The sequence below is a fragment of the Mercenaria mercenaria genome, chromosome 1, assembly GCF_021730395.1.
Source record: "Mercenaria mercenaria strain notata chromosome 1, MADL_Memer_1, whole genome shotgun sequence".
Lineage (NCBI taxonomy): Eukaryota > Metazoa > Mollusca > Bivalvia > Venerida > Veneridae > Mercenaria > Mercenaria mercenaria.
Window position 1 is genome coordinate 59685741 of NC_069361.1, and position 246760 is coordinate 59932500.

The 246760-nt window shown below is 35.5% G+C and overlaps 2 protein-coding genes and 2 long non-coding RNA genes across 6 annotated transcripts; 2 read left to right on the plus strand and 2 right to left on the minus strand.

Moving 5' to 3' along the window:
* Positions 1-36260: 36260 nt before the first annotated feature.
* Positions 36261-232266, minus strand: LOC123536334 (leucine-rich repeat-containing protein 74B-like). Of its 3 annotated transcripts, XM_045319445.2 has the most exons (11): positions 232039-232266; positions 175062-175297; positions 145210-145391; positions 141855-141962; positions 141597-141690; positions 136103-136152; positions 134075-134156; positions 133525-133610; positions 110258-110452; positions 40720-40815; positions 36261-40445 (listed from the first exon to the last, which is right to left on the minus strand). In XM_045319445.2, exons 1-11 carry the CDS (start codon positions 232074-232076, stop codon positions 40284-40286), a joined length of 1329 nt encoding a protein of 442 aa, XP_045175380.1. In that variant the 5' UTR covers positions 232077-232266; the 3' UTR covers positions 36261-40283. The 3 variants fall into 3 exon arrangements, with proteins under 3 accessions (XP_045175380.1, XP_045175389.1, XP_053404961.1); XM_045319454.2 differs by lacking the exons at positions 175062-175297; positions 232039-232266 and adding an exon at positions 166883-167313; XM_053548986.1 differs by lacking the exons at positions 175062-175297; positions 232039-232266 and adding an exon at positions 164634-165702.
* LOC123536354 (uncharacterized) lies at positions 122523-123521 on the minus strand. The gene is made up of 3 exons (XM_045319478.2): positions 123462-123521; positions 122898-123246; positions 122523-122760 (listed from the first exon to the last, which is right to left on the minus strand). Exons 1-3 carry the CDS (start codon positions 123497-123499, stop codon positions 122563-122565), a joined length of 585 nt encoding a protein of 194 aa, XP_045175413.2. The 5' UTR covers positions 123500-123521; the 3' UTR covers positions 122523-122562.
* On the plus strand, positions 170772-172933 carry LOC123536375 (uncharacterized). Its single transcript, XR_006683311.2, has 3 exons — positions 170772-171811; positions 172117-172175; positions 172471-172933. It is a non-coding gene; the product is annotated as an uncharacterized LOC123536375 (long non-coding RNA).
* Positions 232267-236543: 4277 nt separating the features above from the next.
* On the plus strand, positions 236544-237727 carry LOC128555235 (uncharacterized). The gene is made up of 2 exons (XR_008369904.1): positions 236544-237039; positions 237432-237727. It is a non-coding gene; the product is annotated as an uncharacterized LOC128555235 (long non-coding RNA).
* The last annotated feature ends 9033 nt before the right edge of the window (positions 237728-246760 follow it).

A 246760-nucleotide genomic window follows, 5' to 3' on the forward strand; every position in this document is an offset into this window, starting at 1 on the left:
AAAACTATTGACGATAGGAGTAACAAGTCAACAAAAGTCTGGCTCTGGAAAGGAATGTTATTTTATTTGCATTGACGGCGAATAGTGAAACTTTTGAGTAGGGAAGTAGAATGGGTATATTTATTTCAATAAAAGATACAAAATGAATTCCACTGATGTACAAATCAGGGGGAAAATAACAGACAAGCAATAGTATGCTTATTTCGTGAGGAAATCAAAGGACTGAAAGTACTGGAGGATCGATTGTCTCTGAACAACACAGATTGTACCCATACATGTGTAAATATCAGGACAACTGTTACACTAGATTAAAGTTATAAACTGGAGACATAAATGCACACAAAGTTTGATTTTAACCAAATGTGTGAACCTTACTTTTGATATAGGAACGCATGTGCTTACCTTATACATTCAGTTATTATGTTTCAACTGTCCTATGAAGTATCAAGCAGTATCTTGAATGGTAATCGAGAGATTTTAACAAAACTGAACGGAAAAAAGTTTGCATAACTATTAACGTCATATAAAAGTGATGGATTTTGCTTTATGGTGAAAATTGATTGATTTGGATTTAACATCGTACTAACAGCTAAGATCATAAGGCAACTTCCAGCTTTCATGGAGGAGAAAGACCCCAGGTGCCACTAATAGATAAAAAATATTCCACACCATCACAATCAAAGATTTTAAACCGATCACGATTCCTTTTATTATTTTCTGAATCTGATTCAACTATTTGCCTGACTTTCTCGAACGTTTTTTTTTCTTCAGTTCAATGAATCTTATCGATGTTTCCATCAAAATCGCTTCAAATAATACTTACAACTCATTGTAGCTGTAATCTTCAAATAACGCCTTAAAAATCAGAACAGTGGACAAGATAAAGGCAGACACAGAAAAAACGATAAACTGAAAATGTTACACACCATCACAATCAGACAAAAATTCGGTTTCCGTTATTTTTTCTCTGAATCTGATTACCCTGGCTTTCTCGAACGGGGTTTTTTTTTCAGTCCAATAAAATCTTAATAATGTTTCCATCAAAATCGCTACAAAAATACTTACAACTTCTTCTAGGCTAGCTGCAATCTTCAAAATAACCTATTCCAACTGTTTATTATAAGTATAATAGTTACTATTTTTATGCTTTATGATTTTTTTAGCTGTCTTATGTTTAAACCTTGTTATATATGCTAGTATATATGATATTATCAAAATATGCCTTACAATTTTTACAGCAGCTATTTAATAGATTACATTACTTTTTAGCTCGACTATTCGAATAATAGGGGAGCTATCCTACTCGCCCCGGCGTCGGCGTGAGCGTGAGCGTTATCGTCACACAAATGTTAAAGTTTGCGTACCACCCAAAATATTTTCAAAGTCCATTGAGATAATGCTTTCAGTCTGTAAAAAGGAGGAGGCAACTCTATCAAGCATTTTGACTGAATTATGCCCCCTTTTCGACTTAGAATAAATGTTAAAGTTTGCGTACCACCCAAACTATTTTCAAAGTCCATTGAGATATTGCTTTCATATTTTGCATACTTGTTAACCATCATGACCCCAGTCTGTAAAAAGAAGGAGGCAACTCTATCAAGCATTTTGACTGAATTACGGCCCCTTTTCGACTTAGAATAAGCTTATTGTAATGTTAAAGTTTTACTCATAGCTTATATTATACTACCAAACACTGGGAATAGTCGAGCGCGCTGTCCACTGACAGCTCTTGTTAAATTAACCGATTGCTTTTAATTTTGTGGTGATATGGTGGATGACAGATGCGGGTGTGGTACTATGTATTACCCTTTCAGGCCCTTTTTTCCCGCATTCTGCACATTTCTTTTGGTGGTTTGGGGCACAAGCACTTTTACTCAGGGGACTAGGTTTTGTCATACACTTGTCACAATACCCGACTGTCAACAACTAATATTTTTACTTGTTTTACTCCTATGTATCATTTTGTATGTTTATTCCCTTCTTATTTGTTAAGCGGGAGAGTAACAATGTCAGTAATATATATCTACTGTAACAGGGTTACTTCCCTTACCTTACCTGGCGCATTAATATGTTACTGCAGTCAGAAAAAAAAACAATAGAAATGTGTGTCATACTGATTGAAAAATACGTTAAAATTTTGTATTTTTTGACGATCGACAGCTGAAAATACCGTCGTGCCTAAGTAATTATATTTGATGGTTGACTAAGTAATGGCATGGAACTACTTGTTTGTATAAACGACACTACTTTTGTTCGGTCCGCCGTAAGGAATTTCTACATTGGATAGACAATCGATCCAAAACGTTTGAAATTGCCAATATTTTTCTCACAGTTTTGTTCGTGAAAAGCACGAAAAATACCATAAAATCTAAGGAAATTTCATACGGGTAAATTTGATTTCATAACTGAACTGTAAAATTGGCACAAACATATTTAAAATCACTGGTGGCACTTTTGTCAAACTGTCATACTATTAAGTATAAGTAGACAGAATTAGATTCATTAATTAAAAGATTCCTTTATGGAAAACCTTGCAGTTTACAGCTATCTGACAATAGAAAGTTCATATTAGAATCGAAATAATTTATTGCAAAACGTCGCTTTAACAATATTTATACACTCGGGCGGTTATACGTCGTTCGAAATAATTCACTCGGGCTGCGCCCATGTGAACTGCGCCCTCGTGAAATTATAACGCCCGGCGTATAATCGCCCATCGTGTATAAATAGTGTTAAAGCACCGTTTTGCTATAAATTATTTATTAGATAATACAGAAATAATGAATAAATTGCTGCAGAAACGCTTCAAAACATTGTTGCCTTAAAATGACGTTACGTGTCAGTTACCGCGCAAAATTAATAGCTTTTATTTTGAAAGTACGTAATTCGGTAAATTTTCTTTATTTGAACTACTTTTAAACAGCCATTATTTATGAGTCTTTCGCTCTGAATAATGATCAATATTTTGCTTCTTTTATATAGTTATATTGAAATGTTATGCGGAATGTAAGAAAATGGATGATGGTAACTGATGTTATTGGGAATACAGTTGGATGAAAGGTTACTTATTACGGTTATTTCAAATAAAATCGGGCAATTTGATTTGTAATACCTATTTTTCGGTTTCCGTTGATAATTTGTTACTTATATACTAAAACTAAGGTCTAAAATTTTTCAGATTTCAGTAGAAAATTGTGGTTTCTTGAATTAAATTGATGTTACAATGGAAACGAAGCCCGTGACCCCTATATCTAAATGTAAAATTCAAAAGCGTTGACACTGGTCTATTTAAGGAATACACCTTCAGCTTTTTATTTACATATCAACAATATCCATGAGACTAATAGTAGCATACAGAACGATTTTTCTATAAAATGTCAGACGAGGGTACTGCTGTAAGTATTTTAAGCTGTGAAATCTGTTTAAATAAATGCAAGTAACACGAAAATATTACTTACGTTAGAAATAAGATGTTTTAAAGCTACATTAATAAGAAATATATTTTTATTTAATATTTTTTATAAGAAATTACGATAAAAAGCAATATATAAGCTATTTTAAACATCTCTGTCGCCATGGTTACTTTAAACTTTAAGAAAAATAGGGTACCATGTAAAGTACTTGGTATTTTGCTAATAATATTACCCAAATATTCCATGTTGGTCATTAAATTTAATGTTAATATAAGAAATGAAATAAAATATATATATTGTGTTAAAAACAACTAACAACTGAATTAAAATATATGAATTATGTTTTAAAAAATAAATATACAAGTCCATTGCGCACTTTACCTTCATTACGCACCATTGAGGCGTGATTTAATCAGTTTGCATAGGTGTGATAATACTGATAATCCAATTATACACCTTAATCAGTCGGCAGCTTATTTTAGACAGGACAATAAAGGGTTATTAAAATTCGTTATGATCATAATCATGATGTAGCTATTATTTCATTTCAATAGCATTTACCGAGAGTAAAAACAGTTTTCAAACGATATCTGGGATTATCTTTATATAGTCTGCCTATATATCCAAAAAAGAGGCCTAGAAATTGGCTATGATGGCATTTTTTGTTAATGCCCGACAGCCATGTTCATTGTTAACTTTATAAAAATTGGAAACTTTTCAGGGGGGCTGTCGCCTTCTAAGGGTCATAGTAAGGTCACAGCACAAGGTCAAAGGTCAGTAAGTGCATTTTTGTTATAAACTTCGGATATCTGCAATTTGTGCTACATTCTAGTACAAACTTGTAATTTTTCGGTGATAATTATGAATTTCAGAAGTAAAATAAATTACTTCGAATAGATTTATTGCATTTAAGACTGGCTAAATTCAAAACGACTAAAAGTATTTCTATAGAATGAGCTTAAATTGTCGTACGCTCGAATATCTTGTTCATTTATGAAAGTTATTTTTCTCATGCTTCTAAAATTTCCGTTTTCTGGCTAACAGGTTCCATAATGCCTAGTTGGTTACTTGTATGGTTGTCTGTATGAACAGTACAGGTAGAAAAAGTCTATGGCGCGTACAGTCACACCTGTGCTAAAGACCACCTCAGAATAGAAACCACCTGGCTCTAAACACTACTGGTTTTGTTTCCTATTTTAACATTTACAATATGTTTTACCTGTGAACAAAGACCACCTGTCAATTAAGACCACTTTTTGTTTCTCCCAAGGGTGATCTTTATAGACAGGTTTGACTGTATTTTATAAAGACTAGCAAAGTCAAAGCTCTGTGTAAGGTCTATATAATGTATACGTCACGTTAGCTTGTACTACTGATATCTCGAACACATGTTGCTTGTCCTATCAAACTCTAGCGAAAATAGTTTGGCTGTACTAACTGATGACAGATCTAAAGATTCCTTCGGCGGCATAGAACTCCAGAACGCAAAATTAGCAAACTCGGTTTGATTAAGTCTGTTTGTGAGACAAAATAAAATGGAAACTTTTTCTCAAGCATTATCTAAAACTGTCCATTCTGTCAATCAAAACTCTATTCCATTGGTTTACGCATGATGATCAGCATGAAAAATGGTACTTTTCATATTTTTGAATCAGCTAAAAAGTTATTCCTTGCACACTGACATTAGGCTTTTATAAGAACTTGTAACCGCTCTTCAAGTGTTTCAATATCTACAGTATTGTAAATATTTGATTATGTTGGTTCTTTAGATGTCATAACTTCAAAAAGGCTTGATAATTCTCAGTGAATGCGATAGTATATTGAATGTTATTAGTATATATGAATATAGGGGCAAAGCATGTTTGTTTTCCTGTTACAACACCTTAAGATTTCCGAGTGATTGGTTGGTGATAGAACCGTGTGGAGAAACTTACCAATGTATCAAGAAGGAATCTAACTGTTGTTATAAAATAAGCAATTGTGAGCTAAGGCTATTGTAGCCTTAAACGTGTAAAATATATTGTCAATTAAATTCAGTGCGGAATGTTGGAATGAATTTCCCTTATATAGAAATAACTTCTTACCCTTGTAAAAAAATGAATAGCTCCATAACACTTCACAGGCTATTGACGGGTTAGCCTGACATAATGTATCAATCGGCATTATTTGTTTATTACAAATCCATCATTTTGAATTTCAAATCTCTTCTTCATGCTCTTCTCATCCTGCAGGAAGTTATTTTTACGCATTTTATATCTCATGGTAACTATCGAACCACAATATTTCATCATTTTGATTAGTTGAACCATCATAATTATGTCAGTAATCATGAAAATATCGGAAGGCATAACTTCAATGTATCACTGTTTTCACAATGTTGTCAAGGACATCCTGTCGGAAACCATATGTCAGATCTGTAAATTGTTACGATCTGATTCGTTTTTCAACTTTGATATAAATAGGTGAGAGTGTAGAAGCAAAGCCAAAGATAAAAAAGATCGAAACAGAAATAGCGTGGTGAATTTTTAGATTAAAATGACGCAAATATCGCATTAAGAGCTTCGGTGATAGAAAATCTAGTTCTTGAAATGTGCTACTTAATTGGAAATACCTAAATTATGATGATAAAAGCCATTCAGGCAAATTTTGATAGTAAAGAAAAACTATATTACAGCGAATCATGGGAATAGTGTATAGATTAACTAGTTGAAATCATACAGATCTCTTCTGATTAGTTTATTACCGTACATGTATTGTGTAAACCTATGCTCTGACCAATATGTCAGTTATTCTTCTAAAATGTCCTATTTAACCATCGTCACGTGGACAAATTAGCATAAATATATATCAAATAATGAATCATCACCAGATCTGAAATCATTTCTTTTGGGGCTGGAGAAGTATTATAAATGTAACGGCGGTCAATTAACTTATTATTATTAATTAATCAGTGTTTCTGGAGTCTCTACAAGTAGTAGCCTTTTCCCTGCAAGTAACTGCCGACATCTCCAAATGATTCAGAAAGTGGAGGACGAACTCACTCATGACAATGTCTATTATCAAATTGTCATGGAGAACATTCACCTCTCCCAGGGATCGAACTCATGGCCCCTCGATCACTAGATATGTGCTCTACTGATTGAGCTAAAATACTATTTACGTGAGAAGTTTATGCATTTATATGTAATTCATTTTCCGCTTAGTCTTCTTCTGCAAAACCTATCATATTTTCTCTTTCGCATACATTTCTCAAAAATTGTACAATATGTAAATATTCTTTTTATAGTCAGTTCTAAGCTTAAATTCAAGTTTTATTGCTGCCTGAAATGCAAGAAATGCATTTGCAGTGTCATTTTGTAATCATTTATTCAACAATTTTTCTAACTGCACACCTGACTTTTGTTTTTATCTCTGCCAAATTTTGACAGATTTGAATGAAAATTAGACACACTGTTTAATGACAAATACAATTAAATAAACATAACAACGATATCAATTGTTCGTACATTCGTTGTACCATGACAGTTTAAATAAGGTACCCCACCCCTCGTCCCCCTACAAAAAATGTCACTGAATGAATGCAACTTGGTGCTGGTCTGTATACGGCATTACTGTCATCTGCGGGATTAAACAATTGTCATTAATTTGGTGTCATTAATATGACGTCACAAACCTGATAAAAATTAATATGTACAAACAGAACATATTAACAGATGTTCCGTTACAACTAAACAGAGTTGAACATTCAGAATATAACAATTTTAATATCATTGAATTAATAGGGTCAAAGTGTACTACTGTGAGCTGGAATTTACTAATGTGACTTTTAATTTAAGGGTTACCTTATTGTTACCCTTACAGTTAAATGAATTTACATCAGGCTATGGTGGTTTTTATGTTATATTATAATAGAATAATCATTTAACATTGTGTAAAACTTTCATTCAAATCTGTCAAATTTGTCGATAAAGGGAAAAACAGGTGTGGAGTCAGAAAAGTTATTCAAGTTTCAAGTTTCAAGTTTATTGGCATAATCAGCAAACAATTTGCCTTTGGCCATTTACAAACAAAAAACATACTATGGCAAAGACACATATACATACACAAATCATAATGGATACTTAATACATGGCTGTATACACATTATTACAATATACATTTAAGAAACAGCTAAGTTTTTCAGGGCATTTTTTCTTATTAACATGCAGTCTTTAATATATTTAGATATTTTTATCTGCAAACCTTTACTTTTTGTAGACATAAGCGAGTTAAATTTCTGTATACAAGGCCAAGATATGCTTCTAAAGTATTTTCTACGAACTGTTCTGAATTTGTCACAACATAACATAAAATGATATTCCGATTCAACTGCCTTTTGATTGCACAATAAACATAGTCTATTTTCTCTTACTGTACCATTATATCTGCCACTTTCTATACAAAGGTTATGAGATGACAATCTTAATCTAGAGAAATATTTTCTCAAGTCATCATTTGTAATATTACAGAGATAATCTTCAAAAACAAAATCATTTTTATATTTACAATAGTAGTTTAGTTTTGGCATATTGTGTATATTGTTAATATACGCACCATTTTGCTACCGTTAATAACTTAGCAGTCATTTTTAAAAGTTCAGTTTTGACCTTGACATGTCTGTGTCCTTGAATTTACATTGAAATAACCCTTTGATACAACATTTTCAAAAACATTTCACAAGTTCATCCACATATAAAGATTAGCAAACATATCAAGTAAAACATACTTTGCCGTCATATTTCCCCAGATATATATTATTCTAGATCTATATAATATTATACATATATAAGATACATATTTTATATAATATTATCATCAGTTTTATTTACAAAGTAGTAAAGGGAATTGAGACACAGTATTTAAACCAATTTAGATGGTATATGAAAACAAAACGGGTGCACAGCGGCATAATTTATTTGTAAATGCACTTATTTGACCTTTGATCCCATTGTACTGTAATGAGGAACCCTAGAAGGCGACAGCCCCTTTTAAATTTCATGTTCGATTCTAAGGAACACTTTAATAATAATATCCGAGCATTAACAAAAATGCCATCAGAAGTCACATTTTCCCAATATATTGGCAAACTAATAAATAATTACCCAATTATTGCTCGTGCACTATATCTCCATTGCGCACCACTGACTTAACACAAATATCTGCTGTTTGTGTGCCATTTGCATTTCTTAGCATTTTAACAACATTTCCATTAACTTTAGCTGACAAGTTTACCCAACACTCGTTTCTAAAAAATAAATATTAAAGGTGGTCAATCATATTTAAACAACATTTTATGACATTTTTTACTTTTTGTATATTATGGTACAGATTTATTTAAAGGACAGAAGACCCATTACATAGAGATAGATTCCTATTGGAAATGTATATTTTATTAATTTTTATAAAATTTTGTAATTACTCCCCTTTAATATGAACGTATTTAAAAAACTGGATATTTCTTCTTATTTCGATACAATTTCTAGTTTTACATTTGCATTTGATAGACATATTAAGTATTTAACAATCCTAACCAAAAGGCAAACTTTAAAGCTGCGTGTATGTTCTGAATTCATTTATTTCCAATCTATTTTGGTTGCGCAACCCAAGATAGACAAAGGGAGATAATAATATTTTTTCAAACTTGCGTTTCTAATGAATAACAACTAAATACATAATTATTAATGCAAATATTTTTCAAATATATTACAATATGTCTAATATTTATACCTTTCCTTAGGCAAAGTATGTTTATCAAATTTATACTTATGATAAATTAACTCCAACTTGGTAGGGCAACCAGGATAGGAAAATGAAATTTTAAAAATACCTCCAGTGAAAATCTAACTTGTATTAAGCGTTAAGAGAACATAAATGGGTGTAAATGATCAGACATTAAAGTTTCAAACAAATCCGTTACATGGCCAAAATCTGATTATCCACCTTTAAGTCCATTCCGCACTTTGCCTTTATTACGCACCATTGAGGCGTGACTTAATCAGTTTGCATAGGTGTGATAATGCTGATAATCTAATTATACACCTTAATCAGTCGGCAGCTTATTTTAGATAAGGCAATAAAAGGGTTATCAAAATTCGTTATAATCATAATTATGATGTAACTATCATTTTATTGCAGTAACATTTACCGAGAATAAATAATGTCAAACGATTTTAAACAATAGCTGGGGTTATCTTTCTATATATTTATCCAATTATCGTTCCTAAAATATTGAGTCAATTGTGCACTTTATCTCCATTGCGCGCCATTGACTTAGCACAAATATCTGCTGTTTGTGTGCCATTTTCATTCCTTAGCATTTTAACATTATTTCCATTAATTTTAGCTGACAAGTTTACCCAATAATGTAGAGACTTACCCTAAGCCTTTTTTACACAAGGGAAACAATCCGTTTATATAGTGAAATTGTTGAGTGAACGCCGTTTCTCAATCCTAATCCTGTCCATGTTATATCAGTGCAAAGGAAAAGTAACCTATCTATGATAAATGCCGTGTCTGTTTACACAGTTACGCATCTAACATTCTTCGATTTTCTCATATTTCTAGACATTTTTACCATACTTTGACGCATATGTATGGGTAGTTGAGATTGTTCTCTTTCCAGCAGTAGCCTTTTCAACATATTTCACCTTGTGAAATTCTGTGGGTTTTGACTTTTTAAAAAAATTTGTCTGTTTGTTGACAAATTTCACCACCAAAAAATGTCCTACTTTCCCCAGGGCAATCAATTATTTGATCTTTACATAGTTTTGTATTCAGGTTGCTAATCCATGTGGCAAGTATGCATGCTTTTTTCATGATTAGAGGTAAAAAGTGCATAGTTTGCATGAGGTTCCAGGTCAATAGTCACCTAAGCCTATCATAAAGTCTTTGCGGAGTTGTCTCCATTTTTTCCAAATATTTCATCCAGGATATTTTTTTCAGCTCAAATAAATCTTTTTCAGGAAATGATATTTTAATAATTTTTACAGTCCTTGTATTTTGATGCAGTTAACTACACATATATTTAATATAGATAGCTCATACTTGAAGTTTGTATTTTCAGTTACCATGCCTAAATAATGGTTTCTAAAAAAATAAATAATATGTCAGACAGACAGACAGACAGACATTCTTTATTTTCCATATCAGGTTATACACATGGCATTACAATTACATGGTATAACAACATGATCAAAATAAAAGTACAAGAATACATCATATAAATGGTGGGCTAAAACATAAATATGGTGATACGAATCAATAATAATGTTCAAAAAAGTACCAGTAAATTCACTGTAAGGTTTCACTTTAAGATTTACGATCTACGGGGGAAACAGAGCTGAACAACAACATAATAATAATAATAATAAAGGAGTAGCTTTCAATTTTCTAGATGTATGCTAAAGTAATCGTGGGAATTAGTTCAACCTTCTGCAGGTAAAAAGCGTGAATTTAGCAGGTATTTACAATCGTTGTAAAATTGACCTATATATTCATTCATTGAAAAACAAGGCACGCATAGTGCGGGGAATATCGAACTTACAAACATGTGACAATAATATTGTTGATTTGGGTCATTCGAAATGGATTTATCTATTATAAGTACCGCACAGTATTATGGCGTTTTTATTTTTAGCAACAGGTAAATAAACAATCAGTACTTAGCACTCTATTTCAAAATAAAAGATATAAGAATGAATTCAAAAGTTGGCTTGATGGCGCAGTAGGTTGATTGGATAGACATATTATCATTTTGTAGTGATAGTTTTGATGTTTCGAACCTTGCATCCTTCCATTTTTTTTTTTCATTTTACATTTTAATTTACATTCTTTGTGTAAGTTTGTTTTCCTCTGGTTTCGAATTCATTAACAAAAGCTTCAAGTGTTAAATCATATAAAAGATGAAGCGTATTTAAACATAATTACGTGTTAACCGTGACGTATATATATATAAGTAAGTGAATAAGTTACTACTAGATTAACCAACTCGTGTTGTTTTCGTTGAATCGCATTAAAAGATAACAGAAATTAAATACGATTAAAAACAAAATACGGGTCGGTCTGGGAACCGAACTCCCGACGAAAAAGTATAACACGAGCACCGTTACCGCTCGGCCAACCAAGACTTACTGTTTGCATCGTAAACGTAGTGTACTGACTTAAATTTAAGCTATCGTTTTGTTTGTTTACATTTCAAAGCGCCTTATTACTGTGCGATACCTATAGTTAGTAAGTATTAGTATTTTGTTAACGTTTTAATAGTTTACAAACTTATTTTGTAAATTTCAGTATATATGCAACAAATCGTTGCAGGTGTTTTAAAGTTTGAATATCGTCAGTGTTTAATATTTGCTTAAATGATAATATATTTGGATGTCTAACAATATTCCTTAAATCTTTTGCAACATAAAAGGACATGGAACTCATCTCCAAAGTCTGACGGACAGTACGTACACTTCCTATTTCCATATTCTTTATAACTATTTTTCCATCGTCCAGTTTCTACTGGAAGTTTGTGATTTGCTGTTCTGAATTTCAATAGTTTGAGACTTTCGTGCAGAGGTAAAATTTTTAAGTATTTATCAAAGTTTATGTTATCTTTATATAGTTTATACATTTTTCCTTTTGACGATTTTTCTAAATCGGCGGACCATTTTTGGAAGAATTGATTAATTAGTTTCCTTTATTAACTTACTGCTGTTCCTAAAATTCAAATTTCTCCAGTATTGTTCAAGATATCATGAATGTTTTTTATTTAATGTTTTTCGGTGGTTTATCGAAATATAACGGTGAATTATATCCTGATAAACTCACTGGTCACTCAGTGAAAATTATCAAATCTGATACCCGGATTAACGTCAAAAAGTTTACCGAGCGTACTGAAAGCCGGAAACAATATGACGATGACGTCGTTAAAATGACGTCATCTTTGCGATGCTTCCTGATAAAATTTCCCGCAAATTTCGACATTTTATTGAAATAAACACAACAAAAGTAGAGTTTTAGACATAAAATAAACAGAAAAATTGTTGGTATCAATGTAATATCACGGTAATTTCACTCGTGAACACCAAAAGTTGTTATTTTCACTCGTGGCTGCGCCACTCGTGAAAATATCACTTTTGGTGCCCACTCGGTGAAATTATAAAGTGATATTTCACCGAAACCAACAATTATCCTCTATTTAACCATCGAAAATTTCTGAAATCGTTAGAAAATAACATTGCTTCGTAACATAGATAGGACAGTTTCGTGTTTTTAGAGAGAATCAATCTATCCCAAAATGCGATTATTCGTGATTTAACTGTTATTTCGATGGGATATATTCCTAACTCTGCATATAACATATACATGGGTGTACTATTTCGGGTTCTTGTTCTTTTACAAGTTATTATGTACTCGCTCAAGGGCGTTAAGGTTTTCGTAACCAAATATTTCGCATCCGTATTTAAGTATTGGTAGTATGGTGTTATCGAAAAGTTTTAGTTGGAAATCTATCGGGATATCTAGGTTATTAATTCTCATCATCAGTAACCTTTGTTAGCTTGATTGACAATATGTTGTCTAGCAAATGAAAAACGTCCATTACTTGAAAAGTACAGCCCTAAGTATTGGTATCTTTTCGCTATTTCTAACTTATTATTTCCAAGATAAAAATTAAACTTGTTGTATTTTCTTGCTCCAAATACCATTACTTTTGTTTTTTCTGTATTTACGTTGAGTTTCCATGTTTCACAATATTCGTAAAAACATTTAGACATTTCTGTAGAGAGTGTTCGTTATCTGCTATTAAAACGGTATCATCGGCGTACAGTAGAACTAGAATTTTGAATAAGGCATTTACTTCGTCTGATCTTATATGGACTTCTACGCCATTGTTGTCTCTGTTTGACAGGAAAAGTTCAAGGTCATTTAGATATAAACTAAAAAGCAAGGGCGATAAATGGTCCCTCTGACGCACCCCACGCTCGCTTTTGAAGAAGGCTGATTGTTCGTTGTTTACAGCTACACATGATTTAATATGGTTATACATATTGTATATGATTCTAAAAAATTTACCGTTAATTTCATTTTCTAAAAGTTTTTTCCATAAACCTGTACGCCAGAGGGAGTAATGCCTGCGAAAAATCTACATATGTAATAAAAAGCTTATGTTTTCTATTTTTCATTAGTTCCATTAAATAATATAGGGAAAGCATATGGTCTGTAGTCGAATACTCTGCCCTAAATCCCGCCTGATTTTCATTTAATATTTCCTTTTCGTTAATATATTTTGTAAGTCTATTAAGTACTGCACTAAATACCTTTCCAAGACAACTCAAAATAGTGATAGGAAGGTAATTAGCAGGGTCGTTATGACTACCCTTATTTTTATAAATAGGCCTTATTATTCCTTCAAGCCACAGTATAGAGCCCGTATCCATAATTTTATTAAAGTAGGCCACATAAACTGGTAACATAATTTCACAGGTTGTTTTAATGTACTCGTTTAGAATTAGATCTGTCGAGGGGGTTTTCCCATTGTTTGTGTTCGAAATAGCTTTCTTAATTTCTTCAGCGCTTATTTTTGAGTTAAGTGTACTATCATCATCATTTATTAAATAAAGGGGTTCATCTGAGTAACTGTTTTGTCGATCTGAGTTTACATTTTTAAAGAAATCGAACAAGTCATTCGTCGCCGGGTATCTATTTTTCGATCAGGGTTTAAATTTATTCAATATTTTCCAGTAATCTTTTGGTCTTTTTAAATGCATATTTCTTAATCTATTTTCATTTTTATGTTTTTGGAGATCGATGTATTTTCTCATAGTTGATTTATATGATTTACTAACTGCGTTAAGCCTAATTCTATTTATCTCTGATTTTATATCGTTTTCTTGCCTGGTGGTACTTAACTCGTGCATTTTTACATACTGGGCCGAACCATGGCCTTTGTTTATTGAATTTACTACTAGTGTCTGTATCTTTTGTTTGGTTATTTAGAGTTGTATTAGCATTAAATGTATTAACGGCAGACTCATGAAATAGTTTAGATATTTTTTCGGCAACAGAGTCTAAAATGTTAGGTGCAGTTTCATCTATATCGTGTTCAAGCACTTCCAAAATTTCTTTTTTCTTATCGTCCCATTTAACCTGTTTTTCTTTTTTATAGGAAATGTCACTATGTTTGTAAGTTTCTTTTTCAAAATTTCCTACAGTTAGGCTTGCTGAAAGAAGGGAGTGACCGTCGGAAAATAAATGGTCAAGCTCCATTATTTCAAAATGATTATAATATGAGTAGTATAACAATTGTTTGTTTTGGCGTTTTTTGACCCCATTTAACCTTTTGACCACTTCTAAAAAGAACAAAGTCAAGCAATTAAAAACCAAAAAATAAACAAGTTTTCATAGTACTATATGAAAACCTATAGTAAAATATGATTAAACACTTCCACCAAATATTTATCAAAATCCTACCACGAAAACAGGGTCAGTTTAACCTCACTTAACCTCTTGTTACTTTTTTGTAAGTGCACAAAGTTTAAAACCCGGAAGAAAAATTTACATGTCCTTATTAGTTAAAATAATTTATAATAGTTTGTTCATTTTGTTTTACATTATTAACTTTTAGTATTTTATACAGTAATTATACAACGGTACTTTGTCTTGTAACATTTTAATGAAAAATAAACAATAATATCCACAGAGTGTACTTGTTTTGTCTTGATATTGAATATTGTTGTATTTTACATTTGGTATATACTTAATTACCTCCTTAGGCGGAGGAAGCCCAAATGGATCAAAGTACAAAGTATTAAAGTAACAAACCCAATGTGTTCCAGGTCCAACAGAGTCGTCTAAATTTATAATTCCACATTCATTATTCAACTTTGATTTTGGTAAATTATTTCTACTAAATACATCCCTAAAGTTTATTATACCGAGTTGTTTTACCCATTGTTCAATTTCAAAGTTAGAAATAGGTTTGTTTATAAATTTTATTTTTTTTTTTACTATAGGAATTCGTCTGTAAGGTCTTTTCTGAGAATCAATCTGTATACCCTGACCATGTCCTTTTCCACTCAACAAAGATGTAATCAAAGGTATTCCTAGACTAGCAGCCAGCATACCCAAAAAGCCGCCATTTTGTCTCTGTTTTTGTGTTAATTTAATCACTCCAGACCCTACTAGTTGCTTTCTTTGATTAGGTGTAAGATATGGTGATATCATTTTTCACTTATCATTAGCTACCGAAATCATACCATTCCCAAGTAACTTACTAACACCGTTACTGGCTAACCCAGAGAGGGCCCCGATGCCTAGAGGGGCTAATATTTTTGGAGCTATTTTTGCTGCCATTGGAAGAATTGTTTTTCCTAACAAACCAGCCAAAGCTCCTAAAAATCCACCATTTTGACCTTGACTGGACATTTGTTTTTTTGAAATTGTAATTTCTAATCCATTCTTATTTCTAATAGACTTTTCATTTTGATTAATTTGTGTTTTTGTTAAAAGTAAAGGAAAGTTTCCACGTAATTGTTCATGTTTTAATCTAAAAGTATGTGGAATTTTATTATTATAAGCTTGTGCTAAATTTTTCTTTTGTCCATTTGTTAGGTTAACTTTATATTCAATATAATTTGATACCATTATATATAATTTATATTTAATTTATTTTTAAACAATAACAAGTTCATTTCCAATAGTATTTATTTCAACTGTTCCCTCACATAATACAATTGCGTAAATACGATATCTTGCAGCGGGAAGTGTATTTAAACGAAAGTGTAATGTAATATGCTTAGGATCTTCTGTTATTACTTCCTTTTTATATTCCAAGTTAAAATGAACAAATCCAAACAAACTTTGAAAATTAAATCTATTTAAGAGACTTCCAGTAGTTTTGTTATTTTGTTTATAATAATAATTAATTACATCATCATATATTCTTGATATACTTGTGTATTCTATTTCTGGATAAAAAACACCATTACCAACTTCAAGACGACAGGAGCTTAAAGTGCAATTATCATTTGCTGCATTAACCCTGAATGTATCTAATAAATGTGGGTTATGTTCTTGCGAATTACTTTTATCAGGTCGTTGTAAATAAACAAATACATGTTGTGGTTTTGTTACACCAGCCGTTAATCTAAAAGTTGTATTAATCTGTTGTGAATCAGTTGATTGCGTCATCATTTCCCGAAGGTATGACAATCTTGCTTTTGTAAATCTTTCAGCAATTAGATTAAGTCCAAATTCATTGAAAATTAAAAGTGGAACCCATATAATTAATTTTGTTACAATTACTCTGCCAGCATCAGCAGCATTAGCTCTAAAAAATAATTCATCATCATCTGTCAGCTGCAATGTTATTTGAATTTGACTTGGAGGTAAAATATTAGTTTCTAAACCCTGAAAAAATGATCCTTTTCTAAAAGCAAAAACCTTTATTATCATCAGTAGCAGTAGTATCTAAATAAATAAATTAATTTAAATTTGTTCCAGTTGATTCTGCATAATCATTAGATAGTTCAACTAAATTTTTTACATTTATTACTTTGTATAAATTATAACAATCATAAACAATTTTTCCATTTTGTTTAACCACTAACTGATCAATTAATGAAGCTGCATTATTAATTAAAGCAATTTGATCTCCACCAGCATAATTATTACCATTAGCAAGCTTATTTACTTTAAAACGTACTTCAAAATAACCATTAAACCAATCAAAATATGAGCTTCTATCATTAATTGTAAAGTGATATCCGTTTTTTTGTTGCTTATCATTATTTCCCAAGACAGATATTAAGGCTGTATCTAATTGAATAGGAGTTAGTTCGTATCTTTCACAATATTGTTTTGTTCTAAACATGTATATATTATATTATAAATTAATCTGTTAATACGTTTACGCTGAGCAGAAGTCCCAGATCCTGACAATAATCTATTTAACCTTATATTAATATCCTCCTCTTTATCATTATTATTTTTTTCTGTTATTCTTTTCTTGTAATTCCTTAGCAATTAAATTACCAACTGCCGGAGCAGGTTTCTTTTTAAATTTTTCAACAATTTTATTAGTAGCTAAATTTCCAACTTCTGTTCCAACCTTTTTTGTTCCAGTTTCAAGTGCTGCTTTTCCTGCTGTTTCCAAAGCTTTTTTTCCAGCTGTGCTAATTGAAGATGCAACTCCACTTGAAAGCAATTTCGTTAAAGCGTCAAAGATACCTGTGCCGTGTATAATTTCTTCTCCTGTGTGAGCATCAACATAAATAAATATTCCTTTATTTTTGTCATAAACTTTTTTGTACATTATATAAAACTAAAATTTATAATTTCATATTTCTTTTAAAATTAATGTAAAACTTGTTTCAACCCCATTAAAATTAATTATTCTACCAAATATATCTGTAATATATATTCTTATTGAATTTATAATATTTTTATTAATTTCAGAATATCCGACTCTGTTTGGTTCTTTTGTAAAAGGATAAGCTCTTGTTAAATCTGCAGTATTTATTATCTAGCATAGATAATATCACTGAAATTACCATCAACAAGTGAATTATCAATAAGATCACAATGAATATAAATTGTATCCACAGAGTTAGTTATATCTGGTGTTGTAGTTCCCCATTCAGTATTTCTCAATTTTTTTTCTCTCAAATCCATGCAATGTATGAAAATTTGATATTTCCAAATCCAACATAAAATTATCTTGAATTGAAATCAAAACCTTAAAACTACTTAAATCAAATTCCAAACTTATTGGAGCAATGTCTGATTTATCAAATTCATAATCACCATTACTTATTAATGTTTCTCTGATATAATTATTAATATCTGTGTAACTGTAAGAACCATTTGTAAATATAATATCTTTCCATTCTTTACCATTATTATAACGAATTCTTTTATTATCATATTCATCACTAATATTATGCCAAGAGTAAGTCATAGTGTTAATACTATCCAAACCAACAACATAAGTTTTATTTTTATCTAAAATTAAAGAACGACTAAATCTGATTGTAAAATCACTCGGAGTATTTTTGTTATCATCTTTAACTGTTTCAGAACTTAATACTATTTTTTGTTTCATTTATATATTCAAGAAAAATATTTTTTATATAACATTTCATGTTGTTCTGGTAAGAGTGAATTCATTTTTAATAATTGGTCTACTACCCTAATACCTTCATTTTTTAGTATTTCATTATTATTTCCAGCATCAATCGAACCACAAATTAACTCCAAGTCATTAATCAATTCTTCTGGATTACATGGACAAACGTTATAACCCTGTCCTCTAATTACTTTTTAAATTTCATAGATCTTTTATTGATGGGTAATCCTGATTTTTCTGTTAATTCTTTAAATATTTTTCTTGAATGAATTGAATGTTTTTTTATTATTGTTATATCTTTTATTAATTAGATCAATCAAGTCATTATCTACTTTAGTGTTAATTACTTCTTTTCCAATTATTCTATCCTTAGCAATTAATTTGGTGAAACTTTATATGGGTTATAATATTCTATTCCTTTTCCCATATATTTTCCAGATTTTAGAATATTTCTAATAGTTTCTCTATATTTTCTTAAATTATCCGACTTAGCTATAATTGCTTTCTTTTGCTTTAGATCAAGATCTGTGGGATTTTTCATTCTGGTTATTGCACCAGATTCATTACCCAATTTTTTTATTTCATCCGATGCATGTTCTATGATACCCTCTACTTCTTCCCTAGTCATTCTTTCATCAGGATTTTTAGATTTGCTATGAAAATATTCAAACACTTCTTGCAGTGTATTATATTTTTCTTTATCTAAAAGTTTTAAGTCAATGCCTTTATTAAAATTAACTGTAAATTCTTTTGGTCTTGCTCTCAATTCTTCAATATATTCTTCAATTTCATCATCATAATAGTTTAATGGATCTAATAAATCTGTTATAGATTCTTTAGATAAGAATTTAACAGATCCGTCTTCCATTTCATCCATTAGAGTATAGTTTTTTTTAATTCATCAATTCCTTCTTTTGATAATTTTATAAGATCTTCTTTTGTTATTTCAATCTCTGACGGTAACGTTTCTGCAGTTATTCCCATCTTTTTTCTTCCGTAATCTTCTAATTTCTGAAATTCATCTTGAGGAACCCGTCCAACAGGTTCATCTCCCCAATCTATTGATGTATAGGAAGTTGGTTTTAAAGCTTGTTCTTTTCTTATTTTATTTTCATAATCTGCCAATATTTTTTCAAGATCTTTAACACGTTCAGAGGAGTCCGGTAATGGCGGTTCTTGGAATAGCTGTGGTAAACCTTGATATGTTTGTATGTCTTTCATTTCATGACCTAGTAACGCTAATTGTTGTTTTATTCCAGGTAATGTTTTTAACTGACTTGATAATTTTTCTTTTTGACTTTCTATTCCTTCAGTAATTGGTTTATAAATTTCAGTGTACATATCCCGATTTGTAGCTTTTTAAATTTTTTCTTTCATTATTTCTTCTCTAAGAGCTCTCATCTTTTGCCCGACTAAGATTTTTCTTTTTCTCATTTCATTAAGTTTTGATTGCATTTATATAATAATATAAGATAATGTAAAATAATGTAAGATAATGTAAAATAATGTAAAATAATGTATTATTATATATAAATGGAAATTCCAAATTATGATACAAAAAGCGATAAATCCAGTAACTTTAAACAACATTATCCCTTTATGCCAGATTCATGTGTTAGAATGTTAATATGTGGATCTTTTGGATCTGGAAAAACAAATACATTAATGTATATACTTCAAAAACCTCTCATATTATGATAAATTATACTTATATGCTAAAAACCTAGAACGATCTTAATATCAAGATTTAATTAACCACTTAAGTCAAATTGCAAAAAACATTAAAGTAGATCCAAATGAAATACTTGAATGTTCTAATAATGAAATAATTGATGTTAATGATCTTGAATCAGAAAAACAAAAAGTAGTAATATTTGATGATTTTGTATGTGAAGATAAAAAGGTTCAAAATGAAATAACAAAATACTTTATTCAAGGACGTCATAAAAACTGTTGTGTTATTTATTTAAGTCAGTCTTACTATAAAACACCAAAAGATATCCGAATTAACTGTTCACATTATATTTTATTTGAAAGTCCAGGTAAACGAGAAAATGATATGATTTGTAATGAACAAAATATTAACCCTAAATCTTTTGCTAATGCAACAAATCAAAAATATGATTTCTTATATATTGACAAACCAAGGAAGTTTTTAAGAAAAAACTTTACTGGTAATATATAATAATTATATAATGGGAGTTTTTAATAATATAGAACAAATAAGTTAACCTGACAGTATAAGTAAAGTTAAATTTGATATTGATTTTAGTGATTATGCTACTAAAAAACAATACAAAAAGCTTAAAAAGGACATGGAATCATATCTTCACAGAAATAAGGAACTTGATAACACAATGAACAGAGCATTAGATATGGGAGGTAATGAAATAATCAACCTGGGAGATCCAGATAAACCCAACGATGCAGTTTCAAGACGATTTGAGTTTAAAAAAGTTCAAAATGTAATAGATGACTATAATCTTGAAGATATTAAAAGTATAAAACAGACACTAGAAAGAGAAGTAAAGAATATTGAAGAATTAACGAAAGATTTTAAAAAGAATTCATTATTAATAGTTGAATTACAAGATAAAATTGAAAAAGAAATGAAAGCTATGGTTGATTCTATTAAAGAACTTGAAGAGAAATCTGATTTGACAGATGACAACATAAAAGAAGTATTTCGAGTCAATTTAAACATTTTATTCACTCAAATTCAAAAGTTAAAAGATAGTATGATTAAACATGAAGAACTAAAAGACAAGATTATTGAAGCAGAGAAAAAGTTACAAAATATGTATCAGTTAGAAATCAGAACAGAAATAAATAAACTAAATACTGAAACTGAAAATAAGCATAAAGATTTATTAGAATTAATTTCAAATAAACTTGCAGAATATAAATCTGAACTGGAAAAGGCAGCTTCACAAAGATGTGATGACCATGACACAGCATTAGATAACCTTAAAAAAGAGCTTAATTCTAAAATAGAAGACTTTAAGAAACAAGTTCGAATTTGGATTAGTACTGTTGACAACCGTCATAATTTAAAGTATGCAGACTTAAGTAATATTACAAAAAAATTACAAGAAGATACGACGCAGCTTAATGCTAAAGTTGAAGAACATAAAAATGATCTGGACTTTGTAGTTGAAAAATCAACAAGGAGAATCAATTACTACTTATACTGAAGCAATTAACACAATTAATGATCAACTAAAAAATTTAAAGAAACAACTTCGAACCTTCATTAGTACTGTTGACACACGTCACAATTTAAAGTACGCGGAATTAAGTACACTTACAAAAAGATATTAATGAATTTAATGCTAAAGTTGAAGAACATAAAAATGATCTAGACTCTGTAGTTGAAATATCAGCTAAACAAGGAGAATCAATCACTGCTAATACCCAAGTTATTACTGCTAATACTAAAGCAATTACCACTAATGTCGGAGAAATTACCACTAATGCTGAAGAAATTTCTACTAATGCTGAAGAAATTACAAAAGTAAAACATTTTTTCTTAAAACAAGAAACACAATTAGCTAGAACAAAGAATACAGTTGATAATTCGTCTGCTTCTGAAGTTGCTACAACAAAACGAGTTGATGATTTAGCTGAAGTAATTCTTAAACTTAAAAAGAAAGACAAAAAAATAAAAGAAGAATTGGAAAAAGAAATAGAAAAAGTAAAACGTGAAGTGTTTCTTTTTGAATATAACAGTTTTTATGAAACAGATCCAAGGTTTAAATACGGTTTTTATGAATACGTAAAAATGAAAAAGCATTTTGACCGTCGGGGTGCCTGGATATATTCAACATATGAAAATATGACCGGTTTGAACTATTTAAATGCATTTGAATTAGGAACTGGAATTATCGTAGATTATAAAGATTTTATAAACACAAACCAAGAATATAAACTAGTTGTACCAGATGTACTTTTTAAAGGTGTGTTTGTGGTCGAAAAAACCGAAATTTATATAATAGATATTAAGATTTTATTAGCGGGGGCCGGGTTTAAAGCGGAACCGAATAAAAACCATAAAAGTCCAATATCACATTTTATATTTAGGTGGTGGAATGATAATGCTGATCCATTTCTTAGTATATTTATCGATAATGTAAATATAGTAGCCGAGGACTTTGACATTGGATCGGACAAAACAATATCTATGTATAAGAAAAAAATTAAAGTTTATCTAAAACAAGGGACAATGTTTGACATTCATCCTTATGACAGTTCATCATCTACAGAAATAATTTTTACGCTTTTGACGGATAGTTACATCAGATTCTACATATCGGATGAATATGTATCTTATGATGATGACAGACTTTTGAGTTAATCTTTAGTTTTTATTAAAGTTAAAACTTTAGTTTTTATTTAACTGGAATAATTAATATAATGGGAATATTCAATAATATAAATGAAAAAGTAAATAAAATAGAAAGACAAATAGAAAAACAATTAATAAGAAAACCTCCATTGTTCTTAACATGTTATACCGAAGATACCGATAGTGGATTATTTCAATGGAAAACTGTAAATGCTAGTCCTGGTTTAGTTCAAAATGGTAATAATATAACAATTAATCAAAACTGCATTTTAATTATTCTTGTTGATGCAATTAGATTAGATAAAGGAGAAGCTAAATTACAACTAAAAAATAAAGAAAATGTAATTCTTCAAAGTTACAATGTAAAAAGTAAAAGAAAAAATGAATCTATTTCTATTAATTATGCTAATGAATTTAAAATAAATGATGTTATTTATATTAATTCTTTAAACGTTAAAAATATTCAGTTAACAATTTATGGTTCTATTATTTAAGTTTTAATTTAAATTTTAATTTAAGTTTTAATTAATTTAAGAATTAGCTAATGTATCAATACTGTTGCAGAATTCAAAGGAAGTTTTCAAGAAATAGGGTATTTTTAAGCTGGTATATACTGGGCTATCATTTTTAATGAGTTATATACAAATTATAAATAGCCATTGTCTCTGGGTTGAAATTAACTGACTCAGCTTGTTGTTATTGTTTTGTACACTAAAAATAGACAGCCAAATATGGAAAGGTCGCGCAGGAAGGGTCGCGCAGGGTTATGTCGCGCAGGTCATTTGAGGTCTTTGTTCTATTTATATTTCCAGCATCCAGCATTGCTTGGTCTGCAAAAACTAGGACAAGCTATCAGATTTCATGAATGAAATGCCATAGTAATCAGTTGTAAGATTGTTTACAAATATCCTCAGGTTACTTGGTTCAGTTTTTGGTCTATGTTTGGCCCTCTACATCCAGAGTAGAATGTTCAAGTGTCAGAAAGCTATTTCTTTTACCCCTTTATTATTTTATATAGTCTGCATATCATTTATGTATTCTATGTTAGGTTTATATTGAAGTATATAGCAAATATACCTACTAGTCTATTATATTTAGTGTAATGCACTTATTAGTATAAAACCATATACTTTAGTTGTTTTTCTAGTCAATATGCAATAGAATATGCTTACTCAGTCTTTTAAGTGCAATTTAGACACTGTCTGCACAACTGGGTTGCGCACACTAGGTTCTTGCGCAAATATGTTTAGAATGAATGTTGCGCAGAGGTTGGGTAGCTTTAGCTGCGCAGAGGTCGCGCAAGAGTTACTGTTGTAAATGTTGGGCAGAGCAGTGGTCGTGCCGCGCAAGGGTTGCGTAGTGCAAAGGTTGCGCAGCGCAACTATTTTGCACACCACCCTATCACATTTTTGCACACTACCCTAATGCGCAAGAGTAGGGTATAAAAGCTTAGAATGTTTTATTTTAGGGGAGGGGAAAATGAGTGAGTTAGTTAAGAAGGGAATTGAAGGACAATAATAATGCCAGATTTATAGAAAAGATGTTCTGATTGAATGATATTGAGAAGTTTTAAATATGATTTTGTATAACTAAAAATGCTGTGCTGCAAAATAAATAACTGCTTTTGTTACTATACTCTGTGTTTTAGTTTTGTTTGACCAACATAGGAAAATTCACGTTATATGAGAGAAATAACGTAACAATACCATTATCAAGAACATATCTTTTATCATCATAATATGATAAAGATGTTTTATTTATAACATAGCTGGAAAGATTATGCTTATCAGAACGAATAACTTTAAAGGTGTGATTACTTCGGGTTGAATTAAACAAAGTATCTTTGTAATTTTTATGAACTATTGTTTTCTTAACAAGTTTTTTAATTCCTTTACATTTTTTAACATTAACTTCATTTTCTAATAAATATGAATACATTTTACTACGTAATCCAACAAATTCAACAATGGGAATGCCGGCAGCTTCATCTTTAGATTTTCCAATTACTTTTTTATTATTGTCGAAATAAAATTTTGAGTTGTTATCGTAATCACTATTATCAAATAAATCTTTGTCCTTATAAAAATCCTCATATGCATCTTTGGTTTTAATTTCATAACATAATGAATCAGTGTCAGTGAATAGTAATTTACAATTACCCTCGTACTTTTCCTTGATGTAATTATAATGAAAATCATACATTAAATATTTTGATAAATCTAGAATGCACATTCCAACATAATAAGGTCTGTTTAATAACAAGCTTTCTTTTATTCTATGAATACCAAACAAATTCTTGTTAAACATCGTTGAACTAACAAATGAAGGTTTGGCTATATATTTTAATAAAAGGTTTTCATCATGAGTTAATTTAATATTAACTCTCTTGCGTAAATTCTCCATCGTCTTACCGAATACAGAGTTGTTCATCAACTTAAAAAAGTCCTTTTCAAATGAATTTTTTGCTTTAGATCTTTTTTGAGTATTAAAATCAATATACTTTTTTAACCAAGGACTTTCGTCAAAAGTTAATATTCTATGTATTTTTGTTACTTTTAACCCTAATTGTGTATATAGTTCAAGATTTTTAAAATGAACAACATAATTTTGTTTTTTCATTAAAGTTGGAACTAATTTTTTTACATTAGATCTACTTTTTCCTATTTCAAATTCTGTTTTAATATTTTTACTATAATTGGAAAGCCATGGATCTGGTATTTTAATTTTTTCAGGAGCTTAAGGATAATCATTACGTATAGTATGTAATTCTTTTGGATATTCAAGATCACATTCAATTATAAAGTTAGTTTTACCTTTTGCAATTAATTTCTTGAATTGTTTTTCGGATATAAATTTAAAGTTTCCAGAGGGCAAAGGTTGACACATGGCCCAACCGTAAAGGTTATTGGCGTCGAGGTACATAATGTATTTGCTGTCAAGTTTAGGATTATAATCTTTCATATATTTATTGTTTGCTTTACTGTATCTGTTTGAAATATAACTTATTCCTCCTCTCAGTCCCTTTTCAATAAAAAGATACATATCAATATCAGTTATCTAACTTAATTCCAGTCATTTTTAACTTTTAACATCCCAAGCTAAACCAGGACTACTAAAATAATGACAAGGATCTAATCTGTAGTACTCTAAACATAATTTTCTAAAATTTTCGAATACATCAGCTAAAAGTAATACATCAGTTTTTAAATATAGATCATGATATTCTCCCATTGTTTTAATTTTAAATTTATTCCAAACATTTTTAGCATGTTCATATTCGTTGTCAGATATGTGTGTTTCATTTAAAATTGAATAAAACTCATTTTTAGGAGGTGATTTTGTTTCTTTGAATTTTTTAAATGAATCCATGTAATCATATGGATAAACACCTTTTGTTTTTAATAAATTAATGTTTTCACAATTAAATTCTTGAGATAAATATTTAAATTCTGGAATATTTTTTACTAAGTTATCCAATGATTGAGACATAAATTGGAATGAATCAATAAAAATTAAATCACTTATCATAAATGCCATATATCTTTCCATATTGTTAGGAATAACATTAATTTCTTTTTTGAATTTCCCTATTTGTTGCATAATAAAATGACCGTCATAACCTCTTAAATTATGAAAAATAACAGGAATTTTATGTGTTAGTCTAAAATTAATATTACATTCTGAGTGAGCACTTCCTCTGAATTTTCCTGTTATATGACAATGGTCTCGGACAGGATTTTCATTTTCCTTATATTCTTTTTCACAGATATGACAAAACTTTTGTTTTTTTAAATTCACTTTCATCTTTTTTAGACATTCTTAGTTCTTTGTTAAAGTGCTCTTTAAATATTTCTTTACAATATTCCTCTTCCTCAAGCATTTTTTCAATAAACTTATAAACTGCATTAGGACCTCTATAAATCTGGGTTGGTTTAGTATAACTGTTATCATAACAACAAACAACTTTACAGCCGTAACCACAATCTATATGATTTTGATATGGTTCAGTAAATGAAGATTCAGTTGATGGTAAAGCAGTTAAAACTTCTTTAGTTATTGATTCAAAATCAGCATAAATTACTAAAGGTACTGCTAAACCTTTATGATAATTTTTAAATTGTACTTTACTTCCCTCTTTTGGCATTTTTACACCTTGGGTACCATTAATAGCTAAACAATTTTCAACATGTTCATTTAATATTCTTTCTTGGGTAAAGTGTTGCAGGCAAAGATCTACAAAAATGTTTCTTGTTTGTATTTTTTGTTTTGTTATTCATTAATCTATTAAAGTCTTTTATCCAAACATAATGTTGGACTACAGTGGCTTTAGCCCTCTTACAGTCATCATCAGTTATTTTATCATTAGTAATTAGCAACATGTCACAATGTTCTTCGTATTGATATTTTGATATGTACAATGGATAAATTCCCGTAGGTTCTTCATAACCAAATATATTAAATGATATTTCATTTAAAACTTCTATTTTAGGTATTTGATTTAATGTAACGGGAAACTTTATTCCAGTATAATCAAGATCGTTTATATGTTTTTTATATTTTGAAATTTTTTGAGGATCTTTTTCAACAGGAAATTTATAAGCTAAATGACACCATCTAAAACATTCGTTATCATCATTCTTTATATTTATTAATCCTTTCATTGGATGTTGTAATGGTTTTGGTAATTCTAAATAACTTGAAGCAGCCAAAGGACTATACTTATATCTATTTATATAATGAGCATCAACTGACTCTATTCTCCAGCCACTTCCTTCAGAAATCCAATTACCAATTCTATTTATTATTTCATCAAAAGCTTGACGTAAAGTGTTTTTTATTTCGTTTGTGTTAATAATTTCTAAAGCCTTTGATCGAAAATAAGCTGATTTATATATTGTATCAGTTTTATCCATTTTTGCAAAAGTTATTTTTAAAACAACGTTTATTTTTATACCTTTTAAAATTTTAAGTTCAGATTTAAGTATTTCATAAGAGTTGTTTATAGTTAAATATAACTGATTCTTTGGATCTTGTCTATATGTAATTTTAATTTCAAATTTCTTATAATATTGTTTTGTAGATCTCTCAATTTCCATCTATATATTATATTTAGAAAAAAAATCACTAAGGAAAAAAGGATTAAAAAAATAATAAAATAAATAAAGTTTAAGAAGAAATAAAATATTTAAATTTATATCTTTTTCCATTAGTTTTTGATATTCCACTTTTAACTTGGTTTTTTCCTTTGCAGCACATTGTTATTAACCCTGAATTAATATTAAGGTCTTTGGATGCTGCATAAGTGCTTATATATATTTTTTTTTCATTAGTATCACAATCGGTTGCAATAACTTTTTTAGGATTGTTTCGAATATTATTTGGTCTGGGACAATCACATAATCTTTCGGCATTTTCTTCTTCAGTTAATAGACAACCACAGTCCCATTTAAATAAATTATTTTTTAAAAGATAAGGATCTATAATATTTTGTAATTTATCAATGACATGATTTTTATATTCATCGCTAACTATTTGATCAAGTTTTGATTTAATAACATTTCTTCTTTTAAGAACTTTTTTATATGAATTTGGGTCTGGATTCATTATTTCTCCTAAAGTGCTAGATAATTTTGGCATAATCATTCTATCTACCTTTCTATTAACCATCTATATATAATATACTTATAAAAAAAAATCTTTAAAAACGCACCTAAAGAAATCATATTGATTTGAGAAATTTGTTTATATTATCTATATCTTTTGAATAAGATTTTAAAGTCATTTTTTCTAAATTGTTATCAATTGTTAAAATTTTAATACCTTCTTGAGACATTCTGTTTAACCATTCTTCGTGTAATTTGTGTAGTTTTTCTAAATAATCTAAACCAACTTTGTTTTCTTCCGTTCTGTTTCTTTTTTGAAGTCTTTTAAAACATATTTCTGGGTCGGTTTTAACATAAACAAATCCATCAATTGGGTTTTTCCGTATGGTTTTATAATATGACCAGTTAAGAAAAGATTGTATACTGCCCACTCGGGGTCATTTATAACACCGTTGTCGTGATGTTGTTTTGTAAAAACGTTACTGTTAGTTAAATAACAACGTTCAAGGACAGAAACGCCATCAAACTGTTTAGCAGAAGATAACATTTTTATATAACTATTTGAAGTTGTTAGTTGAAAAGGAAATAAATATTTGGAAGGTTCTTGAGCAGCAAGTTCAAAAAGGTTATATGAATTATAACTTGGGTCCATAACATTTTGCCGTTCGTGAATTGGTTCTGGAATTATATTAAAAGTAGGATTATATTCTTTAATAATATCTAAAAACGTACTTTTTCCTGATGCAATATTACCTTCAACTGATATAATTTTTCTCATTTATATATAAAATACTTATAGAAAAAATCTTTAATAATCTTTAATAATCTTTAATACAACTCTTCTTCTTTTTTGCTTTTATATCCGTTAAGTTTAAATTCCTTCATATGCATTTCAAGAGGTGTTGAATAATTTTTTTCTTTCTGCATTTCTAATAGTATTGTAAAAATATCCTGAATAACTTTATTTGGATCTTCTTTATTTACTTTTCCAATCCGTGCTTTTGTTATTAGTTGTTTTATTTTGTGATGATGTGCTTTTAAAATAAATTTCTTGTCAAGTTTTAGTCTATTAGTAAATATGGTAATTACTGATGGAACAGCGCCAGCAACTGCTACAACTAGAAAATGCTTTTGTAAAAAAGCGCATGTCTCCCCCAATGCAAAGTCCTATAGGCAAGAAGTCAATAGAGGTCAGGAGCGAAAGTCAAAGAGACACTGATGGTTGGCTGCAATAGGGATTATCTACTTGGCATGTCCAGTCATCCCGCTAAATTTCAACACTCTTGGCCTAGTGGTTCTCAAGTCACCGTTCAGGCTCCTGTGACCTTGACCTTTGATCAAGTGACCTCAAAATAAAAAGGGGTCATCTACTCTGCATGTCCAATCATCCTATTAAGTTTCAACATTGTAGGTCAAGTGGTTCTCAAGTTATTTCCAAAAAATGATTTTACATGAACAGGCCACTGTGACCTTGACCTTTAATAGACTGACCCCAAAATCAATAGGGGTCATCTACTCTGCATGTTCAATCATCCTATGAAGTTTCAACATTCTGGGTCAAGTGGTTCTCAAGTTATTGATCGAACTGGTTATCAATGTTCAGGCCCCTGTGACCTTGACCTTTAACGGAGTGACCCCAAAAACAATAGGGGTCATTTACTCTGCATGAACAATCATCCTCTGAAGTTTCAACATTCTGGGTCGAGAGGTTTTCAAGTTATTGATTGGAAATGGTTTTCCATGTTCAGGCCCCTGTGGCCTTGACCTTTAACAGAGTGACCCTAAAATCGTTAGGGGTCATCTACTCTGCATGACCAATCATCCTATGAAGTTTCATCATTCTGGGTCAAGTGGTTCTCAAGTTACTGACCGGAAATGGTTTTCCATGTTCAGGCCCCTGTGACCTTGACCTTTCACAGAGTGACCCCAAAATCGTAAGGGGTCATCTACTCTGCATGACCAATCATCCTATTAAGTTTCAACAATCTGGGTCAAGTGGTTCTCAAGTTACTGACCGGAAATGGTTTTCAATGTTCAGGCCCCTGTGACCTTGACCTTTAATGGAGTGACCTCAAAATCGATAGGAGTCATCTACTTTGCATGTACAATCATCCTATCAAGTTTCAACATTCTGGGTCAAGTGGTTCTCTAGTTATTGATCGGAAATGGTTTTCCATGTTCAGGCCCCTGTGACCTTGACCTTTGATGGAGTGACTCCAAAATCAATAGGGGTCATCTACTTTTTATGACCAATCATCCTATGAAGTTTAAACATTCTGGGTCAAGTGGTTCTCTAGCTATTGATCAGAAATGGTTTTCAATGTTCAGGCCCCTGTGACCTTGACCTTTGACGGAGTGACCCCAAAATCAATAGCGGTCATCTACTCTTCATGACAAATCATCCTATGAAGTTTCAACATTCTGGGTCAAGTGGTTCTCTAGTTATTGATCGGAAATGGTTTTCAATGTTCAGGCCCCTGTGACCTTGACCTTTGACGGAGTGACCCCAAAATCAATAGCGGTCATCTACTCTTCATGACAAATCATCCTATGAAGTTTCAACATTCTGGGTCAAGTGGTTTTCTAGTTATTGATCGGAAATGGTATTCAATGTTCAGGCCCCTGTGACCTTGACCTTTGACGGAGTGACCCCAAAAACAATAGGGGTCGTCTACTCCAGCAGCCCTACAACCCTATGAAGTTTGAAGGTTCTAGGTCAAATGGTTCTCCAGTTATTGCTCGGAAATGAAGTGTGACGTACGGACGGACGGACAGGGCAAAAACAATATGTCTCCTGGGGGAGACATAAATATAGGAATAGCTGGAACAAGTGCTAATGCAGCTGAATAACCAAAGATACCTGCTGTAATATATAACCCAGTACTTACTCTCCCACAAGATTTATAACTTTTTCTGTAAGCAGCAGCTAGTTTAGTTAAGTGAATGATTAACTGATCTATTGTTTCTTTTCCATTATTAGAAATTAGATTTTTATAACTCATTTATATAATTAATATTATTATTATTTTAAATTATTAAATTTCTTCCAGTTCACTAAATGGTACCCAACTTTAAAATTTTTCATTGTAACCTTTCCATTTTACTAAAGCTTGTTTTTTCTTATAGTCTCGTCTGATAACTTTTTCTATTCTAAAAACCTCTTGTGTAGTAGGTAAAAGTTCTTGTTCATAAAATGAACCTTGAATGATTTCATCATTTAAATCTTTTATAGTGTATGTTCTGGGATTTGTATTATTAATTTTATAAATTATAAATATCTCCTCTGTCCAGTTTGGTGTATATCCTTTTTCAAAATGTCTTTTCAGTTTGCTTAAGCGAACACGATCACCAATTTCGGTTGGTGTCATTTTTAAACTAGAGTGTTTTGTTTGTTATATTATCAACCTTTTCAAGTAAATTATCTAAATAAGTATAAGCATTATTTGCTGTAAAATATTTCCACATTATTCTTTTTATACTTCTATTAAATCTTTCTATTACTACAGCCTTTCCTTCATTAAATGTATGATACATATTAATCTTATATTTATTTAAAAATGATTCAAACTTTTTATTATAAAATTCTTTTCCTTCATCCACCCATAAATTTACTGGTAATCGTCCTTCTAAAATTATTTTTTCAAATGCTTCTGTAACAGATTCTCCAGTTTTATTCTTTAATGGAATAACCCAAGCATATTTACTAAATATATCAATAACGGTTAACAAGTACTTTACTCCTTTATCATATTTTGAAAAAGCTTGCATGTCAACTAAATCAGCTGACCAAGTATCATCAATATCATGAACAATCACTCTTCGTTTCCTAAATTTTCTTTTAATTGGTTTGTGTAATTCTTCTGCTAATTCATCGCACCATGTGATTCCGGGGGTATACTCTACCCCCTTTTCCCGTTTTTTGACTTTTGTCCCAGCCCAAGTTTGTATTTCGTTTTAATTACAGGTTTCACAACTAAATGTTTTGCAATCTTTTCCCCAAATGTTTTTGATTTAGTTTTATTTAAGTCGGAAAGCATTTGCTTATCGCATTTGTTTTTATTTGTACTAGTATCATTATAGCAGAAGTCATGGATTTTGCATACTGCATCCAGTTCATTGACAGGGGGTCCATTATCTAGGGGGTTTCCCGGCCCACAATAGCGAAAACCCGGAAGTGTTATACCCTTTTTAGGCAATAAAGGTAACATTGCTTTGTGAATATCAATTGCACCTCCAGAACGTTTAACAAATTGTGTTTTTATATTACCACAGGATGCACATTGAGCTCTTAACATAAGTCTACCATTTTTTGTTGTAACATATTGGGGATTTATACTATCAGTAAATTTCCTTTCTTTTACACAATATATTTGTTTTTGATTCATTTATATTATATGTATTTAAAATTATTGAAAAAAACATTTTTACTAAAAAATGGGTTCTGGTAGGACTCGAACCTACGCCCTCCTAAAATTGTGATTAACACAGAATAATGATAATACTTAAATGCTCTAATACCTTAACGCGGTTATGTTGTATAACATTAAAGAACTATGTTCGTAAATGTTGTATAAACAACTGAAACCATTCGACGATGCATGGTTGAACAATATTCAAAAGCGAATGTTCAATCATGCATATGCCTATGGCATACTCAAACGGTTGAGTGATTTCGGTTGTTTGTTTGTTAAAAAAGTGCAAAAGCCGTGTTGTGTACATTTATTTTAACCCCGACGCCAGGTAGAATTTATTACGTGCACACCCGACGCCGGGGTGAACCGTTAGTCTTTCTTAAGAGACCTCATCTGTAGGCTCACCATACAGCTGGTTTTTCCTAAATCATCAAACCTGCCCGGTTTTGCAGCCAGAATCACCTTCAACCCCATTGTTCGTTGCCTCCCGAAACCTTCGAAACAAGAGACAAGAACGAAGTAAGGCAATTCAGTGCTCGACATTGACGGAAGAATTCTTTATGTGCACAACCAGTCAATGTCATAACAGGCTGTAACCGTTAACAGACAAGACGACCCAGTACACAAACCATACTGCAAGCTACCTTTAAACAGACAAGGAAACGTCAGATTAACTTCCGGAACTAAGCGTTACACAACTCGACTCAATGATATAAAAGTTGAAACCGGTTTTATATAGTGTATATTCTTTATTATAATAATGTTATGATTTTGAAATTATCATAATTTTATTTTTCATGTGTTATAATTTATTCAATTACTTTTGCTTTTAAATAATAACAACTCCTAAAGTAATTTTATTCTTCCAATATTAATTAAAATAATTTATATGAATTTCAGTTATCAAAGGGAGATATTATTTGTTTTTTAATTTCAATTATTAAAGGGAGATAGATTTGTAAATAACCTGGCCTTGTTATATTTGTTATATTTATCATTTGGTTTTCCCGGTCTGTGTTATTTTTAGTTTGAAATTTTCTTGTTTCATGGATAATTATTAATGTATTTATTGGTATTGTGTACATTTTGTGTCATTTCTAATGTCTTTAACAGTTGTTTTATCTATGTAAAAGGATTACAAAACAAGGAAGTAGAAGAGTGATTTAAACAGAAAATAAATGTCGTCTAAATTCAACCACACTATATTTTACTTCCTGTATGTTATATTAGGCCAAACCTATTCCACATTTTATCTCTCGGTGTACTCTGTTTTCGTGGCAGGATTTTGGTAAAAATTTGGCAGAAGTGTTTAATCATATTTTACTATAGGTTTTCATATAGTACTATGAAAACTTGTTTATTTTATTTTTTTTAGAAGTGGTCAAAATAACGCCAAAACAAACTTATACTACTAATATGGGAGAAGATCAACAGTTGCAATAATGTAATCAATTACAGATGTTTTTCGAAACGTTGTTTTCCCAATATATTTATCTCCGCCAACTCGGCCATTACATATAAAAATATTGTTATTTTTGCAGATATCAAGTAATTTATTACCAATTTTATTTCTTTTTTTTATCCATTGATTTTCTGTCTAAGGGGATATTCTGATCAATTAGTTTATGATGTGCATTAAATGAGTTCAAAAATTCATTGTCAAAATTGAAGTATTCTGTCAAAAATGGATCAAATTCTAAATAATCCTGAGCATCAGAAGTATGTGCATTCAAATCGCCACATTAAAGTACATGTTTATATTTACTACAAAAATAGGTAATCTCGTTCTCCAAACAAAGCGAATAAATCATCATTATAGTAAGGTGACTGCTCGGGCGGAACATATATTGATGCTAAAATTAGACCATCGTCTATTGATAGTATCGACTTATCTATTTTCAACCATAATACATATTCGCAGTCGTTATTTAACAGTTCAACATAGCGTTCGTATTGTTTGTTTACAAATACACCTATTCCGCCTGATTTGCGGATATGAGATTGCTCTCTTGGTTTCGAAAAAAACCCCAAATAATCGGATACACAAATAACATCTGTTATATCAAGTTTGGTTTCACTTACACTAAAAAAGTCAAATTTTTGCAGAAGATCTGTAAATTCTGGGTATAATAACCTTGATTCTAGTCCACAAACGTTAAGTGCTCCGAAATGAATGGTTCCTGTTCTCCTAGAATTGACATTTATCTGGGGATGTTTCCCCCTTCTGTCCTAAGTGTTTTCTCCGGGGTTTTCAGTCTCAAGTATTACACTTCTTGGGTTTTCTTTCCCACTGCTGTTTTTACTGATGTTTGAAGTATGTGTTGCGCCTGAAGCAGAGTCATCACTATCACTTGCAGCAACATTGTTCTCTGTTATTGTATCCGACTTATTATTTGGATTCGTGCGAATGGGTAAGTCGTCACGCGCATGAGCGGCTGATTCCAAGTCTATGTCGTACAAATTTACTTGGGATTCTTCTGATAATTGTGTGAGATCCATGAGTTCAGTCACGCTGGTGGAATTTACCTGATTGGACCAGTATTGTTTTTGCGTTTCAACATTGGCTTTAAGTGTTGAAGACACTTCGTTTTGTACGTTTAAATGTCTGCTTCCTCTAAGCACATCGTACCAATCGGGGAAGCGATCATATTTAACCACGCCTTTTACCCCAATTGCTGCCGGAAATTTGAATTGTACACTTCTAGGGTCATTCTTTGCCCTTTCTTCTTTAAATAACGGCCAGAGGTCTTTTCTGGCTTGGGCAATTTCTGGTGGATAGTCTCTGTTTATACTTATATTTGGTTTATGATTTTTGAGTTTTGGCGCTGATGATAATATATTGTCAATGTCATTTTGATCACTGAAACACGCTATTATTTGTCTTGGGATTTCTTTTCCCCGAAAGTATTTTCTCCTACCAACTCTGAAGGCTTGTTTTATTGAAATAAGTTCATTGTCAATATCAAGTTTCTCAACCAGTAATTTATACACCGTGCCAATACACTTTTCTCCCACCTGTTCATATACGCCGGCAAAAACTAGGTTATTAGAACGAGCACGGACTTCTTGCTCTATTGACTTGTACTCCAATAAGCGTAGCCTTCTTTCCGTTACGTCTAACCTAGCCATAGTCAATTGCGCACTTTACCACTTTACCATTGAGGCGTGATTTAATCAGTTGGCATAGGAGTGATAATCTGAAAATCCAATTAAATACCTTAATCAGTCGGTAGCTTATTTCAAATAGGACGATAAAAGTTCACCATATTTCTGACATAATTTATATGTTTTTTTTTGTTATTTCCGTTTAAGGGAAATTTGATACTGAACAGAACAGAACAGAACAGATATTTATTCAAGTCGTATGCATATACAGCATATTGACATTACTAATACAAAGTAAAAATTAAAGCATGCATAGTAATAACAACCTGGCTCAGTAACGCATACATGTCTCAATTAGTCAAATACAAAGTCATGTAATTATGCGAGAGTGTTTCTCATGCACGATTTAATAAATCCTGTCTTTTCTTGAAAGCTTTGGTTAGGTATAATGCCACTTTATGCAATAAACGTTTGTGATTTTAAAAGTTCCACATACTTAAACATATTTGGTCTCTGTCTATAATATCTTGGAATATATTCTGATCGTATTACTTTGAACGCATCGCACTCTAATGTAAAGTGAAACTCATCTTCCACTGTAAGCTTGTCACAAAGCTCACATTAGTCTATTTTGTCTTTCAGTGTTCCTGTGCCGACCGTATTCTATATCCAGACAGTGTGTCTAATTTTTGATAATATATGTCTATGTTTATAATTCTCAACTATTAACAAGTAAGGAGATAATTCAAAACAGTCTTTCAATTCTTTAAACAGTATTAAACTAGTACTTTCATCTACACCTAACTGCCATTCATTAATAAAATTATCCAGCAATCTTGCCTTGATACTAAACTGCCTTTATGACTTTCAGCATGTTGTAATAATAAGTTTCAAATGTATTTAATTCATGTGTTTGTATATATGTTTCTAACATAATTTATATCATTTTTTATAAATACGTTTAAACTGAACAGAAATATAAAATAATAAAATGTAAAAATATCGATGTTTGTGTTTCCTTTTTATCTATTATCATTTAATTGCCATTCCAATGACATTTCCTTTAAATAGATAAGTTTCCTAAAAAATGGTTCCATTGCGCACTTTACTTCCATTGCGCACCATTGCGCACTTTACCTCCATTGCGCACTTTAGGCGTACCGAGCATTTCCAGTCTATTTGCACACATCATACAAATATAAAACTTGTTCCTTACATCTAAAAATGTCATATTTTCTTTCATTTTTATCTATTTTTTTCCACAACTTCAAACAGTTGTTGTCTATTTTTCTCCGACTTGAATGACATCTACATACTTAGGGGTCGCGGCTCCATGTCACTGAAGTTGCTGTTTTAAAGGCCTAGATTTTGGCAGTGGGCCAAGGGATTTCTGTCTTCACCTGCACAGTTGGGGGCTAATGACCATCACAGTATGGCTCCAATAAACAAGGGTCATTGTTTATTGGAGAGTCAGTCTACCTTACAAGTGTATCAATTAGTGAGAAGTGGAAACAATGTAATTTATTTTAAATTAATGAATAATTGATAACTTTTAAAATTATACTTGTTTTTTTTTGGCATTTCTATATGAAGAAAAACATTTGATGATCAAACACAATAATAAAATAATCAGAAACTTATTTCCACAATAATGAAATAATGAGAAACTTGCATATGCAAGTTTTTATTTTTTCAAATTCTGTTTGGAGAATTGTGATATTTCAGAAAAAATGTGACTTTCACTCATCTAAAGCTTACAGAATACTGTAAATAACATTTGTCTAAAACTGAAAACAGAATGTGCATTTCAAAGTTACAAAGCAAAGCATGAAAAAGTCTCTTTTTGCAACGTACTGAAAATGAAAATTGAGTATAGATAGAACACAATAATTTTATATTTAAATAATGTTGATTACATGAATACAAGAAAATCAATTTCCAATTGGAAAAATATTGTTTGTCAGCATAAAGAACTCATGAAGTTTTCACTATACTTGTGTTTTATTATCATTATTATTTTCAATATTATTACTGTATATTTTATCATCCTGTATATAATAATAATAATAATAATAATAATAATAATAATTATGATTATTTATTATTATTATTATTATCTATTATAACATTAAAGTAATAGTTATTATATAATATCATTCCACATTCACTGAAGAAAAATTAATTTCTTTCAACTCCACTGCAGACATCTTCATGGTCTAGTTGGGGTCCCTGCTGTGCTAATTGCCCTCTAATCAGTTACTGTTACATAATCGCTGATAAGCAGCAGATAAGATGGGAGTTGTATATTGGATTTGGGGGGGGGGGGGGGGGGGGGGGCACTTATATAGTAGTGAATCTAGGCCTTTAAGTAATATACCGGAAATCATTACGTAACTATTATGCAAATGACATGATAAAACATAGGTCACCTAGGTAATCAAGACCCTAACTTAATTTCGAGGGTGTCCCCTAATTAGAGCGGATTATAAAGGTTTCTGAAGCATATAAGAAGGATGTGACATACTTTAATGCCTTCGGTCATCAATGCCATAAAAAGAACACACTCGGATTAATATATCACGTGGCGGAGCTGTTTTGTGAATCAAAAATAAACATTTCACGTGATATCTAGTATTTTAATATCTATAAGAATAGACTTAGGAACTTTAATGGCCATTTCCTTTTAAGACGATGAAAGTGTAGTTAAAATTCGTAAGATATGAATCAAATCAAGGACTATAACTACATACTGAAGGAAAATACCTAATATAAATCTCTATTTTTTTATCTCTTATGTTTACATGATGGATCATTTTTATATCGAAAATGTATCGTGCGCAGAAGCCATTACCCGTACATTAATAGAATAATTATGATAAACTTGAATTCCGCAAAGAATAGAACATCGTTTAACAACAGATAAAGAATGTAAGTGTAGAACACCCTTCCCCGCTACCCACCCCCTCACTATTAAATCTGACCGCTGCATTATTCACCATCCGAACCACTTTGATAATGTCAAATTAAAACTCTCAAATTCAAAGAATCAATGGAAATAAAAAATAACAATTTTAAGATGAATATATATATTTTTTTTTAAATACGGAATGAATTGATCCCCATTTGAGTATAATTGGATACAAAATCAAAGGCTGAATTTTGTTAATTGAACATTTTATTAACAACTTTGACTTTTAATTATATTACAGGTATCATGTAAGCTAATTGCGACATGTGGTAACTTCTGTGAGATCATGTTAGGAAATAAAACAAAAACTTTATTATTACTGTATTAATTCATGGAAAATATCTTCTTTTTTCATTTTTCTAAACCTAAATTTGTCGAGATCAAAACTGCTGAAAAATAGTTTATTAATCCAAAATCATCAATGATAATGCGCATTAGTTAAAGTATATCAGCTGTGGGTTTGCAAATATCTACATATATTTTCCGTTGTCTTGGGTGGATATTTACTCTAAAACAAACTCATTATTGATCGAATAGATTGAAATGCAATATAACTCTAACGTAATTTATATTATGCGGTCATGTCCTTTTTTTTGCCCTACGTAGAGTGCGCATGCGCGAAAATTGTCTCCCGTTGCTTAGGAAATAGCTCTATGTAAAAAGGTCTATTGTACTATGCGAAGATTTTTAGGGGACCTCTCATGCCAACAACCCCCACCCCCCCCCTCCCGCCCCCACAACTCAGATATTGTTGAAAATGAAAATGTCTGATACCGTTTGAAGTAGAATGGTTAAAGATAACATAAATTACAATTCTGAATGATTATTAGTTTACTTTTAGTCGTTGCGCACTTTATTTAGTATGCAACAGTAGTAATGTTTCCATAGACATTTTCTGCAAGCAACTGCCTTGACAAGACCGATATTATCGTTATTAAACTCTATTAACTGAGCTAACATTATAATCCCCTTAAAGTTTGCACAAATAGTCATTTTGAAGTAAATAAATAATCATTTACAGATACCGCTCAGCTAAAACATTTAATCAGAACCCCATATAGAATATGTAGCCGTTTTTATACCGATATATTCTGATTATTATGGTCGATTTACATTTTCTAGCTAAGATGTCTTAATTTTTATTTGTTACATATCTTATCAGAGAACACTTGTGATATTGGACCAAGCGTGTTGTATCTGTCACGAGGTCAGTATCTGTTCCACTTTGTTTGTGTAGTTGTCATTAGTTTGGTATATATTGTTATCAGCCCATGCTTCTTATTATGCTACGATTTGCTACTCCTACACTTCTTTTCCGGTTTGGCAACAGGCTTAAATGCTAGTGTGTCGGGAGATATGACGTATCCTCCGTGACGTAATTCAAATTCTTCAAGATGTCCTCGTATTTCTTCCGCTACATCATCTGTTTCATGTGTTACTTGAATACCCTGATGAGACGAGAATACAAGTAAACGTAATCAGAAGTTAAATACCATATGTTCAATATAATGCAAATTGATATAGACCTATTTGTACGAAATTATAATCTTATCTTAATACCATTATGCAAATATAAGGACCTTCTTTCAGTATTATCCTGATGCGAGACAATAATGCAAGGCATAGAACTGCTAGGCCGATTGATGCACGCATAAACATTAAAGACATAAAAATTTAATAATCAAAATAATATTCTGCTCGCAAATTGAAATAAAAACATACCTCCAAACAGAGCTGATGTACCTTAGATTCTTCGTTTTCGTTGATGGCATTTAAAAGTTCCACTGCTCCTTGCGTTGTAATGGGATTTTTACTGAGCTGGAAATTTATCATAAAAGTTGAATTAAGAACAAAGAAATCTCAGATTAACATTTCATGCAAACAGTTTAAACAATAACACTAAAAAGTGTTTTTACCCTCCACAAAAGATGTGGTTATTGGATATGTTTCGTTCGTCTTTCCGGCTGCCATGAAACATTTAAGACAAGACAATATCCTAGACTGCACCGAATATATTATTAATACGGACGAAGTAAATAGCACACTAACAGAAACCTTTCTTGAATATGTAAAATTATCTCCATTTATTATATACATTTATTTACATTTTGCATAGACACTGATTTTTTAGCCACCGAAAGGATATAAATGGAACTTGGGAACTTGAAAATATAGTACATGGTAAAAGAGGATGTCCAGCATGCAGAGCATCGAGCACCACAAAAATCAGCCAGAGTTACACATTGCAAAGTAGGTTAACCGCAAACTGTATTGGAAAGATATCGTAGATGGGCTGCTTTAAATATATATCAACAGTAAACAGGGAATGAAGTGTATGGGGGTGGAGGGGGATAAGGCTGTTAAGTATGGGGCGCCGTTTTACTATTTAATAGGCATTTTATGGGCGGCGGTAGCCGCCAAAATTAGTAAATATACAATCCATTCATAAAAAAGTCAGTCAGTGCAGTGCATTCCAACGCCGTCTAGTCTAAAATTCCATCCCGTCCAATATATTTGCATTCAACGCATTGTATTTTGAAACAATTTAATACAAAACTTCATTCCATCAATTTAAACATGGAACGATGCAATGATCCAAAAAAACATGATACCATGCAGCTCAATGTGAAGCCGTTTAACACAACATGAGTACGTGCAGTGTAAAATGAAATGATTTATTACAGCTTGACTAGAATTTTACCACAAGGTCGGTTTTAGGACAAATGTTAAGATATTCATATGTAAAACGGATCCAGAATCTATATTTATAACAAGGCAAACTTATGAACTGATAGTCTTATTAACCTTTTACAATGCACGTACTCGTGTGTCGTTAAACGGCTTCACATTTGGCTGCATGGCATCAAATTTTGATACGCCGCTCCAAATCACACAACACGGTTTCAGTATGCAGTAGACGGTGTCAAGCTTTAATGAATCGTTTCATTTTACACTGCACGAATTCATATTGCGTTAAACGTCTTCACACTGAACTGCATGGCATCAAATTTTTATACATCGCTCTTTATTACACAAAGCGGTTTCAATATGCATTAGACGGCGTCAAGTTGTAATAAATCATTTCATTTTACACTGCACGTATTCATGTTGTGTCAAACGGCTTCACATTGAGCTGCATGGTATCATGTTTTGTTGGATCATTTCATATTACGGTGCATCGCAACAAGTTTTTCAATGCATCGTTCCATGTTTAGATGGATGGAATGAAGTTTTGTATCAAATGGTTTCCAAATACAATGCGTTGAATGCAAATATATTGGACGGGATGGAATTTTAGACCAGACGGCGTTGAAATGCTATGCACTGACTGACTTGTTTATGAATGGATTGTATACAAAAATGTATTTACTAATTTTGGCAGTAACCGCCGCCCATAATTTTTTATATCAAAAATCATTTCGTGATATCAAAAATTCGATTTCTTGATATCAAGAACTCCTTTTCTTGATATCAGAAAATCATTTCTAGACATAAAAAAATCAGTCACATTTTTTGATATCAGAAAATCGATGACATCAAGAATTCCGTTTTTGAAATCAAGAAATCGATTTCTTGATATTAAAAATTCGATTTTCTGATATCAGGAATTCATTTTCTGATATCAAGAAATGCTGTCCATTTCTTTTTGATATCAAAAAATAGAACTTTTTATATCAGGAAATGAAATTTTTCTGTCTGTTCGTCCTTCCAGAAGTTGATCAAACTTAGTTGATGTCGCATACACAGATACTTGGGGTTCCATCAGTTTTTAATATGACATTTGCAATACATTGTAAGTACAGAATGGTTTAAATGTTGTCCTTTAACACAAAAGTAAATACACGTTTATTTCAAATCAGTAAAATTATTGTTAAACAATACGGAATTCGTATAGAATTAGTTAACCAGTGTTTTTTACCAATTTAACCTTTCACAAGCATCAACTTTCGACTCACAAATATTTGAATGGCACATTCAAATATAGTTTTGGCTGCCATAACGTAACTGGCGCTGTTTCGACCATTAATTATATCAGAGATCCAAAACAGTATATAAGCATCTCCGAAGCTGAGTTTAGTTAATTCAAATAATTAAACCATAAGTTAATTGTTTTTTAAGGTGTGCTTGCTTGATTGACTGTTAGCTAAGGTACGAAGTCTGAAATCACAAATATTGGCGAGTCCGAAAGGTCCATTACTGAATTCTCCCGCATTGAGTGTACGCACGCATTGAATGTACACTATTAAACCTATGTTAGACCTAACCCTAGTCAGAATATTGTACACTCAATACGTGCGTACATCCAATAGGGGCGATTTAATGCCGACGGAGTCGACTCGGAAGATGATTGTTTTTGAAGGGTTTGGTATCTTGTAGTGATTGGGGCTTTGGTGGTTCATTTTGACATTTATTTTATATATTACTCTGCCCTGCACTGACTGGTCTTGCAAGATTTTGAAAGCTATGCATATGGAATCATTTCAAAGGAAGAAAGTTTGGGTAGGATGATTCAAATGGATTTCTTATTTTGTTTTGACTAGCTGAGTATGAGATTATATCAACAAAAATTTACATATTTGTACAACATATGAATATATAGTACTACATCGCCATCTTACACATATATCGTACTCAACATATGTAGAGACAAGGTATAATAACAAAATATATTATGTGCCATTTATAGTGTTTCTAATTGCAAACGATTTAAATATGTATATACTTAAACGTTTAATTACATTTTCATTTTTACACTGAAACAATTGTTTCAATTTAAACATACTTGGTCTAATCCAAAAGTACCTGTTGATGTATTGTTTACGTAAATCGTAAAAGGATGAACATTCTAAAATGAAGTGAAACTCATCTTCAAGTTTATCACAAACTGTGCATTTTCTATCTGCTAATGGAATACTTCTTGGTCTATGCCACCTGCCAGACTCAATCTTAAGGTTGTGAGAGGAAACAACTAACCTGCTGAACGCTATCCTAAATTTCTGTACGTTTAAACATTTTAGAAAAAACTGAAAATCAAAATCAATAATCTCCCTGAAGAAATTTGCTCGAGTTGAATTTTCTAAACGATCGTGCCATAACTGAAGACTATTGTCATGGAGGCGTTGCTTGAAAATATGTAGGAAAACATCGAAATTACCAACTCCCTGTGCAAGCCATACATCATGGAATCCCATTGAAGACAGTAAGTCTCGGAGTAAAATAACCCAGGAAGTCTTATTTGGATGTATATCTGCATCAGCCATTAACATGTTATATACAATTTTATTATACTTATTATCACTGCTACATCTAAGTTTAAACCAATATCTAATAATTCTAATGTATCTATGATTTATAAGACTAAATCTTCCTAAGATACCATATACAAAGTCGTTCTGTGCTGTGCGCTTAACTTTTAAAACTCGTTTACAATACAAAGTATGTACTCGTTCTATGTTAACAGCATTATAAAATCCCCAAAATTCACAAGAGTAGTTAAGAATTGGTAAAACGAGTTTATCAAACAATTCTAGTCTGTGATTAACAGAAACATTTGAAAAATTCAGTAGGTATCTATTTAATTTGAAAATCGCCTTTTGTGCTTTAATAGCCAACGTAATTTGGGTTTCGCTAAATGATCCACCTTGAGTAAATACTATACCAAGATACAAGAAAGACTTAACTATTTCAATCTGTTCATTATCAAAAACAAAATTCAAGTTCCTCGGTAACATTCCCGATTTTCTGAAAACAATAACTTTAGTTTTCTTAAGATTGATTTTCAGTTTCCATCTGTAACAATATTCTTGAAGTAAATCTAATCCTTTTTGTAGTCCGTCTGCTGTTTCAGAGAAGATGACAATGTCGTCGGCATATAGCAAAAGAAATAATTTTGTCATATATGTATCTACACCCTCGAAATTGTTCAAAATGAGATATTCTTCAATATTATTCAAAAACATAGAAAAAAGAAAAGGCGACAAACATTCACCTTGACGTACACCAAGCATACATGTAAATTCATTACTAAGTTTATTATTATATTTCACACGAGATTTCAGACCAGTGTACATACTTTTGATAACAGTTAACATCTTACCTCGAACACCAATTTTAATCAGCTTATACCATAAATTATTTCTTTCTACATAATAAAATGCTTTACTAAAATCAATAAAACTACAGTACAGCTTCTTTCCATTGTTGATCATATGAGTTATAAGACCATGCAATACAAAAATATTATCTGTGGTACTCATGCCACTTCGAAAACCTGCTTGTGCTTCTATATATATATATTATAGTACTCTGCCCAATTTGTTAACCGATTATTTAAAATTCTAGTGAACAGTTTTCCTAAAACACTAAGTAATGTGATTCCTCTATAGTTATCAGGAACATTTACTGCACCTTTTTATGCAATGGAATGATATATCCTTCAGACCAAGATTCAGGGAAACATCCAGTGTTAAAAATCGTGTTAAACAATGTGTTAAGGTAAGGTAATAATCGAAAAGCACCATGCGTAAAAAAAAAATCATTTAATGAATTATCGGGGCCCGCACTCTTTCCAGTCTTTAGCTCCTTAATGGCAGCTGTGATTTCGACATTACTTAAAGGTACATCAAGCTGATTGAACATAACCTGAAATTCATTATTAAGAAAACGTTCATTAAAGTACAAAACGTCTTCATCAGGATTAAAAAAGTGATCGTCAGGATTATTTACAGCTTTGAAATATATTTCAAAATCAGACAATGGTATATTTGGATCTTTTACATGTGAGGCAGCTTTTAACAACTTCCAGTACAATTTGGCATTTGTTTGACGATAAGTTTCAAGCTTTCGTATATGTTCATCGTCGTATTTTCTTTTAGCAAATTTCAAAGCTGCTTTATAATCTGAGCGTGATTTAGAAAGCAAAACTCTGTTTTCGTCAGTTTTACAATTTCTATAGCGATTTAAAAACACATAAAATTCATTTCTTTTTACTTCACAATTATCATCAAACCATGCTTTATTGTTTTGTGTTGTAACATTATAAAAGTTTTTATTAATTTTTTTCTTGAACAATTTATCAGTTACACTATTCATAATACTTCCAAAATCGTTTAAACTTGATTCAATGTCAACACAATTTTCAGCTCGTCCAGTGTTCAAAATCAAATCGTTTAGCTTTTCAGTTACAACTGTATCATTTAAAGCATTAAAATAATCATCTTTTAGTACACTATTCCACATATATTTACTGTCTAGCATTAAATAATCACTATCAACAGAGCCATTTTCATGCTGACGAATAACAATGTTTTCATAAGCAAATTCAATAACACAGTGATCTGATAACGGATTGGGGTCATGGACTGTAAAGGATGTAATGGAAGGATACAATGATTCGGATACAATAATATAATCTACTAGACTACAGCCTCTGTGACCCACAAATGTATACTTTCCAATTCCGGCGTCATCACCTACACGGCCATTAAAGATACGAAGACCAGTCTGTTTGCAAAACTCAATAAATGCAGTCCCATTACTGTTCAAATGGCCTTTATCCTGAGAAAAAATCTTGGATAAAAACATCAGTTGTATAATCTTCTGGTAGAGAATGAAAAGGTTCATTTGTATCAAAAGATATATAGTCAAGATTATCGGATTATTCATTAACAAGCGTATTTCTGATATATATAATTATACCACCTGAATCGCGTTTGCAGTTCTTAGATTTGGTTCTATGCAATGCAAAGTATTCAAAATCGGCCACATTTAAATCTTGTAATTCGTTCGACCAAGTCTCGGTAAACATGACAATATCATTTACATCAAAAATGGACAAGATATCTAAACAGTTCAACTTCTTACAGTTCTTAGATACAAGACTTTGTACATTCAAGAGTGCAAATCGCAGGCGCACCTTCTCCTGTGACCGTTAACCAGTGTCATTTCGATTATCGGAGGTATCGTTTGTAGCGGTTGATTGTGCGTCAAAGTTAAACGGTATACTACTGCTTGCAGACTTCTGCGCATGGTTGCCTTGTCTAGACTGGGACCTGATGTTTCTACGCACCGGCGTAGACTGAGCACAACGGCGACCAGGACTTCGACGTGTAGGTGACCTAGTAACATGAGTTCCCGGTTCAGGTCTGGATGATTTCGGACCATTGGCTTTAGGCGGCGGTGTAATGTTCATAAACACTTGGGAACTGTATGATGTAGCGCTTGATTGTACAGGAGAAGCAGCAGCAAGCTTGTGGGTGTTTGTTTGGGACTGTACTGGAGATAAAGCCCTGTTGACACGTGACAAGTCTAAAGCAACGTCTTTTTGAATAGACTGGTACTGGATGACATCACGAGCTGCGCTAGCATGACCAGATGTAAGTTTGTCACTGACAAGAATTGTGGATGTATCGCTTTCATCGGTAGTAGGCGGTGAATTTCGTGAAGAGAGGCCAAACGTACGTGTAACTGGTGCCATAGGAAACGGAGGTTTGTCATCGTTTATGTCAAACTCAAAAGAGTTGGGATATCGACAAGTCTGCTTTGTGACAAAATACTGTTCCAGTCAGGAAACTCATCTTTTACTACCCTATTGCCACACATCAATTTGGCGGGGTACACAATACGAACAGATTTGTCAGTGTTAGCCTTTTTGGTGTCTTTATACAACGGCCATAGACACTTCCGTGCGTCAGAAATTTCTCTGGGGACGTCACGGTCGATAGAATATCCTGGGCATGATTTTAGTGTTTTAGCGCATGACAAAATATGTTCAACATCATTGAAGTTCAAGAAACAGGCTATGATAGGTCTATCCGATTTCTGGCCCAACTTGTACGCGCCGATCCTATGTGCACGATTTATAATAATCCCTTTAGTGTCACTTTGCAATGTGTTAGCCAAGAATTCAAAGACACGTGTTGCGCAGTTCTCGTAACGGTTTTCCCGAAGACCACGGAAGATCAAGTTGTTTCTTCGTCCACGTGCCTCTATATCAATCGATTTATATGATAATGTTTTCAGCAAGTTTGATTGTTAATTTGTTACACTACTGATATTGTTTATTTCGCCGCAAGCAAATTTCAGATATTCATGGGTTGAGGTGATAAGCTGTTGTGTACTTGCTTGTTCGACTTTTAAGTTCAAAATTCCATCAAATATCATAGACAGTTTATCTTCTGTATTAGCAATTTCAAACTCCGATGAAGGTTCTATACTTGAACTTGAAGATAGGTGCTTACGCTTCCCCCTAAAAACTAAATCACCAGTCTCATTATTCTCAGTCAGTTCAACTTGAGAAAATCTAGTAGCCATTGTACTACAATTACAGGCGTGTGAGCTGTTGTCGGCAATCAAGCGTGACGAAGATTTTTGGCAAGGGATGTATAGTGACTTTTCAAAAATCACCCCGCCCTATAATATTATCAACAAGATGTCCACAATGTAATCATTTCAAATTTCATACTAAAGAAAAAGCTAACCTATATGTTTGTAAAAGGTCATTTATTAAAGTCCAGCTAGAATATCCAGGCGAAAAGCACTTTAGATAATAAAAAAGTTTAAAAAACCTGTTACAATAAAAAACAACAACACTTTCACCGGATGTCACGTGACTATAAACAGTTCATTTTTTATCCAAAATTAAAGTCTCTTTTCAACCTATTTTAAAATTACATTTTGACAAATTTATGTCTAGACCATATAGATAAACGAAGAAACTGCAAGCAGAACATACACGATAGATCATTCATTTTGTTACCGTTGACATTACATTATGTATAGGGAGAGAGTTTCTGAAAAAGCTTATAGCTTGCAAGATTGTAACAATTAATTGTCACCAGGAAAGTTGTTCCAATAATAATGGTACAAATTATGCTGACTATACCAATAATGGTTTCCGCAGTCAATATAAACAGAATGACAACATCAAGGACATCATAGAGATCAATGTCAAGGTCAGCGTAACGGTCGTGGTCAAGGTCGTCGATTAGATTCAATGGAATATGGTTACAAAGGCGGACGACAATATGTTCACATCGGGTTTTGGAATGTGAATGGATTCAGTACAAACATTGACAGTGATCATTTTATTTTAAGACTAGAATGTAAAAGCTATATTTATTTTGATATTAAAGGCATAAGCGAAAAAACTTAACAGACCAAAATGTGAATAACTTACCATGATATTTATGGTTTGGGAATAATAGAAAACAAATACATGTTTATGCTAAATCAATTTCAGGGGGCACTGGTTTTCTAGTGAATGAATGCCTAATTAAATATGGCGGACAGTGTAGACGTATAAAAATTTGCTCCAGTGTTTTATCAAATTTTATAAAACTAACGGATCATAGGAATGGATTGTGGATATCCCTTACAGAAGAAAAAGGCCTGCTGCGTACTCTTGCTGTGTACATACAGCGTATATGATGCGTACATGATGTGTACTGAAATCAATAGTACGCAGGATATACACCGCACATACACCGATAGTACGTTTATAGTACACTTTTGACATGCAAATGAGCTCTGCCGCGTACTACTTGCTGCGTACATGCTGTGGACTACATAGTACACAGGATGTACGCTGGAGGAATTTAGTATGCGAGAAATAGTACGCAGCATGTACGCGGCACATACACTTTTCACATGCAAATGAGCCTGCGGTGTACTACCCCTGCGGGGTACATGCTGTGTACTTCTGCGGCGTACGTGCTGTGTACTCCTGCGGCGTACATGCTGTGTACTCCTGGCCCGAGTCCTGCGGCGTACATGCTGTGTACTCCTGCTGCATACATGCTGTGTACTCTTGTGGCGAAACTGCTGTGATAATGTAAATTCCTTACCCCACCAACTTTCGTATGCAAATGCTGATCATTTGGACAGAAAAAAACAGAAAAAAGATAAGTGACATGCATCAATAAGTATTTACCCTTACCAAAATAATGTAGATTGATGTTATCAAATAAATTAGTTTGCTTTTCTCCATCCACTTTTCAATGAAATAAATCAATTTTTGTAGCATGTAATTTGGTAAACATTTGAAGAAAATGGCGTAACTGCATCAAGGGGAAACAACTTTAATGCAACTAAATATAAGTGTTATGATTTATTATAGACGATGTGTGCGTAGTATGTATTTATTTTGATTAAAATCCATCTGAGAACAATCTAGGACTGGAATTATATAAGCATTTATACACTTTTACGTCCGTAAAAAGTAGCGCACCAAAAAATTTTGGATTGATTTTTTCCAATGGGGCGAGCGCAATTAGCCAAACACGTTCTGAAAATATACGAGCGGCAAATCCGATGAACAACTTTTTAATTTGGTGAGGCCTTAATGAGTTAACATAATGAGCATTAAAGCCTTTATAAAACATGATAGAATGGTGTTTTGCTTAAGAGTATTCAAATAACAGTGAGAGCTATTAATTCTTCTCATTTGGGCGCTGTTGAGGCATTATCTTGGTAATTATTTCATGTATTACAAAATGTAATGCAACGAAGTTCAAATAAGGCTTTTCAATTATCCAAGTTAGAAAGCTCCAGGATTAATTCAAAATGAAAAAGAATATATTTTTACACTGCATACAAGGTGCAGCTCAGAAATCACTAAGATGTAAGCTTCACAAATGAACATTGCAAATAGTTTGGCAAATTTTTATTGTTCAGAATACCGGTAATCTGAACTATTCTATGCTATTAAGATAAAAGTTACTCGGAAATCAAGTTCTTGCTTCCAAAAAAAAAAAAATGTACAAATCCTTCCTGCATGAAGTCCCTCCTGCGTATATGAAGTTTACTTCAGACTTTAACTTATAAAAAAAAAACTAAGTATAAATGCCAAAAGAAATTATACAAGTCTTTCCCGCGTATATGAAGTGTACTGCACAAATTTCAAAGTATCTGCGGTGTATATGCAGTGTACTATTTTCTTGTACAAGTCCCTCCTGCGTACATGCAGTGTACTCCTTAAATTTTCAGAGTCTGTGCTGCGTACTTGAAGTGTACTAGTGACCTCCTGCGTACATGCTGTGTACTCGTCGAAATAGTACGCGGCATGTACGCGACATGCGGTGTATGTAAAATGTACTCCTCTGGCGTACTACTGTGTTCGCGGCATATACACAGCAAAAACGCAGCATGTACGCCACAGAGGCTTGCTTCTGTAAGGGATATGTCCTGGACTATCTAAGCTTAGTATTAGGAATATTATTAGGATCTATCGATGTGAAAATGACTTTAAATCCAAGTTTTTCAGTACCTGTTTCAAACAGATTTGAAATTCTGAACGCGCGGGAAATGGAGGAACGGATGGATCAGATAGAAAATCGAACTATGTGTGCATCAAGAGAGGATTTTGTAACAGGGTCAGTGGATGAAAAAATAATTCATTTGTTCGATGAATTGAGGCTGGTAAGGCACGAGCAAGAGACAAGTCATAAAGGTATGCAAAATTTCCAAAATGCCTTGGGACATGTGAGCGAGAAAATAGACCATGTTGTTAATGTGACAAATAGTCAAACATCAATGATGCGTGCACTTGCATATAAATCAATCGATATAGAGGCAAGATCAAGAAGGAACAATTTAATATTTAGGGACTTTGCAGAAAACAAAAGTGAAGACTGTATGAGACTTACTGGAGAATTTCTGGAAAACAGACTAGATATTGATTACAGAGATATATACATGTCCCGCGCGCACAGACTAGGAGCACGCAAAATGGGCACCAACTCATACAAACGGCCAATTTTTGATTTCTTTTTGATATTTGTATCAGAATCATATAATGCAGCTTTCTACCGCAAATTTTTCTCGAAACTCAAGTTCACATTCTCATAATCAAAGAAATTATATATTTCCCATAGGCATCAATGTTAACTCCGATACCGATTATTTCCCCAAATAATGAAAAAAATTTGAAAAATCTCTCGGTGACAGTTTTTAATTTTGAAAATCTTTAAAGTTACCAAATTTCATTTAAATATTACCATCCAGTTACAAGATATGAAATATGGCTATTACACCGTGTTATCCTTAACTAGAAAATTAATTAAAAGTAAGAGTAAACGCAACTCCGGTGGAATTGTTATTTATTTAAGAAGTGAGCTGGTTTCGGAAGATACTTTATTTTTCACCAGTCAAGATGACATTATTTGGGTAAAAATTTCAGCAAATAAGCTTTGTCTTAATAAAGACATGTATATATGTTTATGCTACATTTTGCCGGATGATAGTAGTCGGCAAACTATGGTAGAAAACAATATTTTTGATAGACTCCGATTCCGTTATTCATGTAGAAAATAGTAGTAATAATAGTTGTTACTATGCATTATTTGGAGATTACAATTCAAGGACATCTTTGTTACCAGACTTTGTCTCAAATGATAATATGTCTCACACAGATATGTTTCCAGACGATTATGTTACTGATGTTGAAATGCCGAGGTGCTCTCAAGACCAAGGCCATGTAAATAATAACGGTATATTACTGTTTGATTTTTGTAACCAAACGGGTTTTCGAATCGTAAATGGTAGAAAGGGTAAAGATTCACAAATAGGAAATTATACTTTGTGAATAACCGTGGATGTAGTGTCATAGTTTATGTATTATGTAAACCAGAAATGTTTAAATACGTAGAAAATTTCGAGGTTGATGAACCGAACATTTTATCAGATCATTGCCTTATAAGTTGTACTTTTAGTTTTGACACTCTATGTAGTAAAGAGAATGAATGAATGAATGAGTTGGGTTTTACGGCGAATCGACACAAAAAGGTCATATATCGCCGAGAAAAAAGTTAAATGAATTAAGTTAATTGTAGAACATATATAAAACTATTAAAGTAAAAAGGTATATACATATATAGTGTAAAAAGACAGTTGCAAACATAAAAATGTAAAAATGTGAATAAAAATCAAATAAGGTTCAGATTTTATGATATATGCCTATTGTTTCAAAAATTGCAAAATTTTGTCGGCAAGAATTTGTTCAAACAACTCTTTTAACGATTCAACATTATAGTATGAATTGCGCTGTGGATCGAAGTCAACACAGTTGATTAAAATATGTTTAATAGAAAGTGGTGTTTGACAAGGTACACATTCAGGCTGATCTTCATTGTTCAGAAGATACGAATGAGTCAACCGAGTATGATCTATTCGACAACGAGAAAGAACAACTTCCTCCCTGCGAACAGATCTATTTCCTTTGTGCCATTCACCTAAAGTAGGTTTAATTTCACGAAGTTTATTGAACGAAGCATTGTTCCATGAAGACTGCCATTTAGTTAAAATGTATTTGTTGATATTTGACCTAAAATCAGTATACGGTAATTTCAAGTTAGATTGTTGTAATGAAAGTGATTTCTTTGCTGCAGTATCAGCATCATCATTTCCATAGATACCAACATGACTAGGAATCCAACAAAATATGATGGATTTTTTTAAAAGATAGTTCATGAAACCAGAGCAGAATATTTTGAATGAAAGGATTTTCCATATTTCGGTTGTGAATTGATTGTAATACTGAAAGTGAGTCGGAAAAGATAATAAACTTTTCTTCATCATATTCTGAAATAAAATTTAGGGCCAAATCAATAGCTTTTGCCTCGGCTGAAAAGATTGTAGCGTTATTTGGCAAACGTAATTTTGATTGATGTAGGTGGCTAACGGCGGCACATCCAACCTTTAACATCCGTGTAAATTGGAAAATGATCTTTGTATGTCGACTTGATCTCATTATATTTGGACTTGAATATTTCAGGATTTGTTTCAGACTTTTTCAAGGCAGTCTTCATATCAAAAAGAACTGTTGGAGAATTAAGAGTCCAGTCCATGGTGGTGTACAAGGAACTAAATTTTCTTTTATATCATTTCAAGATTAAGTTTGTATTTTGGAGGTATATATATTGAACAAAATGTAATTGGTCGATGTATTGTAACATGTAATGCAACTGACTGAATATTAGTATCCAAAACAATTTCTCTATGCGGACATGCATTACTTATTAAAATTGATGCTCCACCAGAAGCCCTTTCTGAATTTTTATTTATAAAGATATATACATTGAATAATTTTTAAAGGAAGTGTTGTCATTTTCTTTCAAAAAGGTTTCACTAAAACATAACAAAGAGGGATTATATTTTGACAGAAGAAGGATAACTTCGTTATAATTAGCTTTAAGACCACGACAGTTCCATTGGATTATCTTATTCGACATAAAAATATTTTATCTGGAAATATGGTGTTTATATTAATCCGTCTTCTCAGGAGAAGGGATCTTAGTAATCCTTTTCTCCGTCGAAGGTTTGGGAGGTATGTCTGGAGGTTTGGATGAGCGTGCATCCTCCTCCCCCTCCATGTCTACATCTATTGCTAGATGTTCAAACCGGTTGTAGCGGTTAATGGGATCATTAGACCCCATCCCCACTCCACCAGTATTCAGTTCAATTTTTTGTTTAGGTGTTTTATTCACCTTTGACGATGTTGAATTGTTTGATACATTGTTTATACGTTGTGGTTGTGGCTTGTAGTTGGGAATGTTTTGTATTGCGGCTGGAGTTTTTACTTGGAGAGGTTTCTGTACATTTGTTGGTTGTTTACTGGGTACCGAAGTTTGAGTTGGATTTTGTTGAACAGTCACTGAATCTGTTTGAGTAAAACCATCAATGCACTGTGTTGTTTTGCTAGAGACAGATTTAGTTATTGATGAATAAGTTTGTGCGAGTGTTAGAGATGTAAATTTGGCATTGGCAATTTATCTTGCTTCTGGAAATCTAATGCCTTGTGTGAATTTGACATGAAGAACCTCCTTTTCGATTTTCCATGTCTTGCAATCACGATACTTGGCTGAATTTGGCTCGCTGCAGTTCACACAACGCAATGGACGACTACAGGTGTCGTGGTCATGAGAATGTCCATCCTGGCCGCATTTTGGGCAAGTGAAATCGCCTTTGCAGTTTTTCTCATTGTGCCCGAACTTAAAGCAATAATAGCATTGGAGAGGATTAGGAATAAATGTTGTAACTTTTGTAATGAGATATCCAACTTTTACGACTGAAGGAAGAAACGGAGTGCCAAAGGTAAGAATAATAGTGTTTGTGTGAATTTCTTTTCCTAATCGCTTGACTTTTATACGTCTAGCAGCAGTGACATGCTGATCTGAAAGGCCTTGCACAATCTCCGTCTCCGAAACTCCAGCAAGGTCAGGACAACGAATGACCCCCCTTGAGGAGTTCAAAGTACGGTGTGCAATGCACTTACATGGCCGGTTGTAAAATGAAGTTAAGGAAAGTAAATTTCGAGTATGTGAGGCTTTCTTAACTTCAACAAGCAGATCACCTGTGCGCAGTTTCTTGACTGACTTCGGTACACCAGCAATACCTTCGATCGTTTTTTTCAATTATAAATGGAGAGGCTTGACATTTTGAAAGTCTCGTCTGTTGATTGGATTAAAAGAAATCGTGGAAACGCCATGTTGGATGTGTATGGTCGGTGAGGATTCTCACCTTTCGTGCCGTCAGAATCTGTTTCGGTATGCGGTCGTTTTTTATTTTGGTTTTCCATATTAAATGTTTAAAATTCGTCACTCGCAGCCCCCACCCGCCGCGGAGTCCAACAAGGGAGCATGAAAACAGAGCGGATATCCAGCTCATACATGTTAGGGATACTGTAGTGATATACTCGGCCAGGTATTTTGCAGTCTTTTTTATGTCTCCAGCTGTATTACAAAAAAATGCAATAAGGGGACTCCAGGGATTGCTACTTTATCCAACCAACTGACCCTAAGCCACCGCCTTCTAGGAAATAGAAATTGAAATACATATAACAATGAAGTGTTCAATAACTGTGTGAACGTACTATGAAGTTTGCTGAAAGCAGTAAAATATGACAATAGAAAGGAAGACATTAGGTTTTGTATAACGTAAATTTGCCAAAAAACCAAGAATATTGTGCAATATAAAGATGAAAACACATAAATGCAATTCTAAATGAAGAATAGAAGATGTAAGCGTAATTAAAGTGAGATTTCCTAGGGCTTGGCATGACTAGCCGATTGATCGTATCGGGCCAATACGACCGCCAAAACGTCTAGACCGAATAAGAGGCCAAAGAAGTGTATTGGCACCCACATCCCGAAAAGAGGATGCACGTATTTTGTTTGCACCATCTGTTTACATTGTCAAGATCAGCTTGAAGGTTTTGGCATAATTCAAGAACAGAGTATCCTGAGGCTGTTATTATAGTATCATCTGCAAACATATCTGTGGTAGAATTGTCTACATGAAATGGCAGGTCATTTATGTAAATGATGAACAGTAAAGGCCCTAAAACTGATCCCTGCGGTACCCCGGACAGAACCTCTTCAGGTTTTGAAAGGGTACCTGAAACACTGACAATATATGATATTGTGAATTTGACTTCTTGGTGAAGAACAGTGAATGAATAGTGTGATGTTATTTTTACTTAGTAAATATGCAGTTGTGACTGTTCTTATGTTTAATTAATGTTTTATAAATAAAGTTATAACTTTGATCAGCATTTTGTTCATTCTATACAAATTTTGATTGTATAGAAGAAAAGATTTTCCCTTCACAAATGTTCACACCTTATTAGGCCACCCTTAAAAATATGTTCGTTTGCCGCTTCCGACACAGTACTTCAAGGACTGGGTCGGTAGGTCGGTAATTTTATTTTTTTTTCAAAATAAGTGAAAGAATCGTCATTATCAGCCTGTTGCTGTTTAAACACTAGAAAATGCTTTTGTAAAAAAGCGCATGTCTCCCCCAATGCAAAGTCCTATAGGCAAGAAGTCAATAGGGGTCAGGAGTGAAAGTCAAAGAGACACTGATGGTTGGCTGCAATAGGGATCATCTACTTGGCATGTCCAGTCATCCCGCTTAATTTCAACACTCTTGGCCTAGTGGTTCTCAAGTCACTGTTCAGGCTCCTGTGACCTTGACCCTTGATCAAGTGACCTCAAAATAAATAGGGGTCATCTACTCTGCATGTCCAATCATCCTATTAAGTTTCAACATTGTAGGTAAAGTGGTTCTCAAGTTATTTCCAAAAAATGATTTTACATTAACAGGCCACTGTGACCTTGACCTTTAATAGACTGACCCCAAAATCAATAGGGGTCATCTACTCTGCATGACCAATCATCCTATGAAGTTTCATCATTCTGGGTCAAGTGGTTCTCAAGTTACTGACCGGAAATGGTTTTCAATGTTCAGGCCCCTGTGACCTTGACCTTTCAGAGTGACCCCAAAATCGTTAGGGGTCATCTACTCTGCATGACCAATCATCCTATTAAGTTTCAACATTCTGGGTCAAGTGGTTCTCAAGTTATTGACCGGAAATGGTTTTCAATGTTCAGGCCCCTGTGACCTTGACCTTTAATGGAGTGACCCTAAAATCGATAGGGGTCATCTACTTTGCATGTACAATCATCCTATGAAGTTTCAACATTCTGGGTCAAGTTGTTCTCTAGTTATTGATCGGAAATGGTTTTCCATGTTCAGGCCCCTGTGACCTTGACCTTTGATGGAGTGACCCCAAAATCAATAGGGGTCAATAACTCTTTATGAACAATCATCCTATGAAGTTTCAACATTCTGGGTCAAGTGGTTCTCTAGTAATTAATCGGAAATGGTTTTCAATGTTCAGGTCCCTGTGACCTTGACCTTTGACGGAGTGACCCCAAAATCAATAGCGGTCATCTGCTATTCATGACCAATCATCCTATGAAGTTTAAACATTCGGGGTCAAGTGGTTCTCTAGTTATTGATCGGAAATGGTTTTCAATGTTCAGGCCCCTGTGACCTTGACCTTTGACAGAGTGACCCCAAAATCAATAGGGGTCATCTACTCTTCATGACCATTCATCCTATGAAGTTTCAACATTCTGGGTTAAGTGGTTCTCTAGTTATTGATCGGAAATGGTTTTCAATGTTCAGGCGCCTGTGACCTTGACCTTTGACGGAGTGACCCCAAAAACAATAGGGGTCGTCTACTCCAGCAGCCCTACAACCCTATGTAGTTTGAAGGTTCTAGGTCAAATGGTTCTCCAGTTATTGCTCGGAAATGAAGTGTGACGTACGGACGGACGGACGGAAGGACGGACGGACGGACAGGGCAAAAACAATATGTCTCCTGGGGGAGACATAATTAAACATCCTTTCTTTTTGGATGCTGAACACATCAATGAAATATTAAGAACACGAATGAAAAATATATACAAAACCATTTCAGAAACGGCCGCTGGCCTACAGAAACGAAATAGATTCAAGCTCTGAAACATGTATTTTCATTTGGTTGTAGACCTAGAACATTTTGTTTACCATTCCATAAAAATTTGAACATGACTGCTGACACGAAAATATAACGCATTATTCTAAATTTTCTGTAAACACGCGGCCATCATGGAAGGCACGTGCAGTTTTCCCACCAAAATAATTGAAGAAACATCAGCTTCCCGTTTCATTTGGAAATCCATTATGGCGTATAAGATGGTCCGATATTTAATACAAACTTATAACGCAAATACTAAATTTTCTGTAAACTCGTTGACAATACCAAAGAAAATCATGGAAGGCACGTGCAAATTTCCCGCCAAAATAATTGAAGAAATGTCTGCTTCCCGTTCCATTTGGAAATCCATAAAATGGGCCGATATTTACGTGTTTTTATTAGTTAAGGTAACTTGACAGGGAAAACCAAGATGGCGTCACGAAATTAGGGTTGGTCACATTATTTACTCTTATAGACTATATGCTGCTACAGAGGTCTAAAGATGCATTTTAATCATTCAACACACAATTAAACACTTGTAAAAATGCATTTAATTTATAAAAATATAAAATCAAATGTTCTGAAACTCACCATGAAATCTAGTCAATTTTTGTGCGTATTTTGCGGAAAAGTTATGTATCCAAACTGAAAATAATTTATATCCTCATATGTTTAGATGTGTTCTTCAGGTGCTCCACCTATGAACAAAATAACTTATCCACTGAGTTTTATGCTGTTTGCTCTGGAATTTCATCAGTAAATTATAAATTTCTATATTTTACACCCGAAAATGTTGAAACCTGCTGGCAGTATGAGGGACGTTAAAAAAATTCAAAGTACATGTAAGTTTACTTTGTCCTTATTTCTGAGACTTTACATCCTCACATATTAAGAGTTTTGAGTGATGTGTTCATTTCTTAGTAATTCTACATTGTTTCCATTTAAATTTTATAAAACATTTACAATCTTTTCAATCTGTGTCCTAGTTCAAATGTGTTTGCTACTGTTTGAATAACCCTCAATGTCAAAACTTTACTGACTTGCATGGAAATCTCATGGAAAGCATGTATCTTAGGCCATACTAAATTAATATATGTTTAATGTAATTGATAAAGTACATATTCTTGATTTTCTGTTGCTTCCCAAAAATATAGAGACAGTTTAGATAAGGATTTCTTCATTTGAACATGAAGAGTCATAAAAAAATAATGTAATATACCCAAAATCAGCTATGTTTTGGTTTATTTTCCATTCATAGGACTGGGTGAGTTTTACAATAAACATATTTTTGAAATTGTATAGCCCCTTGTTACTGAATTTATTTGCAACAAAATATTGAAATTTATAATTTACTGATGAAATTCCAGAGCAAACAGCATAAAACTCAGAGGATAAATTCTTTTGTTCATAGGTGGAGCATCTGAAGGAAATATTCAAACATATGATGATATAAATTATTTTCAGTTTGGATACATAACTTTTCCGCAAAATGCGCACAAAAATTGACTACTTTTCATGGTGAGTTTCAAAACATTTGATTTTATAATTTTAAAAATTAAATGCATTTTTACAATTGTTTATGTGTGTGTTAAATGATTAAAATGCATCTTTAGACCTCTGTAGCAGCATATTGTCTATAGAGGTAAATAATGTGACCAACCCTAATTTCGTGACGCCATCTTGGTTGTTCATGTAAAGTTACCTTAAGACTGACTCTTTACAACTTGCACCCACGTTCAACCAAATATTCGGAAAGTCTACCTACAAAAATGTATACTTAGACGATATATATGGATCTAGCAATACGGTTTGGGAAAAATCCTGTTTAGTCAAGGGCATTTTTATTTTAAAACATAATGTATCATCGGCATGTCCCGACGCCAACAAGGCTTGTCATTTCTTTGAATACGATTTATCGAAAATTAGTCACGAGTTTTTAGAATAATAATCTCACGCAGTACATGTTTTAGTAAACATGTTTTCAAACACTTTTAAAAATGCTAAAATACGAAAATAACACACTGTGATCATATACTACATTTGTACTTAAAGAATAACAGTTAATAAGACAGATATGCTTCGGAAACGATAACAAGTATTTCGCAAGTCTCATCTTTTTTTTTTACAACATCGTAAAACAGCTGAATTTGTCAGAGGTGATTTGAAGTAAAAAAAAGTTGCAGGGCTACCTATCATTTTCTTTAATCTGACGACAAACTAACAGAAGAGTTCACCCTGCAATTCAATTTATGTTTTTTCAATGATCATGGAAATATATTGTTTTCTTTGTGTAAATATTCAAATAAAAAGGATGTTCGCGATCTTTAGAATCAGCATTGCACTGACTTATATCCTTATTGATCCTTGATTTTGGCAATCTAACCAAACAATTCGGCAGAAAAACAGACAAAACACGTGCGCAACAGCTTAAATACATGTTGGGCTAGCAATTTCATGCCATACCTTTGCAAAGAAAACGAGGGTAAAAACTGCAGTCAGTAAGTAAACTATTTAACAGAGGACTGTCAGGGATCATTATGATATGAGGTTTCCTAGCGACTTATATAGTTTTGGAATGGGCTAGTGCCCTCATAAATATATGAAAGAAATTCCTATGTCTATAGATGACGATGATATGTTACTGATACAAAGGCACTACGTCGCCACCGGATAATGAAATGGGTACATGTGATTTATAAACATGCGAATCACAAGGATTCTGTACAATTGTTTTACTACATTGTATTTGTATGGGCAAAGAAAAATTACACGCGTTTGAGGGAAAAGTAATCTCCATACAGAGAATTTGTTCTCAGTTCAAGCACGTTTTCGTTTCAGCTTCGTTTTCATTCTGGAACTCTCGTTAGCTGCAATGCATTCTATTTCTTTTCCCTGTTCACTTTTGGTGCGTATGCAAAACTGCCATTACAAGTATATAAATTATTGTCCGAAAATGTCTATATAAATTTGTCTACCAATGGCACGCTGGCGTAGTGGTAAGTTCTCCAGCTTTTACGCACGTCAGCATACGAAATGTTATAGTAACACAGAGGACTTCTTACAACAACGAGATGGATCTGCGCATGCGATATTAATTAATAAATTAAATGATTATCGTTATTTAATTCATTCACTGAAAATTAATTACGGAAACACACGGAATATTCATGAGTTCTAGGTCAGTGTATTAAAAGGCCACGTGCCAGTTGGATATATGGCGGGAAAATGGAAGAATTAATCGGTCTCCGCGGAATTTATCGACATCTACGCGTGTGCGAGATACAGTAAATAATCGGTGGCACGATTACATTACGTTGGGACATCTTGATTGACATCATTCTTTCGGCGATCAACGAAGCTCTCATTGCTACTTAAAGCATGATCCAGACTGCAAATTCAACGAGAAGATACATGACAAAAAGAATATTTAATGAACAGAAAAAAAATATGATTATGAAACACGATTACTTAGCAAGTGATTAAATGATGTATATATACATATGAACCGTTTATAGTCATACAACGTTTAGATTGCATTGAATAAGACTTGAAGAAAACATATCTAAGCATATTATAGAAAATGTTATTTACATTTGTACAAAAATATTATTATATATTGTATTGAAAATACATGAGAATACAAATGTACATATTTTGATGGAATCTCAATTATATGGATATCTCTCATTAATCAGTATGCTTAGCGAAACGAAAAGAAAGCATATTGCTGAGGAAAGCCATATAGCAAATGCATTGCGGATAATGTTCATTTTATGCAAGGTGAAATTAAATATTTATTTTGTAAATCTAAATATTTAAAATATTGCACATAAAATGTAATTGTCTCAAACTCATTTTAAAAGAAGAAATCCTTTTACTGTCTTGCATGTAAAACGATGGTAGACCAGCTAGCAATTCAAACAATTGTAAATCTGGACTTAAGTAACAAAAGACCTCAAATTCTTCTCCTAATATATCATGTAGCGAACACCACAGTTTATGACGTACAGCATCATTTTCATTACCAAACATCGCTATGTGAGTTGCGATTCAATCAGTTTCTATATTACACTTTTTACACACACATATAAACTGGTACGAGAAAATTCTGCTTATTATTGAAATGGCTGTTATACAGAAATTTACTTGATCCCTATATTGTTGACAGAATTTCCATACTGCACATGGTACAAATGTATTGTGGATTCTGTTCAGATTCCTTATGCTTTCAACACATATTTGTTTATTCTTGTATTCAAAATCAATATATTTATGTATGGAGGTTGTTATCATTAACTTCCACTGCTTTTTTTGTGGGGAAAGAAGCATCTTTTATATACGTGTTCAGCACATGGGTTAAATCATATTTTCCAAAAATCCTATATATATCCGGCATAAAGCCTAACACTTTATGGGGTTCGCCATGAAACTTAATAGTCTTTGAACAAAAATAATTTTAATGCTTTTTGAATTGTCAAGTGCACATAGCTGACCAAATATCTGTAATTTTCGCTTGTCGATGAAACACTCTATAGGATACATTACGAGTAAGCTCAACGCAACATCAGTTTTAGTATATTTTGGCATACGTTGGATGAACTTGACGCACTGGCGATGAGCCCTCTAGGGACTGAATGTGAGAATATGCCAAGCTATTCCAGAGTTCACTGTCGTACAGAGCTTTTGACAGAACAACAGTTTCATTCAAGTGTTTTGACGTTAAGGGATGTAAACCGTCACCATGAACACCACAATCAGCCAAGCTGAAAAAAGTTCTGTGCAATTTCGTACAGCTCTCATTCACTGCCTTATTCAAGTCCATATTATCTGTACATAACACTCCTAGATGTGAATACTCATGTGATATATCTATATTGTCTGGTCCAAGATGCCACGTAAGTTGAGTATTGTTGACATTGCTCAGATCACAATGCGGGTCATTATAAAAAATTCGATATTAAAACTATTCCTCGAATTTTCTTGCAATCTAATTATGTTGTTAACATGTTTCATTAGTATACAGTAATGTATCATCTTGCTTAGAATTTATGGATTGTTCTTTTTCCAAACCCCACGTACATTTTAATTTGTTTGTTAATGATTTAGCTGTGATGATTAGTGTGTATGATCGGGTTTAACTTCTTTTCAACAATTTTTCAGTCATATAAATGACGGTGTCTACTTGTTGCAGTGAGCACAATGCCCAACTGTATAGTGCTGTCTCATTGGAATATCACGCCATATACACGTGACATGATACACACAGGGCTGACCAGTCCTAGTACTATCCTCCTAATGCTGAGCGCCAAGCGAGGAAGCTACTAGTACCATTGTTTACGTCTTTGGTATGACGCGGCCAAGGATCGAACCCACGACTTCCCGCACTCGAAGCGGGCGCTCTATCACTAGGCTATCGAGGCTGTCTCTGTGATGATTAAGGCGGGTGATAAAAGGTACATGTATATCGAGGGGTAAGTGCCAGAATTGGTCCGAGAGCTCACGGACATTTATTGCAACAATTGAGGCCAAAAGAAGTTTATACATTTTTGGAAACAATATTTCATATCCTCCATGAAAACCCATTTCTTAAGTGTCAAAGCCGTGCCTATCTATATTTTGTTCACTTATATTTGTGATGGGGTGGTAAAACTCACTTGTTAAAATTTAGGGGGTAGAGTAAAGTTTACGTCTACCAGTTTGTTCAGTGTTTAATTACAGTAACTATCTTATTGTCAGTAAATGATTTTTTTGTATTAACTAATTATTATTCATTTTAAAGTATATATAACAGATGATATCATTCTTGAAATAATAATGAAAAATTAGTCAAGGTCAAATCTGACATTAAAGGTCAAAGGAGAGGGCCTTTAATCTGGCTGGAACATGTTGGGGAGTAAATGCAAAGATCCTCTGTAAGTCTACACAGGCAACTTACGGTCTATAGCATAGTACGCATCAGGCTCATGGGTAACTGCTTCCAAAGTCAGTAAAGATAAACTGGACAAGGTTAAATTTCAGGACTGAGGATAATCCCGGGGCAGTGAGACAACTTCAATAAAATAAATGGAACAGACAGCCAACCCTGGGCCATAAGAGACAGGACGAGAGTACAAAATTTTTGTGCGTGCAGAGAAGGCAAAGAGACTACCACTCCACTCACAACTCGAGAGCAGAACCAAGAGCAGACTGAAAAGACAGAGTCGTAACCATATCGTCAAAGAACTGAAAAAAAGGAAAGCAGCAGCACTGGACACAGAGGCAGAGCCGCTTGAGCCCAATGAACGGGTTCCCAGACAATGTGCTCCTAAGATCAAATTGAAGGTGCCAGGAGTAGAAGAAAAGGTAAAAGCAACATCAGGCTTACTAACAATCTCTTACGCTAGAAATGATCAATAACCGCTATCCAGCACACTCTTGGATCCAAGCATATACCGATTGATCAGTGGAAAGGGCAGTTCAGAAAGCTGGGAGTGGTGCCTTCATCAAATTTTCAGACCGCTCCTCCTTCATACTCTCTCATCCATTTCGATGGGTTCCTGCACATGTGGATATAGCTAGAAATGAAGCTGCGCATAAACTTGCAAAGACAGCAACCAGGCAAATACAGCCCCAACCTCCAACTTCATACAGAGAAACTCAGACTCTGTGGAAGAACAGCTTTCCGTCAGACTGGAAGAACATAAATGGAGGTAACCTGCCAAATCAGGACTGTCTACACAAGCTAAACAGCCAATTAACTGTCTTCCGTCTGCGCACTGAAGACTGTGGCCTGAGAAAACATATGAAGAAGCTGGGAGTTGCAGAGAAAGCTGAATGTCAGTGCGGATCAGAGGAAAAAACACCGTTTCACATTCTGCAGAGCTGTTCCTTTCTGGAAGAAGCACGACAGAAAGTTTGGCCAACAGATATCCCATTTGAGACCAAGCCGTGGAGAGATACCAGCGACCTGCAGAATACGGTGCAGTTCATTGCCGCATCCAATCATAAAATATAAAACGGCCATAAGAAGACGAAAGGCAGTAAGGAAGTAAGTAAGTAAAGGCTGACATTAAAATGAATTAACATCAAGTTATAACAAGATATGTTTGAATAAAGAAATAAAATAACAGTGCTATCTTTTGAATTTATTACCAAAAAATGAATTTTAAACTTTAACATCAGGACTGATCTAGACTTATGTCTTATGATATCTTCATTGTTGACATTGACCAATACATATATGAAACTTCAAGGAATAACCATAAGATATTAATAATGACAAAATACCTTTAAACAATGAAAAGCATTGCAAAAATGCTTTTTTTGCGATCTTTTACGCAAATTTCAACTTTTGCCTCAATATCAGACAAAAGTATTTTCAATTAACGAAATGACAAGATAATTTGTAACGAAGAAGAAATTAAAAATGCTGTATTTTGAATTTTTACATGAAAATGACCTTTGACCTTCAATCTCAGGTTTGACCTTGACATTTTTCATTATTATTTCAACAGTTATATTATCAGTTGTATATACTTTAAAATGAGTACTGATCAGTTTTACTAGTAGTAACAAAAATAACCTACACAATAAAGAAAAATCATTGTACAATCCTTGTTATTTTGCGAATTTTTACACAAATTTGAACTTTCTTTGACCTTTGATAATAGATTTGCCTTTAACTTAGAAGAATAAGACCTACATTGCTAACCTTGCTTGACATGTATATATTAAAGTAAATTGCTAACAGTGAATTTTAACAACAAACTATTTTTGATCAAAGTAATTAGTAAGTATGGTAAGTTGTGTGACTTTTTATGCAAAAGTGACCCCTGACCTCCAATACCAGGTTTGACCTTGACTTATTTTCTCTGACATATATACAGTAAAATGAACACAATCAGTTACTAAAATGAAAAACAAACACTTGTAAACAATAAAAATTATTACAAACAGGTGATATTATTGCAACATTTTACTCACTTTTTTGACCTTTGACCTTTGATACTATGGTTGACCTTAAATGTTTTGAAATTATATGTGCATACTAGACATCGCCTAACATTTATACATTAAAATGAACTGATATCGTTGACTAATATCGACAAAATATCATTAACAAGAAGAAAAGTTAAAGAGCCATTTTTTCATTCTTTTACATGAAAATGACCTTTGACCCTTCATATCACATTTTGAACTTGTCTGATTTCAGACGGAATCTTGTTTACTGACATTGTGGGGCATACAGACATTAAAACAAATTAACTTCAGTGACTAACAATCTGAATACATATTAAACAGATTAAAAAGTAAAGGTAATATTTTTCACATTTTTGCATGAAAATGAACTTTGACCTTCAATTATCAGGGTTGACTTTGACGTTTTGCAATAAGATTTACATTTCTGACTTTGGCTGGCATATACACATAACATAAGTAAAACTAAGTGACTTATGATAACAAACTAATTTGTAAGAATAAAAATAAATTTCAAATATGCCAATTTTTGTGATTTGTACATAAATTTGACCTTTGACCTTAAATATCAAGTTTGCCCTTCATTCCATTTTGATGAATTTCTTTTTGCTGACATTGGTTGACATATATACATTTACTGACAATCAAATAGCTACTGTAATTAAATAGTGAAAAAACTAGTAGACGTAAACTTTACCCTACCCCCTAAATTTTTACAAGTGAGTTTTACCTCCCCTATCACAAACATAAGTGAACAAAATATAGATAGGCACGACTTTGACACTTAACAAAAATGGGTTTTCATGGAGGATATGGAATATTGTTTCCAAATATGTATAAACTTCTTTTGGCCTCAATTGTTGCAATAAAAGTCCGTGAGCTCTCGGACCAAACCTGTTATGTACGTTTTTGAAATTTAACAGGAGAGCGTGTTTTCTCCCTTCCTTTTTAATAGTAGGGTTTTTGAGATATCAGAACTATAGTTTATTTACTTTATCATTATTCAACACATGATATACAGTGTATTTTGTATATACCTTTAGTAAATTAGGACAAATTCGAAAAAATTGTTTTGGCACAACTTAAAGTCCATTTTTTTTTGCAAAAATCTTACTTACTAAAACATTCATTTGAAAGATATCTGGTTTTGGCATATACAATTCCATTAAAACTTTCGAAACAATACTGAGCCAGAACATGCTATAAACTGATAGCTGGTGAAGATAATGCATGTCACAGTTTTTGTAAGTGTCGAAAACATTCTATAAAGCATTAGAATTTTCTGGCATATGCAAATGACATAAATGTAAGTTTTTTTGGCATACAAATATATTCTATAAAAATAGATTCTTATGGCGGGATGCATTCTTTGTATTAGCATAAGACTTTCCAAGTCAAAAAATGGCCTATATGTAAATGCCTCCATTTGGCTCTTGTCAAGCTGTCTTGTCATCATGTAATAAGAATCATCTATAACGTTTTAGTTAATGACTGTGATGTGTTTTATAATACATTAATGTAATGTTATGAAATATAAGCACTGGAATAATAGAGACATAAAGTTTGATACACATGTTAAGCATGTTTAGAATATTACTGTAATCTATGTAACTATCATGTTTGTCGCACACTGTCACATTGTCAGTCACATTTAAAATGTAGTGTAAATCTGAATCTCAGTTTTTAGTTACCATCGGAATCATAGCTTAAATCTTGAACAGCATCTGGTTCTAGTAAACAATCTCTGGTACTGATTTTGCTAGTAAAACCTTTTAATACCAATGGAATTCTTCAGGAATATACCACTCTTGCATAGTTGTAATAGACGTTTTTACAGCAGAAATGGATAGCTTTGAATGATACTTCATTTGTAGAGATACAACAGTATTTGCTTGTTGTCTTCTGGAGCCAAACATTTTCAGTTTTTAAAATTCATCATCAAAATCATATTTAAAATGACACACGCCAGGCTCCTTCATAGTATATCTAAACCACTTTATTTATTATCAGAGTACTTAATTGGTTCCTGTTTCTGATTTTTTCTGTATCTTCATAATGTGGTTGAAATCGATTTGAATGTCTACGAGGTCAGTGTACCTTATACCGTTTTTAGGCTGGTCATTTATTCGCCAGACTATTATAACCATAAATTGAGATTCCACAATGATGAACATGTGCTGAGACTGACAGCTGAAAATATCATTTCATGCGCTATTCAAATAGTTCGCCACGGTTTAACAGTTTTGCTATAGATCTAGAGTTGTATTAAGATTGTTAGACTTACCTGTTTCAATAAATCTGTTTGCTCAAACATGTTATAATAATGGGTTTTATGTTGCCCTTTGTGCATAATAAACCTGTTTATTTTTCATGGACCCCTGTTCCAGTAAGGAGGTAGCGACGAGAACAGATTTTAGTATTTAGTCGTGCGCTAGTTGTTTCCCTTTGTATTTCGAACGCTATTTGTAATGAAAAAAGCGTGAACTTCGTTTTTGGATTTGGCACGTTTGTATGGTCATTTCAATCCTCGTCAGCAATGGAACAACATAGACTTTCACTGAATTTATCTTGCATATAAGCAATGATTGCGTGGTATTCATTTAGTATATGTAGAAGTTGTTTACTACAAGATTTAGAGAACGCAAGTTAATTCCGTCGTGAGAAGTTATCCACAACCCCAAGGAATATGATTGGTAGGCCTATAAAGATCTTCAGAATATGGGTGTGGACCAAGCAGCTAGCGTGGCTTTTTGCAAACTCACACAAAGTGAGGCCCTGAAAGGGGTATGTAAAATGGCGACTGTATGAACGTTCACTGATGATAAATTCAAACACTTTGTCATTTACAAAATTTTCTCGGTATTATTTTATTGAAACTTTCCCCAGAAAGCGACAACAGTCATTCCTGATCAAGTAATGAAAAGTTACCAAATGTCAGGCTTCCATGTTTCGGCAGTGAGCATGCGCAAAAAACACCCTTTTCCCCAGTAATTTTGGATAAATATTTTTATACAAATAAATGTAAGTCATTTATTTATACAGAATATTAACCAATTTTGTTTTTGTTTACACCAGTTGGTTTGTTAAGTGGAAACTATTAGATGGTGTGTTCAATTTTAAAAATAACTGACTGCAATCGAATATTTCCAAGGTGGTCGACTTTATCATCTGTCTAGGTTTATCATCAGTACCAGTACATAAAAAGCCTGTAATTTTTCCTTTTCAATGATGTATATATTACCGAGATTTCTTGAGAAAAATTCAAACTATGGCAGTTAAAAAAATGCCAAGGTTTAACACGAGTGTACTACGATTGTAGGACATTTGCCCCCCAGGACATTTGCCCCCCAATGAAAAAATGTACTACAGGACATTTGCCCCCCAGTTGAAATGGCAGATAGGACATTTGCCCCCCACTTCTTATTTTTAGAATGGACATTTGCCCCCCAATATTTTTGTCCTATGTGCCAGTAGATATACTGTGTTTCATGTTGTTTTATTATCAAAATTACTCTAAAAGGCAATATTCAGTCAAAAAAAAAACTATTTTATTGATAAAAATATGATGAATATGTTAATTACATTCAGGTGTTAAGGTAAATAATAGCCTATTATTGAGTTATAAAAGTGCTCATAACAACGTTATAATATTTTAATTTGTGCAATGTTTTTAACATTCAAACTTGTTAATTTGGCAATTATCTACTAGAAAGATGTAAGAAACAAAGACATTGTTATCTACAATATGATAATTATCTTCTACCAAGTTCCTAAAAAATCACTAGGGGGCAAAAATATTGGGGGGCAAATGTCCGTTTCAGAAATAAGCACTGGGGGGCAAATGTCCTATCTACCATTTCAACTGGGGGGCAAATGTCCAGCAGTCCACTTTTTTATTGGGGGGCAAATGTCCTGGGGGGCAAATGTCCGGATCCCGTGTACTACATATTGGAAAATGGCCGATCACCGGTAACACATTACTACACGAAGCGTTTTTATTGGTCATGCCTCCGACCGCCATTACATGAAGACGATTGAAACGTTAGAGGTTTAAATTTTTTACTACAGAAATTCTTGATAAATATGTCAAGTTGTTATGTTTTTTATTTACCATTTATGATTTAAAACAACAGGTAAGCTGTTAGGGCTAAAAAAATCGTGACTACTGAAAAATCGTAATTTCCATCGACTACAGTTTCCACCACAGTTTTGATTGTTTCTGGTTGAGACCTCTAGGTAGACGACGTAAAATATCAAAATGTAAAATCGGTCTACCCGAGGTCTCATTATTTAGACTAGGTGAACCGGATGAGTCGTATTCTTTAATCAAGTTCATTAAATTCAATTCAGTGATAGAAAGAATCTAAGTAATATTGTAAGAATGATTGAAAATGCGATCATATTGTAGTCAACAGGTCAATGGTTAGCTCCAAGAGGGAACTGTAGGCCAAGTGCTAAAAAAAAAAAGAAAAAAAAATAGTAATGTCCTATTTGCGTCATATGTATTTGGGCAGAGATATGTACTATAAGTACCATTAGATTGGGCATGCACATAATGTCTGGTCTGCCAGGGCTGTTGAAAATGCTGCTTGCATGTTTAATTTGAACCACAAGTAATATTTTTATATCGTGAAAGCAAGTGTAAACATTCAAATATTTATTGATTATTTTCCATTGTTTAGCCCGTTTTATTTTATTTTATTTTTACAAGTACAAGCACCCGGCTAGTTCAGTTGATAAGAAAAAAAAATATGGGCAAATTATTAATGGGGCGCTGTGAGTTGTTTTTCGTTCTTCATAAGTTTTCACAGCGGCGCTGTGGGCTAAAGCATTGAGCTATTGTACACTTTATTGTACCTTTTGGTGTAATGACTGAAATGTCAGCATGAATGCTCGGTTGTATAATTTTTTTTCTGTATGTGCTATTAACTTAAAAAGAAAAAAAAAGAATTATATATACTGCTGCCCAGTACGACAGTATGTAATGATAAATATATAGGCTGATTATAAGCGTGTAAGCGTGCGTTAGCAGGGATATAAATAAGCGGGGCCCAGTAGCCCTTGGCCATATATTTTTGGCTGGGCCCCTAAATTGTAAAATGTTGTATAAAAAGCCCATACACCCAATGTTTAACATTTATTTTGGACAGTCTGGGCCCCTAGATAAATATAGCTAGTTTATATCCCTGGTTTGGCAGAAAACTTGCCTGCAGCCACGACTTCATAATCTGTGCAGCTATGTATATTCTGTTGTGGGGGCACAAGTACATGCTTTATATTGGTTTAAGGGGTAAAATAAATAAAAGTAAAACCCCTTAACTGTTAGAGGTATCCTTGACAGTAAAAAATGTCGGCTAGTTGTCGTCTCCGACGGCTTCCTTTGACAGGCCTGCACTTATATACTTTGGTCAGTTCAGCGCCTTTAAAACCTCATCATAAAAAAAAAAAAATGTTACATGTCTTCGTTTGGTGCATTTGCAACAATGTACGAGCGCTTAATATTTACACAACTAGGTTAAATATCGTTTTTGACTATTGTTTAATTTTATTTATGTACAGATGGCATTATTTTTTATAGGGGGGACAAATCTTTTAGAATATTTAAGTATCCAATTCTACGGGACAAAAAAAAAATGAATTTGACAGATGGGTTGTTTATAAGGATGTTGTTCGTTCATTAAAATATTTCTATGTTTTTCTAATATACTGCTAAACCTTAAACAAATTTCTACTTTGATATGATATAAGTAATGCTTGTTATTAACCTTGGGGCAATTATTATTTTACTAAGCAGTTTTATTTATTTATAATGTATATATATGTATATAAAATAATAATTTTAGTGGCCCTACAACACACATAAGTGCATTTCAGGTATGACATTAGGCAAGGTGATTAATAATAAAAGACAGAAAATAATGATTCAAATCGAATTGGTTCTTTGATAATGTTTATTGCTAACAGTTTTTCCCACTTTTGCAGCCGTCGCTGGGGATAATTGTTCTTTCGATTGATTCAAATTTTATCTTATTTATTTAATGTATTTTGTTTGTACCTTTGCAGTGTCGCTGGGGCAAATGAAATTAGGTTATTTTCAATATACATCTTTAGCTGTTTGTATAGTATGTGCATTTTAAACATTATCTCACCTTGCCAGTTGCCATGAGAAATCTTTAAATAAAGTCGCAGCCTTTTCCCACTAAACTGTGTTGTAGTTTTCATTTATACTGATAATTTAGTTGAAGTGGGTATGACAGACGTATATGGTCGGACGCTAACTCATCGGCCAACGAAATGATGATATTATCAGTCATTAATAAATTTATTCTTGTTTTCTTTTAAAATGGCAGATGATTTTGCGTCTTGCTAATGGCTGCTGTCATTCCCTGTTATATATGGTCCATTGATAAAATAATGTGATAACCATTGCGCAAAACGATCGCAGAGAATTCAGATTACCAAGTATTTTGTTAAAAGAAACCTTAAAGTATTGTGTAACAATTATAAAACACAAAATAAAACTGTCGATAACAATTTTTCTGGGGAGCCTCAAGTAAAAGGATTTAATCGGACAGAAATTAAGCTCCAACACAGAAAAAATATGGCATTGCTCTCTGCATTCAAAAAGAACCATAGGGCAGAAGTAAAACCTACCTACATTTCTTCCAAACTTTGTAAACTAAAGAATAAATGCAAAATCAAGAACTTTTACAAAATGTAACAAAGTATTTTCAAAGATGTCTAAACCTTCACCCTTCTGTATCAGAGGTTAAATTCATTTTAAACAGCAAGAAATGGCTAATCAAATGAAAAATTTTCGCTTTTGTACAACAAATCAATGATAATAAGTCTTGAAAAAAACAGTTTATCTTATTAGATAAAAGAAATATAATGAAAAACAAGTTTGGTCCTAGTGGGGCTTGAACCTACGCCCTCCTGAAAAATTAGTTAAAGTAGTCTTATGGTAGGAATTGAATACTCTTCAAAAAAGGAGGTACACTAGTATTACGGATCCGTCAATATTCCTAACCATCGGACTAGACCATAATCATTAACAGTCCGGTTTGTAGCGGGGTTCGAGCCCAAAATTTCCCTTATACCGACAAGAAAATCGCGAAAATTGCCCCATCTGATCAGTACTTCAGTGCTTTGATCTTGAAGATACATTAAAACTGTGACAGACATTAAAATGTTGTCATTTTATATCCCTAAATTCAAGTAATGGAGTTTTCTTCAGGCATCTATTTTTAGATTTCCTTTGATTATTTAGGTTTTTCTATGTTCTATTTTAGGCTATTTGCGACTCATGATAAAAGCCACACCACACGTACGTTTCTTCTATCTTACTGTGCTAAGTATATGTATATGTATTTATAGGAATTTATTCTTTTGTCATTAAATTCACCGTAATTTACTAGAACATTATTAAAAAATGTAGAGACTTACCCTAAGCCTTTTTACACAAGGGAAACAATCCGTTTATATAGTGAAATTGTTGAGTGAACACCGTTTCTTAATCCTAATCCTGTCCATGTTATATCAGTGCAAAGGAAAAGTAACCTATCTATGATAAATGCCGTGTATGATTACACAGTTATGCATCTAACAGTCTTGAAATTGATTTCTTCGATTTTCTCATATTTCTAGATATTTTTCCAATACTTTGACGCATATGTATGGGTAGTTGAGATTGTTCTCTTTCCAGCAGTAGCCTTTTCAACATATTTCACCTTGTGAAATTCTGTGGGTTTTGACTTTTTAAAAAAAAATTGTCTGTTTGTTGACAAATTTCACCACAAAAAAATGTCCTACTTTCCCCAGGGCAATTAATTATTTGATATTTACATAGTTTTGTATTCAGGTTGCTAATCCATGTGGCAAGTATGCATGCTTTTTTCATGATCAGAGGTAAAAAGTGCATAGTTTGCATGAGGTTCTAGGTCAATAGTCACCTAAGCCTATCAAAAAGTCTTTGCGGAGTTGTCTCCATTTTTTCCAAATATTTCATCCAGGATAATTTTTTTCAGCTTCAAATAACTCTTTTTCAGCTTCAAATAACTCTTTTTCAGGAAATGATATTTCAATAAGTTTTACAGTCCTTGTATTTTGATGCAGTTAACTACAAATATATTTAATATAGATAGCGCATACTTGAAGTTTGTATTTTCAGTTACAATGCCTAAAAAATGCAAGTCTTTTCAACCTGATTAATGTTCATACATGATGGGAGGGGGGAGGGGAATGATTTTCATATCGAAGTATAAATGTTGTTTGTTACCGTTATATTTTATCTGATATTATGTCCCTCAATGTTTATTATCGCTTCTTTATAAACATATATAAACGTTTATGGCACGCCAATTGTCCAATAATAATGTGATGTTCATGGTCGAAAAACTATGATTAACGATTGATAAACTAGGTTTTTCGAATACTAACCTATATTTTCGAGCGAAAACGTAAAATAACGGGCGTAAACCATAGTTTACGCACGTGAACCCAGGTTTACATTGATAAACTAGGTTTTTCGATTGAACTATGAATTTCCGTCGTTATTCTAAGTTCACGAGTGTGAACCTATATTTACGGGCGTAAACCAGGGTTCACGAGTGTAAACCTTAGCTTTAGAACGTGAACCTATGTTAACGACCGTGAACTAAGGTTTACGGCCGTGAACTTGAGTTTACGACCGTAAACATAGGTTCACGCTTGTAAACATAGGATAACGACCGAAAATCATAGTTTTGTTCGAGAAACCAAGTTTATCGAACGCAAACCTAGGTTCACGTTCGTAAACTATGGTTCACGCTCGTAAACCCAAGTTCACGGTCGTAAACATAGGTTCACGTCCGTAAACAATGGTTGTCGGCAATCCAATTATCCATTAATTACGTTCTTGGTCGAAAAACTAGGATTATCGAATATTAACATATATTTTCGAGCGAAAACATAGGATAACGGGCGTAAACCATATTTTATGCTCTTGAACCCATGTTTACGTTCAATAAATTAGGTTTCTCGATTGAACTTTAACTTGGGTTTACGAACGTGAACCTACGTTTACGAGCGAGAACTATGGTTTACGACGTTATCCTATGTTTTCGCTCGAAAGAATAGGTTAACATGCTTTTATGTTCGAAAAACCTAGTTTATCCATAGTTAATCCTTTTTTTTTTCGACCGTGAACCTGGGTTCATGTAATTACTGGACAATTGCCATACATGTCACGTCCATAAACTATGGTTCACGATCATAAACCTAGACTCACAGTCGTAAACGGGTTCACGTTCGTAAACCTAGGTTCACGCTCGTGAATATATGTTCACGGCCGTAAACCCATGTTCACGCCCGAAATTCATAGTTGATTTTTTAATCTTAATATATCGACCGTAAACCACGGTAAACTAGGTTTCTTGAATAAACCATGAATTTCGGTCGTTATCCTATGTTTACGGTCGTTATCCTATGTTTATGCTCGTGAACCCCGGTTCACGCTTGTAAACCACAGTTTACGAACGTGAACCTATATGTTTATGACCGTGAACTTGTGAACCTATGTTTACGAGCGTGAACTATGGTTTACGGCGTTATCCTATGTTTTCGCTCGAAAATATAGGTAAGTACACTGGGACCCCGTTATAACGCTGTCGTCGGGGTCCAAGGTTCGAGACCCGCGGATCTAGCGGGGTTAAATTTATAACGCGGGTGGATCCTATCAGCGGTATATGCAATACCCCACCCACCGGTAACGTATTTTAGACGCTGTTTTATGTTAATAAGAAATAAGAATCGTATAAACGGGACATTTATTTACCTTAAATGTTACTGAAAAATACATTAAAAGAATTATAACGCTGTGTCATCTTCTCATTTTGTCGTGATTATAAAAGAAAATTGGATTTGTGTATCCCGGAAGTAAACATATATAACGCTGTGTGAGGAGTGCGCGGTCGTGAGAATTACATATGCACTGCAATTGCACTGGGGGTTTATGTAACTAAAAGAGAAAAAACGCGGACAGTCTTAAAAAAAATAATTTTGAACAGATTTACCTGAAGGAAATCGATAAATAAGATAGAAATTTTTTAAATCAGCGTCGTTGATATACGATATTAACATTCTCAGTAAGGCTTTCAGTGCGTCGAATCTTCGTTATTTCCGATGAATTGAGTGTGATGATTACGAAAAACGGCTGCAGTTTATTACAAAATTCGATTTTTTATTCACTCAAGTGATCATGTCATTTGCTTAATTGGTGCAAACTTAAATGGTTTGATAGTTGACTGACCAATGTTACACGCTTGTTATGCAAACAATCTAATTTTGACACGGTACTGATTGCATAATTGTCACATGTCTACATGTATTGAAACTTAAACAAAGGCGATACGCAAACAAGTAAGCTAGCAGACGATTATTGATTTTTGTGACAGTTGTCATGGAAAGGTGTTAAAGTACAGGTACTTGTAGTTTTAATGCTGGTTATGAACAAATTAAGTAACATCCGCGGATTTTTTTAGCTCAGGTGAGTTTTTCTGATCGCTCGATGTCCGGCGTTCGTCGTCTGTCGTCTGTCAACATTTAGCTTGTGTATGTGATAGAGGCTGTATTTTTCAATTAATCTTCATGAATATTGGTCAGAATGATAACCTTGATGAAATCTAGGCCGAGTTCGAAAATGGGTCATCTCGGGTCAAAAACTAGGTCACTAGGTCAAATCAAAGAAAAACCTTGTGTATGCAATAGAGGCTGTATTTTTCAATCAATCTTCATGAATATTGGTCAGAATAATAACCTTGATGAAATCTAGGCCGAGTTCGAAAATGGGTCATCTCGGGTCAAAAAGTAGGTCACTAGGTCAAATCATAGAAAAACCTTGTGTATGCGATAGAGGCTGTATTTTTCAATTGATCTTCATGAATATTGGTCAGAATGATTGCCTTGATGAAAACAAGGCCGAGTTCGAAAATGGGTCATCTCGGGTCAAAAACTAGGTCACTAGGTCAAATCAAAGAAAAATCTTATGAATGTGATTGAGGCTGTATTTTTCAATTATTCTTCATGAATATTGGTCAGAATGATTACCTTGATGAAATCTAGGCCGAGTTCGAAAATGGGTCATCTCGGGTCAAAAACTAGGTCACTAGGTCAAATCAAAGAAAAACCTTGTGTATGCGATAGAGGCTGTATTTTTCAATTGATCTTCATGAATATTGGTCAGAATGATTGCCTTGATGAAATCTAGGCCGAGTTCGTAAATGGGTCATCTCGGGTCAAAAACTAGGTCACTAGGTCAAATCAAAGAAAAACCTTGTGTATGCGATAGAGGCTGTATTTTTCAATTGATCTTCATGAATTTTGGTCAGAATGATTACCCTGATGAAATCTAGGCCGAGTTCGAAAATGGGTCATCTCGGGTCAAAAACTAGGTCACTAGGTCAAATCAAAGAAAAACCTTGTGTATGCGATAGAGGCTGTATTTTTCAACTGATCTTCATGAAATTTAGCCAGAATGATTACCTTGATAAAATCTAGGCCGAGTTTGAAAATGTGTCATCTGGGGTCAAAAACTAGGTCACTAGGTCAAATCGAAGAAAAACATTGTGTATGCAATAGAGGATGTAGTTTTCAATTGATCTTCATGAAATTTAATCTGAGTGATTGCCTTGATGAAATCTAGGTCGAGTTTGAATATGGGTTATCTGAGGTCAAAAACTAGGTCACTAGGTCAAATTAAAGAAAAATCTTGTGTATGCGATAGAGACTGTTTTTTTCAATTGATTTTTATGAAATTTGGTCAGGATGATTGCCTTAATGAAATCTAGGTCGAATTTGAATATGGGTCATCTGAGTTCAAAAACTAGGTCACTTGGTCAAATCAAAGAAAAAACTTGTGTATGTGATAGAGGCTGTATTTTTCAATTGATCTTCATGTATTTGGTCAGAATGATTGCCTTGATAAAATCTAGGTCGAGTTTGAACATGGGTCATCTAGGGTCAAAAACTATGTCATATCTAAGAAAATGCTTGTTTTATCGCAAGAGACCAATTGTTTGGTCCAATCTTAATAAAAATTGGTCAGAATATTTGTTTCCATGAAATCACTAGGTCAAACATGTTTTACACTGTTATGGTGTGTTTCTTAGGTGAGCGACCTAGGGCCATCTTGGCCCTCTTGTTTTTTTTTATTTTTTTTATTTTTTTACCCTCTAAAATTTGGGCGCCAAGGCCATACAGCATTATACCAAGGACCGCGGTATATCGAGAAGCGTTATAACGGGTTTTGAGTGTATTCGAAAAACCTGGTTTTACATTAAAAAAAAGACTGGTTTATTGATCGTTAATCCTAGTTTTTTGTAATTATTGGACAATTGGCGTGCCATAATAAACGCTGACAAAATATGCAAAATCGTTACCAAAAGTTCAAGTGTAAAAGCCGATAGTTTATTCATAAACATTTAATTTGGCAACGTAGGGTATTTTTCACATTCTTTACTTCTTCTTCCTTTTTAGTTCCTCCGTTTCCTGTGATTGTCCTTTATAATACCTCAATTTTTTTCTAATGTTCCTAACCAGAAGAAAGTCTTGTATTGCTCTTGTTTGTACCCCTTAAAACTTACAAAATGTAAACAATTTCATTGTTCCTAGGATAGTCTCCTAAACACGGTATATTGATATGAGATTTTACTTATTTATGTGCAAGTCCATGCTATATTAAAGTCAATGAATCTACTTGGCTTTTTAGTGTTAAGTTTGAAACCATGGTGGAGGCCAATGATAAGGCTACAGACGTAGCATAATCTGGTTTAAATTAACCTGTGGTGTGTTTGGCACTGACATTTACAAGACGATGCCCGACTGTGTTCCTTTCATTGTTCATTTTGCCCTCGTTTGTCCATAATTTTTATTTCATTTATATTTTGAAGATATGTTAATGTATACAAATCAATACATACACTGTTACGTGGTTGTGGTTTGATTGGATTGCGTTCTCGGAAACTGACTTTTTTGTGAGATTTTAATCTTTACGGTTTCAGATTTCCAAGTGAGAATTATGTGCCGTTTGTCTCACTAATTATGTTATCACCAATGAATCAAACACAATGTATTTTTTCACCATCTATAGTCTGTAATATCTTTACACTACCTTCTCAAGTTAATCAAGAGGGTTCATCACAACAATACCCTATGCTCGCCTTAGTTTGATATGGAAACCCATAATATCTAAGATTTTGCAAACATCTTTCCCGCACAGTTTTCATCCAGTGTTTTGTGGTAGCCAGCCTTTCTGTACTTTCAATCTTACATCCCATATATCAAACAATTATGAATTTTTTTCTTTTCATTTATTTTCATCAGTGTTTCACAAAATATTTTTCATCTCTGTTTTATATTTGCAGCCATTATTTGATTTGGATTTCTTTGAATGTTGGACAGCGATCTGCACATTTTTGTGTATGATTGTATGCGTCTTGCAATATCTTTCTTGTTGTTGGTTGCATCAATCACATAGTGTGTAATAATCGCCTCTTGCTGATCATGCAGTCATACACAAGTCCGTGGAAACTGTCTATATTTCTGCATAGAATTACATTTTTGTCCATCTATTCAAATAACATATACACGTATAGTGTTTATACGCAGGTAAAGATTCAAATAAAACACAATATTAGTCACCCATATAGACAAGCCCTTACTGGAATTAACTATTTACACAATACTTCTTTCGTAAATAAATCTATTAGCAAACTTTTCATTATGGACTTTATTACATGGCTGGTTTGCCTGTTGCTTCTTGCTGGCGACGTTCATCCGAATCCTGGTCCATCTTCTACTCACTCTGTTAGCTAAACGTGCTCATCTACTTCTACCATATCACAGTCATTGTCAGATCTTATGTCAGGAACTGGTTGTCTCTCTGTGCTGCATTACAATGTACAAAGTCTTTTTAACAAGGTTGATGTTCTGGAAGCTGAGTTCAGCTCTTTTGATGTTCTTTCTTTTTCCGAAACATGGCTCAGTTCTAGTGATTTAAGTGACGATATACGATTTAGAGGTTTTCATGCGCCAGAAAGAAAGGACAGAAAAGGAAATAGTCATGGCGGAGTTATTGTTTATGTTAAGGATACCCTACATTATATTCGATGACCAGATCTCGAACCAGCAGACCTCGAGTGCATTTGGGTTGAAGTATTTTTCACCCACTCGAAACGAGTTTTAATTGGTACATTTTACAGACCCCCAAATTCAGATGCCATATAAACATCTTTGATAGAAGATTCTCTCAGTTTAGTTCTTGACACTAACATTTCAGACATAGTTGTAACTGGTGATTTCAACTTTAATCTGTCTAATCCTAATTCATATCGTTAACTTACTTCCATCTGCCAATATTTTAATCTTAACCAGCTTATTTCTGAACCAACCCATTTTGCTGAGACATCTTCTTCCATCCTTGATCTATTTCTTGTATCATGCAGTCACCGTGTAATTGCCTCGGGCATGGGAAAGCCGGTTCTGGACCAAAATATACGTTTTCCCTGTCCAATCTTTGCTCTTCTTGTTTTCTCAAAACCTAAGTTGAAGTAATTTCAGCTCTTGTTTGGCAATATGATCATGGTGATTACGACTCCTTGCGTAGAAACATCTGTAACACAAATTGGGAGATTCTTAAAGACGACAATATTGAAGCATATGCAACATCAGTAACACAAACACTTTTAGATTTATCAAAACAATGCATTCCAACTAAAACCAAATGACTCGCCATGGATAACAACACAAATAAAACAGAAAATTCGCAAAAGGAAAAAATTGTACCAAAAAGCTAAGCACTCACAACAACCTCTACACTGGCAAAAGTTTAGACAAATTCGCAATGAAATAGTATCACTCATCCGCAATGCTAAACAAGATCATTTCAATAAAATATCAGATCCACTTAAATCAGACACAAACGCGCAAACAAACTGGTGGAAATTAATCAAAGGACTGTTATCACCTAATGAAAAACGAACAATCCCAGCACTTAAACATGAACAAACAAATGAACTAGTCTTCGATCCCCAATCAAAATCTAACCTATTAAATGAATTCTTCTGCAGCCAATCTTCTCTGGATATAGCCAACAAAGAACTACCTCATAATTACTATACGGAGCCAACAAACACACTCTTTACAATATCAGTTTCTCTGCAAGATGTTGAAGATGCCCTCAAAACACTTAAGACAAACAAAGCAACTGGACCCGATGAAATTAATAACCGAATACTTCGAGAAACTGCTTCGGCCATTAAATATCCATTGTCTTCCTTGTTTAATCATTCTTTGCAACGTTGTATTGTACCCCAACTTTGGAAAGACGCTCATGTCTGCGCAATTTTTAAAAAAGGTGACCCAGCTTTGCCAAACAATTATCGCCCTATATCTCTTCTTTGTTGTGTTGAAAAGGTCTTTGAGAAAATAATATTCAAGTATCTGTTCAACTTCTTAAATGCAAACAACTTTATTTCACATCTGCAATCTGGGTTTAAACCAGGCGATTCCACTGTCAACCAATTAACGTACCTATATAACACTTTCTGCAAAGCTTTGGACGATGGTCTTGAAATCCGAACAGTCTTTTTTGACATCAGTAAAGCATTTGACAAAGTCTGGCATGATGGTTTTCTTCTGAAACTTCGTAAAGCTGGTATTGATAATAATATAATAATAATAATAATAATAATAATAACTGGTGTTCTCCCCAGGCTGGGGTTCCACAGGGTTCAATCCTAGGACCTCTCCTTTTTTTGGATATCGTTGAAGATAGTGGTGCTAGAATTAACATGTTTGCTGATGATACCAGCCTTCATATTGTTGTTGGCCATCCTGTCATCTCCGCTCAAGTCTTGCAAACTGACATCAACAAAATTTCTACTTGGGCAGATAAAAGTAAAGTAAAATTTAACCCATCAAAGTCAGAAACAATGCTTATCTCACACAAAACAAATAAACCACTTCATCCACCACTTCTCATGAATAATCAACAAATATCAACTGTAACATCTCATAAACACCTTTGAGTTCATCTTTCTGAGGATGGGTCCTGGCATAATCACATAACACACATAACAGAACGGGCCTGGAAGAGGATTTATCTGATGCGCAAACTTAAATTTCAGCTTCACAGAAAATCTCTCGAAATCATTTATTTTTCCTTCGTAAGACCTATTCTCGAATATGCCGATGTTGTGTATTGCAACTGCACCCAATACGAAAAACAGGTGCTTGAAAAAATATAGAAGCATCAAGAATTGTGTCTGGAACGACACAGCTTGTTTCATTTCATAACCTTCATAAAGAAGTTCCCTGGGAACCACTTGACACACGTAGATTGCATCACAAACTGATTCATTTGTATAAAATGACAAATAGTCTCACACCTGAATATCTCTCTTCGCTGGTTCCGCAAACTGTGGGAGAAACAGCTACAGTGAAACACCGCTCGCTCAAGCATCGATGACTCAAGCACCCGGGCTCGCTCGAGCAATTCATGTGGTCCCGGCCAATTTCCTTCTATTTTCTTTGTGAAATTACCACGCCTGGGTCGAGCATTGATAACTCGATCGCTCGAGCATGACATCTGGTCCATGTGTTTTAATTTACTCTTTGTTGCTTCTGGCAAACTCGAGCAGAGGTGTCAAAATTTTTCACACCTTCGGTGGTCAGAATTTATCGGTTAATTAAAAATTTCCACACACCGTGAGATTTGCGTGGTCTATTCCACGGCTATCCTAAATGTTTGTTTGTCGGTATATTTGATCTGATAATGAGATAAATTATTGATAAAAGGTTGAACAAAAGTTTTATTGATCAGATATAGATGAATTACTGATTACTTAAATCTTCTTTTCTGTGGGATCGAGAAGACTGTCATGAGATCTTAGTATTTCAATCAGCAGTTGTTTGCATGCAAATGAAGAAAATAATATAGCCTTTTCATAAAATTGAGACGATAATTTTGATATGCACTTGTTGATAAATAAAAATAAAAAGTCCTAGTTGTTCCTTCGCATGTGCCATTTACAAATTACCAGTTGAAACGTCTATCATAGATAACGTTTGTAATACTTTTTTTTTGAAAATGTCACAAGCATGTTATTATTATGCATCACCGTTTACTCTGCAAATGGTCGCGATGACAATTGCTATTGGTGAATAAAACTTCAATTTTCTTCTTATGTTGGTCAATGTTCGAGTCACTCGAAACCATGGATAACTCGAGCATTTTGCTCATCCCCTTGCAACCTCGAGCGAGCGGTGTTTTACTGTACATACAACTTGAGAAATGCCGCCGACATTCAGGAATTACGTACTCGTACGGCACTTTACTATAATTCTTTTCTTCCATCAGCTTTAAGAGGATGGAACGATTTATCTCCTTAGTTGCAAAATTCCCCTTCTTTGTCTTCGTTCAAACACAGAATCGGTGGTAACATTCGCAAAACACCTGCACATTTCTACATAGGAGTGAGGAAATGGCAAATTCATCACGCTCGGTTACGTAACTAGTGCAGTTCCCTAAACCAACACTTACACAGGAAAAATATTTCTCCCTCACCTCTCTGTCATTGTGGCCTTATAGAAAGTAACCATCATTTCTTTTTTGATTGTCCACTTTACACAAATGTCAGAGCTGTGTTATTCCAAAAAATCTCTAACCTATGTACAATCACGCTCTATATGTTGTTGCATGGTGATCCAAATCTTAGTGAAAACACTAACACTGAAATATTTATCGCTGTTCAAAATTTCATAAGGGACAGTAGACGCTTTCCATGAGACAACAAAGTGGTCTGCTACTTCCAGCATTCGTTAATCCAAATCAAATCTCATCGTCTTTCCTTTCATACTTCTTATGAAAATTTAATTGATCGTTGTCAAAATCATATTTCAAACATTATATACTTGACCGTCAGATGTATAAATCGGGAGAAGACCTCTATAAGCTAGGCTTTTGGTCGTATCCCTTTTTCAAATTGATTGCATCATTGTTAATGTTTAAATCTCTATCATACCAATTTGTTTGAAATAAAATATGTTTAAACTAACAAATGCAGTATGAAACTTGCTATGATTTATTTCTATTTTGTCCACCACAAGCATCTGTGTACTGAACTACATGGTCTATTTCTGCTGGAAATGACTAGAGATGTAGCTTTTGACAGGTAGCAACCAGTGGCGTAGCTTCTATAAGGCACTGCAGGCCCGGGCCTGCAGATTATCCGAGAAAGTGAAAAAATAAAAATGCCAAATATGCAATAAAAATCGAAGGGTAAGGGGGGTTAGACTGTAGGAGCTAATGAATCAGTCACTAACGGGAGCGTACGCTAGATATGAGCAGCATAGTTACAAAAGAAGCAGCGATGTTGCGAGTATGATGTAGGTGAGGGAGGGGGTCTCCATCTCCCAGAAAATTGAGATTCAGTGAATGTTTTAGGCAAGAGATGCGTTCTCTTGCTATATTCCAGCGTTAATCTATTTTTTTTTTTGTCACATTTGTACTACATATTACGGAGGTAATCATTTAAAATCAAAGATTAGCACACCGCTCATGCTTATATGGCAGGGATCGTGATATTGTCTAAAAGCAAAAACTGCAACTCGAGTAGCCCAGGATATTTTGAGGAACCTAACCATTTTAAGTATACTTTATTTACAATGAAGAGTTCTAATTAATTTGACCATGAAATTGTGTATCGCCCTAGCACGGCTGAGACTTAGAACGTTGAAGAATCAGGATTCTGTGAATTGCTCTACACAATATACTCCCTGTTTTCGTACATTAGACATCAATAGTAACAGTAGATATTATGGTTATGTTTCAAAATATTTGTGTCACTGAAACACTGTGTCATTCTATGATATATTTTATTGTACAACTGCCAAGACCCGCTCACGCCAAAGGGGCCTGACACTATGGCAGTTTGTGTAATTGCATCTAACTGCTACACACGTGAAAAAATCGAATATTCGAACCGTGTGCAAAGCTGTCACTATGATTATTTATTTATTATTTCTTATTAATTTAAAATCCTCCTAAACGTCAAGATTACATAGGCAATGAATGGAACGTTACCTAGCACACTAAAGGTATACTAGTTATTTTTTGTTTTGATCGTAATTGAAATCTTCGTCATTGATTAATGCATTGCGTCTGCATCAGCATTTTGGTAAGTTTTTGATACCTCGCACTTTAAAGGTATACTAGGTTTTTTTTTTACTTTTGTTGTAATCGTATTTGAAATCTTCGTCAGTGTTTAATTTAATGCAATTGCGCCTGCATCAACATTTTGGCAAGTTTTTGATTAATGTATCTATGCACACATTGCAAACGTTTCAAGTTTTCTCACGGGAAACTTAACATTTTTTAGTCATTAAACATCTAATTTTGGCAAATGCAAATTTAAACTGCTCAAATTGCTAAACGTACTTCTGTATTCAGATCTGGATAGAGATTGATAGATGTTATTGCAACCATTAATAAAGTCTTCGATATCACGTAAGCAGTCACGTTTTTCTTACTCGAGATAACGGAAGACTATCATTTTCATTCTCCCACTGCTCTGTTTTATTGCATCTTATTGTTACTTAAATAGCAGTCAGACGGGTGATCCTTTGTGCAAACAGATTCCAACATGCCCAAATTGAGTATACCGAGGTTCAATGGGCAAAGTGATATGTAGGTATGTTTGTAGAAACGAGCGCTCGGTAGTTGCCGTAGAAACTTGCATGCACAACAGAATCTCACTTTTGACTGAGTATCGCAACTAGGGGTTTGTGGCAAAATGTTTCGCCTGAAGTGGTGGTCTAAATCTAAAACATCCAAACATCCAGTTAATATATACGTACCGGTATGCTGAGATTTAGTGTCAATTAAATATAAATCATTGGCTAAACATTTTGTAATAGCAGCAAACATTTATACTGTGTTTAGCTATACATGCATTACGTGTTATTTTAAACCTAGGGCATATAGTGCTGTTAATACAGATAAACCTGTTACTTTATGTTTACCTCAACTATATGTAGTAACTGTTCATATTTTCAAATATGAAAGTCTTTAGCTTGTATCCGCTTGTATCTCTGTATGTTCGAAACCTCGCACGAGGTGTCTATTTTTTAATTTTTCATTGTGAGGAAAAAATCAGGTTGGCTTTCTGAACAGTTTATGACTTTATCCAGGTATCAGTTCATACATCAGGTTGGCTTTCTGAACAGTTTATGGCTTTATCCAGGTATCAGTTCATACATCAGGTTGGCTTTCTGAACAGTTTATGGCTTTATCCAGGTATCATTTCAAGACCTAAAGTTATGTCCGAAGGAGACATCCGGGGTCTTCCTCCCAACATTAAACACTGTTAAAGGCTGGACAGCTCTTTTGAGACATAAACACGTACTTGTAAAAATTACAGTTGATGATTTTATACTAAACCTCTGAAACTGTTTAGGGTTTACCTACTTAATTGTTTTCCATGACATTAAAACACTTGCTTTACTTTCATTTTTTGCTTGTTTCTACTTAAGTTTGTCACTTAGGCAGACAGAATTTTTAGTTCTTGTGAGACATATCTATGCGAAATGTCTTCTACATGAATAGAAAACTTCAACTAAACGGATGCGCAATATACACATATGTAATTAAGATCATATGACATTACGAATTCATTTAAAATATACGAAACTTAAAACAATTCACAATATATGTTCGACATCAAATGATATGTGCGTACTCCCTATATAAGGTTTGTTCACTTTTAAGCTATAGATCACAATAATCCAGATGCCACTGATCATATGAACTGCAAACTGCAAAGAAGATAAGTAAGATATACAGAAATGAAGCAGTATGCCCAGTTTTGTAAGCAATGTGTAATTTAGAAAGAAGAAAAATACACATTTATCGTTCGAAGGTGTTGCCACCGGCTGTTCCTGTGCTGTTCCCACTGTGTTCCTTTTATATGTTCGTTATGTTCTCGCTGACAGTTTGTGTCGAATTTGAACTGTAAGCACAGGCGTATAGGCGTATGCCCAGATACGCGCCTGACCAATATTGAACATGTAATTAGAGCGTATTTATTAGATATTTCCGTGATTAAAAAGATAAAACAGATACCAGTAGTTTGATTATTTTCTCGCTCGTATACCACCGCCCGCCAATTATCGCCCCACAGCTTTAATAATATTGGCAAATAGACACTTACTTGCGCCGAAAAAAGGGGTTGCGAATGTCGTGATCAAATTACGCGGACGGGATTCGAACCCGCAACCTCTGGGTTAGGAGTCCGACGGTACTTCAAGGTTTTTTTACCAAGAGGGGAAGGGGGCAAGGCCTGTTACTTGAGGAGGGTGGGGGATAGCTAGGTATTTGAGCAAAGGGGAAAAAACCCTGATTTAATTCTACCCCTACACCTCGGTGCCTCTCAATAATCCGTGAATCTACTGCATATTGAAAACATAAACTGTTTCAAGTTTATTAAAGTTTGAAAGTATTGTTTTTGATTAAAGAAGTCTAGACTGTGCTGTAAAATCTGTTTCATAGTACAAAATGCATATCTTGAAGTGCCTATACAGCTTATTTTTCAGTTGAATAATTATTGAAATGTGCATCTGTTTAATAAATAATGATTTACTACATTTATCAGTATCAATATAATCAGAACTTCGGATGCGTAGTAATTAAATCAGGAGTGCGTAGCATGAGTGATTTAATTATTCGCATCATTTTATCTATCAACAAAATACAGGAACATATTTTTTATCAGTCACGCTGTGAGTGATATATGTTTGCTATTTCTTTTATTAGCATTCAGCAAAAAATAAACAGAAGTTGTTTGTTGTGAAAGGATATGGAATATCACATCGAGAACTGATACAATAACTTGCGCTACCTGCTCATGAAAATATTTAACTGCATCAACTGTCAATGTGATATATTCCATATCCACTCAAAACAAACAAATTCATTTATTTTGTTTTGCTGAATTCTAATAAAAGAAATAGAAAACCTATATCACTCACAGTGTGACTGATATGGAACTGATAATACTGATGTTGGGTCAGTTATACTAAGTTATGATAACTTAGTCATACACTGAACTAAATTGATCGTTTTTTTTTTGTGTGTGTTTTTATTGAATTAAACAGCCCCGCTTAGCATTAGTTTTATTCCGCCAGAATGTCTCATAATGCACCATCGACACTCTTAGTTTTTCCAAATTTTCGTGCGGAGGATACCCCAATACCCCACTACCAAAGTCGCTTGTTCGGCACATCGGGCCTGCAATTTATAAAATGCAAACTACGCCCCTGGCAACCGCTGATGCGCCTCTTTTTGCATCATCCTCAGACCAGACAAAGCATGTGCCTTGTTTGTCTCCATAACAGTAAAATGTTAGGTTATAACAGCTGAGTTTACATGTAGTACATCAGGCTTACCAATGAACATGGCACATACAATACTGAATGGATATCAAAAAATGCTATATGACTATTACTTTGAGATTCACCTTTCTGTTTATCTTTAGCTTTCTGTTCTCTTGATCGCTTCTTCCTTTGCTGTTGTTTGTCAAAAGTATTATTTTGTTCATCAGTCATACTTCCTACTCGCTGCGCCATGTAAAAGTGATTACATGTGTTGCACTGGTCTTTCTTAGGTACATAAAACAGAGGTTGCAATTTGTATTAAATCATTTCTGTATCTTTACAATAAAACTGGTTTTGTTTTATTTTTTTTGGCAGTATAAGATGCGAACCAAGGCATAGTCTCTTTTCGTAAAAAATGTGCATCTATGCGTGGGAAAGATTCAGTATACTTTTTCACTGCATCTATTCTAATTTTTTTACTAAATTTTGTTATGAGGCTCGTGTTTTAGTCTTAAATCCTTTCTGTGAAATGTCCGTCCTTTTTGTTATTCAACACATGATCAGCGTATATCTTACCTATTGACCACGTTTTCTTAAAAAACGTCTTACAGACTGAATAATTTTTATTTTCAGTTTTCAAAAGAAAATTTTCTTGACACCTGTTTTCGTGTTGGATTTGGCTTTCCATCTTTGTCCAGATATGTTTTAATGTCTGTCTTCTACCCCTGTAAAAACATAACCTTTCCATCTCTCATAACTTGCCAATGACCAGACTGATTTGCCTTTGTTCTGTTGAGTCACATTTCTGTCTGTTCTTGCTACAGTCTACTGGCTCAACCGACCTAGCAGCATTAGGCTTTCCATCTGCTGATGTATACTCTGCACCTGACAGTCTATAACTTTTTTCTCATATTGTAAACTTTCTGCTTTTCTTTTTTCTAGTAAGGAACTTCTTCTCAGGCGTTATCAAAACTGCCCTTTTCTTTGGTGTAGAACTTTTCAGTGATGTAGATTTATCCTTGGTGGTGTGTGTATATTTGTTCTGTTTCTGTTAGTCAGAATGTTCATCTTAATTATAATGGCGAGGCAAAGTATATTTCAGAGTTTTGATTTTCAAGGCATCCTTCAGAGTGTTCCAAAATTCCCTGAATGGATGTATAGACCATTTTTTCTGCAATAGCAAATGAATCACTTTTGGTTGGTTTTATCGTGATGACTGGCTGTTCAACATTATTTGTGTAGATTATAACATTGCGCATTGAGTAATTAGCCAGCATTAATGGGAAAAGATCTGCCACAGCACTTGTCCAATATACAACATCTGTCAGTTTTTCAATTCCTGACAAGTAATCAGCCACAAATGTTTCTTCATCACCTGGGTGATGATGGTTTCACACAAAGGCAATTTACTCTTCATTATTCTCTTCAAGAGTCTTACACAGCTCCTGCCTTAAATGTGAGTGATTATGCCAATATGTTTCCCGCTAGCTTAAAAAAGCAGTCACTGTATGTGTCCGGAATTGGTGCGCTTCAAGGAAACGTAAACGTCAACATCACATCCTTGCAATGTTTTGTATGTAACGTCATTATTAAAAAGGTATCAAACCTGGAACAGAAATGAAGCAGAAACTACTCCAGATACGAGAGGCACAGAAAGCCGTCATTACTGCACAGATGAAGAAGACTGAAGATGTTAAAAGTGGCAACGTCGACATGGTGGTATTCGACACAATTCTTGAGGCAGTAGAGGCCAAGTTCAAGTCACTGGAAGGTACTAATGAGAAGATACTTGCGCAAACTGATGGGAAGATTTACTAACTGAGATGACGGAGACCGATGATTACATGCTGAGTGTAAAAATTCAGATCAGAAGTCTTCAAGCTTTTAAGAACAACCGCAAATCTTCCACACCATCTATCCAAGCCGCAACTACCACCAGTAGTGACTTTCAGCCTACCGGGTCCAGTATCCAACCTACAGGGTTCAGTTTCCATCCTTCAGAGTTCCGTGTCCAGCCTACGGAGGGTATCCGGTCTACAGAGGTGTATCCCACTGACGTCTGCCCTGGAGAACCATTCAGCAACGCAAGCGCCCAATCACAGAGTATAGCCACAGACAGAATACATTATACATGCCAACCTGTAAGTAACGCTTCTATTAATTCTACAGACTCGTCCATTTTCTATAGAATGCCGAAACTTACGCTCCCTACTTTCAACGGGGATATTTTACGTTGGCAAACGTTCTGGGACTCATTCGAATCTACCGTACATCTGAATTATAATCTAACTGATGTGCAAAAGTTCAGCTACTTGCAATCTCAGCTTGAATCTGGGTAGTTTCCATTTTAGCGGTCCCCACTGACTTTGACTATTTATTTTAGGAGGGTTGTGTTTAAATTCTTGTTAAAATAACATAGCTTTGGTATGGTGCCAGTAACGCTAATGAAAAAAGCAGGGGTGTGGGGGCGGCAGCCCCCAAAGTAACGAGACGTCATGACGTATTTCCGACCGGGGACCGCTAAACTGGAAGTGTCCCGTAAGTTGCCGTACATGTCCTGATACTGACCATTGGACTCTAGACTACGAATATACGATTCCATCTTATCGTAGAAACTGCGCAAGCCGGATACTTTTTGTCGGGGCTGGAAGCTGAAGAAGGGCTTGCATAGTGGCGTGGGTAATTTTTTGTCAGCGACCATACCTTTCTTTCAGGGGACAAGGTATGGTCGCCGACAAAAAATTACCCACGCCACTATGCAAGCCCTTCTTCAGCTTCCAGCCCCGACAAATAGTATCCAGCTTACGCAGTTTCTACGATAAGATGGAATCATATATTCGTAGTCTAGAGTCCAATGGTCAGTATCAGGACATGTACGGCAACTTACTAGTTCCCATAATATTAGATAAGTTACCAGGAGAAGTAACCCAGTCAAGTGTGCCTTAATCTGTCAGGAATCAGACAGTTCCATAGATTGTCCCAAGTACCCTGACGTCGCATCCAGACTAGCCGTCGTAAAATAGAATCGACTATGCTTCAACTGCCTTGGTTCACACATGATGTCCAGATGCAAGTCACGTCGTACATGTCAGAAGTGCCACACAAGTATTTGCCAGCCAGAAAACGCCCCGCAACCTAGTAGACCTACACAGACTCAAACCTGTGACCCAAAGGCACCAGCTCAAGCGTCCTATCCCCAACCGGAAGTTACGATGCACGCATCATCCACCCAAAAATCCCTATCCGGAGTTTTACTGAAGACAGCCATCGCCCCTATATGTTCCAGAGAAAACCATTCTTAAGACGCTACTATCCTATTTGATGAAAGATCACAATGATCGTACATAACAGTCGTTAGCGCAAGAATTACAACTGCCAAGGGAGATAACCGAGATAATTTGTTTGTCGGCATTTGGAGGGAGGAGTGACGGAGTTCAGCACCTCAATATACCGTCTACTTGATTACAGATTCTAAGATTCTAAGCAAAAGATCCCTGTCAAAACTCTTATTGCCCCGGCCATAGCAAATCCCATTACTAATCACCCGAAAGAATCCACGGTTAATTTACCATATTTACATGGTCTCCCATCCAGTGTGCAGTGACAGTTGTTAGCTCATCTGATTTTTTGAAAAAAAATGATGAGTTATTGTCATCACTTGAGCGGTTGTCGGCGTCGGCGTCTGCGTCGGCGTTGCCTGGTTAAGTTTTATGTTTAGGTCAGCTTTTCTCCTAAACTATCAAAGCTATTGCTTTGAAACTTGGAATACTTGTTCACCATCATAAGCTGACCCTGTATAGCAAGAAACATAACTCCATCTTGCTTTTTGCAAGATTTATGGCCCCTTTTGTACTTAGAAAATATCAGATTTCTTGGTTAAGTTTTATGTTTAGGTCAACTTTTCTCCTAAACTATCAAAGCTTTTGCTTTGAAACTTGGAATACTTGTTCACCATCATAAGCAGACCCTATACAGCAAGAAACATAACTCCATCCTGCTTTTTGCAAGAATTATTGCCCCTTTTGGACTTAGAAAATCAGTTTTCTTGGTCAAGTTTTATGTTTAGGTCAGCTTTTATCCTAAACTATCAAAGCTATTCCTTTAAAACTTGCAACACTTGTTCACCATCATAAGCTGACCCTATACAGCAAGAAACATAACTCCATCCTGCTTTTTGCAAGATTTATGGCCCCTTTTGGACTTAGAAAATCAGATTTCTTGGTTAAGTTTTATGTTTAGGTCAACTTTTTCTCTTAAACTATCAAAGCTATTGCTTTAAAGCTTGCAACTCTTGTTCACCATCATAAGCTGACCCTGTACAGCAAGCAGCATAATTCCATCCTGCTTTTTGCAATAATTATTGCCCCTTTTGGACTTAGAAAAATCATTTTCTTGGTTGAATATTATGTTTAAGTCAACTTTTCTCATAAACTATCAAAGCTATTGCTTTAAAACTTGCAACAGTTTTTCACCATTATAAGTGGACACTGTACATCAAGAAACATAACTCTATCCTGCTTTTTGCAAGAGTGATGGCCCTTTTTAGACTTACAAAATCATGGGTAGGACAATATTTCTATTATACAAAAAAAATCAGATGAGCGTCAGCACCCGCAAGGCGGTGCTCTTGTTTTAACATATCCCTACTCATCGGCGCTGATTTCTACTGGGATATTGTTGAAGATGAGGTACGACGCGGAGATGGTCCCATGGCAGTGAAGTCCAAGATTGGCTACCTATTATCCGGACGCTTACCTGATTCAACCTCCAGAGATTCTACCCAGCATGCACTGAACGTCATCACTTCCTGTGCAGATGAAGTCCACAGCCTAGAAAAATTCTGGAAGCTAGAGAGCATGGGGATCGCCGATAGTACCGACGACGAGAAGATCACAGACTACCTTGAGAATTACTAGTATCAGCAGCATGCCATTCAGTATAGTAATGGAAGATACACTGCCCAGTTACCATGGAAACAAGACCATCCTCCATTTCCCACAAGCTACCAGATTACCAAACGCAGAACCGAGAACACTATCAGGCGACTAAGTGCAGAACCAGAGATACTGCAGAAGTATGGCGAGATCATCGCAGAGCAGGAGAGAAGAGGCTTTATAGAGAAAGTCGACGAAGATTCCCAGACAACAAGAGTGCACTACATACCCCATCACCAAGTGAAAAAGGATTCCTCTACCACCCCATCAGAATTGTGTATGATTGCAGCTGCCGAAAATCCCGTGATGAGCCGTCCCTGAATGATTGCTTAGAAACAACCCTGCCCATCCTGAACGATTTGACTTCCCTTCTAACCCGATTCCGGTACAACAGATACGCAGTTACCACAGACATTGAAAAGGCATTTCTTCACGTGGGCCTGCATGAGAGTGATAGAGATGTGACGAGATTCCTATGGCTACAGAACTCCAACGATCCCTGCAGTTCCTTGATTACCTACCGCTTCAAAGTTGTGCTATTCGGCGCTACATGTCCGCCATTCATGCTGAATGCGACCCTCCTCAAGCATCTATGTTTGAACCCGAGCCTCAAAGCAGCTACCATTATAGAGTGAGACCTCTACGTAGACAATGTAGTATCCAGCTTCACAAATGAATTAGACCTCCTGAACTACTTCTGGGAATCCAGAACACTGATGTCCAATGCCGGCATGAACCTACGTAACCCTGGACCTCTAACATCGACAATCTACCTCATACCGCAAGTACCGTCGGCGTACTCGATAGTGATGAGTTTACCAAAGTCCTAGGCTTTACGTTGGAATCCCGCTAGTGACATGCTGTCATTTTCTCCAAGAGTTATTCCCCAACTAGACAAAGTGACAAAGAGAGCAGTCTTGAAGTACACATCCAGGATTTATGATCCACTAGGCCTGCTTAACCATGTAACCATCAGAACCAAGATACTACTACAAAATCTATGGAAGAAGAGTTATGACTGGGATGTCCCGTTACCAGAAGATATACAGCACATATGGCATACCCTAAGCCTCGATTTGAATTCCTTACAATGACCTTCCCCAGATTACTGCTGCCTACCGCTAGTTCTGGAGTTGACAAGACCTCAGGGCAGTTACACGCGTTTGTAAACGCCAGTATGGCATCATATGGAGCCGCAGCGTACATCTGCAATAGCACCGACGCACGATGGCGAAGAATTGAGTGACATCCTTCAAGAAACTCACACTACCACAACTAGAATTGATGGCCGCCTTCATTGGTACAAGACACAATTGGCACATACATTACATATTGGTCCGACAGCAGATCGTCCTGCACTAGTTGAAGTCATCCATCTACCAAGAGATTTATTACCAACCGAGTATCCTAGATATCTAACTTAACCTCAGGGTCATCATGGAGATATTGCCCAACAGATAATAACCCAGCGGATCTACTTACCTGAGGCATCATTGCAGATAAGTTCCTGAATAGCAGTCTATGGAGTACCGGTCCCTCCTGGTTATGTGACACTAGTACGTGGCCTTCTTGGGATTCTACACAGGCATTGATGCAAACGACCAGTGAAGAGCAGACGACATTAGATGATAATCCTAACATACCCGCCAACCAGCAGACGACGTCTAGCCAAGACATTAGCATACTCCAGTTGAGTGACATAACAAGATTCAGCAAATACAGCAAGCTCCTTTGTGTTACGGCCTATGTACGACGATTCGTATACAACTGCCGAACTACTCAACATAGAATGTTAGGTGTTCTGTCTACACAAGAACTACAAGATGCTGAGCAAATGTTATTGCGAGATTGCCAGAAAACCGCTTATCCAGATGAAGTTATCTACCTGAAGTCCCCTACGTCCCGCATACCTCGTCCAACGCTTGTTAATCAGCTACAGTTGTTTCAAGACGGTAATGGCCTACTTCAATGTGGTGGGAGAATCCAGAATGCCCCTTGTTGCTGAAACAACGAAGTTTCCTTACCTGTTGCCTAAGAAACACATACTTACCCGCCTAATTGTACAGCACGCCCATGAGAAGTACCTGCATGCCGGAACGAACGCAACAGTATACATTCGTCAGAAGTATTGGATACCGGCCATTAGACAGTGTGTGAATGCCATTACCCGTAAGTGTGCGACTTGCTGACGAGTCATTGGGAGACCCTACAGCGCCCCAGATCCACCACCGTTGCCAAAGATACGAGTTGAAAATGCACCTCCATTCACAGTCATAGGTGTTGACTTTACCGGAGCCATCCAAACTAAGAACAATACAAGGAACCACATCAAAGGCATACATATGTCTCTTCACATGCGCAGCTACACGAGCCATACATTTAGAAGTTGTTACCGACCTATCAGAAGAAGGTTTGTCAGCAGAAAGTCCCTTCCTAAAGTCATGATATCAGACAACGCTACGACATACCAGTCTGCTGCTACCAGTCTCAGAAAACCGTTCCAGTCTGCATCTGTTAGAACATCACTGAGTGAAATGGGTACAGAATGGCGATTTATACCTAAGATAGCTCCCTGGTACGGAGGATTCTGGGAAAGACTCATTGGCCTGACGAAGGTGACCCTTAAGAAGATTATTGGACGAGCGTATTTTACCCTGGAAACCCTTCAAACCATCACTACAGAGGCAGAGTGCATGATCAACAATCGACCGCTGACGCACGTTCCATCCAGTCCAGATGATCCTAGACCACTGACCCCAGCACACCTGTTGTATGGCCGCTAGACGACATCATTACCATATTCCAACGACATTGATGCCAGTAACTGTGATGTAACGTCAGATCACACACCACTTACCAAGCGAGCCCGGATGCAGCAGACGCTCATAGACCACTTTCGGTGCAGATGGATGTCCGAGTACCTGACGGCTCTGCGTGAACACCACCAGAAGACAGGATGTAACGCCCAAACGATAAAAGTGGGCGAAGTTGTACTAATCCATGACGACTCTCCGAGAATACGATGGAAACTAGCCCTGGTAGACGAGTTACTCACCGGAATGGACGGGTTAACACAGGCAGTCAAACTTAGAACCACTACCGGTGTGACGACACGACAGTCGTGAAGCTATAGCCTCTAGAAATAAGAAGTGTACCCACCACAGACGATATCACTGACGAAATGTGAACTATAAACTAATGCACTTTCATTATTTTGTGATAGCAATATTCATGAACTGTTAAGTATTAATTCTGATACACGCGATTTATTGTGATTAAGTAATTTTCTTTATTGTGTAAAGTATCATTTCGTGGTCCCGAGTATGTCGGGAATTGGCGCGCTTTAACGTAACGTAAACGTCACATCCTTGCAATGTTTTGTATGTAACGTCATTATTAAAAAGGTATCGAACCTGGAACAGCGTCGTTATTGCTATATTGCATTATACTCCAAGATAGTATGGTTTGATTTTGTCTCTTCCAAGGTTATTTGCTGACAGTAGTAAATCTACCTTACCTTTAATAACTTTCACTCTTGTTTCTAAAACATTCAGATAGAAGGAATGTTCAGCATTCCAGTGCAAAATACAAAATCTGCAACAAAATTGTGCAAATTGTGCGGCTTGAAAAACTCCAATGCAAAAAAGTGAAAATCGTTAAATGTGGTACATAGCACCTTCTGACACTTACCCCTCGATATGTTATGGAAACACATGAGAAGTAGTTATTTTTACTATTTTTTCCACTGAAAATCGAAAAGCGTTTGTAATGGGGCACCTTCTTCAAACAGAAATTCTCTTCATTTTTATTACTTAACTACTATTTCACACAGGGAAATTTTCATGTTCGAGCAATCTATTATTTAAACAAATACTGAAAATTGCCAGTTATTATTCATTTTGTTGGAGAGAGTTCTTAACATTTTCCAGTAGTCCTTTATTGAAATAGATAGTGAAACCATACCTGTGTCCTTTACTTTTGAATTTTGTACACAGTAACTTAACACTGACAGGAAGAGTTTTCTTTTCACATTCTAGTAGTCCGTTGAAATAAATGAAGAAATCATACATTATTCTCTAATTTTGTTTGTGAATATCAGAGAGAGAGAGAGAGAGAGAGAGAGAGCTTACAATTTGGTAGTCCTTTATAATTACTGGAATCACATCACATCACACTCTTTATTATGTCTAACAAGGGTGCAGTTCTTCTATTACTGAGCTTTTTTCATCAACTATTTCAAAACTTAGTAAACCTGAAAATTACAATGTCAGGATATTACACTTCTTCAGGGATTAGGGGTATCCTCCTGACATGTGTCATAAAATTTTGTTTAATTTCTTGATATTCTGTTAATTGTACTTTGCTGCTATGACATTTGATAAAAATATACAAAAATATACAAGTTTATTTATTTATCTATATCGTAGATAATCAAATTAAAATGATAATAGTGGATGAAAAATTAAGATGACTATAATATAAGAAAATCTATCTGGATACTTTGCAACAATTCAAGATATCCTTTCAAGGTCAAAAGTATTTTATAACAAAAGTTTTGGTCAGTTTTTATATAAAATATTATCTTTCTCATTTGTTGTTTACATGCACAGAATGAAAGGTATGAAAGATTATAGACATCATGCAGTTTGTTATTGCTGACACCTCTCATTTTATATCTATATAGCATATAGCTATGCAGTTTTGATACTTGAGAAATAGTACATCTGTGGGACATGTTAGAAAATTATTTATATTATACGATAAGTACAAAGAGTTTAAGTAATATATAATGAAGAAAAAATATAATAATCATTAATATATTTGCAACGCGTATATTACTAAATAGAATTTTTAAAAGGCGCATAGATGTGCAAAGAGTTTATAATTTGGCCTAGTAACCAGTTCTAATTTATGTAATAGAACCCTAGAGGGCGTGGGACGGTAGCATGCGGCATTTCCACTATGGTTCATGAACAGGCTAAATTAAACCGAGTCTGTAACATTTTCATTTTTGTCATGTTGAGCGACCTGTGGAGTTTCCACTTTTTCTATTTCTTTCTATGATCTAATGTATACATTATTCCTGATAATAATGAGTTATCTTGTAGAAAGTAATGAAACCTGGTAACTTTAATGATGTTTTGCACTATTTGGTTATAATTATGAAATTAAGGTTGTATAAATACGTTAATGTGTGGAAGTCAAGTATTTGAATGTTTGTGTTTCTTTTAAAGATACTATAAGAGAGGTTGGGGTCATTTAAATGTAATGTTAAAATGAAATAAATAGCTTTCAATCACGTAGTAAAATAATTGTTAGTGGACGAAAATCTGATATGTGGACAGTGGCAGAAAAGTTAAATAATATTCTAGCTCAAACATGACAACAGACGAATAGTCTGGCTTCAGTTTCAACTTAAATAAAATTTTGGTCTGAGTGAGTGAGTGAGTGAGTGAGTGGGTGAGTTACGACTTTAAGGTACACACTGGGTGTCCCTATCTACCATGTGGCCTGGAATCCAAAGTTATTCCAGGATTGATCTTAGAATCTCAAACAAGAGATCACAGAGTGATCTTGGCGCCCACCAATGTGCCATTTTTGAGTGTTCCAAATTTCAAGACTTACTGACTAGCTCAAGGTCAAATTTCATTTCCGTACACAACACTTTGCATGTGGTCCAAATTCGAAAGCTGTAGCTTGAGAAATGTGAAAGTAGGTCACTAGATCAATTTCAAGGACGAAATGTGAAAGTAGGTCACTAGGTCAAAATCAAGGTCAAATTACACTTCAGAACACAAATTTATGCATGTGGTCCAAATTTAAAGCCTGTACCTTCAAAAATGTGGAAGCAGGTCACTAGGTCAATGTCAAGGTCAAAGTTTGTTTCGGTACACAATCCTATGCAAGTGGTCTAAATTTGAAGCCTGTAGCTACAGAAATGTGAAAGTAGGTCACTAGGTCAATCTTAAGGTCAAAGTTCATTTCGGTACACAAAACTATGCATGTGGTCCAAATTTGAAGGCTGTAGCTCGAGAAATGTGACAGTAGGTCACTAGGTCAAAATCAAGGTCAAATTTTATTTCGGAACACAGAACTATGCATGTGTTCCAAATTTGAAGCCTGTACCTTCAAAAATGTAAAAGTAGGTCACTAGGTCAATGTAAAGGTCAAAGTTTGTTTCGGTACACAAAACTATGCATGTGGTCCAAATTTGAAGGCTGTAGCTTGAGAAATGTGAAAGTAGGTCAGTAGGTCAAAATCAAGGTCAAATTCCAATTCAGAACACAAAACTATGCATGTGGTCCAAATTTGAAGCCTGTACCTTCAAAAATGTGAAAGTAGGTCACTAGGTCAAAGTCAAGGTCAAAGTTTTTTTCAGTGCACAAAACTATGCAAGTGGTCCAAATTTGAAGGCTGTAGCTACAGAAATGTGAAAGTAGGTCACTAGGTCAAAATCAAGGTCAACTCATGTCAAGGTTCATCTTGCCACTCAAAACCATACATGTGGTCCAAATTTGAATGTTGTAGGTTATTGACAAGAAGATTTTAAAATCTTTTCCCTATATAAGTCTATATGAACCATGTGACCCCCCAGGGCGGGGCCATATTTGACCCTAGGGGGATAATTTGAACAAACTTGGTAGAGAACCACTAGATGATGCTACATTACAAATGCCAAAGCCCTAGTCTTTGTGGTTTGGACAAGAAGATTTTCAACGTTTTTCCCTATGTAAGTCTATGTAAACCATGTGACCCCCGGGGCGGAGCCATATTTAACCATAGGGGGATAATTTGAACAATCTTAGTAGAAGACCACTAGATGATGTCATATACAAAATATCAAAGCCCTAGGCCCTGTGGTTTTGAACAAGAGGTTTTTCAAAGTTTTTCCCTATATAAGTCTATATAAACCATGTGACCCCCGGGGCGGGGCCATATTAGACCCCAAGGAAATATTTTGAATCATCTTGGTAGAGGACCACTAGATGATGCTTCATACCAAATATCAAAGCCCTAGGCTCTGTGGTTTTGGACAAGAAGATTTTCAAAGTTTTTCCCTATATAAATCTATGTAAATTATAGAAATAAACAAAGGGCCATAACTTACTAAAAAATTGTTGAACCAGTCTGATTTTCAGGGGGACACAACTAGGGTACCAATACATCATTCTGACAAAGTTTGGTCAAAATCCCCCAGGTAGTTTCTGAGGAGATGCGATAACGAGAAATTGTTAACGGACGGAAGGACGGACGGACGGACGGAAGGACGACGGACCACGGACGCAGAGTGATTTGAATAGCCCACCATCTGATGATGGTGGGCTAAAAAGCAAATATATTTTCTCTCTTCGCTAGCAATAATACTATTCAACCTAACTATATTATAAGTTGGCTTCAATTCAAGGATTTGACCAATAAAATGTGCTTGCATCAATGGCAATAAATCTTCCCTCCTTTCCATATCCTATACGTTCCTAATCAAACCCGACTGAAAGTAAATATCATAATGTGATAAATCTGGCTTCAGATCCATATTGTATCCTTTGAAACCTAAGAAATATTTAATGCTTGCTTATAGTGATTATTATAACACTTGCTAATCGACTACAGCATCAGCAGGCTGTCATAGCAAGATTAGAAATAATACATGAGGTCTATGTTTGTGTCTGGCAACCAAAATTCTTATTACATTTAATAAAGTTTTTTACGAAGTCATGCGAAATGAATGGAAGAGTATGATCGACAAATCCATCATATAAAAGACATATCAGAATCAAAATAATATGTTTAACAGAATGATATTTTTAACATTTAATTGGTACATTCTTGGTCCATAATTATTCATATGACCTCTACGAACTCCTAAATCATTTGCAGGACGTGTAAACCCTTGCCGTGCTCTGATATCATTAAAACTTGGTCAAATTGACGTCACACTGACGTACTATTTTGGGCCATACATGTGACAAGTAATAGTAATTCCCTATTTCATTCACTTTTTATATAAAAGACATATTAGATTCGAAACAACATATAACAGAACCATGTTTTAAAATATTTAAACACTAAATTTGTTATGTGCGGCATGGGCTATCAGGTTTTTTTTCAACCTTTCTCATGGGGCCAAATATCGGCCCATTCCCAATGCCAAATATGCTCCATTTTTCCCAATTTGAAGCAAAAATTCCTAATCCAAAAACTGAATTCTGTATTTTTGATTATTTAAAGAAATTTCTTGCATAGTAAGATTTGTTGCTATATGAAATCACACAAAATGTTGGAAAAACCAATTTGTTTCTATTTTTAGTAACATGACGGTCTCCACCTCAGCAAAAATTAAATACATGATTCTGCCAGAAAGTTATATATTTTGTAAGTAAAAACATCTCAAAACACATAAATACATCAACATGTATTCATATATAATATCGAATAAGGTACCAAAACTGTTTACTGATAGGGTCTACACCATTAAAATCGAATGTCACATGTTTTCGCGACCCAATTTTTATCACTCGAAGACACACACACTCTACTTTTTAGAAAATGCAGTTGTTATTATGGTGAAAACTTACTGATTGTATATGACAAATAAGGAGTAATTCTTTTTTGCAAGGTCTGTATAGAATCAGCAACTTAGAAAAAAATCCCGAGAAACGTAGTCTCTACATTTCACAAGGGGATACTTTAAATTTGTAATTCATTTGAATGCCTATCATAAAATTTGAAAATAAAGTTTTAAAGTAATTTAATTAAAAGTTAAAAACCCACAATTTACTTAAGTTGTCGACATTTTTCCTCAATTTTGACAATTTACCGCCTAGAAAATTCACAAATTGACCAGAGGCATTCCCCCCCCCCCCCCCCAAAAAAAAAAATCCAGAAAAAGCACTGGCTATGTCCTCGTGAATTATTCCATGGGTGCATAACCTTTTCGCCATGTTTAAATATATTCAAACATGGTTCTGCTAAATATCATTTCTTATTCAATATTCATTATTGATATTTAGATGAAAGTGTTAAAGATTAGGCATTTTCTTATTTCATAAAAAAATACTGAACTGTGTCTTGGACATTCTGAGGAAGGTGAAAAGCAAATGTGCATTATTATAGTGCATTATTATATCTAGATATACCTTATTGTTTTACTTAGTGGCTCAAATAATTTGTACAATATGAATTATATACAGGATATTTCTTTGTTTCATTGTAAGATTGCGATAAATAAATTGTATGTTCTGTTCTGTTCAACCAGATGTAATATTTTAAAACTATAACCAGTGAATTTTATTTTGATATGCATACATGTAAAACAAATTTTCTTTAATTTTCATGTTTTAACTAAATTTTATACACACTATATAATTTCTTATAAGCTATAATGAAATGTTTACTGTTAACACACCTGATATATTCACTGTAAGAACTGAAAACGTATAAATTATATTAATAACATAAATGTGGCATTTAATTAAGAACAGTAGGATAAACATAGACTAGCCACTAGACTGATAATAAAGATATTTCTACATTTTTCCCCTTTTTGTCGAATTCAATGCCATAGAGACAAGAGCCAGTCTATTTTAGAGATTTTCACAGAGGAATGATGTTAAAATTATCATATGATATTGGACATAGGATATAGACTGGCGCAGTTCACTACACTCAACCATAGAAATGTAAAAAAGATATATCATAGTCTAGGAGCTAGTCTAGAATAAACAGTATCAGAATTTTCCACAGTGGAAGATCATTGATCTGCAAGTGTTTTTTTTGCCTGTTAATTGTTTAATCCCTTATTATAGAGACTTACCATAAGCCTTTTTTACACAAGAGAAACAATCTGTTTATATAGTGAAATTATTGAGTGAACACCGTTTCTTAATCCTAATCCTGTCCATGTTATATCAGTGCAAAGGAAAAGTAACCTATCTATGATAAATGCCGTGTATGATTACACAGTTATGCATCTAACAGTCTTGACATTGATTTCTTCGATTTTCGACTTTCCAGCAGTAGCCTTTTCAACATATTTCACCTTGTGAAATTCTGTGGGTTTTGACTTTTTAAAAAAAATGTCTGTTTGTTGACAAATTTGACCACAAAAAATGGCCGACTTTCCCCAGGGCAATCAATTATTTGATCTTTACATAGTTTTGTATTCAGGTTGCTAATCCATGTGGCAAGTATGCATGCTTTTTTCATAATTAGGGGTAAAGAGTGCATTAGTTTGCATGAGGTTCTAGGTCAATAGTCACCTAAGCCTATGATAAAGTCTTTGCGGAGTTGTCTTCATTTTTTCCAAATATTTCATCCAGGATAATTTTTTTCAGCTCAAATAACTCTTTTTCAGGAAATGATATTTTAATAATTTTTACAGTCCTTGTATTTTGATGCAGTTAACTACACATATATTTAATATAGATAGCTCATACTTGAAGTTTGTATTTTCAGTTACAATGTCTACTTATTATCAGTTATTATGCACATTAGTTACACTTACTACTTTTCAGCAAGGCAGTGTACATTGTGCACTTTTTCAATGGAAATTTGCAACATCTGAAACAACAAGTTAGAAAGTCATGACGTACATGGAGGTGTTACGGTAAAACAGATCAGTCTGAGTCCTATAAAGCAGTAAGAAACGAATACAGTTTTGAAATCAAACGTCAAAAGAGAAACACACTCAGTGAAAAGATCTGAACTAACTGGTATCAAATCTGAAAACCCACTGCCTCAAGGAACATCTAATAATTCATTGGTCGAAAAATTTGCTGACTTTTTCATGGCAAAAATCTCAAAAATACGTCAATCCCTAAGGGAATACCAGAACTTTGAACCTCAAATAAGGGAAGTTCAAAATTTAGACAAATTTACTGAATTGACTCAAGATGTTCTCTCATTACAACAAGCTGTTTTTTTCCCTGTGAAATACAAACAAGCAGTTGTTAGACCTTTGCTAAAATAGGCAGGTCTTGAACTGGAGCTTTCCAACTATCGTCCTGTGAGTAATTTATCATTTCTGTCAAAACTTATTGAGAAAGCTGTTCTTTACAGATTAAACAAGCATGTAAATCAGAACAGTATTTTGCCTAAGAACCAGTCTTCATAGGAAATATCACTCCTGCGAATCTGCGCTGCTTCGGTTGGTAAATGATCTTCTAAGTGGTATGGAGAAACAGGAAGGCACGGCCCTTATTGCAGTTGACTTAAATGCGGCATTTGACACCGCCGACCACGAAATTTTGCTAGATGTCCTAAAAGCACAGTATGGTGTCTGTGAAACAGCTCTCAATCGGAAGACTCCTACCTCGTACTTGTATTCATCAGACCGCCATCTTGAATGCAGTGTGCCCAAAGGCAGTTGCCTTGGTCCGTGGCTGTATCTCACCTATACTGGAACTCTTTTTTGATGTCATTCCCAAATCCATACCAGTGTACGGTTTTGCTGATGTTCATATAGCAAATAAAAGCTTTCGTCCCACATCTGATTCCGTAGAATCACAATCGGTCGGAGACCTCGAACGGTGCGCAGTTATAATCAATGACTGGATGAATAGAAACAAACTTCAAAAAACTGAATGTATTATGCAAGACATTTAATGATAGAAGTTTCTGTACTACTGGTCCAAAACTGCGGAATGAGTCGCAAATAGCCTAAAATAGAACATAGAAAAACCTAAATAATCTAAGGAAATCTAAAAATAGATGCCAGAAGAAAACTCCATTATTTGAATTTAAGGATATAAATGACATCGTTTTAATGTCTGTCAGAGTTTTAATGTATCTTCAAGATCAAAAGTACTGATGGGGCGATTTTCTTGTCGGTATGAGGGAAATTTTGGGCTCGAACCCCGCTACAAATCGGACTGTTAATGATTATTCTTCCCTAATACCAATAATCCCATAACCAGAGATGAAAAATTAAGTTCCATTCTTACAGACATTTCATTCATAGGGGGGCCTTCATTATGTAATGTTTTCTAAAGTTATCTAAAAGGATAACAGAGAGATGCATGACATAATCATTTACAGAATCACGTAGAAATTATAGTATTCTATGTATTTTGGACAGCTATACAAATTTACATGCCATACATGTTATTACTGTTCTGTGGAAATGTTAGGGGGAGATTGTTTACTGTTGCTTGTAGGCATATGGTGTTAAGAGAATCTGAACCGTATTGTTCACTCAACCGTATTGTTCACTCTGGGGCTAATCGCCCCAAAAATGTAATGTAATTTAGATTCATAAATAGATATAAAAATGTTATCAAAATTCGAACTTGACCCTTTACCAACATGGCTTCTGAAGAAATGTCTCGATGAGCTCTTGCCGCTGATAACAAACATCATAAATACATCAATGGAATTAAGTTATGTACCAAAAGAGTTCAAAAGTGCTAGGATAAGACCCCTGCTTAAGAAACCAGGTCTTGAACCAAACATTTTCAAAAACTACAGGCCTGTATCTAACCTCCCTTTCATTTCAAAAATCTTAGAAAAGGTAGTAGATGCGCGTCTTGAGCGGCACTTGAGTGAAAATGAGCTACATGAGGGACTGCAGTCTGCTTACAGAAAGTTTCATTCAACTGAGTCGTCTCTGATAAAGGTACAGAATGACATCCTCACATCTCTCGATCAAAATTCTGTAACAGTCCTCGTGCTACTCGATCTTTTTGCGGCTTTCGACACGATTGATCACCAAACACTGTTACACCAGCTCGAACATCATTTTGGAGTCACAGACAAAGCACTTGCATGGATGTCATCATATCTTAGTGACCGCTATCAAACTGGATGTGTTGATGGTGAGTTGTCGACGCCTACGTTGATGAAATACAGTGTGCCCCAGGGATCAGTGCTTGGTCCAAAGAACTATATCATGTACACTAAACCCGTGGGTGCCATATGCAGACATCATGGACTTCCTCATCATTTCTACACTGATGACTCTCAATTATACCTATCTTTTGAGCCGATAGAGGCTGTGGCCAGAAGTGAAGCTTTGCGCCACATTGAGAGCTGTCTGGCTGAAATTGTCTTGTGGATGAATTCCAACATGCTGAAGCTCAATGCTGATAAAACCGAGGTAATGCTATTGACATCAAAGCGTAACTCCAAGTACATTGATGACGTATCTGTGAAGGTCGGTGATTCTGTGATAAAATCCATGAAATGTGTTAGGAATCTTGGAGCAGTATTTGACAGCGGTATGGATATGGAACAACAAGTCAACTCGGTGTGCCGGGCTGGATATGCACAACTTCGCAGAATAGGTCACATCAGACGGTATCTTACCAGTGATGCCACAAAAACCCTTATAAACAGCCTGGTTACTTCATGGTCAGACTACTGTAATGCCTTAATTGTTTAGTGGTATACCAAACAGCACACTTAACAAGTTGCAACATGTCCAGAACACTGCAGCTCGCGTAATCACTAAGATGCCCCGTCGCAATCATATAACACCGGTTCTGAAGGAGCTTCACTGGTTGCCAGTGAAATACAGGGTGCAGTACAAGGTTCTGACCCACACTTTTAAGGCTTTACACAATCAGTCCCCTGCCTATATTAGGGATATGCTAGAAGTGTATGAACCGTTCAGGACCCTAAGATCACAAGACACGCTGTCACTGGTTATGCCAAAATCTAAAACCATGATGTATGGCAATCGCAGCTTTTTGTGCACTGCTCCAAAGCTTTGGAACTCCCTTCCTGTCAAGATCAGGGAAGCTGACACGCTAGCTGCTTTCAAAAGCCTGCTCAAAACCCACTTCCTTGTACAATATTTTGTTAACTGACCGATACATTTATGTTTTTATCTTGTTTTAAATTATACTTGTTTTCATTCATGATTTTTGTTAATGTAGAATGCATTATCTTTGTATACGTATTTGTTTATATTTTTGCAATTTATTCTGTAAAGCACTTTTGAACGTGTACAAGTGCATGAAAAGAGTGCTATATAAATGTGGTATAATAATATAATAATAATAATAATAACTGCAAGATTTTAAGTGCGTTAGTTTGTGTAAGAACTTAAAGCACTACCTCTGCTTAAAATAGACTATCCCACAATCTTAAAATAAATTCGTTTCCATACATAATGAATGAGTCTATACAAAAGTGAATGAAGAAGCAGAGTGACGTCACACCAGCCTAATTAAGAAACGCGTACTAAGTTTGAATATAAAATTAGCGACGCCTTTATGAACGTCTGTTTTTACTTTCAAATATTTTTTTCTTTAAAAAAAAAAACACGATAATAAAATGGTTGAAATAAGTTTTTATTGAAACAGTTGAGTTTAACAATCTTTAAACAAATCCGTGGTAAAACTGATATACATGACGGACTATTTGAATCGCGCATGAAATGATTTATGTTGTCAGTCTCAGCACTCGGTTGATCTTTGTGACTTTCGATTTGTGGTAATAATAGGCTGGTTTGCCAGCCTAAAAATCTTAAGACACTGTATTTCAGAGACTTCATGTCATTGTTTTAAATTGTTTTAAATGCGATAACAGCAGGTGATAGTTTTTGTTAAATTAAATGTACTTGGCTGGTACAGGCTCTATGGGTAGGGTAGTGTGTAGTATTTCTTTTTTTAAATAATAAGTTATGGCACCATTAACCAGGGGTTTGAACCTCTATATTCAGCCCGTCTGGGTGTACCTTGTAAGACTTTACGCACTGGTATTCGGCAATAGGGGTAAAATGATCTCAGGGGGCAAGGTGCGGTCATGACTGTGTAAATAAAGTTATTATTATCATCATTGTTATTATTATTATTATTATTATGTACAATGCCAGTGAATATGTCATTGTATAGAAATAGGCATTTAATCAAATTATTGAGTTTCAGATTTTTTTTTCAGTTTCTTTTCCTGGGTATTTTCCCTGGACTGTATTATCATGCTGATTTTTCTCCACCACCGAATGAGGTGCATGTTATTATAATTATGATGCATGTGGCTCAAAAAGGGATATTTCGGGCATTGTCGTATTAGTGCACAGTCTAACTAATAAAGATCAGTGGTTTACTGCCCTATGTTACCGGTTGAAATCATCTGGAAGTAGGAGGCCTGTTACTTTAGTGGTCAGTTGAGATGAAATGTGTAAGAAATTCATGTCTCTGTATTATTAGTTACATGAGGAAAGCATGGACAGTATAAAATGTGATATTGTAAATAATGGGAAAATGTGTTAAAACTCAATAAAGACAGGGCGGTGTAATAATGCAATGGCAGATATATGTATTTTATTTTTGTCTGTCAATATTGCATTATCTCCAAGCCATGAATCTTACAAATTATCTAAACAGTATTTAAAGCAATCGAGTACATTATTTAGGTTGAAAAATAATTATGCCTCCATTTTGCAGGGAGATATAATACTAATTTGGACCAGTCGTCTGTCACTCTGTGCAGCTATCTATCTGTTGGTCACGAAAGCGCGTCTGCTCTGTACCTTTTTACCCCTTTGAATACTTTTCAGATAATAGCTGTCTGATATAATTCATATAGTACCACACGCAGAACGTAGCTTTTAGTCACATGAAGTCAGTTACGGTGAGATAGATCCTCAAATAGGCAGTATCTCATATCCGCTTTGTATCTTTTTACCCCTTTAAAGGATTTTCAAATGACTTGTCACTAATGTGTGTTTCAATTATGAGACAATGTGCAGAATGCAACTTTATTCAACCTTCTATTGAAATGTTGCGATATGGTGAGGCATTCACTTTTTTCGAAAAGCGATTTCTATACATTTTTAAGATACGACTGAATATCATAGAGTTTTAAACTGAATGAAATATTTTATAATAATATAAATATTTTATCATCTTTTTCAGTTTTCGTCATTTGTACATCAATTAAGTGAAAAACATTATTGTTAGTGGATGAATTTTTGTTTGTTCATAATTTTTTTCTCTGAGAAAATCTTTAAAATAGTCTGGCATTTGTCACTTTTACATAAAATGAAAGAAAAGTTGAAAAATTTGAAATTTTGTGACAAATTCTTTATCATCAGTCTAGCGGCTAGTCTAGCCCTTATCCAAAATGTTTTATTACAAATAAAGTATTTGTCTTGTTTTCGTGTTGGCGGGTATATAAAGAAATTCACAATGGAAGTGGTCTAGATCTTTTATCAATACAATAAGCAATAAAACTAAGCCAAAAATAAAACTGCCACATCCTTATTAGCCTCATAATACAATATATTATCAACAACTCTGAACTACATTTTGGACTACTTCACACGTAACACTGAGTAGTCACTTCCTATTTGCTGTAAACGGTCCTTATATTTAAACCGTTTAATACGCTATACAAGAATTGACAGCAAGCGACTGTTCAAAGTGACGTATTTGTACCAACGCATTTAATAAGCTAAACAACAACTTAAAACGCTATAAAAGAACTTACAGCAAGCAACTGAAGTATTTGTATCAAAACATTTAAAACGCTATAAAAGAACTTACAGCAAGCGACTGAAGTATTTGTATCAACACATTTAAAACGCTATAAAAGAACTTACAGCAAGCGACTGAGTCACTGAAGTATTTGTATCAAAACATTTAAAACGCTATAAAAGAACTTACAGCAAGCGACTGAAGTATTTGTATCAAAACATTTAAAACACTATAAAAGAACTTACAGCAAGCGACTGAAGTGATGTATTTATATTTAAAGCCTTTGCAAATGCTTTACATCCATCAAAGCCGATTCTATTATTAGACAGGTCCAGTGTCTGTAGCGCTTTATTCTCTTCTAATGCCTCGCCAATAGAAACAGCCCCATCGTCTCCAAATCCATTCCAGGACAGGTTAAGGTGACGAAGCTCTTCGTTTTTCTAAACAATAAAATATGGTTTTATATCATAGAAGCATTTACATTTTGCATCTACTTGAATATTGTAATTATCACATGGATTCTAATTTCAACATTAAGTTCAACATGTATAACATTGCCAACAAATGACAATATCTGATGACAAAGGAAATATCTATGGCATCAACAAGGCGTACAGGATTTCAGGAGACATTACTTACGAACGGTGAATCACCCCTGCCTATAGTACCAACGAGGTGTGTATGATAACAGCATAAATTACTTACATACAGAGTATCATCCAGACTATGGCACCAACAAGGTGCGATGATTACAGCAGACATTACTTACAGTATCACTAGGCTATGGCAAAAACGAGGAGTATCACCCCAGGCTATTAAACTAAAGATGTGTGCATGCTTGCAGAAGACATTACCCACATACAGTGTATCTCTCCAGGCTATGACACCAACGAGGTATGAATGATTACAGCTGTTATTTGTTACATACATAGTATCACCGTAGGCTATGACACCAATGAGGTATGAATGATTACAGCTGATATTAATTACATACAGAGTACCACAGTAGGCAATGACACCAATGAGGTATGAATGATTACAGCTGATAATAATTACATAAAGAGTACCAACGTAGGCTATGACGAGATGTGTATAATTATAGCAGACATTACTTACATACAGAGTATCACACCAGGCCATGGCAACAACGAGAAGTATCACCCAAGGCTATAGCACCAACAAGTTGTTTATGATCGAAGCAGACATTATTTTCAAACAATGTTATACCCCAGGCTATGGTACCAACGAGGTGTGCAGCATAACAATAAACATTACTAACATACAGAGTATTACTCCAGCCTGTGGCACCAACGATGTATGATTGCATCAGACATTACTTACATACAGAATATTACCCAGGCTTTTGCACCAACGATGTGTGTATTGTTGCAGCAGAAATAACTTACATACTGAATATTACCCAGGCTATGGTATCAACGAGTTGTGTATGATTGAAGCAGACATTACTTTCAAACAATGTATCACCCCAGGCTATGGTACCAACGAGGTGTACAGGATAACAGTCGACATTACTAACATTCAGAGTATTTCTCCAGCCTGTGGCACCAACGATGTGTGTATTGTTGCAGCAGAAATAACTTACATACAGAATATTACCCAGGCTATGGTATCAACGAGTTGTGTATGATTGAAGCAGACATTACTTTCAAACAGTGTGTCACCCCAGGCTATGGTACCAACGAGGTGTACAGGATAACAGTCGACATTACTAACATACAGAGTATTACTCCAGCCTGTGGCACCAACGATGTGTGTATGATAACAGAAGACATTACTTACATACAGAGTGTCACCATGGCCCCGTCATTTTGTTTGATTGCAACAGACAATCAGAAATTACATACCTTTAGAGTATCACCCTGGCTTTTGCACCAACGATGTGTGTATTGTTGCAACAGATGTTACTTATATGCAGAGTATCACCCAAATCTTTGTATCAACGAAGTGTGTATGAATACAGAATATATTGATTACATACAGAACATTACCACAGCAAAGGTGTTTTGATTGCAGCAGACATTACTTACATACAGAGTATCATCCCAGGCTACGGCACCAACGATGTGTGTATGATTGCAGACATTACTTACACCAGGCTATGGCACCCACGAATGTGTGCATGATTGTAGCAAACATATCTTACATACAGAGTATCACCCCAGCCTATTGCACCAACAAGTGGTACAGAAGGCATTACTTACATGCAGAGTATTACCCAAGCCTATTGCAACAGCGAGGTTTGTGTGTGTGTGTGTGCGTGTGTGTGTGTGTGTTCGGGTTTAACGTCTTTTTCGACAATTTTTCAGTCATATAAACGACCGTGTCTACTTGTAGCAGTGAGCACAATGCCCAACTTTATAGTGCTGCCTCACTGGAATACCACGCTGTAGACACATGGCATGATACCCCACCCAGTCACATTACACTGACACTGGGCTGACCAGTCCTAGCACTATCCTCTTAATGCTGAGCGCCAAGCAAGGACGCTGCTAGTGCCATTTTTAACGTCTGGTATGACGCGACCAGGGATCGAACCCATGACCTCCCGCACTCCGACGCTCTACCACTAGGCTTCCGAGGCGGTTGAGGTTTGTGAGATTACAGCCGACATTACCTACGAACAGAGTATATCCCTAGTGAAAATGAACATCTGGAATACCACTGGAACATCAACTGGAATTCCATCTCGGTTCCACTGGTATTTTTCAATGGAATAGTGTTGGTATTCCACTGGAATATTGATTATTTTCCAGTGGAATTCATTTGGAATACCAGTGGAATCCCACCAAAATACCGTTGAAAAATACCAGTGGTATTCCACCAGAATACTAGTGGAATTCCACCAGATACCAGTGGAATTCCACCAGAATACCAGTGGAATTTCAAGATTTCAGTTGAATTCCATCAAGTTTCCAGTGGAATTCCACTTAAAATACCAGGGGTATACCATCAGGATTCCAACTGAATTCCATCAAGTTTCCAGTGGAATTCCATTTGAAATACTAGTGGTATACCATCAAGATTCCAGCAGAATTCCATCAGGTTTCCAGTGGAATTCCACTTAAAATATCAGTGGTATACCATCAAGACTCCAGTAGAATTCCATCAAGTTTCCAGTGGAATTCCATCTGAATATAAGCAGAATATCATCTCAATACCAGTGAAATGCTGATGACCCCCACCCCTAAAGGCAGTGGAAATCCTTTTTGTTCTAGTTAAGTTACATCCACATCTCTCACCTGGAAGAATTCTAATGGAAAATAAATGGTATTTCAATGGTAAGTCAATGAAAAACAAGAGCTGTCTCCATAGGATGACACATGCCCCCGATGGCACTTTGAATGAATAGTTATGGCCGATGTTAGAGTTCAGGACCTTTGATCTACGGACCTGGGTCTTGCGCGTGACTGTGGTACACATTCATGCCCAATAATTTTAAAATCCATGCATGAATGACAAAGATATGGACTGGACACGCCCATCAATGCACTATCATGAAATATGACCTTTAACGTCTAAGTGTGACCTTGACCTTTGAGCTACAGACCTGGGTCTTGCGCGCGACAGGTCGTCTTACGGTGGTACACATTCATGCCAAGTTATTTGAAAATCCATCCATGGATGACAAAGATATGGACCGGACACGAATGCACTATCATGAAAAATGACCTTTAACGTCTAAGTGTGACCTTGACCTTTGAGCTACGGACCTCGGTCTTGCGCGCGACAAGTCGTCTTACTGTAGTACACATTCATGCCAAGTTATTTGAAAATCCATCCATCAGGGTTTCAGAAATCCCATGTCCGGAGCCCGGGGGCTACCAGAAAATTCTGTCGGGCTACTAAATTTTTTCAGAGCGTGCCCGCCGGGCTACCTTGAAACTCCGTATCGAGTAGCCCGGAAATCAATTATTTAGTCTTCAAATATAATTTTGATAGTTGTCTATAATCCCCTTGTTTATCAAGAGATACATGCCCGAGGCTTTAATTATCTTACCACCTACTGTCACAATCGGCAAACAATTAACCGTTTAATCGTACCCACAGGCAAATGTTTACAAAAACATGTGCAAGAGTGATTTTAGACTGATCCAATAACACCGGAATCGCTGATCGGTATTGTTTAAAACAATATGCAAACCAGTCTTAAAATTACGTCATTTTAGCGCCACCTGCCAAAGTGTACTTTCGATTTCGCTGACCTCAATATTTATCGAGCGATCAGAAAGAACAGATATTTGATTTTGAGGCAGTTTAGTGCTTACACTGATTGTTTATGCTTTTCAATTTAAATACTTGCCTAACATCTTTTATTTTATCTTTTAAAATGAGAAAAAGTAGTAATGATAATTGCTATTTAAGAGAACAAAATTTATATGGCTAAAATTATGAAACCTCTAATAATTTAATCATTCCATTCACTTTAGTTTAGAAGCACATAGTAAATAAACCTAAATGTTCGGGCTACCAGATTAAAATTTTGGTAGCCCAATGGGCTACCAGTAAATTTGCAGATTTCTGAAACCCTGATCCATGGATGACAAAGATATGGACCGGACACGAAAATTGCGGACAGACTGACAGACGGTTCAAAAACTATATGCCTCCCTTCGGGGGCATAAAAATGGTACTTTAATGAGATCTAATGAAAATCAATGGTAAATCAATGAATATAAAAGATACTAATGATATGTAATGAAATTCAATGGTAAAAAATGCACTGCATGGACAGCATTTTTCCCACTGCAACTGGCGGGCATTCAAGGGACACTGGACAGATGACGATTCTGACAGATGGCCCTGTCTGTCAGTGGATATTCATTTATCATGTGACTTAAATCCTTGCATTAGGTAAATATATATCTTGCAATGTTGCTTTTAAGGTACTTCCGCCATCTTGAATTTAGAGTGACCTTCATTTGAAGTGTGAAAATATAGTGAACAAAAGCTTTCAAATGCAGCTGTTCCAGAATACAAAAACAGCTCAGTTTGCAAGACCTGAGCTAAAAGTAGCTGTATATAAAAAGCAAAACTAAAATTTGGAAATAAACAAAGAAGATATTTTACCTGTATTTTTCCAAATTTTTGGTTAGATTTATAAATCCTTTCAAAATACTTCATTAAAAATTCATGAATGGCAAAAGTTAGTTCAAAGTTTCAATTAGTGCATAGGAGAAATGTCTTACTGAACAGAACTAAACTTATTACAAAATATGTTTTCAAATCTGACCACCTCATGTGTTAAAACGAAAATAAATCTGTACATATTGCTATTTTCAGCATACATAAAAGTAGTGCAATGTGCGGACAATGATTTTTGTACGTATGGTGTACCAAACTGCCTAAAATTGTAAGACAAGTCTCAGACTTAATGTGAACAAGATCTGGCAACGATCCAAAATTCTTTTCAAGGATTGTGCAAGTATAAGAAAGGTTAAATTTATAATAGTGGAATTTATGTACTTACGCGCTGCTTATCTCACGGAAAATTTAGTAGAAATGGAATTTTCGGCACTTCCTGCGGTAACTACTGAAATTACTTAACGTAACTTTCTCAAGCATACGTGATTGTATATTTATAAATTATAAAAACATCGAAATATTTGCTTTATCACAATATATGCAAATATTTTTAGACAATCTTGAAACATTAGGCCACAGAATTTCCGCATACTGGTCCAGGACAAGTTCGATGTGTATAGTGATTCCTTATTAGATGTTTCATGCGTCGAAAACTTACCAATTTTGATCTATCGACTTTTTAAACAATATGAGGATATTAATGCAGCATGTTTTTGAAAACACAGTGGGAATAAATCGCAGAAAAAATGTACAGCCAAATATGTTAGGAGGTAATACAATTTGTATACAGTTGTAGATAACTGCGAAACATTTTACAAAAAATAATGCAATCAGTTGAACTTCTCACGCGAAAGCGGTGTTGACAGTGGAAACAGCGGTCCAGTACTAAGACTGTCTACGAAACCAAAGATAACGAGTTCTTTGTTTGAAAATTACATTTTACATTTAAAAAAACATTGGGATCAGTGTTCAGTATACACCTGAAAATGATAGACTTGCTATTTGACGAGTGCACATTTGTTTTCTATCGTCGTTAATATAAAGTAGACTGGTAAATATTCATACACATGCATAATCTCATAAACACTTCTTTAATGTATGTTCTCTGAAATGAACAAATAACTGGCTCAACTGAGACACCATACTTCAGAGTAAATTCAGTTTATTCACCACAAGGTTCAACATGCACGGGAGTCTCGTGATAATACATGCCTTTAATTTCACATGGTTGAAGTGTTAACAAATAGTTAAATTTGCTTCGTTTTTATTTCTCACGGAAAAGATCGTACGGTTTTTTATATTGGAATAATTATAGAACATCTATGCATTTAAAGTTGAAAGTTGATTGTTTTCTACAGGACGTAAAACTGAAACAAGTAAGCACTTTTACTTTTTCAGCAATGTTCTTCAGGTGAACTTTGACATTGTTTACGAAGATAAATCAGTTTTGTATCATCTTGAAATGCGTTGTTCGGCTGAAACGTATAGTTCCCGGAAAAGATCTAAAACGGTTTATTTTGGGGATTTTTGTTTTATTTATAAATTCAACACAATGTGCAATAATTCCAGTTTTTGAAAATGATTGAAATTCAACTTTATTTAAGAAAAAGTTTCGATCTTTCAGTAATATTTTGTCAGCGGATGCTTACAAATTTTAAGTGAAACGGCTTTCTTGTCCAAGGGAGGTGTGTAAAGCGAAAAACTATCATTACACATTGCGTTTATTCTTTAAATGTGAAGGATCGGTAACAGATTAAGGAGATCGGATAGTGAAAAACTATACTAAATGGATATCTCTAACCATGAATAAGGAGACATGCATATTTCAGTAAGGAAATCTGAGGTAAAAGAACAATCATATATTTTATTCCTTGAAATAAACATGGCGACGAAATATTTTAGAAAAACTGTGCACGTGTTTTGCGCATTAGAATGTTTAACGACATTTTTTTGAAAAAGTAACGTTCGTGTGCACTATTTTGGCATTTCTTTTATTTGAAAATAAATGTTTTATAGCAATTTAGGTTGCATATGATACCAAAATTTTGCACCAAAAATGTTCACTCATCTTCTTCCAAAGCACCGTGGAGATAGGGTTCAGCGTAGCTTTCATGCTCGCAAGTTTACCTACAGATATATCTTTTCAACTTTTATCATACATTTTTTGTGTCCTTGCATTTCGAAAGCTGTTTCGAGGGTTCTGATTTTTCACATGAATTTCTAATTTCAATTTGCGGAAATACCTTTATTGGATGTTGGTGTCATCATCATGTGTAAAATAGATGTGCAAGTTTATATCATGATAAAGACTCATGCTAGTTTTTATCAATTTATATCAAATAAATTATGAGCCAGGTGAGTCACTAGGTGAAAATGTGCATTTTGTCACTATTTTAGGGGCCATAGCTCTAGAAATAGGCGATGGCCAGGAAACGTAGGAGGTGCACGGAAGTTCATATCATGTTATAGACTCCTGCAAGGTTTCATTAATCTATATGAAATTCTTTTTGAGGTAGGTGCATCATCACAAGATGAAAATGTGCATTTTTCACTATTTCAGGGGCCATAACTCTGGAATTTGGGAGAGGGGTGCGATGCCAGCTGGAAAATAGAAATAGGAGGTGCACAAGGTCATATGATAATAATTTAGACTCATCAATTTATATCAAATACTTTTTGAGCTTGGTGCGCCACAAGGTGAAAATGTGCTTTTTTGACTATTTCAGGGGCCATAACTCTAGAAATAGGGAGCAGAGACAGATGAAAAATAGGAGGTGCACACGTTCATATCATGTTAAAGACTTATGCAATATTTCATCAATTTTTATTAAATACTTTTTGAGCTAGGCGCATCACTTTTTTTTCCTACACACATACACACAAATGGATGGACATACAGATGCATGGACGACACTAGACTAAAATTATATGCCCCCACCACTCATAGTGGGGGCACAAAAACACATATTTTGACAAAGTAAGAAGCATGGAAATCAAGAACTGATCAAAATATTTACATGTATAAGAATAAAAGTCATGAAAACCAATGACAAAAATATGACTACATCTGATTAGAATTATATGAATAAAAGAAACAGAAAAAATATCACATTTAATAATTGATTTAAACTTCTTTTGTTTTCAACATATATAAGGCACTTACTGTAGCTGATACCATGCTATTCACATAAATCTGGTCCAGAATTTCAAACTATATAAAAACCATCATTTTTCCGCCAAAACTGGTGCTATTTTATTCACAAATCATGAAATTCAGTTGAGTGGAATTCCACTTGTACTGGTATTCCAAATTCAAATTCAGTAGAATTCCACCTGTACTGGTATTTCAGATTCAAATTCCAGTGGAGTTCCACCTCTACTGGTATTTCAAATTCCAGTTCCAGTGGTATATTTGGTAATTCCACTGGTATTCCAGTAACATAGCAGATTCCAGTGGAATTTATGTAGCATTCCACTGGAATTCCATTGATTTTTTCACTAGGGTATCACCCCAGGGTATGACACCAACGATGAGTGTTTGATTGCATCAGACATTAAGCCTGTCTCACACAGAACACGGTTGGGCACACGGTTCCAATACGGTATACTCGGTTATACACGGGTTGACTGGTACGAGTATTGAGCTCCAACCGTGCCTGGGGATGAGTTGGTACGATTTAGACTCGAATGTAGCACGAGTATGTACGAACAAAGCACGGATATACTCGGTCAAGCAAGGTTTGTCACGGTTGGAACACGATTTGCAAAACGATTTTCATACGATTGTTGTACGGTTCCAAGTACGGTATAGTACGGTCTGTTACGGCCTAGTACGATTAAGCACGACTTTTACTCGATTAACTGGACATTTACAGGGTTTACATACGGTCCCACCGACTTTTGTTCGAGTTATGCTCGAATTATCACACATTCGTGTATGTTTTGATATAAATTGACTCGTTTTGATGGCTTGGCTTCATAAATTTTCGAACTTTCAACAGAGAAGTTATCAAAATGGCAGATGACAGAATAAGGGAATTAGAAATCATGATAAGACTGATAGACATTGAGATTATTTTGGCCAGAAGGCGTGAGGGGAGACAAGAACAAGCCAACAGAAGGAGAAGAAGAAGGAGGCAAGTTTGGACAAGAGAATGGCTCAAAAGAAGGGTCATGTTTGGTCAATATGATACTCTGTTACATGAACTAAACAGAGAGGACCCCAGGTGTTACAAGAACTTCCTCCGTGTTGATGCTGACTTGTTTCAGGAGTTTGTGAGACGTGTCGGGCCACAAATAACCAAGAAAACAACCAATTGGAGGTAAACAATAATATCTATTTTTCAGGGAATAGCAACATATCCAATAATAAATCTAAATGTGAGAATTGTAAAACACATGTCGATGATTAATAATTTTTTACTTTTATTTATTTTCAGAGAGCCATTGGACCCTGGATTGAAGCTTGCAATCACACTCAGACACATGGCCACTGGTGCTACATTCAGAGAGTTGATGTACAGTTTCCGGGTAGCAGACAACACAATCTCAATGTTCATACCGACAGTCCTGGAGGCTATAGTCGACACATTCCAAGCCGAAGTTATGCCACCACTTATTGAGCCAGATGAATGGAGGGAAGTCAGTACCAGGTTCAACACCAAGTGGAATTTCCCTCATGCTTGTGGTGCCCTGGATGGCAAGCATATTCCTATCAAGGCCCCACCAAATTCTGGATCACTCTACCACAACTACAAGGGCTTCTTCTCCATGATCCTTCTGGCATTGGCAGATGCCGACTACAAGTTTATATGGGTATCAGTGGCGGAGTATGGCTCAGCATCCGATTGCCAAGTGTTCAACGAATCTGAATTAAGGGAATTTGTGGAAGGAGGTGAGCTAGGTTTCCCCTGATCCAGAGCCACTGCCAGGCCTGACGGAAAACCTGCCCTACTTCTTCCTGGGAGACGAAGCATTTCCCTTGAGGACATGGATGATGAAACCCTACTCAAGGATGGGCCTTGGCCACGATGAGCGCATATTTAACTACAGGCTGTCTCGTGCCAGAAGGGTGGTGGAGAATGCATTCGGAATATTGGCCAACAAATTTCAATGTCTGTTGAATGCAACAGTTTGTAAGAAAACAGAAAGTGTGAAGTCCCTAATCCTTGCTTGTGTCATGTTGCACAACCTTTTGAGGATACGTTACCCTGGTGTACCAGCCAATGCCGACCATGAGGACCAAAACCATGCCCTAGTACCCGGGGTATGGCGAGAGGAGAGTCAACTAGTGGACGCAGGAGGACATGCTGGCCGCAACGTAGACCACAACCTTGGGAAGCAACAAAGAAACTACCTCAGGGATTACTTCATGTCGGAAGCTGGTTCGGTTCCATGGCAAGAACAGATGATATAATAGACTGGTGACTTTTGCAGTTGATATAGACTAGTAACCTTTGTATATCATTTCATGAATTGATATTGGAATCTAAATGCTCGGACTCATTATACATACAATCATATTTGATTTGCTAGATATCATGATTTGAAAGTTTAGCAGGGTTTTTTTTCAAGTCTTCAAAGAGATTTTAATAAATTAGTGTCAAAAGAGTTAAGTAAGTGTTGAATTGCTTTAAACGTTATACAATAAATAAAATTTAACCTTTTTCCAGTATAAAATATAATCCTGTCAAGAACAATCCAAAAGTTCTATGATTGCCATCATATGGTTTAATTCTTTAAATGCCAATGTCGTCTATAGGCATGATTACAAATATGTAAGCCACAGATTAAACACCGCTTTGAAAAAGCAACGCGTAATCCTGGGATAAAATATTTGTATATACAGTCAGTTTGATGTTCTTTGCTTCTTTATACACAGTTACATTTGCTAGATATCGTGTTTGGAAAGTGTAATAGCACTTTTTGAGCTCAAAGTGGTTTTGATAAGAGTACAGCTTCCTAACTGGTAACTTAATTTTTGGACCAAGGGACAAAGTAGTTATTTCTTCAAAGGGAAAAATGAATAATAAGATAAGATGTACCTTTATAAGGGAGCAAATGTTATTTCAAAGAAAATATCTAAGAAAAATAACCACTGCTCGCTTATAAAGGTACATGTTATTTTTTTCTATGGGAACCTTTAATTTTATTTTTGCAAAGTGATAATAATAAAATATTTAATAATAAGCAGTGCATTTATAATAAAGCCAATCTTATTTCAAAGAAATCTCCCCGTTATAAAAGAACTACTTCCTAAATATTTATAATATTCAACGAAAAAGAAATACATGTTTTACATTTCAACAATAAACTTTATTTTAAGTTTAACCACTTGAAAAAAATATGACAATCAAAATCACAACATCAGCATCATGTTTGTCAGCATAATCATTTAAATTTTTTTTAAACAACACAAAATAGTCATTAGACTCCAATGACTGTCTTATAATAATTTAAAATTAAACTGGTGTCTTGGTTCAGTATGAGGTAGTCTCGTCACCGTCCTGAATCATATCCCTCATAAACGAAGACATGTTCTGACTTGCGTCAGCAGGCTGAGTGGTGGGTGTACTGGCCATCTGTGGTGTGCTCACGGTGGGACTTTGGACGGTGGTAGTAGAAAATGAAGGTATTCCTGCAGCAGCAGCAGCACCTGCAATGATACCATCTGTGGTCACTGTGGCTGTTGGGGTGCGACGAACAGTTAGTGTTGCATAGGTAGGGGCTGGTGGTGGACATGAAGATCCAGTAAAATCTGGATAGCAGCCTTGAAGTGTGGTGAAGAAGTGTCGTCTCTCTGTCTCAGTGGTGGGGGGATTCAGTTGCTGTGCCAGTTGTAGGGCCATGGCGTGGTCCTGGGCATACTGTGGTGGCTGCTGCTGTGCCTGGTGCATTGGGCGTTGAGGGGTCCTGAAGTCCTGGAGGATGGGCTGATGCTGCTGTGCTGGTACAGAGGGAAGCTGCTGGGGTGGCAGCTGCTGGGTCTGCTCCCTGGAGAGGTCCACATAACGCACGGCGGAGGCAAGTGTTTCGGTCATGAACTGATCCCGGAGAGATGGCGTCATTTGGCGCATTAGGTGTGTCAGTTGTCTGGTGGTGACAGCTGCCGCGTCAGTCTTTTCTTGCCTCAGTTGTCTCAACTCCTGTGTCAGCTGTAAAGAAATCTAAACATAGCTATTAAAGTAAGATATTTAAATAATTTTCTCAAATATTTATTACTTAATTTACTTTAAAATTCATCGATTCTAAAATATTTGTTGGTAGATGTATTTGAAAAATATGCCGGACATAGCCTTGATTTGTCAGTCAGCATTATGCTGCAATATGACTGGCATATATGTGTGTGCCCCGACCCGGGATCGAACTATGGATTACACGGCAAGCGCATTATCCACTGAGCTATGCAGGCCAGTTAATACTTTGGCTACAATATGCGATCGACAATTTATATTTTACATATGTTCAAAGTTGCTGAAAAAATTCTGTGGTTACTTACAGCTTCCCTCTCTTCTAGCAGATCTGAATCTGAGTGGACTGAAGCTGTAGAAGGTGTAAACGGTGCATCTTCTGGTGCAGCTGGGTCTGAGGCTGGTATGTTCTGTAAGGGTGCATCGCCGTACCGCTTCTTCCTGGCAGCAGTCAACTGCAAAAGACAAATATCATATTTTATTAACAAAAATCAAACTGGTTGGTTACATACATTATTCTTACAGTTACATTCTTCATTAATAAACAAAATAAAATTTAAAAAAGAATAAATATTTTAAAAAAAATACTCACATCCACACCTTTCCGTACGGGGATCGATGTACAATGCCCCTTGAGGAAGGACATGCTCTCTACCACCCACTGCTGTCGGGCGGTCATCAAGACTGTACCACTGCCACTGGCCGGACGCTTGATCAACTTTGTAAACGCCGTACGCTGCCCAAGATACCATTTGTATAGGTCCTGTCTGGTCAACCCCTCTCCAAGCTGGTCGGCTTTGTCGGCGAACAACTGGTCCCGCTTCTTCGTGTTTTTGTAATCAGCATGCGCCTTGTTGAAAATACTGGGGTTAGCCTGGATCCACTCTATCACATCGACTTCCTCGGCATCGGTGAGTTTTCGGGTGATGCGCTGGATGGTTCTGCAATTAGACAAAAAAAAAATTAATAAACTGAATAAACGTACTGTTAATTTATTTAAGTTAAAACAATTATAGTACAGTTGTCAATTTGTCAAAAATAATATCTACATACTGAGAATCATTGATATCAATATTTACTCCATGTTACATAGATAAAAATTAAAAATAAATAAATATATAAATAAATAAAAAATGTGAAGCAATGTAAAATGTACCTTTTTTTCGAGGGTGCAGCAGTTCCTGGAGGGCCCATCGAGCTGGCATCCGAGTCTGAATCTCTGGTATCTCGTCAGGTGGTGCCAGCGGGTCCTGCAGCTCATCAGGGTCGACAGGGTCAACAGGTTGAAGTGGTCGGAGGGCCTTGGTGGCCCTTTTTGTATTCTCGCTGGCAGAATCTTCCATGGGGATTCTTTTGGGGACCTTCTTCTTCTTTGGAGGCATTATGTAGCAAGTACTCTGTTGTTTCAAGGTGGCAGCAGGTAGTTACAAGTGTTTTCTGTTGTGTTCGAGTGCTGTATGATCATACACGAGCTTTGTACAGACGTAGAGACCGTGTCTGGTCGTACTTGACCATGTATAATTCGTACTTGAACCGTATTGGTCGTATGGCGATCGTATGAAACCGTATTGGTCGTATGGCGATCGTATAAAACCGTGTGTACACTCGTGTGAATCGTACGGTGATCGTGTGACATTCGAGTGTTAATCCGGGTGTTGGATGTAGGACTTGGGAACGGTTTCACACGATTCAATACGATTTATATACGATATTGACACGGTTGAGCTCACTCGTGGAGTGGACTTCATGTGCGGTTGTATATACGGTCTCGTACGGTCTCACACGGTCTCTCACGGTCTTGTACGATCGCTAATACGATCATACACGGACATGGCACCCGTGCCAGTTTTTTTGAAGTTTTAAAAATCATACACGGCTTTCACGAATACACTCGAATGGCCCGAGTGTAACTCGGATAAGGCCACGGTTGGTTCGGTTGTATGTACGGTTTACACGGGTGGCCAACCGTATAAGCCGTGTGTTCTGTGTGAGACAGGCTTTACTTTCAAAGAAAGTACTTTGAAATCATTTTTGCTCCCGTATAGCAGATATAACTTATATATCAAGTAAGGGTATGGCACCATCGAAAAGTATATGATTTCAGCAGACATAACTTATATACAGAGTATCAATCCAGCCTATGGCATCAACGAGGTGTGTATAATTACAGCAGACATTACTTACATACAGAGTATCACACCAGGCTATGGCAACAACGAGGAGTATCACTCAAGGTTATAGCAACGAGATGTGTATGATTGCAGCAGAAACTACTTACATACATAGTATCACCCCAGGCTATACCACCAACGAGGTGTAAGGATTACAACAGACATAACTTACAAACACAGTATCACCCAAGGCTATAGCACCAACGAGGTGGAAGGATTACGACAGACATAACTTACAAACACAGTATCACCCAAGGTTACAGCACCAGCGAAGTGTAAGGATTACAACAGACATAACTTACAAACACAGAATCACCCAAGGCTATAGCACCAACGAGTTGTGTTTGACTGAAGCAGACATTACTTTCAAACAATGTATCGCCCCAGGCTATGGTACCAACGAGGTGTACAGCAAAACAATAAACATTACTAACATACAGAGTATTACTCCAGCCAGTGGCACCAACAATGTGTGTATGATTGCATCAGACATTACTTACATACAGGGTATCACCCTGGCTTTTGCACCAACGATGTGTGTATTTTTGCAGCAGATGTTACTTACATGCATAGTATCACCCAAACCTTTGTATCAACGAGGTGTGTATGAATACAGAATATATTGATTACAAACAGAACATTACCACAGCAATTTGCACCATGGAAATGTGTTTAATTGCAGCAGACCTTACTTATATACAGAGTATCATCCCAGGCTACGGCACCAACGATGTGTGTATGATTGCAGACATTACTCACATACAGAGTATCACCCAGGCTACGGCACCAACGATGTGAGTACGAGTGCGGACATTACTTACATACAGAGTATCATCCCAGGCTACGGCACCAACGATGTGTGTATGATTGCAGACATTACTCACATACAGATTATCATCCCAGGCTACGGCACCAACGATGTGAGTACGAGTGCGGACATTACTTACATACAGAGTATCATACCATGCTACGGCACAAACGATGTGTGTATGATTGCGGACATTACTTACATACAGAGTATCACTCCAGGCTATGGCACCTACGAGGTGTGTATGATTGCAGACAATACATACAGAGTATCATACCAGGCTACGGCACCAACGAGGTGTGTATGATTGCAGTCATTACTTACATACTGAGTATCATACCAGGCTACGGCACCAACGATGTGTGTACGAGTGCGGACATTACTTACAGAGTATCATTCCAGGCTACGGCACCAACGATGTGTGTATGATTGCAGACATTACTCACATACAGAGTATCATACCATGCTACGACACCAACGATGTGTGTACGAGTGCGGACATTACTTACATACAGAGTATCAATCCAGGCTATGGCACCAACGATGTGTGTACGAGTGTGGACATTACATACAGAGGATCAATCCAGGCTATGGCAGCTACGATGTGTGTATGATTGCAGACATTACTCACATACAGAGTATCATACCAGGCTACGACACCAACGATGTGTGTACGAGTGCAGACATTACTTACAGAGTATCATCCCAGGCTATGGCACCAAGGATGTGTGTACGAGTGCGGACATTACTTACAGAGTATCATCCTAGGCTATTGCACCAACGATGTGTGTACGAGTGCGGACATTACTTACAGAGTATCATCCCAGGCTATGGCACCAATGATGTGTGTATGATTGCAGACACATTAGCTATATAGGTAATGATATTTTGCGGAACTGAACGAAAAAAGAAATATTTTACTTGATGTGATTTCAGCTTGTACCGCAGATAACCAACTGACTAGTTTCAAGCACTGCTTCTGCAGCAAATAAGTTTTATAAGCATTGGTACCCATTTTCAGTTTCTAATTTTGTAAATAGTACATAGAATCAGAGTAACACGTATACACCTACAATCTGTAAGTGAAAAGAAGAATGATCTTGTTGTAATCTTCAAGTAAGGATTACATCTGACACATTATGATTTAACTTCTGGTGTTATTTATAACATATTCAGACTAGTCAGTTCTACATTAGATGCAGCTGAGCTTTATTCCTGACTTGGCTCCGTTCCGTTCCGCAAAGTACCATTAGCTATATAGGTAATGGTATTTTGCGGAACGGAACAAGAAATATTTTACTTGATGTGATTTCAGCTTGTACTGTAGACAACTAACTGACTAGTTTCAAGCACTGCTTCTGCAACAAATACGTTTTGCAAGCATTGGCACCAATTCTCAGTTTGTAATTTTGTAGATAGTACATAGAAATTCTGAGTCACAAGTATACACCTGCAATATGTTTACAAGTGAAAAGAAGAATGATCTTGTTGTAATCTTCAAGTAAGAATTACATCTGACACAGTATGATTTAACTTCTGGTGATGTTTATAACATATTCAGATTAGTAATTTTTTACATTAGATGCAGCTGAGCGATTCCTAACTTGGTTCCGTTCCGTTCTGCAAAGTACCATTAGCTATATAGGTAATGGTTTTTTGCGGAACAGAACGGAACATGAAAAATTTTACTTGATGTAATTTCAGCTTGTACTGCAGACAACCAACTGACTAGTTTCAAGCACTGCCTCTGCAACAAATATGTTTTGCAAGCATTGGCACCAGTTCTCAGTTTGTAATTTTGTAGATAGTACATAGAATCCGAGTAACAAGTATGCACCTACAATCTGTAATTGAAAAGAAGAATTTTCTTTCTGTAATCTTCAAGTAATGATTATATATGACACATTACGATTGAACTTCTGGTGATGTTTATAACATATTCGGATTATAGTCATTTCTACATTAGATGCAGCTGAGCTTTATTCCTGACTTGGTTCCGTTCCGTTCCGCAAAGTACCAGTAGCCATATAGGTAATGGTATTTTGCGGAACGGAACGGAACAAGAAATATTTTACTTGATGTGATTTCAGCTTGTACCACAGACAACCAAATGACTAGTTTCGTGCACTGCTTCTGCAGCTCATACGTTTTGCAAGCATTGACACGCATTCTCAGTTTCAAAATTTGTAGATAGTACATAGAGTTACAATTATATTGATACAGCTACAATTAAACTGTAAGTGAAAAGAAGAACAGTCTTCATTTGTCACTAACATGCGACTAACCAGGGCAGTGAATCGAACGCGATAGGTTATTCTTTATCAGAGATGCTGGTCTGATTAGTTTGAAAGCATTGTTTTTAGCTCACCTGAGCAATGCTCAGGTGAGTTTTTCTGATCGCTCGATGTCCGGCGTCTGTCGTCCGTCGTCTGTCGTCTGTCGTCTGTCAACATTGAGCTTGTGTATGCGATAGAGGCTGTATTTTTCAATTAATCTTCATGAATATTGGTCAGAATGACAACCTTGATGAAATCTAGGCCGAGTTCGAAAATGGGTCATCTCGGGTCAAAAACTAGGTCACTAGGTCAAATCAAAGAAAAACTTTGTGTATGCGATAGAGGCTGTATTTTTCATTTAATCTTCATGAATATTGGTCAGAATGATAACTTTGATGAAATCTAGGCCGAGTTCGAAAATGGGTCATCTCGGATCAAAAACTAGGTCACTAGGTCAAATCAAAGAAAAACCTTGTGTATGCGATAGAGGCTGTATTTTTCAATTCTTCTTCATTAATATTGGTCAGAATGATAACCTTGATGAAATCTAGGCCGAGTTCGAAAATGGGTCATCTTGGGTCAAAAACTAGGTCACTAGGTCAAATCAAAGAAAAACCTTGTGTATGCGATAGAGGCTGTATTTTTCAATTTATCTTCATGAATTTTGGTCAGAATGATTGCCTTGATAAAATCTAGGTCGAATTCGAAAATGGGTCATCCCGGGTCAAAAACTAGGTCACTAGGTCAAATCAAAAAAAAACCTTGTGTATGCGATAGAGGCGGTATTTTTCAATTGATCTTCATGAATTTTGGTCAGAATGATAACCTTGATGAAATCTAGGCCAAGTTCGAAAATGTGTCATCTCGGGTCAAAAACTAGGTCACTAGGTCATATCACGTAAAAACCTTGTGTATGCGATAGAGGCTGTATTTTTCAATTGATCTTCATGAATTTTGGTCAGAATGATTACCTTGATGAAATTTAGACCAAGTTCGAAAATGGGTCATCTGGGGTCAAAAACTAGGTCACTAGGTCAAATCAAAGAAAAACCTTGTGTATGCAATAGAGGCTGTATTTTTCAACTGATCTTCATGAAATTTAGCCAGAATGATTACCTTGATGAAATCTAGGCCGAGTTCGAAAATGGGTCATCTGGGGTAAAAAACTAGGTCACTAGATCAAATGGAAGAAAAACATTGTGTATGCAATAGAGGATGTATTTTTCAATTGATTTTCATGAAATTTGGTCAGAATGATTGCCTTGATGAAATCTAGGTCGATTTTGAATATGGGTTATCTGAGGTCAAAAACTAGGTCACATTAAAGAAAAATCTTGTGTATGCGATAGAGACTGTTTTTTTCAATTGATTTTTATGAAATTTGGTCAGGTTGATTGCCTTAATGAAATCTAGGTCGAATTTGAATATGGGTCATCTGAGGTCAAAAACTAGGTCACTTGGTCAAATCAAAGAAAAAACTTCTGTATGTGATAGAGGCTGTGTTTTTCAGTTGATCTTCATGAATTTTGGTCAGAATGATAACCTTGATAAAATCTAGGTCGAGTTTGAACATGGGTCATCTAGGGTCTAAAACTAGGTCATGTCTAAGAAAATGCTTGTTTTATCGCAAGAGACCAATTTTTTGGTCCAATCTTAATGAAAATTGGTCAGAATATTTGTTTCCATGAAATCACTAGGTCAAACATGTTTTACACTGTTATGGAGTGTTTCTTAGGTGAGCGACCTAGGGCCATCTTGGCCCTCTTGTTTACATTTTGATTATACCCCGTGGGGTGCCTCTTAACTTGTTCCGTTCCATTTCGTTCTGTTCCTCAAAGTACCATTAGCCTGATGATTGCAGACATTACTTACATACAGGGTATCATATCAGGCTATGGCAGCACCGAGGTGTGTATGATTGCAGACATTACTTACATATAGAGTATCACTCTAGGCTATGGCAGCAACAATGTGTGTACGATTGCGGACATTACTAACATACAGATTATCATACCAGGCTATGGCAGCAACAATGTGTGTATGATTGCAGACATTACTTACATACAGAGTATCACTCTAGGCTATGGCAGCAACAATGTGTGTACGATTGCGGACATTACTTACATACAGAGTATCACTCCAGGCTATGGTATCAACGAGATATGTATGATTATAGCAGATATTACTTACATACAGGTTATCAATCCAGGCTATGGTACCAATGTGATGTGTATTATTACAGCAGACATTACTAACATACAAAGTATCAATCCAGCTTATGTTACCAACTTGAAGTGTTGCAGACATTAGTTACATACAGAGTATCAATCCAGCCTATGGCAGCAATGAGGTGTGTATGATTGCAGACATTACTTACATACAGAGTATCATACCAGGTTATGGCAGCAACGATGTGTGTATGATTACAGCAGACATTACTTATATACAGTGTATGAAACCAGGCTATGGCAGCAACGAGGTGTGTATGATTGCAGACATTACTTACATACAGAGTATCATACCAGGCTATGGCAGCAACGATGTGTATGATTGCAGACATTACTTACATACAGTGTATCATACCAGGCTATGGAAGCAACGAGGTGTGTATGATTGCATACATTACTTACATACAGAGTATCATCCCAGGCTATGGCAGCAACGAGGTGTGTATGATTGTGGACATTACTTACATACAGAGTATCACTCCAGGCTATGGTATCAAAAAGATGTGTATGATTACAGCAGACATTACTTACATACAGAGTATCACTCCAGGCTATGGCAGCAACGAGGTGTGAATGATTGCAGACATTACTTACATACAGATTATCATACCAGGCTATGACAGCAACGAGGTGTGTGTTATGGAAGGTCGGTGGTTCTACCCAGGTGCCCGCTCGTGATGAAACTGTGCACAGAGGGGCACCTGGGGTCTTCCTCCACCATTAAAGCTGGAAAGTCGCCATATGACCTAAAATTGTGTCGGTGCGACGTTAAACCCAATAAAATAAATAAATAAATAAACAACGAGGTGTGTATGACTGCTGACATTACTTACATACAGAATATCATCCAAGGCTATGGCAGCAACGATGTGTGTATGATTGCAGACATAACTTACATACAGAGTATCACTCCAGGCTATGGCAGCAATGATGTGTGTACGACTGCAGACAATACTTACAGAGTATCACTCCAGGCTATGGTATCAACGTGATGTGTATGATTACAGCAGACATTACTTACATACAGCGTACCAATCCAGCCTATGGTACCAACGTGATGTGTATGATTACAGCAGACATTACGTACATACAGCGTACCAATCCAGCCTATGGTGCCAACGTGATGTGTTTGATTTCAGCAGACATTAGTTACATACAGAGTATCAATCCAGCCTATGGCAGCAACGAGGTGTGTATGATTGCAGACATTACTTACATACAGAGTATCATACCAGGCTACGACACCAACGAGATGTGTATGATTGCGGACATTACTTACATACAGAGTATCACTCCAGGCTATGGCAGCAACGAGGTGTGTATGATTGCAGACATAACTTACATACAGAGTATCATACCAGGCTATGGCAGCAACGAGGTGTGTAAGATTGCAGACATTACTTACATACAGAGTATCATACCAGGCTACGGTACCAAAGATGTGTGTACGATTGCGGACATTACTTACATACAGAATAATAATCCAGGCTATGGCAGCAACGATGTGTGTATGATTGCAGACATTACTTACATACAGAGTATCACTCCAGGCTATGGTATCAACGAGATGTGTATGTTTGCGGACATTACTTACATACAGAGTATCACTCCAGGCTATGGCAGCAACGAGGTGTGTATGATTGCAGACATAACTTACATACAGAGTATCATACCAGGCTACGGCACCAAAGATGTGTGTACGATTGCGGACATTACTTACATACAGAATAATAATCCAGGCTATGGCAGCAACGATGTGTGTATGATTGCAGACATTACTTACAGAGTATCACTCCAGGCTATGGTATCAACGAGATGTGTATGATTACAGCAGACATTACTTACATACAGAGTATCAATCTAGGCTATTGTACCAACGTGATGTGTATGATTACAGCAGACATTACTTACATACAGAGAATCAATCCAGCCTATGGTACCAACGTGATGTGTTTGATTACAGCAGATATTACTTACATACAGAGTATCAATCCAGCCTATGGTACCAACGAGATGTGTATGATTACAGCAGACATTACTTACATACAGAGTATCAATCCAGCCTATGGTACCAACGAGATGTGTATGATTACAGCAGACATCACATACATAGAGAGTATCAATCCAGCCTATTGAACGAACGAGATGTGTATGATTACCACAGACATTACTTAGATACAGAGTATGAATCCAGCCTATGGTACCAACGAGATGTGTATGATTACAGCAGACATTACTAATAATAGAGTATCAATCCAGCCTATGGTACCAACGAGATGGGTATGATTACAGCAGACATTACTTACATACAGAGTATCACTCCAGGCTATGGTACCAACGTGATCTGTATGATTACAGCAGACATTACTTACATATAGAGTATCATTCCAGCCTATGGTACCAACGAGATGTGTATGATTACAGCAGACATTACTTACATACAGAGTATCACTCCAGCCTATGGTACCAACGTGATCTGTATGATTACAGCAGACATTACTTACATACAGAGTATCACTCCAGTCTATGGTACCAACGAAATGTGTATGATTACAGCCGACAAAACTTACATAGAGAGTATCATTCCAGCCTATGGTACCAACAAGATCTGTATGATTACAGTAGACATTACTTACATACAGAGTATCAATCCAGCCTATGGTACCAATGTGATGTGTTTGATTACAGCAGACATTACTTACATACAGAGTATCAATCCAGCCTATGGTACCAACGTGATCTGTATGATTACAGCAGACATTACTTACATACAGAGTATCAATCCAGGCTATGGTACCAACGTGATGTGTATGATTACAGCAGACATTACTTACATACAGAGTATCAATCCAGCCTATGGTACCAACTTGATGTGTTTGATTACAGCAGACATTACTTACATACAGAGTACCAATCCAGCCTATGGTACCAACCTGATGTGTATGATTACAGCAGACATTTCTTACATACAGAGTATCATTCCAGCCTATGGTACCAACATGATGTGTATGATTACAGCAGACAAAACTTACATACAGAGTATCATTCCAGACTATGGTACCAACGAGATGTGTATGATTATAGTAGACATTACTTACATACAGAGTACCAGTCCAGCCTATGGTACCAACGTGATGTGTATGATTACAGCAGACATTATTTACATACAGAGTATCAGTCCAGCCTATGGTACCAACGAGATTTGTATGATTACAGCAGACATTACTTACATACAGAGTATCAATACCAACGAGATTTGTATGATTGCAGCAGACATTACTTACATACAGAGAGGCAATGACTTTGGCAATGAACATTGCATCTAAATCAGCTTCTTGTAATAGTGATAATCCAGCCTATGGTACCAACGAGATTTGTAAGATTACTGCAGACATTACTTATGTAAGAATATGATCATCCCAGATTATGGCACCAACATGTTTTGAATGATTGCAGCAGACATTACTTACATACATATATCATCCCAGGCTATGACACAAACGTGATGTGTATGATTACAGCTGACATTCAGAAATTACTTAATTTAGATTATCACTCCTGACTATTGCAACAACGATGTGTGTATGACTGCAGCTTACATAAAGCTACAGTATCACCCAAGGCTATGGTACCAATAATTCCAGCAGAAATTCCGTTCATAGAGAGTACTACCAAGTCTCTGGTGCAAGGCTATGGCATCAACGACGCATGTAGTATTCTAACAGAAATTACTTACATACAGAGTGTCTCCCCAGGCTACGGCACCAACGAGGCGTATATGATTCCAGCTCATGTCTAGTTCTATGATGGAGTCGTTTGATTCTAAAATAGAATAAAACGGAAAGACGCATTTTCATATGGATCTGTGAAGTAATATTCAGACGGAATAGTGTTACAAAATGTCGCAGGATTGATGATTCATGGTTAAATATGACATGTCTGGTAAGGTTTGAAAGGCATATACGGTTGAAGTGCTACCACAATAAGAGAAAACTTTTCAATATCATTATAACAATGGGATAATTGGACAAAGGGGAGTAATTTCCACATTACAAGATACACTGTGATTCTCCATATTTCTCTATATTTGAATTTATAACACAAGAAATATAGAGCTGATATACTATAGACCTGAGCAAAACATAACCTTAACTATTTCAGTTTGGATAATTTTTCTGAAAACTGCGTTATCTCGCAGTTTAAAGAAACTTTATGAGGAGTAAAGATTGTTGGAAGGAACGACTGACGGCTCCAGTGAAAGACGTTTGTTGATACTAATAACAAACCTATAGTTTTGGCAAGAACCTGACCACCACTTTCTTGAAAGCTGTTGTGACTAAGATCTAACTTCTTTATCTTTCTGTTAAACTGAAAATAGAAATAATAATAAAATCATTGAACCAATAATCTTTGAACTGATTTTGTACAGCTGAAGTTTTGACAAAGTATTTTTAAAAAATCTTTTTAAAGTTACTTGCAAGTTTGTATCACTAAGTATAAATATCTTGCCTTCCACAAATTGGTTTGGATTACATCTAAAAACTTTTGCTTAAAGGAAAAAATAAGCAAACTGTATCAAAACATAAACTAACAAGAGTGCCAGAATGTCACAATATACGCCCGTCACAGCAAATTTCTTTACTCTAGCTGCTGTATTGCAAATGAATTTTAATTTTGTGGTTGTTTAGTAATCATTGTAAGTCATTTGTTTTCCTAAGTCCACAAAAAATTCCTTACCAGGTAGAGAGACCTTAAAATACACCTAAAATTTGAAAGTAACATCTATGTTGTACCACAGAAAAGTGGTCTTGGTTTTTCCCTATGGTCAATTATAAAAAAGCTACAATACAAGTTATTTATAGTAACAACTAAGGGAAGTTAAGTCCACACAAAAATCTTTACCAGGTAGAGATTGGTCAAAATACACCTCAAAATTGGATGTAGCATGCATGTTGTACTACAGAAAAGTGGTCTCGATTTTTCCCTACGACTAGTTATGAAGAAGTTACAATATAAGCTATTTATAGTAACAACAAAGGGAAGTAATTCTAAAGAAAGGAACTGTGCATGACACTTCCTCTCATGATGGTGTATAATTGTGCAAAGTTACATCAAAATCGCTCCATGCATGAAGAAGAAATGCTTCGGACAAAGTCATTCTTGTATCTGACCTTTGGCCTCTAAGTGTGACCTTGACCTTAGACCTAGGGACCTGGTTCTTGCGCATGACACTTCGTCTCTTGGTGGTGAACATTTGTGCCAAGTTATATCAAAATCCCTCTATGCATGAAGAAGAAATGCTCCGGACAAGGTTTTCATTCTTGTATCCTTTGACCTCTAAGTGTGACCTTGAGCTTAGACCTAGGGACCTGGTTCTTGCGCATGACACTCCGCCTCATGATGGTGAACATTTGTGACAAGTTATATCAAAATCCCTCTATGCATGAAGAAAGAATGCTCTGGACAAAGTTTTCATTCTTGTATCCTTTGACCTCCAAGTGTGACCTTGACCTTAGACCTAGGGACCTGGTTCTTGCGCATGACACTCCGCCTCATGATGGTGAACATTTGTGACAAGTTATATCAAAATCCCTCTATGCATGAAGATGAAATGCTCCGGACAAAGTTTTCATTCTTGTATCCTTTGACCTCTAAGTGTGACCTTGACCTTAGACCAAGGGACCTGGTTCTTGCGCATGACAGTCCGTCTCATGATGGTGAACAACTGTGCCAAGTTTCATCAAAATCCCTCCATGCATGTAGAAGATATGCTCCGGACAAAGTCATTCTTCAATTTGACCTTTAACCTCTAAGTGTGACCTTGACCTTAGACCTAGGGACCTGGTTCTTGTGCATGACACTCCGTCTCATGATGGTGAACAACTGTGCCAAGTTTCATCAAAATCCCTCCAGGCATGTAGAAGATATGCTCCGGACAAGGTCTGTGGATGCCGCCCGCCCGCCCATCCGCCCGCCAGGGGCATTCCCATAATACGTCCCGTTTTTCAAACGGGCGTATAAAAATGACAAGTGTATGACTTACCAATATAATTGGAAAGTACTTTGTTTTATATTAACTAACAATTAAAGTGTTCCTTCGTCGATTAAGTCAAATTTTTTAATGTACATTTACTATTCAAGTAAGGGTTGAGTTGATTTTATGGTATTAAGACGAGGTCTTTTTCATGAGAAACAAGATATTTCAAGAAGAAAAAAAAGTTTATGATTACAAGATAAAGATGGTTTTAAAATCCGTACAACGATTCAAAAATCAGAGAATAACTTGCAAATTAGAGGGTATACAATGGTCAAACCTTTAGAGCCTCCGCAAAGTGTTTGGCACAGTCGTCATCTAGATTGTTTCCTGTAATGAACAGATGAAGAAGTGAAATTGTTAGAACCTTTTGTTACGATCACATGTTTGTTTGAAACGGCATTAGTCCTGAATAGAAAGTGAAAAATATATGGTAACTCTTACAAGCATTACAAGCATTATATATAATGGTAAGGAACTGCTCCTCTCAGCGCTTAACTATGCGTGAAATTATGTAATGGTTGCACTAACTACAATGACTTTCGCAATGAACATTGCATCTAAACCAGCTTCTTGTAATAGTGATAAGTAAATTCCCACTTTGAGTTTTGTTCTGCGGCTGAATAAACTTGTGGTATTTCGAAACAAATTGCGTTCTACTATTTCCTTAGAGCAATAAAAAAACCCCTTCAAAGTAAGAATACAATAATCTGGTTATTCCCATCTGTATCAGAAATGGTAATTTCAATTAAATTTAAATTTATACAGATACAAGATCATGATAATATTATTATATAAGTACAGAAAATAACTAAAAAGCATATTTGCAGAGTCAATATAAAAAAGAATGAATACACTTCAAATATATCTGGAAACTAAAATACAATTACTTAGTACAGGTAAGTGTTTATTAGTAAGCATTTATCAAATTAAATTGGTCGCGCTGGCTGCGCCGCACCAGACCAATTTAGTTTGATAAATGCTTTCTAATAAACACTAACCTGTTTAGTGTTTGAAATTATTTTTTTGTTTTACAACTTTAAGCTCCACCTACAGTATGCGACTTACCGGATTAATAAACGACTGGAAGTAAATGTTGATTTACCAAAATAAATTTCTCGATAATTTGAAACATACTGCAGTGCCATTGGACAAAATGTCATTTCATACACTAATTTCAGTTGGGATCCCTACACCTTAAAGTACGCAACAGATTGTTAATTATACTGAATTTGATAAAAAAAAATACCATTGTTGAAATGAGACTTGTGTAACGATTACTGAATGCATAAAGGGAAGTAATTCCATTAATATGCAAATTTGTAAACCTGTCAATTGTCATTGGAGTAAGATGACAGTATATATGCACATTAAATCACCTTTGGTGATGAGCTAGCTTTTCACTGACGGGATTTGTGTGGCACTAAAACGTTACACTTGCAACTGGTACCCTGATATATGACCTAATGTACGGATATATATTTGTAGTGCTAAACGTTTTCTCTTGTATAGCGTATTTTACAAATTATACAAAAAATAAAGCAAAACAAAATACTTTCTTTGCAACATTCTTTCTTACAGTAGAATATTTATACAAAGCGCGCGTAATCAAAGAAGCACAAGGACAAACTTCTGTTTGTAGCCTAAAGTTATGCTTTTTCGTAAAACAACATTCTTTTTAATCGAGAAATATACTGTAAGTGTAAGGAACAAAGAACAACTATAAAGGTATTTGATTTTTTATTGAATTTACAAAAACAAAATAAATGATCAAGGTGCCTTATTGGTTATACCTGTATAGGTTTTACCTGTATAGGTTAATCAGTCTGGTGTGCAAGAAAAAGAGAAGAGAATGCTAAAATTGGCTATACAACAAAAGTGATACAAGTATTCATTACTTTTTCTTGTAATGATATACTGACTTCATATAGAATTAAGGTCAGTAAAATGTTTGGTTCTGATTACCTTAAATAAAACGACTATTTGACTTGACGCCCTTGGTAGGAGGAGCTAGGTTGTAAATGTAAAGATAAACGCTTATATCAAATAATGTCTAAACTATTGAAACACCAATCCTGTTTAATTGTTCTGTCAATGATCATGCAATAATCAACAATCTGTCTTCCATCGTGATTTTTATTGAAATGTTTGCGTTTTATACCTTTGGAACTGCTTGGATTTATATAAAATTTATTTGCAAAATATACCCTTTCACATAATGAGATGTTTGGCAGGGATTGAAAATCCATTTACGGCAAGTTCGTGGAGCAATTCAAGTACGAAACAGGACAACAGTTCACCTGCCCCTGTAGGTTGATTCCTCGTGCCCCTTTACTGATTGATAAGAATGCTACAACCTCCCCCTAAATCAAATTTTACCTCTACAGCTTATTCTCACAGTGTAGAAACAGTGAACAACCCAAACGGAAATAGCGATGTGATTATACGACATACACAGTATCTGGGTTTACACGCCGCTGCTATTTTCATTTATTTTTACACTATAGTGGAGTTTAGGCGTCTTTATCTGTAAGTAGTCAATAGATTATACATTGAAGAGATAATTAGTCTTAGATTTCATCAGTAATTGTGTTAAGTACCGCCGTTATGTTACCGTAATCAAAAGTAATCACCGATTTCTGTTGAAACTTCAGAAAGTGTCGCACGAATAAACAAAGCTTTCCCTTCTAGTTGATAATGGACGTGTATAAGATTCATATTAAAGAAGTCCTGCATTGTCAATAAATTGTTCTTAAACTCATGCGTTACAAGGTATTTATCATTTGCGTAGAAATATACCGATTTCTGTAGTCAATGTGTCATTTCATATTGAACGATTTATTGAAAACTGCCCACAATGATGTGAACGATTTGTTGCGATTTTATTGAAAATTTATAGCAATTAACTGGGAGTAATTATAGTAATTCTTGTTCATTTAACTGTTGAAACTGGCGAGATTTTGTAGACAGTACCAGTGGTATTGGACCTGAAAGAACTTAAAACACTTATCATGCAGTTTTAGCAAGTACAAAATTTTTAATGTACATACAATAACTAATTTGTGCAATATGTGTTTGAAACTTGGCAGCTGTTTGGTTTGAGTGACAATTATTCATGATTATGTTGGGTATAGTTTAGATATAGTTATTGTTTACTAAATATGTAAGAACAAAATCTCAATTAGATTTTTCGGCCGTCTAGTTCACTTTATTTTGTTGTTCATTACAATCTTACCGGTAATAACAATTCTATCAACAGGGGACTGACTACCTTCTGAGTTTTGAAATATTTAAACTGCGGATACATTTTTGTGCTTTAAGTCCATTGCCTTCCATAATTTTTGTTATGAGACAGTATTTTGTGTGTTTGTCATCAGGCTATTTGTTTTGGGGTGAGGGCTTAGTGGCTTTCTTTTTCTTCCCGGGTTAATCTTTTTAACACATGTTTTAGGTTGAGGGCTATAAATAAGTGGCATTCTTAGCATTTTAAAAATCTAAGAAATTTTAAAACACTTTCTCACCTTTTTTCCTTTTCTCATGTTATTCTGACTAAGCAGCTTTTGTTCGAGTGTTGTTAATTTAGACTGCATATCTTGCCTATGCGGGGCCTCCGTGGCAGAGTGGTTAAGGTCGCTGACTTCAAATCACTTGCCCCTCATCGATGTGGGTTCGAGCCTCACTCGAGACGTTGGATTCTTCATGTGAGGAAGCCATCCAACTGGCTTATGGAAGGTCGGTGATTCTATCCAGGTGCCCGCTCATGATGAAATAATGCACGGAGGGGCACCTGGGGTCTTCCTCCACTATTGAAGCTGGAAAGTCGCCATATGACCTATCATGTGTCGGTGCGACGTTAAATCCAAAAAAAAAAAAACCTTGCCTAAGCCTCTCATTTTTCACATATTTTATTCCCAGTAATACATGTACAGATTAAATACATACATCGTAGTTTGAACAAGATAATTAGGAAAGGATAAGAATGAAACACACAATCTTACAGAATTCTTCTCCTTAATGTTTTTTTGGTTTTTTTTGAAAATCTTTTGTGAATAAAACTTTCTTATTTTCAATGTTGTCGTGTGTTTCGATTTTAATTTGTATGTTTTCGTCAGTTCTGAATAAAGTTGTGTTTAATAATGTTTTCAAAGTCTGATGTCGTTTCATTGCAATAATAACACTAATATTGCTTTATTGTACCTAAAACAGACAGAAATCAGAATTTAATCGTAATTTGTAATAATAATCTACCGTTCATTATGGACAAAATCGTATCAAAATATTTGCAATAAGTAGTACAATCTCGTATGTAAAATCGAAATAAGTCGTTCACTATCATTTCAATAAGGCGTACAATACAATACAATACAAAGCACCGCAAATTTGTGTTTAAAACGAAATAACGGATGAATTAAGATTGAAATCGTTATCAATGAAAAAGAAAATACACTAAATTCTTATAATGTGACATGCATTCAGAAAATTTGCTTTATTTTTGATAAAACTCATTCAATGTTGGTATGCATCATCTAAACATTCACCGTGTGATCAATTGATTTCACCTTACCTACCGCTCATATGAGTCATTCTGGACTTATATTGACTGGGAAAGTCTTGAAATATGCCTTTCGAAACACATGTCAAGGAATAAACATACCTTTATTTGACAATTATCCAAATATCAATCGAAAAAGTTAGACCACGTTTATCATATTTCAACAAATGATTGAAATCACATCGCTATTTCCGTTTTGGTTGTTCAATCGTTTCTACACTGTGATTCTAGCACATAAAATTAATTTATACAAATGAAAAATGCACTCAAAGATCAACTGGGAAAACTGGTTGACAATTAATCATTATTTTATAAAAAAAATTATAATATGCTTGTCTCTGTTAAAACACGCTTACGCTAGAATGACGTCACGTTAACGTGCGGTGACATCAGTTTTTGTTGCGACCAAGAAAGAGCGCTACTATATTTTATCTACTGTTTTAGATTAAAGGCATATTAGAATTGAAATCATTTATAGTAATACCGTGTTTTAACACTATTTATACACTCGGGCGGTAATACGTCGTACAAATAATTTCACTCGGGCTGCATCCTCGTGAAATTATTACACCCGACGTATAACCGCCCATCGTGCATAGTGTCAAAGCACTCTTTTGATATGAGTCACTATTATTTCTTAAATAAAAAATACTGGTTATAATTGAATGTCGTTGTCATTGTCGAGTGTCGTGTCGTGTGTCGCGTTGAATGTCGTGTGTCGCGTTGAATGTCGTGTTCTTGTGTCGCTTTGATTTGTCGTGTGTCGCACAAACTCAACGCGACACACGACACGACATAAGACATTTAATGCGACACACGACACGACACACGACATTCAACACGACTCTAGACAATGAACAATGACATTCAGTTTTTACTGTAATATTTTTTGCCAAAACCTAGTGCGACAATGATCGAGACATTCAAATGTTAAAATGTCGTGTGTCATTGTACATTAATTGTCGTCCGTCGCTTTGCAATGTCGGACATTCAATGTGGCACTAACCGGATTCCGTAGGTCATAGATCTTTTGTAAAATATTTAGAACTAAACACGTAAATTTATTCAAGGTCATCACAAACAAACATTTTAACTTGCTTTAATGCCATATAGTTATATTCTTAAAAAGCGATGACAAAACATTTGTACTGATTCGCTGTTGTGGAAATTACTTTCTATCATCGTAATGTTATCAATTAGGAAATGGTTATGGTGTGTATACCTGCAGCCTCAAACGACGTTATACGTAGATTTTCTGACAACAGCTCTGTTAATAACGTAATCTCATACAAGCCGATATTTGTGTTCGACAAGTTCTGTAAACATGAAAAAATATGGTGTTATGTGAAAAGAACATATTGATATTCAATAGTGCCAAAGACATAAACCTCCACAAAACACATTCTAAAATAATAACAAAAAGTGATTGAACTTACTCCTGTAGAAATTCAGATAATCAAACTTTATAAAAGGAACTCACCACCTCAGAAATGGTCATGTTTTCTTCTAACATTTGCACTAAACACTCTACGCCCTCCCGTCCTAAATTATTGCCACTAAGATCCAGCGAATATACACACATGTTTGTCTGAAATCAGAAAGATTATGTTCCAAGAAAAAGAACAAAAATTAATAACAACTAACTCACTTTTCTTATTGTTGAAAAAGACGTTAAACCCGAACACACACACACTTTTCCTAAAACTCGTAATTGGGTTTGCTGACATCGTCACTTGGAGTTAAATATTAAAACTGTAATTTTGGCACTATGTTACATTATTATTCAGTTCCTTCTTTAGTTGGTATAAGTGATTAAACATTGAGACATCGATTTTAGTACTTTAGTGGACTTGCGTGTATTTTCAATAAGTCAAGGACCATAACTCCGGTATGGCTGAATGAAATCCCAAAAAAGAACACCAGGTGAATGACAAACTCGGGTCTGGCTGTGTAAAATCCAAAGTAAAACACTAGGTGTACAACTTCACATGCTGAATGGCAATCCTCTCAGGTTTTGTGACTCTTGGTAAAATAATTTTGAGATATGCAAGACACGAATTTGGACGGAAGGACGGACGGGCAAATGCAACTCTAAGTGCCGCCCCAAAAATATTTGGAGGCACAACCCTTACAGAAGAAAAAGGCCTGCTGCGTACTCTTGCTGTGTACATACAGCGTATATGATGCGTACATGATGTGTACTGAAATCAATAGTACGCAGGATATACACCGCACATACACCGATAGTACGTTTATAGTACACTTTTGACATGCAAATGAGCTCTGCCGCGTACTACTTGCTGCGTACATGCTGTGGACTACATAGTACACAGGATGTACGCTGGAGGAATTTAGTATGCGAGAAATAGTACGCAGCATGTACGCGGCACATACACTTTTCACATGCAAATGAGCCTGCGGTGTACTACCCCTGCGGCGTACATGCTGTGTACTTCTGCGGCGTACGTGCTGTGTACTCCTGCGGCGTACATGCTGTGTACTCCTGGCCCGAGTCCTGCGGCGTACATGCTGTGTACTCCTGCTGCATACATGCTGTGTACTCATGTGGCGAAACTGCTGTGATAATGTAAATTCCTTACCCCACCAACTTTCGTATGCAAATGCTGATCATTTGGACAGAAAAAAACAGAAAAAAGATAAGTGACATGCATCAATAAGTATTTACCCTTACCAAAATAATGTAGATTGATGTTATCAAATAAATTAGTTTGCTTTTCTCCATCCACTTTTCAATGAAATAAATCAATTTTTGTAGCATGTAATTTGGTAAACATTTGAAGAAAATGGCGTAACTGCATCAAGGGGAAACAACTTTAATGCAACTAAATATAAGTGTTATGATTTATTATAGACGATGTGTGCGTAGTATGTATTTATTTTGATTAAAATCCATCTGAGAACAATCTAGGACTGGAATTATATAAGCATTTATACACTTTTACGTCCGTAAAAAGTAGCACACCAAAAAATTTTGGATTGATTTTTTCCAATGGGGCGAGCGCAATTAGCCAAACACGTTCTGAAAATATACGAGCGGCAAATCCGATGAACAACTTTTTAATTTGGTGAGGCCTTAATGAGTTAACATAATGAGCATTAAAGCCTTTATAAAACATGATAGAATGGTGTTTTGCTTAAGAGTATTCAAATAACAGTGAGAGCTATTAATTCTTCTCTATTTGGGCGCTGTTGAGGCATTATCTTGGTAATTATTTCATGTATTACAAAATGTAATGCAACAAAGTTCAAATAAGGCTTTTCAATTATCCAAGTTAGAAAGCTCCAGGATTAATTCAAAATGAAAAAGAATATATTTTTACACTGCATACAAGGTGCAGCTCAGAAATCACTAAGATGTAAGCTTCACAAATGAACATTGCAAATAGTTTGGCAAATTTTTATTGTTCAGAATACCAGTAATCTGAACTATTCTATGCTATTAAGATAAAAGTTACTCGGAAATCAAGTTCTTGCTTCAAAAAAAAAAAAAAAATGTACAAATCCTTCCTGCATGAAGTCCCTCCCGCGTATATGAAGTTTACTTCAGACTTTAACTTATAAAAAAAAAACTAAGTATAAATGCCAAAAGAAATTATACAAGTCTTTCCCGCGTATATGAAGTGTACTGCACAAATTTCAAAGTATCTGCGGTGTACATGCAATGTACTATTTTCTTGTACAAGTCCCTCCTGCGTACATGCAGTGTACTCCTTAAATTTTCAGAGTCTGTGCTGCGTACTTGAAGTGTACTAGTGACCTCCTGCGTACATGCTGTGTACTTGTCGAAATAGTATGCGGCATGTACGCGACATGCGGTGTATGTAAAATGTACTCCTCTGGCGTACTACTGTGTTCGCGGCATATACACAGCAAATACGCAGCATGTACGCCACAGAGGCTTGCTTCTGTAAGGGAAAATCTAAAACCTTAAAATTCCCAATGAAAGTGATCTAGAGACTAAGCCACATCCTTTATGACTCATTATACTATATACCATATTTCATGAACACCTGCAACTACATTTGTACTACTTTACACGTAACACTGACTGAATAATCATTTCCCATTTAGTGTAAGCAGTCCACTAGAAGTTTAGCATTATGAAAAAATATGCCTCTGATACCAAACTTAATTTTCTGACAAGTCATATAATGGTAATTTAAGTAATTTACACTCCAGGTTCTCATATTAATGCTGTATCAAACAGAACTTGTCAATGACTTCTTGTAATCTGTCGGTGTCTCACATTTTATGTTTTAAGTCTTACATTTATTTTACTTACTTGTCTCTTTTCACTTTACATTTCCTTTCCTTCATTCAGATTTCAAAGTATTGCAAAACAATCACTTATAAGCTATGCGTGCATCATTACAAACATCAGTTGATTACATTGGCACACTATCATCAGGCATTTTCAATTACCTCTCATGAACAGACTCAGTCAAACCGAGTCTGCTACTGTTTTGATTGGTTGCATTCTATGCTTCCAAAGGATCGTCTTATAAATCAATTATCACAACACCAATCTAAGAGTGCCAAGGAGCGGCCGTAAAAGGTCTCTCCGCACTTGGATTCAGTGTTGTTATATCATCTGGTCATTAGCGTTTATGGAGTCTATTCAATATTTTTGTAACATAATTCCGCTTAAGCCGTTACTAGGGTGTGTGTGGGATTTTACACTTACATAACCTCTCATGAACAGACTCAGTCAAACCAAGTCTACTATTATTTTGCGTGGTTGCATTCTATGCTTTTAAAGGATCTTCTTATAGATTTTTACAAATTTGAAATATTTCCACATTGTCATGTCCTACCGTAAGACCCAACGACAGAGCTCTTATGTCTTCGGACGCCAGTGTAAGATTACGTATGTGGAGGGATTCTTCAAGTAGTCCTTTCAGTATACGTCGGCGGGGTGGTATTCGGCTGCGTTCACAAGCGGTAAGATACACCCTTTGGCTTAATTCTAACGGTTTCTTTGGCTTCTTGTCTTTGTCTGAAAAATGTTAACATTAATCATTGTGTTTGTTACACAACCTGTATGTAAATATGTATGGTCACAAATAAATGTGGGGGAGGCGTGAACCGAGTCACAAACTTTTTTATACTGACCCCACATATATCCACGGAGGGTCACAAACAAACTCAATTATTGTTTTGTTTTTATAGACAACGTGTTTTAGCGTAACACAGAATAAAATGTCCTGAATTGTTCCAGAATACTTAGTACAATATATACCCTACCGAATAAAGAACGTACAGTTCATTTAGTTAATAAAGGGCCGGCACTAGTCCTTTTAGCTTTTGTAGCATAGACGCGATGCCCCACAAAAATTGTTCTTTTTTTTTCCCCGACATCCCACACTGAAACTTTTATTTTCCCGCCATCACTAACGCCTGTTCGTCTCTTTTTTAGCTCTCGTTTTTTTAAAAAAAAAAAGAGATTTTTGTCATCACTTGAGCGTTGTCGCGTCGGCGTCTGCGTCGGCGTTGCCTGGTTAAGTTTATTTTAGGCACTTTTCTCCAAAACTAAAAAAGCTATTGTTTTTGAAACTTGGAATACTTGTTCACCATCAAAACTACCCTGTATAGCAAGAACATAACCCACTTTTTTTTGCAAGATTTTTTGCCCCTTTTTACGAAGAAAATATCAATTTTTTGGGTTTAAGTTTTATTTTAGGCAATTTTTTCTCCAAACTATCAAGCTATTGTTTTTGAAACTTGGAAACTTTTTCCCATCATAACAACCCGTACATCAAAAAACAAAACTCCATTTTGCTTTTTGCAAGAATTATGCCCCTTTTGGATTTAGAAAACATTTCTTGGTTTAAATTTTTATGTTTGGGGTCAGTTTTTATCCTAAACTATCAAAGCTATTGCTTTAAAACTTGCACTCTTGTTCCCATCATAAGCGACCCTGTACAGCAAGAAGCAAAACCCACCGCTTTTTGCAAGATTTATGCCCCCTTTTGTATTAAAAATATCAAAATTTTTTGGGTTAATTTTTATTTTTTGTCAACTTTTCTCTTAAAAACTACAAAGCTATTGTTTTGAAAACTTACAACCTTGTTCCCATCAAAGCTGACCCTTACAGCAAGAAACAAACCCCACCGTTTTTGCAAAAATTTAATGCCTTTTGGAATTAAAAATCATTTTCGGGGTTGAGTATTATTTTTAAAGTCAACTTTTTCTCATAAACTATCAACTATTGCTTAAAATTTTTCAACATTTTTTTTCACCATCATAAGTGGACACTGTACATCAAAAAAACAAACTCTATCCGCTTTTTGCAAAAGATGGCCCTTTTTAACTTAGAAAATCAGGAGGACAATATTTCTATTAAAAAAAAAAAATCGATGGCGCGCACCCGCAAGGCGGTGCCTTTTTATTTAAAATTTTCCTACCGTCTCGGACGACTCCTCACTGTAAAATTTCAACTACGCACGGAACGTTCCCTTCAGTGATACATATCACCTAGGGTCTGAGAGCTCAGGGATTTTTATTAAACAATTGGGGCCAAAAGAATTTTATTACATATTGGAAACAATTTCCATATCCTCCATGAAAACCCATTTTTAAAAGTGTCAAAGCCCTCCTACTATTTTTTTGTTCACTTATTTTGTATAGGGGAGGTAAAACTCACTTGTAAAAATTTGGGGGTAGGGTAAAGTTTACGTCTACTATTTTTTTTTCACAAATTTAATTAAGTACTATTTATTGTCAAAAATGTAATATGTCAACCAATGTAACAAAAAGAAATTCATAAAAAATGGAATGAAGGCAAACTTATATTTAAGGTCAAAGGTCAAATTTATGTACAAATAAAAAAATTGGCATTTTTAAAATTATTTTTATTCTTAAAATATTTTGTTATCAAAATCACTAGCTTTATATATGTAATGTGTATGTATCAGTCAAAGTCAAAATGCAAATCTTATTGAAAAACGTCAAGGTAAACCCCTGATAATTGAAGGTCAAATTCATTTTCATGCAAAAAAAAAAAATTTTACATTTACTAATCTAATGTTTATTTATATGTTTTCCCAGTTTTGTTATTCACTGAAGTTAAATTTTGTTTTAATGTCTGATGCAGGCAAATCAGCATGAAAGGTAACCCCAAAACTCCCCAAGGGGTAAACCCTTAACAAAGGTCAAATTTTGTTTAAAAAATTGCATGAAAAATTTTTCCTTTTGAAATTAACACTATTTCTAATCCATTATTTGTTTATTGCTTGTGTTTAAAAATTTTAATGTAATATTCCCACAATGTCAGTAAAAAAAATATTGTCTAAAATCAGACAAGTTCAAATGTGAAATTAAGGCAAAGGTCATTTTCAAGTAAAAGAAGAAAAAAAATACCTTTAATTTTTTCTTTTTTTAAAAAATTTTGTCGTATAAAAACAAACAGTTTTTTTAAATTATAAAAAGTAGGCGCGTCAGTATCACATACTATTTCAAAACATTCAAGGTCAACCAAAATTTCAAAGGTAAAAGGGTCAAAAAAGGAGTAAAATTTTGCAATAATATCACCTTTTTGTAAAAATTTTATTTTTAAAAATTTGTTTCTCTTTTAGTAATGAACGTTTTTTCATTTTTACGTAATATTCAGACGATGTCATAAAGGAAAAAATAAAGGTCGAATTTGTATTAAAGTAGGGGTCTTTTTGTGTAAAAACAAACGTAGCATACTTATCATTACTTCTTTAAAAAAAAATTGCTTTTTGAATTTCTGTTAAAATTTTATTTAATGTAACGTTCAAGCAAGGTCAGGAATTTTGGTCTTACCCAAATAAGGCAAAGCCAAACCTATTATAAAAGGTCAAAGGTCAAATGCGGAAAATACCAAAAAAACACCAGATTTTGAAATGTTTTTTTTTGTATTAACAATTATTATTCTTTTTTAAAGTAAAATAACAATGATTCATTCTTGAAAAAATAATAAAAAAATTATAAAGGGTCAAATCTGACAAAAAGGGTCAAAGGAAGGGCCTTAATCGGGCTGGAAAAATTTGGGGGGAGTAAATGCAAAGATCCTCTTAACACCAGGCAACTTAGGGTCTATACATAGTACCATCAGGCCAGGGGAACTGCTTTCCAAAGTCAGTAAAGATAAAACGGGAAAAGGTTAAATTTCGGGATGAGGAAAACCCGGGGCAGTGAGACAACTCCAAAAAATAAATAACAGACAGCCAACCCGGCCAATAAGAGACGGGCGAAGTACAAAATTTTGTGTGTGCAGAAAGGCAAAGAGACACCACTCCACTCACAACTGAGAGCAAACCAAGAGCAACTGAAAAACAGATCGTAACCATATGCAAAGACTGAAAAAAGGGAAAGCACAGCACTGGACACGAGGCAAGCCCAAAACCCCCAAAAGGGTTTTCCCAGACAATTCTCCCTAAAGATAAAAGGGTCCCGGGAGAGAAGAAAAGGTAAAAGCAACTTAGGCTTACTAAAAATCCTTACGCTAAAATATAAATAACCGCATCCAGCACCTCTTGGATCCAAGCATATACCGATTGATCAGGGAAAAGGGCAGTTCAAAAGCTGGGAGTGGTGCCTACCAAATTTCAGCCGCTCCCCTTTATACTCTCTCATCCTTTCGATGGGTTCCTGACATGTGAAAAATAGCTAGAAAGAACTCGCACAAATTTGCAAAGACAGCAACCGGGCAAAACAGCCCCAACCTCCAAAATTCAACAGAGAAGCTCAGTCGGGGAAAAACAGCTTTCCGTCAGACTGGAAGAACATAAATGAGTAACCTCCCAAAATCGGGACTGTCTACACAAGCAAAACGCCAATTAACGTCTTCCGTCTGCCACTGAAGACTGTGGCCTGAGAAAACTATGAAAAAGCTGGGAGTTGCAGAAAACTAAATGTCATGGGGATCAGGGGAAAAAAACAAGTTTCACATTCTCAGAGCTTTTCCTTTCGGGAAAGAAGCCGACAGAAATTTTGGGGCCAAAAATTAATCCCATTTAAACCAACCGGGAGAATACCGCGACCTGCAGAATAGGGGCATTTCTTTGGGCGCATCCAATCATAAAAAAAAAAGGGCCTAAGAAGTAAAAGGGCAGAAAGGGAGTAATAAGAAAAGGGCAAACTTTAAAATAACTGAACTGTCACGGGATGCTAAACCCCCCCAAATAGGGTCTTGTCACAGAAGAATGGCAACCAAAAAAAATTTTAAAAATACTTAGTCTTTGGAGTACTTCATCCGGGGCTTCCAATAGTAAATAAAAAAACTCTAATTTTAGAGAAACACTAAAGGAATACAAAAAATGTCTTACCGACCCATTTCCCACAAAAAAATGTATTTACTTTTAAACATAGGACTTAAATAAAAAATTAGAAAAAACCTAAAATATTAAAAACTAAAAAATGGGTTTTCAAAAAATAGACAAATTCCCTTTTAATTTAAAGGAAGAAACTCTACAAAATTTAAAAAAAGGTTATTTCCCTCTGCTTAAGCCAATCAAAATAAGATATAGTGAAAAACATCAAAATTAACCTTAAATTCAGGAAAAAGGGGGACACAATTCAAAAAAATTTAGTTCAGATTATGCACCTTGTGTCCAACGGGGTGATGAGGGGGAAAAACTTTTTTAAGTCGAATCGAATTTTAAATAACTCAGATTAGTGAAAATACAAAAAAATTAACCTTAAAATTCTAATAAAAGGGCATAATTCATAAAAACTTACTGTCAAGTTATCACCTTGTGCACATGATTGGGGACACATGTTGGGTGATGAAGTGGAACACTTTTTAAAATTTTTGAATAAATCCATTGTAGTAACGAAATAGTGAAAATACTTCAAAATCAACCTTAAATTCAAGAAAAAAGGGGGCATAATTCATAAAAAAAGGTGTCAGAGTTAGCACCTTGTGTCCCCCTGATGGGGTATGAATGAAACATCTATTTTAATTTAAATCAAACCTTTATAATAACTAGATAAGTGAAAATCAACAAAATTAACCAAAAATTTCTAAGTAAAAGGGGAAAAAATTCATGAAATTTGGTTCAAGTTATCACCTTGGTCACAGATGTGGGTGATAAGGGGGAACATGATTTAAATTTGAATCAAATCCATTTGAAAACAGATAATAGTTTTCGGATGCGACGGGACGCGACAAAACACTCCCAAATCCCCCTCAAACATGTTTGGGGGGGGTAAAAATTAACATCAAGTTAAACAAGATATTTTTGAAAAAAGAAATAAAAAAAACAGGGGTATCTTTTGAATTTATTACCAAAAAATAAATTTTAAATTTTAAACATCAGGGCTGTCTAACTATTCTTATTATCTTCATTTTGACTTTGACCAAAAAATATTAAAAACTTCAAAATAACCAAACATACTAATAATGACAAAATACCTTAAACAATGAAAAGCTTGCAAAATGCTTTTTTTTGCGATTTTTTACGCAAATATCAACTTTTCCTCAATTCAGACAAAATATTTTCAATTAACGAATGACAAGAAATTTTTTAAACAAGAAGAAATTAAAAAATGCTGTTTTTTAAATTTTTTACATAAAGCCCTTTGACCTTTCAATCTCAGTTTGACCTTGACTTTTTTCATTATTATTTCAACATTATTTATCATTTTGTATAACTTTAAAATGATTACTGATCAGTTTTACAAGGGATCAAAATAACCTACACAAAAAAAAAAAAACTTGACAACCCTTTTGTTTTTTTTGAAAATTTTTTACAAAATTTGAACTTTTTTGCCCTTTTGTAAAAATTTTTCCCTTTTAAAACTTAGAAGAAAAAGACCACATGCAACCTTGCTTGACATGTATATATTAAAGTAAATTGCAACAGTGAATTTTAACAACAAACTATTTTTGATCAAAGAAATTAGTAATTAGGTAAGTTGTGTGATTTTTTAATGCAAAAGTGACCCCTGACCCTCCAAACCGGTTTGACCTTGACTTATTTTTCTCTACATATATACAAAAATGAACACAATCGTTACTAAAAGAAAAACAAACCCTTGTAAACAATAAAAATTTTAAAAAACAGGTGATAATTCAAATTTTACTCATTTTTTTGACCTTTATACTATGGTTGCCCTTTAAAATGTTTAAAATTAATTGCATACTAACATCGCCTAACTTTATACATTAAAATGAACTGATATCGTTGACTAATATCGACAAAAATCATTAACAAAGAAAAGTTAAAGAGCCATTTTTCATTTTTTTACAGAAAATGACCTTGGACCCTTCATATCCTTTTTTGAACTTGTCTTTTTTCAGAGGGAATCTGTTTACTGACTTTGTGGGACATATTTACATTAAAAAAAAACACGAGAAAATTACTAAAAGTTTAAAAATAGCATTTAATTCAAACAAACTATTCATGAAATTTTTTTCACACAAATTTTACCTTTGACCTTTTGATATAAGTTTTACCCTGGCAGTTTTTAAGGTTATATCTGCACTGCTGACTTGCCTCAACAGCTTTAAAACAAATTAACTTCGGACTAAAAATCTGAAACATATAAACAGTTTAAAAAAGAAAGGGTAAATTTTCAAAATTTTTTGCATAAAAATGAATTTTGCCCTTTCAATTATCGGTTGCCCTTGATTTTTTGCAATAATTTTTTCATTTCTGATTTTTGGCGGGCATATACACATTACAAAAAAAACTAAGTGACTATGATAACAAACTAATTTTTTAAAATAAAAATAAATTTTAAATATCCAATTTTTGGATTTGTACTAAATTTTACCTTTACCTTAAATACAAATTGCCCTTTATTCCATTTGATAAAATTTTTTTTTTCTGACATTGGTTGACATATATACATTTACTGACAAAAATAGTTTCTGTAATTTAAAAACGAACAAACGGTAGACGAAACTTTTACCCTACCCCCTAAATTTTAACAATGAGTTTACCACCCCATCACAAATATAAGTGAACAAAATATATATGGGACGGGTTTGACACTTAAAAAAATGGGTTTTTTATGGGGATAGAAAAATGTTTCCCAAAAAAGTTAAACCCTTTTGGCCTCAAAAGTTCAAAAAAAGTCCCTGGCTCCGGGGCCACTACCGCAGAAAGTTTTCACCGTTTCACTAACATTTTTAAAAGTTACTTTTCGCCTTTTCCCTTTTCGCAAAAATTTTTTTTCTACCACCACACAATTTTTCATCTCGTAAAAGGTCCCTACCGCCGTTATGGGCTTTTTCCCTCACTGTAAAATGTACATACTGCCGTTTGGACTTTTTCACACGTAAAAGGCCAAAACCCCTGTTAGGGGGTTCTCATCACTGTAAAAGGGCCCTACCGCCGTTTTTGGGCGTTCTCATCACGTAAAAGGGCCCTAACCCCCGTTTGGGGCGTTCTCATCACTGTAAAAAACCATACCCCCCGTTAAGGCGTTTTCATCACTGTAAAAGGCCATACCGCCGTATGGGCGTTCTCAAACACGAAAATTCAACCGCCTATGGGGGTTCCATCACGTAAAAGTACAAAACCGCCCTTAGGCGTTCTCACACTGTAAAAGGTACATACCGCCGTTATGGGGGTTCCATCACTTAAAAAAGGGCCATACCGCCGTTTTGGGGTTCCATCACTTAAAAGGGCCAACCGCCGTTATGGGCGTTTCTCCAACTTAAAAAGCCATACCGCCTTTTGGACGTTTCACATGAAAAGTACAAAAAATTTTTACCGTTTGTTATGGACTTTCCATCCCCTGTAAAAAAGTCATACCGTTTTTATGGGGGTTCCTCATCACTGTAAAAGGGCAACCGTCGATGGCGGCTCTCACTGTATAAATAGAGAAAATAGGTTTTTGCCGTAGATAAAAGTTTTTCTGGCGAGGTGGGGGAGGTTTGGGTAGCCAAAAACAACCTGATAACTCTGGAGCCGAGCCAGATAAACTTTTCCATCTTTGGGACTAAACCCATTATTCTATTTTTCTTGTCATACACATTTTCCATATTTGGGAATTTTTTTTTACAAAAAAAATTGCCAACCGTTTTAAAAGGCGTCATATTTGAATACGCACTACTAAGACGAATCACCGACACAGTAAAGTTACAATAAAAAATGCAATAAATTTTTCGTTTTTGAATAAAAACTCATTATAAATTTGCCCCTCATTTCTTATCGGACATTTTTCCCAAAACCCTGGTGGGTTTAAACAAAATTTCTTAGACCGGCTTCGGAAATTTGCGTTTGTCGGTTTTTTTTTTACCGATTTTTGACTTTTTTAGACCGCGTGAAGGAAAAAAACGAAAAAAATCGGGCCCCGTAAAAAGGAGAAAAGTATAAATTTTTGGCGATATCTCAATACACATCACCCTAAAACGGAATTTTTTGGGCGCACCTTTAGATAATCAATAAACTGTCAAACGTCGATTGTCACTTTGAAATCGGTCCCCAATTAGGCGTGCCAATCAGGCCGTGGGGACATCCTTTAATGTTTTTTCAACAGCCGACGCGGTTATTAAAATTTTTTACTGGTTTTCCTAACGTTTCTGACTGGGATCCAATCATTTCGACGGGATCCACTTTTATTTTGAATCCACGGATGGGTTTTTTTCAAAAGGATGTTTGACACGGTAACAAACAAATGGTCGCGCATTTTAAACAAAAAGCATAAGTATTTTATACTTTTTTGATTTAAGAACACAACCGGGAAAAACCCATAAAAATAGTTTTAAATTCTTATTTTAAAAAAAAAACATGATTCTTTTTGGGGGTTCCAGTTTAAACAAATCAGAAAAACGTCTTTGCAAACCCGATGTACAAAAAAGAAAAAAAAGGGCGGGAACCACAAAGAAAAGAAAAACCGGAGTGGCACTGTTATCAAAACGGTCTTTTAAAAAAACGTTTCAAAAGAAAATTTTTTTTTACATCAGAAGAGAACAATAACTTTATAAAATGTAGTTTCTTTTGAAGTACAACTAAGTAAAAGAAATATCCGGGCCAAACCCCCGTGACTTTTTTTTACTTAACAGTAGGAAATTCGTCCGGCGTTTAAAAAACGTCACTCGTCCTCGGGAGAGTATTCTTTTAAAAAAATGAGGGGTTTTTTCAGAAAAAATGTTTCGTGTAAATCCCCTTTTTCGCATTGTATTTTATAGAATTCCCCTCAAAGAATGAGGAAACACACAAATATCTGCCTGTATAGGTATATCCAAGTCACGTGCGTTGGCTTTTAGACAGTTACGCACACTGTCAATGCCCCGTATTATCTCGAAAAACATCGAAATTTAAACAAAATAAAGATCACACATAACACTGATAACGTCTTTATGTAGGGAAGCGCGGGGACTGAACCAGTTTTTTTAAGCAGACAGCTTTTTTTCTTTACCCCCCAATCACGTTTTACAAAAAATTAATATTGGGAAGCGGTGGGTGGGGTAGCCCGATGTCAGGATTTTTTGTTTCGGGCCGATTGAGTTATCAAAATTTTCGGGGCCCCTTATACAACAATACGATCATAAGGCCAGATCAACGACCGTAATTTACGGTCATGTGCAACTGACATAAATCAAAAAAAAAATACCACCCTGATATCGGGTTGAAATCTGCAAGTGACGGATAAGGTACATACCGTCGTCACTGACTATTCCTGATGCTTAACGTTCCCTTTCCGCGTCCTGACGTTTTGGGGTTACGAAAAGGTTTCATACCGATTTCACTGCTTCTCCCCATTGCAAAAGTTTCCCCACCGCCGTTCTGACGTTTTTCCCCACAGCTAAGGGTTTTAAATAAAGTCGTCTTCCTTCTCTTTTCTGTAAAAAGTTATCTACCTCTTTATTACTCCTCTTTCCCACTAACTTTACTGCCCTCGTACTGACTTCCCCAAACTGCAAATTTACCACCGCGCACTGACATTTTCCCCCACTGTAAAAGTTACCACTGTCGTTTTTTTACTTCTTTTCCCCGCTTACTATTTCCTACCCTCGCACTGATGTTCTCCTCACTGCTTAACTTACTTTCCGCACACTGACATTCTCCTCACGTAAAAGTTACCACTTCTTTCTGACTTTTTCCCCGGGTTAAATGTTACCTACCCGTCAGTGACATTCCCTGAAATGCTTAACGTTACTTACCGCGTCACTGACTTCTCTTCACTGTAAATGTTCATACCGACGTCACGACGTTCTTCCACTGTAAAAAGTTACCTACTGTCGTGTTTTTACGTTTTGCTCACAGCTAAATGTAAACTAAAGTCGCACGCCTTCTCTTTTCTGTAAAAAGTTATCTACTTCTTTACTTTCCTCCCTTCCTACTAACTTTTACTTGCCGTCGATACTGACGTTCCCAAAACTGCTAAATGTTACCAACCGTCGTCACTGACATTCTCCTCACTGTAAAAGTTACCTCGTCGTTTCGAGTTCTTCTCCTGCTTTCTATTACCGCGTCCACTGACGTTCTCCAAACGCTTAACTTACTTTCCTCGTCACGACTTCTCCTCGCTGTAAAAGTTACCCACTGTTTTCTGACGTTTTCCCCTCACTGTTACCTACCGTCGTCAGTGACATTCTCCGACTGCTTAAAAATTACTTACCGCGTCATGACCTTCTTTCACGTAAAATGTTAATACCGACGCACTGACTTCTTCTCACTGTAAAAAGTTTCCTACCGTCGGTTTGACTTCGCTCACAGCTAAAGAAACTAAAGTCGTCACGTCCTTTCTTTACTGTAAAAATTTCAAACCCCCCTTACTTAAGTTCTCTTCCTACTAACTTTTACCCACCTCCCAACAGACGTTTTCCAAAATGCAAATGTTTTCCTACCGCGTCACTGACATTTTTCCTCATGTAAAAGTTACCTTTTCTTCTGACTTTTTTCTCCGCTTTTTTTTACCTACCGTCGTCACACACATCCCTTACTGCTTAACGTTATTTACCATCGTCACTGACGTTCTCCTGACGCTTAACGTTACTTATCGTCGTCACCCACCCGCAAGCCTTAGGGACCCAAGGGCTATACTGGCAAATTTACCAAAAGGGGCCCACATTTGGGCCCTTTTTGTAAGTATTCCCAAAACTGGACCCAAAATGGACCCATAACAATGCTCAGGGATTTTAAAAACAAATGTATTCATTTTTAAATTTACAAGTGGGTCACCATATAGAATTCATATTTTAAGTTTTTCTTCGAATATTTTCTTTTAGGTATCAATGTTCCGAAAGGGGCCCATCGGGTCCCTATTTTAAAATTTGCCCACATTGACCCTATGGGACCCATATACAAAAACCAGCGATGTGATATACCATTTTTATTCATTTTAATTTATAAGTGGGTCCTTTCCCAAAATTTAAACCATTTCTTAGTTTTTCCTTGAATCTTGTATGTTTTCTTTGGCTCAAAAAAAACACGTTTTTCCCAAAACTGGTCCCATAGGGCCCAAATTTGTAAGATTTGCCCCCACGGGCCCATATTGGCCCATGTTTAAGGGCCAGTGAAGTGATACATAACTTCTTTATTTTTAAAACTATAATTTAATTTTAAATGTTTTCACTAAAACATTTTTTTCTATGTTTTCTTTGAATTCTAGCTAATACATTTCTCTGTTTTTAAAAATATGTTTCCCAACGGGCCCATAGGTCCCATCCCAGTGACATCTTGACCAAATAAGACGTCTTTTTTTTGTTGGTTTTAAAACCCACAAAAAATTAAACCAGATTTAAAAAGCTCTTCATGCGAAAATCAATTTTCTTCTCTTAGGGGCAAAACTTTACAACATTAACGTTAGGAAAAAATCTATAAATTTTGACAAACCCGGGATGTTTGGGTCGAAAGTTCGATAATTTCCTTAGCCAGCATTTTGTTATTTTTTGGTTTTCGGGGGTTTTTCAAAAAGTTTGGGGGGGGGGGGGGGGGGGGGGGGGGGGGGGGGGGGGGGGGGGGGGGGGGGGGGGGGGGGGGGGGGGGGGGGGGGGGGGGGGGGGGGGGGATAAAAAAAATAAAAAAAAAAATCCAAAATTTTTAGCATCGACCAAAAAATAAAAATAAAACGTTCAAAAGGGAAAAATTTTTTTTTTTTTTTTGTACCCCATGAAAAAAAAAGCTTGCAAGCTTAAATGCATACACACTCCAAATAAATATTCTGAACTGGTTTTTAAACCATATCTCAGATACTGTTTTTTCTTTTTTTGGGGAGCTTGTATAATATCAAATTTTCAAAGTCACCAAAGAATGATTATTTTTGTTTTTGTATGTTTTTTTTTTTAAAAAAAAAATCTTTTGGTTTTCATAAAAAAAAACAGTTGAAATCAAAGAACATTGCATAAGTTTATATATAAAATGGATAAAAATGCTATTTGAAGGGGGGTATGCAAGACTACTTTAGGTCTCATCCTGCATACTGCAATTAACGGGGGCTTAGATACAAAGTCTTAAAAGACAGCAATTGTAACAGAAAGCCAAAAATTTCAAATTGAAAACTGACTTTTAAAATTAAAAAGGGTTGGTAATTTTCAGTGGCTTGAAAATTGTTTATATTTTGCCTATTGTCCCCCGTGCCCCCCTATATTTTACAAAAAAGTCAAAACAATCGAATTTTATTCCTGAAATGTGACAAAAAACAAGTTAAAAAAACCCTTTTCTTATGTTTAAACAACGTATGGATATTTATAAACTCTTCACTGAATGGGACTTGGCTTAGTAGTTTATGAGTCCGAAAAAACATTTTTTTACTGGGGTATCCCTTACGAAGCAAGCCCTGTGCGTACAGCGCGTATTTGCTGTGTAATGCCCGAACACAGTAGACGCCAGAGGGTACATTTTACATACACCGCATGTCGCTACATGCCGCATACTATCGACAATACCCCAGTACGCAGAGGTCCTATACCTCAAGTACGCACACAAAATCTGAAAATTTAAGGATACACTGCATTTTCCCGGGGGGACTTTACAAGAAAAAAGTAATTTCATGTACACCGCAATATTTTTAAATTTGTGCAGTAAAACTTTAAAACGCGGAAAACTTAAAATTTCTTTTTTGGGTTTTACTTAGTTTATTTTTTTTAAATTAAATCGAAGTAAACTTTTAATCCGGGAGGGACTTCATGCAGGAAGGATTTTTACATTTTTTTTTTTTTTTTTTAAGCAAGAACTTGTTTTCCAGAACTTTTATCTTAAAAGCAAGAATTTTTCAGATACTGTATCTAAAAATAAAAATTTGCCAAACTATTTGCAATGTTTATTTGTAAGCTTCATCTTAGTGATTTCTGAGCTGCACCTTGTATGCAGTGTAAAAATATATTCTTTTTCATTTTGAATAATCCTGAGCTTTTTTTAAATTTAAATTGAAAACCTATTTGAACTTTTTGCATTACATTTTGTAATACATGAAATAATTACCAAGTAATGCCTCAACACGCCCAAAGGAAAAAATTAAAAGCTCCACTGTTTTTGAATACCTTTAAACAAAACACCATTCTACATGTTTTATAAAGGTTTAATGCTCATTATGTTTAAACCCTTAAAGGGCCCCACCAAATTAAAAAAGTTGTTTTATCGGGTTGCCCCTCTAAATTTTCAGAAAGGTTTTGGCCCCTTGCGCTCGCCCCATTGGAAAAAATCAATCCAAAATTTTTTTGGGGGTGCTACTTTTTAAACGGACTAAAAGTGTATAAATGCTTATTAATTCCATCCTAGATTGTTCTCAATGGGTTTTAATCAAATAAATACATACTACCACACATCGTCTATAATAAAAACAAACACTTATATTAGTTCATTAAAGTTGTTTCCCCTTGATGCAGTTACGCCATTTTCTTCAAAGTTTTACCAAATTACATCTACAAAAATTGATTTATTTTTATTGAAAAGTGGATGGAGAAAAGCAAACTAATTATTTGTAACATCAATCTACATTATTTTGGTAAGGGTAAATACTTATTGATGCATGTCACTTATCTTTTTTCTGTTTTTTTCTGTCCAAATGATCAGCATTTGCATACGAAAGTTGGTGGGGTAAGGAATTTACATTATCACAGCAGTTTCGCCACATGAGTACACAGCATGTATGCAGCAGGAGTACACAGCATGTACGCCGCAGGACTCGGGCCAGGAGTACACAGCATGTACGCCGCAGGAGTACACAGCACGTACGCCGCAGAAGTACACAGCATGTACGCCGCAGGGGTAGTACACCGCAGGCTCATTTGCATGTGAAAAGTGTATGTGCCGCGTACATGCTGCGTACTATTTCTCGCATACTAAATTCCTCCAGCGTACATCCTGTGTACTATGTAGTCCACAGCATGTACGCAGCAAGTAGTACGCGGCAGAGCTCATTTGCATGTCAAAAGTGTACTATAAACGTACTATCGGTGTATGTGCGGTGTATATCCTGCGTACTATTGATTTCAGTACACATCATGTACGCATCATATACGCTGTATGTACACAGCAAGAGTACGCAGCAGGCCTTTTTCTTCTGTAAGGGATGTCATTATGTGTTCCTCAGTGTCAAAGGCACATGTGACATATAGTGTCTGAATGTTTGTCCAAACATACTTTCAAAGGGTCTTCTTACAGATTTTATCAGTATACTTCAAGTGAACAGGACTCGTGAGAATATTGCTGCGAGTTTCATGTTTGATAATTATCTTTTGAGTTGCAGTACCTGGCTAGAACTTTAGTCAAACTAATTTGACACGATCCTAGGAAATATTGAGATAATCTTTTCATATGAGCAATATCTCCACTCGGATTAGATTGCCTGTCAAAAATATTAAACAACCATTAATCCGACTGTCCAATTATTTTGACTACATGTAGTTTGAATTTTTTATTACATGTATCCAGGGCTTTTTCAGGGGGTTTTGAGAAAAAGGCCCCTGGTCATATTGGGAATTTTTAACGTGGTAAATTGTCAAATTTGGGAAAATATACTGACAAATTAAGTGAGTTTTTAATTAATATATGATTAGTTTAAATCTTCAGTTTCAAATTTTACTGGTAGACTATCTCCTTGTGAAATTTTGAGAATTTTTTTCAGGATTGTGTTCCAATATTGCCTAAAAATACAGTAACTCTTTATTTGTCATGCAATAATTTTTGTTTAGTTTGTTTTCACCAAAGTTATAACTGAAATTATCCAAAAAGTAGAATGGCAAAGTGCCTGTATTTTCGAGTGTAAAAACTGGGTCTCGAAAATATGTGACAATTGATTTTAATGGTTCTTATACCTGTCAACATGTTTTGGGTACTTTATTCAATTAATATTTGTGTTTTTATGCATTTTGAGAGGTTTTTGCATACAAATCACACATTTCTTCAGCAAAATCTTGTAATTATTTTTTGCCGAGGTTGCAGACGTTCACGTTACTAAAAATAGAAACGAGTTGGTTTTTCCAATATTTTGTTAACAGTTTAATTTACTTGGCAAACAAAACTAATTGTGCAAGAATTATTATTGAAAAACAGAAAGTAACTGATTTCAATTGGGAAATTTTTCATTGGATTGGGATTTTTTTGCGCAAGATTGGGAAAAATAGAGCATATTTGGCATTGGGATTCAATTGATCAGGTCGGATATCCGGGCACTTCACCGATAATGTTGCGTAGCAACAAGAGCGAGGTGAAAGTAGACGCCATTTTGTAAAGTGAAAGCATTGTGTGTATCACGGGTGATCATTGTTTTTATTAATTTAAAGTGATTGAATGGAAAAATAAAAAGATGCCAAAAATTTATAATGTTACAGAATGTACCTATAATCATTTGTGAGAGAGAAACCTATCGTTCTTTTAGTTTCCTGACGTGAAATTGAACAATGCATCGCCGATTTAAATGGAGTCGTGCATGCGGCAGACAAAATCCTGACGGCTCTGAATGGATACCAACTGCAAAGTATATTTTCATTTGCAGTCAGCACTTCCGTAGTTTTTATTATAAATTTATTTAATTCATGCCGTAATAATCGCAAGAAATCCGATCACCTTACAGTTTAAGGACGTGAAAATAAACTGGGTAAATGGGTCTCTCTCTCCATTCCAGTCGTTCTGTAGATGGCCTCCATTTATAAAATCTCAATTAATATTTTTTCATAAACCTTTTTGTCTTAAATACATTTCCAGCTATTTCATGTTTGTTTTTTAATAAATAGGCCTATTGTTTGTCAATATTTTTCTTCTTTCACTTAATTCATTTTTGATAAAATTATTTCTAAACACTCCCTGTCAACTCTGGACTAGGTCTAATTTGGACTTGTGAATGTGTTACTAGATAATAATTGTAAAAGGGTTTATTCATTAACATTAACTGTTATTCTATCAACACCTTCAATGTGGGATTTAATTAGCAGGTATTGTAATATTAACACCTATATTTAACCAGAAAAATGTGTGATGAATAATGAAGAGAGGATTATTCTAATAATTTCTTCAGCATTTCATAGGATAAAACAAAACAATTATGTATATAAATTTCATTTATTATAAAATCAGTTTTTTTTTCAATGTGACAATCTTTAAAAAAATATAGATCTAGATATGAAAATATAAAGTATACATATATCTCTACAACATGAACAGCTAGTTTGTCTTAATTCATAAGTGAAGAGTCTTGAAAAAGTCGTTCCGACTTCATCTCAGTTTTGTTATATTTTCTGGTCCTTTAAATTTGGGATCATTGATTTCAACTCATTTGAATTTGAACATTGAATACCGCTTTAAAAGCCGGTGCTAGGGAGCGCGGGCAGTGTTGCATTTTCCATTAATGCTCATGAACAGATTCAATCAAACCCAGTCTGCAATTTTCACTGTTTGCATTGTTCTCGGTGCTTCCGGGGGATCTACTTTTCAAATTATATTAGACATTCACAGTATAAAAATCATAAGTCACAGGGATCACTATGGAGACGAGTAGTAAGTATGTGGCAGGTTGGTAAAATCCAGTTCTGACCGGTTCTGTCCAGATCCTGGATGCCCATCACTAATCAAAGAGACTGATTTCCTGTTCCTATCCCTTTGATCAAAGAGCTATAAAATAAATTCATTCTGTGTATTTTATACTTCTTTGCTTTGATGTACACTATGCCTCCAGGGACTTATGTTATTTGGACACTTGGCAGGTGGATGCACATTTTTGTTATTTGCATAACAGTATACCTTAAAGAGATAAATGACACCATAGTAATAAACCCCTTATTACATAATACAAAAATTGTATAATCCATCCATTGTTTTATGTAAAAAATTGAGTTCCAAAATATTTCATTCAAATAGAATCTATTTTTTTAAAGGGACAATATTTTTGGAATATATACAAAAGAAAATAGATATAAAATATAAATGTCACATTCATTTTTAGGATTCTCACACAATGTATATGTACATAGATATAACTTATATATTACGCAAATGGAATCTTGCCATCCGAAGGGCCGAAGAACTGGCAATACACAACATGTCACTTCTGCCACCAGAGTTAGACACGTTAAAAAAATCGATAATTTCAGTAAAAATTAGAGAAAAAAAATGAACAGGGAATAAAAAAACACAAATAAAACTATATTATGATCTATTTTATTGAAAAACAACATCGCCGAAAACTTGACAATACACAACATATGTCACTTAATTCTACCAGACCATTATTGACATGCTAATAAATCAATAATTTCCCGTAAAACTAGAAAAACCTTTCAGGAATACATTATAAATGGACAGGGAAAAATAAAAATTAAGAAATAAAAATGTATTATGATATATTTTATTCGAAAACAACATCGCGACCCGTACCGCTACTATAATCGCTACGGGTTGCTACGTGATACTTTCACCTTGCTGTATCTCGGATTTATCGGTTGCTAGGAAGTGACGTCACGCCGACCTGATCACAATACCCATACAAATTTAACCCTTTGTCATGTATTTGCAGAATATATTTTAAATATTTGTTTTCTCAGAAACTATATTCCAAGTGATTGCAAAGTATTTGCATCAGACTTTCGCAAACAGTCTGCAAAACGTATCACACTGAAGCAAAGGGTTTGCAAATAAACACTTAGATAAATTACAGACTGCAAAGGTTTTGCAAATAAATACTTTATTAAATTAGCAGACAGCAAAGCATCTGCAAATAAACACTTAGCTCATTTACTTCGCAAAGGTATTGCAAATAAACACTTTGTACAGAAATGAAAGAGCAAAGCATTTGCAAATAGTTAACATAGATGAACTTGCTTTCCTGGTAGACTCTAGGTACAGGAAGTAATTAACCATTCTGTTTTCTGATTGGTCTATATTCAAATGGCAGGATTTTTGAAAATATTGTGAGGAATGTTTACACATCAGTTAGTAGAAATATTTTGGTGATGCAAACTTGTGTTAAACAGATTATTTATATATAATATTCTAATTATTTTTCTGGATATAAACTTTGTTGAACAAGGATAATGCAATACCATGTTGTTAAGCAATAAGACTTCCAAGAACCAGAGGATATTGCAGCATGTAGAAAGGTAATGTTAATCAATGATAGTTATATAAAACATTTTTGACTCAAGCAATTGTTAAAACTTACAAATATTACATGATGTTAGTTATTGTTACTGAATGATCACTTAAATGATTGACTTTTAATATTTATTTAAACTGCAAAATTTTAAATGGTTTTGTGAATTTACATCTTGTTTTTCAGATATTAAAAAAATTCTTTTCTTTGAACCTCAGAAATTCATTTATTGCTGTTTGTTACGTATTTGCGAATACTTTGCATATTATTTGCATGCAAGTTGCAAATACTTTGCTATCACTTTGCGATTACTTTGCTATCACTTTGCGATTACTTTGCTATCACTTTGGGATTTATTTGCCAAAGTTTCAGCTGCAAATTGTAAATTGTTTGCGAAGTATTTGCATTCTGTGTGCGTTGTGTATATTTGCAAAAGCTTTGCAGAATAGTTGCACGTTTCGTTCCATTTCTACTCGTCTGCAGAATATATTCAGCAATCATGTGCTGCAACTGTTCTGCAAAGGTTATGGCAAATATTTGGCAAAGGTAAAAAGTATATTCTGCAAAGGCCCTGTTTTTGCATGGGTATCGGCCCCGTGAGATAGGGTGAAAAAGCTCTGGTATCTTTCATTCTTTGTCAAGCATTTGCAGGGTAATGTGTCATTTTACATTGAAATTGCACTTTTTTTTTTAACAGAACTACTGAAAATTATGGTATTAGTTATTTTTTCTTCTCCAACCCCCAAGACTTCAAAGTAAAAAAAAATATGTTTAGCAAGTTGATACTCACTTTTGCTCTTCCATTTTGCCATTTCTTTGGTTTCTTTCCTTTTTATCAAGTGTGGTATTTTTCTGACAGTCCCACATGAATTTGATCGTTGTCCAATTATAATATACAGACAACAAATCTCGTACATGTGATACAGTGCTTTAGGGTATAGCGGATTTTAGGGTATAGAGGATAGATTGACAAATTTTATATTTAGACTTGAATTATTGTATAAATTTTCATATCATTCTCTTACTTGCATGCAAACAGATATTCTGACATACATTTTAAATATTTTCTTGTTGTGTTATTTTTCATGTCATCAAATGTAAAATAAAGCTATCCCCTATAGACTAAATTGGTGTATGTAAAAAATGTCAGTGAATGAAAAGTATTTGATAGAAATTTAAAAAGCTGAATGTTTTTGAAAAGAGAATACATTATTATTCTGATTTATATTAAAGAAATCTTGGAAAGTTTGTTAAGATGTGGATTTTAAACGAAGCGGCGCCGACAGCGTCGCATTACGGTTAGACGTGTGAAAAAGAAAATGAATAAAACTGTGTATAGAATTATATACTATCGAGTTGAAAATTCGTGGTAAGTTTTTGGAATCGGTGTTGTTCGGGTTTCTTCCAGTACACAATGCTCATAGTAATTAATCAGTAAGACGTCAGTAGACGCTTGCTGTTTACGGTTGACAAAAGCGTTTCGCTTACTGCTTTGAACGTTGAATTAAAATGTAAATGAGCGTCTGATAATAAGAATTTAGTGCTAAATACATTTTCTACGAAGACAAGAAAATAAAATACAATATTTTCAGTGCAAAACGATGTTCGTCACGCTGTCATAACCGAAATTCATTATATATACTTATATTTGTGTTGATGACGTCATACCTTCACATTGGTGCAGTGGTTAGCGAGTTCGCATTGAAAACCAAAGGTCGAGAGTTCGATCCTCACAAGAAGCATTTTTTTTTTCAATTTTTTTTTTCAGTTTTCTTTTTTAGTTTTGGAAGTATTGTAAAATAACCTTATTTTTTCAAAAAACAAAAAACAAATATGTTTTTGGATCAAAATATACATGCATTGAACTGTGAAAAGCATATAGTTCACATATATATCATCCACAAGCTTAAAAACCACTGGCCAAAGTTTATCACTAGGAAAAAAACTACTGATTATGAATTATCAGTAAACATAAAAAGGGTTCCTACTACCATCCCTATTCTTTAGTGCTAAAAGATAAACCATAGACAGCTTACTTAGCAGTTCAGTAAATAAAACAGGGGTTTTCGAGAATTTCGGCACATTTCTGTAGGTAAAATTCTCATCATTAACTTTTAAAGATGGCTAACATTCAGTCAGAAATCATGAATTATCATTCTTAAAATTTTAATAGATCTAAAAGAACATAAACTTCCTAAATCAGATCCATAATTCCAGATAATTCCAGCAGCACTCCTTTAATTTTCAAGGGGCACTGGTGATTTTTCAAGGGAGCTCTGCCTTCTAGGTAGCACCTAAGTTCATATTAATGTAAAAAATGACCAAAGCTATCCTGTACACCCTAAATCAGCTTATATCTAAACAATGGCGTGGAGAGAAAAAACATATGAATTTCTATGAAAAGCTGACTGTTTTAAGAAGAATAGATGTTTTCTGTCTGATATACTGAATAAAAACTAATATTTTCATTTCTTTGAATTGGAATGCAGGAAAAATTAGTTAGCTATCCACTATACCCTAAAGCACTGTACGCCAGATTTTTCAACATCTGGACAGCGTTGATCAGTGTGCCCATACCACGTGACTTTGACATCATTTTACGGCTAAGACGGCAAGCCAATTTCCGTCGATTCGATTCTTCAAAGTGGCGTAAGTTCTTTATTTCTTGATCAAATATGACCAAATCAAGCGCAGGCTAAGGAAAAAAGTGAGTACTTCACTCACAAGTAAACGGTTTTATCAACAGATGAACAGTTTTGGCCTGAAAACGGGAAAACTGTTTTGTTTAGAGAAAATGAGCATGGTAAGACGGCAAGCAAGGGCCCTTTTTGACAGAAAAACGGATGATTGTACACATCAGAGGTGTCGCACGTATTACCGATTCACAGGAATTTAATGCCGGCTCTGTTGGAGGCCTTAATTGACAAAAATGTAGCCGAATTTTTAAAAACTTTTTAAAAATCCAAAATATGCTAAGACGGCAAGTCTGCTAAGACGGCAAGTCATTTTTATTAGATATACCTGGTTGCACCAACTTACGTAATTCAACACTTCCGTGGTTACAGGCCGTCCATCCTTCAATCAATCCGTCCGTCAGTAACATTTTTACTATGTTTTATCAATGCTTGTGAAATAAAATAGAGAAAAGTGGAAACTTTACAGATCACCCAACACGACAAAAACGAAAATGTTGCAGGCTCGGTTTGATTGAGCCTGTTCATGGACGGCAGTGGAAATGCATGCTACCGTCCACGCCCTCTAGCCCCGGGTTGAGCAGAACTCAACATTTACACATGCTAAAAGTACAATAAGCAATTTAGAGACATCCGCAGATGTATTCAAACGGCGGTGAACATGGAACCTTCAATGAACACTTACATAAAAGTTCAGGGACATTCATTGATCATCTTTCATCTTCTCCTTAAATCACTAGTGCTGGGCAAAAGAGATATGGTTTATCCTCACTGTTTTCTCATTAAGGCAAAACATTATTTTAACTTTGGACCATACACGTTTTGGTGGAATTACACACTATCATTGAAATTACAATATGCATCGCCGAATGAATACATCATCGGATGTTGCTAAATTGATTTTTAGGTTGAACCCACGAAGTGGTTGAGACTTATAAATACGTATTCCAGAACATGCAAAATATCAGCCTAACCATTTTCACTGAAAGACAGATTAATCGCAGTAACATTGTTCTACAGTCGGCTGATATTTTCATACATATGTAAATACAATAAGGTTAAAGAATGCGTCATTTCGTATTAAAATTATGTTTTTAAGTCTGTTGATCCATTGAGCATGACTAAGTTGAAAAGCGAAGGTGTATTCCTTTAAAACAATTCAGAAAAACCTCAGACGTGACCGAAGCGCATAAAAATATGCCATGAAAAAATAGTTCAAAACGTATAAGAAAGATTTCTCTAGTTTAGCCATAATACATAATGCACTCGTCAGTAAAGAACAGCATAATTATGATCTGAATCATTTTTTCTAGCTGTATAGGATATAGATCTGTATGCGATTTTTTCTACCTGGTCTGATTCAAATGACAAGGGAGATCACTGTGTAGGAGTAAGTTAAATGATAAACTGCTTTATTTAATTTAAAATAGATTTTCTTTCTGAATTACTTCCCTTTATTCTTATTTTACCCTTATTTTTGTACAGCTCTTATAACGACTGATTCATATTAGTTATTATTTAACATTTTGCTTTATCGTTTTAATATCTCTGTAAGGCTGAGTCAAAATATTTGTTTAAGATTTCCTTTTTAAATAATTATATATGTAGTATATTAATTGCTACAGTGCTCCACTGTTACATGGAAAGCTCACGTTACAGGTAAAAGCCCTGCTCCGCTGCTATTCAAATTCTTTGTGTGTATGCAACCCATGATTACAATAGGTAACAGTTTACGGCCACGTGCCAACCTTTAGCACGCAAAACCACAGGTATTTCATATAGAATTTCATATACAATAGACTCTATTTTGATAGACGTCACTGTTCATAGTCAGGATTTTCATGCTTTTTCAGTGACAATTCAAGTTAAAAGGTAGGACGGGAGCAGGGCTTTAAGGAAAATGGTCGTGATGCAAGTACACGTTTGGTTAACTTACCTATTTGTCTCGATATTTAATGTAATAACCTATATTAATACTTACAAGATAAATAATTGACATTCCTTGCAAATCCTGAATACATTTAGATGTTAGGGGTACTTTACTATGACTTTTAACAACATTACATCGTTCCGGATTATTACAATTGTTATTGAATTGAAAAATTACATGAAAGTTGTCATTTTGATAAAGTTAATAAAACAGAGTAAAGCTACAGAGTCTTTAGAAATGATTATGAAGCAAAATAGAATCAAAACAGTACATACGAGAATTTCTAGTCGGTTAAAAATCTCATCAGAGCTATGTTACTTGTAATTTGACTTTCCGACTCAATTAATAAATCTTACCGTAGTATATCAAATGTTGATGTTTGCCTGATGTGAAGTTTCTAAGTATGTGTGCCCGATAAATGAAACTGTTTGATTTCTTTTAAGCAAAATTGAATCAAAGCATATCAACGGGGCATTTGCGTCTTCTCCCAATGATTTTCATGTGTATGGTTCTTTTTCTTATCTCAAAACTGCACGGAAGTCAAACAGCAGGATCTTGGGGTAGATACAGGTCTTAGTTTCCAGTTTGGCGGACCCCACTGACTTCTACTGTTGTTGTAGCAGGGTCGGTCGTTTGTACAAACATTTTAACAAGGTAGTGGAGTTTAAAGACAACAACCATGAATTAAAGAAGTAGGGTTGCAACATTTTTAATGTTTTGGTGTCAAGATTACTTAAAATAGAAAAAAGTGGAAACTTCACAGGTCCGGTTAAGTCGTGACATCAGTACAGTTTATTTTATTAGGCTCGGCTAAACAAGAAGTTGATTTTGCAGAAATGTGTAGAATTATACAACCTTTTCTCAAAGAATTGTGAAAGTTGGTGTATTTGTGGGTGGTTCCAATACTCCCGCTTTCATAGCCTTGGGTATTGTTTAATCACCCCTTGGATATGGTGTCTGCTTTTTAATTTTGTCTTTTGACTGTTCCTGTGATAGCAGGCTCCATAACCTCAGATCCCCTTCTAAATTCTAGTTTGTTTAGTTCTGCCCATTGTTTTCTCGTTTGGGGGCAAACCCTTTATTTTTATCTGGGGACCAAACGCCTCTCTTCATGGAATTACACACCTCAACACGAGTATCACGTGAAGGTTCCATGTTCATCATCGTTTGAATACATCTGCGGATGTCTCTAAATTGCTTTTTGTACTTTTAGCATGTGTAAATGTTGAGTTCTGCTCAACACGGGGCTAGAGGGCGTGGACGGTAGCATGCATTTCCACTACCATCCATGAACAGGCTCAATCAAACCGAGCCTGCAACATTTTCGTTTTTGTTGTGTTGAGCGACCTGTGGAGTTTCCATTTCTATTTTAATATTTGATATCGTGTTAAAGTTTGGGGAAAAAATAAGATTTTTCTATTTTACTCAATACTTTGAACACAGCTACATAGACATACTTTTTAAAGCATGTCTTCTAGCTTATAGACTTAGTTAAGCATAAGATTCTTATTTGTCAAAACTTTATTCTATATATCTGAAAATTGTGTTTTTGATTTGTGGAAGTCGACAAAATGGCTGTTCTTAATAAGTAGCCTTATTTATTAATACATAACGATTTGCCAAGAAAACATTCAGTCAAACATATGTACAACAGACTTGTGAACATATAAAGTAGTATTGATTAGGTCAAAAATGTGTATTATTTGTTGTTGCCTGCTGCCAACTGTATATTTGTTCTTTAGTTTTCGAAACGCTTTGACATACTTTAATCTTAAAGACCGACACGCAGAGGTACATCCAAGATGGTATACATGTGTAGCTTTTGAATTCTTAACCTTTCTAGAAGAGTTCTCACTTATATGCCAATCCTGCTATAGCTAGAGCAAATCATAATTCTCGTTTAATTTATCTATTAAGCCTCACAATTTAGCAACTGTACAAAAAAAAAGAAAGCATAAAACGTAGTTCAAGACATTATATAACTTCACTTATATAAACTTATATAACGGTTCTTTGATGTTTTCCTATAGTTTTGACAAGAAGTAGAATGATCTACTATTGGTAAACATCCAGTGACCGCTTGTAGAGAAGTGCGACTCCATAGACGATATTACTATAAAAAAAAATGACTTGCCGTCTTAGCGGACTTGCCGTCTTAGCATATTTGGATTTTTAAAAAGTTTTTAAATAATTCGGCTACTTTTGGTCAATTAAGGCTTCCAACAGAGCTGGCATTAATTCCTGTGAATCGTTAATACGTGCGCACCTCTGATGTGTACAATCATCCGTTTTTCTGTCAAAAAGGGCCCTTGCTTGCCGTCTTACCATGCTCATTTTCTCTAAACAAAACAGTTTTCCCGTTTTCAGGCCAAAACTGTTCATCTGTTGATAAAACCGTTTACTTGTGAGTGAAGTACTCACTTTTTTCCTTAGCCTGCGCTTGATTTGGTCATATTTGATCAAGAAATAAAGAACTTACGCCACTTTGAAGAATCGAATCGACGGAATTTGGCTTGCCGTCTTAGCCATAAAATGATGTCAAAGTCACGTGGTATGGGCACACTGTTGATAGTGAAGGTCATTTTTCGTATGTGATTATTCCTAATGTTGAGCTTTAGGTTCTGTAATTTCTACTCAGATCCAATTTGCTTACAATACTTGTTATCTCTGCAAACTTATTCCAAAGATTATTGTCTGTTAACTTGTATATTTTTCCTATTTAATTTCACACAGTTTACATTCATGTAGGCCGCCATTTTTCATGCGTCTACTGATCTTGATTAAAAACCTCTACCTTACAGTTAAACTTTTATTTTTGGCAGCAGCAATTATGGACTGTCGGCGGATAAAATGAAAATAAAAGTACTGAAAATGACTTTTATTTTTATTTTGTTTTGTCAAAAAATAGGGTCGGCGCTCCCGTAAACCAGAAAATTAAAAAATGTTGGCCTTACTTCATAATAGAACGGACGGGCATAGCATTTTATTGTATTTTAAAAATAAAATGTATTTACTAGAGTTACAAAATCATGAAAATGGACTAAAACGAGTAAATGATTTTTTGCACTTTTGAAAATATTCCTTATTGTTATTAAAATTGGACTAATTATTTTTAACAATAACACTCATTCATTTAAAAATATTTAGGAAAGAGATACTGGAATTCATTGGGAACATTTATAATACATGTTTGTAACCATGGTAACTAAGGGCCGGTCTCTCTGTACACATGTTATCTATTAGTTACGCCAATGGTTTACACACTATTCAGTTCATTTGATAGAGGTTAAAGCTGCAATACAGAACAAGTTTATTCATTAGGAACAGAAGGATGATGCAGAAAAAGTGAGTATAATACTTTAAACGTTATAATAATTATATAATAATTCGTCACTGACGTATTGGTAAAATACCTATTTTAACATTATTAGCTTTTTTTCTTAAATCTGCATTTCTCTTAAAAATATCTCATACTTCAAAGTTAGAGAGGATATCTCAGAAAATGTTGATAACAGTTTTAATCAGTGTAAATGCTTCCATTAACTGTTTCATCAGTACTTTATTTATCAAAACTGTTTTTGCATTTGTCTTCATTTTACGGGAAAATGATGAATGATTATTATAAGTCACTCGAATTTAATATATTTCAGGTGATGCTCGGTCCAGTGGTTTTGCCGTGATGAAGATTTTGAGAAATAAGCTATTTAAGGTATTCAATTACGACTCACTTATTGAATTACTCATTGGACTTACTATATATTCTACTTAGATAAAATACGATCACAGATCTACGTTCAAAGTTTAAAAAGCATTTCTTTATACTTTCATACCCTTTTTCTTGTTCTGTACAAATCTGTCTTCCAGATGCGTGCTTTGTTAAAGTTGTATGTCATTTATTTTCTTAAAATCATGTAAAATACTTACAAATATGCCATGCTGTTTTGCAAATAGTTATGATTTTTATGGACATGTGCTCAGACTGACATTATTTTTCTACTTTACAGAGTGCTTATACAAAGAATCTGCGATGAAGTGATTTGGAAATGCAATAGGTCAAGAGAAGAAAAACAAAACAGTCCATAGTGATCCGGAAACAAATACAGCTACAATGATTCGGACAGTTGACAGTATCAATAAAACAATAAGACCCATACAATTCCAGAACGCCTCTAAACGCCCATATTATATAATATACGACATGGGACCCAGAAAGGTCCCACATGGGTTATAAGATCTGGGACCCATAAGGGACCCACATTGGTCCCATATAGTATATCCCATATGGGACCCATGCCAAAATGGTTTGCAAAACCCATCTGGGTCCCATGTGGGTAGCCCATATAGGTCCCACATGGGAAACCATATGGGTCCCACATGGGTCCCATGTATGTTTGAGTGCTGGGCACTGACATTCTCCTTACTGTAAAAGTTTACTTCTGTCGTTTCTAACATTCTTCTCCTGCTTACTGTTACCTACCGTCGTCACTGACGTTCTCCTGACTGCTTAACATTACTTACCGTCGATACTGACGTTCTCCTGACTGCTAAATGTTACCTACCGTCGTTACTGACATTCTCCTTACTGTCAATGTTTCCTACTGTCGTTTCTGACGTTCTTCTCCTGCTTACTGTTACCTACCGTCGTCACGGACGTTCTCCTGACTGCTTAACGTTACTTACCGTCGTCACTGACGTTCTCCTGACTGCTAAATGTTACCTACCGTCGTCACTGACATTCTCCTTACTGTAAAAGTTACCTACTGTCGTTCGTTTCTGACTTTCTTCTCCTGCTTACTGTTACCTACCGTCGTCACTGACGTTCTCCTGACTGCTTAACGTTACCTTCCGTCGTCACTGACGTTCTGTTTACTGTAAAATGTTACTTACCGTCGTCACTGACGTTCTTCTCACTGTAAAAAGTGACCTACCCTCGTGTCTAACTTTCTGCTCACAGCTAAATGTAAACTAAAGTCGTCACAGTTATCTTCTGTCTTTACTTACGTCCTCTTCCTACTAACTTTTACTTACCGTCGATACTGACGTTCACCAAACTGCTAAATGTTACCTACCGTCGTCACTGACGTTCTCCTCACTGTAAAATGTACCTATACTGTCGTTTCTGACGTCCTTCTTCGGCTTACGGTACCTACCGTCGTCACTGACGTTCTCCTCACCGCTTAACGTTACTTACCGTCGTTACTGACATTATCCTCACTGTAAAAGTTACTTACTGTTGTTTCTCACGTTCTTCTCCTGCTTACTGTTACCTACCGTCGTCACTGACGTTCTCCTCACTGCTTAACGTTACTTACCGTCGTCACTGACGTTCTCTTCACTGTAAAATGTTACATACCGACGTCACTGACGTTCTTCTCACTGTAAAAAGTTACCTACCGTCGTGTTTGACGTTCTGCTCACAGCTAAATGTTAACTAAAGTCGTCACTGTCCTTCTCTTTACTGTAAAAAGTTATCTACCGTCTTTACTTACGTTCTCTTCCTACTAACTTTTACCTACCGTCGATACTGACGTTCCCCAAACTGCTAAATGTTACCTACCGTCGTCACTGACATTCTCCTCACTGTAAAAGTTACCTACTGTCGTTTCTGACGTTCTTCTCCTGCTTATTGTTACCTACCGTCGTCACTGACGTTCTCCTGACTGCTTAGCGTTACTAACCGTTGTCACTGACGTTCTTCTTACTGCTTAACGTTACTTACCGTCGTCACTGACATTCTCCTTAGTGTAAAAGTTACCTACTGTCGTTTCTGACGTTTTTCCCTTGCTTACTATTACCTACCGTGGTCACTGACGTTCTTCTGACTGCTTAACGTTACTTACCGTCGTCACTGACGTTCTCCTGACTGCTAAATGTTATTTACCGTCGTTTCTGACGTCTTCCTTACTGTAAAAGTTACCTACAGTCGTTTCTGACGTTCTTCTCTTGCTGACTGTTACCTACCGTCGTCACTGACGTACTCCTGACTGCTTAACGCTACTTACCGTCGTCACTGACGTTCTCCTGACTGCTAAATGTTACCTACCGTCGTCACTGACATTCTCCTCACTGTAAAAGTTACCTACTGTCGTTTCTGACGTTCTTCTCCTGCTTACTGTTACCTACCGTCGTCATTGACGTTCTCCTGACTGCTTAACATTACTTACCGTCGTCGCTGACGTTCTCCTGACAGCTAAATGTTACTTACAGTCGTTTCTGACGTCTTCCGTACTATAAAAAATACCTACTGTTGTTACTGTAAAAGTTACCTACAGTCGTTTCTGACGTTCTTCTCTTGCTGACTGTTACCTACCGTCGTCACTGACGTTCTCCTCACTGCTTAACGTTACTTACTGACGTCACTGACGTTCTCCTGACTGCTAAATGTTACCTACCGTCGTCACTGACATTCTCCTTACTGTAAAAGTTACCTACTGTTGTTTCTGATGTTCTCCTCACTGCTTAACGTTACTTACCGTCGTCACTGACGTTCTCCTGACTGCTAAATGTTACCTACCGTCGTCACTGACATTCTCCTTACTGTAAAAGTTACCTACTGTCGTTTCTGACGTTCTCTTCACTGCTTAACGTTACTTACCGTCGTCACTGACGTTCTCCTCACTGCTACTGCTCTTGTCGTAATCAAACATATCCTTAAGATATTTGGGAGTGGTCGGTCGCACGGGAACATTCTGTAATTTGACTTTTGATCCATCTCGTTTCAGCTTTGTGTATGTTTTACTTCGAATTAATGGTCTCCCTTCTTTCGGCGATATTATTTTGCGTTGAATCTTCCGTTTTTCGGTTGACTTGTGGTGGATGGGCATGCGGTCACTAAAATGAAATATACTTAATGTTAAGTGGCTTACATTATTTTTACACTCGGGACTTTGAATTCTTCATGTGAGGAAGCCATCCAGCTGGCTTATGGAAGCTCGGTGGTTCTACCCAGGTGCCCGCTCGTGATGAAATAATGCACGGAGGGGCACCTGGGGTCTTCCTCCACCATTAAAGCTGGAAAGTCGCCATATGACCTATCATGTGTCGGTGCAAAGTTAAATCCAACCAACCAATTACATTATTTTTAGTGCAAAATGATAGCTTTTATTATCACTCTGCGACAACGTTTCGGCCCAGGGCCTTTATCAAGTCACATGCATAAGTCTTCTTGCCATGGGCCGAAATGTTGTCGTAAAGATTGATTATAAAATCTATGAAAAACAATCCCTATGGATATTTATTAAATATATAATATGATAAATAAGACTTTAAAAACCTCTCATCGAAATACTGGAAACAACTGATCGAAAAAAAAATGATCGTAAAGTTTCATTATGTAATAGTGCAAGAAATTTGTGAAACATTTGTGCATTTCCTGTGAAAATTTTGAAACTTGGCGTGATTGTAGATGGATGTATTATGCTCCATTTAAACTGGAAAGGAGATTGAAAATATTCAAAATGGCCGCCAAAATTCAAGATGGCTGCCATAATTAATATTTTTAGGGAAATGCTCTAGCATTGTATATATGGCTAGAAAAACAAAACAAAGAAAGTCAGTGTTAAAGTATAATGTAGAATTTTAACACTTACATTGGGTAAATAAAACCATGAATATGACCAATAAAATTGAAGATGGCGCAATAAAATCTGAAGGTATGGATTTACTACAGAAATGCACACCCTATGTCGTATTTCTGCAACAGGTCATGGTAAATACCATTGGATAAATTATTCGTATACAGCTCAGTTGCTTATGTTGATATATCTTGTTCTTCTATCATTGACTGGCCCTAGATTTAACCTTCCCTTTTAGTTAAAGTTCAGAGGAATGATTTTTTTTCTGTTCTTTTTCACTTGCAAATATATTGTTTTTGCCAATGCAAACTGTCTTTTGATTAAAAAACGATTGAAAACAATTTAAAGTATTATTTTGAACACTCCTGAGAATAAAGCTTTAAAAAAAATTGCATGACTTATCGCCCGCGAGTACTCTTCAAATAAAGGTAGAAAATACGCTATCGGCACTTCTGGTATATTTTTCTATGCTTTAGATTGGTCACTGGCATATAATTGAAAACTATGAATATTGAATTAGATGAGTCGTTAGGAGAAATAGAGGAAGTTGTGTTAGATGGTAATGAAGGTTTACAGCCATACATGTTTGAGCCGATTGCTCCAGAAAGGGAAATATCGTCTGAATCATATCTGGATACAGACTCCGATGTTGACCCGCTAGACCGTTCCGGTCTTGATCCGTCTGGATGGTTAGTTATTTAGCAGCGCTGATAATAAAAGAAACAACTTTTGATTCATGTATTCACCAATAAATCAGAGTTAGCCAGAACATCAAAGTTTTTATAATGCCTCAGTCAGACCACTATACCCCACCCGCTACCATAGGTCTTCGGGATAGGCAGTGGCTACGATTACGGTACCGTAATCCTAGCCTCCGGTTCTAGGATTACGGAAGTACTGTATTCCTAGACAACCCTATGAGGATAGGCTAGGATTACGGAAGTATTTTAAGAGGCATCAAATTTATGTTAGGACATGCATGAATGACATTGTAAACTTACTCAGTTCACTTAATTTCACTTATATTTCGTGCTATCGATCGGCCGTTTTGGGTTAGTATAATCTTAATGGCGGTGCGCGGAAATATAGAATTATCTATGTTTCGTATATACCTGCATTTTTTTCATCAAGTCAACACAAATGGTCTTTAATAACATACAATATGGTTATACATCATAAAATTCAAAGTATAGATTTTTTTTTAATCTATAACTTTGACACTCATATTTCTAATATATTTCCGCGCGCCGCCATTAAGATTATACTACCCCAAAACGGCGGATAGAAAACACGAAATAATAAGACAGGCATGAAAAACTAAGTTTACAACATCATTTATGCGTGTCCTAACATATACTTTATGCATCTTAAAATACTTCCGTAATCCTAGCCTATCCTCATAGGGTTGTCTAGGAATACGGAACTTCAGTAATCCTAGAACCGGAGACTAGGATTACGGTACCGTAATCGTAGCCACTGCATGCCTTCGGGATAATCGATGTACTTGCAATAGTAAATGTGAATATTTCAATTTACGTTGAAGACTTGAAGACAGTTAATGGAAAATGAATCTGATAAAAACATTAATGCTGAACATGTAGTAGGTACACAGACAATTTAGAAATCGTGTATACATACAATCCTGCTGTCCGGTGCAAATTCATAACTTTATCATGACATCACTGAACATAAGGGGTTCTAACTGACCAATCAGAGAGCTGCATATTCAAGTACCTGCCAGTTTCCACTTGGGTATAACGAAGTATATTTACAATGAAAATATAGTGACTTTAGAAATAAATATCAAACTACTTTAGAAATTAAATTTAGATTTTTCACTGCACAAGCCCCAGATGATGCTACAAACAAAACTTTGAAGTTTCATTGAAATAATATATGGATTTAATACCTTTATTTAGTTTAAAGTTTGAGATTTTACACAGGGAGTCTATGATAAAGTCCGAGCAAAATGTAATCAATACCCAGGTGAAATTAGTATCATTCCACACCCTTACAGAAGAAAAAGGCCTGCTGCGTACTCTTGCTGTGTACATACAGCGTATATGATGCGTACATGATGTGTACTGAAATCAATAGTACGCAGGATATACACCGCACATACACCGATAGTACGTTTATAGTACACTTTTGACATGCAAATGAGCTCTGCCGCGTACTACTTGCTGCGTACATGCTGTGGACTACATAGTACACAGGATGTACGCTGGAGGAATTTAGTATGCGAGAAATAGTACGCAGCATGTACGCGGCACATACACTTTTCACATGCAAATGAGCCTGCGGTGTACTACCCCTGCGGGGTACATGCTGTGTACTTCTGCGGCGTACGTGCTGTGTACTCCTGCGGCATACATGCTGTGTACTCCTGGCCCGAGTCCTGCGGCGTACATGCTGTGTACTCCTGCTGCATACATGCTGTGTACTCTTGTGGCGAAACTGCTGTGATAATGTAAATTCCTTACCCCACCAACTTTCGTATGCAAATGCTGATCATTTGGACAGAAAAAAACAGAAAAAAGATAAGTGACATGCATCAATAAGTATTTACCCTTACCAAAATAATGTAGATTGATGTTATCAAATAAATTAGTTTGCTTTTCTCCATCCACTTTTCAATGAAATAAATCAATTTTTGTAGCATGTAATTTGGTAAACATTTGAAGAAAATGGCGTAACTGCATCAAGGGGAAACAACTTTAATGCAACTAAATATAAGTGTTATGATTTATTATAGACGATGTGTGCGTAGTATGTATTTATTTTGATTAAAATCCATCTGAGAACAATCTAGGACTGGAATTATATAAGCATTTATACACTTTTACGTCCGTAAAAAGTAGCGCACCAAAAAATTTTGGATTGATTTTTTCCAATGGGGCGAGCGCAATTAGCCAAACACGTTCTGAAAATATACGAGCGGCAAATCCGATGAACAACTTTTTAATTTGGTGAGGCCTTAATGAGTTAACATAATGAGCATTAAAGCCTTTATAAAACATGATAGAATGGTGTTTTGCTTAAGAGTATTCAAATAACAGTGAGAGCTATTAATTCTTCTCATTTGGGCGCTGTTGAGGCATTATCTTGGTAATTATTTCATGTATTACAAAATGTAATGCAACGAAGTTCAAATAAGGCTTTTCAATTATCCAAGTTAGAAAGCTCCAGGATTAATTCAAAATGAAAAAGAATATATTTTTACACTGCATACAAGGTGCAGCTCAGAAATCACTAAGATGTAAGCTTCACAAATGAACATTGCAAATAGTTTGGCAAATTTTTATTGTTCAGAATACTGGTAATCTGAACTATTCTATGCTATTAAGATAAAAGTTACTCGGAAATCAAGTTCTTGCTTCCAAAAAAAAAAAAATGTACAAATCCTTCCTGCATGAAGTCCCTCCTGCGTATATGAAGTTTACTTCAGACTTTAACTTATAAAAAAAAAAACTAAGTATAAATGCCAAAAGAAATTATACAAGTCTTTCCCGCGTATATGAAGTGTACTGCACAAATTTCAAAGTATCTGCGGTGTATATGCAGTGTACTATTTTCTTGTACAAGTCCCTCCTGCGTACATGCAGTGTACTCCTTAAATTTTCAGAGTCTGTGCTGCGTACTTGAAGTGTACTAGTGACCTCCTGCGTACATGCTGTGTACTCGTCGAAATAGTACGCGGCATGTACGCGACATGCGGTGTATGTAAAATGTACTCCTCTGGCGTACTACTGTGTTCGCGGCATATACACAGCAAAAACGCAGCATGTACGCCACAGAGTCTTGCTTCTGTAAGGGCAATGTTTTGGACATGTTAAAATTATGAATTGGCAGGTTTCACAAGATCAGTAATTTTTACATTTTTAGTGTCATTGGGTCTGGTACACAGTCCTCAAAACCCAAAATCAAGATATACGGTATAGATCCACTATTGCAGTACTTGTAAAGTATATGGTGATTTCAGGAGAAAAGGTTATACTTATTTTGTTACCCTAAAGCTATGTTTCTTTCCGGACAATGGGAGAACCCGGACCAGACAATACGAACCTTACTTGGGACAACCCGGACCACATTTCAGAACGACCTAGACCATGTCTCTGAAAGTTCTGTACCACTATCTTTTACCAAATAATGTTTCTTAATGTTTCAGAATAACTAGTACAGCCGAAGACGAATAATGCTCATTTTTTTTTGTAAAACTTAGTTCTAGGTTGATGTTATGGACGACCCGGACCATAGTAAATTAAGATTTGTAGTTTAACTTCACATGGGATGGATGATGTACTTTTTTTGTAAATGTTCATCTATGGCTTTACTGGTAATTCTAAGACATCAAAATAACATATATTTCGAAGTAAAAAACTGTCTAGAACTTTCAGAAATATGGTCCTGGTCCGGGTTGTCCCCAATGTGGTCCGGGTTGTCCCTAATATGGACCGGGTTGTCCCTAATTCTTTGCATTACAATTATTATATAGTCTGTTGTGTGCCTTAACTGTTTTTCATTCACGGAATGAGTTCCATATCAGAAGATACTGGATTTTTATGTTAAATGTTAATCTATGACTGTTCAATTTTTCAGGTGTACCTGTAGCAAATGTGCCAGAATGGCTACCTTTTTGGAATGTGGTTGTTGCCAGGAAAGTGACCTAGTTAGAGAAAAAGCTGGTGACCTACAGTGCATCACACATCATGAACGTTTCATTGAAATCTGCCTAAATAGACATGTCCTTGGGGCATCATATTTTGAATTTGTTGAGACTGAAGGATATCCTCTTGAGGGACAGTTTATTCACGAGTAAGATTAAAAAAACCACTCGCCTTACAACACATCATTAAAGAATAAGTAACATGCTTATAAATAATATTGACCCTTACCATGCTAAATTTTTATAATGAACGTGTCTATCTTTCAATTTGGGTGGTGCCATTAAACGATTAAAAGGGGTGGATACAAAATAAGATACTGATTAAATGGCGAACAGCGCAGATCTTGATCAGACTGCACGGGTGTGCAGGCTGTTCATGATCTGCACTGGTCGCAGAGGCAGAATCAATCGTGTCCAGCATTATAAGGGTTCAGTTTATAAAAAACGTTTATTTCAGTTATTGATCGGACAAGAAACAGACCATGTTAACCTTTAACCTCTAAGTGTGACATTGACCTTAAAGCTACCCTGTAAACATGAAGTCATTGGGCCAATGACGGAAAACCGTCAAAGGATAATCGTTGTTGGGCCACTGTTGGCCCAACAATGATTAATAAGTATTGTAAATACAGCTGTTGGGCCAACGTTGAACCAACTTTGAATTTCAGTCACAGATATCTCTGCATTGGCCCAATATTGATTTTCAGAGAAAGACTTATACAGAGAAAACATCGTTGGCCCAACGTATGCCCATTAAAAGTAATAATATAATAATTATATATTTTACAGGTGACTGTTTTATCACAAGCCCCTACAGATATACACGTTGTGTATGTGTAACATGCAATATTTAATTAATAATTAAATACTTTTCTGCACCAATTCGTAATCAGTTGAATTTGGGCTAATTAAACCTAAAACTTATCTGCAGCCGTAATGACATTTTGAACTATTTCAAATCTACTACCTTGAAAAAAAAAATGTGAAAAAAAACAAAAACAAAAACCACTACTAACTCTATAACAAATATCTAATTTTATACAGTCATAAAATGTTTACAATAAACCTGTTGAGTATTCCAGAACATGAACTCTCGTTAACCCGGGTTATGTAAGAAATCCCAGAAAAGTGGTTAATTTTACTCTCTAGGCCAGATTTCTAGCTGCATATATGTGAAGTAAAGGAAACTATTATACATGTGATAGATCTAGAGTTAACAAAAACCCCGTCTACCAGCTATAAACTGTAAGTAGAAGTTTTTGAATATTTTTTTGATAAAGTTGTGGAATCTTGTAAACAGAGAATTTCTTAATTTATCCTGTATGCAAGTAATATCCATGTGACTTGAACATATGTTAAATACTTTTATCTAAAGCTGGCGGATGGCATTGTGTTGAGTATTAAATTCTTTAAATAAAATAACTCATATTCTCGTTAATTCTAATATATTTTTCTCGGTTAAATACAGACAAAAAAATAAATTTCACACATTTTACGCATGTTTATGTCCAGAGGTTTATGTGCATTTCTTTAGTTATATTGTTATCAATTTGACGTAGATGGTGTAATCAACATTATGATTTTTGTTTTTTACAGGGTGCTGTTCAAAAAAGTAATAATGGAGTGCCTAGCACTGTGGTCACAAGAAAAAACAAGAAGAAAAAAGGAAAGCAGCAATTTCAGTGAGAAAAGAAAACAATCAAACAGAACTTGGATATATAATGAGTTAACATACAGACAGTAATTCACTTTAGTAGGATTTAATCAGTGACTGAAAAAAGAAAAATATTTAGATTTATCAAAGGCTGGAATCAATATTTGACATGTTGTAGTGATGAAATATTCTGTTATATTTCTTCAGGAAAATTGCAAACAAACTTTAAATAAATGTTAGATTTCTTTTTGTTAAACTTTAACAAAATCACAACTATTTGAAAATAAAACACGTACTAAATAATGCTAGTTTTAGTCTTTTTTCAGTTTCGTAATCGTTGGGATAGCGTTGGCCCAACGCTGGACCAACCATGATAGGCGAAAAAATGCTGTTGGCCCAATGGAGGGCCAACGATAAGTGCAGGATACCTGTTGTTGGTCCAATGGAGGGCCAACGATAAGTGTAGGATTCCAGTCGTTGGGCCAACGGTGTACCAACCGTTGGGCCAACGTTGCGCCAATTAGCAAAATGGCGTTGGGCCAACGTTGGAAATCTTCGTTGGGCCAACGAAGAGTCTACCGTTGGCCCAACGTTGGGCCAACGCATGTCTGCTATCTGGGTAGGTGTCTGGACCTTGCGCATGACACATTGTCTTATTATGGGAAACATTTGTGTCAAGTAATTTCAAAATCCCTTGATAAATGGCAGAGTTATGATCCGGACATGAAACAGACCCTGTTAGCCTTTGACTTGACCTTAGAGCTAGAAGTCTCATCATGGTAAACATTTGTGCCAAGTTATTTTAGAATCCTTTCATGGATGGCAGAGTTGTGGACTGGACACGAAACACACCCTGTTAACCTTTGACCTCTAAGTGTGACCTTGACCTTGGAGGTAAGGGTCTGGGTTGTGAGCATGACATGTCGTTTTATTATGGTGAACATTTATGCCAAGTACTTTCAAAATCCCTTCATGGATGGCAGAGATACGGACCAGACACGAAGTTTGACGATGATGGAAGGACGGAAGGAAGGAAGGAAGGACGCAGCCTATTTTTATATTCCCCTTTTTTTCTTCAAAAAAGGCGGGGGGCAAAATTGACAATTGAGGAAATGGACAGATAACTATGCTAAGTATGGCCCTTTTGGTATGTTGCAGTAATACTGCCAATGTAGGAAGGATGTGACCAATCTGCTATCCTTTCTGTGTTAATAGCTCTGTATTGGCAGTACTGACGCAATGACTCTGTTGCACATGTTCTACAAAGGGACAACAAATCTGTGAAGTACTTATAAAATGGCAATAGCTTTATCAAGAGGAATCACAGATGCATATACGCTATAAGCTCCAATGTTGTTTTCGAGGGAAGTGCAAGTTATTTTCAAAGCACAAGAATGGGGTCTGATCACAACTAGCTTTGTGAATATCCTACAAGTAGATGTCCCGTAAGATGCCACACCTGTTGAGAATTATGAGAAGGACCTTTACATTATGGCTGTAGTATGTATCTATGTTGAATACTGCATGAACGCTCAAGTGTTGACAGTAGATCCCGCAAATTACCCAACGTGGAGAATATAGGAAATAAATTTTGATTTTTCAGGTAAGTTGGAAGAATCACAAACTCCCTGTAAAAAACGAAATATGTCGGGATTCTTTTCCGAAATGGTGACAACATCTCAGAGGTTGACAGGTAGCCTTTTTGAACAGATGGGTGTAGTCCAATGTAAAGAACCCTGATATCGATTGATTCCATTGTTGTCTAGCAGGCCGCAAATACATGTAGGCTTCTATGCGGCTATCTTTATATGCAGCCCATTCAGTGTGATCAAAACTTTATTCTCACTTTATGCCAGTGACCTAATCCGCTGCATCTGTTTTGCAATTACAAATAGAGGCTGACTGCAGTCCTGTCGAGATTGTGGCGGTGGACAGTAGCCTTGATGATGTAAGACCATTCTAAAGTCTACTTTCCCAGGATTTAGATTTGCAGGACGTTGCAGTGGATGTTCTGTAGTTTCGGGACATATAAAATAAACCTTGATTATCTATGGTGAGCTTACATCTGACATGCTGATTTATAAGTAGAAGCTAATCATAATATAGATGTGAATATTTCCCGATGTAAATGTCGGTACATATACATGTACATATACCGTAGTAAACCACCACCAAAAGCTAGCCTTATTATAACTATTGTTTTATGCTAAACTAAAATGTATACAGATCTAGGCTATCAATTGCTACAACCCATTTTATAATAAATTATTGATTATTACAAAACTGGTTGGATTATTAATATCAATGTGAAATGAACATCGCAATCAGTTTTGTAATAAAGTTGCAAAATGCAATAAAATTTCTGAGTGTGTATAAACGCAATTGTGTCGTACTTCTAAGTTTCATTATTTGAATAAAAGTGAAAGAGTTGAAGATGCCACGTGTCTTAATTTTGACAATGTGGCTTTTACTAAATATATATACTAGGTAAAAGAAGGCGAGTAGTTGGAATATCAAAGTGGACATTCATTAAATCACTGAAATTGTTCTAATTATTACAAAACGGGTTACAGTACTTAATATTGCAACGTGAAGTTTGATCGCAACCCGTTTTGTAATAAATTTGCAAAATGTTATAAACTATCTTAATGCATGTAAATGTCACATATGTCATATTTAAAAGTTTCCTTATGTGAATGAAAGCCAAGGAGGTGAAGATGACATGTGTCCTACTTTTGACAATATGTTTTTCACTCATTTTATTGTACCCCCCGACAACAAAGTTGTAAGGGGGGGTATACTGGTTTCAGGTTGTCTGTCTGTCTGTCTGTCTGTCCGTCTGTCTGTCTGGCCGTCTGTCCGTAGACGCAATCTTATGCGCACCATCTCTCCTTATCCCCTTGACAGAATTTAATGAAACTTCACACAAGTGATCAGTACCAACAGTTGTTGTGCATGGGGCATGTTACGTTCTTTTAGAAAAAAAATTTGCAGAGTTATGGGACTTTGTTTTTTTGTTACTATACTATATACATAGACACAATCTTGTGCGCACTATCTCTCCTCATCCCCTTGACACAATTTAATGAAACTTCACACAAGTGATCAGTACCAACAGTAGTTATGCATGGGGCATGTTAGGTTCTTTTAGAAAAAAAATTTGCAGAGTTATGGGACTTTTGTTTTTTTGTTACTATACTATATACATAGACACAATCTTGTGCGCACCATCTCTCCTCATCCCCTTGACACAATTTAATGAAACTTCACACAAGTGATCAGTAACAACAGTAGTTGTGCATGGGGCATGTTAGGTTCTTTCAGAAAAAAAATTTGCAGAGTTATGGGACTTTGATTTTTTGTTACTATACTATATACATAGACACAATCTTTTGCGCACCATCTCTCCTCATCCCCTTGACACAATTTAATGAAACTTCACACAAGTGATCATTAACAACAGTAGTTGTGCATGGGGCATGTTAGGTTCTTTCAGCAACAAAAATTGCAGAGTTATGGGACTTTGTTTCTTGTTAACATACTATGTACATACAGTCTGCATATGCAATCTTGTGCGTGCCTAATCTACCAAACCCTTACACACAATTTAATGAAACTTCACACAAGTGATCAGTTCCAACCCTTGTTGTGCAAGGTGCATGTTACATTCTTTTAGATAAATATTCTGCATAGTTATGGGACTTTGTTTTTTGTTACTATACTGTATACATACAGTCTATATACATACAGTCCACATAATTATGCAATCTTGTGTGCGTCAAATTGCAATGTACTGTGTCAGTGCATGCAGGGGGTACATTCATCACCTTTAGTGATAGCTCTAGTTTAATTTGTTAGCAAATTAAAATAAAAAAAAAATGAGCTTTCCTAAAATCAACGTCATTGTTATAATTATTGAATACTTAATAACGGGTTAAAGGGTTGATTACAGTGGGAAGAACCAGTACAAGACTCACACTCTGTAAAAATGCCAGCTTTCTCACATGCTCGGAAGCGGAGCTAGAACTCATAACCCTCAATAAGTGAGAAGTCCGCGACTCTAGCTGCTCTACCAGGGAGGCAGTCCCGTAACTTTAAGTTTTAAGGTGAAAAAAATGTGCGATTATTACCAAACGGGTTACAGACCATATTTCAATGGTCTTTTAGATATTAAATGAAATTCTATTAATTATTACGGCGTGCTTATTACAATGTAAAAGAAACATCGCAGCCCTTGCAAATTGTAATTAACCTTCTAGATGTTTCTAAATTACATTTTCGTCATAATGAAAGCAAAGGGGATACGCTGTTTTTTACCCAATCTGACTAAAGTACTTCATCTTCTAAACGAAGATCTGAGGATGACCCATTCACATTAATCTTTCTGTACATTTGGATTTCCGACATTGCTATTTTTGTTTTCGCAAATCTATTTTTATTTAAACCAATCAGACGACTTGTTTCAGCAAGCATTTGGCTGAACCATCAAAATGGCGTCGATGAGGTATTATAGTGATCCGTTTCCCATCTTGTCACCGGGATAAGCACCGTTCAGTAGCCATGCACAGGGAGACAGGTCTAGCGTTTTATCTACACTTCTGTGATATTAACCTGTTACTTTCAATTCGATATATACCAAAACTAGAAATGTGTCAAAGACACGGATGCCCCCGCAACATGAGAAAGGTCACAGGCATGGTACTGCTCACAACTAAAAGAAGGACCCTTGGCCCTATTTATTTACAAAAAAAAAATATTGTAGGAAAGCCAGAAAATTTAGTTATCTGTATATGTAGTGAAAATTGGCTAAGTTCAACCAAGGACTGTGACCTTGACCTTTCAGCTAGTGAAATGGTTTTGCGCATGTCACATCGTTATCCATACTTATTATTTGTGTCAAATTATTTTGTAATCGGACCATACATGTTAAAGTTATGGCCCGGGCATGAAGACCACATATGTAGTGAAAATTGGCTACGCTCAACCAAGGACTATGACCTTGACCTTTGTCCTATTGAAATGGTTTTTGCGCATGACGCATGATCTATCCATGCTCATCATTTGTGTCAAATTATTTTGAAATCGGACCATGCATGTCAAAGTTATGGCCCGGACACGAAGACCACTTATGTAGTAAAAGTTGGTTAAGTTCAACCAAGGACTGTGACCTTGACTTTTGACCTAGTGAAATGGCTTTGTGCGTGACACATTGCCTATCCATGCTTATCATTTGTGTGAAATTATTCTGAAATCGCACTATGCATATCAAAGTTATGACCCGGACATGAACACCATCCCCTCCCCCCCCACACACACAAACGGACAGGGGTAACACTATATCCCCCCCCCCCCCACCCCTATTTTATGGCCGGGGCATAAAAAACAGGTGATAGAGAGAAGAGCTCTAGTGAAGTAAAAAGAAAACTGTCAGAGCCGTAAAAGCGTTAATGATAGACAATAGTACCCCCTTGATACTTATAGTAATTATAACTGTTGATAGCAGTAAGAACCCGGGTGATAGCAATAAGAACTCTTGTGAAAGGCATCAGAAGCCTAGTGAAAGCAGTAAAAACCCGGTGGTAGCAGTAAGAACCCCGGTGACAGCAGTAAGAATCCTGGCGATAGACATTAGAAGCCCAGTAAAAGCAGTAAGAACCCCGACGATAGCAGGAAGAACCCCGGTGATAGCAGTAAGAACACCGGTGATAGGCATTAGAACACTGGAGATATTCATTGGACTCCCGGTGATTGACATTACAACCCCTGTAGTAGCAGAAAGAACCCATCTTGATAGACATTAGACCCTGCTGATTGTAGTAAGAACCTCAGTAATAGGCATTAGAACTCCGGTGATAGCAGTATGAACCCATGTGATAGGCATAAGAAACCCGGTGATAGTCATTACACCCCAGTGATAGATATTACAACCCATGTTATAGCGGAAAGAATCCCCTTTGATAGACATTCGAACCGTGGTGATAGTAACAGGAGATCACAGAGTGATCTTGGCGCCCACCAATGTGCCATTTTTGAGTGTTCCAAATTTCAAGACTTATTGACAGCTCAAGGTCAAATTTCATTTCAGTACACAACACTGTGCATGTGGTCCGAATTCGAAAGCTGTAGCTTGAGAAATGTGAAAGTAGGTCACTAGGTCAATGTCAAGGTCAAAGTTTGTTTCGGTACACAATCTTATGCATGTAGTCTAAATTTGAAGCCTGTAGCTACAGAAATGTGAAAGTAGGTCACTAGGTCAATCTTAAGGTCAAGTTCATTTCAGTACACAAAACTATACAAGTGGTCCAAATTTGAAGGCTGTAGCTTGAGAAATGCAAAAGTAGGTCACTAGGTCAAAATCAATGTCAAATTTTATTTCAGAATACAAAACTATGCATGTGGTCCAAATTTGAAGCCTGTACCTTCAAAAATGTGAAAGTAGGTCACTAGGTCAATGTGAAGGTCAAAGTTCATTTCGGTACACAAAACTATGCATGTGGTCCAAATTTGAAGGCTATAGCTTGAGAAATGTGAAAGTAGGTCAATAGGTCAAAATCAAGGTCAAATTTTATTTCGGAATACAAAACTATGCATGTGGTCCAAATTTGAAGCCTGTACCTTAAAAATGTGAACGTAGGTCACTAGGTCAATGTAAAGGTCAAAGTTCATTTCAGTACACAAAAATATGCAAGTGGTCCAAATTTGAAGGCTGTAGCTTGAGAAATGTAAAAGTAGGTCACTGGGTCAAAATCGAGGTCAAATTTTATTTCGGAATACAAAACTATGCATGTGGTCCAAATTTTAAGCCTGTACCTTCAAAAATGTGAAAGTAGGTCACTAGGTCAATGTGAAGGTCAAAGTTTTTTTTGGTACACAAAACTATGCATGTGGTCCAAATTTGAAGGCTGTAGCTTGAGAAATGTGAAAGTATGTCACTAGGTCAAAATCAATATCAGATTTCATTTTGAAACATGGAACTATGCATATGGTCCAAATCTGACGCCTGTACCTTCAAAAATGTGAAAGAAGGTCACTAGGTCAAAATCAAGGTCAAAGTTTTTTCCAGTGCACAAAACTATGCAGGTGGTCCAAATTTGAAGGCTGTAGCTACAGAAATGTGAAAGTAGGTCACTAGGTCAAAATCAAGGTCAACTCATGTCAAGGTTCATCTTGCCACTCAAAAATATACATGTGGTCCAAATTTGAAGGCTGTAGCTACAGAAATGTTAAAGTAGGTCACTAGGTCAAAATCAAGGTCAACTCATGTCAAGGTTCATCTTGCCACTCAAAAATACATATGTGGTCCAAATTTGAATGTTGTAGTTATTGACAAGAACATTTTAATAGCTTTTCCCTATATAAGTCTATAATGAACCATGTGACCCCCAGGGCGGGGCCATTTTTGACCCTAGGGGGATAATTTGAACAAACTTGGTAGAAAACCACTAGATGATGCTACATTACCAGTATCAAAGCCTTAGGCTTTGTGGTTTGGACAAGAAGATTTTCAAAGTTTTTCCCTATATAAGTCTTAGATCTTAGATCAGATCTTAGTTGAAGACCACTAGATGATGTCACATACAAAATATCAAAGCCCTAGGCCCTGTGGTTTTGGACAAGAGGTTATTCAAAGTTTTTCCCTATATAAGTCTATATAAACCATGTGACCCCCAGGGCGGGGCCATATTTGACCCCAGAGAAATAATTTGAATCATCTTGGTAGAGGACCACTAGATGATGCTTCAAACCAAATATCAAAGCCCTAGACTCTGTGGTTTTGGACAAGAAGGTTTTCAAAGTTTTTCCCTATATAAATCTATGTAAAATATAGAAATAAAAAAAGGGCCATAACTCACTCATAAATTGTTGAACCAGTCTGATTTTCAGGGGGACACAACTAGGGTACCAATACATCATTCTGACAAAGTTTGGTCAAAATCCCCCCAGTAGTTTCTGAGGAGATGCGATAACGAGAAATTGTTAACGGACGGAATGACGGACGGACGGACCATGGACGCAGAGTGATTTTAATAGCCCACCATCTGATGATGGTGGGCTAAAATGAAGTCTGATGCAATTCCAACCCCCAAACCCCTATGATAGCAGTAAGAACCACGGCGATAGGCATTAGAACCCCGGTGATACCAAAAAGGACCCCGGTGAGTGGCATTAGAACCCTGGTGATAAGCATTAGAACCCTGGTGATAGACATCAGAACCCTGATAGATATTAAAACCCCAGTGATAGGCATTACAACCCTGGCGGTAGAAGTAAGAATCGAAGTGATATGCTTACAACCCCGGTGATAAGCATAACAACATTGGTGACGGATATTAGAGCCATGGCCCCGATTTTACGAAGATACTTAAGTTTGTTAATTTACTTAAAAAAGTAAAAACTTAAGCAAATTAACGTAGTTTAGTCAATTAACAACCTTAAGTATTTTCTTGAAAGCGATAGTAGTAAGAAACCCTGGTGATAGGCATTACAACCCAATGATCGTTGAAGGAACCCTGGTGATAGACATTAAGTAGACCATGCATAGTTTTCCAAAATATCACTAGGGTTGTTACCGGAGTTCTAGTCTCTACTAATTACCGGTGTTCTTACTGCTATCACTGGAGTTCTTACTACTATTTCCGGCCCAAATAGCAGACATGCGTTGGGCCAACAGCAGACTCTTCGTTGGCCCAACGAAGATTTCCAACGCTGGCCCAACGCCATTTTGCTAATTGGTGCAACGTTGGCCCAACGACTGGAATCCTACACTTATCGTTGGTCCTCCATTTGGCCAACAACTGTTATCCTGTACTTATCGTTAGCCCTCCATTGGTCCAACAGCATTTTTTCGTCTATCATGGTTGGTCCAGCGTTGGGCCAACGCTATCCCAACGATTACGAAACTGAAAAAAGACTAAAACTAGCATTATTTAGTACGTATTTTATTTTCAAATAGTTGTGATTTTGTTAGCTCACCTGTCACAAAGTGACAAGGTGAGCTTTTGTGATCGCGCGGCGTCCGTCGTCCGTCGTCCGTGCGTGCGTGCGTGCGTCCGTAAACTTTTGCTTGTGACCATTCTAGAGGTCACATTTTTCATGGGATCTTTATGAAAGTTGGTCAGAATGTTCACCTTGATGATATCTAGGTCAAGTTCGAAACTGGGTCACGTGCCATCAAAAACTAGGTCAGTAGGTCTAAAAAAAGAAAAACCTTGTGACCTCTCTAGAGGCCATATATTTCACAAGATCTTCATGAAAATTGGTCAGAATGTTCACCTTGATGATATCTAGGTCAAGTTCGAAACTGGGTCACGTGGGGTCAAAAACTAGGTCAGTAGGTCTAAAAATAGAAAAATCTTGTGACCTCTCTAGAGGCCATATTTTTCATGAGATCTTCATGAATATTGGTCAGAATGTTCAGCTTGGTGATATCTAGGTCAAGTTCGAAACTGGGTCACGTGGGGTCAAAAACTAGGTCATTAGGTCTAAAAATAGAAAAACCTTTTGACCTCTCTAGAGGCCATATTTCTCAATGGATCTTCATGAAAATTGGTCAGAATGTTCACCTTGATGATATCTAGGTCAAGTTCGAAACTGGGTCATGTGGGGTAAAAAACTAGGTCAGTAGATCTAAAAATAGAAAAACCTTGTGACCTCTCTAGAGGCCATATTTTTCATGAGATCTTCAGGAAAATTGGTCAGAATGTTTACCTTGATGATATCTAGATCAAGTTGAAACTGGGCACGTGGGTTAAAAACTAGGTCAGTAGACTAAAAATGAAAACCTTGTGACCACTTAGAGGCCATATTTTTCATGAGGATCTTCATGAAAGTTGGTCAGAATGTTCACCTTGATGATATCTAGGTCAGGTTCGAAATGGGTCACGTGGCTCAAAAACTAGGTCAGTAGGTCTAAAAATAGAAAAACCTGTGACCTCTCTGGAGGCCATATTTTAATGAGATCTTCATGAAAATTGGTCAGAATGTTCACCTTGATGATATCTAGGTCAAGTTCGAATACTGGGTTAGTGTGATCAAAAACTAGGTCAGTAGTCTAAAAATAGAAAAACCTTGTGACCTCTCTAGAGGCCATATTTTCATGGATCTTCATGAAATTGGTCAGAATGTTCACTTGATGATATCTAGGTCAAGTTCGAAACTGGGTCACGTGGGGTCAAAAACTAGGTCATTAGGTCTAAAAATAGAAAAACCTTTTGACCTCTCTAGAGGCCATATTTCTCAATGGATCTTCATGAAAATTGGTCAGAATGTTCACCTTGATGATATCTAGGTCAGGTTCGAAACTGGGTCATGTGGGGGTAAAAACTAGGTCAGTAGATCTAAAAATAGAAAAACCTTGTGACCTCTCTAGAGGCCATATTTTTCATGAGATCTTCAGGAAAATTGGTCAGAATGTTTACCTTGATGATATCTAGATCAAGTTCGAAACTGGGTCACGTGGGGTTAAAAACTAGGTCAGTAGATCTAAAAATAGAAAAACCTTGTGACCTCTCTAGAGGCCATATTTTTCATGAGATCTTCATGAATATTGGTCAGAATGTTCACCTTGATGGTATCTAGGTCAGGTTCGAAACTGGGTCACGTGGGGTCAAAAACTAGGTCAGTAGGTCTAAAAATAGAAAAACCTTGTGACCTCTCTGGAGGCCATATTTTTAATGAGATCTTCATGAATATTGGTCAGAATGTTCACCTTGATGATATCTAGGTCAAGTTCGATACTGGGTTATGTTGGATCAAAAACTAGGTCAGTAGATCTAAAAATAGAAAAACCTTGTGACCTCTCTAGAGGCCATATTTCTCAATGGATCTTCATGAAAATTGGTCAGAATGTTCACCTTGATGATATCTAGGCCAAGTTCGAAACTGGGTCACGTGTGGTCAAAAACTAGGTCAGTAGATCTAAAAATAGAAAAACCTTGTGACCTCTCTAGAGGCCATATTTTTCAATGGATCTTCAGGAAAATTGGTCAGAATGTTCACCTTGATGATATCTAGATCAGGTTCGAAACTGGGTCACGTGGGGTTAAAAACTAGGTCAGTAGATCTAAAAATAGAAAAACCTTGTGACCTCTCTAGAGGCCATATTTTTCATGAGATCTTCATGAATATTGGTCAGAATGTTCACTTTGATGATATCTAGGTCAGGTTCGAAACTGGGTCACGTGGGGTCAAAAACTAGGTCAGTAGGTCTAAAAATAGAAAAACCTTGTGACCTCTCTAGAGGCCATATTTCTCAATGGATCTTCATGAAAACTGGTGAGAATGTTCAGCTTGATGATATCTAGATCAGGTTCGTAACTGGGTCATGTGCGGTCTAAAACTAGGTCAGTAGGTCGAAAAATAGAAAAACCTTGTGACCTCTCTAGAGGCCATATTTTTCACGAGATCTTCATGAAAATTGGTGAGAATGTTCACCTTGATGATATCTAGGTCAAGATTAAAAGTGGGTCACGTGCCTTCAAAAACTAGGTCATTAGGTCAAATAATAGAAAAACCTTGTGACCTCTCTAGAGGCCATATTTTTCAATGGATCTTCATGAAAATTGGTCAGAATTTTTTATCTTGATGATATCTAGGTCACATGTGCTCAAAAACTAGGTCACTATGTCAGATAATAGAAATAACGACGTCATACTCAGTTCAACACTGGGTCATGTGGGGATAGGTGAGCGATTCAGGACCATCATGGTCCTCTTGTTAAAGTTTAACAAAAAGAAATCAAACATTTATTTAAAGTTTGTTTGTAATTTTCCTGAAGAAATATAACAGAATATTTCATCACCACAACATGTCAAATATTGATTCCAGCCTTTTATAAATCTAAATATTTTACTTTTTTCAGTCACTGATTAAATTTTACTAAAGTGAATTACTGTCTGTATATTAACTCATTTTATATCTAAGTTCTGTTTGATTGTTTTCTTTTCTCACTGAAGTTGCTGCTTTTTTTTCTTTCTTTTTTCTTGTACACCACAGTGCTAGGCGATCCAGTATTACTCTCTTGAATAGCACCATGTAAAACAACAAAAATCATAATGCTGATTAAACCATCTACGTCAAATTGATAACAATATATAACTAAAGAAATGCACATAAACCTCTGGACATAAACTTGCGAAAAATGTATGAAATTTATTTTTGTCTGTATTTAACCGAGAAAAATATGTTAGAATTAATGAGAATATGAGTTATTCTATTTAAAGAATTTAATACTCAACACAAGTGCCATCCGCCAGCTTTAGATAAAAGTATTTAACACATGTTCAAGTCACATGGATATTATATATGTATACTTGCATACAGGATAAAAATAAGAAATTCCCTGTAAGATTCCACAACTTTATTAAAAATATTCAAAAACTTCTACTTACAGTTTATAGCTGGTAGACCAGGCTTAAATTTTGTTAACTCTAGATCTATCACATGTATAATAGTTTCCTTTACTTCACATATATGCAGCTAGAAATCTGACCTAGAGAGTAAAATTAACCACATTTTCTGGGATTTCTTACAAAACCCGGGTTAACGAGAGTTCATGTTCTGGAATACTCAACAGTTTTACTGTAACCATTTTATGATTGTATAAAATTAGATATTTGTTGTAGAGTTAGTAGTTTTTTATTCAATATTTTTTTCACATTTTTTTTCAAGGTAGTAGATTTTAAATAGTTCAAAATGTCATTACGACTGCAGATAAGTTTTAAGTTTAATTAGCCCAAATTTGACTGATTCCGAATTGGTGCAGAAAAGTATTTAACTATTAATTAAATATTGCATGTTACACGTACAGAACGTGTATACCTGTAGGGGCTTGTGATAAAACAGTCACCCGTAAAATATATTATTATTCAGTATATTATTACTTCTAATGGGCCAACGTTGGGCCAACGATGTTTTCTCTGTATAAGTCTTTCTCTGAAAATGAATATTGGGCCCAACAGTGGCCCAACAACGGTTATCCTTTGACGGTTTTTCGTCGTTGGCCCAATGACTTCATGTTTACAGGGGGGGGGGGGGGGGGGGTGCGGTTCTAACTGCTATTACCAGAGTTTTTTCAACCACCACCGATGTTCTATAACGACTGTCAACTAGGTTCTTACCGGGATTCTTACTACTATTAAGGGGTTCTAATGACTATCACCGTTGTTCTTACTACTATCATCGGGGTTCTAATATCTATCACCGTGGTTCTTCTGCCTATTAGCGGGGTTGTAATGCCTATCAACGGGGTTCTAATATCAATCCTCTGGGATCTAATGCCTAACATCAGGGGTCTTATTATTATCGTCGGAGTCCTTAAAATCGCGGAGTACCTTGGTTCGCCGCCATTTTTGTTTGCTTACTGGTCACGCTAGATTTGCATTCACGCACCGGAAATTACGTTAGCATTTACTACGAATGTTACTCGACCATGACGATATTTCTAATTATAAAAAATGCGTTTTAAGAAGGCAAGTTCATTAAATATTAATCTGTCATGAAAATTTTACCTTTTACGCTAATCCCTAAATATAGCCACTAAAAAGATAATACATGTTTATACCCTAAAATGTTTTTTTAAAAGTCCAAATTACCTTCGTCTGCTTTGTTTACATTTTATCAATGGAGGTCACGTGGCACAAGTTGTGATGAATAACGGTTACGTAAAAAAAGTATTTTTCATGTACCTATAACCCGTAGCAATTTTTTCCCAGCTTTTTCAAACTTTCTGAGTAAACCTCAGCCTATCAGAAGTAAATATAAGCTATCAGAATCTCTATCACGATCCCAAGGTGAGCTCAATGTAATGAGATGGGAAAAGAAAAACCCATGTAAACACTGGAATCGATCAGATTCACTGCACCGACGTAAGAGTAACTAAAAGAGGGGAATCTTTCCTATGTCCTCGCTGTGTAAGTCTTGAAAAATAGAAACTATCTTGTTGGAGATTTGAAATGCTAATATTTTAATTTTTTTGTTACTGTAGTGAAACATTTTAAAAGCTAAAATATTGAAAATCATGAAAACCACAAGAATGACTATATTTGACCTTTAAGTCACGTGATTCAAGTCCCAGGATGCTGTGATGTCATATCCGCGAAATCAAGGTTTGCAGACGACTGACATAATTTATTTGACATGACTGTTTCGGATGAATCCCAGTAGATAACTAGATCGAATAAAGTTAATTGGAATAATGTATGTGGTGGAGGATAAATGTATTTAATCAGGTATGTAAACATTTTCACATGACAACTGTTATTTATTGAGTTTGCGCTGAACTAAAATTAACTCCGCGAACCATGGTACGCCGAGGATATCACCGGGGTTCTCATTACAATCACTGGGTATTTAATGCATATCACCGGGTTTTTAATATATCACGGTTTTAACAGATATTAATAATACAGAAGTGTAGATAAAACGCTAGAAAAGTCTCCCCGCGCATAACTCATTAATATGATACCTCTCAAAACACGAGGGCGCAGTCACGATGTATTATAAACATGAAAAACCCAGGCTAAATATAGATTTTTTAAACTTCTACTTTCACTTTCAAAATGTTGAAAGCAAGGCTCTGATTGGCTAGCGGAAGGTTCGTCAGAACGAGTCTATCTTTGTGCATTGATCATCCCCGTACGAAAAACTAAGGCGGAATCCGCTCAGAATTAAAGCGTATTAATGGCGTATTAATGGCGTAATCCTGCTAAAATTGATATTCAAAGGCGGACTATAGGCGGACACGGATTATTCTAAAAATTACGCCTAACAGGAAGGCGGAATTTTTCTTAAATTCTGGTTAATGCTTTTCAAAAAAAAGTTGCATTCTCACTGGGCGGAATTCTCAGATAAAATAAGGGGAAATTTTGAACTTAGAAAAAATGGCTTTACTGAGATAAGGTGGAATTTCGGAAGGTGGTAATTGTATATCAATTAATTTGAAATAGGATCACTGTAAGGGTCCAGTGAGTTTACTACATCCAGATGTTGTCACTTCTGTTTAGAGAGAAAGCACTTTCTGTAGGCATTTATACATGGGATGTTGTTAGTTAGGTAGACTAGACTAAGGAGTACATTATATATTTGTGGTAAGTTAGAATTTAAATAATTTACTTCTGTAATCCTTAAGAAATAGCAAATTAAAGTACAGAGAATTTAATGAACATCTTCCTGTTTTAACCAAATCACTATCTGTTAACTACCCTTACAGAAGAAAAAGGCCTGCTGCGTACTCTTGCTGTGTACATACAGCGTATATGATGCGTACATGATGTGTACTGAAATCAATAGTACGCAGGATATACACCGCACATACACCGATAGTACGTTTATAGTACACTTTTGACATGCAAATGAGCTCTGCCGCGTACTACTTGCTGCGTACATGCTGTGGACTACATAGTACACAGGATGTACGCTGGAGGAATTTAGTGTGCGAGAAATAGTACGCAGCATGTACGCGGCACATACACTTTTCACATGCAAATGAGCCTGCGGTGTACTACCCCTGCGGCGTACATGCTGTGTACTTCTGCGGCGTACGTGCTGTGTACTCCTGCGGCGTACATGCTGTGTACTCCTGGCCCGAGTCCTGCGGCGTACATGCTGTGTACTCCTGCTGCATACATGCTGTGTACTCGTGTGGCGAAACTGCTGTGATAATGTAAATTCCTTACCCCACCAACTTTCGTATGCAAATGCTGATCATTTGGACAGAAAAAAAACAGAAAAAAGATAAGTGACATGCATCAATAAGTATTTACCCTTACCAAAATAATGTAGATTGATGTTATCAAAAAATTAGTTTGCTTTTCTCCATCCACTTTTCAATGAAATAAATCAATTTTTGTAGCATGTAATTTGGTAAACATTTGAAGAAAATGGCGTAACTGCATCAAGGGGAAACAACTTTAATGCAACTAAATATAAGTGTTATGATTTATTATAGACGATGTGTGCGTAGTATGTATTTATTTTGATTAAAATCCATCTGAGAACAATCTAGGACTGGAATTATATAAGCATTTATACACTTTTACGTCCGTAAAAAGTAGCACACCAAAAAATTTTGGATTGATTTTTTCCAATGGGGCGAGCGCAATTAGCCAAACACGTTCTGAAAATATACGAGCGGCAAATCCGATGAACAACTTTTTAATTTGGTGAGGCCTTAATGAGTTAACATAATGAGCATTAAAGCCTTTATAAAAACATGATAGAATGGTGTTTTGCTTAAGAGTATTCAAATAACAGTGAGAGCTATTAATTCTTCTCATTTGGGCGCTGTTGAGGCATTATCTTGGTAATTATTTCATGTATTACAAAATGTAATGCAACAAAGTTCAAATAAGGCTTTTCAATTATCCAAGTTAGAAAGCTCCAGGATTAATTCAAAATGAAAAAGAATATATTTTTACACTGCATACAAGGTGCAGCTCAGAAATCACTAAGATGTAAGCTTCACAAATGAACATTGCAAATAGTTTGGCAAATTTTTATTGTTCAGAATACCAGTAATCTGAACTATTCTATGCTATTAAGATAAAAGTTACTCGGAAATCAAGTTCTTGCTTCAAAAAAAAAAAAAATGTACAAATCCTTCCTGCATGAAGTCCCTCCCGCGTATATGAAGTTTACTTCAGACTTTAACTTATAAAAAAAAAACTAAGTATAAATGCCAAAAGAAATTATACAAGTCTTTCCCGCGTATATGAAGTGTACTGCACAAATTTCAAAGTATCTGCGGTGTACATGCAATGTACTATTTTCTTGTACAAGTCCCTCCTGCGTACATGCAGTGTACTCCTTAAATTTTCAGAGTCTGTGCTGCGTACTTGAAGTGTACTAGTGACCTCCTGCGTACATGCTGTGTACTCGTCGAAATAGTACGCGGCATGTACGAGACATGCGGTGTATGTAAAATGTACTCCTCTGGCGTACTACTGTGTTCGCGGCATATACACAGCAAATACGCAGCATGTACGCCACAGAGGCTTGCTTCTGTAAGGGTTGGCTGAACCATCAAAATAGCGTCGAATGTCAAAGGGTGAGAAAAATGTGCAGTCAGTCCGGGGCTCGAACCCGGGACCCCTCGCTTACAGGGAGAGTGCCCTACCGACTGAGCTAACCGGCTGACTGACACCTTACGTGACCAAGTCCGTACCATGACATATGATTTCTCTCAAAACACGAGGGCGTAGTCGCGATGTGGTCGTCATAAGAATTGTAAATATGAAAAACCCAGGCTAAATCTTCAGATCCAATGTGCGTAGCGTTAATTGGATATGTACTTAAGTCAGATTAGAGATGTACAGTGACTGAAACACAACAAACATCATTTTATCCCAGGGGCCTCATTGGCCGAGTGGTTAAGGTCGCTGACTTCAAATCACTTGCCCCTCATCGATGTTGGTTCGAGCATCTCTCAGGGCGTTGAATTCTTCATGTAAGGAAGCCATCCAGCTGGTTTACGGAAGGTCGGTGGTTCTACCCAGGTACCCGCTCGTAATGAAATAATGCACGAAGGGGCACTTGGGGTCTTCCTCCACCATCAAGCTGGAAAGTTGTCATATGACCTATAACTGTGCGGGTGCAACGTTAAACCCAACAAAATAGATAAATCATTTTATCCTGCCTAGTGGCCTGAAACTCACAGTTTTAAAGGAACAAGAAATTTTAACCCAAGTGTAATATGTTGACGATTACGTTCGTGTATTTACTAAGAGGGTATTGTTGTTGTTGTTTTCTTCACCTCCTCCTTAGCAGAACAGCTTCTGAATACGGAGCAATGAATATTGACTAAACAGTTCACTATTATTAACACCTTTACCACTTTATACAGTCATATACTGATCAACAGGTATTTTGGAAGGACAAACGGTCAATGTTGTTCAATCAGCCACCTCTCAAGAAAGACCATTGTTCTAATATTGCTAAAGAACCTACTTTAAAAAATCACCTTGGTTCAAATGCCAGTTTTTTTGCCTTACTGTTATAGGTGACATTTGTCAAAAGATTTTACTATAATTATGCATATCAAACATTTAACACATAAATACTTAACTAAAAAAAGTATCAAAGTATAAAACTAAAATATAAGACACTGTTTATGGATGTTTGTGTTCCAGTAATAAGTTTGGTGTTGATTACCGAAAGAGTAATGTAGTATGTTTAAACAAAATAATATCACTATGGTTAATATGTTCATTTTTCCACTCAGATTTCAAGTATAATGTGGTAACTTTCTATTGTTGTTCAATATCGATGACATATTATTCATTTCTGTAATATCAAAGAATAATACGGATTTTAATGGAACAAAACTTGCGACCTTTCCGTTGTACGGATAGAGTAGTAGCTTTATACCGGTTTATTAATACAAAACACAAGTCTCCTTAATCTTATTTTTTCCTGTAAATGTTCATTTTCATATTATGATAATCATATTTGAAGATCCAGATCTTACTTAAATAGATACAGTTTTTCAATTTTATTCGATTTATTACCTCCCTTTATTAAAGTTTTGAATATTCTTGTGGAACTCCATATAACGTTACTTATCTTATGTATTTGTTAGCCAGAATAATTGCAAAATATGTAATCTAAGACTTAATAAAGGCCCTGGACCAAAACGTTGTCGCAAAGAGTGATAATAAGAGTTCTTTATATATACAGAAGTGGACGTATAAATCGTTTCTATTTACAGTACGAAAAAAAATAACACAATCAAAAAGGCTATCCTGTTTCTTTTTTCTAGTGAAACTTATTTTTCTCGTTTGTTTTGTTTAATCTGATGCCATTATTATTGGCCAGGTCAGACATTAAAAATAAAAATATGAAATTTTGGAAATCGAAAAGAAACAATCTTCATTAACGACATACACCGCACACTGCATTCACAAAAAGCCATCACAAATACACAGGCGCGTAGAATGAAGAGGAGATGGGCCCAGTGATGGCTAGATTATTACCAGTCGTTAGCCGCTAAGTATATACAGTAGTCATGTGCCTCTCTTCAGCGAGTCTGAGTCATCATATTTCCCAATACATTCTATATAGATCTGCCACATTGGTCTCGGAGGACGGAATTATTCGGATGGAATTTTCAATAGCGTGACGTTAACAATATTGTACAACAATGCTACTTTTATGGCATATTGATTGCTTGGCTCATTGTATTTGCTATTGGAATAGGGGTTTAGTGAATATAGAACAATGGCGCAATACATGCATCTACATGATTTAGAATGTTAATATCCCATCCAGATGTACTAGTAGCAGTACGTGTCCATCCAGTAAATTAGGATAGTGAGTTTAGGTTCTATACAGTGTTGCTTCATTGTTTGATGCAACATAATACCAACTGTAAGCGTTCCCTTACAACTGGTATACATGAATAGGCACATAGCTGATCAACGATAACACATAGATCATTATAAGTAACAACATTATTATGACTTTTATTCTTTGTATTAAGACTTATATTTTATACACAAGTATAGCATCCTAATGTGAAATATACATTGTATACGAAAACTATTTACATAGAAAGCAGATCAAAATACTTCATAATCTTGATTTTTTTTTATTTCGCAATCATAATTTTTCCATTCGTCTCTACTAACATACTGCAAAAAAAAACAACATTGTGCGATGTGCATTCAGCACTTTCCGTTTTGGTAAATAGTCTACTGTAATCTTTGTTTTGTGACATAGTTATGAGCTTTGTACTGTTTCTGTCTCTACTAATTTTGAAAGGATTTTTTACTGTAATTGATTGTATAGAATTCTCGAGTACACTGTCTTCTTTACATCAAAATTGACAGTTTGTAAAAAATTCTGTAACTAAGTGTGATTCCTCTGATTTTTCAATGTGTTTGTTTATCGAATTCATCCGGCTCTTTCAGCCGAAATGCGTAGTTTTTGGACCTCCAGTAACGAAACTTACTATCGCATTTTCTGAATCTTAGTCAGTAAGATCGCCAAGATAATTGCCCAGGTGAGGTACCCAATCACCTTCCTTTGTGGCCAATATAATCGAATCTGTGTCCGCGTACAATGCCCTTTCAGCTAAAGATTCTAAGTAACTGTACAGTTTTAGACGGACTTGAGCAGTCGTGTATGCAGCTATAGTAACATTTGTTTTTGCGCTAGTGTCCACAAAATCGTCTTAAGATATTTCCACCTCATTTCAGTCAAGTCGTCTGATACATAATTTTCGCAGGTGACTTCTTCTTTTTCACTGGTCAATTTATCGGAATAGACGGCTGGATCATCGACGATTTTAACTTGTGATATGTTTGAACGCTGTCCAAACTTGCCCCAAACAAATTCAGCATCAATCATGCCTGGATTATTTTCGTATGTTTTCATAGTCAAGCCAGATACCCTCCTTTTCATGGTATTGAGTAATATATTTGTGTTTTAGTTCTTCTGATGTACATCATGATGGCCAGACGCTAGCGTCTAAATTACACGCAGAGGCTATTGTAATACATTGCTCGAACGGATCGATGTGTGTTATGCTCATGAAGTTTTCATTAAGATTAAACAGCTGCGTCTAAGTATATCTACGTCAGATCTACAGTACTCCACTGAATGGCTTGTCTTTGTTTTCTTCGTACCATTTTAAGAATACTTCTCTGTCTGATGAATTCACCGAGACGTAGTTATTCTACGTCTGGTAAGCAATTAAGTACTGCGCCTTGGTTTTCCATGCGGTTATAGAGATGGGGGAAGTAACCCTTCTTAATTCTTCGATACCAAACATAGCCGGTAGTTTCGCCAGTGCCATGGGTATAAAATTGATTGAATCAGTCATTTTCACCTTGCATGACTCCACAACCAGACTCATTACTTTTGCTCCATTTGGAACAATCTTAGGTACTATTGCGTTTCTATAAAGAAAGAACTGAAGGAGGTGGTATGGTCACACCCCCGGAAGTTATGAATCGGAGTTCTCCTCTGAAAAGAGCCAATTGCAAAATTCGTCCAAGGTAGAACTTTCTTTGAAGATATGCTTATTTTACCACAGTTTCCAAACTGGCTGGTGCTAGTTACATCCATCAGCATACACTTCGTACAGACGTTGTGAGCCACATACAAATTATGCCCACTGTTTTCCTTTATTTGTTTGTTTTGTCCTGTGTGAGTGTGTGTTGGTCGTGTGCATGTCCGCGTGCAGGGTTTACGTTTGGGAAGGCTGTGTTTATAGAACGTGGCTTTCCCTGTTGGATATTCATCCCTGATTTTATGATCGAAAGAACCACAAGTTGATCAATTGCAGTTGGAACACACTTCTGTGGAGTCTGAATATATGCTTTGTTACAGACTACCATGTCTTCTTGTGTGTACACGAGGTCGAAGAAGATAAAGGTGGTTTCAGTTCAAATTCTTGAATGTGGCTTTGTATATCGCTAATTTGATCTAAAACTATTTTATTGTCCTTTCGTTGACCTTACGCAGATTGTAGTATTCCTTAGTATCAATAGTTGAATTCTTCAAATGAGGAAGACATCTAGCTGGCTTACGGAAGGTCGGTGGTTCTATCCAGGTACTCGCTCATGATAAAATAATGCACGGAGGGGACCTGGGTCTTCCTCTAACATCAATAGCTGGAAAGTCGTCATATGACGTATAATTGTGTCGGTGCGACGTTAAACCCAACAAAATAAATAAATAAATTAGCAACAATAACTTTTCTAAGTTTGGAGCTGATGCTTCTGAGGTTGGTGTTCCTGCCAGCTTACGATGACCACCAACTTGGTGTTTGTCTCGCAAATGTCTGAACAGATTGCCTTCACGACTAAATGTGCATCCACATTCTGAGCAATGAAAATTATTTTCGTTTCGATGTTTGCAAACATGTCTATCTAAATCATCCTTCCTTGTGAATATTTTTCCACATATATTACAGTTAAAGTTGCTTCAAAAATCTAACAAGTACATATAAATTTATGCCAAATATAGATAGAGAGGGAAGAATTTAAGTGGTAAGGGGTAGAAAGGCGGGTTTGAGAAGAAGGTTGAAGGGAAAAGTAGAACAAGGATGAATATACAAAGGGAATGCTACGTTCCTTAATCACAGTTACACTACAACGTAAACCACAATATCGCAGAAATGCATATACCAAAGATAAACACACAACCACACCCAACTACCTAACATAAAAAACAGACAAGTAAGATACAAGAATACTGTAGGACACCGCTTTAGACACACACGCACACAAACACACATCTATAAGCAGGAAAAACAATAGTCTACCGTCTTAGGATTTCGGCAGCCAAAATTAAGTGGGGGTGGGGGAGGGGAGGGGGCACGAAAACTTACTCATAGTAAAGGGGGAGGGGATGCCAAAAAAACGGGAGAGCGCAAATGCAAGGGGAAAGGAGGGGGCGATAGGGGGAGAGAGGAGAAGGAGGAAAAAAAACGCTTACAACAAACGATACAACATATGCAGCAGAAAATACAAGACAGACAGAAAACCAGAAAACCAGTTGAAAATAGGGGCACCGCCTTGGAACGGTCAGTAACCTATATAAAGGCAACTCGGGGTTTAAACTCATTTAGGGCATGCCAACCTCGCACTTACCCTACTTTCAACAAGTTAGACAAGACAGTGTTAATGAAATGTCAACAATAAACAATACTACTAAGACAACGTACGCAAAACAAAGTACGAGACGGAGGGAAAACAAACATCATGACACAACAGAGTCATTTCATTTATTGTTTTTACTTTGAAATGTTAAAGACATGGCACCTTGGGTGGAATATTTAAAGAGAATATACTTCGATCCGTCACACTGAACCGCAAAAGCTGTAAAGATTTGTGAAAAATGAAGGAAAATATAACATTGAAATGCACAGAATTAGAAAATTTTTGCAGTCAAAAGTCATACATAAGAAATCATGACGTAAGCGTTGGAAAAGATGATCTTTGGATGGCAGACTTGATACATATGAAAAATATGAAAAATGGAACAAAGATTTTAAATACATATTACTCGTAATCGACACCTTTAGCAAATACGTATGGTTGAGACCACTGAAGCAAAAAACTGTACAAGATGTAATAGACGCGTTCACAGGCATCTTGAAAAAGGCAGGTCGGGTTCCTTAACGACTTATTACCGATAAAGGTATTTTTCGGTTTTTTTTTTATTTCTTAAACAACATATAAATATAGTTAATTCCGCACCGTTTTATCTGAAAGTACATATTGCAAGTAGTAATTCCTATACTCTCAACAGTTTGTAGGATTAGAAAACTGTATAAAATACATGTGTTTTTAGAAATTAATTATATCTATGTTCAATTTCAGGGCAGGAGTTCAGAGCAAGACCCGTACAAGCGCTGATGAAGAAACTGGCCGTCATATATTCACCTGCTACTGGCCATGTCTGACAGTTATAACCAGACAATTCACAGAACAATAGGAATGGCGCCAGCTGATGTTAACGAGACTAAAGAAGAGGAAGTCAGATTATCAACTTTGCTCACAAATCAACTAATAAACAGGTTCCTAAAGTCACGCAGAAACGCTTCGTGTACAAGATCGGGATTTCGAAAGGGTAACACTCTTAAAAGATATATTCATTCACGCTTATGACCAAACATACAGCGGAGAGATTCCAATTTAATACATTAATCAACAGTTGCAGTTAATACTGCGTTTGTTTTAACAAGTGCCACCCATTTCCGTGTAATGAACCAGTATATTTTGCAGCATTTACTATGACAAAGCACTCCATTCTCCACTGATGAAGTTCCCTTGCATATTGTTGTCCTGCAGTTTCCCTACAGATATCTCTTGTTAACGCTAATTGCGGACACACAGTATCAAATATCATTGATGATCTTAATACTGATAAAGATATTGAAGTTTAAAATATGTTTTTTAAGTCTTTGATTTTGATCAAATGCATGAAATGTTTAAAATATAGTATTTTAAAATTGGTTATATCTGTTCTCTTCTCTTTCTTTTATAATTTTTGTTAACCGTACCAAAATGTCCTGAAGAATTTAAGTATATAAACATTATACACAAAACAATAAACCTTTATCCTGCTATGTTTTGCAATGCGCTGGACGCTAGAGCAACCTACACTTCCTGCAATCTGAACAGTGTCGCACTTTTCGCTATTCAACCTCTGGAATGTGTCATAAAACTTGAGAGATCTGTGTTGGATAGCAAAAATTTCAGACCCTGGACGGATGCACAGACTGACAGACAGATACACGGACGGACAACACGACTACTATATCTCCCCAACTCATGAGGTAAAGCTTGGTTACAAGAGTTCAGAGAGCAGATGACACTAAATACCATCATAAAGTTACAATTATGTTTCCGCTCATCTGTTCGGCCCGTATAGTCTGCACTTTCAACTGTTTTCAAATGTTCTTTCTGTAATGATAATCATGAATTTCACACAGTTATAGATATTATGCAGAAAGAGCCGGGGGTCAAACCACTTTGTCTAATGTGTTAGAACTTGTAAGTGAATAGCATGTAGACAATGAACTTTCTTTACATTTAGGTAAAACCAAATCAATTCATTTTGGATCTAGGCCCAAATTAAAGAATCAGTCATCTCTTGATATAAATTGTAATGGGACAAGTATCAAGGCTACCAGTTCTGTTAAATATCTTGTGCATTTCTGGATCAATTTTATCCTGTGAGGACTTTGCAAGATCAGTTGTTACAAACGCAAATGTCCGACTAAAGTTTCTCTATCGCAAAAGTAAATTTGTAAAATTGCACACCAGAACATTGCTAGTCATGGCTATGATTCAGTGTCACTTTGATTATGTAGTGTGCTTTTTGGTACCCTTGTATTACAAAATATTGGTCAAAAAGACTTCAATCTACCCAAAATAAACTCATTCGTTTTATTCTTAGTTTAGACAGTAGAGCTCATATTGATTCTGATCATTTCAAAACCCTGAATTGGTTCCCTGTAGAAAAAAGGGTACATCAGTTAACACTATGTCATGTTCATAAAATTAAGTTTGGTTTGGCCCCAGATTATCTAAATGATCATTTTGTTCCTTTATATTCTATCCATAGCAGGTGTACCCGGTTTTGCATTGCCCAAGGTTAGAAGTTTTGGGAAAAAGTCATTTGCTTTTTAGGGTATATTTTTATGGAATAAAATTCCACAATAACTTAGAGATATTACTTCTCCTTTCAAATTCAAAAGGGCCGTGAAAGCCCATTTAATGTCCAGTTAGCTATGCAGTTACTGTGTTTTTATTAGTAATTCTTGTAATTCATTGGATCTAGTCTTTTATGCTTCGGTATTTTAAATTAATATTAGTTGTAAGTAGAACAGTATTTTTTTAATTCTCAGTTAGATTTTTTAATATGTGCCACGTAGGTTAGTGCAATAATTGTCAGTATTATTATGGAAACATGACTTAAGGCCGTGTCATGCCATCAATAACAGGGACCACTTTGGAAATAAGAGAAACTTTGTGTTTATCTTTTTAGCTCACCTGAGCAATGCTCAGGTGAGTTTTTCTGATTGCTCGGTGTCCGGCGTCCGTCGTCCGTCGTCTGTCGTCTGGCGTCTGTCGTCTGTCGTCCGTTGTCTGTCAACATTTAGCTTGTGTATGCGATAGAGGCTGTATTTTTCAATTAATCTTCATGAATATTGGTCAGAATGATAACCTTGATGAAATCTAAGCCGAGTTCGAAAATGGGTCATCTGGAGTCAAAAACTAGGTCACTAGGTCAAATCAAAGAAAAACCTTGTGTATGCGATAGAGGCTGTATTTTTCAATTCTTCTTCATGAATATTGGTCAGAATGATGACCTTGATGAAATCTAGGCCGAGTTCGAAAATGGGTCATCTCGGGTCAAAAACTAGGTCACTAGGTCAAATCAAAGAAAAACCTTGTGTATGCGATAGAGGCTGTATTTTTCAATTGATCTTCATGAAATTTGGTCAGAATGATTGTCTTGATGAAATCTAGGCCGAGTTTGAAAATGGGTCATCTCTGGTCAAAAACTAGGTCACTAGGTCAAATCAAAGAAAAACCTTGTGTATGCGATAGAGGCAGTATTTTTCAATTGATCTTCATGAATTTTGGTCAGAATGATTACCTTGATGAAATCTAGGCCGAGTTCGAAAATGGGTCATCTGGGGTCAAAAACTAGGTCACTAGGTCATATCACGTAAAAACCTTGTGTATGCGATAGAGGCTGTATTTTTCAATTGATCTTCATGAATTTTGGTCAGAATGATTGCCTTGATGAAATTTAGACCAAGTTCGAAAATGGGTCATCTGGGGTCAAAAACTAGGTCACTAGGTCAAATCAAAGAAAAACCTTGTGTATGCAATAGAGGCTGTATTTTTCAACTGATCTTCATGAAATTTAGCCAGAATGATTACCTTGATAAAATCTAGGCTGATTTCGAAAATGGGTCATCTGGGGTCAAAAACTAGGTCATTAGGTCAAATCGAAGAAAAACATTGTGTATGCAATAGAGGATGTATTTTTCAATTGATCTTCATGAAATTTGGTCAGAGTGATTGCCTTGATGAATAATAGGTCCGTTTTGAATATGGGTTATCTGAGGTCAAAAACTAGGTCACTAGGTCAAATTAAAGAAAAATCTTGTGTATGCGATAGAGACTGTTTTTTTTCAGTTGATATTTATGAAATTTGGTCAGGTTGATTGCCTTAATGAAATCTAGGTCGAATTTGAATATGGGTCATCTGAGGTCAAAAACTAGGTCACTTGGTCAAATCAAAGAAAAAACTTCTGTATGTGATAGAGGCTGTAGTTTTCAGTTGATCTTCATGAATTTTGGTCAAAATGATTGCCTTGATGAAATCTAGGTCGAGTTTGAACATGGGTCATCTAGGGTCAAAAACTAGGTCATATCTAAGAAAATGCTTGTTTTATCGCAAGAGACCAATTTTTTTGGTCCAATCTTAATGAAAATTGGTCAGAATATTTGTTTCCATGAAATCACTAGGTCAAACATGTTTTACACTGTTATGGAGTGTTTCTTAGGTGAGCGACCTAGGGCCATCTTGGCCCTCTTGTTTTGTGTTATCCCTGGTATTGGTGTGCATATCATGGTTCAAAAATCTCTGTATTTTGCTATTGCTTTGTTATGTTTTCATTTTATATTTTATATACCGTACACTGTTTATGCCATGATTAAGATGTGGACTAAATGCCAATTAAAACTTACTTACTTACTTGGGCTTTTATGTATAAGCTTGACATGTGTGGCGATTTGTGATGTTTGAAACTACATATAAATAAAAAAATAAATCGTGCACATTTAAATTGTTATAAGCATAACAACAAACAATTTAACGGGTCTCTGTTATGTCAATAAAACTGGCAGCTCTTGAACATGTATTTTTCTGTTACATGTATATACCGGGTAATATGTTTTACACGCTCGTGACGTTTGGTAATGTTATCTTTATTTTCAACCATACGACCAATCAAAGCGTCCCTTGTAAGTGTGTCGGCAAAGCGGAAAGAAACTGAATATTTTTATCTTTATCTACTTCAGAACCCGAGCGTTTGTATATTCTTACCACAGAGCTTGCAAAATTACCAAGGAGTCGGGAGAAACCAGAAATTAGACTAAATATTGGCAATTTGTGATAAACTAGTAGACAATTCATCGGCGTTTTCCCCACCTACCGCCATTAACATTATGACCGTCTACGCAAACGATCCGCGCAGGGCGGATGTTGTGAAAAAAGCAATGTCATATGCTTTATTATGCTATAATTTTGACAATTCTTGCATTTTTACAGTAAAGAACGATCCCACATGGGATAGTTTGAAACATGTGAAAGACTCAGGTAGAAGTACACCCGCAAATGACTTCCCATAAACAATTCCAACCCTGCTCGAAAACAAACCTGCTTCTGCATCTCATTATTTTGCAATGTGGTGACATCGAAATCCAGTCCGGACCATATCCTTGTGGTATTTGTAAAAAGAATGTCAAAGGTCATGTAAAGCTATCCAGTGTAATGGATGTAAGTCTTGGTTCCACAGTACCTGTTCTAATACTGGATCCCGAACTTAAGCTTTTTGGGTAAAAACAGTGGGGACTGGATATGTAATCATTGTGGAATACCAAATTTTTCTTCGGTTACTTGTCTAGACTTAGATGAATTCAGTATGTACAACCCGTTTGATGAACTTTCGAACGTAGCCAATGTCAATATAAGTAGAAACAACCAAACATCAACACCAGTAAGACAATCCTTTATTATGAAATCTGTCATGATTTGGTGGTAGTTGGTGCGAGGCGTTACCAACGATTAGGGAGTTAGTGTGCACCACCTGACTATGGCTAAGCTATACCTTGTAAACTAGCACTTTTATTGTTTTTTTTTATTTATCTTGTGTGTGTATATTTTTGTAGTTTTTTTTGTATATTTTACACTGTATATACAATATATACATAAGCATGGTGACTATTTACACTTAGATCAAACACACCACAAACATTCTGTCCAGAAACATAAAATAAATTTGCACCGCTTTTCGTCAAGCTTTATCACATATACGCAGGTATATATGATATACAAAATATCGCAAGTATTACAATACTTATGCTCGGCCAGCACAAGCTTTTAACCAACAACCATTCAAAACCAAACAATTAATCTGCAAAATTCAGAGCAAAATATATATTCGAAACAATACACCACCAAACTGCAGAACATCAATTTATACACTTCTAAAACTCAAAAGAACCCATCAACACACAAATTCAAACAGCCAGTCACATTATAAACTTCAATTTCACAAAGGAACCATCAATTCCAACCGCCAACAACCAAAGTATCAACTTCAAAACAAAACCGCAATTAAACAACCAAAATATTCGCCGAGCAAATTAACAATTATGTACAATGAAATGTACGCCACCAATCTCCAACAAATAAATCAAGAAACAAATCTTTCCTTCAAAAATCGAGCCACCAATTGACTCTAACACGCTTGATATCTGCAAGTACAACATGCGTCTTTCTCTCGCTAAAGTGCGATCTAAACTGATAAACTCTCATAAAATTGTGTAAAATTCAAATTGTTTGTTGTACCCGTCAACACCTCTTATTTGGCCCACTCTCTCTGTATACTGCAGTGATTATTTTATCAGCGAGGTTTAACAAGCCGTACAATATAGCGTATAGATAAACTTGTTTTTCAGCTGCTGTTTAAGCTAGCTTACAGTATATATTTACAACTTCTGGTTTAACGCCGTTTTGCAACAAGCAACAAAGAATTATTCTGACAGCCCCCCACTCAAGAAAACACTGTTTTCCAAATAAAAAGAATAATTCGACACTAACCCCTCAGATATCCAGTCTACTCAGGTAATCTGCACAGACGTTGTCTGTTCCTTTGACAGCCTCGATTCGGAACTTGTAGTTCTGCAAGAACAAGGCCCATCTCATAATACGACCGCTCTCAACTTTACATTTTTGAACGTAAGTCAAATATGCGTGATCAGTTTGCAGTTCAAACTAAGTACTTGCGGAATTTCTTAATTCCGAAAACCATTGCTAGGCATTCCCTCTCTATTACTGAGTAATTCTTCTCCCTTTTCTAAAGCTTCTTGCTTGCATATGCAATGGGAAACAACCCATCATCGAACCTTTGTAGAAGCGCTATCCGAAGCATCACACTGCTAGACAAACGGTTTGGAGAAGTCTGGCAAACGTAATATCGTTGCACGAGTCAGTAACTGTTTCAGTGTCTTGAAGGCGGTTTCATGGTCTGGCCTCCAGACTATTTTGTTCGGTTGACCTTTCTTTGTAAGGTTTGTCAGAGGGGCTGCGATCTCTGCGAAGGACCCGATGAATTTCCTATAGTATTCCACCAAACCAAGGAATGACCTAGGTTGCTTCTTAGTTTCTGGTCTCTCAGCACTACGTATCTTGTCCAACTTATCTTCTTCTATTTGCATCATGCCATCACCTACAACGTGGCCAGTAAACGAAATACTACCAAATCCAATCATACATTTCTATGGCTTTACTGTCATTCTTGCCTCCCGTATTCTGGTGAATACATTTCTCAACATTAGTACATGTCTCTCCCAGGTTATGGTATGTCCAAGGACATCGTCCACGTAGTTATCTGCACCTTTTATTCCAGCCAACAACTTTTGTCATCATTCGATTGAATGTTGCACCAGAATTAACCATCCCAAACGGCATTTTTCTGAACAGGTAACTACCTTCTGGAGTAGAGAATGCTGTCAAATGCCTCGGCTTTTTTTCTATTGGTATCTGCCAATAACCTTTAGTCAGGTCTATCTTTGTAAAGTATTTGTGTTCTTGCAACACCGCCATAATGTCCTCTACGTTACCCGTAGGTTCCGTGTCGAACCTCGTGATCGAATTTATGCGTCTGAAGTCTATACAAAAGAGGTTTGTATTATCTTTCTTCTTCACAAGAACAACTGGGGAGTTGTAATCTGAACTTGCTGGTTCTATGACTCCAGCCTCTAACATATTCTTAACTTCGTCTTCAACGTCTCTTCTCTTTGCGTAAGGTATAGTGTACTGTCTAACACGTATCGGTGTCTCATCAGTCAATTCAATCTTATGTTCTTCAAGGTCAGTTGTACCTGGTACATCAGTGAATATATCTTTAAATTCTTCAAGCAGAGCATATACTTCTGTTTTCTGCTCTCTCGACAACTGCTCATTTACACAGACATCTTTGTACGTCTCTGTACCAATAGTATTTACTAAGTTCAGTAAACTCTCATCGTCAACTACACCAGTTTCATTTTCATTCTCTGCTTCTATAACTGCCACGCTTGCACAGACCTTATCTTCTCTCTCCTCGTATTTCTTTAAAAGGTTTATGTTGTAAACACCTACTCTTTCGCCAATTTTCACTTTATAATCAAATTTTTTTCACAACTTCAGCTACTTCAAATTGACCCTTCCACTGCAACATGTGAGATGTAGGCAAGAGAACTAATACTTTGTCTCCTTGTTCGAAGCTACGTGCTCTTGCCTTTTTTGTCATAATGATGCTTGTATTCAACTTGTGCATTGCTGAGGCTCTCCCTTGCAATTTTGCACGTTTCTTCTAGTCTGTTCCGTAGATCTAGCACGTATTTATGGACCATATTGTAAATTGGTAAATATGCCAAATGTGTAATCCACAGAAAATAAAGTCTTTACTTACTTACTTACTTACTATTCATATGTGTTCCTTGTTTCTGGAACTTCGCTTTCTGTCCAAAGTTCCTTCAGGGCCTGCATTAGACCTCTCACTGTTCTACCATATAACAATTCAAATGGCGAAAATCCTGTACTGGCTTGTGGGACTTCCCTGTATGCAAACAATACAGCAGATATATATCTATCCCAGTCTTTGGGTCTCTCCTGCCAGATTTTCTTTAGCATACTTTGAGAATTCCTTTTGTTCTCTCACAAAGGCTGTTACATTTCGGGTTGTAAGGTGTCGTAAACAACTGTTTAAGGGACACGAGCCTGCATACTTCTTCCATAAGTTGCGATGTTAATTGGCTACCTCTGTCACTTAAGATTTCAGAAGGAAAACCTACTCTCAAGAATATGTCTAACAATGCTTCCGCAACGTTTTCTGTTTCTATTCTAGGCAAAGCAACTGCTTCTTCTGGATAACGTGTAGCATAATCAGCTACGGTCAATATATAACTGTTTCCTTTTTCTTACACAGGCGAAATTGGCCCAATCAAATCAACAGCAACACGTTGAAATGGAGCGTCGATGATTGGCATCTCTCCAAGAGGTACCTTTTGAACTTTACCCTTCGGTACCGTTTTCTGGCAAACATCGCATGAACGACAAAACCTTGTGACGTCGCTTGATATTCCTGGCCAATGAAAGCTTGGCTGTATTCTGTCTACAGTCTTGCGAACAGACAAATGTCCACCCACTATAGATTCATGTGCTAAGGACATTACTCGTTTCTGGTATATCTTCGGGACCACTATCTGCTTGGTTTCTGCTCTCTTATCGCCCTTCACTGTCTCAAAGATTCTGTACAATACATCTTTGCTTATCTCGTATCTGTACTTATTGCCACCTTTTGTCGACATTATCTTTTTCTCTTTGGCGTATCTCCATAGTCTGTTCATAGACTTATCCTCTGATTGTGCTTTCTTAAGTAACTCATTATCTCATTTTCTTTAATTACAGGTACCTTAAGTGGCTTCATAGGCTTCTTCTCCTTCTCTGCTTATGCCCTTGTGTGACTACAGCAGCTACATTTGTGTCAATTGCTTCTATTTTACTGGCATCACGGCCAACCCATTTTTCATCTGGTTTATCTAGCACGTCACTGATGTTGCCCAAAACCAAATCACAAATTACGGTTTCTAAAACCATGGCCTCTAGTTCACCCTTGAATTATGGTGTGTCAATTCTAATCTTAGCCATAGGGACTAATCTGGCACGTCTATCTATTGCTATCATTACGCAGTTTGATCTTCTTTAACAAACTTCTTTCTAACAACTGCTAACTCACACCCTGTGTCTCTAAGAACTTTAACGTCTTGGTCTCCGACATAACCCTGCTTCAAGTCTAACTGCCTATCACCTTCTAAGGATTCAATAGTACAACTACTAGTAACTACTGGAACTGAATTCCCATTAGCAAGCTTGAGCTTTCCCTTTTCTATGCAACCTTCGTATGAGCTTTCCGGGGGAAGTGACATGCACATGCCCGATATTTTCTCATTACCTGGTCTACCATCACACTTATATTCTGTCGGCCCTGTGCGCCAATTCTTTGGTGACAGATCACGCCTATCACAGTGACTACCACCATCTTGCCCTCTGTACATCATCCCAGCTGCACCATATCGTTTTCTGTTCTGGTCACGACAGTCTTTCGCAATGTGGCCCTCTCTATTGCAAATAAAACAGGTGACTTTTTTATGCACCGTCTTATCATAGAACGGGGGCTTTTGGTTTGGGGTCTGAACAGGCGTGGTGTGAATTTATTGGGGTTATTGTTAGATTTGGGATTCTTACTGTACGTAATCGTACCACCATGAGCTTCTATATACTGCTCTGCCAGATTAATGACGTCATTACGTTAGGTTTAGGTTTCCTTTCTGTAAGGAAAAGAGCCAAGTCAGGTGAACAGATTCTAGTAAACTGCTCTCTAATAATTAAGTCTTTCAACTCGTCGTAAGAGTCTGTGGCCTCCGCCATTTCTGTCCATCTGCTGAAGTATCTATCAAGACGAGCCATGAATTGAAATACCGTCTCCCCTTGCTCTGGCTTACTTACTCTAAATTTAGCCCGAAAACCTTCTTCTGTAAGCTGGTATCTTTTAAGAACGGCTATTTGTAATGTCTGGTAGTCTGAAGCTTGTTACGGGGGTAAACTAGTGTACACTTCAAGACCCTTCCTGGTTAACAAAGAACTCAAGCTTATGACCCAAGTATCTTCTTTCCACTCTTGGCTACGTGCAAATCTTTCAAACCGTTCAAGATAAGCATCCATGTCGTCTTTATTCTCTTCAAATTTTGGAAGCTTTAGCCTAAGACCTCTGCTATGCGGTGCCTCAACAGAAGGTCTGAAATCAGCTGACGCCCCTGCTTCAATTTTCAGTCGCATAAGTTCAATTTCTTGCTCTCTAAGTTTGAGCTCTATATGCTTTTGCTTGCCGGCCTCTTCAGCCATGTACTTGCATTTTTCAAGCTCAAATAAGCGTTTCTTTTCCTCCATTTCAGCATCTACGCGCCGACGTTCCTGGTCGCGCCGTTCCCTACGTTCGTCCCTCTCGATACACTCAGCTTCTTTCTTCTGCACGTATTCAAGTAAGGCATCTTTCTTTAAGCCTAATCTCTCGCCCAACGAAACCCATTTATCATAAACCATCATTATAATTTCAGTATTCAACAAATACTGTTCAACTGAAAAACATTATGTTGAACGCCGTTTCAACACTTTTTCAATACTTCAGAACACGTTAAAATAATACAATATTTCAACATGCAAGCAAACAATATTTTCCCATTTGGTAAAGATCCCGGAGTCCTCAGTTTGTCAGAATTTGGTGGTGGCGAGGCGTTACCAACGATTAGGGAAGTAGTGTGCACCACCTGACTATGGCTAATCTTTACCTTGGAAACTAGCACTTTTATTGTTTTTTTATTTATCTTGTGTGTGTATTTTTTGTAGTTTTTGTTGTATATTTTACACTTTTTATACAATATATACTTAAGCATGGTGACGTACTATTTACACCTAGATCAAACACACATCACAAACATTCTGTCCACAAACATAACACAAATTTGCACCGCTTTTCGTCAAGCTTTATCACATATACGCAGGTATATATGATATACAAAATATCGCTAGTATTACAATACTTATGCTCGGCCGGCACAAGCTTTTAACCAACAACCGTTCAAAAGCAAACAATTAATCTGCAAAATTCAGAGCAAAATATATATTCGAAACAATACACCACCAAACTGCACAAAATCAATTTATACACTTTTAAAACTCAAAAGAACCCATCAACACACAAATTCAAACAACCAATCACATTATAAACTTCAATTCCACAAAGGAACCATCAATTCCAACCGCCAACAACCAAAGTATCAACTTCAAAACAAAACCACAATTATACAACTAAAATATTCGCCGACCAAATCAACAATTATGTACAATGAAATGTACGCCACCAATCTCCAACAAATAAATCAAGAAACAAAGAGATCACAGAGTGATCTTGGCGCCCACCATTGAGCCATTTTTGAATGTTCCAAATTTCAAGACTAGCTCAAGGTAAAAATCAAGGTCAAAGTCCATTTCAGTACAAAAAACTATGCATGTGCTTCAAATTTGAAGGCTGTAGCTGGAGAAATGTGAAAGTAAGTACTAGGTAATAATCAAGGTCAAATTTCAATTCAGAACACAAAACTACGCATGTGGTCCAAATTTGAAGCCTGTAGCTTGAGAAATGTGAAAGTAGGTCACTAGGTCAATCTCAAAGTCAAAGTTCATTTCGGTACATAAAATTATGCATCTGGTCCAAATTTGAAGTTTGCGGCTAGAGAAATGTGAAAGTAGGTCACTTGGTAAAAAATCAAGGTCAAATTTCATTTCGGAACACAAAACTGTGCATGTGGTCCAAATTTGAAGCCTGTACCTTCAGAAATGTGAAAGTAGGTCACTAGGTCAATGTCAAGGTCAAAGTTTATTTCGGTACACAAACCTATGCATGTGGTCCAAATTTGAAGGCTGTAGCTACAGAAATGTGAAAGCAGGTCACTAGGTCAAGATCAAGGTCAACTCATGTCAAGGTTCATCTATCCACTCAAAACTATACATGTGGTCCAAATTTGAATGTTGTAGGTTATGGACAAGAAGATTTTCAAATATTTTCCCTATGTAAGTCTATATAAACCATGTGACCCCCGGGGCGGGGTCATATTTGACCCTAGGGTGTAATTTAAATAAATTTGGTAGAGAACCACTAGATGATGCTACATTATAAATATCAAAGCCCTAGGCTTTGTGGTTTTGGACAAGAAGATTTTCAAAGTTTTTCCCTATATAAGTCTATGTAAACCATGTGACCCGCAGGGCGGGGCCATATTTGACCCTAGGGAAATAATTTGAACAATTTTGGTAGAGGACCACTAGATAATGCTACATACCAAATATCAAAGCCCTAGGCCCTGTGGGTTTGGACAAAAAGATTTTCAAAGTTTTTCCCTATATAAATCTATTTAAATTATGAAAATAAACAAAGGGCCATAACTCACTCAAAAATTATTGAACCAGTCCGATTTTCAGGGGGACACAACTAGGGTACCAATACATCATTCTGACAAAGTTTGGTCAAAATCCCCCCAGTAGTTTCTGAGGAGATGCGATAACGAGAAATTGTTAACGGACGGAAGGACGACGGACCACGGACGCAGAGTGAGTTGAAAAGCACACAATCCGATGATGGTGGGCTGAAAATCGAGCCACCAATTGACTCTAACACACTTTATAACTGCATGTACAATATGCGTCTTTCTCTCGCTAAAGTGCGATCTAAACTGATAAACTCTCATAAAATTGTGTAAAATTCAAATTGTTTGTTGTACCTGTCAACACCTCTTATTTGGCCCACTCTCTCTATACTGCAGTGACTATTTTATCAGCGAGGTTTAAAAAGCCGTACAACAGCGTATAGATAAACTTGTTTTTCAGCTGCTGTTTAAGCTAGCATACAGTATATATTTACAACTTCTGGTTTAACGCCGTTTTGCAACAAGCAACAAAGAATTATTCTGACAAAATCACACCACCGTGATGAACTTGACTTAACCAATATCTCTATACCGGGAAGTATATCCTCATATGAACATAGTATCTCAAAGTCGAGCTTACCATCTTCGCATGCACCGATCACTCCGCGACACCTGCTCCGCATACGTGTAGTAATGCATCCTCGGAAACATTTAGTGACAATTTCAAGTTTTCTATCATAAACTTTCAGTGTTAGAAATAAAAAGTTGAAACTGCTCAACCATATTTGTAGTTTTGAACCTGAAGTCATTCTTGGTAATGAAACGCATCTTGACCCGTGTACTTTGAACGGAGAAATTTTACCGTATAACATACCTTGTGACTATAGCTATATGATTTTCAGGAAAGATCGTAAGAACCTATTGAATAAGAAAGGTGGCGGTGTTATGGTCATGGTGAAACCGGGTTACGACTGTGAAGAGTTTTAATTTTAAACATAGAAAAGAGTCATTGTTAGTCGGTGTTTTCTATCGTAAACCAGAAATAAAAACTGTAAATTATTTTTCGGCGGAGATTTCAATCTCGGCGATATCAATTGGGAATGTGGTAACACAATCTCTGCCGCAAAAGATAAAGCTCATTGTGACAAACTGTGTACCATTCTGAATTCGCACTATCTTGAACAGATTAACACACTTACCACTGGACAAGAAAGATCTCGAACTCTGGATTTGTTTATAACGTCACACCCGAATTTGGTATCTAAATGCTTCACAGGTCCAACACTGGGTCTAAGTGACCATGATGCCTTATCCGTTGTCACGAACCTTCGCCCGAAAGTGAATAAGAAACCAGCTAGAACAGTATTTGACTATAAAAGAGCAGATAAGGAAAAAGTCCGAAATTTGACTGTGGAATTTAAACACAGTTTCATGTCTAGTGAATATCTGAGCTCAAGTGTGAATGAAAATTGTTTGGAATTACGAAAGTCTCCATACCCACTAAAATCTGAAGAAAAAACAGGATATACCTTGGCTCAGTACTGGCACAAAGAGAAACTGTAAACACATACATTCTACAACAATTTTTCAGGCATAATCATGATTGGGTTGGACAGTTTCGTGTATGGAAAAAGTACCATAAAACCAGCGGATATAACATTGGTGGGGATACTGGACTGGAAGCAACTGGAATGAGTTGGTTGATAAACGTATTGAAGGATTTGTGTTTTCGAGAACAACTTGATATATTAAATCCGCTCCATGTGAAATGCAGGCGGTTTTGGGTAAAAGATATGTTTCAGTCAGAACTTTACCGCACTGATTTTCACCTGAACTCACACATTGTACGACCACAGAAATATATAGAAGCTTGTACTTTAAACAGATATTTCTATGTCACAGAACAATTAGGTACTGGTGATAAATGGAACCAAGGCCAATTTGCACGATGCTAAAATTTGCAAAGACGTTTACACCATACCACAACACATATGCAGAAACTTTCAACGATTTGGATAACATTCCAAATGCCTCATACCGCTAAAACATTAGAATTAGATGAAATATTAATAGCAGTCTATGAATAAGATCTTATGTTAGAGTTTGGTAAGATTCGTATACTTTTCACGCGCCTAAAGTTACACAAAATCAAACAATAAATAGTATTCGTTTGCTATATGCAATAACATAATGTAGCCAATATTAATATAGTGTGTAATTTGATAGACTTAAAAGTTTTGGGGATAGAAAATTTGGGTAAAATACCCAAAGTATTGTGAGCAAGAATGTTTGGAAAATACAAGTTTAACGATATTATCATTATGTTCTGCGTGTTTCCCAAACATGCACATATTAACAGTAATGACACAATTATTGGTAACACCAGGCGTGTTTGATTACATTTTAACCGTTTTCAGTGCTGAAATAACTTTGTTTGACGTATGTCTTTTTGGTGATATTAGGTCAACCGGAAATAGATCAAATTGTCTTATTTTAAGTGAAATTTTGTTTATTTTATTGTATTCTCCCTTAAACCCCAAAAATTAATAAGGATCATCTAATGATCATGGCGAACCTCTTCAAACATCTGAAGACCCTGGTATTAATAGTTATACAGTCACTGTGATTGCTGGAATGAGGTTTTGCTGTTCAAGATCAACTTGACGTTGACCTATGATCTTTCAACCATGAAATATTTAGGGGTTAGTTTGTAATGAACTCACGAGGAGCATATCCACGAAATTTAATGACTCTAAACAAACCGGTCTCAGGAAATTTTACTTCCCTATCTGCTGACAAGCAACTAGTCTGGCTACCGACTAGATAATCTTTTTTTTTTCTTTTAGAAAAAAAATCAGAATAATTCTGACTTCATCAGTCCTGGCTCTGATTATCTAGTCTGGTAAACTCTGGTCAGAGCTTGTGACCGATATTTCATGATAAACCGTTAGCTGACCCATCACAAGTATGGTACACTGCAATAAATTTCTCCTATGGATAGAGATCTTAATCAGCCTTGAATTTACAGGTGGCCAGCTCATGTCTGCATGAGCTGAGATTCAATTCTGTGTACTTTTTTATCTGGCTATATAATTAGTCTGTTATTCTGATCTGTCTTAGTGAATACAGATAATATGTAGTATCTACCAGTCCTGTGGAAGAGTCTAGCTATTTAATCATTTAATCATACACCACAAAAAATCAGAAAGGTCTTCAATGATAATTATATAAAATACTTGAATGAAAACATATTAAATAATCTTATATTTGTTAGATGGATACTTGTGTTTACACTATTTATAAGTGCATAATGTTACTTTGATATTAGTAAGTCTTATCTAACAGCTAAGTGCATAATAAGATTAGAAGTCAATTACTGTTCCATAAACAACAGACTGACTCACATGTTAGAACATAAATAAGTAAATATCGGCAGCAGCAAGATTTGCATCGCCAATAGTACAGAAATATTTGTTTAAATATAAAAGAATGATATTTAAGAATGATATTAGATATATATTGAATGATGCTGAACAGATTGGACATAGGCAGAATGAATACTTTAACAATAGATTCAGCTATAGAAAAGGGATTAGAAGTTTTACAATATGAAGTTTTGAGACCTAATCAAAGAAGTGTAATTAATCCGCACATTATGCATGTTTTTTTGTTTAGTTGAAGGCGTTAGCTTTATTCTTAAAAACTCCTTTTGCGGGGTATTCTGATCCATTGTATTTTAGAATTCACATTTCCTTATTTTAACAATTAGCTTGAATTATTTTATAGAATCAATAACTGTACAACATTTTAAAACAAATCATTCAAATTTAGAAAGAAAAAAAAACACACACACAAAAAAAATATATATATAAATAATATGAAAATATATATAACAATATTAATCCGCTATATGTTTCAATTGTTCATAAGGTATTCTTCCTAGTTCAATAATCTTTATCAGAGTGTTCCCTATAATCTACAGGTGAAGGTACTTGACAGCAGGGGCTGTGAATGGCAGTAAATATCCCAGAACCATCACCTATGTAACATGATCAATATCAGCTGTAATAGCTTGACCTGAGATAAAGGTCGATCTCCAGGATTCAGGAGATGTTGAAACCAGATTTGCACAGACCTAATGTTTTGAGAAGAAAAGGGACATAATTATACAGAATTTGAATAGTCTCAAGAGTTCTCTCCTATGAACAAAACATTAGGTCTGAACACAGACTAAGGTAGCAAGGTACACTTAGATGCGAAAATTTTGGGCACGGACGGTCTTACATGTAGCGAATCGCAATATTGCACTTCCCCTATGAGCAAAATTAGGGTGGCCATTTTATAAATTGCGTGCATGTTTTGTGCTTTTGATTAATGGCAAGATCAGGATTCTCATACAAGAATAAAGAAAGTTATCGAAACGGAAGGTTTACACCATCCATGAAAAATAGCATGCCAAAATCATCAATTTAGCACCTTTTGAACAGCCTACAATGATCCCGCTGCAAGAACAATGTCCAATTTTACTGCATTTCTCAGTTTAATGGTCCTTACTGAACGTCAGGACATAAACGGAATGGGGGCACATCCAGCTCGTTTTTTCACAAAATAACGAAAATGTTCCTGAGTATCAATCAACAAGCACAGAACCCTTCCGTGATTTGAATTTTTCCGCGAAAAGGTGTCTCATTGATCATACAAAGCTACCAGCAGTTAGTTTTCCAACTGACATCAGAATTTTACATGTGTCGGCTGTATAAATTTTCTAAAGAATTAATAATCATTATCTCTCACCTTAATTTACAGACATCCAAAATCACGATGTTCTATTTATAACAAATATTGACGGGGGCCAAAATTCGAAAGTGTACCCTGCTACCTAACAAGCAACCTGTGCTAATACATGGCACAAGACCACAGTTATTTGCCCTTGGTTGACCACAATATGGAAGTGGTTACGCGGAAAATAGTTCCTCTGTTTGATGGTGAATATTGGTGAATTTTTGAGTGAAAGACCTGCAATAAATGGCATGATTTAATAGAGGAGATATGAAATAGTAGGTACATGTACAATTTGACAGAATGAAAATGTCAGAATATGCATAACATGACTTTTTGATAGGGCCTGTTTTGCATGTTTGCGGCCATCTAGAGAGTATTCTTCATACGCATGTGATTTGGTTCAAAATGGTGGAAAAAAGAGCCGGTCAACCCAATGTTTACTGTGGCTGGAATTTTTTCTCTTGGATAGTTCTGTTGAGTTCAGGTATTTTATAGGGGTTGGAATGCATGCAAAATTGCTATAGTGTCCAGTGCCTATATAGAACATATAGTAAAAATAACTGTGGTCTTAGGCCACATAGATCAATTAAGCGCCTACGTTGTGCGTCAGTAATTTTATCTCGACTTTTACGAGGTAAAATATCTGCCTTGTTTACAAATGACAAATGTTGATCAATGTACTTATCAAACTCAAATAATCAGGTAAATCTGAGGTACGACTATTAAAGTCTCCGGAAACGTAAATTTTACCAAGTTCTTTGTATTATAAGATATCATATTCAATTTTATCAAAAAAATCAAATTCTTCCCTATTAGTTGGTGGAATGTATAAATGACAGATAAAAACATCTTCATCAAAAATAAATAATGACCTATCTAATTTTACCCAAATATATCCATACTGACTTTTATCAACAATAGTTATATATCTTTTCATGTAGTGTTTATAATACAATGAAATTCCACCACTTGACCTTCCTCTGTTTGTATTTTTTGACTTATTACCTAAAATATGAATACTTTCAAAACCCACAATGTCATAGTTAAAGTAATCAGTTTTTGATATCCATGTTTCATTAAAGAAAACTAAGTCATAATCGTTTAGAAATAACAAAAAATCACTGTCACATACACTCCTTTTCAACCCATTTATGTTCCATGACAAAATGTTTATAGATGACTCTTCGTGACACCTTTAAGAAGATTCTGGTTTTTGCTCGACATTATCTACAAATAGTTTCTTCCCTACAAATCTGACTGATTTGCCGTCTTTGATAGCTTGCTCCATAACGGGATATAATGGACGCCGCGCCTCACGGACCGACTGTGGTAGCTGAACTCCTACGCCTCTGCCTGCTGCCTTAAGATCGTCTGCCAGATCAAACGACACCGAGCACACGCGCTCACGTTGATGACGGTAATGGAACGTCGTCAGGATAGGACGGGCTTTACTCGCCGTTCTTTTACCAGTGTTTACCCAAACGATGGACCTTCTCAATTACAGAAGTGTTAGCGTCATCAATGTTCAACGTATCTCTGCAAAGAGTTTTGACAAGCAACTCACAATTTTCAGCTTTTCCTTCCTCAGGCACCCCGTAAAAGTGACTGCATTTCTAGATTCACAATCTGATCTTCTAACTGTTTTCTCTGTTTAAGTAACTCTGAAGATTGCGTTTGAATAGTTACACAGTTTGATTTTAAAGTTTTTACCTCTTTGCGTGTTGCCTCTATTCCACTTTTGATGTCATCGTTAGTCTTTGCAAGAAACTCGCACATTTTTTCATTATCCAAGGCTCTCGAGTCCATACTTTTCATCCTCTTTCGAAATCACACAATTGAGCACTCATGCTATTTACTGTTTTTTTCTATCCTATCCACCTTGGGTAATTTTTCCTTGATCACTTTTACATTTTGCATAAGTTCCGATACCCAACTAGGAGGGGAGTTCGAAAATCCGAATGCCGACGAACCCGCCGGCGGCGGGCTTGTCATGTACGGCGCCTGCATAAGCCCAAAAGGTGGCTGTGAATATGCCATAACTGTATTCCAGTTGTAAATACCACTGTTTGTAAATTGTGTATCCCCACTATCATGCCTTTTCTTTTTCAGTTCTTTTTGTGTAACACGCAACGTGTCAACACGGCCAGGTGAAAATCCCGTGTTATCGCTGTCCACTAACAAAGGCGACGTGGCCTCACGTTTATTTTTTGATTTTGTAGCACTAGTTTCATAGTTTTACTCCTCATTTGTCTTCTCTGACATTTGAGCAACATTTAAAGTTTATCATAAATCCTTTCAAATCCACTTTTATCCTATCAATTATCAATAAATTTAATTTTTACACTCGAAAACTTAATCCATGCTACCTGTGTACATGATCACGTGATACTATATACTACTCTACTATGTAGAACTTCGCAAACCCACAGCTTTAACTAATGCGCATTATCATTGATGATTTTGGATTAATGGATAATTACTCGGCACTTTTGATCTCGACAAATTTAGGTTAAGAAAACTGAAAAAATAATATTTTTAATAAAGTAATAACAAACATTTTGTTTTATTTCCTAACGTGATCTCACATAACTTACCACGTGTCGCAATTAGCGTACATGATACTTGAAATATAATAAAAAAAAAGTCGAAGTTGAAAATAAAATATTCAATTAATTAAGTTCAGCCTTCGGTTTTGTATCCAATTATATTCAGATGGGGATCAATCCATTCAGTATTCAAAAATAATAATAATCATCTTAAAATTCTTATTTTTTATTTCTTTTGTTTCTTCGAATTTGAAAGTTTTTTATTAGACATTATCGAAGTGGTTCGAATGGTGAATGCAGCGGTTAGATTTAATAGAGAGGGGGTGGGTAGCGGGGAGGGGTGTTCTACACACATTCTTATCTGTTCTATTCTTTGCGGAATTCAAGTTTATCATAATTATTCTATTAAATCACGGATAATGACTTCTGTGCGCGATACATTTTCGATATGAAAATGATCCAGCATGTAAACATAAGAAATAAAAAATACAGAGATTTATATCAGGTATTTTACTTCAGTGTGTAGTTATAGTCCTTGATTTGATTCATGTCTTACGAATTTATCTTTTTTTGTAACTACACTTTCATCTTTTAAAAGGAAATGTCCATTAAAGTTCTTATAGATTTTAAGATACTAGATATCACGTGAAATGTTTTTTTTTTCTTTTCTTTTTTTTTTTTTTTTGATTCACAAAACTACGGTGGTGGTATGTTTAGGACATGCAATTATTTTTTTAGGATTAAATTATTTTGAGCGATCAACATCTTATCTCGTGCGCACGACATCTTATCTTGAGCGATCAACATCTTATTTCGAGCGATCAACATATTATCTTGAGCGATCAACATCTTATCTTGAGCGATCAACATAATATCTTGAGCGATCAACATCTTATCTCGTGCGCACGACATCTTATCTTGAGCGATCAACATCTTATTTCGAGCGATCAACATATTATCTTGAGCGATCAACATCTTATCTTGAGCGATCAACATAATATCTTGAGCGATCAACATCTTATCTCGTGCGCACGACATCTTATCTTGAGCGATCAACATCTTATCTCGAGCGATCAACATATTATCTTGAGCGATCAACATATTATCTCGAGCGATCAACATATTATCTTGAGCGAACAACATTTTATCTCGAGCGATCAACATATTATCTTGAGCGAACAACATCTTATTTCGTGCGCACGACATCTTATCTCGAGCGATCAACATCTTATCTCGAGCGATCAACATATTATCTTGAGCGATCAACATATTAACTCGAGCGATCAACATCTTATCTCGTGCGCACGACATATTATCTCGAGCGATCAACATCTTATTTCGTGCGCACGACATATTATCTTGAGGGATCAACATCTTATCTCGAGCGGTCAACATAGTATCTTGAGCGATCAACATATTATCTCGAGCGATCAGCATCTTATCTGGAGCGATCAACATATTATCTTGAGCGATCAACATCTTATCTCGTGCGCACGACATCTTATCTTGAGCGATCAACATCTTATCTCGAGCGATCAAGATATTATCTTGAGCGATCAACATATCATCTCGAGCGATCAACATCTTATTTCGAGCGATCAACATATTATCTTGAGCGATCAACATATTTTCTCGAGCGATCAACATCTTTTCTCGGTCATCTTATCAATATCTATTAAGGACCTTTGTGTGAATTCAGATCATTAGTAAAAACATACGGCTGCCACCGTTTTTGTTTTTGTTTAAATTATACTTATAACCGTTTCACATGTTTGCAGGGTTAGACATTTAAATACGGAAACTGATAAAAAAGGCAGCAAAAATCAGTGATGATGCATAGAAATAAATTTAAGTCCTTGACAAAAAAATAGTCTGTAGGCTTCGCATGCTATGGAAGTCCTGGAGGGACAATTGATTTCCGTACTTCCCACTTCTGACTTCTAACTTTTGCACTTCTCACTTCCAACTTCTTGACTTCCTTCTTCCTACTTCTACCTTCCACACTTCTGACTTCCGCACTTCTGACTTCCAACTTCCCGACTTTCGACTTCTGATTCCCAACTTCCACACTTCTTACTTCCGACTTCTTGACTTCTTACTTCCTTCTTCTAACTTCCGCACTTTTGACTTCTAACTTCCACACTTCTGACTTCCAACTTCCTGACTTCATACTTCCGACTTCCAACTTCCACACTTCTGACTTCCGACTTCCAAAAAAGGAAAGTTGGCAGTCAGAAGTGCGGAAGTTTGAAGTCGGAAGTCAGGAAGTTAGAAGTCAGAAGTGTGGAAGTAAGAAGTCAGAAGTGCGATAGTTAGAAGGTGAAAGTAAGAAGTCAAGAAGTCTATATAAGAAGTTTATATTTCTAACTTCCTGACTTCCGACTTCCAACTGCCGCACTTCTGACTGCCAACTTTCCCTCTTTGGAAGTCGGAAGTAAGAAGTGTGGAAGTTGGAAGTAAGAAGTCAGGAAATTGGAAGTCAGAAGTGAGGAAGTTAGAAGTCAAAAGTGCAAAAGTTAGAAGGAGGAAGTAAGAAGTCAAGAAGTCGGAAGTAAGAAGTGTGGAAGTTGGAAATCAGAAGTCGAAAGTCGGGAAGTTAAAAGTCAGAAGTGCGGAAGTCAGAAGTGTGGAAGTTAGAAGTAGGAAGTCAAGAAGTTGGAAGTGAAAAGTGCAAAAGTTAGAAGTCAGAAGTGGGAAGTACGGAAATCAATTGTCCCTCCATACTTCGCCCCATATATCAAACGATTTTCCTTGTTTTCCCTTAATTCATACATGCAACTTTTCTGCGCGAATTAATCAGTCGAACTGAAATTTGTTACTGATCTAACATGCAGTATGCATCATTGGTTATGTTAATTTGATTTTGAAGATAGGATGACCAATTATATGCATTGCTTTCCCAATTGATGTGATAAACTTGTACATGCTCTTGTGGGAAGTTTTAATAACAGCGGTATAGGTGGGACCCTAATTAACAACTTGTCCGTATGATTTACTGATGACCTAAATGCACACACAAAGGGCCTTAATATATATAAATAAGATGTCGTGCGCACGAGATAAGATGTTGATCGCTCAAGATAATATGTTGATCGCTCGAGATAAGATGTTGATCGCTCGAGATAATATGTTGATCGCTCAAGATAATATGTTGATCGCTCGAGATAAGATGTTGATCGCTCGAGATAAGATGTTGATCGCTCAAGATAAGATGTCGTGCGCACGAAATAAGATGTTGATCGCTCGAGATAATATGTTGATCGCTCGAGATAATATGTTGATCGCTCAAGATAATACGTTGATCGATCGAGATAATATGTTGATCGCTCAAGATAAGATGTTGATCGCTCGAGATAAGATGTTGATCGCTCAAGATAAGATGTCGTGCGCACGAAATAAGATGCTGATCGCTCGAGATAAGATGTTGATCGCTCACGATAATATGTTGATCGCTCAAGATAAGATGTCGTGCGCACGAAATAAGATGTTGATCGCTCGAGATAAGATGTTGATCGCTCAAGATAATATGTTGATCGCTCGAGATAAGATGTTGATCGCTCAAGATAAGATGTTGTGCGCACGAGATAATATGTTGATCGCTCGAGATAAGATGTCGTGCGCACGAAATAAGATGTTGATCGCTCAGGATAAGATGTCGTGCGCACGAGATATTTTTAATCTTAAAAAAAATAACATATGTCCTAAACATACCACCGTACAAAACAGCCCCGCCACGCGATTTATTAATCCGAGTGCGTTCTTTTATTGGCATTGATGACCAAAGGCATTAATGTATATCACATCAAAGCCATCTTATTTGCCTTAGTAACTTTTATGATTCGCTCTAATTAAGGGACACTCTCGAAATTAAGTTACGGTCTTGATTACCCAGGTGACTTATGTTTTATTATGTCATTTGCATAATAGTTACGCAATGATTTCCGGTATATCACTAAAACAGCAACTTCAGTGACATGGAGCCGCGACCCCAAAGTATGTAGATGTCATTCAAGGCGGAGAAAAATATATATTAATAACAACTATTTGAAGTTGTAGGAAAAATAGATATAATGAAAAAATATGAAATTGTTGTGGACCACTAAAATACACATAAAACACTAAATATCAATAAAATCTTATAACGATCGGCGCTCAGACCTATTACCTTTCAAATGAAATATGAAAAAAATATAAACTTTGATTTGGACAATAATATTTCTAACTTGACAACTAGAAGAGTGCTGTAAAAAAAATTATAAATCAGTTTGAAAGTGTTGAATAAAATCTGTAAGAAGATCCACAGAATGCAACCAAGCAAATTAATAGCAGACTAGGTTGTTTGATTGAGTCTGATGAGAGGTTATCGACCCGACACTTAAGCGACACGACAAAACATCTACCCGATCAAACATTGGGGAAAAAACATCGACAGAATATAGACACATATCGATAAACACCGACAGTTCCACATCTGATTGATCGGGTGTACGGTTGTGTTCCATATAAATTCTTTTGTCGTTGTCGTCCGCTGCAGTCTCCAATAGGTTCCAAGAGCTATATTCATAGACAATACTCCAACACCACTCATTCAGTAAACTCAAATAAATTGCCTAATAGCGGTCACGTCTTTACTCAGGAAAGATTCCATTTGTATTCTTAAAGGTGAGTGACAGTCGAGTCAACTCCCAAGAGTGAGTGAATGTTGAGGGAGGTCCTGGGGACCCTTGAGTGTTTCTCAAGGTGTCATAATGTAAGTTTAGATGATAAATTTACAATATTTAATTAATTTGAAGGTAAGGTAACAGTTTCATGTTAAAGCGAAAGTTCATATTTGTGCAAGGTGTTTTGGAAAAAATATATTATGTTCTTTTTTAATACAACATGTTGAGGACGACGAAAACGTAAAAATACCCAACAAATTAAAAGACTGCTTAATTAATAAAAACAGTTAAAATAGATATAGGAAATCAAATATACATCTACGAAATCAAGCTTAACGGGGCTCATCAGTCACTTTCAGAAACACGCCTCGTAGTAACAAATATTTACATTTCACAAGCCTAGATATCGGTTATTTTAATAATTCATACTGAAAAATATAAACAATCCGTCAAATTAAATGTCATGAAGAACCTATAATTATCAAATCTCATTGTTTAAATGACAATGGAAACATTTATTTTATAAAAAGATATATTTATTAGTTTATTTGAGTCTCTTTCATTTACATTTACATAAATATAGATATAAAAGACAATAAAACTACATGTAAATGACCATTCATATAGATGAATTATAAGAGTCTAAATAAATATCATATCACAATGTTACTATACAATAAGATATGAGCCGCGCCATGAGAAAACCAACATAGTGCGTTTGCTGTCTGGTCAGGATCCATGCTGTTCGCTTTCAAAGCCTATTGCAATTAGAGAAACTATTAGCGAACAGTATGGATCATGACCAGACTGCGCCGATGTGTGGGTTGGTCTGGATCTATGCTGGTCGCAAACGCACTATGTTGCTTTTCTCATGGTGCGGCTCAATTATGTTTTTAGTAATTGAAATTTTAAAAAATATGCGGACTGGCATTCGGGAAACACCAACAATTAATGACAGAGTTAAAAATTTAGTTGTTTAAATAAATTTCAATTTCAGCGAAAATTAAACTCTATATTTCTAGCTATAAATTAAATTCTGCTAATGCAGATGGGTAGACTGGCTGATGGACGGACGAACGGACGGAAGGATGTATTATAAAACAAATAGACGAACGGATGAACAATACAGACGAGCAATAAGATGACAACTTCCAAATACAAAAATAATGATCAGCACTTTTGCAGTCATATAATCCGTTATAATCCTCTAAATCCACTGTGTACAATGAAACCATTACTCGAGCTGTCCTTCCGAAAGTTAAGATTGAGTGGAATTTATGAATATGACTTTCGACTTCCACTCACACTCCCGCAAGGTCTACTCGAGGTCTACTTGAGTGATACTTACCCAAGTTTTAGTCAAATGTGAGTTTGAGTAACGACTATGAATATAGCCCTTAGTATCTCTAGATCGATCTTTGTTATAAATGAATTGAAAAAAAAAAATGAAATAAGATATGGTTAGACTTAGGACTCGAATCCATAATCCAGGCAGGTAAACGTGTTGTCTACAAAGGTACCTGCACCTGCGACATTATGTATATACGCGATAGTTTTATCGCCATTTATGTTCAAACACCAAAAAATAATTTACGGAAATATACGTAATATGTGTGCCAGGCCAATATTTACGGACAATATATGACCTTTTATTATATTGCACGTTTAATGACATCGGATTATCGATCGACAACTTTAGTTAGTCCGCGACAGGTGGTCGACACGACATTTCGACCAACTGTCTTTCGGTATGTAGTTGGATCGATGTTCATCGTGTCGGTCCTCTGTCTTGTCGATGTAAGCGGAATTCTATTACAGAGATGTTGAATCGACTCAAGTAATACAAAGTCTACAGGTTAAGACAATAGAATGTAACTTCGTAACACTATAAATAAAATAAAATGAGACTTACTCAAACTCTCGGACAATCCTCAGTGTAAAATCACTCATGTTTTCTTTTGTTAAGCAACCATTTTAATTACTAACTTCATTGAACTTCTATATAGCTGTGATCACTCTACGCTTCTATGCCTCCTCTCGCTTGATTTTTATAAACGAAAATAAATTATTTATTTACCAAAGAATAAAGAACATAATAAAATATGTATTTTAAAAACCAAGAGAAAAGAAATCAAAGACGTAGTAACTTGAATGGCGATAAGATTTTCAAATGCAAGCATTTATCTAAATGTCGGTTTCAGATAATCAATTAAAATGTATTGAATGGTCTATGGTGTGCAAACATATACAGTCTATTTGAAAAGCTTTCATTTGTATAATAAAGCGAGATGACAAATTGCAACTGATATCAGTAAAAGAAATAATGTTTGTTTATGCGTTCTGATTTAGACATTCGGAAGGATTTTAAACATCCGGAGATATCTACTAAAAAAATACATGAGAACGGATCAATAATTTATCTGAAAAAAAAACAGAAACAATCAAAGCACTGAGAGGACTAATGTGGGCAGCGGTTGAAAGCTTCTGGTTATGTGCATGAACAGTTAGCTTAAGTTTGGTGATTCTAGTTAAACTACTTTTGATTAATAAGCATTTTCAACCTTTCTTTTACCAAATCAAGGGGTAAAACTCTGCTTTTACTCTGTCAAAGGGATAAAATAATACATGAGCAAAGCTCATGTGCTTATTGAAAATTTTGTGAGGTTTGGTTAATTTTGCTGAAAATCTTTTTTGAATTATAAGCATTTTTTAACAAATCAATGGGAAACACCCTGCTTTTACTGGAACAAGGGGAATAGCAGTAAATGTGAGCAAAGGACATGGACTAATTGATAATTATGTGATGTTTGGAGATTCTAGTTATAACAAGAGCTTGTAGAACACTTGCATGAATTAACTGACAAGGAACGGAAATCATTTGGTCACTGCCTACTGGACATTTAACGTATTGATCTTAAATCAATAATCATGGGTCATTTACCAGTCTTAAATGACCTTCGTATCAAATGTGATCTTAGACCAATTTGCAAAGCTAATCTAGTTTTCTGGCAAAAAAGTTCTATTGTCAGTGTGGTATTGACCTTTGATCTACTGAACTCAAAATCGGGGTCATTTGCTGGTCATGACAAATCTCCCGATCTCATGATCCTAGGCCCAAGCGTGCTCCAGTTATCATCAGGAAACTGATTTGTCTACAGACCGACCAACATCCATCATCAAACATTAATATTTACAATATACCCCTCCTCCTTCGAATGAGGGCAATTAAATTTCAAATTAGAAGATGCCCATGTCTCCCTAGTCCCCCAATGCATAGTCGTAATAGGCAAGAAGTCAATAGAGGATAGGAGCGAAAGACAAAGAGACACTAATGTTTGGCTGCAATAGAGATCATCTACTTGGCATGTCCAATCACCCTATGAAGTTACAAAATTCTGGGCCAAATGGTTCCCAAGTAAACCGTTTTCCACGTTCAGGCCCCTGTGACCTTGATCTTTGATCGAGTTAGTCCAAAATCAACAGGGGTCATCTACTTTGCATGTCCAGTCATCCTATGAAGTTTCAACATTCTGAGTCAAGTGATTCTCAAGTTATTGATCCAGAACGAGTTTTTCTATCTTCATGCCTCTGTGACCTTTCCCTTCAGTCAAGTGACCCCAGAACGTTAAGGGTCATCGTCTTTGTAATTCCTATCATCGTGATTGAAGGTTCTGGGTCAAGTGATTCTAAAGTTATTGGTTGGAAACTGTTTTCAAAGTTCTGGTTCCTGTGACCTTAACTTTTGATCAAGTGATTCAAAAATCAATAGGGGTCATCTACTCTACATGTCCAATCATCCTAAGAAGTTTCAACATTCTGAGTCAAGTGATCCTCAAGTTACATATCAGAAACGGGTTTCCATGTTCAGGCCCGTGTGACATTGACAGGTGATTTTTTTTATTTTATTTTTTTTTTCAAATGATATCTCATCTTGGTTAAAACAGGCTTTGAATATATTATACATAAATTACATAGATAAAAAACACTTCAGAATAGTTCTTAAACTAAAATCAACCATAAAAGAATATTTACAATGAAATTAAATGTTTCATTCAATTTTAAAACAACAAAAGGAACTACTACTATCTCCAATATCAGCACACATCATGATCTTCGGCTTGCATTCAGTCATTTTTCAGCTGTAGATTAATATAATATGCCTCATAATCATGAAAATATGCATGTTTTAGTATTAATTTTGTTATAATCATGGAGTCCATTCAACATATGTGTAATAAAGTTCTGCTTAAGCCGGTGCTAGGGGGCGTAAGAGGTGTTGCACATTTCATTACCTCTCATGAACAGACTCAATCAAACCGAGTCTGCTATTATTCTTCTTGATTGCATTCTATGCTTCCAAAGGATCGTTTACGAATTTTATTGTTCAAATTCAAATATTGAAAATTGAAATTTTTCTAACTTAGTTTGAATGATCTCAAATGATTTCATTGCAGTCTTCCGAATCCCGCTATTGTATAATTATCCGAGAAGAAATCGTACGCCAGAACGCGAATATTTGGGAACGAAAACACCGCAAATCTACCGGCGATTAAAAGGCAAATTTGTTAAAAATAATGTTTCTTAATTATACCCTTTAATGATATGTCAATCACAAACACCAGCTGGAATGTAATATTAAATCAAACTGAAGTGCATACGTTCGTATTTTCGGGAAACAGGTACGAATTTTTCGCCCCCTCCGTTACGGCTGCAATTATTTTCCTAAGTCGTGCAAATAAAAATTATTTACATAAATATTATGAAAGGCTCGTATTTTTCTCTATGAAAAATAAATAGGATTACACCTCTTCTGTTGATTTCATGCAATATATCTTTCCATAAGCCAATTTCTATGCTACAAAGTTCAACGGATACACGGTTGCAATTTTATCCGAAAATAGAACGCACACCGTGCTAGTTAGATGTTTTCTGATCATGTGACCAAAACAAGCTCTTTGGTGTTGTTATAATAATAAAATTTCGATTATCTTTTCTAGCAGGAACTGAGTTTTAATTTAAAACGTTTACAAAAGACGCAACTTGGTTTTAATACCGATTATAGATCTACGCGGATGGTGCTGAATATACTATACTATTTTTGTAGGTTATTTATAGTTTATTTTGGTTACGTGATGAAGAATTGTTTTGGTCATGTGATCAAAGCAATCATGATCATTTTCATATGCGTTGTTTTTGTTATAAAATATAGATTACGACAAATTTGTACTTAAGCAGTGCATTTTTTGATAAAGTTGAATATCAGAAGCTTTCTCAGAAGCTTTCTGAAAGTTAAACAGACTTGAATTACGTAAAATTTATGGAGGACATGGAACTACTTGTTCTTCGGTTTCGGATAAGCGTTTTGACCGTAAATTTGTGGTATGGTAAATCTGTGGTCACACTTCGCTGTCCACAAAAACTGCTGTACGTTTACAACGAGACATTTTATTATACTGAACGTTGGCTGTTCGCCTTTGTGTGTTGTTTTACTAGATTATAATCCAGAGCAAAACTTGCAACAAGAAATTCTTAATACTTTGAATTCAATAGATTGTAATGATGAAGAACTATTAAGAGTGCCGTACAATGTAAGAACTCCACAATTTTATGTTCTTCCCAAAATTCACAAAGAACATAATAATGAATTGCCATTAGGTTTTCCGGGCAGACCTATTGCATCAGGTTGTAACTCAATAACTGAAAATATTTCTGCATATCTTGATGGAATTTTAAAACCTCACATGGAAAATTTACCTTCTTACATTAGGGACTCTGCAGACTTTATTACTAAACTCAAAGCAGTCCCGAAGTTAAAGGACAATGCTTTTTTAGTAACTCTTGATGTAAGTTCACTTTACAGCAATATTCCTCATGCAGATGGTATTGACGCTTGTAAATTTTTCTTGCAACAGAATGGTAATACCAAAAGCAAGCTTTCTATTGAATCTATTTGTGACTTGATAAATTTGGTTTTAACAAAAAATCATTTTCAGTTTGATGGAGAAAACTTTCGGCAAAATTCATGGTACTGCTATGGGTACGAAAATGGCTCCAAGTTATGCTTCAGTTTTTATGGGCAAGCTTGAATCAGATTTTTTACAAACTTGTCAATATAAACCTCTTATGTGGTTTAGATTTTTGGATGATATTTTTTTTATCTGGGAGCACAGTTTTGATAAGCTTCAGTCGTTCATAGAAAATTTAAATAGTCATCATCCGAGCATAAAGTTTACCAGTAGCATCTCTAGGTAAACAGTAACCTTTTTGGATGTTGAGATATATAAGAATGATGGCGGTATTATTTGTACAAAAGTTCACGAAAAACAAACTAATAGCCACCAGTATGTAGAATTTTCTTCTTCTCATCCTCATGTCTTGTAAAAGGAGTATTCCTTTAAGTCAGGCAAAGCGTCTTACTTCAGATGATAATTCTTTTGTACAGGAACTGGAGAAATTAAAAACTTTTTTTATCAAAAGAAATTATCCCATGTCGATAATTGATAAGTGTTTTGATAAAATAAAGTCAATGTCTATGGATGATGCACTAATTAGTAGTAAAACAGATGGCACTTCTAATAACATAATTCCTTTTGTATGTACATACAATCCATCTCTACCTAACATTGGGGAGGTTTTGAATAAGTACTGGAATTTATTACAACTTTCTAATAGGCAGAGTGTTCAGTACCTTTCTAAATTCAAGCCTATTGTTGCTTACAAGAGACCTACTAGTTTAAATGATATTCTGGTTCATTCTTCTTTTACAAGACCTAGTAGGTATGGTCAAATTTCTAAATGTAATAGAGCTCGCTGCTCACATTGTTCAACTATAAATGAATCTAAATTTTTTACATCTTCTGCAACTTTGAAAAACTACAGTATTAGAAAGAGTCTTTCATGTAGTTCCAAAAATGTAATTTTTGTTATCACATGTAAAAGGTGTAATTTTCAGTATGTTGGACGGACCAACCAGATGTGCTCTAAACGCATGAATAGTCATCGTTTTGATATAAACCATTATCCCGAATCTTTGACTAATGTTTCTGAACATTTTAATTCCAACCTTCACACAATTGATGACTTTTCATTCATGTCCATAGAACACATAAATGGTGATTGGAAACGTCTTCTGAGGGAGACTTACTGGATGCATGAGTTAGACACAGTTTATCCAAATGGAATGAACTCAAAATATTTATACTAATAATTAATTTAAGATTTTTAATCTTTATGTTCTACATTTCTTACATTTTTCTCTGTATAATCAGTCAATTCTATAGACTACTTTTGATATATAAAATACAGTAATAAGCATTATAAATGTTCAAGTTTTTTCCAGACTTTTAATATCCTTTTTGCTATCTGCATTTTCTCTGGAAATAATGTATCTTCATAGATCCTTTACATTGTGCATTTCTGTATAATATGTATAATGTTTTTGAATGTTAAATTACGCCATGCTGTTGCATACGTTTTGACGTCGTTGTTATGACGTCATGCTCCACATGACGTCATCAACGTTATTGCTTGTAAACATTATACCCCTGATGAAGGCATTAAAAGCCGAAACTAGTTGGAAATAAATTAAAAACCAGTTTGAAGTTGTTCTTCCATTTTCAATTGTATAGAAATAAATCTGTAACTTTAACATATAACATTTTGCAAAAGTAACAAAGAGCACTGTCTCTGAAAATTTGCTTGCATTTTTTTGGCGAGGTTAATTGAGGAACATTGAACGAAGAGAGTGTTTCAACTTTTAATAAAATGAAAATGCCCGAAACAAATTTTCATGTTAAAAAATCTATATATATTTATATCTTTCTATACTAAAAACAACTTAAAATAAAGGCATGTAACAAGTCCGTTCACTTGTCAAAGTTTGGTACAGTGTAGTTATTTAAATTGGCAGGGGCCAGTTTTGTATTGTTGCTCGGATACGTTTTTTTACTGAATTAGGTAGATGCATTTTAAGACGAGTAATTGTTGATGCTTGATTCGATTTTCCTAGCTCCGTGTAGACGGTCAGGAATAAAATCTTACCTGAGGTAACGGAAGTCAGACGAAATGGAAACGGGCATCCATCCATCTAGATTCAGCTCAAATTTGCGGAAACGGTAAACGGTTATGAGACACTTTTCTTACCACCATTATTTTCGTCTGGTCACATGCTTTAAAAACTTAGGTCTGTCATTTGCAGATAATACGGTACAGGTCGTGCAAGGTGTGTATTTTGGGCCGTTTCTGCTTCAAAATTGGTGTCGGGAAACCAGAGTTTTACTCGTTTTTATTACAAAACAGGATGAAAATGACATGATGAAGTGCTAAATATATGCATAACGTCCGCTCTACACTACCTTGATATTTCCCAAAACTGGATTTTTGTGCCCCCCCACTCCCATGAGAGGTGGGGGCATATAGATTTGGTCTTGTCCGTGCGTGCGTCTGTCCGAAGTTCGTGACGCGCCTAGCTCAAAAAGTATTTGATATAAATTGATGAAACCTTGCATGAATCTTTATCATGATATGAACTTGCGCACCTCCTATTTTTTCGTCATGGCCCCTGAAATAGTCAATTGCACATTTTCACCTTGTGACATGTCTAGTTCAAAAAGTATTTGATGTAGATTCATAAAACCTTACATGAGTCTTTATCACGATATGAACTTGCGCACCTCCTATTTTTCATCTGGGTCTGCCCCCTATTTTCAGAGTTATGGCAACTGAAATAGTCTAAAATGCACATTTTCACCTTGTGAAGCACCTAGCTCAAAAGGTATTCAATATAAATTTATTCAACCTTGCATTAGTGTTTATCATGATATGAACTTGCGCACCTCCTATTTTGCATCTAGGTCAGCCCCCTATATCCAGAGTTATGGCCCCTTAAATAGTCTAAAATGCACATTTTCACCTTGTGACGCGCCTCACTGAAAAAGTATTTAATATAAATTGATCTAACCTTGCATGAGTCTTTATCATGATATGAACTTGAGCACCTCCTATTTTTTGTCTGCCTCTGTCCCCTATATTCAGAGTTATGGCCCCTGAAATAATCAAAAATGCACATTTTCACCTTGTGACGCGCCTCACTGAAAAAGTATTTAATATATTGCATGAGTCTTTATCATGATATGAACTTGCGCACCTCCTATTTTGTGTCTGCCTCCACCCCCTATATTCAGAGTTATGGCCCCTGAAATAGTCAAAAAATGCACATTTTCACCTTGTGATGCACCTAGCTCAAAACGTATATGATATAAATGGATGAAAACTTGCATGAGTCTTTATCATGATATAAACTTGCATACCACCTATTTTTTGGCTGGCTCCTTTCCCTAATTTTGAAGTTATGGCCCCTGAAATAGTAAAAACATTATAATAATGTTACCTTGCACACTTGGCATTCTTCTTGAGAATCTTAGCGCTTATTACAGAGTTATGGCCCTTGAAATAGCCAAAATAGTGGATTTTTTGTTTGTGATGCTCGTAGCTCAAAAAGTATATGGCCTAGAATAATTATTTTGTTGTTGTTGTTGTTGTTGGATTTAACGTCGCACCGACACATGATAGGTCATATGGCGACTTTCCAGCTTTAATGGTGGAGGAAGACCCCAGGTGCCCCTCCGTGCATTATTTCATCACGAGCGGACACCTGGGTAGAACCACCGACCTTCCGTAAGCCAGCTTGATGGCTTCCTCACATCTAGAATAATTAATCCTTTTCATAAAATGTTTGTTTAGGTTATGCCCCATTAAGACTGCAAAAAAATTGAATTATTTCCCCTTATTTGTGAGAAATGTACCAGTTTGGGGCACAATCCTGTGTCCTACAGACACATTCTTGTTATGATTTTTTTCGCACTGGTATCAACGCAGATTTGTAGAAATTTTCAAATTTACTTTCCTGTTTTAGCAAAAACTTCTTTCACAGCCGTTAGTTAGTGGGTCGCTTAAAAATAAGAATAAATAAGAAGTACATATTTTATTATATTGAAAGGTCAGCGTTAGCTCAGCGTACTTTGCATATTGTATTACGATTCATATTATATATGTTCTTACCGTTTCAGCAACAGAGAATGGTTAAAACACGTCACGGATGAGATATTTTAGTATTACTGTAAAGTAGGTATCAACATTTTATACTCAATATGTGAAAATAAGGGATCTGTTTTGACTAATTACAATGTTGTGAATGGCTCTAATTAGTGTCAGGTGATCGAAACAATAGAAATTCTTACGGGCCTTCGACGTTTTACCGCCTCGATAGCTTAGTGGTAGAGCGTCCACTTCGAGTGCGGGAGGTCGTTGGTTCGATCCCCGGCCGCCTCATACCAGAAACGTGAAAAATAGTACCAGTATCTCCCTTGCTTGGCGCTCAGCATTAAAGGGGAAACTGACTGTCGAGAGTGATTAATACAAGTTGTAAAATCTGTTTTACAATCGACATAAAATAAATTAGTACTAGTATAAACTAACAGTGTTTTAGTTTATGAGTTGTAAACTACAGTATAGAAGAGCCTTTTTAAGAAAATCGAACTGGAAGCAGACCCGAATCCAGGGCCGGGCCCCGGGGTCTGTGCCCCTGCCGACTCAGTTGCCTGAGAAGTGACCTATACTCATCAAGTTACACCCAACAATTTTGGCAAAGGGATATTATTTACTCCAAATTTAGACCAAAGAATAAACCAGAGGCAACCATTTCATACTTATAATAATTTTTTTCCCCTGACCCCACTAAAATGAGGGGAATACCCCCTCCTGTACCTCAAAATTTAGAACAAACAATGCACCATAGGCCACAATGTCATACCTATATTTCAAAATTTCCAGGAAGAGTCTCCCTGATCCCCCGAACACGAGCGGAGGACTCCCTCCCGTAACTACCCCTCTCGGCGCTATGCACCTCGCCGGTGACACCTTAATTCTAAACTGTGCCCCCCTCCCGCTACACCCTCCAATCGAATATTTCTGGACCGGGCCTGGGAAAGTAGAAATAATAGCAAACTTTTTAATTAGGACATGAGTCATTTTCCACCTATCAAATTTTGTCATTAGTTTTCATGATGTGTCAGGATTAGTTTTATCTCTCAATTCTTCATATGCATTGTTTTTGCAAGTATGTTGGTAGTACATTTTGTAACATAACAATAAATTTCACAACAATATTTGTGCTAGAAATTGTTTTGTTGAGCACATTGAAGTCACATAATAATGTCTATTGTAACTAATTGTTTAGCTTGCAAAATTAACACGACCGTATGCGTATCATTATAAACCATCTGCAATACAGTCTTATACCTAGTTTCCAATTTACAAGTCCTGAATCTTGTGCTCTCCCAGTTGCGAAATCCGATGACAAAAAAAGCAAAATTTGCCAAGTCTCAAATCGTTGCAGAAAATTCCTGCAAATCTGCTACACGGTTTCTTACTCCGGTAACACTGTTAAATCTGAAAAAAGCTCAAATATATGTGCCATCTGTACTGTTTTTAGCTCACCTGTCACAAAGTGACAAGGTGAGCTTTTGTGATCGAGCGGCGTCCGTCGTCCGTGCGTCCGTCCGTAAACTTTTGCTTGTGACCACTCTAGAGGTCACATTTTTCATGGGATCTTTATGAAAGTTGGTCAGAATGTTCATCTTGATGATATCTAGGCCAGGTTTGAAACTGGGTCACGTGCGGTCCAAAACTAGGTCAGTAGGTTTAAAAATAGAGAAACCTTGTGACCTCTCTAGAGGCCATACTTTTCAATGGATCTTCAAGAAAGTTAGGCAGAATGTTCATCTTGATGATATCTAAGTCAATTTTGAAACTGGGTTACGTGCAATCAAAATCTAGGTCAGTAGATCTAAAAATAGAAAAACCTTGTGACCTCTCTAGATGCCATATTTTTCACGGGATCTGTATGAAAGTTGGTCTGAATGTTTATCTTGATAATATCTAGGTCAAGTTTGAAACTGAGTCAACTGCGCTTAAAAACTAGGTCAGTAGGTCTAAAAATAGAAAAACCTTTTGACCTCTCTAGAGGCCTTATTTTCCATGGATATTCATGAAAATTGGTCAGAATATTTACCTTGATGATATCTAGGTTAAGTTCGAAACTGGATTAAGTGCGGTCAGAAACTAGGTCAGTAGGTTTAAAAATAGAAAAACCTTGTGACCTCTCTAGAGGCCATATTTTTCATGAGATCTTCATGAAAATTGGTGAAAATATTTATCTTGATGATATCTAGGTCAAGTTCAAAACTGGGTCATGTGCCTTTAAAAACTAGGCCATTAGGTCAAATAATAGAAAAACCTTGTGACCTCTCTAGAGGCCATATTTTTCAATGGATCTTCATGAAAATTGGTCAGAATGTTCATCTTGATGATTTCTAGTTTAAGTTCAAAACTAGTTCAGGTGCCTTCAAAAACTAGGTCAGTAGGTCAAATAATAGACAAACCTTGTGACCTCTCTAGAGGCGATATTTTTCATGGGATCTGTATGAAAGTTGGTCTGATTATTCATCTTGATGATATCTAGGTCAAGTTCGAAACTGGGTTATGTGCGCTCCAAAACTAGGTCAGTAGGTCTAAAAATAGAAAAGCCTTGTGACCTCCCTAGAGGCCATATTTTTCAATGGATCTTCATGAAAATTGGTCAGAATGTTCACCTTGATGATATCTAGGTCAAGTTCGAAACTGGATCAACTGCGGTCCAGAACTAGGTCAGTAGGTCTAAAAAAATCACCTTGTGACCTCCCTAGTGGCCATATCTTTTTTATTATTGGCAGTAGGGAAAAACCGAGACCACTTTTCTGTGGTACAACATGGATGGTACCTCCAATTTTTAGGTGCATTTTGACATATTTGTACCTTGTAAGAATTTTTTTCTTTTTGGTTAAATTTCTTCCCTTTGTTGTTCCTGTCCTTTGGACTTAGATATTTTTTCTGAGGACTTAGATGTATCTTTAATTTCTTCCCTTTGTTGTTCCTGTCTTTTGGGCTCCATGTATGAAACTACTGGCCTGATTTGAAAATAATTTTATTTGAAGTAACTTTAAGAAAATTTCAACTATATTTGCTCATAATTCTTTTGATTGATCTTGATTATGATTTTTTGACCTTCTTGTCCTTAAGTGCAATGATAACAGGTGAGTGATATAGGGCCATTATGACCCTCTTGTTTCTCTATTTCAATTTTCTTGAGGCCCCTGACAAAATGACTGCTGCACTTTAAGCTAGCTCAACATAAGCTTGTATCACTACGACATAATTTCAAGATCAAGGCTACTAAACTAATTTACACTCAATAGCTGAAACTCGATTCTTCTCAATGAAACTTCTGTTCTAGCAATTAACATTACTTTAAAATACAAATACGTACTTCAATCTATAAATTGCTTCAAATTTGTAAATTTGATCCCCGGCCAATTAGACACTAATAGCTGAAATCTGTTTACTGCCTCCTGAATTACAGTCACAGCTGGATCCCAGTTTAACGCATTATACTATATGCAGTTGTTAATTGTTTAAGACTTCTACAAAAAATAGCACCAACCAGAACGCATTTCTATTGAGTATTACTGCTGGCGAGCAATTGATCATTGAGCAGAGCGGACGCAGTGGTCCAGTGGTAACACTGTGTAACCAGAGATCGTGAGTTCGAGCCCCAGATCCTCCAACAAAAAATTACTAACAATGGGATAAGAGTCCATGTATGGGTGATTTGCTCGAACTCCAATTCCTCCAACAAAACATTACTATCAATGGGATAAGAGTCTATGCATAGGTGCTTTCACCGTGCAGGATTAAGTACCAAGGAAACTTATCTTCTGTACATGGGTTACCGGTGGTGCCTATAAGCTTACATATACAGTATCCAGCGACGGATGGTGTCACATCACAGGAAAGTGAAACTATTTGATTATTTAATCTCTATCATTGTTGGTACTTTTTGATTTGGTTTAAGGGCAACGATTGGAAACATTCAGAGCCCTGTCTGTGAAGAGTTCATTGCAAACATTGTTTGTTGTGGTCAAGACACAGTAGGGTCATGTAGCTTATTATTGCAGCGGATTAAGTTGAGACCGAGACATATAATAGTATAGCTTTAAAATACCCGAGTTATACATCTGGATAGTTTCTTTTGCTGTTCAGTATTAGTTACAAATTGACAGTGACACATGAGGCCAAACACGATGTGTTTATGTCTAAATACATTATCAAATTAATGTTTAAGTGTGCATAGTACTTGATGTATAAAGGTGAGTTTGGACCGCACTTTGTTTCTTCAGTGTAAGATGATTATGATTCTGTGTTATAAAAAAACTGAAAAGAGATTCACTGAATAAGTTTGCAGATGAAGTTGTGAAAACATTAATTCAGGGAGGGCCTAAATTGTCCACCTGTCATCTTGCAGAATAGCTGTATAATACAGCTGTATAATACCAGTATTTTCAGCATGATTTGCATGAAGGTCATGTGGGAGGAAAATGTAGGTTACTAGGTTGTGGTGGGTCTTTAAAACTGTGTCAAAACATGTTTTTTTTTCTCATATCTATTACGCAATGACATTAAAATTTTTTTTTTAATGCTTGACCCGCTTTTCTGAATACATTATTTTCAAAGCCAAATAATTAACACATGTTCTGCAATATATAATACAGCTCGTCTTTAATTTCTTACCTTACAATATGAATAGTACTCGCCTTGTAAACAACAGAGCTGCCTCTTTCAGAGGTATACGCTAAATCGCTCTGTCGCAACTTCCGAGGTAGTGCATGTCGCGATAAAAGAACGTCAACAAAGGTGAGTGTCATCATATTTTTTGCATTTTTACAATCATTGTATCGAATATCAAAAATCGGGGAATGGTAGGCAATGTAGATAGGATTTAACTTTATAACTTTACATAGAACTTAAAGTTTGCTAATTCATTCTTGATTTGTAGTCGTTACGGTGTTCCAGCAAGCTGATTTAGCAGTGAATTTGGCCGTTTCGTCATGAAAGCACTTTCATTGTCAAATATTTGCATGTTAACTGATATTAAGAAGCAAACCGAGTAGGCGTGAGATAGCTGTAAAGTATACAATGCATTTGGAAATAAAAAATGTACGGAAAATGGTTTGGCAGTAAAAAGATTCACTTTTTATTATGAGAGACAGCTCTGTCGTGAAGGAGATAGTCATGTCGCCAAGGAGATAGCTCTGTGTTGCATTAACAGTTTCGATCAGTTTTGAATGTAACAGGAAAATAGTTATGTCAAGTTACGAGATATAATTCAGTTATCACGTTTTTATATTTATACAACATTTGTATAATACAAATTGCTTTATGTGTTCTTATATTTATTTTGCTTTTTTTGTATTTAGTACCGTTTTAACCAGAACTTCTAGATTCAGCACCAGTACTAACTTGTTTTCAGCAAGTGACTATCAGCTTCTCAATTTCTATCATTGTGTCATAGGCTGAAGACAAATGATTTCAGACACACCGTGAAATAGTCAGTGGCATCAGACTCAAAGCCCATGATCAATAGATCTGCACTCCCACTATTGACCTAAGCGTGCCGGCTATATTTTTTTAGAATCGGCATGTGATACTTTTTCTATAAAATAAATGAATTCAGTTAGAGAAAATGTAATACGTGAAATTATCTTGTGAAAAGCAAGAGTTACTTGACTTTTTTAAGACGCCAACTTAAGTGGCAGCGGCTCTGAAACTTGTTTACACTACGTATTACACTTGTAAAATCAAATCTGAATATAATGATGCCATAATTACTTTTCGTTGAGTTTGAAAGTACCGGTAAATAAAATGTACTTTGTACAAATATCAGAGTCGCTGTGACTTCATCATTGTACGAGCACGTTCAAATGCACTTGTGAATATAAAATCTGAAGTTTTAAGCAGTCATGCTGATTTACTAGCTCAATAAAATTTATAGGACAACTTTACGCAGAAGTAATCATCATGCATAAGATCAAGAATACATCTCTTTACTAATAACTTAGCCTACATATTCGGTTATCACTATATAACTAGAAAAATAAAAATAAATAGATCTAGATAAAAAAATAAAGCTTTGGCGTCGACGTCGTTTTTTTTTATTTTATGCTTTTCAACACGCCATGTACCCGGATAATCTTAACTCTGTTCAGCGATCCTAACTCAGTGCCAACATGGCGTTTGTAAAGCCGATACAACTTTGTTTTCTGTGTAATTACGATGTATAAAGGAATTTTCTGTTGTTATATCTATCTCCATTGATCAAGTATATATTTATTTCAAAATGTATCATGTTAAATATATCAATACTTGTGTTTTCAGGCGGAAAAATGACGAACAAGGCAACTTTTTCAATGAAAACTTTTACAAAAAAATCTTTAAAAATACTTCTATGCTTTTGATGCCTCGACTATTTTGTTGTTTGAAAGCAAAGATATACTGCTTTATAGGCCCGTTTACACTTTGTTGTTAACCCACTACATGTTGACACAATACATGTTCAAATGTACTGACAGCGAGAAAAGGGATAAAAACCTAACATTGAGTTGATAAAAACCGAACTCAGTTTACACGAGGAATGGATGAAAACCTAACTTACACGAAATTGCGTGACGGATAAACACCTAACTGACTAGTATCCTATAGAA

Coding starts and splice junctions, on each gene's coding strand:
- LOC123536354 (XM_045319478.2), bottom strand. CDS start 123,499: ATGGGCCCTCCAGGAACTGCTGCACCCTCGAAAAAAAG. Junction 123,247..123,461: donor GCTGCACCCTCGAAAAAAAG/GTACATTTTACA, acceptor GTCTAATTGCAG/AACCATCCAGCGCATCACCC. Junction 122,761..122,897: donor CCGTACGGAAAGGTGTGGAT/GTGAGTATTTTT, acceptor TGTCTTTTGCAG/TTGACTGCTGCCAGGAAGAA.
- LOC123536334 (XM_045319445.2), bottom strand. CDS start 232,076: ATGAGTGATTTTACACTGAGGATTGTCCGAGAGTTTGA. Junction 175,298..232,038: donor AGGATTGTCCGAGAGTTTGA/GTAAGTCTCATT, acceptor ATTTCATTTTAG/TGACCGCATGCCCATCCACC. Junction 134,157..136,102: donor ACTTTGCGGAGGCTCTAAAG/GTTTGACCATTG, acceptor TTCTATTTTCAG/TTTAACAGAAAGATAAAGAA.